At 41.2% G+C, this 288,358-nt stretch overlaps 1 protein-coding gene across 3 annotated transcripts; it reads left to right on the top strand.

Annotated features, from left to right (window-relative positions):
• Positions 1-49,992: 49,992 nt before the first annotated feature.
• Positions 49,993-243,652, top strand: EGFR (epidermal growth factor receptor; the record flags this gene model as incomplete). 3 transcript variants are annotated; one of them, XM_084248364.1, is made up of 28 exons in its annotated part: positions 49,993-50,083; positions 174,423-174,574; positions 175,407-175,590; positions 178,385-178,519; positions 182,292-182,360; positions 183,165-183,283; positions 185,083-185,224; positions 186,278-186,394; positions 191,029-191,155; positions 191,251-191,324; positions 192,042-192,132; positions 194,715-194,914; positions 195,837-195,969; positions 198,375-198,465; positions 199,883-200,040; positions 204,581-204,616; positions 217,338-217,479; positions 218,780-218,902; positions 219,508-219,606; positions 224,257-224,442; positions 233,430-233,585; positions 234,416-234,491; positions 237,638-237,784; positions 239,327-239,424; positions 241,225-241,392; positions 241,736-241,783; positions 242,427-242,532; positions 243,303-243,652. In XM_084248364.1, 28 exons carry the CDS (start codon positions 49,996-49,998, stop codon positions 243,650-243,652), a joined length of 3,615 nt encoding a protein of 1,204 aa, XP_084104490.1. The 3 variants fall into 3 exon arrangements, with proteins under 3 accessions (XP_084104490.1, XP_084104489.1, XP_084104488.1); XM_084248363.1 differs by having other exon boundaries at positions 49,996-50,083; positions 242,430-242,532; XM_084248362.1 differs by having other exon boundaries at positions 49,996-50,083; positions 178,385-178,533; positions 182,297-182,360; positions 242,430-242,532.
• Between the last annotated feature and the right edge of the window lie 44,706 nt (positions 243,653-288,358).

Here is a 288,358-nt window from a genome sequence, read left to right as displayed (position 1 = left end):
ATACAAATAAATTTGAAGAGAGATTAAATATACAAGGAGAAATCACATACAGAAAAGACAGATAAAATGGAGAAGATATGTAAGGCCAAAAAATTTAGGATCTTAGAAAAAACTAACTAAAAAAGTAAATTTCTGCTGAGGCTAACCAAGAAATTGGACCCAAATGTAGTATTAGGAATGAAAATGTTAGCAAAACTGCAGATAGAAAGGAAACATATTATAAAAGTACTAAGAATAACCATATTTTAATAAATCTGAAACCTTAAATGAAGTGAATAAACTTTTATAAAATATATAAATAAAATTGTTTCAAAATGTAAACAATAAATATTTCTATAATTATAGAGGAATTAAATAAGCATTTGAAATATTCCAACAAACAAAACAAGTCCAAAACATATTGCAGATCGCTTCCACAGTCTATCAAGGAGCAGCTATTTCAATAAAACTTCATGAAAAAGAGAAAAAAGAAAACTTTATAACTGATGCGAAGCTAATACTTTAAAATAAAACCAGATATGAACAGTATAAAAAGTTAAAAACTGATCTTTAGGAACAAAGATGAAAACAAATCTTAGCTAAAATTTATAAATATTGAGTAAAACCATATTTTAAATATTAACAACTAAACCCAATAATGTCAAGAAAGAAAATAAATATATCATGCTCAAGTTGCAATAGCCACAAAGCAAAGTGACTTAACATTAAAACACTCTATAACTGTCATTAAACACATTAAATAATTAAAGAATAAAATTTATATTACTACCAACAGATAAAGAACAAATATTTGATAAATTCACAATGGTACATAATTTTTTTGAGAAAAACCCTTACCAAACTCAAGACTAGAAAGGAGCTTCCTTCACCTGAAACATTTCTTACCCAAATATCATACAGAAAACATAAATCTTTGATGGCAGTTTATTTGAAACAATGAGGAGCAAATTAATGTACCTATTGACCACATCCTAATCATCAGTTTGCTGTAGTGAATGTGTTGAAGTGAGGCAAGATACAGAAATTCATATAAAGTGGAAAGAGGCAAAGCTGCCTTTATTGAAAGATGATTTTCTATATATAAAAACCGAACAAATACACAGAAAACAATTATAAATAATGAGATTTTACTAAGTAGTTGCCTGGTAATTGCATTATATGTGTCATCATCAACAAGTAATTTCAAAGTATATAACTTAAAAGATACAATGCTTGCAAATATTAGATGTGTATACCTATATACATATACATCATTATGTAAGTTATATGTGTTTAGTTGTATATTACTATCAAATATATAATAAAATATTAAATCCTTAAGTTACATAAGAAAATATCAAATGTAAGATATGCAAAAACTATTTTTTTTTTCACTGAAAAATTAAAGAAAACAAGCATTTATATTTGTACATAGGAAAACTCAATAGTTTTCAAGAAATTCCCATCAGAATCCCACGGGCTTTTTTCTGGTACTTTACAAGCTGTTTTTAGTTTTTAAACTGGAAAAAAATAAAACAAAATAAATTAGCCAACATACCCCTGAGGAGAAGAAAACATAGAGGAGGTAGGAAAGGGGTGACTTGCCCCACCAGATGTCAGGGTTTTCTACAAACTTCGAAAATTAAGATAATGTGTTATAGGTACAGAAACATAAAGATTTACAGTAGAATAAAATATCAATTCCAGAAACAGAATCAAGAATATATGAAAACATGTATGAGAGAGGTAGAATTTCACACTATTAAGAAAGAAGACTGTAGAATTAAAAGACCTAGGAAAAATGGCTATTTATTGGAGGAAAAATTAATAGTATACCCGCTTTACCAAAAAAAAAAAAAAGGCCTCCCCTGGTGGCACAGGTGGTTGAGCACAGCGCTGTGAAGCTGTCCACAACATCTGCAGCACAGGTTCTATCCCAGCCAGCTGGCAAGGTCTCACATGGTGCAGCAGACCTCTCCTGTCTTGCCCCTCTGCTCCCCTCAGCAGCATATTTCAGTCAGTCTGCCTGTTCTGTTCCCTGCTCTGTCTCTGGTGAATCCTCTCACCCTCCCACACATCTGGCCTGTACCCTGGTTCTTGTATAAATAAATAAATAAAAAAATTTTTTTTTAAAGAAACATTTTTAAAAAATTAGTAAATTAAGGATTAAAATGTGAAAAGCAAAAATTAGAAGCCTTTAAAATATAAACATTCTAAAGAAATTTAAAAAAGAGTCTCGGGCCTCCCTGGTGGCGCAGCAGTTGAGCGCTGGGTTGCGAAGCTGCTCACAGACCTCTCCTGCCGCCCGCTGCTCCCCTCAGCAGTGTACTTCGGTCTTTCTGCCTGCTCTGCTCCCCGTTTTGGCTCTGGTGAATTCTCTCACCCTCCCACACTTCTGACTGTACCCAGTGCTTTTATAAATAAATAAATAAATCTTTAAAATATAAAAAAGAGTCTCAATCTGGGAGAAGGCATTAATGATAATATATCCCAGGATGAATTAATTATTAAATATATAGATGTTTATAAAGCAATAGGAAAAGGAAAAAATCAGTAGAAAAAATGGGGAAATTATATAAATAAGCATTTCTAATGGCAGTAAAGGGAGGAAATGAAAAGAAAGGGTGAAAAAAAAGAAAAGAAACAAAAATTACCTGGGCTTAATAGTAGTTAAGAAAATGTTATTTTATTATAAAAGCAAGACCATAATAAAACATTATTATCAAAATAAGAAAATTATGCCATTCTACACCTACTAAAAATTGACAAAAATTAAAATGTCTAATATAGCATGTAGTCCTGTGTTAGAAGGAATGTTCATAATAACTTCTATTTCATAATGGGTATATGAATTAAAGCAATCATTTTTGGAATAAAAGTTGATACTTATTGCTTTGTAAATTTGAACATTTACATATCTTATAATCCAACCATTCAATTCTTTTTTTTTTAAGATTTATTTATTTATACAAGAACTGGGGTACAGGCTAGATGCATGGAAGGTGAGAGGATTCACCAGAGACAGAGCGGGGAACAGAACAGGCAGACTGACTAAATACACTGCTAAGGGGAGCAGCAAGCGAGACAGGAGAGGTCTGCTGAGCCATGTGGGATTCTTGCCGGCTGGCCGGGATCGAACCAACGCTGCAGAAGCTGCAGACAGCTTCAAGTGCGGCGCTTAACCGCCTGCGCCACCAGGGAGGCCCCAACCATTCAATTCTTAGGTATATATATATAGATAGATAAATCTTGTGCATCTACTAGCACATGCACAAACGTAGTTAAATAGTCATACAAATGTCCTTAGACAAAAAATATGGTCAAATAAATGTAAATATACTTGTACCACCAAATATTGTGCAGCAGTGAAAATGAATGAACTGTTTTCACAAGGAATAACATTGATTCATAGACATATAAATTGAGAAGATGGCAGCACAGTGAAGGTTCTGGGCTTACATCCTCCATATGCTCAGATAGATTCCCGCAGAACAAAGTCAGTAACTCCTGAAGGAAAAACAAATAATTATAGCACTAGGAGCAACATCCGGGGGAGGGTTTCCCAGTGAGCAGTAAAATGGCTTAAGGGGGTAACCCAACCAAGTTCAGCCCAGGTGACCTGAGGCCGCAGAAGCAACTAAGCAGGAATGGCAAGCAGCCCTAATGCAGCAGTTCCCTGGTAGAGCCCAAAAAGCCCCTAGACGGGAACTGAAACAACTTGAATGTGGAAGGTCCAAATAGACCCCAGCAAACCCAACATGAGTCTTGGGTATTCCCACTGTAGTCGGTCCATACACAAGAACATATCCCAAGCAGGGTCCTCAAAGCAGACTTCACCTCTGTAGGCCCCAGAGCAGGATCTGAAAGTAGCCCAGACACTGGCCTCTGGCAAGAAGAGAAGTGCCTGCCAAAAGGCACAAATGTACCACATCTTCTTGATCCTGTTATCTATTTTTGGGCATTTGGGTTGTTTCCATAGCTTAGCTATTGTAAATTGTGCTGCTATAAACATAGGGTTGTAGGTGGGATGGTCTCACTCATAACAGGAATTTAGAAAACCAAAATAAGGGACCAGGAAAAAGACTAATTATAATAAAGTAAAAATCAAAATCAACAAGCAACTATAAACCAGAGTCACACTATGGGGGTGGGGGGGAGGCAGTAGGGTCAAAATAAGGGGGGGGGGGATTATATGGGGAATATAACCAAGATGAAAATACATACATTGTGCAAAAATGAAAAATGATGTAAAAATATATAAAATAAAATTTAAAAAAAGGCACAGATGTGACAGGCCCCAGCAAAACCACAGTGTTCTAGTAAACATAGGAGCGCATGTATTCCTTTGAACTAGGGTTTTTTTGTTCTTGGGGTAGATATCTATCTAGGAGTGGAGCTGCTGAATCATATGGTAGATCTATTTGCTCGTTCATTCACTTATTCATTCATTCACTCATTTATTTATTTTTTATTGAAGTAACAGTGCCTTATATTATTTGTTGGCATTTTTGAAGTAAAGGATCCCCCCACACACAGGTATTGTCACTACAGTGCACCTGCCACCAGATCACCCATAGTCCACTCCATTGTGCTCAATTCCCTCTTTGTTGTCATCCTCCCTCATCCTCTTCCCTTCTGGATGCTTCAGTTCTATAGTTGACTATCAAGGGTTAGTTTATAAGCTTGTCCTTTTCTGACCTTTAATTTGATTTTTCTGTATTCCACCCATAAGTGACACCCTCTAATAATTTGTTTTTCTCATTCTGAATTTTTTCACTTAGCAATATCCCTCCTAGCTCCATCCATGCTGCAAATGACATGAATTTATCTTTTTTCATCACTAATATTCTACTATACATATAATACTATACATTATAGTATATATTATATACTCTATACAGTAATATTCTAATATATGTGTGTGTGTATATATATATATGTGTGTGTTGTGTAGATTAGATCCACTCTTCTTGATTCACTCATCTGTTATTCAGCTCATAGGTTATATCCAGAGTTTGGCTATTTTAAACAGTACTGCAATAAACATGGGAGTGCAAAGTTATTTGTATTAGTATCTTTGAAGTTTGGGAGTAAATGCCTAGGAGTGGAATTACTATAATTTACCATAACTATATCCATTTTTAATCTTTTGTGAAACCTCCATACTGCTTTCCATAAAGGCTGATAAATCTGCATTCCCACCAGCAGTGTAAGAGGGTTTCCTTCCCTCCATATCCACACCAGCACTTGCTGCTTCTGAACTTTTCAACATGGTCCATTCTCACCTGACTGAATTGGTATCTCATTGTGGTCTTGATTTGCATTTCCCTGGTAAGAAGCAATGATGAACATTTTTCACGTGTCTATTTGCCATCTATATGCCTGGAGAAGTGCCAATTTATCTATTCTGCTCAGTGTTTGATTGGGTTATTTGTTTTCATTTTGTTGAGTTGTACGAGTTCGATGTAGATCTTCAGTATCTGTCCCTTGTCAAATGTATGGTGTGAGAATATTTTCTTACATTCAGTAGGTTGTCTTTTCATTTTAGTTACAGCTTATCTCACTGTTCATAAGTTTTTTGTCTGATATAGTCCCAGTTGTTTATTTTCTCCTTTTTTTCCCTTGCTGTTGGGGACAAATCCCTATATTATAAAGTGTTATGCCATGTTTTCTTCTATGTAATTTATGGTATTGGGTCTTACATCCAGACCTTTAGCCATTGATTTTTGTGTATATTTTGAGATAGTTGTCCAGTTCCATTATTTTCCATGTGACTATCCAGATTTTCCAAGACCATTTATTGAAGGGGATTTCCTTGCTCCAGTGTTTGTCATTGTCACCTTTGTCATAGATTAATTGTCCAGAGAGGTGTGGTTTTATTTCTGGGCTCTTGATTCTATTCCAATTACTGTCTGTTTTTGTTCCAGTACCAGGTTGTGTAATTATTATCAATCGATAGTAAAGTTTGAAGTCTGAATGTGTGATACCTCTATTCTTTTTCGTTTTTGTTGAGATTGCTTTGACTATTCGTGACTATTCAAGGTCTTCTGTGATTGCATCTGAAGTAGTGTTTGTTTCAGTTCTTTGAAGAATGTTATTGATATTTTTATTGAGATTGAATTGAATTGCATTATATATTGCTTTGGGTAGGATGACCATTTTAATAATGTTAATTCTTCCAATCCATGTGCAAGGAATATTTTTCAATTTCCTTGTGTCTCCCCTTTGTTTTAATATGTCATAATATTCCTTGTATAGATCTTTTACCTCCTTTGCTAGGTTTACTCCTAAGTATTAGTGTGTGTGTGACTATAAAATGGGATTGCTTTCTTAATTTCTTCCTTTTCTAGCTCAGTGTATATAGGAAGACAACTGATTTTTGTGTGTTGAACTTATATCCTGTCACTTTGCTAAATTGATTATTTTTTCTATTATATTTATCTGTAGAAAATGATATTCTTTTTTTCCAATTGAATTCATTTTATATCTTTCTTTTCCATAATTGCTTTAAGTAGAACTTCCAAAACTATGTTAAATAGTAAGGGTCAGAGTGGACATCCTTGTCTTGTGACAAATCTTAAGGAAAAACTTTCTGTTTTCATCATTGAAAATGACGTTAGCTGTGGGTTTTTTGTACAAGGCTTGTATTATGCTAAGATATGTTCTATTTATCCTTAGATTTTTGAGGGTTTTCATCATAAATGTATGTTGAATATTAGAAAATGCTTTCTTAGAATCTATTCATATTATCATATCTTTCCTTTTGTTGATGTAGTGAATTACATTGATAGATTTTTCATGTTTAGCAATCCTTGTGTCCTGGTTTATAGCCCACTAGGTTATGGTATATAATTCTTTTAAAACATTGTTGGATTTGGTTTCCCTATTATTTTATTGAGGATTTTTGCATGTGTTTGCACTAGGAAAATTGGTCTGTAGTTTTCTGCTTTTTTTTTTCTTCAGAAAATTGCTTTATTTTTAAACCAATTGCTACACCTAATGAAGATTATCATTACAATTTCTTTTTTTTGGGGGGGAATGCATCTTATTTTTAATTTTATTTTATATATTTTTACATCATTTTTCATTTTTGCACAATGTATGCATTTTCATCTTGGTTATATTCCCCATACAATTCCCACAACCCTTATTTTGACCCCAATCCCTCCTTCCTCACCCCCCACAGTGTGTCTCTGTTTATAGTTGCTTGTTGATTTTGATTTTTACTTTATTATAATTAGTCTTTTCCTGGTCCCTTATTTAGGTTTTCTAAATTCCTACTCTGAGTAAGACCATCTGGTATTTTTCTTTTTCTTTCTGGCTTATTTCACTGAGCATGATCCCTTCCAGCTCCATCCATGTTGCTGCAAATTGTGTGAGTTTATTTTTTGATTGCTGAGTAATATTCCATTGTGTATATATATTATACCACATCTTCTTGATCCAGTTATCTATTTTTGGGCATTTGGGTTGTTTCCATAGCTTAGCTATTGTAAATTGTGCTGCTATAAACATGAAGCTTGATTACTACCTCATGCCATGCACAAAAACCAACTTAAAATGGATTAAAGAACTAGACATAAATCTGAAACCATAAAATATATAGAAGGAAATATAGGCGAAACACTACATGACATATACCTCAGCAACATCTTTAAAGATTCATCACCCAGGGCCTCCTTGTTGGCGCAAGGGGTTAAGCACCGCACTATGAAGCTATCCAAAGCCTCTGCAGCATGAGTTCCATCCTCTGCCATCCAGGGAGCAACCCACATGGTGGAGCATACCTCTTCTGTCTTGCCTGCTGCTCCCCTCAGCAGTGAATTTCAGTCAGTCCGCCTATACTGTTCCCCACTCTGCCTCTGGTGAATCCTCTCACCCCCCGCATCTCTGGCCTGTACCCCAGCTCTTGTATGCATAAATAAATAAATCTCTTTTTTTTTTTTAAAGACTCATCACCCAAAGCAGTGATAGCAAAGGCAAAGATAAACAGCTGGAACTACATCAAATTAAAGAGCTTCTGTACAGCAAAAGAGATAGTAACCAAAACAAAGAGACACCCCACCGACTGGGAGAAAATTTTTGCACACAACACTAATGATAAAGGACAAATCACAAAAATCTACAAAGAGCTAAAGAGACTCAGCAAAAACAAAGTAAATAATCTAGTCAAAAAATGGGTAGAAGAGCTAAAAAGAAACTTCTCTGAAGAGGAAATGCAAATGGCCAACAGGCATATGAAAAAATGTTCAGCATCACTTGTAATCAGGGAAATGCAAATCAAAACTACAATGAGATACCATCTTACACCAGTGAGAATGGCACATGTTAAAAAACCTAGCAACAACAAATGTTGGCGAGGGTGTGGAGAAAAAGGAACTCTCCTGCACTGCTGGTGGGAGTGCAAACTGGTCCAACCACTATGGAAAGCTGTCTGGAGGTTCCTCAGCCTGCTAAAGGTGGAGCTTCCATGTGATCCAGCAATTCCACTCCCAGGTATTTACCCAAAGGACACAGAAACATTAATTCAAAAGGGCACCTGCACGTTTTTTTAAAAGATTGAATGATTTGTGCATACAAGAACTGGGGTACAGGCCAGAGGTGTGGGGGGTGAGAGGATTCACCAGAAAGAGTGGGGAACAGAACAGGCAGACTGACTGAAATACACTACTGAGGGGAGAGGCAGGCAAGTCAGGAGAGGTCTGCTGCACCATGCAGGTAGCTCCTTGGCTGGGGATTGAACTCATGCTTTAGTGGCTGCGGATAGCTTCAGGTTAGGAATTAGTTCATCTTTGAAGGCTTGGTAGAACTCACTTGTGAAGTCATCTGGACCTGGATTTTTGTCTTTGGGGAGAGGTTTGATCACTGTTTCAATTTCCTTGCATGGACTAGTTAGTTCATGATTTCTGTTTCCCCCCTATTCAGTCTCAGATGATTGTATAATTCAAAGAATTTGCCTATCTCTTTTAGGTTATTGAATTTGTAGCATATAAATATTCATAATAGTCTTTAAGAATCTTCTTAATTTCTGAAGCATTTGGTTTTAATATCTCCTCTTTCACTTTTGAATGAGAATTCTCCTCTGTATTTTTTTGGTGAGCCTGGTTAGAGGTTTGAAGTTTGTCTGGTTTGTTTGTTTGTTTGTTTGAAGGACCAGCTTTTTGTTTTGTTAATCCTTTGGACTTTTTCATTTTTATTTCATTTTTTTCCTGCTTTGACTTTTGTTGTTTTGTTTTTCTGTTGGCTTTCGGGATTTGTTTGTTTTTATTTTTCTTTTTCCTCAAGATGAGGTAGATTATTTATTTTAGCTTTTTCTCGTTTCTTTTTTTTTAAGACTTTATTTATTTCTTTTTTAAAGATTTATTTATTTTTTTTTATACATGCACTGGGGTACACTCAGAAGCGCGAGAGGGTGAGAGAATTCACCGGAGACAGAGCGGAGAGCAGAACAGGCAGATGGTCGAATCGCACTACTGAGGGAAGCAGCGGGCGGCAGAAGAGGTCTGCGCGCCATGTGGGACCCTCACCCGGTGGCCGGGGGTTGAACCGGCGCTGCAGAGGGTACGGGCAGCCTTACAACCCACCATTGACTTGTCCCTAATTATAGGAAAAGCTTTCAGTTTCCAATCATTGAGTATGATATAGGTTGTGGTTTTGGCATATGTGATCTTAATTACATTGAGGACTACTAGCCCCAATTTTTGAAGGTTTCTAAAATAAATAGATATTGACTCTTGTCAAGTGTTATGCATATTAGCCCATGATATTTATTGTTCTTTTTGTTAATGTGGTGAATTAAATTGAATGTCATGCACCTCTGGTATAAATCCCATGTGGTGATGATGTATTGTTCTTTTAATGTATTGTTGACTTTTGTTTACTAAGATTTCATTGAAGATTTTTGCATATATGGTCATCAGAGATATTAGTTTATAGCTTTCTTTAATATTCTATTCTGATGCAGATATCAAAGTAATTTTGGTATTGTAGAGTATGTTTGGAATTCTTCCCTCTATGTCCTGTTTTTGGAAGTATTTGAGAAAGATAGGCATTAGTTTGTCTTTCAATGTTTGGTAGAACTAACTAGTGAAATTGTGTGGCTTTTTTTTTAATTTCATAATATTCATATTTAATAGTTATATTTAAAATTCATATTTATAAGTGTATACATGCAAAGAAATGTATTGCTCATTTAGTAATTATTGATATCATTACTTTTTTTAAATAAATTTTATTTTAATATCCCCCATACAATTGCAGCCCCCTTATTTTGACCCCAATCCCTCCCCTCCCCGCCCCTCACCCCCATAGAGTGTCTTTGGTTCATAGTTATTTTTTTTTTTTGATTTTCACTTTCTTATAGTTATTCATTTTCCTGGTCCCTTATTTAAGTTTTCTAGATTCCTGCTATGAGTGATACCATCTGGTATTTTTCTTTTTCTTTCTGGCTTATTTCGCTGAGCATGATCCCTTCCAGCGCCATCCATGTTGCTGCAAATTGCATGTGTTTATCTTTTTGAATGCTGAGTAATATTCCATGGTATATATGTACCACATCTTCTTGATCCAGTCATCTATTTTTGGGCATTTGGGCTGTTTCCAAAGCTTAGCTATTGTAAATAGTGCTGCTATAAACATAGGGGTGCAGATGTTCTTTGGAATTAATGTTTCTTTGTCCTTTGGGTAAATATCTAGGAGTGGAATTGCTGGATCATATGGAAGCTCTATCTTTAGTAGTTCCAGAAATCGCCACACAGCTCTCCATAGTGGTTGGGCCAGTTTGCACTCCCACCAACAGTGCAGGAGAGTTCCTTTTTCTCCACACCTTCGCCAACATTTGTTGTTGCTAGGTTTTTTAATATGTGCCATTCTCACTGGTGTAAGATGGTATCTCATGATTTGCATTTCCCTGATTACAAGTGATGTTGAACATTTTTTCATATGCCTATTGGCCATTTGCATTTCCTCTTCAGAGAAGTTTCTCTTTTAGCTCTTCTGCCCATTTTTTGTTGTTATTGAGTCTCATCAGCTCTTTGCAGATTTTTGTGATTAGTCCTTTATCATTAGTGTTGTGTGCAAAAATGTTCTCCCAGTCGGTGGGGTTTCTTTTTGTTTTGGTTATTGTCTCTTTTGCTGTGCAGAAGCTCTTTAATTTGATGTAGTCCCAGCTGTTTATCTTTGCCTTCACTGTCACTGCTTTGGGTGATGTGTCTGTAAAGATGTCTTTCATGTGCATATCACGTAGTGTGTTGTGGTTTTTTTGAGACTTTTGATCATTGTTTCAATTTCCTTATTTGTAAGTGATCAGTTCAGCATTTCTGTTTCTTTCAGATTCAGTCCAGAAGGTTGTTTATTGTAGGAGTTTTCCATTTCTTCTTGGTTATCCACTTTGTGGGCATAAAGATATTCATAGTAGTTTCTTATGATGCTCTGAATTTCTCAGATGACATAACTTATCCTGTTTCTAATTCTATTTACTAGAATCTTCTTGCTTTTTTTTTTTTTAGCCTAACTAAGGTCTTATTTATTTTGTTTATCTTTTCAAAGAACTGGCTTTTAATTTCATTCCCGTAAGCTTTTTTTTGTTTTTTTTTTTTTTTTTCATTTTCATTCATTTCCACTCTTTGGGTTTCAATTCTTTTCTTTTTCTAGTTCCTTAAAATGTAATGTCAGATTATTTATTTGAGATCATTCTTACTTCTTGATGTAGGCATGTCTTGCTATATAGTTCTCTCTTATTATTGCCTTTACTACATTCCATAGCTTTTGGAAGCTTGTGCTTTCATTTTTTTCTCCAGATTTTTTTAATTTCTCCTTTCTTTTCCTCATTCACTCAGAAGCCATTCCATAGTATATTACTTACTTTCCATTATAAGAGCTTTTTTTAAAAAAATTTAATTTATTTATGCATACAGGAATTGGGGTACAGGCCAGAAATGTGGGGGATGAGAGGATTCACCAGAGAGAGTGGGGAACAGAACAGGCATATCCACTGAAATGCAGTGCTGAGGAAGGCAGGAGGCGAGACAGGAGAGGTCTGCTGCATTATGTGGGTCACCTCCCTGGCTGGGGATCAAACTTATGCCGCAATGGCTACAGATAACCTCACAGTACTGTGACTTAACCCCTTGTGCCACCAGGGAGGTGGCATATATTAGAGCTTTATCCTGCTTTATTTTTGTGGTTGACTTCTAGTTTAGTACCCTAGAGATCAAGGAGACACTTAATATGATTTCAGTCTTCATGAGTTTATTGACACTTACTTTGTGACCAGTGTGATCTATCCTCAAGAATGTTTTGTTTGCACTTGAGAAGAAGGTGTACTCAGCTTTATTGATGGTGCCATGACCTACAAATGTGTATTAATCCCACCTGGTCTAATTTCTCATTTCAGGCGGCTGTTTCCTTGTTCCTAATTTCTTTCTGGTTGGTCTGTCTCCTGATTTAAAGGGTTTGTTGAATTTCCCTATTACTATTATGCTGCTATAAGTGTTTGCTTTTAGGTTTTACATAGATATAGAGAGATGCTCCTTCATTTGATGCCAATGTATTAGTGAGTGCTATGTTCCTGAAATATTGATTACTTAATCATTGTGTAATAGCCATCCCTGTATCTTGTTATTTTTTTTTTAAGTTGGAAGTCTATTTTCTTCTGATAGAAGAAATTAATTCCTTCCCTTTTTCAGTTATCATTTGTTTTTAGGATTCTTTGCCAACCCTTTACTCCAAGTCTATGCTTTTCTTTTGTGCTCACTTGTGTTTCCCTATTTATGGAGTTCTCTATACCCAAATCATTGGAACAACCTTTTATTTATTTTTATTGAATTTTAAACTTTTTTTTTTTTTTGGACCTCGCCGGTGGCCGGGGATCAAACTGGCAGCCTCACAACCCAGCACTCAACTGCTGTGCCACCAGTAGGCCCTGAATTTTAAACTTTTGAATGTTTTGAATATTATTTCAACAGAATTTATTTTACATATAATATTTAATATTTTAATAAATTACCTATGGCTTTCAATATCATCTCCTTATTGATTTTACATTTCTTTTTATAATTTTTTCAATAAACATGTTATCTTTATGATAATAGAAAACAACAAGTTTTAAATAAGAAAATAATAGTAGATGTAATCATGTCTGCTTTTCCTTTACAATTTATTTTGTTGTATTTCTGATCAGAAATATTAAGTTCAGTTCAAGAAAAATTAGAAAACAAAAGTCACCTATAATGTAACAAATAAGGAATAACTTTTACTTTTTAAAATATTATCATATAGTCAGTAAAGTCAAATAGATGTATCTTTAATTTTCAGAAATATGTTTTCCTCCCTCCCCATCTATTTCCTGGATATAATATCTTCCTCATTTATTTTGTCCTTCTTTTCAAACAAAATATAGAAGATTTCATTTTTTTAAACAATATGACATCTGTTTGTCAGTGTCAAAATATCTATTGTGCTCAACAAATTGCCTCAAAATATAGTAGCTTATTATTCTCATAAATTCTCAGGAATTTGCTACTTAACTGGCAACTTCTGGCTAAGAGTCTTTCATTAGGTTGCAACTCCAGGTGTTGGCAAGCGCTTCCACCTTTCAATGCTCAACGTGGGAAGACGCACCATCCATGGTTCTTGGAAAGCCTTGAGTCCTCTCTGGCCCTTGGTGGTGAGGAATTGAGTATACATAAAGATAATTGTCATGCCATATATGAAGCAGACTCAGACCCACAGTCTATAGCCGTCCCATGTATAGTAATCATCCCAGGAAGCCAATCTGCTCTGTCATATTTGCCAGAAGCTAGACTGCTATCTCTAGTAAAAACCCAGGAAGTTAACAATAACTTTCATAATAATGGTCAGGACTCAATAAGAAACGGTTTCCCTATTTTTTTTTTCCTGCTTCTAACTTAGCACCAACTTAGGAACAACCAGGGAAAATCAGATATTCTCTCTTAACCAGCCACATAGACCACCTGCTTCCAGTATTCACAGGCCAACTACCCAACCAGGGCACACCTGGGTCTTCCCTTTTTTCATGATAAAGTGTTCCCATTTGACTTGCATGCCTTTCAGTCTCTGCTAAAAAAGAAAGAAAGTCTGCTATATCTCTAAATAAATAGGTTTTGTTTAGTCTCATGCAGGTGACCTTCACTTTTCCCTACAATTAATCATGGTGACCACAATGAAACCTAGCCTATGCTGTCTATCACTGTGGCCCTAGCTAACAACCAGGTGTGGTTCAGCAGAGACCCCTTGTTCCCTCTGCTTATAGTTTGCTCAGTCCATTAAGACTAGTCTGAATCTGTGATATTTGAGCAGAGTTCTTTGGTTACCTAGTCATTTGTTCCCATATTTCTGGCATCCTTGGTAGAATCGAGCTGTACCAAGCTCTGAAGAAGAGACTGAGCAAAGGTGACAGATTTAATGCAGAAAGAGCAGCACCCTTATAACTGATGAGGATAATCATCTATAGCTACAGTTAAATCACCTTGAGTGTCTAAGAATATAACCAGATATTGGGCATTTCCTTCCTCCTTAATATGAATTGAGGTATTTTTCTTTCCTTGATTTTTCTTTCTTCAAATGTGACAATCTTTTATTTTTTCCAGTGTCCCTTCTGTGTGCAGTGAGTGTCCTTGTCAGTAGGTGGTTTGTTGCTTTGCTGTCATTTGTGTTACCATTTGTGGCTCTCATGAGAAGGAAAATCAGAGTAAACCACAAGCAAAACCCTGTAAATCTCCTGTTGAAACCAGCTTCAGAGAGCATTGGGTTTTATAGTGAGCAATATCTACTTAGACAAACATGGGTTTGCCCTGCATGACCAATAAAACTGGATGAGGTGCTCCTTCCATGTTAAGCTGTGAAGTAGGCTTTGATCCAGAAACATAAGTTTCTCTGATTTTCCACTTGGCCAAAGGCACAGATTATTAGATCTAGGTGACGGTGGACAATTGTCAGCCAGGTTAGGGACCCAAGGCCCAAGGTGCATGATGGTACATTCCTACTGAAAATCAGCAGCTCTCCCTGGTTGTATACATCTATAGCCTCTCCTCTACCAGGAAAATCCCTGCATCTTCTAAGTATTCTTGCTACAATCCTGATATTATGCCTATCATTCTAAAAGACATAACTTCACCGAGGATGATTTGGGTCTTCAGTTGTCACTCTGGGGACCATTAGATTTGAACAAAATGCTGCATTTAATAGGTGCCTTCGAAAAAAAGAGAATAAGGTTTTACAACTCCTGTGAGCAGCATTTTTGATTAGTATATAAAGACTCCAAAGAAAATTCTGGATCAAAAAAGCTTTTCTAAAAGAGCCTTTGCCCAAAATTAGCAAGCAAGTTGAAAAACTCAGTAAGAATTGGAATCATTTCCTAGAAAACCCTATTCCCCCTCTTTGTCACCCAATTGCTCCCACTTATCCCCTTATTTCTTTGCTCTCTTTCCTCATGCACTTCTTCTGTCCTCATTCCTTTGTTCAGACCCACTATGTTCTCCCAACAACTCTCCTAAAATCCAAAAATGCCAATTGCCTCTTAGGATCCATTTCTCCTGTTTGAGCCAGTTTTGCAGGCAACTACAGAAGTTAATTTTTAGACCCAAACCAGATTAAAAGCTATAGTTAAATAATTCCCTAAACCCAAAGAAGACTAGAAAATATTCTTAGAAGAATTTAGAATTTGTTTGGATACATACAATCCATAAGCACCTGAAATATACCATTTTATTCATTTATTTGTCAGACCCCAGATGCTATCTCAAAGGGGAAAAACTGATTGGGTTAACCCAGGCAGGATTTCATGAGATCCCTCTTTCTGCAATAAAGCTATGGGTCAAAAAAAGGCAAGAAAAGTAGACCAAAGAATCCTAAATGGCATATCAGAAAATAATCCAATAAAAATTAACAAGACCATTATTCCATCATGCAAAAAACTTACAAAAAGCAATGAAAAATAGGAATTTTTGAGCATTGAGTAGAGAATACCTTCTTTCCAATATTTGAGAGTTAAAGAAGGTGCTGGTATAACAACAGCTTTTTCATCTCACTGTCAAAGAGTTAAACCTGAAATTGGAAACCTAATTCAAAAACAGAAATTAAAATGAGAAATAACCCCTTTAGCTGAACTATAACACCTGGTAGAATATTTTGAAAGAGCTTTAGAACAAAAACAAAACAGGGCCCAAAGTAAACTTTAGCCCTGAAGATCAAACAGCCAGGTGGCCCCTCCCAACAAACCACCTACTGACAAGGACACTCACTGCACACAGAAGGGACACTGGAAAAAATAAAAGATTGTCACATTTGAAGAAAGAAAAATCAAGGAAAGAAAAATACCTCAATTCATATTAAGGAGGAAGGAAAGTGCCCAATATCTGGTTATATTCTTAAACACTCAAAGTGATTTAACTGTAGCTATAGATGATTATCCTCATCAGTTACAAGGGTGCTGCTCTTTTTGCATTAAATCTTCACCTTTGCTCAGTCTCTTCTTCAGAGTAAACACTACAAAGCTGGGAGTTCAAAGAACTCACAGATGTTCCCCTATCTCCCAACCCTTACCTTAACCTTTGGGCTCCTGACTAAAACATCCTTTCTGGCTCTGTGTTCTCATCCCTGAGAATTTAATAGGGAGAGACTTAGTCTTCAAACATAATTGTAATATTTAAAACACAGGAACTATTTCTTGAGATCCCAGAGGACTCATCTATTCATAATCAGTTGTTTCTGCCCTGCATATGCCCTTATTTCTCTACTTTACTTAATGTATATCTCAAATAAGGATCTTGACACTGTATTTGATTATGGGCTGAAAATTCCACTAAATAGGCAAAAATAATTAGAGGAGAAACTATCAAAATTCAACTAGATTTTTGCACAATGTATGCATTTTCATTTTGGTTGTATTTACCATACAATTCCCACCCCCCTTATTTTGGCCCTAATCCCTCCTTCCTCCCCCGCCCTCTGTATTGTATCTCTGGTTTATAGTTACTTGTTGATTTTGATTTTTTCTTTATTATATTTAGTCTTTTTCCTGGTATAAGAATTATATAAAATAAAATATTTTTTAAAAAACAATTAGATTTTATCAAGGTATCACCTAAGTTTCCCCCATCTTGCCCTTTAAAACCGAAGCAAAAGATCACACCTATAGTTAAAAGCCTGATGTCCCCAATCTTCTCATATCTTGCACTAGCCCTTTCAGTACTCCTTTCCTGCCATTAAAGGAAGCAAATTGAGGATATTTATTTGTTTAAGACCTCAGGCCATTGACAAATTTTTGCTCCTCATAGCCTTCACTTGGGTAGGGCAATAGTTCACCTGAACAAACATGCTGAGGGTTTTTACTAGACCCTCCTGCTTCTCCCAGTGCCTTAATCAAGACTTTAAAGATCTAAATTCCCCTGTGGTTAAGTTCAGCTACCATGTGTAGATGATCTCTACTTTGTTCAGAAAAAAAAAGGAAACCAGTTTAAAAAAAAAATTCCATTCCCTTGCTCCCAGCCTTACTAAAAAGGACATAAATTTCAATTATAGTTTTGCCGATATAATCCATGATTTAGAACATGATCCACCTAAAGTCTTTTGATAGATTAAAGACTCTCCAAACTTATTCTGTACCCTCACAAAATGACATTGGAGAGGGCTGCAGATAATGGGGCCCAATTTTTCTAAGATTTTGGCACATGTTTAAGAATTGGTTAAGTCCTCAATAAGAGATCCTCTGCTCTGGGAGCCAAAAGCAGGTAGGTCTATGGAATCTGAAGAAGGTCTTCAACCGGCCCCTTCTGAAGACCTTATTTCTATTTGTGCATGAGTGATTGAGCACGTCTCAACTCCAACGATCAAATTAAGAACGTCTACTTCCCTTTTCCTGGGCCAAGTGACTTATGCCTCTTGTGTTAAGGTAAGAGCTGTCATTGCAAAGCTCACTGATGCTTCTGATGAACTAATTCTAGGCGCCCTCTTTCATCTCCTGGTTCTTCACAGAGAACACACCCTCTTTAGCCCACTGATTAACCTTTTATGAACTCCATTATTCTCTTTCACAGTATTCTCTTGTTCATTGCTGCAACACCTTCAATCATGCCCATCCCCAGGCCCTACAGAATAAGTGGTGTCTAGTGAATCTTAGAGAACTCATGGTCCCTCATTCAGATATAGGAGACTCCAATGGAGAATAGTGACCTAATATTATTTGATGATAGATCATATCTCAAAACTCTACTGGAGGTCATCAAGCAGAACATGATTTTACTATCTAATATCTCTTTTAATATGTGGTCTTCAACCTGAGCTTAAGTCAGGCCAGGTGGCAGAACCACTGCATGCACTAAGCTTGTCAAGTATGCAAAGACAAAAGAGCAAACATACATAGAGTTAAGAGATACACTTTGGGGGTTAGTACATAACTTGAGTGCTTTGGAAACAAAGATGGTTTCTCATCTCTTCTGAATCCCATCAAAAATGGACAGCAAATTAAGAATTTTTAGATGTACTTTTACTTCCCGGAGAAGTGACTATTATAAAGGTTAGGCTCCACATCAAGAAAGATAATATGGAAGCTAAAGAAAATCCCTAGATCATTATGCAGAACAGTCCTTTACCCAAGGTTATGGTCTTAAGTAAACCATCAAAGGATAAATCTCTAGAGTAATTAAAAGAGGTCACTATAAAATTTCAGTGTTTATTCCCTGATTTTGACAAGTGGAATAGAAATAAACCTGATTGTACTATCTCTGTGGTAGCAACAGATGGTAAGTTTTTCCATGAAATTACTCATCCTGGAATAGACAACATGGTTGGTATCTTAAATCAATGTTTTGGGGGAAAACTACAAAAAGACAGATGAGGTTACTTTATGGTCATGTGTCACCTGTCCATAATACAATCCTGGAGAAACTGTAAAGATGGGACATGGCAAAAGCTCAGTCTCAGCATTCCTCTTTATATGGCTTTAATCCAGCTACCACCTTCCATGGGATTTGATATGTTTGAGATATTGCATGTCTATTTTCAGGATAGGTTGAAGCATTTACTCACCAAAAAGCTACATCCCTTAACAGTTTTTAAAATGTTGCTTGATTTTGTGCTATTTATGTCAATTGACTGAAGTACATACTTTATAAAAACCACGTAAAAGAAGGCATTACCCCTTACTAATAACTACATTGTCCTTAACACCCACAATGTTCTAGAAGAGTTGAAAGAAAAATTAAAATTATGAAAACTTTTAAAATTATTAAAATTATGAAAACTTTTAGAAATCTTTGAGTTCCTTAGTCTAAGGTACACCATCTAGCACTTATGATAATACCGTCCATTCTCTAGGGGACGCACTCGTTATTTTATGTGAATTAGTGACTAGAAGGTCCACATGTCTAGTGATTTCACCTCCAATACTTCTGCACTATATAGTTTCCTCTTTAATTCTCACCAACAAAGCACAGAAGTTTCCTAGTTCCTTTGTTTATTTAGGTTTGTTTTTTTAATGCACATTAATAAATACTTATTTGAATATTTGTACCTAAATTCTGCATATTTCTGAGCTTTAAACTTTGTAGTTATTTACCAGGATATTATTAGTGTCCTCAGAATGCCAGAACTCTCATAATGTTCCTTACGTGCCCAACCCTGTGTTGAAGACAAAAAACAGGGTCAATAAGAAAATCCGAAGGATCTGATGTTGTGGTGATCAAGATTGTTCTTGCTACCTGAAAGTTCTTTCCTGTTCTTTCCCATGAAACCTCAATAGTAATTACTATGATTAAATCAGGCAGACCCTAGAAGCTTAATGAAGATAGCTATATTCTTACAAGTAAAAGTACTGTCTATAATCTTTTTAGTTCAGCTATTTTCACAAAGGAAATGGGTTATTCATGATTCAGCTACTCTGTTAGCATATGGCAATTCAGGAAATGGTGAAAATAACAGATGAGTTCTTTAATGGGTCATTCAGTCATGGTTGCTGGAGCCAGGATTGGTTATTTTAGCTGACTGCAGCCACTATCATTTTCTTTGACCTCTGCTTAATACAACTTATTTGTTAATTTACTCATTTGTTTAGTCATCCAATAAGGTTTATCCAACTCCTATCAACACTGCCAGAGCAGGAGAACTAGGTGAAGATGAAGTAATGAAGACTCCTGTTAAAGATGGGCATGCTGAGTATTTTGCTTCATCCCCCTCCCTCAAATCCTTCAGAAACACCCAAAACAATATGAAAGCTAATGTGGGTAAGAGGGACTGTTTTTATGAGCCAAAGAAATTCCCAAACCAAATGCAACAAGCAGTGAAGCATAACTGCTTATCAAAAAACAACCTGGACACAAGCATGGGAGCTAAGTGAGGATTCCCTCCAAACCCTATAGCACTGGGCTCACAGCTGAAAGATGGAGCAAGGCCATGGGGACAGTTAGGAGGTCATTGTAGGGTAAGTGAATTGGTCAGGCTTTTATGCCAGTTTCCTCTGTGGCTATCACCTGCAGCCTTGATCTTGTTAATGTAGGGGGCACATTAACAACGTAGGGCAAGCATGCCTGACTATGGACAGCCGAGCATGGAGCATGGTATGTGCTCATGTGCAAGTGTGCCCAACTGAGCCTAGAGGTCAGGGATATAAGGGTGACATTACTCAGAGACAACTACAGGAGAATGACTATGAAAGGATGAGCAATAGCTATAAGAGGACTAGACCGGGAGAGAATGCCAGAGGAAAGAGCATATAGAGAGATCAGGGGCCCAAGCTGCTGTGCCCCTGCTGGCGTGTTTCCCCTGCTTACTATTAAAAAACCTGTGGGGATGATGCCAAGGATTCCAAGGTTCTCTTTTAAGCTGCCCAAACCCATAGTAAAGCTACCTAGCCTGGGATGGTTGCACAACAGTCCCCATGCAGACCTGCAGCAGTACCATGGAGTACTGGGGAAGAGGAGCTGCAGCCATTGGCTGTTTCTATGTCCTCTCAGAAGAACTTGCCAGAGCTAAAATGAAATGTTGTTTCTTAAAAACATAACAGGAAAAAAATAAACAGAAAATATTCAAAAGTACAAAAAAGCTTTTCTGAAATAAAATAAATATTTAAGGATGTAAATGACCTAAAATAAATACATTAAGAAATTCCACAGCAAGACACAGTGAAATTACTATATTTCAAGGATAGAAAATACTCAGTTATTATAAAAAAAAAAAAAGATGAACTTGCCATTTGCAACAATAAGGATGGAACTGGAGGGGATAATGCTAGGCAAAATAAATCAGAAGGAGAAAGACAAAAACTGGAGGATTTCACTTATATGTGGACTATAGAGAAACAAAACAAAGGGTCAGACAAAACCAAATAAATAGCAATATGACTGTGGACTTGAGGCTACAAGACAGGGAGCAGGAGGGGGATGATAGAGAAGGTCAGGGACATGATAGACTGGTAGAGAGCTGACGTTACCTTGAAGGTGGGTGATGTAGAGACATACATTGAGGAGGTGCAATCCCATGCCTTTGAATCAAATAGAGTGCTGTAAACCAATGTTACCTCAATAAGAATAATAATAACAATAAAAATTTTTGTGCACTGGGAAAAAAATCAGGGGCAAAACCAAGCAAAAAAAACAAGTTACATTTTTGGGGAGAAGTCAGGTTCTTTGTAATAATCAAACGCCAGAAGACAATGGATTATTGCCCATCAAAATTGTTACATACTCAAATTGTCCTTCAAGTACAAAGACCAAAAACATTCTTAACCATGTAAGAATCCAGGCATGACTGCACCAATAAGAATTTTTTAAGATGGAACTCCCCTGGTAGCACTGCGGTTGAGCGTTGGGCTGTGAAGCTGCCTGCAGCATCTGCAGCACTGGTTCGATCCCCGGCCACCAGCAAGGGTCCCACATGGCATGACAGACCTTTCCTCCCATGCCTGCTGCTCCCCTCAGCAGTGTTTTTCGTCACTCTGCCTGTTCTGTTCCCCGCTCTGGCTCTGGTGAATCCTCACACCCTCCCGCGCTTTTGACTGTACTGAGTGCTTGTATAAATAAATAAATAAATCTAAAAAAAAAGAATTTTTTAAGAGATTTTTAAACACAAGGCACAATATCAAAAATGCTTAATGAAATCATTCACCAGTCCAAATATGGCATTTTTTTGTGGTGCATATTGATCATATTTAAGTATATAATTATGGGAAGAAATGATTGTGCTGACTGATGATTATAAGAAAAGATTTAAATGTATTGCCAGGGACACTTACAAATGACATATGATAACAGCAAATGCTTGCAAGGATCAAAGTAATTGAATCATTGATACATTGTGAGTGGGAATACAATATGATATAGCCATTCTGGAGTACACCAGCTTCTTACAAATCTAACCAAATATTTACCATATAACCCAAATAATGCATTTTCGAGTTTTCTTCCCAGAGAAATGATAACTTAAAAACCTATATGTGAATGTGCATAGCAACTTTATTTATGCTACCCCAAACTAGAAAAATCCCAAACATCCTTCAATGGGTGACTGGTTAAACAAATTAGGATTCATCCATACTATAGGATGCTACTCAGTGAAAATAAGGAACAAGCTGCTGACACATGTAACAACTCAGATGGATGTCAACAGGATTATACTGAGTGAAAAATCCAGCATCAAAGGTTTACATAATGCACAAACCCATTATGCAATATTGTTGAAATGACAAAATTACAGAGATAAGAAACACATTCTTGGGGCAGGGATTTGAGAGATACATGTGATTAAGCTATTCTGTGTCTGGGCTATTTGTGGTCACACAAATCTACACATGATAAAAATTGCATAGAAGTAAATAAAAATACATATATACACAAGTGTACATCAAACTGGTGAAATCTCAATAAGAGTGATGCATCAATGCTGATTTCCTGGTTGTGATACTGGACATGTTCAAGGTGCAAAGTGTCATCTGTTTTGTTTTGTTTTGTTTAAGATTTATTTATTCATTTTACACAAGAACCAGGGTACAGGCCAGATTGCGGGAGGGTGAGAGGATTCACCAGAGACAGAGCAGGGAACAGAACAGGCAGACTGATGAAATACACTGCTGAGAGGAGCAGCGAGCGAGACAGGAGAGGTCTGCTGCGCCATGTGGGACCCTCACCGGCCGGCCAGGATCAAACCAGCGCTGCAGAGGCTGTGGACAGCTTCACAGTGCAGAGCTCATTGCCTGCGCCACCAGGGGAGGCCCGCAAAGTGTCATCTTTGAAGGAAACTGGGTGAAGGTAGACAAGGTATCTCCTTGGTATATTATTTCTTGCAATTTTTGAAGATGTGGAGATGGTAGAATAAAAAACTAAAGCATAATGTTGAAACGTTTAGTTAACCCAGCTAATAATTTTAGTCTTTCAAAGTTTTTCCAAGCTTTTTTAATTGTGAAGTTTACTTAAAATTGTGATAAAAATAAATTACAATAATTCTTTTCATTTTACTTGTGTTTTTATTAATTCAAATAAAATGAAATGTAATTTATTTAGAAATAGCATGCAATTTGTTTCTATTTTTTTAATTCTTTCTGCCCATTTTTTCTATCTTTATAGGAGCTACGATAGAAACTAAGGTGTAACTACAACTTAAGAGAGTTAGAAAAATGTGCACGTAAGCCAAGAATAGTACTTCTCATTATCTGGATTTGAAAAAGTTCTTTAACTTCGATGTTTATATGATTTTTAATTTTTGTGCATGTGCCCTTTTTAATTCTGAACAAACAACAACAATGTGAAAAATTGAAATGGGAGTCCCTGACCTTGAAAAGGTTATTGTCCAGTAGGATGAAAAGCAGGTAGACAAAAAATTAAAAGGAGGCTCAGCATTTCCATGAAAGCAGAAGTAGCATCACAGTAGAAGTAGCTGATGCTGCCAAAGATACAGAATGAAAGAAAACTGTCCAGGGTGGTGAAGCATTTACAATATTGATTTATAAAACAGTCATTGCCTAGTAATTTAACAAGTTCTGCCTGGAAAAAGCACATAATGGTAAAAGCTGCTGCAAGTCAGATTTTCCACTGTAAATCCACCTTGGTTAGTTTTGTTAAGTTATTGACATGACTTTGTAAAAGGTAAAAACCGAAGTGGAATAGCTCATGAATGAAGGTCAAGATGTTTATTTATTTTAACGAGAACTAATTGTAATAAGTAAAACCTTAATCAACTAAGATATTTTCAAAACTCAATTTTTATAATTTCAGACTTTCTTTTCTTTTTTCTTTGTAAAAGATACTATTAAAGCCAAACACAGCAGTGTGCTAACAACCTACTTTTCACATTAATAGATAAATTAAAGCATTCAGATGCTTGATTTTTATAATTAATTGGAAATTTTCCCAATCATTAAGGACAGTTATTAATTTTCCATTTCATCTTAATCTCTAAACATGCAATTCATATATTTTTACTCCAGACTTGGTGCCACACCAAAAAAATCTTGTAGTAGCAGGGATACATAATCTAGATCTTTCATTGGATCTATGTCTAATATTTGTACAGGTGACTGTATGTTGCCGTCTATTTACAGAGTTTAATTGTGTAATTACATAATTGGCCACCATAAAAAAAACACAGTTGGGCATGCATCTATCTTACCCACAATACTAGCTCTCTTGACATGGTCACTCAGCTCCTGTTCAAGCACTTCCAATGAAGGAAACTCACAATTCACCAGGAGGTCACTTTCCATGATTGCAGAGTTCTTCACAGTCTAAACAAATATATTTGCAGGGATGATCTCATGACTCGAGAGACACACCTTGTATATTTTCCACTAATCGTTATTGGTGTTCAAGATAACATTTGAGGTGGTAAATGACAAAATGCATCTCGAGTACCTACAAGAAGAAAGAGGTTGATGGAGCTTCTTTTGATGTATGCTTGAAATAAATCATAGAATCCAGAAAATACCACCTCCAACAACAAAACCCAAAATAATCCGTGGGATTTCTGCTGTTCTGACAACCTAGACATTAGGAATTTGTGAATTTTTGGCAGCTCAGCCATCAACATCTGAACACACCTGTATCTATTTTATCAATATTGCAGATAAAATAGATATTTTTGAAAGTTCACTCAACTCTAGAGAGGTGGTGGTTACACAGTGAATACCCAATGACGAGCATGAATTCTGAGGGAGGAGATGGGGGGAGAACATATCAACATATTTTAGTAGATTATCTATTGATATCTTTAATCTTGTCAATTCTTAACTAATTTTCCATTTTCCACTGTCACCTGGTAGAATATTGGCTAGATCCCACCATTGCTTATAAGCTGCTCCCTGGCAATGCCTGTATGAATTTTATAGTCTCCAGCATCTGGAACAATGCATTACACATGTAGGCACTTAATGCCATTTATTGTAACAATGAAAATATGGTTTGAACCACTTTCACAAGTTAATTACTCACAAGCAACATATAATTGCAAAATTGTCCAGATACCACATTAAAAATATGTCACTTTTGAAGACCAGATGTGATGATGTTTGTGGGGTACTAAACTCAGAAGACATGTCACATGGGCAAATAATGTTTATGAAAACCTCATGTCCTATTTCCTGATTGCATATGTAAATGTGCCTGGGTTTTGGAGCTCACATATTTTCATTGCTTTCATGGTTTTGAAAAACAAATATAGTGGGATGGGTACAGAAACAAGGACCCATTTCACCCTATAGTAACTGGTTGCTGAAAACCACATTTTTATACAAATATTATTACAGAAACTTGCTGTGTCTGTTCATTAAACAAAGTCTGAATTTCATCACCAAACAATTGACTACTGTGTCCCCAGGAGAAATTCAACAACTTCACATTAAGGAGAGAGAATTAGAAATTGAGCCAAGATGCTGAGATTCTGCCTTAGACAACGGGCAAGAGTGCTGCTCTGTGATGTTGAGCAAATTGCTCGACCTCTCTAGTTTCATTTTCTTTTTCAGGAAGAAATAAAATCCCACTTTAGAGAGTTAAATGCTCTATTGTATGACACACTTCATTTGCACAATGTTTAGGACTCAAAACAAAAATTCACTGTTCCCTAAACGTTTACCAACCAAACTGACAGAATTTTCAATCCTCCAATGTTCATTGTATCTCTTAGAGTCGCAGCTACCTGCACACTTACCTCAACCTAATCCATTCAGGGAAGCCCTAAGGGCATCAGAGGTGTTCAAGAACAAGCTGTGTCACCAGGGTGTCAGCCTGCACATGTCCCTGGCAGCCTCTGCTGTGCATGGGCCCCATCACCTGTGCCTCATAGGTCTTGACAATTCTCAGTCCCCCACTCTTCCCAAAGAATAGCCAGGGCTTTTCCATCGGACTTCCAAAGAGAGCTCTTGCCCAAACCCACTGTTTTTACTGAGGTATGCTCATCATTCATGTTTTCAGGAACTTATCTAACAGTGAACAATTGTTAAAAGAATGAACAAAGAAATGATACTCATCAAAAAAGTTTGGCCTCAAGGTCGCCACCATCATGGGGCTCTGCATGGATTAAGCTAAGGTTGCCGCAGAGCAGCACGAAGCCTTCCAGTCACTGTGAATGTGACAAATGAACTGAAAAGGTGAGATGCTGGCGAGACGCAGAGAATACCATTGAGTTCCAAATGGTGGTAGCTTCTGATCCACAAACAGCTGCATCTGCAGGCAGTTAGAGCTGTGAGGCCTCGGGATGGATGCTGATGACAGATGTCCTCACGCCAGCACCCACGGGGGAGCCTCCATAAGAAGCCCCATCTAAACATCTGGGCTGCTTTCTCTATGCAGAACGCAGTCTTCTCTTTCCCAAAAGTCACCCTCTCCAATATCCCTGTGGGAACAGTGGAGAGGTTTTCAATATATTTCCTTCCAAGAGAGGAAAACATTTTCCCATCAGAAAACCAGGGAGCTAGCAGATGTCAGCAGGGTCTTCAGCTCAAAACTGAAAACAAAGTGAAATCCAATCTTCACATGTTAGTAGAGCCTGGGGCAGGAAAGCCGGTTAGAGCTAAAATTAGAATAGCAAGAACTAGCTTTATTTGCAATTTAGAGTGAGAGAAGGGTTGAATAAGAACCAATGTAAATAAAAAATGAGAAATTTCAAACCAAGAGTAGGGTTTAATGACCCTTTTATTGCTAGAAAGAATTGAGACTTTTTTCCAATTTCTCATTCTATAAAAGAAACTATGACGTGGAATGTCTGATGCCAAAATTCCAGCAAATCATTTTTACTGCTGAGTTTTCTTTTGGACATTACCATTTCCAAAAGACTGGTATTTCCTCAATTCTATTAAATAGAAGAGTTTTCCTATTTTCTTTTTCTTTTATGACTGTGCTTTATTAAATTCAAACAAGTCACCTACATTAAAATATTTGAGAAAAATACGGAACTAAATGCTCTCTTAGTGTCAAGCTTTTCTATTAAAAATGAAAAGTTTTCCATAGAAATTAAACAGCTAATGCAAATTTTTAGGGATAAATGTGAAGCATTTCTCAAGATTCTTGAAAATGGCCAGGATAGCAAAACAATTTTGCTGCTATTATTGTTGTGCATAAAAGAAACTCACCTTGTGCTGTGCAAAACATTTCGAAATAAAATAATGCTAATTGATCATAAAATATCCATACTCAAAGAAAAACAGAAAAATGCAGAGAAATAGTGAGGAAAACACTTCTTAGTTCCATCACCCAAATATAATCGTGTTTTCAAAGGAATGCATTTCATTTCTTTCCATTCTATTTCCCTATATTGTAAAAGATCTTGTTTAAATAGTTATCATCAATCATCAATTCTACGTACAATTCATGCAGCAATGACTATCAGCTGGGAAATATTTTCATAGTAATCACTGGCAGATACCACCTCTAATCTACCTAACTTCTCATCTACTCATTGCTATCTGGGCTACAGAATCTCTGTTTAACATATCTAAATAAATGCCAGAATTCCATAGGTTCACTGTATATAAAGATGCCTTATTTACCTTCAAGGGCAGCTTTGGGGGGGTGGGTGGCAAGAGGGGAGGGATTGGGGTCAAAATGGGGGGGTTGCAATTGTATGGGGAATATAAAAATAAAATTTATTATTTAAAAAAAATTAAAAAAAACAATTGTTAAAGTGTAATATTGCTTTTAAAATAAAGAAATATATATCTATTTGCTCAAAGTTACCCAGTGATCAATCATTGGGTCAATCATTGCCTTCAGGCCTCCAAATTGCTCTTCAGTTCTTCCTAGACCACCTCTATCTGTCAATCATCTGCACCCAAATTAGTATCCTATAGAGGTGAATCTGGATCTCCTCACTCCTCAGTTCTTAGGCTAGATTAGCTTTTTGGAAAGCTATAACTGAAAATATATGTGAATATTACAGTTCTGACTTGAAATTATAGGAAATGCAAACATCTATAACTCTGGATCTTTCTTTGGTGCTGAGCTCTTTATTTTCTGGAAGAATGAGATATACTCTGTAGTTCAACTACAGGAATGAGATATGCTCTATAGTTCAGCTATATAACTGAAAAAAAGCATTTCCATAACAAGAATAAAATCTCAAAATCTTATCTATCCTTTTCCCCCATCTCTCTGTTTGACTGTGACTTGGTGTTCTCTGAAGCAGGGCTGGTATTCTTGGAGTAGAAGAAACAATCTAGAAAGGTGAAAAGTTATCCTATAAAGGAGATATTTCAGCAAAAGGTCAGAACACAATAATTTCCCATTTCTCTTTAAGAATTGAAAATTGAGCCTCCCCGGTGGGTGCAGGTTGGATGCAGCGCTGTGAAGCTGTCCACAGCCTCTGCAGTGCCAGTTCTATTCCCGGCCGGCCAGGGAGATACCCTCATGGCACAGCAGACCTCTCCTGCTTCGCCTGCTGCTCCCCTTAGCCGTGCTTATGGTCTGTCTGCCCGTTCTGCTCCCCGCTCTGTCTCTGGTGAATCTTCTCACCCTCCCGCACCTCTGGCCGGTACACCAGCTATTGTATAAAAAAAAAAAAAAACTAAAAAAAAAAAGAATTGAAAATCATTTTAGGACTTGCTGCCTTTTTTATTCGTTTCCCTATCCTCACGCTTACAAATAGGGAAAGGGAATAACAAATGTAGCCATGTAAGCTCTGGGAGAGAAGTTGCTATAAGAAATCTTCTCCTTTCTCTTCTATGTGTCTAGTTCCACTTGGGTTCAAATGCACAGAGCTTATCCCTGTGCACCTAAAACAACCCCTCGTGAGCAGAGTGAACTTAACTCAGGAGGTGAAGCATTAAGGCATGCCTCTCAACCTGCTTCCAAAATTGAAGCTGGGCCTCAAGGGAATGTAAAAAACATAGGTCCCAGTGTGGAGACACCTTGTCACGTGGGAGAAATGACAACCATCGGTGGAGAGACAGAAAACCACAAAGGCAGCAAAGGAGTCACTCAGTTCCTTTGCTGGGTCTTATCAGGCTCACAGAATATCCTTTGCCATGAGGACTCCGCATACATTCAAGTGACCTATTACAGAGATAATGTGTCCTAATTGCCTAGAATTGCACAGCATCACCTCACTTATCCAGGGGTCACTTGCCCAAACCGCCACTTGTCAGATCTTAGTCAAGAACCCAAGAGCAAAATGGGGCCCTTGAAACTTATTGAACTGGTGGAAAATTCAGACTTTGAGGTATAAGAACTTGATTCATGGAGAAGCCTCATGCAAAAGCAACTTCATTTTCACCTACATGTTTCTCTAAGACCATGATCATAGGAAGTCTCTACTACATTAGAAATAGCAAGTATGGGACCTCCCTGGTGGTGCAAAAGGTTAAGATACAATCTATGAAGCTACCCACAGCCTCTGCAGCAGGAGTTCGATGCCCACCCAGGGAACTACCCACATGGCACAACAGACCTCTCCTCACTCACCTGCTGCTTCCCTCAGCAATGTATTTCAGTCAATGCGTCTGTCCTGTTCCCCACTCTGTCTCTGGTGAATCCTCTCACCCCCCACATCTCTGGCCTGTACCCCAGTTCTTGTATGCATAAATAAATCAATCTTAAAAAAATAGCAAGTATGTAAAAGTTGATAGATGGTGAAGGATGGGGGGAAAATACCACCAGAAGTTAATCAACTCACAGCCACCTAGATATGGGTTCAGGTCAGAGGCTAATACATCTACATACCTCACCAGCTTCTCAGGGATCGCCACATCACAGCCCAGCCCAGTCTATGGATGAAGCTGAAGAATGATGGGTATCCTTGGTCCCTCCATACCCTTCGGATGGCAGCCCATACTCGAATTCTCAGACAAATCCTCCTCTAGCGTCTCTACTTGAATCATCCTGATACTATCGTTCTATTTTTCAGCATCTTTTATCTTTGCTACCCAGCACTTACCAGTTTCTGATCGTGTTATTTACAACTTGACTTTTTGTTACATTTCTCTACCTGCTTTGTGTTGTCACATGTAAGAAGCTGCATAAGTAAGTGTTGGATAAATAAAGAAATCATCCTAAAGGAACATCTGCATTCCTGGATTGTATCACTTGCAAATCATTTCTTTAAGTTTAGCAATGCTCCTTAAAAAGATAGTTAAAGGGATGTTATTTCCTGAAAGGACAGGAAAGGTGTGGGAAGGTAACCAGCATTTATTGAGCAACCATCATGTACCAGAAACGTTAATCCTCACAATGACAGAGTAAAATAGGTATGATTAGTCCTCACTTCGCTGATGAGGAAATGAAATTAAGCAACTTTCCAATTTTATGCAATTAGTGGTAAAGTCTGGACTCAAGCCCAAGGTCCACATCTCATTACTTAGATGGGTAAGGCTTCAATTATCTTCACTTAAGGAGCAACTCATGCATAGTCTGGAACATTGGATGGGCCAGAACCAAGAACTGAGTTCCAAAGGGATTAATTAGAAAGGGAGGAAGGTCTTGTAGATTGGGGCTGAGTCAAGTCTGAGAGTCCAGACATGGAGACCAGGTTCAAAGGGCAGACATGGAATTATAAAAGGACAGAATCAAAAGCTAGGAGTCCTGTGAAAACAGGATCTGAGTCACTCTTCAGCCCACTTAAATCTGGCTTCCACCCCCCCCCAAACTTCCCAAACAACTCTCACTAATGTCACAAATGACTTCAACATCACCAGATCCAATGGGTCATATTTGTTTCTCACCGTGCATGACTTCTTGTAGCACTTGGCATCTGACCATTTCCTCTTTTGTGAATCATTGTTTACCCTCTACCTAGCCTGGTCTTCCTCCTACCTATCTTTCCTGTCATCTCAGTCTAGCTTGCCACTTCATCCTCCACCTGGGTAATAAATGTGGAGGTTCTTCGAGATCAAGGTGAGACGTCCTTCTCTTCTGTCTCTCAGTCTTTCTCTCTCTAGGTAAACCCTTCCATTCCATGGCTTTAACTGTTATTTAAAGGTTAATGACTCTTTGAATTTTTATTTCCCATCCTACACTATACTTCTGAGCTTCAGACTTCACTTACTAAGTGCCTACTTGGAATTGCAATTTAGATTTTCAAAGGCTCAAATGTAATATGTTCATATATAAAATCATCTCAATCCTGATTTTCTTCAATAGTTTCAATCTTGATGAATGAGTCATCTATGACCTTGAACAAGGCAGAAGATTACTGTGATCCCTTTACATCCCTCTCCCTCAATTTGTCGTGTATGTGTATATGCATGTGTGTATGTATGTATATATGTGTGTATGTATGTATTTTGAGCCTATCTGTCTTCTGCCTTAATTGGTAGGCCCCACTCAATCTACATTGAGCCTCAATTTCTGGATTCTAGGCATCAATGATCTCCTTTCAATTTGTAGCCCTATCCATGCCCCCTTTGGCCTCAGGGTTTTGACATATTTTATCCATCTGCCCAGAATGTTCTCACCCCTACCAACACCCCACCCCCCCAAAAAAAGCTACTTCTTTAGGAATCATTTGCTCCCCCCCAACATACACACACACTAGATCAAGTTCCCCTAATAGGTCCCTACAGATTATATAATTTGATTAGTGTCTTTCTCAATGAACTGTAAGCTCTGGAGGAGCAGGGTCCAAGGAGATCACTCATCATTGAAACAGCACAGTGTTTGCACAAAGATGATTTATCAAGTGAAAAAAGGGATGGAGGGAAAAAGGAAGGGGGAGCAGGGGAAGCAGTCCTAAGGGGATTTGTGAGTATGAGTGTTCATGGCTTATATATATGTCAGTCAGTGCCAGGCATGTCTGCTTACAGTGAGGGTAGGATGGTATTATCAGTGGAGAATATATGTCACTTATTTATTAGGCAATAAATGTTTGACTTGATATTTACATTTATTTGACATCACAAAGCTGAGTAATAGTTAATGAATTTTGAATGTTGATATTTCAGTAAATCCTATTTCCACACTACCTTTCAATTCAGAACTTAAGATATATTTCCACTACAGAAATTAGCAATAAGGTTTTTTTAAAAAAGATTTATTTATTGGGCCTCCCCGGTGGCGCAGCGGTTGAGCGCTGGGTTGCGAAGCTGCCCGCGGCCTCTGCGGCGCCGGTTCGATCCCCGGCTGCTCCCCGGCCACCAGAGGAGGGTCCCACATGGCGCACAGACCTCTCCTGCCGCCCGCTGCTCCCCTCAGCAGTGTACTTCGGTCTTTCTGCCTGCTCTGCTCTCCGCTCTGGCTCTGGTGAATTCTCTCACCCTCCCGCGCTTCTGACTGTACCCAGTGGAAGGAAGGAAGGAAGGAAGGAAGGAAGGAAGGAAGGAAGGAAGGAAGGAAGGAAGGAAGGAAGGAAGGAAGGAAGGAAGGAAGGAAGGAAGGAAGGAAGGAAGGAAGGAAGGAAGGAAGGAAGGAAGGAAGGAAGGAAGGAAGGAAGGAAGGAAAGTGGATTGCTCCCTGGCTGGCTGGGGATCGAACTCATGCTTGAAAGGCTGTGGATTGCTTCATAGTGTGGTGCTTAACCCCTTGCGCCACCAGGGAGGCCCTGTGATAAGGTTTTTATTATTATTATTTTTTTTTAATTTGGGCAAGAGTGGACCTAAGATGACAGCCAAATTTGTGTGTGATATAATATTGAAAGCAATTTTGCATAGAATCTAAGCATTGATATTTCCTATGCTGGCCTCCAGCTTTTCCTTCTCCAATCAGAGATTTCTTCAAAACATGAAACTCATCCCAGTGGATTTGGATTGTGCTCAATAGTACTCTGAGAGCAGCACCTAATCCTACCCCTTACTCACCACCTCTACTAACCCGCTCCCAGCATGGAGGGCAAAAGCTCCCAGTCTGGTTAGCCCCTGGCCACAGTGCCTGGTACACAGATGGATGCAGTTAGGCCAGTGAAGCTCAATGCTGGCTCCTGGGGCTGAGTGGAGAAGAGAAATCTCTTTCCTTGGATGAGAGCATTGGAAGCAAATGAGCATCGCTTTCTGCTCTTTTCCTCTTTAGTTGAGGAGGAACTCAACACCCAGAGAAGGAGGAGAGGGGTCAGGGAGACGATGTCAGTGGGCATGATTTGAGTGCTGGTGCCATTATGCTTCTAGGGTGAGTGAGATTTTCTGTGAAGAGCCAACTAGTATAGATGTTAGGCCTCTGGTCTCTTATCATGATGCACCTGACCTCATAATACCAAAGTTATCACAGACAATATGTAAATGAATATGCAGCATTATGTTCCAATAACATTTTATTTATGGATGCAAAAATTTGAACTGCGTATAATTTTTATGTGCCCCCAAGTATTCTTCTTTGGGCTGGTAAAAACTAATTTCAGTTTGCTGGCTTTAAAATAGGCCATCTGTCAGATTTAACCCCCCCCCCCCAACCCGGTCTGTACTTGCCAACACTCACTAAGCTTTTCAATAAACTGAGCTTGTAAATTCTTTTTTGGCTTAAATCAATCAGTGTTTTGGGATTTTTTTTTTTCCTGCTATTTGTAAGAGAAAGAGTCCTGACCTTCTTAACCCACAGATTTTGTACCTAGGATTCAGTTTCTTTCTTTTCTAAGACTAAACAGCTAGGAGATCTAGCTGAGTTAATGGAAATGAAACTCTAAGCAACTCTTTATATTAGCTAAAATTTTAAAAAGTAACTTAGTTGTGAAATTTTAGTGAAAGTGAGACTGAATTATTGCTTCAACACCAATATGTACTATTCATTTAAACATTAATAAAGCAGTTTTTTGTGTTTTCTTTTTTTTAATATATTTTTCTTTTTTTAAAAGATTTTTTTAACTTATGCATACAAAAACAGGGGTACAGGCCAGAGGTGCGGGGGGTGAGAGAATTCACCAGAGACAGAGTGGGGAACAGAACAGGCAGACTGACTGAAATACACTGCTGAGGGGAGCAACGGGTGAGGCAGGAGAGGTCTGCCACACTATTTGGGTAGCTCCCTGGCCACCATGTGGGTATCTCCCAGAGATTGAACTTGTTTGGATAGCTTCATAGTGCTGTGTTTAACCCCTTGCACCACTAGGGAGGTCCTGTAAGTGTGTTTTCTTAAAAGCTTGAAACTTAATGGAAAGAACCTATTTGAGAATGGTATATTTGCATTTGATCTGCCAGGTTGAGCCCTCCAAACTAGAAAATATAGTATTGATTAATTTGATATTAATAATTTCATCATTGTCTCAGGTAGAATGTATTACCAGCCCAGAATATAACATTGACAGTATATTTAACAATTCCTTCATCCATTTGCCCCTCATTCAAGTCTGTCTCAATTTTCCATTTTTCTCTCTTTCTGCCCATTACTTCTTTATTAGTCATTAAGTTGATTCTTGGTGTTTTAAAAAACTGATCTTTTAATTTAAAACAAAGGGTGATAAACATAAGTTCTATAAATCAATCTCTATGCCAATAATTAACCCAGTCATATACTCTACAAGTTTGAAATACATGCTTAAAGTGACTTTTGAGAAGAGGAAATGGATTTTGTTACCACAATGCGCATCCTAAAGTTGATAGTTGAAGTACTCAGAGAGGCAAACTAAACTGAAATTTAAGTAATGGATTAAAAAAACAGCAGTCTGTGAACTGCATCCATTTGTGTATCAGGCCAGGGGCTAACCAGACTGGGATCTTTTGCCCTCCATGCTGGAAGTGGATTAGTAGAGGTGGTGAGTAAGGTGGTAGGATTAGGTGCTGCTCTCAGAGTACTATTGAGCGCAATCCAAATTCACTGGGATGAGTTTCATGTTTTGAAGAAATCTCTGATTGGAGAAGGAAAAGCTGGAGGCCAGCATAGGAAATATCAATGCTTAGATTCTATGCAAAATTGCTTTCAATATTATATCACACACAAATTTGGCTGTCATCTTAGGTCCACTCTTGCCCAAATTAAATAAATGAATGAATGAATGAATAAATAAATAAATAAATACCTTGTAATGATATGCTACTCTTTGTCCCTCTACCATAACAAAATTACTCCCTACAAGTTTGTATGTTGTCTCTGAGGGCGATGACTTTTACACTTTCATGGTGGCAGTCACTGCAACCAAATTACTGTGCTTGTTTTCACCTATAATTTTGCATTCCTGATGCTTGGGCAGTCTTCATGGTGACCATGACTTAGTGGTACCATTCCTTACAAATACTGTAGTTCCCTCACATGGAAAGCAAAAGATTGTGGGTACTTCCTTGATGTTATAAGAAATGCTTCCTTAAAGTATATTTCTTGGTATCAGCCTCTGAGAACCATTAGAGTTCCTTTCCCATTTCCTTTTTCTATTAAGTAATTCCATCTTGGATTTAGAAACTGTCATATAATCTCCCTTCCAGATCATACAGGTTTGCTCATCCACTTTATGGGTGTACCAAAACCAAAAACAGTAATTACATTACAAGTCCCTCTATTAAACATCAATTCCTAACTTTTAACTACAGATGTTTACTCCAGTCAGCATAGCACATGCATGAGTGAAGAGACCCTGCATCTTGTGGGGCCTAAGAGGTTCACGGCTCTACAAAGTCCTCCCCTGCCCCCGTCTGACCCACCACTGGGACAATCAGTCATCCAGCCAGGAGGGCAGCCAGCAAAGGCAGCGGCAGCCTTGGTCAGCCAGAGTCCTGAATCTCATAAATACTGCAGTTTCTTTCATTGGGTCACTTTTATAGTTTCTACAGCACTTAAAGGCTATTCAAGCTCCTCTTGTCTCCAAAGAGTCAAAAAGAAGTTGTGAACAAGCAGCAGGAAATCTGGGAGTCTGAGGTCTCATCCCGGACCAGAAGGCCCAGGAGAGTGACACCAGCCTCCGCTGTGTCTACTGCGAAGTCCCCAAGTCTCACAGAGTTGAAAGCTGTTCCTTTCTCTGTACAGGGCCAGCTCACTAGAGGGGTAGGTTGGCACACCTCCCTCAGAGGCCAGATGAGGACTGCAGACATTGGCGCTTATCTGTTTGTACCATACCTTATAATGGCGTTTGAATACCAGCTATATGATCTTTTGTTGCTTTAAGAATGAATTGAGTGGCTCCAAGAACATAAACATTTTTACAGATACTGAAGCTTTTCAATGTTGCTCTCAAAATTTTAGAATGCTAGGAATTAATGTTCAGTTTTATCCCGAACTCTCTAGCATTACACACACACACACATACATACATATATATGTGTAAAAATCACTGAAAATTATTTTCAATCCTATTTGAGTTACACATTCATATACTCATGTTTCAAGTCCACTTACATTGATGGTTTTGCTTTTTCTTCACTATCATTTATAATCCCGTTTTAACCTATCTCTGGGTATCTGTCTCTGCTATATTTTCCCATTGTCAATTTTTTGAGTATATATTGCATTTTTTCTCTTTGCATTTTCACCTTAGCTGACTTGTAAATGACATATATGTCTACTATAAACTTTTATCAAAATATTAATTTACAATCTCATTATGAGGAATATTAATGAAACCATTAGATTGGTAATTAATGTACCTTTCCTAATCTTTCTTAGTTTAATTGGAAATTCTAACATCTCTATGATTTTAATTTCAGCTACAGCTAAATTTTTTCTGAGTGATTTTATTAGTATTTTCATTTAACTTTAGTTTGCTGGTTAATATTTTCAATGTTGAAATGTACTTTAGGCAAGAGATTCGAGTTTCTAGAAAGTTCAAGTGACTCATGCTATATTGTTGTTTGTGAATCAAGTCTTCTGGATTACAGATTGTATCTTGGTAAAGAAACAGTGAACATCACACTCCTGAGCTCCAACTGTTGTTATATTCAATTCTACCCCTACATCCTGCCCAAGGAAAACGTGCAGAAAGTCTGAAATACTAATAAAATCATTGCTATGCTAAGCTTTTAGACTTTACTAAAATACACACTGATTAGAGAAATGTGTCACCAACTCCTTCACCTTCCTAGCTCTTAGCATGCCACACTTCATTCTAGAAGAGAGATGTGAGTATAACCACAGTGTTTGCTTTGGAATATACTAGCTCTGCAGTCAACATCTAAATAACATCCGATTTCCCTTAAAATCATTATTCCTTAGTGATTGTGGCAGAAATGCTTGGCAATCTTACCAGAATATAGCAGCTTTAAGGCAAACATTTTACATCAGCAGAAGAATAGGAGAGGTAGACTGTGCACTTGCCCTCCAACTAGGCAATTCTGCTCCTTGAGATATTTACCCAAGTGAAATAAAAACATATCCACATCCAGACTTGGACATGAATTTTCACAGCTGCTTTAATGCTATTGATAATAACTAAGAAGAACTGGAGACAAGTCAGTGTCCAACACTCTACATAAATGTACATAAGTACACCAAATAAAGCTCAATGGAAAATAGTGAAATGCAAATTTAAGACATAGAAAAAAGCCCACTGAATACATGCATGTAAATTATACCTTAAGTTTCGAAAGCATAGATTTTTTTAAGGAATTATGTATTTGCTTTTAAAGATATGGGAGTAATGAAACCTCTAATTCTATTATCTTGTTTAAAACATAGAGACCCTCCCCATTACACTGAGCCTAAGTTTCTGGATTACATTTTTTATTTTTAATTTTTTTATTAATAATGTATCATTTTTTACATACTTGTTTGTTTGTTTCACCCTTTAGGTGTGGTCACCATAGTTTTCCCACCACTAAAACACCCATACTCCTCTTCCTTAGTCTATTATGCTCACTCCTCTCCTGATTTCTTCCCCTTCGCCCTCTCTCCCCCTCCCCTCCTGGATGGGTAGATACCTGGGAGTGGAATTGCTGGGTCATATTGAGATACATTTTTTTTTTTTTTGATAAACCTCCACACTAATTTCCATAGGCGCTAAACCAGTCTACATTTCCACCAACAGTGTAAGAGAGTTCCTTTTTCTCCATTCTCCTCTCACCAGCACTTTTTGTCTTTATTTTATTTTTATTATTTTTGGTTTTTTTACATGGACCATCCTCACAGGTGTGAGGTTGTATCTCAGTGTGATTTCAATTTCCATTTTCCGAATGATGAGTGCTGATGAACATTTTTTCATATGCTTTTTTTGTCATTTGCATGGCTTCTTTGAAGAAGTGCTTATTTAGTTCTGCCCATTTTTCATTGTGTTGTTTTTGTTGAGTTGTATGAGCTTTTTGTTGATCTTTAATATGATTCCTTATTACGTATATGTTGGGCAAATATTTTCTCCCATTCAGTAGGGTGTCTCTTTGTTTTGGCCACTGTCTCTTTTGCTGTACAGAAGATTTTTAGTTTGATGTGGTCCCAGTTGTTTATTTTTCCCTTTGTTTTCCTTGCTGCTAGAGATGAGCCCACAAAGATGTTTGTGAAGTTATGTCAAAAAGTGTTTGCCTATGTTTTCTTCTATGTATTTTATGGTTTCATGTCTTACCTCTAAGTCTGTTATCCATCTTGAGTTGATTCTCATGTATGGTGTGAAATAGTAGTCTAGTTTCATTTTTTGCAATTAGCATTCTAATTTTCACAGTATCATTCATTGAAGAATCGTCCCTTATTCCAGTATATATACCTCACTCCTTTGTCATATATTAGTTTCCCCTAAATGTGTGGTTTTATTTCTAGGTTCTCAATTCTATCCCATTTGTCTGTGGTCTGTTTTTGTACCAGTACCAAGTTGCTTTAATTATTAAAGATTTTAGTATAGTTTAAAGTCCTGAAGTGTGATACTTCCATTTTCCCCCTTTTTAGTAGGAGAGCTTTGGCAATTCAGAAAGCACAAATCTTCAAAAGAGGAAAAAAAGAAAATCCTTTTTAAATCAGAAGCAATGTACTCAGAAATTCCATTTGCAAATATATAAAATCAGTACTATAGGTTATTCATTTAGCATTATTTGGAAATACTCTTACTGTCCTTCAAAAGGGAACTATGTAAATAAATTACAGTATATAGATAAAAAGAAATACTATACTATGGCAACAAAAATGAGGAACTTTAAATACTGATATGGAATGACCTCCATGATGGATCATTATATTTTCTTTAAAAGTGCAGAAAGAACACTGTATATGTAGTATTCGAGAAAAACTCCAAGGATATGAGAAGCCCAACTACTTCCTTAGAGAAAACTATGAAGCTGGAAGACTAGAGGTGGGAAGGAGCTTTTCATGCTACACAGTACTAACCTTACCTATTTTAAACCATGTGAATTTATTAAGTAATTTACATTTAAATTAAGTTAAATTAATTATATAGGCAGACACAAAAAATACTCCACGTTATCTCTTAACACTTAAATATTTAATACTTAAGTGCATCCAAAAAAAATCAAGGCCTTTTCTCAAGGGTACTTTGACTTTCCACCTCCCATCTCATCCAGTCTCAGTGTGTGAGTCCAGCCCCTCCCTCTTTCTCCTTCCTGCTTTTCCTTATTCTCCACTGTGACCTCATTCTCCCCTGACCTTAGGAACATTTTCTCTAGTATCCAAAGCAGTAGTGTCACAGAGGTGTCTCCATAAAAAGGGGAGGTTCTGTATTCCCTGCCCCACCTAATGAAGGGTAAAGTTGAGCAGAGATGGGAAACCAGAGATGACTTGGAAAAGGACTTGGAGGAGGGCTGTGAAGCAGAGACCTAAAGAAGTCCCACTTGCTTCTCAGCTTTGGATTTGCACCACGGATATGGAAGGAAACTTGCAGTTGAGACATGTAAAGACAGTTGGATGAGATAACCATGGGGAGGCCCACTGGGAGGCTAACAAGGGCAGCCGTTACTTTGATTTGTGCTTTGATTTTGTCCCTTTCATCCCAGACTTGCTTGCTGGCCCCTCCTGCCCCTGTCCTGTGGTTCCTGACCAGAAGGCACCTTAGACTTACAGCAAGATTTCAGACTTCATCAGACCAGGCTTGGCCCAACCATTAGGTAACATTGGGTGTTTTGTTGGGAAATTATTGTCCTTTACATCTTGTGTCTCTCTCTCTGCACATCATTCTATTCAGTGCTTTCACATTAAAAGTATGTTTTGTCTTTAAGCAGCAGATAGCAGAATCTCATTAGAGTATGCAGGTTTGGGGACACTGGGGTGCCCCTCAATATGCACACTAACAGTAGCACTGCTCCTCCATCCTCTTTCCACAGATCACTTTGCTATTCCTGAAATATAAAAGTTGTGACATCTACCTATAAAATATATGAAAAAAAAAAAGATATAAATTGGGAGACTTTTTCTCCTAAATGTGAAGATTTAATATAAGAAGTAGAGAAAGTACTTTAAAGATGTCAATACATCCTAAATATTCATAAAAAAGTATTAAAATTCTAACTTGGGCCACTCCTGGTGGCGCAGCGGTTGAGCTCTGGGTTGAGATGCTGCCCAAAGCCTGTGCAGCGCCAGTTCGATCCTCGGCCACTGGCGAGGGTCCCACATGGCGCGCAGACCTCCCCTGCCACCCACTGCTCCCCTCAGCAGTGTACTTTGGTCTTTCTGCCTGTTCTCTCCCGGCTCTGGCTCTGGTGAATTCTCTCACCCTCCTGCACTTCTGACTGTACCAGTACTTGTATAAATAAATAAATAAATAAATAAATAAATAAATAAATAAATAAGTAAATAAATCTTTAAAATAAGATTCTAACTAAAACTTCACTTCAAGGAGACACTTGCCCCACCACTGCAGTGAAATTTTTTCTTGGTAAGGACATCAACAACATTCCAATGCCATTTTCCACTGAGGTCAAGGTATTTCTGGCTTGTGATGTAGCTGATTAAACCTCCTCTTGAAACCTGTTCTTCACTTGCCTCAGGACAGTAAATCAACCCCTCCTTTTCAATCTTTGACTCTTCCTCTTATCTCCTGGGCTCTTCACATTAGAGGCTCCAGGGCTCAGGACTCTAATCACTTCTCTTTTCCATTTATATTCTTTTCTAATCCCTTTATAATCTCAATCTCAAGACTGTGAGTAGCATCCATACATTGATGATCCCAATGCTTAGACCTCTGACCTGAAGCTCAAACTCATATAGCCAATTCCTTCTCCAATATCTTCATTTGGAGAAGTCCTTTAAATATCTCACTCACACCTAGTAGGACCAAAATCCAATTCCTGGACTTTTGCCCTCTAAACCTCTCCCACTCCACTTTACATTCCAGTGAAGAAAACTACCACCTACTTCCTGACCAAGAGCTGGAGGTCCTCCTTGGCCCTCATCTTTCTCTCATGCCTCAGATACAATTCTTCAGTAATTTGTGTTGACCCTTTCTTCAAAGTACATCCATAATCTGACTATGTCTCACCATGCCCACAGCTCCCAGCCAGACTCACATATCACCTGGATTACACCCACAACCTCTTATCTGCCTTCAACGCTTTCTAGACACAGACAGACATAGGAGGGATCCAGTCAAGAATGACTGTTCAAAGTTTTGCTATCTCCACACATCTGGTTTTAGTATAAGCTGAAAATATCACAATGTCTTTCCAAGGCCCTGCAGTCCCCTTCCTCTGTGACCTTAGCTCCTGCCCCTATCCCATGGCACACTAGCCATGTTGTCCTCCCTGCTGTTCCCTATAACAGGGCTGCCTCCCAGGTATCTGAGGCCCCCACTCCCAGACCCCTGCTTGAATAGCTGCCTCTTCCATGCACTCAACTGCCTCCTTCCCATGAGCCTCACAGGTCCTTACTCTTCTTCCTTACTTGATTACTCTAAATAGCAATGACCTGATGGTACACCTGTCTCCTGGCAGTCTCTGCCTTTGATGGTGTGCTAGGCACTGTCCCAACAATTTAGGGATTGAACAATAAGCACTGCCCATCACAGATGTCTCTCAGCAGAGCACAGGTGCAAGTTTGATGACTGCGGAGTTTATCACATACATCAGACAATCTCACATTTCACTGGAACCTGCTGATGGCCATACTCTACTCGCTGTTCTCCTTGGGCCCAAACGACATGTGGAAACAGCACAAAGGTCTAGTCTCAACTAGTCCATACCCAAGAGTTGGTGGAGGGGTGACAAATCAATGGGAAGTGGCCAAAGCATCCCTGCTGCTGCTGAAGAGAAAAGATGGTGATATCTGTGTAGGAGCCACCTTGAAGTCATGCACCCCGCTTGGAGCCAGCCCTGGTTAAGCAACAGTCCCTTCACAGAGAAGGCATAATTACCTTTCCTCAGGGCCAGGAATGTGACATGTAGGAGAGGTCTTATAGGGACAAGCAAGTGGAGCCCAACATGAAGTAGAAGTTGTCTGACACCACAGAATTTATCTTAATCTTTATTTAAGCCTGGGATTACTATTCTCATAAGGCCAAGTAAAGGTGTCTTGTCCCAGTAAAACAAGAAAGATCCTCAGGTGGAGAAAGCTTAAGCCCCGCCCCAAGAGCAGGCTGACCAGGAGCCTGGCTCAGTCTAAGGCAAGCCTCAGCAAGGCACATATTAGGGAGGAGAGGAATATGGACACCTGGCTGAGAAGCCACCCATCTAGGACATGGCCCTGTAGGAGGAGGAAGAGTCAGGCCTGCGCGTTAGGGCTGGGAGCTCAACTGCTGCTCTCAAGGTTGTTGGAGTCACCACAGTTGTCCATGACAGTAGGAATAGAAGCCCCCACGGCAATACCTAGAGACTTTTGGGGCCTTTCTCTCCTTTGGCAGGAGCTAGGAAAAAAACACTGTGGGAAATCTGGCCAAACAACATGAAAGCAAATTTAAGAAAACTTCCCAAATCTCAGAAAAGGAAAGAGGGGGCAGCCACCAATATTCCTCTCCTTTAACCCACCAAGATGAGGGAAAACTCAATTCTCCCCCAGCTAACACATTTAAAAAGGAAAGATTAAAAAAGAAAACAAAAAAAACTCCTCAGGGAAAAACCGGCAAAACTATAAAAAGCAGTTACATCAAATCTTTACTAGCACAATCACATTTTAAAGAGGTAAGCAATCAATGCTGGGCCAATCAGAAACCAATAACCACTTTCTGACACTCTGCAGCCTCTGTGGCACAGAAGCAGGGTTAACAGTCAGCCATTCCCAAGTAGAGTTAACTCTACAAGGTCAAAACCTCATTCATGCTGGCCAAGTGCCCAGGGACGGGTAGGCCTGGGTTCCAGGGGTTTCTGCCTCTGGTCTTTGCAATGACCCTCAGAGCACGGAGCAGCCTCTCCACCATTTTCTGCACTTGACCTCAAAATCTCTACTGCACCAGCACAGCTAAAGTATACCTAAACAGCTGCACTGAAATCCCAAAATTAGTCTGGAGCTAAAGACTTCTCCCCACCCCCACACCCCGGAAGGGAAGCAAGATTCAAAGCGACCTCTGAAGAAAGGCAATTGGGAGCTATTGTGTGGTGCCGCTGTGGAGCCCTGCAGCCAGGCCAGCGTGCCAGTGGATGGCATGCGTGGCCGGCCTATTAGCCTGTCCATCTGCAGGCAGTGTGAGCACACGCTGAGGTGCCAGCCCACTTCGGGACATTCATGGCCCTTTTTTCCTTGCAGCTGCTACAACAAATAGCAGTTCTTTTAAAGGCAAGAAACAACAACAGTCCTCAAGGTTCATAATTAGAAATCACAGGGGGAAAAAAAATCACTGTTGCTAGTTGTGCCATTAGGAGACTAAAGGAGTATTCTTTAAAAAAAAAAATTAAGACTAATTTTATGTTTGGATTGTTCATATGACCTTGAAGACTAACTGAAGGAGAAATCTAATGGGTCATACTTCACAGCTGGACTCAGAGGTGAGCTCATGAACTGGGTTTGTTTATTGCTCTGGGTGCATATAATAAAGCTAGGAAATCTCAGGGTGGGAGGAGAATGTTATATATGCAACCACAGGCCTCAAAAAACACATGCGCAAGTGGTTTTTGTCAAATCCTGTGTGCTTGTGCCTCATCTACAGTGTTCCAAGTCTTAACAGTCCTCTGTCGCATGTGCTACAACCTACAAAGGGAAAAAAATTGGCAGTTTGGTTGAGAGATTAGAAGAATAAAATGTACTCAAAGTCACATTTAGTTGATGACAATTTTCAGTTCCCTTTCATGTCCCCCCTCCAACTATGTGTGTGATACACAATGTATGCATAATATTAGTATGTATGTGTTATAAGATATGTCCTGCATGAATTTTAATATCAACCAAAATCTATAATTTAACATATAGTATACATACAATAATTTAAATATTTAACAAGGGGTTGTTAGTTTCTTCTACAAATTAAGATAGGTTGTAATGAAGTAAGAAATAATCTGAGCATCTGGAAACCTGTCTAAATCTTTTTCACATGCATCATGTAATGTCACCTACATGTCTCACTGAGGAGTCTGCTCCTGTTATCACCCTCACCTTAGCTCGGACTAGGGAGGAAGCCACACTACGAACACCACCAGCCAACAAGACAGAGAGAAGCATGCCTGGCTTCTGAAGGCCTCTGCCCAGATGTGAAATGTATGGATTCCTCCCATTAGGATTCTGTAGAGACAGAGAGAATTTCCACCCTCTGGGGGCCAGGTCCTGAGTGACACTCTACATTTCTCTACTGAACTACACTAATAGGTCTCCAGCAAGATTACTAGGAAGGATAGGCAAGCACTTGCCAAGTGATCTTACCAGGTGACAGAACTACTGTCACTGTCGGAAAATCTCACTAATTTCCGGTGACATAGTAATCTTCCTAAATGCAAGCATGAGAACTGTAGCTATATTTGACACCCTGTTTTTTGATGGTGTTGAGAAATCAGTGGAGATGAGAATTAAAGAAGATGAGAATGGTTCTTACCCTTACACCTGCAAGCATGCAAGGACACACACACACACACACACACACATCCTGGTCAGGTGACCTTTTTTACAGACTGATTTTAAGTCTCTGTCTCTCAGTCACTTTAGACTCACTAAGATTTAATAAGTGAGTGGGGAGTAAATATCATTTATTCCATCTTTGAAGGTTAATAACATATCTAACAAGTCTGAAAACAATGCATTTTATTTTAACAATAAAATTTGCTGTTAAGATATCTCTCTTTTTTTACATTCTATTTAAGCAGGTGCCTACCCTGCCATCTCTGAAATACAGGGCTTTAGTCTGAGGTTTCTCCCCATCTGAGTTTCAGCGACTCAGGCTTTCTTTTGTTTCATTCCTCCAAAATTAACAACTACAAGAATTTCAAATTTACCATTCAATTGCAGAAATTAAAAACCCACTTATTTCGAATATCTGTAACCCTGCTGATAATTTTAAACCAACAATATTCTCCCCCTTGTGGTCCCTGAATACCTGGCGCCGTCTAAGAATGTTACTTGACTGGAACTTCTGAAGACTTTCTGAAAAGTGATCTCTTCTGAAGTACTTTGTTACATAACAATTTAAGATAGTAGTTTTACTGGTCTTTTAACTCTTTCTATACCATATCCATTTATTAAAAAAAAAAGAAATTCCAATAAAACATGAGAGAACTATTATCTGCATCTATATTCTGTGTGAAGAAAAATAAGGTGATAGAACTATCTCTCCATTTGTGCAGTACCTTGAATTCCTGTTTAAAAGAATGTAAGCTTGACAAGCGATCTTTGCCACATGATCTTTACAATATAAATTTTATTACAAAGTCTATTAAAGTTATTAAATTGTAAAATGGATAAAATACCCCCAAAATATATCCTTAGTTGTTTCCTAATAAAACACACATTTTACCATGCATTGCAGTTTATTACAGACAATTATTTTAAATAAATAAGCCAGAATAAACATGCTGATTTGTAAAATAAGCAATGATATTTAATTCACTCATCCTCATAAACCTCTACTACCACGCTTAATTTCCTCCCACACCAGCTCAAGGTCAGGTCATGTACATGGTGTTTGCACATGCACCATACAGTGATGGACAAGGCTTTGTTCTCAGTTCTATAGCAGAACTCCATTTCTCCCAGCCATTCATTTTTAATTGTGTGTGTGTGTGTATTTCAATAGATATATAAATGGTTGAATTTTTATATATATAAATATGTATATATGAAATTTCATTTGAGGTTTTTTCCCCTTTTTATGAAATGACATTGTCCACAAAGATTTCAAATGACTAATGAAACTATGCCTTAAATTGTTCGCTTTAAGTAAGAAACAATATTGACCATGGGTGACTGGAACAGAAGAAAGCAAAATCTTGGGTAAAGGGGAACTACTGCAATTGGACTCAGAGGGAGAGAATAGATGGGCTAGGCAACCAAGTCAGCCCAGGGGCACTGAGGAGCCTCAGTGTCTGGCCCATTACTGATCCTCCCCTCAAGAAACTGCAAAGGACGGACAGCTGAAAGATAAGTCTCTCCTGATAGCCAGCTACCTGATTCTACCAAATTTTCTTCCCGGAGGAAGAGACAACCCTGTCACCACATAGCTGTGTCATTTCAAAACATTTCTTTAGGAAAGCTGAGTGCATGTACATTGAAATAGAGACCTGATTTAGAAATGTCTGTTCTTCTGGAATGTGAGGGTTAGAAGGGACCTAAGTCCCTAGTCCACACCCCCCCTTAGTGCACTACTCCAGCTTAACAACTTTCCTGATGATGGAGAAAGCCTTTCTCCTGGGAGGCAACTTAGTCCACTAATAGATAGCTCCAGTAGTTTATAGAAAATAATGTTTGAAATTCCCAAATCTGCCACCCTGGTATTTCTCATCAACACTAGCTTTGACCTCAAAGGCCAGAGAAAACAGGTGGTGAAATGCCACTCATCTGAGCTAAAACTTCATCTGAACCTAAGCAAACAACCTGTTTTTCCTCCTATCCCACAACATATATAGAGTCAGGGGATTCACTGCCATGTTCTTTCTAGGAAAGGTTAAACTCTTTTTAAAATACTCAGAAAGCTAAGAAGAAAACTGCTCATCAGAGGAGAAAAAAATATCTCCATCTTGTGTCTAGCAAAGGGAATGAATAGCCTGTGTTATGAAAATTAATAGACCTTATGAGTTTTAATGTAGGAAGCATTAGAGCTTCAGCATATATTTGTAAACATAGTATGCCTGGATGCTTTATCCAGGAATCTGTTGGACCAGCAGACATTTTGCTTCTACCTTCTCTAAAATCTTTCCAAGAGATGAGTTTGGAGTCCTGAAGTCCCTATTTGCTCAGGGTCACAAAAGTTGCAGTATGAGAGTGATGAAGACCATGGTCAGGATTTGGCTTCAAGGCTGGACTCATTAACTAGCTAGTGTGCTTTGGGCAAGTTAATTATTGCACCTCTCTAAGCCACAGTGTCATCTTGCTGTAAAGGCAGAAAAAAAGTGTAGCAACTCCTGAGTGGTGAGAGGAGCTTATTTCTGATCAGTACTTGGGACTATGGAATTAGTTTGCTCTTGTGTTCCTGTGTGACAATGCCTTTGTCTTGTATGTGGCTTGGGGATCATCTTGCAGAGACCCAGGTGGCAAGCAGCCATCATTCAGGACCCAGAGTAAACAAAATGCTGTCCTCTCAAGAGGAAGCATTTCTGCCATCTTGGCCATACTGCCTTTTCCTTACATGTACCATGGATAGCAATGCAGTTTAACACCTGTCAAAGATCATGCATCATCCTGAAAGTCAGCCCTCCCAGCAGGATCTGGGGGAGAAACAGAGTTCACATAGGTGTCCCACCCATTCTTGGGCCTACCCATTCTTCTCTGTCACAGGAATCATCCAGTATGGAGTTGTGTACCTGAAGTATCACCCTCCCTCCTGCATTGTCGCCATAAAGCTCTACTTTTTGAGATGCTGTCAGATCAAATCAAAGGATGTTATCAAAGGATAACATACTATGGAGGTCCCAGCTATCTAGTTCTAATAGACAGGTGTGAGAACGTGAAATCTCACACCTTGCCTGCTTTGGGGACACATGGGAGAAGTTAGTTGTCGCTCCAATTGATGGGTAATATGACTTTCACCAGCCATTGTATTTCCTTGATAAAGGGGTCAAAGCCAAGTTTTTGGTCTCACCTAGTAAGTGCACAGGAGCCTATGGAAATGTTCTATACAACTCACTCCCAGCTTCATCCTACATCCACTGTTATTTTTCTCCTTGACTTTCCTTAATATGTGTTACTTGCGTAGATGTGGTTTTTTTCCAAACTGTTACAAGTCCTTGTTTGGAGCATGTGGAGAGAACCAAACACGTGGCCTGCAAAATCTTTACAGATTTCTTCATCAGAAACTCAGAGGGCTCAGTGGCTGTCCAGATCCGTTAAAACAAAAGAAACAAACATCAACAACTCTAAATTCATAGGAAAAACTACAGGTCCTCCCAGTAGGAAGGAGAGCTTCAGTCTGCACTGCTGCATGGAAAAGAGAAATGCAAAAGTCTTCTCCTCTAGCCATAGAAAAGGGACTGGTTCAGCTCATTCTAAGTTTGTGATTTCTGCTCGCAGGAGGGGATCTGGTGGTAGAATGGGGCCAGAATACATTTGTCTTGTAGGCAAAGGAGCAGTGAGTGTTGGCATTTAGCTAACGCTCCTGCAGCAGGGGAAAGTCTAATTTCTTCTTCTTTTGGTAATTCATCAAATCTTTAGTGATTTATCCTGACATTTCTCCTACTGGATTTGCACAGGGCTGTCTCAGGATACCGGGGTACCAACTTTTCTAAGAGTATCTGCTCTAGTGTGTCAAATCTTTATTCTTAGCACCAAACTTTTGCAAAGTAATATACAGCACATATTCACTTTTCAGGCATCCCTGGTCAGTTCCTGGCAGGTGAAATGCTGAAGGCTCCCTTTGTTCCCAGACACTTTATTCAACAAGCATTTCTTAAGGCCCATGTTTGTGCCAGGAGTTGTGTGCCCTCACTTCAGATGATTTCGAGGGTGCTTGACTGGTGCTTGAGAGCCACCTCAGGTGCCTGGGCCTCCTTCCACGCGGATGTGGGGAGGACCAGCGTGGACCAGGTCAGGCGCTAGCCTTCGGGATCCCGGTGTGTTATGGAGGAGCTGAGGGCCAGTATAAAGGGGATGGATCCCCCTCTGTAACATCTTGTCTTGAAACTGTTTGCCGGGAGTTGGTAAAATTCTGCTCCGTAATTTGGAGAGAAGAAAGGATGGCACAAATTCGCCTGGACAGAGGTGGGGTCACCTGCATAGCAAAGCAAGTCAGCGAGACCCCGGTCCGGAGGGACAGCTCAGGGGACGCCCACTCGGAAATTACTGTGAGGACACCCGCTCGGGTCCGCACACCGTCGCCAGCCCGGCTCCCATCTGCGCTCCAGTCCCGGGCCGCCCGCGGTCCGCGGCGTCTAGTCGGTCCTGCCTTGTCCAACCCACGGTTCCTCCTCCCTCCTCCCGGCCTTCTGCTCCTCCTCTGCTCCTCCCCAGCCCTCCTCCTCCTCCTGATCCCTCCTCCTTCCAGCCCGGCCTTCCCGCGCCGCCGCCCCCACGAGCGAGACTTCTGGGCAGCCCCCGGCGCGGCAGCCTCCGCCCCCAGCACGGTGTGCTCGCCGGCGCACAGGCACCGGGTCCGGAGCGAGCCCAGAGCCGCGCGCCGCCGCCTCCCCGACCGGGCGCCCGGACAGGCTCCTCCGCGTCCGCTCGAGTCCCCGCCTCACCGCCCGCCGCGGCCACAGCGCACAGCGCCGGCCCCGCGCGCACCCACTGCGGAAAGCGGAGAGCGCCTCGGGCAGCAATGCGACCCTCCGGGACGGTGGGGGTCTCGCTCCTGCTGCTGCTGGCCGCGCGCTTCCAGGCGAGCCCGGCGCTGGAGGAGAAGAAAGGTAAGGGCGCGCCCGCCGGTCCCGCCGCCTCCCCGCCCCGCGGCCGGCCCAGCCCGGCTCCGCACCGGCCCGCCGCCCGCCCCTCCTTTCCTGTTTCCTTGAGGATCGGCTGCGCTTCTGGCCGGGACCGTGGGAGGAACTGGATGTTTCGTTTCCAGGCTGGGCGAGTCTGGCGACGGGAGGTGCGAGTAGGGGCGATCTGGGGCCCGGGGCCGCGGGGCTGCGGGCGGGGTGTGGGACCCGCCACCCCAGGAGCTCGGCGCCCCCGCAGTCCTCGCAACTTTCTTTCCTAACTTTCCTCTGGCACCCGGGTCCGTGCGCTTTGGCGCCGGGTGATTAGGGTTCTGACGGGGCCAGCCAGCGCTCCAGCACGTGCGCCCTGCGCTGTCGGCCCAAAAGGCCTGGCCAGACCGGGGGCGAGCTCCCCGGGGACTTAGGACCCCTGAAGGAGGACTGGCGGAAATTCGGCTCCCGACTTCCACCCCGCCCCCACCGCCCGGGACGGGCGTTTTCCCGACAAGAACCCCCTCGCCTCCTCCCTCTACCCGTGGCTCACCCCGACGCCGGCTCGCTGGAACCCGCCTGGCCAGCCTGGTCCCGGCCCCGCCCGCAGGTCTCTGCAAGCCTTTTCCCGGGCGTGGAGCCTCGTACTGTGAGACCCGAAAACTCGTCTCTGTCACTACCTGTGGCTGCTGGGAGGCGAGAACTTAGTTTCCTCTTTGGCAACAGGGTGGGTGGGGTCGGACCGGTCCGTAGGCGCAGACCCCAGCGGGTCGCCGGCTCGAGCCCTCCCGCTGGCCCGCAGCTGCCTTCCTTCGCCTGCGCCCCTCGTGCCCGTGGGGTCTCGTTAAGTGGTCGCTTCCCGGGCACTCCTGAGACCTGCACCCCACCTGCGACCCTTTGGTCTTGGCTCTAGACTGTGCAGTGAAACTGAACGGGGCCGGGGACCCGCCGCGGCGCGACGACTTGGCCCCAGTGCCTGACTCCCCTCTAGCCTAGTCCCCGACCGTATTTTAATCCAGGGCTCACAGAAAACTCCCTCCTCAAAATTCCGAGATCTTCTCTTTGGGATGATTCAATTAGCTTTTGGAAGGCTTTGAAATTGGGCCAACCAAAATTTTAAACTTAATTTTTTAAAAAATACTCGATTGATGTCCATGGTTCACATGTGCCAAAATGTCCAGACTGAACATGAGCGAGTCTGGCTTCGTGACTACCGACCATAAACCCATTTGACATGAAAAACATGCCTCAGAAAGTTTAATTGCACAATTTCAAAATCGAGCAGCAGGGCTCCAAGAGTCAGGTCTGTGCTTGCCGTTGATGTCATTGGTGCCAGAGTTTAGTTTGGTGCTGAGAGCATTTGTTGGGGGAGCTTTAAGGTGTAATGTAGTGGTTCCCAAACTTTGTCGCATGTTAGAATCACTTGGGATTTTAAAAAATAAATAAATAAAAACCCTGTCTGGTCCTACCCCCAGACATTCTGATTTCATTGGTCCGCAGTGTGATGTGAGCCTCGGGATTTTTTAAAACTTTTGCATGATTCAATTGGACAGCCAGGTTTGGAAATTATCTACATAGAGGAAAGATTGGTAGAGTCTCCAGAAAGATTACCTGCCACTGTGAAGAGCTCTTTTGGAACATCTTAACATCCTTAACATCTTAACAACCTTGCAATATATGGGAATGAAGGGGCAGGGTGATTTGAATAATAATGGATTATTCTTTTCTGAGGTCCTAGTGGAAAGCTTACCTGCTCTGTCCACCAGAGAGGGGCCTCCTCCTTTCTGATTTGAGCTGGCAGGCTTGGTTTTGCTGCAGAAATCTGCTGGTAGTGGGGTCTTCTGAGGCATGTGGTGAAACTGCCTTTCTGCTGCAGGGGACCCCTGCACTTACTTTAAATTAAGCTCTTAGACTATTGCAAAAGCATCCCGTTTCTCACTGCAGAAATATTCCAGTTTTTGATACTACCCTTTGAACACAAGAATTAATGCCTGCAGGTTTGTTTCTGAGAAAAAAAATAATAGAAATACCACTTAATTTGCCTGATTGTCCTGTAATTGCTTAAAATAGACTCCTCCTGAATAAAATAGTGAGAGTAGGCAAACAAATGCCATTTTATTAAAGTAACAAAAAAGACCAAATAGTAAGGAACAAATTATTAAAAATATAAGAATTGATTTCTTTTTTTTTAACAAGAAATGTTGAAATCCTGTATCAACCAATCCAGTCAGTTTTGTTCCAGAAAACTTACTCATAGAGATATTTGTTTGGTTCTAAAATACAGTGTTTTCTATTCATACTGTACTTACTGGCAGACACTGTTTTAAGTGTCATTTTAATCCTTCCATGCAGCATATGAAGTGGGCATTCTCATTATATATGCAGAAACTGAGGCAGAGAGAAGTAAATCGACTTTCCCACAGCAAGTAACAGGCAGAAGCAGGATTCAAACCCAGCCTTCTCTGTCAGGAACGCCTCTTAACCCCCAGCTCTGCTGCTTGTGTGAGTTCTGGTTTTCAGGTGCATGAGCATCTGTGTCCCATGATAGGAGGGGACAGAAAGGCACCAGGGCATTGGGAGGGTCCTTGTGTGAGACTTGGAGCCATCTGCTGTCCATGCGTGGAGGTAAGCTTGGTCACCAAATCAACAATGAACTTGGAGATTGCTGGAGGGATGTTGAGCAAGCCCTTTGCTCTTACAAAATGGAAAGGTAAAGGTGTTGCTCTAGAGAACTCTTGGGTGGTATTCCAAGGATGCAGGAATTCTCAGCCACATGAGACTGCCTTGGCCTCACCCTCTAAGGACATTCCTGATTCAGGAAAACTGGGCCATTTTGAGAGAAACAAACATTGAGTTTTTGAATTGTATTTGAAGTGATGGCTCTTCTTTCTTCAGGGAGATCAAGCCAGAGGAACACGTTTAGTCCTAGCTGGAAACAGGAGGCTTGTCCTCTCCTCCCAGCTCTGGGTGAAGTGACACATCACCTACTACCACAGGCTTTCGTGTCCTCATTACTGAATCCAGTGGATATTTCTTGAGTGTTCAAGTTAAAAAGGGTAGGGAGGAATCTTAATGATTTCTATTATTGCTTCCCGAGTATGGATCTTTAAGTCACTCACTGAGTATTCAGAATTTGCTTTTCAAATCTGAGACGGAAGCCAGTGGTGTGTGCCCGACCCATATCCACCCTCATGTAGTTCTGTCTAGCAGTAACTGGCTGATAGTTGACTATCACTTCTGGCTCCATACCTTTATTTTGTAGTCCATAATTTTTCAAAAACATCTAAATTTGAAGAAGCTGATTGCCAAAATACATTGTACTACATACCTAGATTTGGTCTGTGCAATAGCACTAATATTTACTAAGATGTTTTTATAGGGAGCGTCACCCTGTTTAATAAGAAAATATTCTTGTTTTCCTTTGGTTCAAGCTCCAGGACCAACAGCTAGTGTCTGAAGCTTTGTTGAAAGGAATGGCAAACCAACTCTAATATTAGATTGATGATTATGGGTGTTTAGGGAAGAAAATCCCATCATGGTGCCCCAGGCCCTTATATAGAGATAAGATCAAAATGTTGGGGACACTCAGTAGATTACTTCACCCACACCGTGTGACTTGCTGTGGAAAGTGTGGGGTGTTTGTGTGTGAGTTTTATGAGGACTTGGTACACACAGTAGGACTGGGCTTGTTTAAAGTTAGGTTTTACTAACTGAGAAAAGATCAAGGATCTAAGTTATGGTTGTCCATGCGTTGTTTCCATGTAGATGCTATTTAAAAACTAGAATCTGTTCCTGAGACCCTGTATTGAATGGATCCCATCTTGTTTCTTCTGTCACTTTGAGAAATTTGAAATTATTATAATAAATGCTTTTATTCTCAGTTATTTAGTCCTGACTTACTCTTGTACCATTAGCATGCATGTGTGGACTTGAGAAAACTTCTTAGCTTGGCTATTCCATTTGATGTCATAATTTTGGCCCATACATCCTTTCTCATTTTCCTCTGAAAAGGTTATCTTTTCTAAGAAAATTCCAACAGTTGGCTCTGCTTCTCTAAGGATCATCTGCCATCAACCTATGGCATAAGCTGGTTAGTTTGACTTTAGGCAAGGGTTCAAGCTTTCAGATTTTTGTCAGATAATCAGGTTGACTGAAAATTTCACTTTTTCAGAGTCACTTGGGAAAGCTTCATTTCTGCACATTCAGATAGACACAATTTATTCAGTTGTCTAGAAAGTTTCCTAAGCCAGATGGGAGTAGGGGGAGTGGTCAGGGCCAGTGAGCATAAGTGACTGTTTGCTTAGCCCTGTTAGAAGCTGAGTGCTGGACTTGACATTTTAATCTCCGAAGGCCTTGAAGTATAATATCACTTGCCTGCCCTGTTGACTAAGCATTTGTGAACCACATATGCTTAAAATAAATGTTACTCCTACCAAATTTCAGCATCTTGCTTCAGAAGGTATCAGTAGTAAATGAAAACTAGCATGGGGCCTCCCCGATGGTGCAGCGGGTTGAGCGCAGCGCTGTGAGGCTGTCCACAGCCTCTGCAGCACGAGTTTGATTCCTGGCCGGCCAGGGAGATTCCCACGTGGCATGGCAGACCTCTCCTGTCGCGCCTGCTGCTCCCCTCAGCAGTATATTTCGGTCGTCTGCCTGTTCTGCTCCCAGCTCTGTCTCTGGTGAATCTTCTCACCCTCCTGCACCTCTGGCTCCAGTTCTTATATAGAAATAAATAAATCTTTAAAAAACAAAACCAAAAAAACTAGCATGGGTGGGGTTGAGGGGAACAGATAGAATTTCCCTTTGCTCCATATCCTATCACATTGTGGTGGGTTCTCAGGGGAAGACCCAGAGAATCCTATTGTTTTCTGAATATTGCTGAAACCTTTCATTACAAGAATTTCAAATTACACTTCAGGGGACTAATGGTTATATGGGAATGCCTAGTGCACGACTATAAAGCACCACAATTGTACCACATTACTAGGGGCCAGTTCACATGGCCCTGTTCAAATAATTACATAAGTTAAACACTATTGTTTGCCCTGAGAGTATAAGGACAAGTATTGCTACCTATTACCCCTTAGGCTGTTATTTGCATTTTTTTTTTTTTTTTTATGTTGGAGCCACAGTGAGCAGTGTGTACTGTTCCAGCCATATTTTGAGATGTAGGAATGAATCAGACTTGGTACTTTCCCTAAAGACTGGCAGTCAATTAGGGGAAGAATGATCTGTAGATAACAAGTGTGAAACAATGTCATAGAAACAATGATCGGATTCTGTGCAGGGTAAAGAAGATTTCTTCAGGGTAAGATTTTTTCAGGGTAAAGAAGATTCTGTTGTTAATCTTTGCTTTTAGTTCCACCTGAGGAAGGGCTCATGTAAAGTCCAAAATGGATGGAATTCATTTGAGCCTGCAAAGAGCTGTTGGAACTTTCCTCAGATGTGAAGTGCATTTCAAGAGAAGTTCTGGCAGTAGCAGGAAGAGCTCTGTGTAATGGGTTTGAGTGTCATGAGAAGAGAAGGAGTAGATGGGGAGGATGTGGGTCATTGAGAACTTCGAATCCTCCTGTGAAAAAGGGGATCACCGTGGAAGTTGAGGCCAGGAGCTGTCATTGTTTCTATGCTCACTGTGGCATTTTAGAAACTGCTCACTGTGGCATTTTAGAAAGACAGCTCTGCCAGTAATATGGGGAATGGACTGCCGAGGCAGCAGTGAAATGGGGAGATGGGTCACTGCTGCAGGAGCGATGAGGAAGCAGGAGCAGTGAGGGCACAGAAGTGACTCTGCTGACCTGGAGGCAGAACACATTGACAACTGTGTCACAAGCATAAGAAATAGAGACTCCCAGAGGACACATGGGCTTCCGACTTGGAAGCCTGGACTGATACTGAATTGATTCACGGCAGCTGTGATGCTCGCAAAGCAGGGTCAATCAGGGGTATGAGTACTTAGATGGAAAAGTCCAGGAGGAGTAAAAGATGCATGTCTAGAGCCCAAGAGAGCAATATGGCCTGGACCTGACATTGTATTAGCTATTTCAGTGGCAGGCATTGTCTTTGGCTGTAGAACTAGCTGCCCCAGCCTATCTATGGTCACTGTTACCGTCCTTATTGAGCCATGGCAGGTTCTGGATTACCAGCTGCTTTCTGACTTAGGCTGCTATGGTTAACAGTGTATATAATAAAACACATTGCACATGTCAGTACATATGCTATATGTAAATAGATCCTCAGATGGGAACCACCCCTCTCTCCTTATTTCTTATTTAAGACAGCACAGATTACTTGGTTTAGTACATTACCAATGTACAAACAGTCCAAAACTAGGTGGAAAATTATTTTGTTTTTCTAAGCAGTAACTTTTGAAACTCGAACATACCTTAGAATTACCTAGGAGCTTTTAAAAAGAAGATACCTTGCTGCACTAAAAATCAGTTGAATCAAAAATTCTGGGTGCTGAAGCACTGCCACATACATTGTGTGAAACTCCTGAGTGAGTCTGATGAGTACATTAGGTGGTGTGTGTAGATTGTGGCTGAGAAGAGAATTTGTCTTTGTTCTCAGACTCCCATTTCTTATTGTCTGAGCTTCCTCAAGTTCCATGAACAGTATTTCATTAGTAAGTCAGCCTCAAAGTTGTTTCCCCCCGCCCCCATGAGTTGTTCCATGAAATATCACCATGGTGGCTCCCAGCATTGCTTCCAAAGGTGGGGACTCCCAGTCCAGCCTCTGAATAAGATGCCAATGGGGTGAAGGGACCAGCCCTGCGGGAGGTTTGATAAACAACCCCTGAGCTCTAGCTTGGTCCCAGATACACTAAAGGAGCATGACAGCTCTGCTTGTCTGCAGGGGACTCCCATTTGGTAGGGACTGAGCAGGGAGACACCTGAATGACTTGCTGTAACACAATGTATTGTAATAGTTGCAACTGAGACTTCAGTGGGAACCCAGAAAAGAGAGTGATATCTGTGATAGGGCTAGGCTCTCCATAAGAAATACCTGAGCTGGACACACAAGAATGGGATTTTGTCAGCTCTCCAGGCCAAAGGAAATGAATTAAAAATTACTGTGGGCCTGTGCTGCTTTAGAAAATCCCGCATTTCTTGTTGTTTTAAATATTTGAATGTTTTAGGAGCACAGGGGACTGTGATGATGGTGATTGGGTGCTTTGGGGAAGGAGATTCTATGGGGACTCAATGTGAGGGGGTGGGGGAGAAGAAAATATGGTCTAAAAAATGTAAAAAATGATAAATGTTAAAATAAAAAAAGAAAAAAAATTGAATGTTTTATAGCAGATGCTAAGGTTTTAGAATCCCCTGCTTTATTTTTGTAAATAACCGTGAGAAAATTGACAGTGTCACAAGTACAGTGGCCCAGGGTCACACATTTAAAAATTAAAATGGTCTTCTTTTTTTTCTTTTTTTTTAGTGACAGTTGTTGTGAAGAATTGAGCAAAAGTTTGAACTATAGTTGACAGTTTGGCATTTACCCCAGTATCGTGATGAAAAAGGAAAGTGTAGTTTCACGTCCTTTATCTAACTCCTGCTAAAGAAAGGAGAGAATAAAAACAAGAGACAACATAACCCCACATAACCCTACACACAATAAATATATATTGAAGTAGAAAACATCTTTCCAGAGCATTGCCACTTGGCACGTCTGTTTCCTAATTTGCTGTTGAAAATTGCACAGATTTGCCTGTTTATTTGAAGAGATCATTTGGAAACAAACAGGTAGAGTCATAGAAGATGAAGGATAAAATTTCATGGCTGGTGCTACGTTATGTACGTGCCTGTATGTGAAAAGAAATAGAGAAGTGGTTTTTAGGCCACTGTCTATTTAGCAGTTGTTTAGAAAAGCATCTGTGAAGGACTTTATTTTAAAAGCAGAAATGTGATTCCTGGCGGTTTACAACTACAGACTCACATGCCTGCACATGGTGGTGCTGTCACAATTGCTTTAGCAGTTGTATATCCTTACAATTGTATATCCTTGCACGATCCTTGAGATCTTCAAGACTTTTTGCTTAGGTTCCTTCCTTTTACTGTAGATTTTGGAGAAATTCGATGCATCGCATGTAATCTCTGATATGACAAACCAGGCATCTGTGGAAAAGTGCATGATTTTACTTCTTTGCCTATACTCATAAATTCATCCTGTTTTATTGTCTGGAATAAAAACAAATCAGTTACTGTATCTGTGCAGACCCTTAGTGACAGGTAAGTGTGCCCTAAAAATATCTTAAGTAGGACTTTAGAAAGTTTTTCAGAAAGCTTGCTTTACTGTCAAAAACCTGGTTTTACTTGTTTGTCAGCAGCTATGGAATACCTGAAAATTATAGAAGAATCCATCCCATGGCTTCTCTGCATTTACGCTGTAACTGCTGCTTCATTCCTATCCATTGAGTGTCATAAATGCCCAAAACTGTGCTGAGCAAGATAATTTGGCAAATAATTTTAAGTTTGATCTAGTACTAACCTGCAATATCTTTTTTAAACTAAAAAATATTTTCAGATAACATTAGAAAGTTAAATAATTATCTCTTTTACAAGAAAAGAAATGAAGAATCCCCAGTTTCATCTACCTTTGATTAATACCATGTGAATGACAGAAAACAAAAGTAGATCATTGAAGAATTATTGTTAGTTTTTAAAGTTTTGACTTTTGGGGGCTTTTAAATATGATTCATTTCACAACTTCTTCTTGGCTTTGGTTTGTTACAAAGTTAATAGAAAATCAGAAAACTTATCCTTGTATTTACTTCTTGATTTCCTTATCTCTACTGCCATTTCCTGGTACTTTAATAGAATTTATGCGTGGTTCTATTTATGAGTGAGAATAATGTATTGCCTTATATATAGCCTCCCTCCCGCCTTCCCTACCTTCCTCATTCTTGTTTTGCAAGCTGTTATGAATAAGCTTTTGCAGGGAAAGAAAATTCTGACAAATCACTGCAAATAAAAACCTTTTACAAAGGACTGCAAAAATACACTATGTAATTTTTTTTAAATTAGAAACTGTCAAAGACAATAGGTGTTTATGATTTTTAACACAAATATTCATACACTTGTATCATTCCTTGAAAACTGTTGCTAAAGGAGTTTTCCTTAGTGTATAGCTTAATATAATTTTTCCTGTAATTGTTGTTAGTTACAGGGGAAGATAAAACAGGTTAGAACCCACCTTCCCAACAACTTCCATAGAACAACTAAGCTAAATGGTTCTAAGGATCATTCTGCTGGAAACATATGTGAAATTAAAAGCAAATCTAAATGCATGCAAGATATGTATTTAGACATGTTTCTAATAAGTGTGCCATCCCTATAATTTAGATGCTAAAACATTGATGTCATAATAATAATAACACCTTGCATTTGTACTGCACTTTACAATTTACACAATCTCTCTCCGAGCCCAACAACCCACAGGATAGGGATAATTACTGCACTTGGAGGTGAGGGATCATAGTGCACAGGCTCACAGCAACTCTGCAGTTGGGCTGTGGTCACTTGGCTGATCAAAATTTAGATGCTAAGAGCTCTTTCTGCTGTGGGACAGATGCCCCCAATACCAGTGTAAAATGTCCCACTTTGAAAAGTCTTTCGTTTACAGTTATTAATGCATCCTATCTCTCTTAGTCCTGTTTGTGAATCAAAAGATTAATAGAAGTGTCCATCAGCATTACTTATGCTTAATACCCCTAACAATTTCTTTCTGTTCTGCTCCATTTTGGAAATTTCTTTTGTATAAAGTATTTTTTTTTTTTAAGAATTTAGTCTCTTCTATGTGTATTATGTGCCTGTTTCCTACAATAAAGGGTAATGAATTCGTGAGGCTTGAAAACATTTATTTTAGAAATTACAAGTGTGACTTTTTAAAGTTGTGTCATAGGGCCTCCCTGGTGGTGCAGGCAGTTCAGCGCCACCCTGTGAAGCTGTCTGCAGCCTCTGCAGTGCCGTTTGATCCCCACCGGCCTCGGAGCAGCCCACATGGCAAGCAGACCTCTCCTGTCCCACCTGCTGCTCCCCTCATCAGTGTATTTCATTAGTCTGCCTGTTCTGTTCCCCGCTCTGTCTCTGGTGAATTCTCTTACCCTCCTGCGCATCTGGCCTGTACCCCAGTTCTTGTATAAATAAATAAATCTTTAAAAATAAATAAATACAATAAAGTTGTGTCATAAACTCATACATTTGCCAGGACTATAAATATGTGAAGAAAAAAAGTGGAAAAAAAGTGGAAAAAGCAATTTGCTGTAGCAGTTAAGTCAGTTAGCACATACCTGTGGCAAAATATGCTAGTTCATTTATATAGATCTATGAAGAGTTGTTTTTGTGTATTAAAAGAGATCACACATTTAAACTCTTTAGGATGTGTAAACACCTTTCAAAAAAAAAAAAAAGGAATTTGACAATAGAGTGGCACTCCAGGATTGCTGGTTTTCTTTAATACACACTTTGTAAGAAGTCATTCTGACTGCCATTATACTTGAAGCTCTGACTTTAAAGAAAAATTATTATAAAAGCTCAAAATTATCCACTTAAAGCAGGCTTGTTGATTGAATGTGTGGAATATGGCATGTGATGGTGAGTAGATTGCTCATTGATGGGGAGAAACCTTTCTCAAAAGGAATTTCGAAATTGTGTTCATTTCCCTCCAGTAGGAAGGAAAGAACTTCTTTTGGTTATTTTTTCTTCTTAACATAGTGAACACCTCATTATTCCAGCAGAAATTCCCCCAAAGGCATTTGTATTTCACAATTATAAAGTGAAACAGAAAAAGATTCTGTATGTAAACTTAATTAAATGCACTGTCAGTTGTCATCTGTGTGCTGCAGATTGAGAGATGATCACTGAGCAGACATGTGGATTGTGGATTGTTAGAGCCTGTGTGTCAAATGCCTGGGACATAAACTTGTATTGATTTCAGGTACCATTAATATTTGGGCCTCTAAGTTGTACAAAAGTTAGTTGGGCAAAAGCTATCTCACTTTACCTTCCATCAATAAAAGATTGCGAAAGGGCCTCCCCTGGTGGCACAGCGGTTGAGCGCTGGGCTGCAAAGCTGCCCATAGCCTCTGCAGTGCCTGTTAGATCCCCGGCCACCAGCGAGGGTCCCACATGGCATGCAGACTTCTCCTGCCTCCCGCTGCTCCCCTCAGCAGTGTATTTCTCATCAGTCTGCCTGTTCTGTTCCCCGCTCTGGCTCTGGTGAATTCTCTCACCCTCCCATGCTTCTGACTGTACCCAGTGCTTGTATAAATAAATAAATACATCTTAAAAAAAAAAAAAAGTTTGCCAAGGCAGTCAAAAGTTGAGCAATTTGGTGAAATGAAGCAATATAAAGAGTCAATTCACTTTTGCCCACTGGAAACTCTTTGTTTCACCACAAACTCAGTGAAGTATCTGGTTTGGGGGATAGGCAGCTGAATGAGAAAAGTTCCAGAAAAATGGGAGACTTGGGTGGTTATCTGAGTCCATCTTCCCTCCTGACACTGTATTGTTCTTGAAATCTTGGCTAGAAAAAATTAGGCTTTTAAATTTGTTGGGCAATGGCTACTAACTCTTCATAATGTCACCCTGTTACAAAAAAACAAAACAAAACAAAACATTCAAATGATAGCCAAGAATAAAAGTAGCCATGAACGTGTAGCCTGGACCCTGTAATGGAGCCAATGGAAATGAAAAGCCAAATGGGGGGACCCTGTAATGGAGCCAATGGAAATGGGAAGCCAAATGGGGGGGTTTGCCATAGTATATTCTTCTCTTGGGGTTTTTGGGCTCCCTTCCCTACTCCCCACCCCCATACTAAGTTTTGAGAAGAGATTGGACTTTGTTTCTTTCCAGGCCCGTGTTCTCTCATTGAGGTGAAAAAAGACAAGTTGGATGAGTCAGAAAACACAGGTGATGAGGCCAGCGTGACGAACACAAGTTTGTAGTCTAGGGAAAAGTCTGGGTGATTTATGAACACCTTTTACAAGGTTGAATTTTAAAGCACACGTTAATATAGTAACCTATGTTTGCAACTGGTACCTTAAGTCTAAGAAGGGGGTCATGGGGACCTCCAATTTGTACCTAGCTGGTCAGGTAACAACCTGACCTTGACTTGGCACCTGAAGTTAGGGGAGGGAAAAAGGAGGAGCAGTCTCTTGTAGGACCAAGCCTTTAACCTGTGGGATCAACACTGTTTTTGGGTAGATAGTGTCAGAATTCAGTTAAACTGTAGGGTACTCAGCTGGTGTCCCAGAATTGCTTGCTAGATGTATAGGGAAACCCCCACCTATACACACAGCAGAAATGGGTGATCAAGGTACCATCAAGGCACCAACAAAGACATCCTCCTCTTTATTTGTGATAAAGAGCATGCACCAAGCCATTCAGAGTCTTGTCTTGAAAATGAAAGCTCTCAAAACAAAAGTTTCCCTAATCCCTCCTGCTATGAGTGAGACCAATTGTATGGGGAATATAACCAAGATGAAAATGCATCATACAATGTGCAAAAATGAAAAATGATGTAAAAATATATAAAAGAATGTAGTTAATAATAATAATAATAATAATAATAATAATACTTATAATAGAAATTAAAAACAAAAACAAAAGTTTCCACCAGGTGGATGTTTGTAAACTTCTCTTGGGTCTGAGTATGCCCAAAATCAAGTCTGTGAGTGATGTTGCCAGTATGAACTTTATCATAATAGGCTAAAAGTCCTATTCCTAGAAGTTTAGTGATTTTTTGTTTTACTCCTATAATTTTAGTGATTCTGGGAATAATCACTAACATTCAATATGGTCAATTCATTTTTTTGGTATAAAGAGACAATAATAGCCTTCTATCTCTATCTATTTGATGTTAGGGCCTTACTTTCACTCAAAAGATTGTTGCTTTTGTCTTTCATATCTTTGGCTAAGTGCTCCTCATTTACTTGTACAAACTGATGATATATTCCTGTTCTATTTTCACATCAGGACTTTATCACTCCTGTGCCTGTGAAGTCTCCATTTCTTGCCTCTTTTATCACGCTTATCCCTTCTCTCTTTTCATCACTAAAGCACATGTGGAAATGATGGAAATGCACCTCTCCAGCCCAGACTTTATGTCTTTGTGGTCCTCTGAAAGCCTGACCATCTCACAAGGAAGAAGACAGTCACCCTGCCTGGGAACCTCGGCCGCTTAAGCAATACCTAAGCTCCCTAAAGGGACAAGAGAATGGATCTGAGCTTTTCCTTTCAATTATTACTTGATGTGAAATTAATTGAGCTCTCTCACTTGGAGCTAAGTTCACTTGTGATGGATTTTAAGCCACCACGCTGTTGCTAGCGATGGTTGTTTCCATCCAGGGCTCCACCTGAGAACCTCCTTCGGTTTCCTAACTCTCCACCTTGTTTGTAATAGGAGGGCAGGTGCTTATATGGAACCAGGAAAATTTACAAATTATTTATTTCTTCTATCATTATTTTTGAATATGCAAGGTGAGAGACTTGTCATGAATTAACATATGCTAGAGATTTACTATTTTTAAACTTGTTTTAAGTCTGCTAGCAAAACTAAATTGCTTTTGCTGCAAGAAACACCAAAAATGAAAAAGCTAATAGTTCAGCGATGATCATTTATCTCAGAGGCATTGCTAGCAGGATAGTTGCTTAAACAGTGAGAGAATTTATGAGATCTTTGATTTACAAATAGGCTAAAGGGTGGTCTAGCCCTTGTGTGGTTTACACCCTCGTGAGTTTTGTGGACCCACGTGGTGCCTTCATGGGGCTGTGACCTGCTTGGCGGCTATCCATTTGAAACATGGAAGGCACAAAGTGAAGGGTCTGTCATGTTGGGGTCTGGAATATTAACTTATGGTTAGCATTTTTTTAAAAAAGTTAGATAGGGAAGAAAAAAAATGTGTGTTAGGAAGGAAGGATTAAGAAAGTTAACTATTGCATTGGTGGCATAATAGTGAGCACAGCTGCCTTCCCAGAAAGTTAACTATTGTACCTCCCCTCCATCATGATTTTAAGCATTAAGTTCTTCATGTTCAAGACACCTTTTAGAGTAGATATTAGTTGGAACTCAATGTTTTGATCTTATATTTGTCAATAATAATTTTATTTAATATAGAAGTTAAGCAGATTTTTTATTGTATAATTCTTAGATCTTAGTAAAAACAAAACATTGAGTACCTTATAGAAATATGAAGTGTAGATTGCTGTATAGCAGAGATTTTTGTTGTTAACTATTTTATCTTTAAAGAACTATAAATTCACAGGAAGTTGCAAAATAAGCACTGGGAGGTCTTATCCACCTTCCCCTAATGGTAACGTCTTAGTGAAGTTTTAAATATTTAGTTTGACATCTTTATCTAGTATTAACCTAGGCTAAAAGTCTAGTATTAACCTAAGTTAAAATATCACTGTTTTACTTAGCTAGTGAAGGGATATTATAAAAATCATAGCCTTCACAACACTGTCTAGAAGTTATTTTTTTTGGTATGTAACATTTGGAGGTTATGAAGGCATGAGGAGAAAAATGAAACAAGGGATAGAGGGAGAAGATAGACACAGACAAATAGAGAATTAGGGAGCTAGAGAAACCGATCAATTGAATGGTTGCATAACCCAAATGCCCCCTTGTAGTTTTGGGATGAATTTGCACATGCTAAGTTCATTTTCATCTGTTTGGCCTCTTTTGCTATCTTTAGTTTAAGTCTAGTTGCCTGAGACAAGGGTCTTCAGATGCTGTGATGTCATGTTCCTGATCAAATGATCAGATGGAAAATCCATGAAACTACACTTTTTTGATTTGTATACTTTTCTACATGAATGTTATACTGTAATGTAAGTTTTAAATACTAGATTCACAGTCACTTGGTAGAGAAGCTAAAAACCTACAGAGAAAGCCAAAATTGTATTAGAAAATTCAGGATCCCCAAGAAGATATTGCACTTCAGAGTCAATGCAGTGCTTCTTTCTTTGGCATCTTAGATAGTGAAAAGATCTCTTTTACTCAAAGTGAGACTCCTCTTATTGTTACTTCAATTAACTCTACATTAATTACGAATTATTTTTAAAATAGGGTTGAAAGTGGGTAGCAACAGGTGACCCACTCCTACCCCTTTACATATATTTAGCTCCCTCTGAGGAAAGACTCCTCATCTAACAGGTGTCAACCAGCTGCAGAATCTTTGCAGAAAGACAGTGTCACTGGGGGTAACAGCTGACTTTCCTGCCTGTTTTCTCCCACTCTGACACTATATTCAGATCCATACAGGGAAAGAGAACAGCAAACCTGTCCCCTGGAAGGAATGTTCCCGGTCCACACTGCAGATGTGTCCACATTCAGGGGTCCTCTGGTCAGTGGTCTCCAAAGCTTTTCGTTTCTCCATGCTTGTTATCTTGCACAGCCGTAAACTCTGCAGTTTCAGTGGTGTTAGGTTGTGTTAATAGATTAGTGCAATTAGGCAGAATCTTGTGTGCCTGTCCACTTTCACTTTTCAGTTTAGTTCAACTCGTAGGCAGTATCACATGTTTACTGTGGACCAGAAAATTGCTGCTGCCAGTTACATGGACAGAGCGTGTGGTCTGTGCCTGTGAGGAGCCTAGAATTCAGAGCCCCACTCAACTCATCACGTTTCCAAAAGTGAAAATTTAGTCTCATGTGGTTTATGACTTCTTTGGAATGGGAAGGTGCTCACAAGGAGCCAAGCTGGGCTCACTAAACAACAGCATCAAAGCCTTTACTCACTGTCTTATTTGAATAATCACATGAAAACCAGCCTCATTTCCCTCTTTCCTCTTCATCTGAGTGACCAGTGGACAAGTCTCAGCACCTATTCTCTCAGCAGACCTGAATTAGTTAAAAATACAGGTATTCACATTTCTCAGTGGACATCTGAATTGTTTACTAATAAGCTTGGTAATTGTAAGAGATGTAATTTCAGCCTGCTGGTAGAGCTGGTCCTCATTGTCAAAACAGGTGTTCAACTCCCATTTTCGTTTTGTCTGGAAGATTCTGACTTCTTTTTTTCTGTCCCCAAAACATTAATACTTTCCCCCCAAGATCTCAGCTCTGAATGCCTCTTCAGAGGTGAATGTTTTGACACAATGGGGAGATGGGAGCCAATTGCGAGGCAGTCAGCCATCTGGAACCCTAGTGCTGGACAAACCTCTGCACCACCACCTCTTCATTTGGCACCAGGGAGGTTTGTTCTGAAGACTGGGGTACTGAAGGTTGAAGAGGGTGAGCAAGGTGATTGTGAAAAGGGAGGTAAATGAGAACCCCAGATGATCTGGCTTTAAGAAAAAATATAGACAGTGAGAAGCTGGAAGTTTGTCTGTTGTGCCCTACTTCCTGGAAAATCCATGTACCATAGAGAGACACTCCTATCTGATCATCAACCCGAGTCTAAAGACATCAGAAGGCAGGAGCATGAAAATGATGAGTGAAGGGCGCTGGAGGAAGCATATGAAGCCTGCAGCATATGAAGCTTTGCAGCAATATGAAGCTCCAGAAGAAGACCAGCACAAATAGGAAAGAAAATGTGTAGTGAGTGCTGAAGGTGTACTGATTTATACATTTATTGAACATTGACAGTGTTCACAACTTGAACTGGCTCCTGAGATGCAGAAATGTATTTGATGTCCCCACCCCATACCACCCCATGGAGGTTATTAAGTAGTATTGGTACAATGATGGAACTGCTCTAAAGTTAGTTCTCCCATTGAGGAGCCTTTTGAATTTACCCACAGACTAAGCCATGTGGTAGCAATAAATCACAATTGTGTGTGTGTGTTTGTGTGTGTGTGTGTTCAACCCCACCTTACAGTCGCCTTTTTTTTTTTTTCAGATTTATTTATTTATGCATACAAAAACTGGGATGCAGACCAGAGGTGCAGGAGGTGAGAGGATTCACCAGAGACAGAGTGGGGAATAGAACAGGCAGATCTACTGAAATACACTGGTTAGGGGAGCAGCAGGCGAGGCAGGAGAGGTCTGCTGCGCCATGTGGGTTGCTCCCTGGCCAGGGAGTGAACGCGTGCTGCAGTGGCTGGCAATAGCTTGATAGCACTGTCTTTAACCCCTGTGCCACCAGGGAGACCCCTTACAGTCACTGTAGCTTAAGGATTTGAGAGGAGGAAAGAAGTTTTGGTTTTATCAACTATACATATTTACCATGATTTCCTTTCTCTTGGGTCATGTGCTGCCATTGTCCATTGCCTGAAAATAGTCCTTTCAATATTTTGCTCAGTGTTCTTGTTGTTTATAGCAGGAAGAGAGTCTGGCACTTATTACTCAGTAATGTTCTGAAGCAAAAGTGTGTGGATGACATTTTATAACTTAAAAACTTAGTTGCACAGGCAGTTCTTCCACAGTTGGGGTCCATGGAAATTGTTTTCCTATTAAAAGGGCCTATGTATTGTTAAATTTGAAAAACATCAACCAGTGAATGCCTCTTGGGTATCATGTCTTTTCACATTCCTTATTATTATTATTATTATTATTATTAGTTATATATATATATATTTACATCAATTTTCATTTTTGTGCAGTGTATGCATTCTTATCTTGGTTATAGTCCCCATACAATTCCCACCCCCCTGGTTTTGATCCTACCTCCTCCTCCCCTCCCTGTAGTGTGTCTCTGGTTTATAGTTGCTTGTTGATTTTGATTTTTACTTTATTATAATTAGTCTTTTTCCCGGTCCCTTATTTAGGTTTTCTAAATCCCTGCTATGAGTGAGACCATCTGGTATTTTTCTTTTTCTTTCTGGCTTATTTCGCTGAGCATGATCCCTTCCAGCTCCATCCATGTTGCTGCAAATTGCATGAGTTTATCTTTTTTGATTGCTGAATAATTCTTTTGTGTCATCGCAGCAATTGCAAGGAAAGCAGTCCCTCACCCCTGGTACCCCATAACAAGCACAGAGAAGCAGGGAGCTGATCATTCCTGAGGTCTAAGGATGGAAAATCCAGAAGATGGACCTCTGAGTTCACTCTTATCGGACACCTTTTTCTAAGTCCAATTAAGTAAGCTCTAACCTCTGACCTCGTAGCTCATATACTCCCGGTGAAACAGAAATCCAGAATTCCATGAATGTGTCACTGAGAGTAAACAAGTGTGTTTAAACAAGTTTTGTATAGGTAGAGTCAGTGCTGTCTCCATTAGATCTGGTCTCAACAAGGAAAGTTGCTTATTAGAAAGTTTTGTTTTGCAGGAACCCAGTGCTTTCTGCATCAGGTTTGGAATCTGACCTGGGGGAAACCCAAAGAATGATTTTTTTTTCACCCAGGAAAATATAAAGAGCAGATTATCTCTTCATATCTATATTGCCCATAAACTTTCTGCACAATTACTATATGAATTTCTTCAAAGAAATAATTCATCCTGAGACTCAGCTAAATTCAAAGTAGAATTCAGAGATACTTAATAAAATGGTGGGCTTGGCAGATTGTATATTGTGTAAATCCTTTGTTTGATATAACTGGAAAATTTTCCATTAGAGAGAAGTTCAGGTAAATGCAAAATGGGTGGATTAGATCTTCGTGATTTATTTTACTCACTGCTGTTTTTATGTCAGAATTGTGTAAAATATTACAAAATAGCACTTAAAAGTGCCTTCTTCAACTCTTCTTTATTCTGTGTTTCATCTTTGTCTCTAAAAAATAGGAGAGAGACTTTATATCTGTTTTTCAGTGTCTACTGAAACTTTGAACTACTATGTTTTGGAGTCAGCTTGCCTTTTCCCAGAAAATCTAAGGTTAACATTAAATAACTGCATGTTTATCCAATCTTGTTTACAGGAGCATTAGAAATTTGGTAACCTTTGTATATACTTTACACTGTAAACTAGGTAAGAGGTTATTGGAACATTTAGAATTTCACTATAAACTTCCAAAATTTCAGGTGAAGGCTACTGCATTTATATCAGAAGGTATTTTTTTATTCATTTAGGAGTCAAATTAGCTGTATGAGAAAGAATAAGCATATGTAATTCTACTTGGAAATCTCTACAGAAACCTGGACAACTTCACGATCTTCACCCAAATTAACAAGGCCACTTTGACTTGTTTCCAGCAGTGAGAAGCCCTTAGTAAATTCAGTCTGGGCCCTCAGTAGTTAATGTAGTGACTACAGGGTGCCAGAGTCATCGATTATGGGTAGAAGTTATAGAAAACATGGAGTGGACCTGTAGCCTCTGTACTTCTTTTTTGTCATTCTAAATTGTTTACCATCATTTATGTTCTGATAGAGCTTTCTCATTAGACTTTGAGTTCCATGCAAAAAGTAGCTTTATGGTGCAGTCAGCCTGTGATTCCCATACCCTGAGATGGACACAGCAGGCACTAAGTAAATACCAGCAGCATGCATTCAATTGAATATCTAAGGTGTGACTGCATTTCAAATAGACTTCTGAAATCCCAACACATCTGTTTATTAACTGGAAAGCATGAATGTTTTACAAAAAGAAAAAAAAAAGACTTTGTTTATACCAGTAAGTGATTAAATCGTATTAATTTCAATTCCTGGATTTTCTCACTACTTTTTTCACATTTAATTTGGAGTACATGGGAAAACAAGTATGTTTAAAGGAGTGTGGTGATTGTTTTCTTACTTACTTTGCTTTTCAGGGACTTCATCTCTAAAGTAGAGAACATATGTTGGTTAAAACATATTTTTAAGGAATTTTTGGTTGGATTAAAATGAATGGTTGTCAAGGCAAACTGTATCTTAATGCAATCATGATTAGACCTCTTCATATTTAAGAGTCTAACAATTGTCTGCAGTATTCATCATTATCCAGAAAATTCAGGGCTATAGACTTCTATTTTTTTTAAGAAGTTGGCAGGCAGGTCAGAGAATATATGATATTCAGAGTCCCTCGGTAATCAAAAACACAACTAATTATTTTTGCATGGACTATGATAAAGTGATTTTATGTGCATAAAAATATTATGACTATGAGAACACTTAAATATTGAATTAAAAATAAGCTTGATTTTCACTTCCTGGGAAGTAGCTATTAACTGTAACCTTGAAAAACAGTATGAGCAATGAACTTGCTCCATGCCAAGTGTCATGAAAGTCAAATAGTTGCTGGTTATTGATTAATGACAAAAGACAGAAGTCATGTCCTTTCTGTCTGGATCTGCCCAGAGTTGGCATGATGGTCAGAAGACCACAGGTACAAAATGAGGAGTTAACAGTGGAATAAAATTGAATTCCAAGAACAGGGAATGTAAAGTTCATTTAATTCTGTGACTTATATCCCAAATACCATATACGTATTTATATTCAGTGCAAGATTTCCCAGTTTTCATTCTGTTTTCCATGTGGCATGGGTGTGGTGAGAAGGGGTTAATGTTATTTACTCTGTGTAAGAGGAAATTACAATGATAAAACATTCTGAATCATCTACCATATGAATTTTTAGATCTTCAAACCAGAAGACATAAAATAGAGGGAACCAAAAGAAGTATTTAAACAAAATAACAACAACAGGCAAACTTTGCAGGCATACAGGAGTCTGGAGAAGAGTTTGGTCTTGACTTTGACTTACAAGTTTAGGAGTGGTCTTTGTTTTACCTTTGGTAGTGGAAATTAGACTTGTGACTGTGAGTTCTCTTTTGTTGTTTTCAAAATAAGAATATCACATATCTAATATTGTGATAAACTGATATCCTTTAGCAATATAAAGTACAGCCCTGTATTGGCAAGTGTTCTACCTATTTCCAATCTAATGGCATCTGTCCCGCAAGCTGTCATTTAATGACCATGTATTACATGCAAGGCACTGGCCTCAGAGTTAGTACTTTGAGTATAGCTCAAAGTATAGCATAGCTCAGGACTTGAGTCTAAAACCTGGCTAGTAGACTTGGGGAATATAGAGCTGTAGACTAGTTCATAACTAGGGACAGTTTTGCCATCACTATCCCCACTCTTTGCCCCCAGGGCCATTTATCATTTTCTGGAGAAATTTTTGGTTTTCATCCTGCAGTGTGTTACTGGAGCCTGGCAGATAGAGTCCAAGGATGATGCAAAGCATTCTCTGCTGCACAGGATAGCCCCACGACAAGCAATGATCCCTGTAAGAGAATGCTAGTAGTGCATAGTGGAGAAAGCCAGACTGGGGCCAAGTCAGCCACATTCAGCCTTTTCTTTTTCATCTTCTTTAATATTGCATGAGAATACACTCGTATTTTTTATTCCTCTTGTTTTGGAATTAGTGTTTCCTTTGTTTGGTTCTGTTTGTGCTGAAAAGCACCCCAGCCAGCAGAGAGCTGGCATTCCTGACACACCGGACCTGCACCAGCTTGTCCAACCTGAAAACTCACCAAGTGAAAGCAGCGTCCTGTGAAACTCCGTAATTATGCCCATCCATAAACTGGCTTAAGAAGGAATCCATGTGGAGTTAGAAACGGGCCGTTCGCTGTTCTAGAAGCAACATAAATTTAACATAAAACACGTGCTTTTCTTTTTCCTTCTCCTCTCCTCCCCTTCCTGGCAATGCAAGCATGCCATTAGGTAAAGAAATCTTTCATCACAGCGCTCCCTTAGAACCAGAAGAAAAACCAACTAGTTTCAGCCCCATTTTTTGTCATGGTAAGAGGCAGCTGCTTCATTCTGAAATCTAGTTTCTCTTGATAGCAGCCTGCCCAAGAGTGAAAATATATTTAATAGTATTATACAAGTGAGTAGTACATGTATATCTATTTCTGTTTTGTGGTACTTTAAAACAATGCTCTTTGTGCAAAGATTTTAGATCGCTGCACGTAGAATAGGGGTAGCAAGCTTCCTGCCAGGCAGAGGTCCTAGTGTCAGCACCAAAATCCCCAACAAGTCTGAGAAGTCTCTGTTTGGCTACACTTAGAGGGAGTTAGCGGACAGAGTCTTGGAACAGGGCCACACCCTGTGGGACGTTCCCTTGGCAGTTGGGCAGGACAGGTGACTGAGAGTCCTTAGAATTACAGCTCACCTTGAAAAACAGCTCTGGTTGTGAGCCTACATTCAATATCATTTCTTCCCCTATAAATTCTGTGAAACCATAAAATACTACACTTTCTTGAACTTCAGAGTCATACCTGTAGCAGTGCCTGGCCTAGCGCAGGTGCTCAATAAATACTTGGTGAGTTAACACCTGGGCTAAGAATTGAGGAGGTCTTAACCCAGCTTTCTGATATAACAAAGAAACTAAAGGTCCACAACAGTTCTGTGATGGAAAGAAAAAGGCAGCTTCATGACCCAAGATTTGTATGGCCCTGGCGACCATGTGCTGGTAGATGCCCAGGAAAACTGAACATAAACCCCTGCTGGTACAGATATCTGCCACTGTACTTTTCTGAGATTGCTAAAAAGTCCTCCCCACCCCCATTGTTTTAGTTAATGTCTCTTTTGCTGTACAGAAGCTTTTTGATGTAATCCTAGCTGTTTATATTTTCCTTTACTTTCTTTGTTTTGGGGGAATGAGTCTTTAAAGATATTGCTGAGATGTAGGTCTTGTAGTGTTCTAACTATATTTTCTTCCATATATTTTATGTTTTCAGGTCTTATGTGCAATTCTTTTATTCATTTTGCATTGGATTTTGTGCATGGTGTGAGGTAGTAGTCTAGTCCCAGCAATTCTACTCTTAAGAATCTACCCAAGAACACAAAACATTAATTCAAAAGGACACCTGTGCCCCTATGTTTATTGCAGCACTATTTACAATAGGTAAGATATGGAAACAACCCAAATGCCCAAAAATAGATGACAGGATCAAGAAGAGGCAGTATATATACATAATGGAATACTATTCAGCAATCAAAAAGATAACCTAATGCCGTTCACAGCAACATGGATGGAACTAGAAGGGATAATACTCAATGAAATAAATCAGAAGGAAAAAGAAAAATATCAGATGATTTCATTTATAGGGGAATATAGGGCACCCAAGTAAGGGATCAGGAAAAAAAATAAAAAAGCAAAATTAACTGGCAACTATAAAACAGAGAAATTTTGCAGGGGAAGGGAAGAAAGAGGAAGAGGGATCAAAACAGAGTAGGCAAGAGCACAAGGGACTATGGTGATAGTGCACGGGTAAATTGGTGGTGAGAACTTTATGGGAAGTACACCTGAGAGGAGAAAGTATGCTTTGTACAAAAATGAATAATAACCTAAAATATATATAAGTCAATATTTTTTTAAAAAAGGTCCCCCAAATTGTTCTGCAAATGTTTTTGAGTCTGTTCTTACCGATCTCTCTTACTATTGGAAGATATCACTGGTAAATATGCAGAGTGAAGAGGAAATAGCATAATTGGTGTTTTGTAAGTATGTTAACGTAGTTAAAATACAATTGTTATTCTTGTTTTGTCAAGAGATACTAAAAAAAATGCCTTGTTTAGATAAGTAACTCTAGGAAGCATTTTATAAAAGGTCTTAAATTTATGTTTATTTTTATCAATGTTTCCCCTGAAAATAGTTGAGGCATTTTGGGAGAGTCACAATATGATATGGCCATTCCAGAAACTTTTTTTTTAAAGATTTATTTATGCATACAAGAAGTGGATGTTGACCAGAAGTGCAGGGGGTAAGAGGATTCACCAGAGACAAAATAGGGAGCAGAACAGGTGGATCTACTTAAATACACTACTGAGGGGAGCAGTGGGTGAGACAGGAGAGGTCTGCTGCACCATGTGGGTTAGCTCCCTGGCTGGGATCAAACTCATGCCACCCCACAGTGGCTGGCAATAATAACCCTGAGACTTTAACCCTGTGCCACCAGGGAGGCCCTATTCCAACAACATTGAAAGTGCAGGAGTTCAATCTAAGGAAAGGGAGGCCCTTCACCAGCTCAGAAACCCTGGCCATAGGGAAGTCCTTTCCAGGCTATGGTCTCAACTCCACACCTGGTTTGATTGTTTCCTAAATCATTGTACACAAAGCTATCTCTGGGAGTATCTGCTAGAACATTTAGTTACTGAAAATATCGGTTTAGAGGAGTCTGCATTACTGGAGTGTTGTTACGCAGAAACACTTTTTTAAAAAGGGTCTAAAAAGAAAAAAAAAACTAATGCATTTAATCAAACTGGTTTTAAATGAAAAATACATTATGTATACTCTTGAAGCTGACTTGCTCCTTTTAAAAGATTGTAAGTAGAAGGGTCAAAAAAATCTTTGTGTGGTATAGTTAATTTCAAAATAATATAAGAAATTGATGTAGCTCAATAGCTAACCCCCAAATAATCCAATTAAAAATGGTCAATGACTGAATAGACATCTTCCAAAGAAGACAGTCAGTCAGATGGGCAACAGGTAGTAAAAAAGTGCTCAACATCACTAATAATCAGGGAAATGCAAATAAAAATACAATCAGATATCCTTCACACCTGTTAGGATAGCTGTCATTAGAAAAGATAAAAGATAACAGTTACTGATGAGGATATGGAAAAAGGGAACCCTTGTGCACTGTTGGTGAGAATGTGGTCTGGTGCAGTCATTATGGAAAACAGTTATAGAGAGTCTTCAAGAATCCAAAAATACAGAATCCAAAAATCCAAAAATACCATATGATCTAGCAATTCCACTTCTGGGTATTTATCCAAAGAAAATGAAACTATTAATTTGAAGAGATTACTGCACTTACTTCCGTGCTAATTGTAGCATTATTAAGGATAGCTAAGATATGAAATCAATAGACGTGTCGACAGATGAATGTGCAAGGGAAATGGATTTAATGGAATATTAATCTGCCATTAAAATAGGAAATCTTGGCATTTAAAATAGCATGGGTAAACCTGGAGGGCACTATGGTACGTGAAATAAGCCAGATAGAGAAAGACAAACACTCTGTGATCTCACTTACATGTGAAGTATTAAAAAAAATAATTGAACCCTTAGAAACAGAGTTGAGCTATGGCTGCCAGGGCTTGGGTGGTGGAGGAAATGGGAAGATGTTGGTCAAAAGATACACACTTCCAGTTATAAGATGAGTAAGTTCTGATGATCTCATGTATAGCATGGTGATTGTAGTTAATAATACTGTGTTATATACTCAAAGTATTGCCGAGAGAGTAGACTTCAGCCTTCTAATAACTACACACAAAATGCAATATGTGAGGTGATAGGTGCATTCAAAAAGGAAAAGTGTGTGCTGTGTCATTTATACACATATGGTTAGAAAATAATCAGCCAAATGAAAATTCCTGACATATTCATTAACTAGGAAAATATTCCCCTGGGGAGCAGAAACTTCTCTTTAATTTTTACCCCATTATTTTCTATTTCTTAATGCATAATATATTAATATACTATATGTGTACATTATAGTTAAATAACTAATCATTTATCAGGGGAATATTCTCAAAAAGCTTTTTTTTTTGCTAACAGGAATACAATTAAAAAAAATAGCTTAGTCCACTGGTTTTCAATCTGTAATGAGACATGTTTTATAAGAATTTTGTTAAGGGCCTACCTTGGTGGCACAGGGGGTTGAGCGCCGCACTGTGAAGCTGCCTCTACAGCGCCGGTTCAATTCTGGCTGGCCAGCTAGGGTCCTGCATGGCGCGGCAGACCTCTCCTGTCGCACCCGCTGCTCCCCTCAGCAGTGTATTTCGTCAGTCTGCCTGTTCTGTTCCCTGCTCTGTCTCTGGTGAATCCTCTCACCCTCCCGTGAATCTGGCCTATACCCCAGTTCTTGTATAAATAAATAAATAAATCTTTAAAAAAAAATTTTGTTTAGTGACATGTCCATCTGGGGTGGGGTGTGTGCAGTAGGTGACAAGCATGTGCATTGTGTAAAGCTGTGCAAGTGGGGCCCTGGGCTTGCCTGGAATGTGGGCTGTAAGCACTGATGAAACTGGGGAAGTTTAGGTAAACACAGCTGGAGCTGCCCTGTGGCCTTCGGGTGACCTTGGACATCACTACTTTACCTTTGCCAATGCATGTGCATCTTCTTCAATTTCTTTTTATTTGTAAATCAGGTATCTGACAAAAGAATTTATATTCAGAACAGACAAAGAACTCTTAAGACATAATAGTAAAAGAAATAACCCAAATAAATTATCAGGCAAATAATTTGGTTAGCTGCATCTTCTTTGGCAAGGTAGGCTCTTCTGTGATGCTCTTCAAGTGGTTTTGTCTGTTTTTGATTAGCAAACTTTCGCGTGAGCAGTAGAATTCAGTGGGTAAAGGCAGCTCTTTACAAACTGACTGGGTCACACTTGGGCTGCGCCTCTTGCAAGCTGTGTGGCCCTGGCCATCATCCAAGTATCAGATTCCTCAGCTTAGGAATGAGGGTAGAGCCTTTGCCTCTGTTGGAACACTAAATGGGATGGTGCTCACAGCTTGGTATGGATGTTCATGGAGATTCTATGGTACTGTCCATAGAAAATATAGTAGCAGCTGACTGAGAATTCAAATAAGAAGAAAATTAAACCCACTCACCTAGAATACATTTTCTTTTGAATGACTTTAATATTAAAATAGCATAAAATATTTATGAAGGAGCTGCACATCAAATATGAGCTGTGTATGAATTAATGGAAAACTATACACAAGTGAACAGTGGTATAAACAGAAGTTAGACACACCAAGCCAAGGCCCAGCAAGGCTCCCCAGTCTCTGTTAGTAATTATTTCTCACACTTTCAACTGCCCTGATTTCAGGATACTCAGAGGACCTGAACCAAGACAGGAAACTTTGGTTTTATGGGCCAGTGTTTGGATTATTGCATAAAATTGAGATTAAAATCATCAGACCATTGTTGCTTGAACTTAGAGCCACCAATTTAAATCTTCACTGCAAGTACACTGGCAATGCTGGCAGCAGCCAGCAGCCAGTATAGTGTCTATGAAATGTACAAAGCATGACCCTGTTATTTCAAGTCAACCCAAAGCAAATTTTTGTTATCTTTCTCTTTTGAGTCACCTAATTTTGCAAATTGTATATAGTTGATAGTGAGCTGTCTCAGCTATGCTTCAATCAGTTCAATGCTTAAAATTTAAATTTTACAAGAGTCTTATTACATTTTTTTCAAATGCCTATTACTGTGTCAATTCTAACCAGTATACCTTTCTGGGAAACATTATATATATATATATTATTTTTTTTTAAGGAAAACATTCTGCTATGAATGTATGTTGTGTCTAAGGCTTATCCACCTCACTTTCCCATGATATTAAAAGTAAGCATGCTATATTTGTGATATGAGTGATATTCAACAAGTCCCAATATCACATACTCACAAGAATAACATGCTATTATTTTTGACAAGAATTTTGAAAAGCAGTTTGAAATTCTTTTATTAGAAAAAAAAAGTGCTGCATCAGTATTTGTATTGATGATTGGTGGAAGTGCATAACCAGAATCGGCTCGTGCTCTCACAGGCTTTTACAGAGCTGAGTGGTTTCAGGCCCTGTGCTCCAAAGATAACTGAGTCAGAAAAACATGGACCAAGTTAGTGGAGACTTAGGACCCAGCCTAGATATTTAGACCTCTGTTGCTTCTTTAACACCAGAAGGAAGAAAGTCATTTAGGGAAAACCCAGCTGTAAGAGGATGACAGAAACCAATCAGTGTAATCTCACTTAGAAGAAATGTCTTAAGGTCAGGGGGCACAGATACATAAAGATGGAACTAGGAACTAAAAATGCTATTTTTACATATTTCCAATCCTTTAAAGTAATGGAAGTGCTATTTATTTTTAGTATGTATGGTTAGCAACAGTACTTTGGTCTTACTAATGCAACACAATTATTACCTGACTTCTTTTACTTAGGTTAATAAAACTGTGAATCCATCCACATTATAAACATCAATCTGATCTTTATACGTTGGTTATAGAAATAATGATCATTGACATCTCCATGGAAAGTTCCATGCCAGGTTTATAAACTACAGGAGTAGAATAGAATTTCATTTTATCTTTAGTATGGGGAAAGTTCAGAATTACTGCAATCTCCAGTCCCAGTGGATTTCGTCACTAAAACACTTCCCTCTTCATGATATCTACTGAAGCACAAATCCTGAGACATATCATCCAGGCCTCTCCACAGATATCTCCCTGCATGCAATGTCCCCCCTAACCCCTCTGCCACACACCCCACCCTGCACTGGAGAGGGGAGGACTATGCTTTGCAAGCAGCTGTCAGCCTTTGAACATTTCTACAGAGGAAATTTGACATTTCTTCCATAATTCCTTTTGACGATTAGGATTAGGTGTTCCTTCATCAGTCATGCTTTCTCCTTTCCTCCTCCAGTCTCCTGCCCTGCTCAGCTGAAGGCCAGGCCTCTCCCTGCTGTGTGCTTCCCTCCTTCCTTTCCCCCCCATATCTACTGTGGTTCTTCCTGGGGCCACAGGACCAGAATGAGGCCTCCAAAAGTTTCAACAGGGCAACAGAGAGCAGGCAGGTGCTTCTATTTACAAAATAAAAACTGAAAAGAATTCCAGACTCTGTGTCCCAAGATCAGAGCTGCACAGACCCCTTGTTTAAGTGCAACAGAAGGCAGCTGTGCCATTAGAGCTGAGCTGGAATTTGGCCGACTCTTACCTGAGAGATTCGTGATCTCACCCACCCCTCTGGAGACACTCAGGGTCTCTCTAAAAACACTGCTTGAACTTGGCTCTTCACCTCCCAGCCGCTAGTCTAACTGGACTGAAGCCTTCTCTGCTCAGCTCCACTCTTCTCACTCTCTCTCTCTCTATGGTGGTAAAATATGCACAACACAGTATTTACTGCCTTGACCATTTTTAAGTGTGTAGTTCAATGGTATTAAGGCCATTTACAATATGTGTATAGGACTCTTTCATCTTGCAAAACAGAAACTATCCCTATTAAACAACAGCTCATTCTCCCAGTGCCCTCCCCCAGCACCCACCACTCAACTTTCTGTCTCTTATGATTTTCATGACTATGACCTCACATGAGTGGCTCGTGCAGTATTCTTCCTTTTGTGACTGATGTGTTTCACAGCTTAAGGTTCTGGAATTCATCTATGTTTAAGCATACTGCAGAAGTCTTTTCCTTTTTAAGGCTGAAGATACCATTATACGTATTTGCCACATTTTTGGTTTTCTAGTCTTGAGTCATTGGCCACTTGGGTCACTTTCACTTATTGGGGATTGTGAGCAGTGCTGCAGTGAACATGGAGGTCCGCTGTTCTTTCACAACCCAAATCTGACCAAGTCATTCCCCAGCTTGAGTCTTGCACAACTTCCCACACCTGTGGGATAAAGGCCAGTGTCCTCTAGTCTCCTCTAAGCTCCCCCCAGGTCTTGTTACACAGTGTCCTTTGCAAAGTCTTGCATTCCCATCCCTCCATGCAGAATGCAATTCTAGTACTCTTATCTGGTGATATACTCTGTCAAAGAAAATACCGAAAGCCAAGAGCTCCAGTGCCCCACCTCTATGTAACCACCAGCGCAGACTTCTCCCTGTCCTTCCTTTACCATAGCCCCAGAGCCCCTGCAGGAGTGAGATCTGCTCTCTGTATATCTGTGTCACCTCCAGCACCTGGGCTCCCGGAGGGTGGGCACAGCATCCCAGGCATGCTGATTTCCATGCACCCTGATCTGAAATGTGACCCCTTCTCTGATGAAGCACCCCACTTACTGGAAGGTCCCATGAGCAGCGTGATGGCTCCCCCTTCCTCCAGGGAGAGCTGCAATGAGTTTATCTGTTCACAGAGAAATGGCCTGTTCACAGGCATGGCCGCAAAAAGATGGAGTTCAGCCTTCCCCATCAAGTCAGGGCCACAAGCCTCTGAAGTCTGCTAGTCTAAGGTTGAAGGGAGCTTGCTTTTTTTTTTTTTTTTTTGCCAAAGATTTTATTTTTATTTATTTATGCATATAAGAACTGGGTTGTAGACCAGAGGTGCAGAGGGTGAGATGACTCACCAGAGACAGAGTGGGGAACAGAACAGGTACATCTACTGAAATACACTGCTGAGGGGAGCGGTGGGTGAGACAGGAGAGGTCTGCTGTGCCATATGGGTCAGCTCCATGGCCAGGGATTAAACTCATGCAGTGGCTGGCCATAGCTTCATAGTGCTGAGACTTTAACCCCTGTGCCACCAAGGAGGCCTATGAATGGAGCTTTCTAAGAGTTGCACCCATGTGTCCAGCCCCCACCTGCTCTCCAGCACCCCGTCACCCCACTGCCCTCCACTCACTCAGCTCTGGCCACCACTCAGTTTCTCAAACTGAAGTTCTTACTCCTTAGAATTTGCACAAGCCATTCTCTCTTGTCCCTGAGATCACCTTTGATATTATTTGTTTACACTTTAAATGGCTCAGCCCTACAAAGGCACAGCTCTTACCTGTCCCCTCCCTGTGCATTCATGGGCCTGTATGACAGCTCCACGGACACAGAGGACATTGAATTGCAGAAGAACCAGATCTCACTCTGCACCTTCTTCAGCCATGCGATGTAGGTCAAGTCCCTTGTCCTCCTGGGGTCTTTGTTCATTTTCCAGAAAATAATAAGAAAATTCCCTCTTCCTTGGGGGTTGGAGAGCTCACACGGAGGGGCCTGCATGGTTATGCCCAGTAAAGGCCAACTCCGACCTTGCAAAGGAGACTCACAAAATCCCTCCCTCTTACACAAATTATTCATGATGACAAATGTATTGGCACGCGGGCTCTCAGGAGCGATTTGGCCAAGTCCCAACTGTGCACCTAGGCCTTGGTGTCCTGAGCCTTCCCCTTTAACCCTTTCACTCAGCAACAGTCAGACTTTTCCTTCAGCAATTAATCACTAATTATTAGTGCTGGAAATAATAGTGTAATTCTGCCTCATGCTGGCTGCCTCATGGTGGCTGTGTTCTGTGGAAGGCAAGCTAAGTGCTCCTATCCTCAACAACCTCAGACTCAGGTCCAGCTGTGTGGCTCCTGGAGGAACAGGCAAGTGCAGCAAGTCCCCTGCTCCTGGCCCCACATCTTCAGCCAGGTGGTGCTGAAGTGCTCCTGGCCTCGCATCTTCAGCCAGGTGGTGCATCTTCTACCAGGCTACATGCACCATGGCTGAGTAAGTAACCAGGAAAGCAATGCACAGAATCCTCTGGGAAGGGGGGGCCTGCACAGCACCCAGGACTTCTGGTGCCAGGGCTGGCAGGTGGCACTACTAAACGTAATGCACTGACTCAGGTGGGGGAGCTGTCGGGAGAAGCAGCAGGTGAGAGCTTGCACAGCTCTTTAACCCTCTTGATATCTTCCTGCTTCATGCATGAGCTCAGCTATCCAACATCTGGACTAGAGAGTAACATTTGGAGGAAACAAAGAAAACCCAACTCCTAGAATTAGGAGGCTCCCTTTCCCTTCTCTCTCACAACGGTGCCCTTCAAACACTTTAGGGATACAGTTTTGATGCGAAAGATGTTATTTTAGTTTTCTAACTCTTTGAGCATATTTGCGTTTCTTCAGTCAAGGAGAAAATGCAACCCACTGCACATTCTTCAGGGCAGACTATTTTAATTATTACCAGTTTAATGTGTTTTGCTTATTTAATGAAAATCCCTGTGGTTCCCTGACATGCTTCAATGTCATAGTTTCTTGTTTCATGCAAAGACTTTACTGCCCAACTCCTGCAGCAGGAACGCACTCCTCAACCTCAGGGGCTGGGAGGGCCCTAACCCCAGGAAGATGACACTAACCACACAGCCCAGGTCACTACTGCAAAAGTTCCAGAGGCCTCAGCTCCAAAGGACAATGCCTGCCTGCATGTGTGTGCTGGGAATTTCAGCTGCCTGAGGCAAGTTGTCAAGACCACTCTTTGAGATTGGTGTTTTCTGGCCTTCTCTGAAATTTTCCAGTTTTGATAGTCATTGGAGCCACCTCCCTGCTGTGCATGTTTCTATTCCCAGGAGTTTCACAAAGTGATGACAGAGCAACGCCTGTTTCATTCGAGAGCTCCATTTGCATTGCTTTCCATTTAGAAACCACGATGCCAGCCTGGGCAGAGGTGGACCAAGGCCTGGGCCAGTGCCTGCTGGAGGGTCTCATGCCTTAGTTTGTCCCGGCCTGGGATGGGCTGATCTAAGAGAAATGTGAATCTTGGAATCGTTTTCTAGCTAGCCAGGGCCAAGAGGCAAAGGTCACAATTAAAATGCGGAGAAGGTTGGAGAATGGAAGAATTCCTGCTCTAATTTTGGTCGGCCTGCCTGTTCTGCCCCACCCACTGCCCCTTTGTCCAGGTGACCTCAGTAGTGGCACATTTCCTAGAAGGACATCTGATTCCGGCCATTCCTGTCAGGTGATTCACCAGAGCTCACACTCTTTCATTTTAAGTCCTTAACTGATCTGCTTTCCAATGAGCTAGTTTTGTTGGTAGCAGGCAAACCCGATTCCCCAGGGTCAGTGATGATGTCTTCATCCTCCAAGGAAGAGTTACTGTTTTCCCCAACTTGCAAAAAAGACGTATCAGCAATTGCTGAATGCTGCCCTTCTCAGGGGCTCCATAAATCTTGGAAGAGGAAGTTGTGCTTGCCAGGCTGCCTGTTCTTGCTTATTTTCCACCCCAATTCTCCATCCACTCCCTTTATAGAAGGTCTAAGCACTTCAAGTCTCACTCCCTAAGACCACCTAACCTGCTCCCCTGGGAAGGGATCCATTGCCCCCCAGCTATAGTAAGGAACCTTGGTATTCTAGTCCAGCCCCAACTTGACCTTGGGTGACCATAAGCAAGTTTCTCAGAATTCCAACCCCATGTCAGTCTCTCTTTGATGTGTTCCGAGCTAAGTTGACTTACATCTCCAGGAGAATTAAATGCCATTTTGAAGACAGCAGGAAGAAACCATGTTTGTCCAGACAGGAGTGGCTATAATTTAGCCATCCCAGGAGCCTTTTAATGCTTCTTGTTCCTGACTCACCTTCGGGGCTGGGGCTCAGAGAGAAGGGAGAGTCCTGATGTTGTTCTATGGGTCAGCAAATGTGGTGCTCCAGGCCATTAAACACTGATGGTGTCCTTTGTTCCCAAAACTGGGACACTTAATCTCAAATGCGGCTTGACCAAAAACCTGATTCTGAAAGTCTGGACCTCCTGGTGGCCAGACCCTGCACACAGAGCAAGGGACTAGGTGGCCTGGTGCCTCAGGCATTCACGTACCTCCCACTGTTGTGGGTCCTTGCAGTTTCCTCATGGCCTCACTGTTTTTACATTCACTCTATGACCACCCTTCCTCCCCCCAGCACCATCCTAACCCCACTAAACACACTTCTGCATGGTTAAAGGCTTCCTCTGCCTTATGGACGCAGAGCATCCCTACAAGCCCAGACCTCCTAAAAACTGCAAGTTCAGCTGTACCTGTTCCTGCAATGCCCTAGGTACTCTCAGTCCTATCCACATGGGCACCGTGTCATACGTCCCAGCCCACCTCATCCTCCCTGTCCTTTGGGACCCTGTGATGACTAGCTTGGGCCAGCCCCCACCATCTCCCATGAGAATGCTATCATTGTCTCCTGCTTGTCTCCTTGCTCTGTCTCAGAGATTCTCTGCATCAGTGCTAGAGCAGTCTCTGAAATGGTGAGTCACAGCCTTGGCTGCACATTGGAATCACCTGAGCAACCTTAAAAATCCTAACACTGGCCCCAACCCCTGAGATTCTGCTGAGGTTGGTTTGTAATGGGGCCTTATGGCAGGTTTTGGAAGCTTTCCAGTGGTTATGCATAGCTAGGATTGTTCTAAAATGTTTTAAAATACCAATCTGAGCACATTACTAGCTCCTTAAGTGAATTAACTCCCTTCATCTACGTTCCAAATTGAAAACTTTCCTATAAAGTTCAAAACTGAATATATATCAGTAGACACATTTCACTTGTGCATTAGCTCATTTACCCCAGAGGCACTATTTAGGAAGTGCTTACTATAGCTGTGTTTAGCACATTATATACCTACTAGTACACAGGATAATTTCCCCTTAGCTGCATGCCTTGAATGAGCCACATCTGTGCATCCAAGATCTTCTCTCAATTTCCGTCTCCTTCCCTAACAATGACCTACACACACACACACCAATGCTACTGTCATCTTTACTGATCCTAGTCATGAACTCCTTCAATTTGCATCTTTGACTATTTTCCCCATGTTTTCTCTCAATTAGATTTCTCCCTACTTGAGGTCAGTTTCTTGAGTTCTGTGAACTCAGGTTGCTTAAATGGTGCTCAGCACACCTAGATAAAAGAAGGGCAACTTCTGGGAGCCCCAGAACCCTCATCTGTGTAATGGCATTGGGCTAGCTGAGCCACTGTGCTCCTCCAGCTCTACGCTTGCGTTTGCTCTTAATAATTAAGTGATTATGCAACAATTTATTCATTAAAAAGATCATACAGGGCCTCCCCTGGTGGCGCAGCGGTTGAGCACTGAGCTGTGAGGCTTCCCGCAGCCTCTACAGCGCCGGTTCATTCTCCGGCTGCCAGCGAGGGTCCGACCAAAAAAAAAAAAAAAAACATAATACAAAAGGTGAATTAGACCCTTAACTACTAAAAAATAATTCACAAAATGTGGAAACCAGATAGGCAAGGGCAGATTGAATAATAAAGGCATCTGTGATTATATAGTGATTGTGGAATTTTAAGAGTTTTATAGAAAATTCATAAGTATGTCTGATATTTAAATAGATAGTCATCCTATGTTTATGTGGATGGTGGTAACCAGAAAAATTAAGAAAAATAAAGGAACTTGTTTCATGTTTTATAATCACTATAGCAGCTACCAGTGTTATTTATGCAGTTTCTGAGAATATCATTTTTGATCTGAAGATCTGATTTCCAGACTGGCATGGGGTGAGTAGAAGTTCTTCTTATGCCATCTTGAATCCTTAATCAACAACTCTCTGGTAAATAATAAAGTTCACTTTAAAATGAATGGAAAAATCTAATTTCAGGTTCAGTTGTAGGTCAAAAGTCCATGTGTTCCTTAGTCTGTTTGTCTCCAATTATCTTATGGAAAATTGTGAGCTTTTGGTGTGGAAATAATTTTCTTTAAGGCAATATTTGTTGAGTGACTGACGGAATGAAAAAACACCGATTGCATAAGTGTGAAAAAGATCTGGGTGTTTTAGTTGGCTGCAAGTTCAATATGAGCCAACAACAGTGCGACATGGATGCTAGAGTATTAATAAAAGCACAGTGTACTGAATTCAGAAGGTGACCGTCTCGCCCTCCCCTGTGCAGGTCAGCGTGTGTGGAGTGTGGTGTGTAATTCAAATCAGATTTTAAAGCTGGCCTTTGTCGGGTGGAGCATAGCCAAGAGGGTGGAGAATCTCTGCCGAGTGCTGAAGGCACAGAGAGACCTAGCCCTGTGGACAGACCTCACCATGCAGCTTCCGCAAGTGTTTGGGGTGCTGTGACCTGGGAAAGGAGTCGACATGCTCTCCTTGCTCCAGAGGCAGAACTGAGACAATTGAAGTTACAGGGAGGCATATTTTGGATCAACCTAAGAAAGAATTTCATAAATAGCTAGAAAGAGCCTAAAATGGAATTTGCTGTTAATAAATTTGTAAATGCCTCACCCTGGAAGTGTTTAAGCAAAATTGGGATGGGCACTGTTAGTAATCTTCTCTCCATAGAGGAGATGCCAGCATTCACCAGGAATGTGGGCTCCCTGGCTACTAAGTATCTCTAATTCAAACTTCTCATAAATTAACAAAGCTTAGAATTTCAAAGAAGCCACTGTGTTAAAGTTTGTGACTTGGATTTCTCAGTGACACTTACACAAAACCAGTTTCTTCCACAGCCGTTACACAAAAACCTAAAATTTTTAGTTAGATTAAAACTGAAGTACAAGAGAAAGGGCGTGTGTGCGGGTGTGGTTACATTTTAGCAGTTTATTACACTTTACTATGAACTGACTGCCACTTCGTACAAAATGCAGTCTCGCTAGCCTTCTTTCTTATTTGGGTCAAGTCATTGATTTTCTAATATAAATTGAGGGTGGGGCTGGACATTTTGAAAATCCTCGGTCTGCATTCTGAATTCAGTAAGTTGAGAACCTGTGTGGTCTCAGCAAAGCCAGAAGACAGTTCTGCTTAATGCTATGCTAGAACTCTGTTGTGTGGGAAAGAATCATGTGAGTGAAGACTTTGCCGACTCAGTGACACCGACGCACTGAAGTCCATTTCGTTAAGGTTATGTATGCTTTTTAAATACTTTATCAGAGTCTAAAAACAAGTAGGAGTTTTGTTATTAACCAAATTAAGAACAGCTTAAATACAGTATACAGTATATTAAATATAACACCTTAATTAAAAATTTAACTTGGTAAATGTTGACTTAGTGATCCAAAATATATGTATTTGGAGAGCACTAGCAAAATAAAAGAAAAAAGAGCACAGTGTTTAGCGATGGTAAAGCTGAAACATGTCAGAAGGACTCAGAATTTCCAGAATTTCTTTTTCTCTTGGTCTTGGCTCTGCCTCCAGAGATTTCAGAGTTGCGGGTGAATATGGGAGGAGTCTGTGAGAACTAATAGAAGCGACTAGATTGAGCAAAGAATTAGTCTTGCAGCCACAGAGCATGCAGCTGACATTTCCAAGTACAAAAGGAACAGGAAGCAAGTGTCACCTGTCTCTAAGCCAGGCAGTGGTCTTTCTCGGTGGTAGTATCACGATAAGCAGTGAAAAAAAAAAAAAACATTTATTTTATTAATGAACAGTCTTTATTTTGTGGAGAAATTTTTAGGTTTCAAGAAAAACTGAAGGGAAGGCACAGTTCCAGTAGCTCCCCTTGCTCCCCCATCTCCAGCTTTCCCTTTTGTTAATGATCTTCACTGGCAAATGTACTTGTTGCAGTTGATGAGCCAGTAATGATACATTATCATTAATAAGCTCACAGTTCCCAGCAGGGATCAGTCTTGCTGTTATACCCTCTGTATCTGTATCCTCAGGCTTCACATCCATGGATTCAGCCAACCACAGATGAAAAGTGTGAGTTATGTCTTAGCCCATGATGGTTGGATGGTTCGTCTGCACTGAACATGTGAAGGCTTATTGTGGTCATTGTGCCCTGCAAAATATAGTATAGGAAGTATTTACAAAGCATTACATTGTATCAAGTATTTTAAGTAATCTAGAAATGGTTGAAAGTATATGGGAGGATTCACATAGATTATATGCAAATACCACCCCATTTTATATAAGGGGCTTGAACATCTGCAAATTTTGCTCTCCGTAGAGGTCCTGGAACCCATCCCTTTCAAACACTGAGGACATCTCTGCCTCCTATGGATTTTGACATGTATTTAACGACATATATCTATTTCTGTATCATACAAAGTAGCCCGCTGCCCTAAAAATTCCTGCCCACCAATTCATCCTTCCTTCCCTCAAAACTCAGCAACCATCTAACCCTCTAACCCTATACTAAATATATTTATTCTTACACTTTGTTTTACTGCATGCTTACCATATTTTGATAATGTGAAAGTACTTAGCCTGTAATAGGTGCTCCATGTAAATTTGTTAACAAAAATTGTATGAGTGCATGTATAATCCAAGTTTTACTAGATTTTTATCCATTACATCACCGTGGTGAGAAAACAGTGTTTAATAGAGACGTGCTGAGTTGACAGTGGAAGTGTTCTTGACCCAGATAACATCTGGGTGGAAACTGAACTAGAGACTCAGAAAATCATCACTTACTTCTGGGTATTGGGCACTGCTGGCCTCAGGGGAGCAGACAGCCAGCCTGGGAGCATGTGCTGAGTGTCCACTGGTGGTTCCCGGGGTTGCAGGCTGATCTGTGTTGGGCATCTGAGGCAGCACCTGAGGCTTGCAGGCATTCCTTTAGTCCCCACAGAACAACTTAATTCTAATTCCTCTCCATTGTTCTCAGTTGTCTTGTCTTACCTTTCCAAGTGTACACGTTTATGCACTTTTAATCACAGGGTTGTCATTTAAAGTTATATTCTTATTTCATTAAATGAATGTACTCTAGTTAGCTCAACCATCCTCATATTGGCCAGTTTTTTTTTTTCTTTCCTTACAGTTCCTGATATTTCTGTGTTCAGTCAGAAGACAGAAAACTCCAGTAGTTTTATACAAAATTATTTTTCCCTTTTGTATTATTTCCTTAGGGTATATGTAATTTAAGAAGTGAAACTACTGCAATCTCACGGTAAATTTTTGAATTTCACAGTGTAATGCTAATTTTTTCAAAGTCCTACATTCTACAAGTATAATAAGGCACAAAAGTCTTTTAAAATGGACATTTTCTTAGTATCTTTTCCATTCATTCCTTGTATATGGATTGCCAATCTATTTCTAGTCTAATCTAATAACTCTCTAGATTAACAAGTGCCCCTCAATAAGTGTGGCCACAGTGGGGTTCCTGTTGTTTTGTCTCATTTCAAGAAGATGTTTTATAACATTTCATCTTGTGTTTTGGGAGCCCTGGCTGGTTGGGAGCCCTGGGCAGGTGGCTAACTGTGTGATAGACACCCTAGCATAGAGATGATTTTGGGCTTGATCCCAGTGTAACAATGCAGTTCCCTTGGAAGAGGAGATGAACAGATTTTTGGAACTGTGTTGGCTACATGGCCTAGAGGAAGAGCAGGGCTTTGGAGCAGAGGCCAGGCTCACTCCCATTTCTGCCCATTACCCATGACATAGCCATGTGAGTCTTAGAAGTGACATGTGTCTTCTGGTTATTATAGTGGGAACTCAACAAATGATCGCTGTTTTCAGTTGTATTACAAGGGACACAGCCACATTGATGGTACTTTAACTTTGTCACTTATCAGTCTTTGACGGTGACCCTAAGGAAGATGCACTACATGTTGAGAGATGCTTCTGGTGCTGCTTAAATACGGGCAGACCACAATCTGAGTCCCCCATGTGACTGCTCTGGACATGTTTCTACTAGCAGAATCTGTATTGAAAAACATGTCTCCCTGTGAAACAATTAAAGTGAATGAGGTAGATTTGATTGATCATATTTAATAAGCCACTTGGAAATCGATATGCAGGTCTCCTGTGTGTCTGAGGATTCTGCCTTTTTTTGGAGCTGCGTGTTGAAGTTCAGTTCTCAAGGCCCAGTCCTGGGAAAATTGCAGGGCCTTTACAAACAGGCCCATCCATGATATGGATATCAGTGGTCCAAATGCGGAGAGCAGTGCTTCCCACTGCTCTCAGCTGTTTCCAATTAGCACAATATACATAACCTGGTTGTGTCTTTATTGGTACAATTCTCCCATGTCCATGCAAATTTTAAAAGCACAGAAGGAAAGGAGATACAAAATGGATATGTTTCAAAACACAACAGCTATTGCACGAATGTCTTTGCTTCATGATAGGAGCCCTTCATAGACCAGGTTTGCTGTATGCAAGGCAAACTTTTCCCTATTACAGACAAGAATCTCAAAGGGTAAATATATATGTCACTATATAAATATAAACATATCTCTGTGTGAAATTTCATTTTCCATATGTGGATTTTTGGAACCAAGACAAATGAAACTTAGCCAAGAAACTGAATAAGTAAACCAATATAATCAAATATCCCTAACTTACTGGTTTGTTTATAATGTTGATATAATTTATGCAGCATCCAAGAACCTGTTGAACATCACAGATATGAAAGTCACTGAATGTACACCATTGCGGAGATGAGCTGATCTGAAGATCAGCTGCTGGGCACTCTATCCTTCTAGGGTGAAATTGGTGATTTGCAATTGTAGTGTTCTGTGTGATGGAACTCTACTCTGTAGTCTCAGCTGCAGGGAGTTTTGGGACCATTGAGGAACAACTAAAAGACCCCAATAGACCAGAAGGGGAACTCGATGTTGGGGATATGTGGAAAGAAAGAAATCTACCTCTTAGGAGCCAGAGAGCGCTGAGAAGGCTAGAAAACCAGAGATGGAATGAAGGAAGTAAAACCAGATCAGGCATCGGCTCCAAGACTTTGTAAAGAAGGAAACCATTTCTGAATAAGATTAATTTTCAGACAAGACAGGAAGTTTGGAAACTTTCTCTTTTGAATTTGTGGCCCACTGTGTAAAGAGACGAGTAAATATAAGGGGCTTTGGAAGTGTATGCACAAAAATTGGAGCAATATGAAAGGGATAAACGGTAGAAAAATGGGAGAGCTACACCAACATACCCCTTTCTTAACCTTTAAATAAGACCTAGAAATAATTCACAAACAATTGTTGATCATTACATACCTTTTCCCTTGTGTGAACATGTGTTTTCTTTCTTATCACTGCTTGTTTGCATGAAAGTATTCATGTGTTTCTAAGGATAATTTTGGGGTACTTGGTTCATTATATTTGTGCCATTTGGATCACGATTGATAGGCATGCAGACAGCCATGTGCCACCGCACAGTCACAGGATGGTTACACAAAGGTGACAGGCGGGTGGGGGTGTGGTTCACCCTGGATCCCAGTTGTCCTCATTCCTCCCAGTTCTTTGGAAATATCAGAAACTGAATTGTGGCACATTGGAAAGGCTACTTAAAATGCAATGCTATGCCCTGAACTTGAAAATAAGCTTTTAATCGAAGTTTGTGGAGCCCTTACTGCTCTCACAAGATGAAGCTGACTGTGTTGTGAATGTGTGCCCCAGGCCAGGCACTGCACTTTAAGCCCATTATTTCATTGTGCTGGTGCTTAAGAATAACCTACAAGAGAGACACCATGGGTCCTTTTTTATTGGTAAAGAAATGAAGGTGGGGGAATCAGAGAGGTAGAGTGATTTCTCCAAACTCACAGAGCCCAAGGCTGTGTGCTGCTGAAGCTGTTTGACCAGCTCTCACACATTTCATCTCCATTCTCATTATTTAGAGTCAGATGGGAAGAACAGACTGGGTCAGGTTTCAAACAGTAAGAGAAAGGAAGGAACATAGGCCTGGAAGCAAGAGTGACTGGCCTCCTGAAACTAGCTTCATGTACCTACTCTCATTTCCATCCTTTTCTGCCTTTTGGCAGTTTTCTCTCCCCCACATTTCCTCTCCACCATGCTCTTGCTTGAAACCTCTTCCCTGGTGAAATCATTAAAGTCCAAGATTTTATTTCCCGTTGGTTCATAATTTCAGATGGGGCCACATGTGTTGATACAATTGGAAAGTAGTGGAATTCTTTAGACCACAAGCAGTATTGTGGAGGGTTTGAGTGTGTGTGTTTAAGATTAAAAGACCAGGTGTGGAGAGGAAATATAACGAGCAAAAACCAGTTTTTGAAAAGCGAATACTAAACCTACACTGATGGAAAAGTTCTCTGCCCACAAGGGCCTCTCAAAACGTTTTACCATCAGCACACATGCTACCATAGCCTCCTGAGCTGGCCAGAAAGAGTATGTCATGGGCACAGAAGGAGGCTCTGGAGGGAGGTGCCAATTTCAATAAGGATCCATGCAGGAGAGGAGCATTGCTCTAGGGTGGAACCACTTAACTAAGACATGCTTTTCACAAAGGAGACAAAGAAGGAGGCAGACATGTCCCTCAAGATCAGAGGCTGTTCTTACAGGTATTGGATTGTAATTCAACTGCTGTGTTCTTAAACTGAAATTAAGCTACATTAGCACATAGCTCTTGGAATTATTTGCTTGGTGTTACACATTATACTTGCTTTTCTTGACTTTTCACCACCACCTGAAATCTTAAGGAAGTAAAATGTTGATATGCAAAATAGGGCGGCCTCCGTGGTGGCACAGGGGATTAAATCACAGCACTAGCAAACTATCAACAGACACTGCAACACAAGTTGGATCCCAGGCCAGGGAGCTAACCCACATGGCATCTGTCTGTGGGTGACTTGACCTCTCCTATCTTGCCCACTGCTCCCCTCAGCAGTGTATTTCAGTAGATCCACCTGTTCTGGTCACCACTCTCTCTCTGGTGAATCATCTCACCCCCTGCACCTCTGGTCTGCACCCCAGTTCTTGTATGCTTAAATAAATAAAATAAATCTTTAAAAATATTAATATGCAAATAGAGGGTTTTGATTGTTTTGTTACTTGAGCATCACTGTCCTTTGTAGCTGATGGAAAAGCTGATGGAACGACCTTTAAGCATTCTTATTGTTGGTGCTCCATTATGGGTGATGCACAACATGTAAGAACCATATCAGGTATTTTCAACTTAATTACCTGAGCATAATAAAAGATGGTTTTCTTTTTTTTAAAGAAAGAACGATGAGTCTTTCATAGACTAAGGATAAACTTCCATATCCAGGTGAATGTCAGTTTTTGATGTACAACAGAACATATTTCTTTAAACTTTAAACATATTTCTTTAACTTCTTTAAACATATTTCTTTAAACTCTATATCCACATGCCGTGGATATAGAATGTACGTTTTAATAGTAGGTTGTATGTATTACTCACAGGTCATGTTTGACTGTCAAATAGAAGTCATCTTAATTTATGATAATTGTGTCATGTTCCTCCCAACCAGAAAGCCAATTATGCAACCTTTATCATCCACACAAGAAAAATAATTTAATGGAGTGCTCACTGCAATTTCATAAATCCAAAATTGGATATTTTCCACAGAGCATCCTACATTGCTTTGGTAAGGAAGATATATTAACATCAAGATATCCAAAAAAGACCCCTCCCCTATTTAGTCCATTTTCCTATTTGTGAAGCACAGACCTCAAAGTGATTTCACTGAGGTCCATAAACATTTCTGCTTTCCTCTTTGGGTCTCTCAGACTCTCACTTGTCCCTATTTGTTGATATTTTCAGTGTAAAAATAAAGCCTGTTTAGAAACTAGAAGCTTTTACATGTTCACAAGGGAGTTAAGAAAGTTGGGTTTTCTCACTGACCTTAGATTTCTGAATGCTAGAAATTCAGATACCAACTCTAAAACAAAAGTCACGGGATAAAGGTGTGAAAATAGACACAGATGTGACCAGGTCGTGACCAGCAAACACACCCACCTCATCATGCATGTCTAGCATCACCTGGTCCACGTGACCACCTCCCACCCCAGAGAAAGTTCAGCCACGAACCAAACCAAATAGAACAGCATCAGCAACATATAAGGAATGTTTTAGAGACTTTTACCCAAGAGCACTAAATGGATGTTAGTATGGGTTCCAGAAGTCACTCCCATTATCTGGAGGGTCATGTTTTCTGGTGTTTGTTTGAACCTGGGTTGATGGGGGCATGTTGGGGATTTCCCCCTCTTTCTTAGAAATGAATTCTGGAATTCTTAGTCTTTCTGGAGCTTCTTGATGCTTTCTGGGTTTTTCAAGCATAAACACGTTGATGTTCTGAGGCTGTTACTCCTGAGGGAAGACGGTGGGGGGGGGGGCGAGGAACTGTTTAGCTGTGACTCATATGTCATGTGGAAATTCCCCATGCAAGTGACTCTCAAGAGTTAATGCACTTTCAAAGCCTCTAATTGATCATTCCAGAAGAGTCATTTACTCACTAGAAGTATCTGGGTGGATATTAACACGTGTATCCGCAACAAGATTAGTTCTATTTTAAGATTAAAGTACAAGGCAAGAGCTGGAGAGTCATTAACAACTGACAGCCAGTTTCCCATTTTTGAGAGTATTCATTAAAAGATTCCTGTTGTAGAAGGAATAAGAAATAGCTTGGGATCATGGCACCATGAATCATACTGTACGGATGTTAACTCTGCTGGGAAAGGTATGTGAATAAACTGGAGGGGATAGAGCAACACCCGAAGGTGTTGGGTGGTGATGGGCCATGGCCTCCACTCCTTTTCACTAACATGTTTTGATACCCGTAGCAGAGCTGAAGGCAGAGGGACAGCAGAGTGAGTGATTTTTCTAGCAAATGAAGCTGAGTCATGTAGCCTCTGTCATTCCAAAACTATCCTTTACTACTACATTCCTTTCCTCTCGCCTTCCTTTATAACTCTGATGTCCACCTCTACTGTGTATTATGAAAAAGATACCAATTCTAAAAGGCTGTAGGTTGTTTCTAGCATAATTTTCCCCTTGCTAAGACTAATGATTGAAATACGCTACAGATACAATGTCTATATAAGGTGCAAAAACAGCTCCATGGGTAAGTGGGGAAGCCACCCTGGAAAGCACTCACCTCTCTGCCTTGCCTTTTGCAAGTGAACATTTCCCTCCATTTGGAAAGACATTGTTACTCTTCAGAAGGTGGAGAAGCTCAAAGTCAGAAATACAAAGTAACATTTCAAACCAACATAACCTAGTTTGTCTTTTAAGCCTGTGGTTTAAAAAAAATCGCAGAATTGATAACTGAAGATTTAATGTTGTGGCATTTAATAGCAAACAAGTCATCACTATGCCTTCTGTTATGTTCAGACATTTTTCCCAAATACAAAGAAATGTTCTGTGTGTGTGCAGTCTGATGAGTGAGCACGAGCAGGGAGGACAGGGATGCAAATCCAGGTCACAGCACCAAGTGCACATAAATTCAAGATTTCTAGAAGCAGATCAGTTCAAAATGCACTATAACAAATCATCTTGAAGGCCTCACCAAGGCATGTCTTCCCACTGTCGTGTGTGTTGTGCTGAGTTTCCAAAGAAGGCTGTTCAATAACTTGTTTCTTTTTTAAAAAGATTTATTTATTTACTTATTTGTTTGCTTATTTATTTATTTATTTATTTATTTATTTATTTATTTATTTGTTTGTTTGTTTGTTTATACAAGAACGGGGGTATAGGCTAGATGCTCAGGAGGGTGAGAGAATTCACCAGAGACAGAGGCGGGAACAGAACAGGCAGACTGACGAAATACACTGCTGAGGGGAGCAGCGGGCGTGGCAGGAGAGGTCTGCTGTGCCATGTGGGACCCTTGCCTGCCGGCTGGCCGGGATCAAACAGGCGCTGCAGAGGCTGCAGAAAGCTTCACAGCATGGTGCTCAATTGCCTGAGCCACCAAGGGAGGCCCTTAATAACTTGTTTCTTAGATTGATATTAAGAAAGGGTAAATTCTTCCTGTTCACAGGGTTGGGGGCACATGATGGAACATGGACTCAGATAATAGGAGCATCTCCTACTACTAGAAAGGCCTCTCAGTACAAAAAGTCTTTCAGGCACCAAAATCATCTTTCCTGGCTCCTTCTGCTCTGAAATACACTGCAACAAAGACTAGTGATGTACACAGTTCTTAAGCTTGAAAACTGATACAGCAAGAAAAATATGTGATTTTTCACTCACACATATTCTAAAACGCGGAAATAACCAATGCATTCATATGCAGAGTTACAATTACAGAACTCAATATGAAGATTGGTGATTCCAGGAGACAGAACGGGAGGTCAATGTGCCTGAGCTGACCAGGTGGTTCTGGCTGACAGGACCTCTCTTCTAGTGCGTCTCTGGGCTAAGCTGAGGTGGGAAGACCAAAACCCCTGCAGTGCCTGGACCTGGGACTGCGCCAGCTGAGAATAACTTTATTTGCAGAGTTCAGTGATAAAAGGCAAGAAAAATAACTCAAGCTGGAAAGTGCTGCTGTATCCTAAAGTGCTTTCAAAATCAGTTAGGGACACAGTACAAGGGAAGAAATGAGACAATTATTTCAAACTCTTCCATTTGCTTGAAGTCATTCATATAGAAAAACATACACTAAAGCAAGTAAATGAGTGACCAAACAAGAAAAACAATGGAAAAATTTCCTGAAAAGTTCATTGCTGGTGAGTGATGTTCAAACCTAAAGTGAGGATCCCCCTTGCCTCAGCAGTCAAAGAAAATAAGTCATTGTTTGACTTTCTGTTTGGAAATAACAGAGCAATAATGATTCTCCATAGACAAAAAAGTCCTCAGTTAACAACACTCTGTCTCATATATTCTTAAACATCAGGCTTGATATTGAATTTTTTTTCTGGAAATAGAGAAGGATACAAAGGCAAGTTTCCAAACTACCAGCAGCAGTCCCTTCTCTTTTTTTCTTCCTGACCTGCCCCTGCTTTCCCTGGGGACAGTGTTTCCATTGGCTTCAGTTATTTCTGGTGGGAGCAACCCCAAATTAGATAAGCTTTCTTTAAGACAGCCAGTCATCACACAAGGTCATGACTAAGACTGCTGGTGTTTCGGGTGCAGGGCACAAACACTATCGGCTAGCTGGATACCTAGAGGTCTCGTTACACTTGGTGGTTGCTGTTCTCTCCTTCTGCCCGTCTCCTCTCCTCCCAGTTCAAAGCCATCACCTTGTGCTCTGTGGGCAGCAGCAAATCAGTGTCTCTGCTGAGATGCTGAATGGTCCATTGGCCCATTATGCTATCAACATCTAAGAACAAACATGGGTGAAGTTTCAACTCTAAGATTTAAATATGTGCATGCATGCACACACACAACCATGAATTCATGCATGCACACACATACACATACATATATATACAACTAGAAATAATCTTTTAAATATGGTCAGATGCTGGCAATAGAAGGAGACTTTGCAGTCTCCAATCTGAGGGTTTCCTTTTGTAGACTAGAGAATTAAGGTCCATGTAGATGGTCAGTTTTGTAAGAGGATCCTTGATCCTCTAATATATGCTATAATTCAAAACAAGTGCTGATTTTAAAAGCAAACATACAAACCTGTACAAGGAGTCATAGATGCATACTTGGATCTTCTATTTGTTGTTATCTGCAAGTAGAATAATCCATCAACTGCTACATCTTTCTCATTGTCCCAGAAAGGAAAGGATGTGGAGAAAAAGGAAAGAATTTTTTTTTTTATAGAGGCATGTTTTTATTTATTTGTTTGTTTTTGTTTATGCACACACTGGGTACAGTCAGAAGCGCGGGACGGTGAGAGAATTCACCAGAGCCAGAGCGGGGAGCAGAGCAGGCAGAAGGACCGAAGGACACTGCTGAGGGGAGCAGCGAGCAGCAGGAGAGGTCTGCGCGCCATGTGGGACCCTCCTCCGGTGGCCGGGGAGCAGCCGGGGATTGAACCGGCGAAGCGCTGCAGAGGTTGCGGGCAACTTCGCAACCCAGCGCTCAACCCGCTGTGCCACCAGGGAGGCCCGAAAAAGGAAAGAATTGAAGGAAGATGAGGTGCTTTCTTCCCAGGAGAGTGCATTTAATCTTTAAGCTTTATACTTTAGAAAGTTTTGCTTAATTCCATGGCAAGCTGGGTTGCTCATCCTGCAAATGTGTCTGATGCTTGGAGCAGGTGAGGTCTGTCCTGCTATTTGGAGCAGGGGATGACATGGAGAGTGGTCCAGAGTGCGTTGTAGCTCTTCTGTTATTCCAGTGTCTAAACGTTTGCTTTGAGACCAAGAAGCTTCTTCCCACCCCAAAACCAAGCAGAGAAAATACTGTTGAGCTCCAATAGTGGTAAAGAAGTAGAAATAGATTCGAGGATTTGTGTCATTTCAAAAACAGGAAGAACTATGTAGTAAAGCAGGGACCTGCCATTCCCATTCCATTAATTTAATGCAGTAATGGAAAACTCATCAAAGATATAAATGCATATGCTTACTTATAAACTTGACTTTTTATATTTTTGTGTTAAGGCTTTAGACACAATAGGAAGGAAGTGATTATCACCTCCTGTTACTTATAGTTTATATATATATATATATATATATAAATTCAGTATCTTCAACAAATGAAAATTTCACAATTTTTTAAAAGAGAGAATGAAGAACAAACAGCCTGAGTATATTGAAATGCAGGGCCCAGGTTACTCTCTGTAGCATCATGATAACTCATCTTCTTTCTCCATTCAATCTCCCTTCAGATTGTGAAAGCCTTTCCTTTCTGAATAGTTTCACCGCTGTGTGCATGTGTCTATTCCCACATGTATAGTTCACAACGACTCTTAAATAGATACATTTCTACTTAAACATTAAGGTTTGGAATCTGCATTTCAAATATCTAAACAATCACATCATTTTCTACAAACTGTATTTCAAAGAGAAAAAGAAGACACAATTTATTTTACAAAAATAATCTTAGCATATTCAGGTCACGTATACAAAGATGTTCCCGAATGTGACTTATCTCTTTAAAGATAATTAACACAGTTTTCTGGGCAAAGCTAGGCAAAATATTCAGTATCTTAGCAACATAACATAATAGAGCCAGTGTTACAGCACATTTTTCTCTTAGATCAGATCAGAAAGTACCACTGAGAAAGCCGTGCAGAGGAACCTAAAAAAGTTCTGCCGTCGCTGTGGTCAGTAGGTAACCTGCAGGCACCTACTTGCCTGAAGCACACCATGAGCAGGACTTTGTGCAGCTCCTTTATATGTCACTACAGGAAGGTGAAATGTGTACATGTTCTAGTGTTCCAGTGCAAACTTACATTTAACTCACACAGCATTCACTCAAGCATCATGGCTGTTACTAGAAAGAACTTTGGGACTTTATTCTTTAATAAATCTTTGCACGGACTTAGCATACACAGTGAACTCAATTTTAAAGTTTCATTTGTAGCATAAGATCAGAGTGGAAAATCACAGATGCTGGAGTAAGATGAATGAGGTACAAAATCCCCACTTACCAACTTGGGTAGTTTAGTTCATTCCTGAAGCCTCTTGTGCTGTGCTTCCTTCTTGGGACCTTGGCTCTGAGGAATAGCACTTACTCCCAGGACTGCGGTGTGGCATGACGTCTGCAACGGGTGTCAAGTGAGCAGTGCCTGGCGTGTGGTATGTTACTGCTGTCACTACTAATGCTGGTAAAGGTTCTCTTTTTAGGGAAGTGACTTCCTTGCAAAGGCACCAACTATCAATGCATAAGAACAGCTTCCTGTCAGCTCATGTATCCATTTATTGTTTCAACTAATAGGACAAATATCTTTATGACTCTGGCCATACGACAACCAACTATTTAGTTGTGTTTAGATAAATACTGACAAACACTTGTAAAATTCTTTTTGTGGTCCTTAAAGAGATCATTAAAAGGTGACTGTGCAAGAATAAGATGTCAGCAGTCAACCAACATCTCCAAGTAAACCTGTTTTCTTTCCATGTGTATCTGCCAGGTTCCAGAGTGTCATATACAAAGGAGTGTCGTTTTTTTAGGTACTTGACTATATAGTTCTGTGCATACACCGTCTGAAAAGTTACCTGATACCAGTCTCAAGTGTCCCCATTAATGTCTTATCACTTTTAGATAAGAATTACTCGAACTTCACTCCATCTGATCCCCCTTGGAGCCAGGCTTTTGGAGAACGACCTGACCAGTTTTGCCCTCCGTGGTTCTCCCTTGAACTGATACACATGTTTAGCTTCTATATCTTTTCTTCTACTGCTTAACCATTTAATTACCTGTGATTTGTATAAATACTGAAAAACTTTCTTCAAATATGATCAGGATTCATCAAAGAAGGAGTCATTAGATTTGGAGGTGCACCACAATGTGATGGGGGAGTGCCGTCATCCTCATCACTCTGGGGACTCAGCTTACTCTGTGTGTGTCCCCTCAATATCCTCATCTCAGCTTGTTTCTTCTTTTGTGGGGATACCTGAGTGGACCGCCTTCCTTGTGGGGGACCTGTCGTGAGAATAAAATGCAGCAACCAGTGGAGAAGCACAGCACCGCGTGTGGACGAGGCAGGGCTAGAGGTCCAGGGCCAAGTGCAGAAACAAGGACACGAAGCAGCCCAACTCTCTGACCAGGACTTGAGTGGACCCCACATTTTGTGGGTGGCATAGGGGGAACTTTATGAAGTTCCAGTTTGAATTCAAGTTTGAATTGACATATCATTGGATCTTAGCTAAGTTAAGAGTTTTCTTTTGTTCCATTTGTCCCATGAGGAGAGCAAGACTCAGACATGAAAGTGATTTCTAGAGTCATCTAAATCTCATTCCTGTACTTTTGCCATCCTATTAATTACATAAAGACACCCACATCTACGTCAGATTGGGTTTCCCCCACCTCTTAAGATGTTATCGGTTTTGTATAAATAAAAAGCAAATATGCTGTTGACGCCGTCACTTAGTCTAGCAATTATAATATATATTTTTCTTTCAAGACATTGCATGCTTACCGGGATATGCATTCTCTACAAGAAATAAATTTTAGGCAGGTATAATTAAAACACTGTTTACATATCTTTCCCTTTATATTGAAATTATAATCATTTTTTTCTATTGAGTTAAAATAGCTCTTTCTGAGGGAAAGTGAGTTTCACTACACGTGCCACCTGATGTGGTGAGGCTTGCAGGGCCCCTGACAGGTGCTCCTAGTGAGGTTTACACAGAGGCATCAAGACAAGGCCACAGTGCTTGGGGCTCCCTATTCACTGCAGGGTCCCCTGGCTGCCACAGTGTTCCTCTGGCAGAGCGTAAGCTCTTTCTAGGTGCATACTGTTAACCCTACAGAGTACATAGAGGCGGGCTTCCCACCCTTCCTGCAGGCTCTGAATCACTCGAAAGTGCTTCACATAGTTGTTTTGAAAATGAGTCCAGTCCAGAACCACAACTTCTGGAGGACCATATGTTCACTGTACAGTCCCATTTGAGTCCCCTCCTGATTGATCAGTTACTTTGTGAATCTAATATTCTTGCTACATTTACATTCTGGCTGTCTCCAACTTAGAACTGAAAGTTATGACCATGTCACCACAATAGAGCACTGGTTTACAGCTGGTTTCCCTCATCTGGTTTGTGTGCATAAAATAGAAACAGAAAGTGTAAGTAGTAACATACTATTCTTTCACTCAACCTGAAAGGCCACTAAGTCTTTTCAGAAACGTTTTTGATGCTAACATGAATACTCTTTAGCATCTAATTATTTAAATCTTCTGACCTGTTTTCTAAACACCTGCTGCATTTACCATGGATGTATAGTATTATTAAAGGATATCTAATATTTAGGAATGCATGTTTTATATTATAAACTACTACTAAAATTTTTCCATCATTGCAGTCAAGGGAAATTTGTTATCACTTATAAGGTGATTAGCTGGCAAAAATCAAAAGTATTATTTTCTGAAGGAAGCTGAGGACTAAAGACTACTCTAAATTTCAATTAATAAATAGAGTTCTCTTCAGAAGGGTGTTTCAAGAAAACATTTTCTAGAGAATGTATGGTATTTTTTAGAAATCTTTGGTGAAGGCTCTCACTAAAACAGTAAATCAGTGGAAAGCCAATGTAATAGCAACTCCAAGAAGCATCTCACAACACTAGTAAAATTACTTTGTCACCCTCTTAACACTAACAGAGCATTTGTAAGTCAAGGGCAGAGAGGTAGCTGCTGCTTGAGCAGGTGGGGACTCTAATCTAAAAAGGAAAGCAAATGGACACAATAGAACTTACAGCAAAGAGAAACAAATGTTTTTGATGAGTCCATCAGCCAGAGACACCGTCTCTGACAATGTGGCCTTCACACGTCTGTGTGCAGCCTCTCCCTGTTCTAGGCCGAGCACAGCCTCCAGGCTCCCTGGCACCTGGAGTAACCACATTCATTTTGCTCTGATCCTTTTTTATGGAACTCATTTTGTCAATCGAGTTGTAAACCCGACAGAACTTCTTGTCTTAGGGCTTTTATGCTGGAGACAAGTTATACTGAATTTCAGAATATACTCACTGAGGAGTAGACTTAGTAACAACAACAAAAAACAAAAACAAGAAAAAAACCAATGTATTTTGGAACAAATTTGTTAATCTGAACTTTCTCCCAGATTTGCTCATACCCTCATGACAGCTGATAGATAATTGTGTCCCTCCTAAACCCTGGGAACACACCCCCTTGAACTTGATTACAGAGGCTACCTGGAATCCAGGTTTCTCTGACCGGGCTTCAGAAGGCAGAGCCTACAGCGAGCGGGGATGGGCTCAGGGCTGTCCCAAGTGTACCGCAGCTGCCTGCTCTGGCAAGCTTGGAGCTACATGATGTACCCAGGGATTGGAATGCTTTCGTTTTTTTCAATTGGTTTGTAAATAGCATTGCACAAAAATCCATGCAAATCAACTCTCCAAATCAGAGTTTGATGAGCTAAAAACACCATTAAATTAGATGGGCTGGCTTTCAATTGGTGAGGGTACCATAACGGTTCTTTAAAATAAGACAAACACATTGCATGATAATTTCCATTCAACTGGAAATGTCCAAGCCTGTTTACCTCAATTGATTGTCCTTGTCCACTTGTCCAATTCAGCAATTATCCATGTGTAATTAGTTATGAATAGCACATTTGAAATTAAGACAACTCGTAAGATACTGCTGCTATTTTTATGACATTCTTTCAGCATTGTTTTATCAAATTGAAATGTATTAAAATCCAAACTAGATGTTAGTTTATTAATTTTTCATGTAACATACCTTGCTGGAAATGTGAAATGGGACATGATTCTCATCATAATTAAATAGAAAACAGAAATGATAACAGATTTTAAACATTCTTAAAACCCAAGAAAGACTTTAAAGTTCCTTCAGTCTACGAGGCAACACTCAGGGAACCCAGAAAAAGCTGGTTGTATTGATTAAAGAGAATCCCAGTAACTACTGTGCCTTAGAACTTTTGGTGATTAAAATTTTGGGAATATTGCATGGCCGGGACTTAGGAACACAATTATGTAATGTAAAATAATTCTCCTTTGTACTTTATCACCTGATACACCCATTTTCACACACACCCCTCCAAAACACACACCAGCCAAAAACAAACAAGAAAATACATGTTTGCTTTATCTACATGCACCCCTTTATCTACCTCATCTATATGAATTTTTCAAAGCTCATCAAAATAAGAACTATTTCATACTTGATTACTGCCTCTTTCAGTACCCCTCTCTCCAAAGGAAATAACTTCTCCTTTAAATTTTACTTGTATAGAGCCCCTCAGTTTTGAAGAAGTTGTTCATGTATATATTGTCACTTCCCTATTAGATTGCAAAACCTTTCAGAGCTCCCCTATATTTTATGAACTTTGTAATGTCTCACATTGCCCTGTCCATGATCAATAAACACATAAGTAAAACAGTGAGTGAGTGAATGAGGGGGATATACTAGCAACTGAGAAACCCAAATTATTTCTGCTTTGAAAGTTCACTACAGTCATGGGACACAAATTAAAGATTAAGGGACACAGATTAAGTCATGGGACACAGATTAAGGCCAGATTAAAATTGCACAAAATTCCATATTAATACCAATATGTCAGTACAGTTGTTAGTAATGGAGTTGATAAATTATTGCGTGTCTTAGTGAGATCAATTATAGGTTATTGTTTAGACTCAAAAAGTCCAAAGAAGACATTTAGATCAGATCTTCATCCTTTATAATTTAAGGTGAAAATTGGCAGTTTAATATTCCACGCTAGATGTAGCATTTTTAAAAATAGTTCCAGCAGAGTATCTGGCATGGGCCTCAGACACACAGAAATTCCTTGGTAATCACTGAATATAATTTCAGTGAAAAAGATCATGTTAAATCTATACCATAGTTTCCCTGGGTGGTTAAAATAGTACATAAGTAGATATTTAGTGCAACATAATCATGATACAGCTTCATGGTTAAATTTTCTGATCTTGGTCATTTCATTTACATAGAGAGTGAGAATTTGCCTTGTCTGTTTTCTAACAGTGAAAATCACCTGTTATGTGATGTGTGTTGGCTCATGCACCCAACCACATATATTCTAGTCTGATGTCTTGCAGCATGATTGTGATGTAGCTACGTGGCAGAGGTGTCAACTGAGTGGGGTAATTCAGGCTATCCAGGCCAGGGTGGCTCTTTAGACTAAAGTACCTGAAAGAACCAGACTTGCTGGGAACTGGAGCAGGCAGGAGTGGGAACTGAGGGCTCTCCAGAAGAATGGAAAAGGCCTCAGAAGCCCTAGAAACTCATTGGTGATAGAGTTGTCATACAAAACAGATGCTGTTCTGGTTGCAAGCTCAACTTTTCTTTCAAACTGAGGCAGCAAGAGAGCTGAACATTGTCCCCTGGACTGGGACTGACGCCGCCAGGCTTTGTTATGTTTGGCCAGCAAAGCTTCCACAATTGTGGCATTTCTCCAGTTAAAAGCTATCAGAGCTTGTGGGGTGGGTGTGGAGGGGAGGAGGAGAGCAGGAGGTGCTGACTCTCTGGGGGTAAAGTGCACACAGGCAGGAGGGCCTGCCTCCTCCCTGGCCAGGAGCAGTTCAGAGTAGGTTGCATGTGTACCTCACAGCTTTCTAGAAACTTTGAAGTGTTTACCCTTTTCCCCTTTGTGATATGTTCCATACTCGAATGTTCCATTGCCTGTGGGTGTGGGAAGGCAAGGAAGGCGGGGAAGAGTGACCGTGTAGGGGCCAAGGTAGAAGCAGATGAGGGGCATTCTGTCAGCCGCACTCCACCCCAGAGTCCCCAGAAGCCTACACAGAGCACAGAAGTTCTCTAAACAGCTGTGCCTTAGGGCACCCCAAAGTCTCCAGAGGTGACAAGCACATTTAGAAAGATGTTTTTTTTAATTTTTTATGACTAAGGCATACATACGATTTGCACTAAACCCAGTGATACCTTGGAGCACAGGTTTTATAAGCTTCTTCATTCTTCCTCTCATTGCAATGCCCCAAGGAGAATGGATTTTACACACTGTCAGGTGTCTTCCATACTCATAGAAAAATGTTACATCTACTTGTCAGTTTTGGGATTACACTGACACTGCAGTCAATGAGTCTGTTGAGTTTAAGTACCAGTGACGTGGGCCTGGCCTGGACGCCGAATGGTCCTCAGCACAGCACCTAACTGGGAAGGGCCGAGGATGGGCAGTCCTTGGGCACCACGAGGTCTCTGGCCCAGGTGTCTGTCCATCACTAGTGCCTTCTCGACAGAGAGCGGGGATAAGACAAGAAGAAAGCCCGGAAGCTCTGATGTTGTGTGGCCTCTCATGTCCCATGAGGCATGACACATGCACAAATTCAGGGCATCTCCAGGTACCAGGCAGCTGCCAAGTTCAGTTCTGGTTTCAAAAGGAGGAAGAGAGTGGGAGCATGTGGGAGTTTTCCCTCCATGCAGCCCTGACTGATGGCACCTGGTGCAGCTGCTCCAGCTTGGCCACAGAGAACAGGCCCACAGGACACCCACATGTCACTCAGTGACTGTGCAGATGAAATAGGGCAGACGGTGGATTGGGCAGAGAAATGCAACCACAGAGGGGCCTGACATGGAGCATGGAGGCCTCTATCACTGAGGGCCCCAAATGGGGGCCAGGGTCAGAGCAGAGGTCGCTGCATTTAAATAGTGACTGTTTTAGGGAAGTGGGTGCCCCAGAGAGGGCTGCGCAGGGAGGAAGACAGATGGCCAAGAGCAGCCTGCTGGACTTTAAAGATGGAAGGAACACAAGTGCTACTATTTACATGCTGAAAAGTGTTTTAGAAAATTATGTGAAGCTGTTAGAATCGAATATTTCATTTTATTTCCCCCAAAGCTATGTTCTTTCCAGGTTCTTCTAAGGCTAGGATTAGAATGATAAATGAGGTAGGTGTTGGATCCTACATTTAAACTGAGATTTGGTTCAGCCTAGGTTTTATTGCATTAATTTCTATTTTTAAGAACATTGCACACATACTATTTATCCTGATTATGAGTCTTCAACACCCCCTAAACTTCTTGTCCAAGGAGCAGGCTGTGCTTGCTTCGTACCTTCCATTACTGACCTAAAAAAACTGAGAAGAGAAAGGAAAGAAGCCCTACTAGTTTATAACAAAGTGCCTCCCTCCCCTGGGAGTGTCCAGCAAAACTGAAAAGTTTTGAGTCTGTGACCAGACTGAGCCTCTGTCTATTTTGAGAGCTCTGTATCTATTCTACATATGAGTACTTTGTCAGATAGGAGGTTTGCAAATATTTACTCCCCAGTCTGTAACTTGTGTTTTCCACCCTTGAATGGGTGTTTTGCTGAACAAATGTCTTCAATTATGAAATTCAGTTTATCAACTTTTTTTTTTTTGTTCTGCACCGAACTCCAAATCAGAGGTTTTCTCTTATGTCATCTTCTTACAGTTTCATAGTTTGATTTTTAGACTAAATTCTATGATCCATTTTGAGCTTATGTTTGTAAATTGTGTGAGCTTTAAGGTGAGATTTATTTATTTATTGCCTCTGAAGTCTATTTGCTTGATCTGAGTTCAAGATGGATTGCACAGCTAAAGTCAGGAACTTTTATTTTGTGTCTAATACCTGTCAGTGACTGCCACTTGCAGTGTGGAACAAATGTGGGACATTGCTCCCTGTGAACTATGACCTGGAGGTGACACACTGACATCCGTCATTTGTCAGGAGGGTGGGGTGCTGGTGATGATGATAAACCTCCCTCTTTAGAAAAGTGCCCTGGAAAAGGACATAGTACAGAAATGAAAGCTCGATCCTGGGTTGTACTGAAATCATACACATGCTTATTGCGTTGATGTCAGTTTACAGGTAGAATTTTTCCTCATGGGACGCAACAGCAATTTGATTTAAACAGAAACATTTGTCAGGGCTCTGTGAAGATAATGAGTGGAAATGATTAACAAGACCATTATCAGTGTGGACTTTTGGCAGCAAAGGAAATTATATAGGTGGCCCAGCACATGTACCTGCATCCTTGATTCTGTGGAATCTCCTTCCCCTTCCGCTGTAGGAGGGGATGCAGCGCTGAACAGGGAGGGCCAGCAGTTTCTCAGCATTCATGCTGCTGTATGAAGCAGTCTTGTGTAGACTGTATCCATGTGCTTCACTGTGTAGTGCAAGCTTCCATCAAGGACTGGGTCCTTCCTCAAGAAGCTGGGTCATGAGCTAACTGGACTACAATCCCTCAGGCTCACCTACCTATAGCCACCTGCTACTCTTTGGAGTAGCCTCTGAATTTTGGAATTCTTGGTGCCTCCATGGGCAGAGCAACTCCTGTGGATAAGCAGGCAATTACCAAATTACCCACCAGCCCAGGTGGGAAGGGTGGCTTCTGGGCAAGCACAAGTCTTTAGTAACTATTGGCAGAAGCCCAAGTCAGGGGGTTATTTTGTAGCTATTTTATTTTCATTTACAAGTTGTTTTCCTCTATCCAGAACATGCTTTTGTCTTTTTTTCTTGATTATTCTATGAAGGATTTTGAAGCCCATCACAGGCACAGGAAGTCACAGAAAAGATTCCCAATACTATCGAATTCAGTGACTTACAAACATTTTTCCTTACCAAAGCAAGAACTATATTTTAAAATGCCATATATAAAGTTTCATGAACTGTCCTTTTATCTTTCGCTTTGTCCATTTTCTTTTCTCATTGTTCTATTTCTTTTTCTTTTTCGTTAAACCGGTCTTACCCAACTCCAGGGATTTCACACTGCTGAAACAAGAGCCACAGTTTGAAACACCAACTCCCCACTCTGTGGCATGCCTCCCATACAAAATAGGAAATCGAAGCTGTTAGTGGTGATTAACCCAACTTTGTTCAAAACTAGTGACAAAGTGGCAGAGTCCAGACTAGAAAATTGTTACATCAGATATGTGAACAAACTGGTGTCCTTCATTATACCTCGCTGATAGAAAAACAGCCTGGAACCTTATACATCTACCAGACACATAATATTGTCGCCACTGTCCTGTCCTCCCTCTGCCCCCACCCCTGCCCCATGACTCCTTTATAAGCAATTTTGATTTCATTTTCTGTCTCCAACCTGCATCTATATAGCCTTGTAAAGACTTACAGAGTTAAACTCAGCCGGTGGCACCTGAGGCTAGAGAGCTGCTTAGACACAGAGGCACCCAGGAGAATAAAGCAGGGCAGCCTCCTTGTGTGGGTATTTTCAGGAACCTCAAACATGAGCTTATTTTGTGATAAATCAGTGCCTAAGATTTGCATTTTATCGCCTTACAGACTTTAAGTCTCTGGATCTGTATGTGCAACCAGCCACCCCTCCATGTTGCTCCCAAGTGCTCTCTGTCTGGGACCCTTCCTTTGTGTCTGTGCAACAGGGGTCTCTGTCTGAGATTTTCCTGTTTCTGGTGAGATGCAGGCAGCCATTGCATACCAGCTCCCGGGGCTGGTGTAAAATACAGCCAAGTGGGTGACTTAAAAGAGTAGAAATTTATTCTTTCACAATTCTGGAGGTCAGAAGCATCAGCAGGACCGTGCTCACTCTCAAGCCTGTAGGGGAGAATCCCCCACCTCTTCCAGCTCCTGGTGCTGGCAGCAGTCCTGGGCAGCCCTGCCTAGCACCATGCATCACCCCAGCCTCACTTCCATCATCACACGGCCATCTGCTTTCTCCCCATGTGTCTGTCTGTCTCTGTATCTTCACAGTGTCTTCACATGGCCTCCCCTCTCTGTCTGTGTCCAATTTCCCTTTTCCTTTATGAGAACATGAGCCATTGAAACCTAGTCTAGCATGACCTTATTTTAACTTGATGATGTATTGAAAATGAAGTCACATTCACAGCTACCAGAACAATTAAGCTCACAAATGTCGTCACCACAGCACTTCTCCTTGGAGACCTTGATGTTAGTGGTCTTAATCACTGCAGTATCACAAGTGACGTAGACCCTGAAACAGAGGATCTCAAAAATGCTTTGAAAATCTTATGTTTACTTCCTTAGCCTGCAGACAGCCAGTCAGCCTTGAAAGCCAGGGAATGGCTTCCTTGGATTGTCCACGATTCACCCCGTGGAGCTCTGCCGGTGGCCCAGAACAGTTGTGGCTATGCCTTGTGTGTGTGCCAATGGCCCAGCCCCCTGCTGAGAACCATCTTGGCTGAACTTGTTCTGAGGATGACACACAGCAGGTCTCTCATATAGGGGGACCAAAATCTGTCTGTATTATATCAGAGAACAACATTATGTCCTGGGTTTTAAATCCCTTCTGGGCTAAGGGAGAACTCTGGTGAGACCTCTGTGGGTAATAACTGGAGACTGAGAGAGGAGAGAGTCTTTCACTCCCCCCCCCCAAAATTTGCTGCTTTCTAGTCAAATTTGTGTTTTAAAAAATGTGAACTAGGGGCCTCCCCTGGTGGTGCAGGCGGTTAAGCTCAGCGCTGTGGGGGTGTCCGCAGCCTCTGCAGAGCCGGTTTGAACCCTGCCAGCTGGCGAGGGTCCCACATGGCGTGGCAGACCTCTCCTGTCTTGCCTGCTGCTCCCCTCAGCAGTGTATTTCATCAGTCTGCCTGCTCTGTTCCCCACTCTGTCCTCTCACCCACGCATAAATAAATCTTAAAAAAAATGTGAACTAATATACCAAATACATTTAACATTGAGATATACTGAGAAGTCTTTGGTGAAATCCACTGTCTTCATATCAGTTTAATGAGTCACTGGGAGACATACTGGGAATTCTGGTCAGGACCAGGGTGTACCCCAGTGTTCTGAATATAAGAAGTCAGGAGGAACTGGACTATACAGGTTGGCAAGATTAGAATCCTAAAACACAGACTCTGATGAATGGGACAGAAGAGGAGAAATCTATTAATAACAAGATCAAGGCAAAGCCAGCTGCAGAGATGAGGGAGATGGGGAGAGGAAAGCTGGTTTAGCAAATGCACCCATAAAAATACTTGAGGTTAAGTTTACCATAATGAAATAAGAGCCCAAACTATGGTGTTATGACAAATTACCATGAATGTCATGGTTTTAAGGGCACATGTATCATCTCAAGTTTTTTGCCTTTATTCTCAGAGACCCAATTGCTATGAGAAAGGTGGGTTCTCATTGGAGCACATGATTCTCCAAGCTCTTCCAAGTTTTGGGTAGATTCCAGTTCCTTGAGGCCCTTGGCCCTCAGGGCTCTGGAGTCTGCCCCTTTCCACAACCCATTCACAGCAGGGCTGTTTGCTTTTTTGTGGCCATAGTGTCACCATCTGTTAAGAACTGCCACTAACTAGGTCATGTCCACCTACAGCACTCTCCCTTGTGATTTGGGACCTTAATGACCTCAGCAGAATCCCTTCACCTTTGCCACATAACCTAATCATGCATTTGGGTCAAGCTGCATTTCAGAGTATGTGAGGGATACAAAGCTGGTAAATTGACTGGAAATGCTCTGTTCCGAGGCTGCTTTGGGGAGGGATATTTGTATACTGTAAACATGTATACATTTGCACATTGGGAAAAATCACAATGACAGAGGAAGAGAAACTGGGGGTTTTTAACTGGGGTGGGTATACTAAGGATGTAAGAGGCTTCTTGAAGGTTGTTACTGGGAAAGAGGAATTTGACAACCTAGTGTTTTGACCTTTGGGGCGGAGTAAGGACACACCAGTAGGCTTTCATTCCAGCCCTGTGGGCCCACACAGCCACATCCCTTCCTGGCTCACCAGTTCAGTTCTGTCTGAATACCTGAGTACAGCCCATGATGTTATCAATGATGCTAATAACTCAACAAACAGAAATAAGTGGCATAGGCACATTTTTTACTGAAAGGTATGCTTAAGTTCAGGGAAGATAATTCCTTCCTTCATTTCTCTACTCCTTCACATAATGATCATTTAGTATCAGAAAGTTGGAGCAACATTGGGCCTCCCTGGTGGCGCAAGGGGTTAAGACGCAATGAAGCAATCCGCAGCCACTGTAGCACCAGTTTGATCACCGGCCAGGGAGGTAACCCACATGGCACAGCAGACCTCTCCTGACTCGCCCGCTGCTCCCCTCAGCAGTGTATTTCAGTAGATCTGCCTGGTCTGCTCCCCACTCAGCCTCTAGTGAATGCTCTCACCCCCCGCATCTCTGGCCTGCACCCCAGATATTGTGTGCATAAATAAATAAATCTTAAAAAAAATAAAAAGAAAGTTGGGGCAACAGAGCTTTTCAAAAGTTCTTGGGCCTCCCTGGTGGCACAAGGGGTAAGACAAAACCTACAAATCTATCTGCAGCCGCTGCATCATGAGTTCGATCCCCGACCAGGGAGCTACCCACATGGCGCGGCAGACCTCTCCTGATTCACCCACTGCTCCCCTCAGCAGTGTATTTCAGTTGATCTGACTGTTCTATTCCCCACTCTATCTCTGGTGACTCCTCTCACCCCCCACATCTCTGGCCTGTACCCCAGTTCTTGTATGCATAAATAAATATTTGGAAAAAAAGTTCATAGTGTCTCAGTGCACAATGGCCAACCTACCTCATAAAAAAAATCCTCAGAGCTGTTTGGACATGCAAATAATACATACCAGGTTAAACAAAATGCTAAGGCAGTGTTGTCAGTTGCATTATGCCTGAGGTTTCAGAGTGAGTTCAGTTACCTCTTTCCCAGTACATTCATGCAAATCTTTTTCTTTTTTTTAAAGATTTTTATTTATTTATTTATATAAGCACTGGGTACAGTCAGAAGCATGGGAGGGTGAGAGAATTCACCAGAGCCAGAGCGGGGAGCAGAGCAGGCAGAAGGACCGAAGTACACTGCTGAGGGGAGCAGCGGGCGTCAGGAGAGGTCCGCGCACCATGTGGGACCCTCCTCCGGTGGCCGGGGAGCAGCCGGGGATCGAACCGGCGCTGCAGAGGCTGCGGGCAGCTTCGCAACCCAGCGCTCAACTGCTGTGCCACCAGGGAGGCCCCATGCAAATCTTTTAAATCTTGCAAAAACACAGCACCATAGCTGTCTTCTGTAAGTCCTTTCCTCAGCTTCAGTGTGGTGAAATAGGAAGCTCTGGGTTCCTGGTCAGATGGACACTGCCCACAAATCCAGGTCTTCCATCCACTCCCTGGTAATGACTCCATGTTTCTTTTCTTCTTTAAGAACTGGGTCTTATCTTTAAGGGAATAAAAGAAAAAAGGATATTAATTGCTTCATATGTAATAATCTACTTTTTGAGACATGGCCTCTGAGGTGGCTGGACAGGAATCCAGGAGTTTCATTTCAACCATATCATAACGTCAATGGTGTGGTAAAAATATGCTAAATGGGGTTTGCTAAGTATTAGAGAAGAGAATTAACATTTGGAGAGACTCCCATCTGCCAAGTCACCTAATTGTCATATGAACTTTCTAAAAATAAGGAAATAGGGGTTCACAATGGCCCCAAATGACACAGCGGTAGATGGAGAACTCAAGCTAATGTGTATTCAGTTCCATATTCCCCCACTGTACCTGCTGCCCTAAGTTTGACGGTGTTCATGCTTTGTGTAGGTTTTCACCCTGCCCCTCCACTCCAGGCTAGTACCCTTCTCCACCATAACCTCCTTGATGTTCAAACACACAATGTTAGCGGGATTGTAAAAGCTGCTATTTGTCGAATGCACGCATGTACCAGGCCCTGTGGAAGATAATTGTCATGAATTATCTGACTTCTTTATTGCCTCACAGTTTCCCTGTTTAATGTCTCCCTCTTACTGCTAAGGACAATGAAGCCCAGAGACTGAAAACTTTCCTCTGTTTCACACAGCTGGTGAGTGTAGGGCTTCCAATCAGAGGCTCTTCTCATCTTATAACCAGTAATTATGAGCTGTAAGATTAAAAAAATGAAAGACTATGGGGATCCAAAAAAGAGATTATTTCACTCCTTGGAGGAAAAGTGAGCTCTGGAAAGAGAAATATCACTAGAGTTTGGGGGAAAATGAAGCTGTGGCTTTTCTGTGAGCCAATTCTTTCCTGGCAGTATCTTGGAATAAAACCAACTATAGCAGAACTGTCCGTTTCCTTAGGAGCTGCAGGTTGACTTTTCCCCTCTAATGCTTTCTTCTCCCCCTTTTCTTTTGCCTCATTAACTTTCTGCCTTTCTCACCAGACTGCTGTGCCACCCTCCTGAGGCAGAGGAGGCTCTGTGCACTGCTAGAAGCTGGGAATAGGGCTGGCGGGCTGAAGAGGTAGAGGTATGGTGGGGCGGAGACTGACTGACGGGACAGCAGCAGCAGATCGCAGGCCAAGCTGGAAAGACATGTGAGGTGTGGCCCATGAGAGAACAGGAATTTTTTCTTTTCTTTTTGTTTTTCCTCCCAAGCCATGAATCAATCTCAATGTCTCTGTCCCCTTCCTCTGTCTTTTATCCCTCGCTCTGTCTGTTTCCCCTTGCATGCTTGCACTCTGTACACAGTACTATCCTAATATTTCTCTTTTCTACAGACAGGAAATGAGAAACCAGTTTTTTTCAGGCCATTCAGGAAGTTGTCCAGAGTTATAATGGCCCATTATCTAATGGTCAGAGTTTACTTAGGCTTTCACTACTTCCACTGCCCACTTAAAACAAGGAAAAATATTTTCCTCCGCAGCCATGAGTGTGCTATTTAAATCTGACCACAGATGCTCATACTCTGCTCATTTCCATCAAGAACTCATAGCAGCCATGCTGTGTCCTCTAACATGATTTGATTTTCTCTTCAAGAGACTTCTCATTTTTTTTTAAATCTGTGCTCTAAGCATGAGGTTACAATCCTCAATGTAAACCAGCATTCTTAGAGAACTGATTGAACCTGCTCGGGCTCTTGTTAAATGCAGCTTTCTAGGCCCTGCCTGGTACCAAAGGTGAGATTGCTCAGACAGGCTCTTGGTGTTCACCCCAGCAGTCCTGTTCCCCACACCCAGAGAAGGAAGAGCATTGCTTCAGGTGGCCACGCCTGAAGCCCATAAGACACTCAAAGATAAGGAGGTGCTTTTCCCTGACACAGGGTGTGTGCATTTTATCAAGCGCACTAGTGATGGAAGCAGAAGGTGCAGAAGTGGTTGCTTCCTGTCTCATGTGCCCTTCTGCTCCATTCCAGCCTGCAGCAGCCTCTCCTCCCGCCTCACTCCTGTCTAGCTTCTCACCCTCTTCCCATATTGCTCCTCCCTGATGATCCCCGCCCTCCTGTTACCCCTTCCCCCATGTAGCAGCGGGAAGGGCACAGTGCAGGATTTTTATGATTTGAGCAGACGGATAAAGGAGGAGTCCTGGAGCCCTCCGTGGCTTTTGCAGGCTTTTATTGGTATCTACCAGGTACATGGCAGGCAGGGGGGTGGGGTGAGGAGAGGGCGGGATGGGAGGCTGGACAGCCTCCCAGCCCCCAGCAAGTCTTCACACTTTCTGGGCTCTCCAGGGTGTTCTCTCATGGCCTTTACTTCTCTGCTCCTTTTGCTCTGTTGTTCTGCTGGAGGCTCTCTTTTGCTGTGCTGGTGTCTCCGTGACGCAGCCCTTATAAGCCCAGTCTCTCAGCCCAGGTGTGCCACCTATGCAAGCCCACACCCCAATCAGGTGCCCACCATCAGGCATGCATTCGGGACCACAGGGATCCACCATCACTCCTGATGGTGGGAGGGCAGAAGAGCCTGACACTTTTTACCTTACCCTACCCCACACCTCTCCCTCATTTCTCCCCTCCTCCTCACCTCCCCCTCCCTCTTGCCTCTCCCCCTCACCCCTCCCTCCTGCCTCTCCCCTCTCCTAGTCTGTACCCTTCCCTCTTCACTACTCCATCCTCCCTTCCCCTCCTCCCTCCTACTTCTCCCCTCCATACCTCCCCTTCTAATGCCTCCTCTGTCCTCACTGCCCCTCCCCCTCCTGCTCCCGCTTTGTTCCTTAAATCCCCTCCTCCTTTGCTCCCTTCCTTTTCTCCCCCTCTCCTCTCTCTACCCTCTCCTTTCTTACTCCTGCATCCTCTGGCCTCCCTCTCTCCTACTACCTCCTCACTTCTCCCTCCCTGTGTGTCAGACCATGGAAAAGAGCTGCTATCACTAAACCTGTGTCTTCCTAATCCTTTAACCAAAAGGGAAAACAGGTATGTTTGCTGGTAGCTGTCTGAGGAGGACCCACGGGAGAAGTGATAGCTGGGCACAGTGGCCTCTGTTCACACCCTGATGTAATGGAATAAAAATCATGTGCCCTCCCCCATGCCCCAGATATCCCCAGTGCCTGCCCAGGGGCCATCCCTCTCTGTAGGGAGCAGGAATGGCCACTGAGCAGGTTTTCTGATCCCATGCAGACTGGATGAAGGAGGAGTCAGAGTCCTCAGTGGTTTTTGCAGGTCTTTTATTGGGATTTACCCGGTACACAGCAGGCAGGGATGCTGGGGGGCCGGGAGGCTGGCAGGCCTCCCAGCCCCCAGCAAGTCTTCACTCTATCTGGGCTCTCTGGTGATTTCTGCTTCTCTCTGGCTTCTGTTCATTCTCGGCTTCTCCTGGCGTCCCCGTGACGCTGCCCTTAAAAGCCCCTTCTTAGCCCAGGTGAATCCCATCTACCTAGGCCCACACCCTACTCCAGGTGCCCGCCATCAGGCACACATTCAGGACCGCAAGGATCCATCATCTATCCTGATGGCAGGAGGGCAGAAAAGCCTGACATTTTTCCTTACCCTACACTCTCCCAATTGGGTAAGCAGCCCCACAAAACTGAGGTGCCTGGATGGGAGAGGGACTCAGCCCCACGAAAATGAGGACCCCTTTTTAGACTCCATATTCTGTTCCCAAGTATCCCTGCTCTAAAAATAGGATCAAACCTGGGAAGAGCCCCTTGGTCAAAGGACCCCAGGAAAAAGCTCAAACTCCACTCTATAAAACTGCAGAACAGATACATGAAAGGTCCTCAGGATGCCTTGTGAGGCAGAACCAGGTATATCTCATACCCTTGCTAGAAATGTATCTGCACAAGGGCAGTTTTCCCCAAGCCTCCCTGAATAAAGCCCAGGTCACACTTCTGGTTGTTCAGATCACACAGGGTAATTTCAGAGTCATCTTAAAGTCAACTGCCAGGCATCTGCACTTGCAAATTAAATGCCCAGCACATGATTCTGGGAAGGTAATCGTTCATTACAAAACAAATTACAGGGAGCACCTGTGGGCTTGCACTCTTCCCGTCATCACGACTTTCCCTGTCATTACCAGAACCCATCCTCCCTCTGGCCTAATGAGAGCCTCCTGCATTCTGCTAATGGGAGCTGCCTTATCAGCCCTGTCTCTTTACTGCTGACACTGTTTTCCTTCTGGAATGAAAGGTCTTGCATCTCACTAACGTCCCTAGAATCTGAAAACATCAGACCCTGGAGATTTGCCAGCCTCCTTCCTGTGTCCTCCATACAAGACCGCCTTCTCTCCCTCCTCTGCGCCCTCCAGCACATCTTTCTGTCTCCCTTTATTTATTCATTTGGTTGCATTTTAATTACATGAAACAAAAGCACCTCCCTCTGTAAGTTCAGTGCTGCAGAAAGAAATAAAAAGCAAGAGCTGTGATTCCACCCCTTTCAAACTCAACCCCACTGTTGAGAATCAGGGATGGAGAGGCAGGGAATGGGTCTCTTCTAGAACTTTTTCTCTGAATTTTATATACAAATATATAATAAAAATAGTTTATATGACTTCATAGACTGCGTATTGTTTTGCCAATTTTATTAAATTAGTTTCACTTTACCTGGGCTGAGACTGTGTTTTTAAGGGCAGCGTCACAGGGACGCCAGCAGAAGCCAAAAGAGAAGCCGAGAAAGAAGCAGAGAAGCCGAGAGAATGTCGGAGAGCCCAGACAGAGTGAAGACTTGCTGGGGGCTGGGAGGCCTGCCGCCCCCCAGCACCCTTGCCTGCTGTGTACCGGTTAAATCCCAATAAAAGACCTGCAAAAGCCACTGAGGACTCTGACTCCTCCTTTACCCAGTCTGCTGGATCAGAAAACCTGCACTGGGTCATTCCTGCCCTTACACCAGCAGATCGGGTAAAGGAGGAGTGTCCTGGAGCCCTCAGTGGCTTTAGCAGGTTTTTATTGGGATTTACCAGGTACGCAGCAGGCAGGGATGCTTCAGCAAGTCTTCACTCTTTCTAGGCTCTCTGGCATTTTCTGGTGGTCTCTGCTTCTATTCGTTCTGCTTCTCTAGGCTTCTCTTCTGCTGGCGTCCCGTGATGCCACCCTTAAAAGCCCAGTCTTAACCCAGGTGAATCCCATCTACGTATGCACACATCCTATTCCAGGTGTCCGCCATCAGGCATGCATTCAGGACCACAGGGTTCTGTCATCTATCCTAATGGCGGGAAGGCAGAAAAATCTGATACTTTTTAACCTTACCCTACAACCAGGTACACCGCAAGCAGGGAGGTGTGGGAGGCTGGCTGGCTGGCCTCTCAGTCCCTGGCGAGTCTTCACTCTTTCTGGGCTCTTCGGCGTTCTCTTGTGGCGTTGCTTCTCTGCTTTTCCGTTATTTCATTCTCTCGCTCTGCTGTTCTGCTGGTGTCCCCGTGACACCATCCTTATAAGCTCTATCTCTCAGCCCAGGTGTATCCCATCTAAGTAGGCCCACACCCTATTCCAGGTGCCTGCCATTAGGCATGCATGCAGGACCACAGGGATTCAACATCACTCCTAATGGCGGGAGGGCAGAAAATCCTGATACTTTTACTTACCCTACAGATAAACTTCATCATGATCTCACTGATTTTCTCAGCAATGCAGCTAGAGAGGTACCAACCCAAAGAAGTACTGTTGCCAAGATCACCAACTTGATAAGGAGTCAAGCCAATATTTTAACTCCAATTTCTAATTTAGAGATCAGTATTATTTCACAGAATCATCATGTTATTAGGGAAGATGCCCTCAACTTTGCAAAATGGTCTTTTAAACGAAAAGAGTCACAATGATAGAATGTAAATGTTTTTACATCTCTGTATAGGTTAAAAAATAATGAAAACTGCCACCTTGTTAGATTCTGGTGACAGTTTCTAATTCAGAGACATTTAGCTGAGAAAGTAGTACCTCACCAAGGCAGATTCCTCTAGCCCAAGTGCCTCTTTATTGTCACTGTAAGCACAGGGCCAAGAAGAGTGGATCAGTGTAAGAAATGCCAATCTGTTGGCCAAGAGTTCCCTTCTTCAGTAAACAAGCCTCAGCTGTGATCCACAGTCTACCTAGTTGCAAAATCCTTAAGTAGAATGTAAGCTATGGCAGGGCTGCCTCTCAGACAAGGCTCACACCCTCCTGAGGAGCCACACACAGGTGGCAGGATGCTACCCTAACTCAGTGCACTTACATGCATGCACACATTGCCCCTGTGGTGCAGCCATCCCAGGCCAGGCAGGTTCATGGTTGATTCGGGCAAACAGAAAAAGAATCTTGGCGCCTTAGGTATATCTGACATACCTTTAATGCTGAAGCAGGGGACTGGATACACAGATAGACCAGCAGGCAGTCAGGAACCAAATCTCCTAGCTCCTGCAATACCCAGCTTCTCAGTCTGGGTATCCAGGTTTTTGGTGCACGTGCCCCATGCCCATGCTCCCAAGCACCTTTTTGCATTAATACAGTATCACATATGGGTTATGAAACCTGAGAAGAAAACAAAGCCGCAGGTGGTGGTCACAGAGCTGGTGGCTCAAGGCAGAAAAGAGATTGTTACCCCATGTTCTTTACACACAGAGTTAAAGTTATGAGGAACAATTAAACGCTCTGAGGAAACCCGGCCAATGATGTGGCTGCACTCATACATGTGCACTGAGTTAGAGTAGGACTTTGCCAGCTGTGTGTGGCCCTTGGGAGGCTGATGAGCCTTGTCTAAGAGGTGAGTTCATGCCTTGTGATTCCCACTCAAGACAGGATGCTGAACACAATGTTGTGGGTGAAATTTGTAAACTGTTCCTGTCTTCCTTTTGCATTTGACTTGACAATTCAGTTACATGCTGAGTCCTGCAGATTCATTGAGGCCTGAAAACGCCCTGGAGGCTGAGATGAGGTGACTCCCAGTCTAGGGGAGCATCCTCTCCAGTCATCTGGCAGATCTTTGAGTAGGATTCACATCCGTTGCACTTGGAGCCCTGCAGTGCAGTTCATCACATTCAGGCTTCAATTTCTTTTTCTTTTTTTTTTTTTTTAAGATTTATTTATTTATTTATACAAGCACTGGGTACAGTCAGAAGCACGGGAGGGTGAGAGGATTCACCAGAGCCAGAGCGGGGAGCAGAACAGTGGGTGCGGCAGGAGAGGTCTGCTGTGCCATGTGGAACCCTCACCCAGTGGCCAGGGATTGAACTGGCGCTGCAGAGGCTGAGGGCAGCTTCGCAGCCCAGCGCTCAACCACTGCGCCACTAGGGGAGGCCCCAGGCTTCAATTTCTTTTCATACCATTGTGTAGGGCACTAGCACTCACCTACCCCTATGTTTTACAGACACCACAAATGCAGGGAGCAAGATTATCCTACTTTTCATTCCCTAAAACTGCTTTTTCTTAATTTATTACAGAACTGGTTTTGAAGAAAGTGTTTTATGTCATATGACGAAGCTTCAGGGAATTATATACCCTCTTGTCAGTTTAAAACAAGCCATCCCACTGCATGTCTGTGAGCACCAGGGGCAGCAGGTGAACCCCATTCCTGTGCTGGTGATTATAGCATCTGCCCTGGCGTCAGACACAGGCTGCTCCAGCTGGTGGTGCAGCTCCAGCAATTTCCAGATAATAAATGTGGTTTTGATGATGTAGTAGAGATGTGTTAATTTTGAGATTGGGGTAGTGATTAGGAATTTGGAGCTACTGCTAGCCTTTCTACAAATAGCCAGCTAGCATATTGAGTGAGAGCCTGAAAACCTGTGGAGAAAGTTCACAGGATCCATTATTTTGTGTATGTCCTTATAAGTTGCCCAACATTTTGTGTCTATACAAAGTCAAAGCCCAGAGGTAATGAAAATAATTTTGCCTATGTGTGTCCTAATTTCCTCAGCTGACATCCAGAGAAGGTGAAATGGATGGTCTAAACTCTTGTGCCATAACAGCTCTGCTGGGATCGGGGTTTTAATGTGTTTTACCAGTAGAGTCCTATGATAACTGGTCTTGTCTTGTACTCTCTTATTCCTACTTTCAGTGTTTGATATTACAGAAATCATATTGCTGTGCTTTTAAAAAGAAATGCTTTTCTGTTAATGGCTGTATTGTCATTTTTATACCACTGATTTTGGAATCACTGGCCTGGCCAATTTAGAGCCAAACATTGGCAACACAGAGTTCATTTCTAAGTCTGGACCTAATTAATGAAAACAAAGCCAGATCCAGTCTCACCTCAGTTGTGTGGTCTCTCCATCTTTCCTTACAGGTCTGTATTCTGGAAACAGTAATTTCTGTTCATAGCTGTGGATAATTGATAATAAAGTCAGAAGCACAGGAGGGTGAGAGAATTCACCAGAGCCAGAGCGGAGAGCAGAACAGGCAGACTGACAAAGTACATTGCTCAGGGGAGCAGCGAGCTGCAGGAGAGATCTGCATGCCATGTTGGACCCTCACCCGGCGCCCGGGGATCGAACCGGCGATGCAGAGGCTGCAGGCAGCTTCGCAACCCAGCGCTCAACCGCTGCGCCACCGGGGAGGCCCAAGAAGTGACTTTTTGATGGGGAAATTTCATCTATACCAGTTCTACTAGAGTCTAGGGTTCTGTTTGTTTCAATTTTGTGTTTTGTTTTGTTTTTTTCAGAATATTAGAGCTTTCTTAATTTGGGGCATAAAGAGATTCAAATCTGTTAATCAAGGACTAATTTCTCTGTTTCTCAGGAGGTGTGGTTTAGGCCTTCACAACTGTGTTCACTCCTTGCTTGGCCATCACTCTGTTTCCGGTCACATTGTAGATGTGCTTGGTGGCCCAGGGAGTTGCTGGGAAGGCATGGACATGCGGAGGTGCTGACAGACATGGAGCAGTTGGTATCATAAAGTACCAGCTATGATACAGATGATGGCAAAACCATCCACAGGACAGGAAGTGCAATAATGGAGGCTTACATCCAGCCAGTGGGAGATAGGTGCATCGTATAAAAAAGAAACCTTTTTACAAAGCTTTTCATGGGCTCATTGAAGTTATGCTTTCTCCATTACAAAGGAAAATTTGTCCTTAAGAGGCCTGCTTGACTGGATGACATGTGCAATAACGTTTATTCACTTGGAAACTAGTCTCAGAGTTTCCATTGACTGGAGAGGAGAAAATGAATTGGCCTAAGTCAGCATCCAGTCCTTATCCTAAGGAGAGGAGGCAGCTGCCTGTGCAAGTTGTTCTTCCTGAGCACAGCAGCAGGTTCATGGTCAGCCTCTGGGCAGCCATCAGGGAACAGGCTGGCCTCTCCTGTCAGAGTGCAGTCATTGAGGGCTTTAGGGATTTAATTTGGGGACAGTAGAAAGACAGGTGCTGGGGGAATCCTAAAAGTTGGAGACCAGAATCTAGGCCATGGAATCTACATTGGGTCCACAGTGAAAACAGAAAGAGGAAGTTATCATAGAACGTTCTACAGTTTCCTCTGGCATCATCTTTTCTGGCTGATGTATCTGCATAGCTATCTCGGAGCCATAAAAAGAAGTAAATACCTATTGTGTGGGGTCTGTTGCTGTTCCTCAGAACTGCTGTGGAGTTACATTTTCATGTGCTTATTTTTCAGATTCTGGACAAACCTCTGTTTGGCAGATGATGCAGAATATTTGAAATATTAGAAAAGTCCAAATTAATTTAGCAGAAGCATTTTGGAGAATTCAAAACCATGACCTATAGTACTACAAATTCATTGACTCTTAACTTTAGTTAAGCAAAAGAGACAGAGTTCTGGGGGACATCTGAACTTGGAAAACTGCCTGGAGGAGTTCGGAAGACTTGAAAAGGAGGCTGTCCTAACTCCTGGAGTAGTTTGCTTAGTCACCTTTCCTCTAAGTAAGGCTCAAGATTCAATAACTCAGAATTGCTCTGTCATTCTCTAGTTGAATTACCTTGCAAGTAGGGAACAAAGATGGTAATTTCCCTGAGGACACAGGCTGTCTTTATTCACCATGATCCATGGATGCAAACCTGTGGGAAATACTGGGGGAATGAATTCCTAACCTTCGAAAACAATCATTCTCAGCCAATCAGGAAAATTAGTGTAAATACAGGTTGCTTGTTGGGCTTCTTTGAGTCTTAACACTGATACAGGAATGATTTCTGGAAGGTTTCATAAAGTAGTTTTACAGTCATGGGGAAAGGAGAGAAATGTATCTTGAGACTAAAGTTTATGTTTTGTTGTGATTCAGTAAAACTATGACTATCCCTCTTGGTGGTCATCATGTAAGAGTGAGTGTGTGGTTCTTGATTCCTGGTAGTACTTATAACACCAGCCATTATTGAAAAAAGGGTCTTGTTTAGTGCTATACATGGGTGTTTCCACTCTGCACCCAGAGAGACAGGCACTTTCAGTGCTCAGTGCTGGAGGCTGGAACCAAAGTGGGTGGTGAGGTCCACTGATGGCCTGAAATCCGAAAGGGGACTGCAGGGCGGCAGCAGCCTCAAATCCCTGCTGGCTGACCTCAGTGCTACCTCAGGCCAGCAGTCTTATCTCTGGTGCCTTTTACCTCTGACTTTTATTTCTCCCAGTAAAAGAGGAAACAGATTTATTTTTTAAATCTGTGACAGAGTAAGCAGTAACAGAGTTCAAGCCCCTCCAAAGGGAATGACACCCACATTCCAGGTCACATGGGCACAACCCAGGCTCTGCTCCCAGTGATAGATCCATCATTCAGTACTTGTCTCTTAAGACCCCCACCCCAGCACTTACAAGACTCAGACCCACAAATGTGGACCCACCCTGCAGGGATGTGCTGTCTTCTGTCTATTCAGTTTCCTCTCTACCTTGCAAAATTCAAAAGGTCAAATCACTTAACCTCTGTAAAACTCAATTTCCTTTCCTTTAAAGTAGGGAGAGTACTGGGACTGTTATGAGGATTAAGTGAGAGCTGCCACAGAAACTCAGTAATGTTAGAGCCATTATTCTGAGTCTCCTCTCTGTGACATTAGGCCTCCTTGGAGAGTCATTTCCAAAACCGGTTCAGGGAGTCCTGTGTTAGGCCTGTCCTCAGTGGGGGACAGCCTGGTTCAAATAACTACTCCTCTCAGTGTATTTGTGGGGTTGAGGCTGACTTAACCTCAGTTTCCTGATTTATGCAATGAGAGAATTAATAACTGATGCAAAATATCACATATAGAGACACAGGCACACACATGTACAAACACATACACATAGACATAGATGCACATGGATACACACAAGTAGACACACACAGACACAGACACACAGTGCACATATGCACAGTTACATACACATCCACATGAAAGCACAAACACATAGACATGGACAAGCATACACACACGCAGACACACACACAAAGGCTAAGTAACATTTACTAGCTCAAGAGGAGAAAGTGAAGTTCATTTCCATGTTTTCCAGAAGGAAAAACAGAGACACAGTTTGCAGCAAGTGAAACATAGAGATGGTTCCCAGCCCCTCCTAAGTCAAAATTTTGTCTATGAAATTTCTCTTGCAGTGCAGTACATGCTTACGTGTTTTTAACATCCTTTTAAATTTTTTTGCTTTTGTATGGTCTCTTTTATTCTTATATAGTCTCATTATAAGAAATGATTTTAGGTATGCAGCTTCCCTCAAAGGGGCTGAGGGTAAATGGAATAAAACCATACTGAAGTCCCCATACAATTCCCAACCCCCCCTTGGTTTGATCCTACTCCCTCCTCCCCCCCATAATGTATCTCTAGTTTATATATAGTGGTTTGTTGATTTTGATTTTTAATTTATTATAATTAGTCTTGTATGGGGACTATAACCAAGATGAAAATGCATACATTGTGCAAAAATGAAAAACAATGTAAAAAAATATAAAATTAAAATACTACTAATAATAAAAATAATAAAAATAAAACATACTGAAGTCCTGAGATACAGAATCTCCAAGTGGGAACAGAAGCCCCTAACACAGCAACAAGAGCATGAGGGCCAGCCTCATTGTGCACAGGTGGAAACAGGCCCCCACGCACACTTGTGATTTCATAACCCGTGCACCAGGGGCGTCCTGCCATCCTGAGCCTCTGTGAAGGAGTGGGAGCGAGCAACATGGGCTCCTGACACTTCCCACAGGGCCAAGTGGGTACAGGGAGGGTAAGGGACTGTGCTTATTCCAGAATTTCCTTCTCCTGCTTTCACCTACACATTGTTCACCGGTTCTCAACTCTAGCTACTCACCGGAACCACTGGAAGAGTTTTTAAACACAATTACCTACCCCAGAATGATTAATTCAGACTCTCTTCAAATAATAGTTTATTGTTATTATTATTTTGTTCTTACATCATCATAGTCCCCATAGTTCTGCCACCACTATATCACCCTTGAACGGTCACCCTTGTGTTCTTCCCTCCCCTGTTTTGATCCTCTCCACCTTACCCCTCCCCTGCTATATGCCTCAGATTTATGGTCAGCTTGCTAATTTTGAATTTTTCATGACCCTTTTGGTTTCTGTATATTCCACATATAAGTGAGACCATCCGATATTTATCTTCTGACTTATTTTGACTAGCATAGTCCATTCCAGCTCCACCCATGTTGCTACAAAGGGCATGAGTTTGTCTTTTTGGATCACTGAGTAAATATATTGCAGCTTTTCAATCCAGACAACTATTTTGGGGCATCAAATGACAGTTTATTTTAAAACCCTCTAGAGCCTAGGATGGCTTACTAAACGTCTGATTCAATACCAGTCTCCAAGTTTCCCTTCCCTGTTATTGCTTGTAAGTGGCACACCCCTATCTGTGCCCTTTTTCAGAAGGAAAAAGAAAAATATCAGATGGTTTCACTTATAGAAGGAATATAGGGCAACCAAATACAACTATAAATCAGAGACATTCCACAGGGGAATGGGAGGGAGAAGGACCAAAACCAGGGTGGGAAAAACACAAAGGTCTATGGTGATGGCGCATGGGTGAATTGGTGGTAGAAATTCTGTGGGGACTACACCTGATGTAAAATATATATAAATAAGGAAATTAATTTTTAAAAAATGTAGGGATTTGTTTCACTGGCAAGTATAGAAGTGTGAGTTTATGCATCAAGGTTTCTTATTACTGATTCAGTTGATCATTTTGTACTAGTTCTGTTGCTAAGCAGCTCACACTTACATTGGATGAAGAACTCTTGTTGGCATACCCTGAATTATCCTAAGTCACATTAAGGAGGAAGAGCAAACACTACAGCCCCTGTGGGGATGGTCTTGGCCAACAGACCCCTCAGTTATTCCCCATGTTGTTTTAATAAAACAACAAAACGGTAACCAACCTATCTGTTAAACAGCAAATGGATGTCAATTACCCCTCATACCTAGAGGGAATTAACTTGTAACACTAATGAAGCAGAAACCCCTTCCGAAGCCCTGGGTGGTCCTAGCAGCATACTGGCAGGGTCTCATATTTTCTGAAATCTACATAAGGAAAACATTTTGTGAAATCTTTGTGACTTCTCATTCCAATTATTCATTCATCTACCTAATTTGTACACATAAGCCTCAGAGCCCAGAAACCCCTGTCTCCCCACTGCAGACCCCAGGGAGATAGGCTGCATATCAGCCAACGTTGCTGTAGGTCAGTGTACAAGGAGCAGTATCCAAGATGGGTTCTGTGTTTGGTCCAACATTATCCATAGGGTGACTCCACATGTGAAAATGCCAAGTTGGTACATATGTGTGCACTGGTGTGTGCCTCTAAAAGTTATTTTTGCCCCATGCCTTTCTGTACTCTTGATCTTTCTCTAAACTTTATAAAAATGGCATTTATTGTATTATTTTTCTTGATTAAAAAGTTTAAGTGTTTTTTCCCCAAAGGAAATTTGGAAAATATTTTATTATAATGAGAAAAAATTCTCAAAAATTATGCCCCACAGAATTAACTGCTGCTAACTTATCTAAAATTGGTGGTTTTCCTAATGAAGAACCTGTAGTGAAGGTGGTTTTCCCAGTACAGACCCTATAGCAAAGACCCCTTATTAGAAGCTGAAAACATATAGATTTTTCAACATCTAAATAGCCTGTCTGAATAACCAGCCTGTGGACTAGCTAGGACCAGGTTGAGAGACAGACTTCTGGTCACCCACTGATAGTAGATGGAAGCATAGAGGATTTCCAACAACCAGGACTGGTTACATGTGAAGTGGTAACTTGATATGATAAAATTTCCTCTGATAGTAAAAATACTCACAGATAATTATTTGTTAAAGTGAAAAATGAACCTCTCTGGTGGCTCAGGGGTTAAGTCACAGCACTATGAAGCTATCTGCAGCCACTGCAGAGCTCAAACCCCCGCCCACTAGGGACCTAACCCACATGGCGTAGCAGACTTCTCCTGTCTAGCTCACTGCTCCCCTCACTGCCTGTTCTGTTCCCCACTCTTTGTCTCTGATGAATCCTATCACCCCTCACACCTCTGGCCTGTACCCTAGCTCTTGTATACATAAATAAATAAATCTTTAAAAAAAATAAATAAAGTGAGGGCCTCCCCGGTGGCACAGGTGGTTGAGTGCAGTGCTATGAAGCTGTCTGCAGCCTCTGCAGTGCTGATTCGATCCCCAGCCAGGGAGAAACCCACATGGTGCAGCAGACCTCTCCTGTCTTGCCTGCTACTCCCTTTAGCAGTGTCTTTGGTCTATCTGCCTGTTCTGCTCCCCACTCTGTCTCTGGTGAATCCTCTCACCCTCCTGCACATCTGGCCTGTACCCCGGTTCTTGTAAATAAATAAATCTTCAAAAGAAAAGATAAAATAAAGTGAAAAGCTTTGCAATGTATTAAGTGAGAAAAGGCAAGTTTCCAAAATTATATGTAATAAGAGCCCATTTTTGTAGATCACCTGCCATGGGGACATAGAAAGAATTCTGAAAAGATAAATGCCATGAGAATATCATTGGTTACTTTCCTTTTTTTTCATATTGTCTTATCTATAATTCCAGTTTTGCTTCAAAGGACAGGCTTCCTCCATCAGTGTAAGAAATTTAAAAAGTATAATCAAAAAGGGAGTATCAGGCCTCTCCTGGTGGCGCAGAGGTTGAGCGCTGGGCTGCGAAGCTGCCCACAGGCTCTGCAGTGCCGGTTCGATCCCCAGCCACCTGCAAGGGTCCCACATGGCATGCAGACCTCTCCTGCCGCCTGCTGCTCCCCTCAGCAGTGTACTTCGTCAGAGCTGCTCCCCACTCTGGCTCTGGTGAATTCTCTCACCCTCCCGCTCTTCTCTCTGTACCCAGTGCTTATATAAATAAATAAATAAATCTTAAAAAAATAATAATAATAAATTTTAAAAAAAGGGAGTATCAACAGGCAAATCTATTCTGTCTTCCGTTTCTGGTTTGAAGCTTCAGTTTCCTTACTTGTTAAAAAAGTGCAACAAGGTGTTGAAATACAAATAAATTAACCGTAAAAGGTGTCCCAGTGTTATCTGTGAATCAGTTTGCTAAGTGTTATGACTCCTGACTCTGGAAGTCTGACTTCTAGGCAGTTCTGTGGGAACCACCGCAGGAGGCACAGACCATCAAGCTGGGACAGAGACTGCACCCACATTCAGCCACCAGAATACTCTCAGTTTACCTCCATGCTTTTTCCTTTCTTTCACTCTCCTTTCTCATAGCCTCACAGAGGAAATTAAAATCACTTTCTAAAATACTCCTGCGTTCTTTCTTCCTGTCCTGTTCTCACGCCATGGTGTGTGGTTTTCTCTGTATTCCTCTGTTAATTTATCCTCTGGAATTGGAGGTCCATGGTTCCATGCCCAGAATGCCGTCAGATGTGGTTGATCTTCCCCCACATCTGATCAATTACACAGAATTTTCAGACCATATTAACAGCTATCCCTTCTGGGGTAGGGCAGCCACGTGGTTTTGTCTTGAGCCATGGGGTGAGTGATTTTTTTTTTTTTTTCTCTAATTCTACATTTGGCTGTCAGAGTTGGAAGTCAGCGTGATGGTACAGCCAGAAGAGTGAAGTTTATGTTCCTGTCTATTAAAAATAAAATAATTGTTGGAAATAGCTGAGCAGGACAATTGGTTCCAGAGGCACAGACAGCATTCAGGTGCCAGCTAGGAGAGGGCACTTGGCACTTGTAGCTTGAAGAGCTACAGGCAGTCACTGAAAGACCCTGTGCTTTCAAAACTACCATTTCTGGGGGCCCCACTATCACTGGCTGCAGATCCACTTTGAGGGAAATTCTTCCCAATCTTTGACCTGTGGTGGGGTGGGATATCCTGCTGACAGTTCTGGGACTCCTCACCCAGAACATGGTTCATGAGAAAGCACGGTGTGGATTTCACAATCACTCCCAGTGCCTTCTGCCAACTTCTCGGAACAGATGTGGAATAAAAAAAAAAAAAAGACAAAGGACCCCCAGTCTCTACTTAAGACTGTAACTGAGGAACATAGGCTAATCTCATTTAAAATCTCAGAGAAGGAACCAGCACATTAATTGTACTAAGGATTACAGATGCTACAATGTAACTTCATCTATGGTTTCTGTCTTTTCTTTTTCAAATTTTTCTAGACACAGGGTCTAGTAGCACTCCAGATATGTCAAAAAGAAGTTTCCATTGTGGGCTTGCTGATCAATCTGAACAACAAGCCAACATTTTAGCATCTCCAAATCCCCCTCGCACAAGCAGGCTCAGGTCCCTCCAGACACCTGATCATGCCCCTCGGAAGGAGTAGTGCTTAGCTTCCACCTAAGATGCCCCAAGCCACCTGACCCAGTTTTCTAATTTTACTTATATCAAGAACTTCACATAGACAGTAGCTTCCTTGGGCTTGTCATGAGCTCACAGTCGTAGGATAGCTCCCATCACATAGCTCCCATCACAGCTGTGTCGTGCACACAGCCGTCCTCTGTGACCTAGCAGATGTTCTGTGTAAACAATTGTATTAATTACATCTTAAAAACATTGTGCTCGCCAGATCCTCTGGGTTTGGGTGAAGTCTGAAGTGGGCGGAAGGCCCTCAAGAGAGAAATGTCTGCAGGAAATTCTCCCCCTCCTGTAGCTGTCTGTTTTCTGAATTGTCTTAGAGCCACCACAGCTGTTTACTGCAGAGCCCTGCTCACAGCTGTAATTACTCCAGGCTTTGAAAGGGATCTCTGCTACCCTTTTAGAGGACCATGCAGGTGGATCTTATTGTCATCCCCGCGTGAGTCCTTAGGGTCTTGTGCTCGCTGAGATGTATGGTAAGAGAGGTCACCTGAGCCTTGAGTGCCCACCAAGCTGTCTGCTCCAGGAGCCATGCAGAACCCCTGTCACTGCCAGCACCCCAGGGTGCTCCTGAAGTCTCCATTAGAACATTCTGATCATAGGGAATTTACTGCCAGAGACAGTGTGCTCAGTTTTTTTTGACAGCACAAATATTTTCTTTTAAATTGCTGTTAATACAAGTGCCCTTGTCCCTGTATCACCTTTATGCTGACCCCTGACACTACATGAGTGTTTTTCTTTGTGCCAGCCCCTCAGCTTAAAGACAGCTGATCTCCAGTCCCCAGCTGACAGCCCCTCCCTGCCACCAGCCATCAGACCTGGTCACTCTGACAAGCCCTGTGAGCAAGGGCTGACCAGGAGGGACCAGAGCTTCCTGGGCAACGGGAGGCTTCGCCCAAGACCTGTGACTCTGACCACTCCTGCCCACCCCACCTGTCCTGTGTACTCGGGGCTTGTGACCTAATGAAGTATTTGCCATCTGTCCCTTTAAAAATTAAGTTTTATTGTGAAGGTTCTGAGGTTAACGTGGGGCTGGAGGGAAATGGACTGGGGGATTCTAGGGAATGGTGGTGGGGAAAAACTGGACACACAAACATTTGACTATTTAACATATCAAAATCTTAATAAATGTCAGTATTATCTCATTTTATCTGAACAATTACATGATAAAGTTACTATAGTCTTCATTTCCCTTGTATTAATTTATTATTATTATTATTATTATTATTATTATTATTATTATCTGATGCCCAATGTTACAATGTTGAACATGAAAGCAGCAATTCATAAAATAAAAATATCTAATGAATTTACTGCCTGGTCAAATACTATTCTCCACTTAAAAACTAGGATATATTTTTGTCTAACAATAACTAAATCTAAAGTAATCATTTTAAACACCTTTTTATCCTTCCTTGTTGAGGTCACCTCAGGTCTGATTCTGTAACCCGACATTCAAGGCAAGACAAGCTCTTCTTGACTTTACTTCATCCTGCTTTGTATGGTTTTATTTACTGAATTATGATGAAAATATTGAATTCAAGACTGGGCCCTACATTATTAACTCCAAAACCCTTCATCTCCTTAGAAATCAATCCACTTATCAACAGGCTGTGCTCACCCCATAGGACTCCATGAAATCCTGTCAGCTGTATCCTGCCTTTTCTGCAATTATTTGGGAGATCTGGCAGATACATTGTATCTGTGTGTCTTATTGATTCCCCTTCTGCTCCATCTATCAATCCTGCAAAGCTGCCCAAAATGAAGCAAGTTAGTCTCATATGATCTACATTTCCTGGAAACCCTTGATGTACTCGTAACAGATTATTTGTCTTTAAAAAGACATACATCAAATTTTAATAACTACATTTTTTTCCTGTGATGGGTATTTATCCTCATCTTCTTTGCCATTTCGAAAATTAGAACAAGTTTGACAGTCAACAGTTTCCCACAGTGCACTCTATTCTCTAGGATTCCCTAAGGTTGAACAGGGGTAGCTCAGCAATTTTGAGTCCTGGTCTTCCTATTGCTTTTCCATTTCACTTATATATTGTTATTTAAGATTGTAAAAAATATTCAAGAAACTCCTTCATGTTCCTTGGTATTTACCCAAATGAATTGAAAGTGAGTATCCACATAGAAAACTGAACATAGTTGTTAATAGCAGTTATATTCATAATTATCAAAAGTTAGAAGCAACCAACATGTGCTTTAGTGGGTGAATAGATAAGCAAATATCCAGACAATGCGACATTAGCCATCACGGAAAAGAAATGAGCTATCCGAACAATTCAACAAATAAATAACAGATAACCCAATTAATAAATGGGCAAGGATATGAACAGACAGTTCACTAAAGAGGATATCCAGAAAGGTCAAAGACATAAAAAAAAGTGTTCATCATCACTCCCAATAAGAGACATACAAATTAAACTACAATGAGATACCATCTCATACCCATGAGAATGGTACATATTAAGAAGACACCCTGGGCCTCCCTGGTGGCAAAAGGGATTAAGACACAACCGATTAGTTTGTCCGCAGCCATTGCAGCACGAGTTCGATTCCCGGCCAGGGAGCTACCCACATGGCTCAGCAGACCTCTCCTGACTCACCCACTGCTCCCCTCAGCAGTGTATTTCAGTCGATCTGCCTGTTCTGTTCCCCACTCTGTCACTAGTGAATCCTCTCCCCCATCCCAGCCCCACCACGTCTGGCCTAGACCCCAGTTCTTGCATGCATAAATAAATACATAAATAAAACTTAAAAAAAAAAAGAAGACACCCAAACAATGTTGGAGAGAATCAGAGAAAAAGGAACCTTATTACTCTATTGGTGGAGATGTGAACTGGTGTATCCATTATGGAAAGCCATCTGGATTTAATTTAAGAAACTAAAAAAGGAAATACTATATGACCCAGCAATCTCACACTTGGCCATATATACACAGAATATGAAACCATCAGTGAAGAAAGCCATATGTTCTGCAGGGTTCATTGCATCATTACTCACAATAGCAAGGTCAGGGAAGCAACCGTCCGTCATCAATGGTTGAATCAAGAAACTGCTATCTATATACACACCATGTAGTGTTATGTAGCTCTAAGGAAGGATGATAACAGCCATTTGCAACAAAATGGAGGGAATTTGAGAAAATTATGTGCAGCAAAGTGAGTCAGAATGATAAAAATAAATGCTGGACATTTACATAGCAGATAATTCAATAATGTAAAGCACTTTCAAAAACTAGTGGGTTTTAATAAACATCCTGAGGGCTCTGAGCTTAAGAGGAAAGGGTGGGGTGTGGGGAGCTGGGAAAGGAACAAGAGGATACAAGGGATGGTGGTGGTGGGGAAAGAAAAAAAAATGAACTATCAAGACATGAAAAGGACATGTAATAAACTTAATTGCATATTACTATGTAAAAAAGCCAATCTGAAAAAGGCTACATGATTCCAACTCTATGACTTTCTGGAAAAGGCACAATTGGAGACACTTAAAAAGATCAGTGGTTGCCAAACATTAGGAGGGAGGGAGGGATGAATAAGCAGAACACATAGGAATTTTAAAGCAGTGAAAACTGTTGTATGATACCACAATATGGCTTCATGTCATTATACATTGGTCTGAACCTATAGAATGTGCAATGTCAAAAGTCACCCCTAATATAAACTGTGGACTCTGGGTGATAATGACACGTCAGTGTAGGCTCATAGATTGTGACAAATGCCCCACTGTATGGGAGATGTTGATAGTGGGGGAAACTGTGCATGTGTGAGAGCAATGGGTATGGGGGAAATCTCTGTACCTTCCCCTCAATTTTACTGTAGTCATTAAACTGCTTAGAAAAAGTAAAAAAAACTAATAATAATAAGACTTCTGAAAAAATTTTTCTTAAGACATACCATATAGCTATTGATTGATATTCTAAATTAGAGTAAATGGTAATGTTAAATTTTGTTCAAAGCTTGAAGGAGATGGAAAGTCAATTCCTGCAGATTTTGCAAGCCTTGTATTTGAAAGGAAATTTTAAGATAGTACAACTAAAAAAAAAAAAAGGCATCATGCTTTGACTCTGGATTTTTGAAATACATCTAAGTGGTTTTCTTTTCCTCTGGAGAAATTGGGAAGTTTGGGAATACAGAAAATATAAGGAAAAGAATCCCCAAATGGGTCACAAAATCTCTCTGTTTTAATTGCTGTTTTGTTACTAGATAAGTTTCAGGAGGATAGCTTCACACCTTGATAAATGTATATTCCACACCATACCTACCACCAAAGTTCTAATATCATTCACCACCATCCATTCAACACCCTCTATCCATTCCTCCTACCCTACAATCTCCTTCCCCTCATGTTTTGTACCACCATTCTGTTGTCAGAATCTAAAGGTTTATTGTGTTTGTTAATTTACTTTGTTTCTTTATATTCCTCATGAGTGAAATAGCTGGTGTTTGTCTTTTTCTTTCTGACTTATTCCATTAGTATCATTACCCTCAAGGTCCATCCATGGCTTCTTTCTCAGTCATCTGTTGATGGGCACTTGGGTTGTGTCTATGTTTTGACTATTGTAAATAATGCTGCAGTGAGCATGACTTTCTGAATTAGTGTTTTTATATTCTTTGAACAAATACCCAAACATAAGATAATGTTAATTCTTATTTTTTTGAGTACCTCCATACTGTTTTCCGTAATAAGTTGGCTACACCACCTGGCATTCCGACCAATAGTGAGTTTATTTTTCTCCACATCCTCATCAATACTTTTTTGTCTTATCTTTGAGATCGGGCATTCTCACAGGTGTATATTTTTGCACTGAAGTTCTTTGGTCCAGTTTCAGTATTTTCTTCCTAGAGATTTGTAAGCTGTTTCGAAACATCTCAGACTTATTTGAGGCTTCTGCTGTTCAAAGACCTTGAGTGCATTCCTGGGCAAACTATCACTACTCACTAAAGAATTCTCTCAACAACCATTATCTTCACAGGCTGAATTGCTAAAAAAACAATGCCAAACAAACAACTAAGACTTTCATTATTTTGAACTCTTGTACAGGAAAGCCAGAATGCTTTATTAAATTAATAAGCAGGGCCTCCCTGGTGGCACAAGGGATTAAGCACCACACTATGAAGCAAACCACAGCCTCTGTAGCTCCAGTACCATCCCCAGTCAGCCAGGGAGCAACCCACATGGCAAAGCAGACCCCTCTTGTCTCGCCCACTGCTTCCCTCAGCAGTGTGTTTCAGTCAATCTGCCTGTTCTGTTTCCCACTCTGTCTGTGATGAATCCTCTCACCCCAGTCTCTGGCCTGTACCCCAGCTCTTGTATGCATAAATAAATAAATCTTTAAAAAAATAAAAAATAAATAGATAATCATTGCCTAGTCTTGACAAATCCTTAAATATATGTCCTCTCTCAGCATTATCTGAATTGTAAGGAATTTTAAAAACTAATTTACTAATTAATGTTATGACAGAAGTCTTTTATTGTAATCTGTCTTAAAAATATCTCTCATTTTCTAACACCCTCTAATGTATTTTTATAAAAATACCCTTACAAAATTAATCAAATATTCATGAAGCTGTAGTGTTGCATTAAGAGACAGAGTTGGAAGCTGGAATATCACTTTAAGTTCAATCTAAGGAAGGAATTTGTGTGATAGAGCTGGCAGGTGGGATGCTTTGGGAAGAAATGAGATATGGTCGATGGTGGTGTCCAAATCTGAGCAAGGAATATCAGAGGGATTCAGACTTAGAGTATGTTCTTCTAAACATAATAGTCTGTCAAAACAATTTCATGTGTAGAAAACATCTAAATATTCTGCAACCTGCTTTCCTTTTAATGTATTGATATACAATTGATTGTAAATATACCAAATACTATTTGGTACTATTCATGCAGGTTTCATAATCTCTGGTTGCAATAATAGCAGATACTGTATAAAAAGAATATTTTAATTCATGAGAGTTGATTTTTTATGATGTAGTTTCTAAAAATTCATTATTTACATTCCATTGTTTCATTTTTATTTTTCAATACCAGAAGGATAGACATGGTTTGGCTTATAATAAAGAGCAGCAATGTTCTTTTCTGCCTGAGTCAAAACCCTATTTATAGGATATATAGTACATGTGCCCATAGGAGCACCATGGACATGCTGAGAACGAAAGAATATCTGCTGCTAATAATAATAAGAAATGCTTATCAAGTACTTTCTCTGTGGTAGGCTCTGTCCCATGGGGTTTAGATTCTCATTAACAACCCTATGTGGCAAAAAGCAATGTAAGCAATTCAGCCTGAGGATACTGAACTAAAGACCCTAAGTAAATTTCCCAAAACCACACAGCTAATAGATTGCAAACTGGATGAAGCCCAAGTCCTTTGGTTTCCAACTCCTCTGCCACCACTGCCTTGGGTAAGTGATGCTGGACAGATAGAGAGCTAGAGTCACACTGGATTCAAGACAAGCTGTGTTTCAATCCTGCACCAGTTTTCTACTGACTGTGTGACCTTGGCAAGGTCATTTTCTAGACCTTATAATGTTATCATCTATGAGTTAAGAAAAACTAAGCCCTTTTGGGGGGCTGACTTTGGGGTGCCAAGGATGTGTATGGCACTCATGCCCAATATATTAAGTTGATATTTTGCCCCAGGACAAGCAGCCGCCTTTGCTCATAGCCTGACTCCTCCCAGCTTTTCCTCCTTCAAGTGATGCAGGACTCAGCTCAGTAACTTTATAGGGCCGTTGTCTCTTTTCAAAATCCATGTTAATGGCCCTGCATTATTTTTTTTCTGTTGCTTTCCATTGAAATAGTAAGTAGGCAGCCTTTCAGGGAAAGTGATTTAGGATAATTTATTGTTTATAGTTTGGTTTCATTTGATGTAATGCAGATCAGCTGCTCTGAGAAAGCTACTCAAATGGAAGGGACAAATTTAAGTTAATATGCTATTCAGGGCCTCCCCTGGTGGCGCAGCGGTTGAGCGCTGGGCTGCAAAGCTGCTCGCAGCCTCTGCAGCACCAGTTCAATCCCCAGCCACCCTCTCCTGCTGCACCCACTGCTCCCCTCAGCAGTATATTTCGTCAGTCTGCCTGTTCTGTTCCCCACTCTGGCTCTGGTGAATTCTCTCACCCTCCCGCGCTTCTGACTGTACCCAGTGCTTGTATAAATAGATAAATAAATCTTTAAAAAATATATGCTATTCAGTGATAGAAATATTATTAATAATGAATGACTACCTTTTTTGGTTAATATAGTCAGTTATTCTATAGAAATGCTTCTTTAAATTGTTCAGTGGGTGTTTGCTTCAGATTTTAGGATTTGGAGTATGATCAATATTTTAAATTATTTGAGCTTGTGATTGTTGCATCTTTGCCTTTATTGCTTATTTTTAGCTATCTTGTCAGATGTCAAATACTCAGGCAGGAGCCATACATTCAGTTATTAAGTATCTCTTTCAGAAAAGTGTATTTTGTATGCAATTATGGCCAGGAAAAGAGATTACACACGTGGAAAACTGAAAGAAGGATGAACTCTAATGGCTTCAAGTACTTGAGATGAAACTATTTCATCTGTTACTTTTTAATACCATTCTAAGTGGTTTCTTAATTTGGTCCTGAGTTTTTAAAATGGCTTTCTTTTGTTAGCCCAGAGGGGTTGATGCTAAGACTGCCTTATAAATCAGGGTGTTAGAAGTATATCTTCTATGACCTAAGAGATCTTGGGTTTGGGGGAGTGAGAGGATACAAACTTCCATTAATAAGATTGATAAGTTCCAGGGATTTAATGTCCATCATGGGGACTGCAGTTAACAATACAGTATTATAAACCTAAAATTTGCTGAGACAGTGGATCTTAAATGTTCTCCATATGCATACACAAATAGCTCAATATATGATAGGATGGATGTGTTAATTGTCTTGACCTTGGTAGTTATTCCACAATGCCTAAATTTATCAAATCATACTGTAACCTTTCAATATATACAATTTTATTTTGTCATTCATTCCTCAATAAAACTGTACAAAAGGGGAGAGTCTAGTAGTTTTAGTGCTTTACATGTACCTCTAATTGTTTCTCTCCTTTTCATCATGAAAACAGTTCCTGCATAAATGACACCTGTAATGAATGAGCTGTGAGCACAGCCCTGGGAGCATTTCAGGAGCTTTGGTGCAAAACCTAAGCCATCTAGCTCTGACTCTGAGGACTTTATGTCCGGGGGGAATCAGTGAACTTATTCCAACTAGAGTATGTATAGAAAGAATAAGAAAATCCTGATTTAATTCTAAATCTTATGTATATTTCACCTTATTCTGTTGTGTAATCTATTTTAATTTAGTTGATTTGGCAAGATCTCTTTGAGCGATGAGGCATAATATAAAACAAGTGTTCTATTTGATGAGTGACCTTTTAAAAACTAGTTATTTTTATTCTCTCCTCTGAAAGAAGTAGAATAGTGAGAATAAGTAATAAAATATTTAAGCATGAGAACTAGAAGGGCTGACACATGGATTTCTGGACTTTTTCATGAAAATAAGAAAATTCAAGAATTGGAAAAAGAGGTTTGCAGCGAGTCCATAGAGCCCCAGGGGTAGTCTGTGTCCCAGGTTTCCGGCTGCAAGGGCTGTAAGGGCTGCAGTAGCAGGCCTTACCTTGGCTAAAGAGCAGGCAAAAGTGTCATGCTAGGATGTGAGGACAAAGGCCCTGGTAGGATATTATACATAAGCATAAAAGCTAATAACCCTCCCCACCTCACTCACAAAGCCTGTATGGAATTAGCTTTAGGATATCCTGTTCCCCCTAACACCAGCACTGTCTGGGATGATGTGAGCCTGAAGGTCTCACTGTTGGGTCATACCCACTCTGTGTTTAGGACTGAGAGCTGTAGTACCTCTTATTCCGGGTTAGAATTCCCTGATCCTGCCATGTTGCATTTCCTCAACATGTAGCCTTAGTGTGGTAACTTTTTGTTTATTCCGCAAATCTGCAATGCAAATGTGGATTTTTAAAGACAGTTCCTTTAATTGATTTTATCAAAAATTTAATTGGTATTTAGAGATCTTTGTCCCAACAATGCCCTGTCAACAAGCATGCAGTGAAGGCACAAGGGAATTCCACTTGTCCAGAAAACTCTGACTTCGGAGGAGTCATAGAGACAGAATAATATTTGCATTTCAAATTGGAAGATGGCTTTGTACAAGTGCCTATACTATGTTATCTAAGAGTTTGTTTTCCTCCATGACATTGTTTTCACCTACTTATCTGAAACATTATTGAAAATAATGTTTTTTTACAAGACTACTTTTTTTTTACAAAACTACTTGTAAAAACAATGGTTTGCAAACTAAGAGAACTATTTAATCCCATGTAAATTGTTGTTGTTGTTATACTATGCATAAAAATCTCAGGAGACAAGGGCTGGCTTATAACTCAACTGCTGGAGTTTTCTGTATTTCTTCCTCTTCACTTGTTACCCTTCAAAGATGAATCTGAAACAAAAGTTCTATTCTTTTAAGTTGGCATAAGTTCTGAAAGGTGATTTTTAGCTGCAAATTGGCTCATTCCAAGTGCAGGATTCTCTGCCCTTGAGTTAGTCTGTTTTTCATGTAGGGGCTCAGGAAAGCCATGAACAAAGGTTTGATAGTCTAATCATATAGTGTGGCATAATGGTCATACATAGACTCTTCTGGAAGTGTGATCTGGGGCAGATAGATGTGGTTGACAGCAGCTTCATGAGGCCATTGGTGCTGCTCCCATCTCCACCCCCAAAACCAACACAGACAAACACTCCCTCAGAGCCTCTTGTGAGCTGAAGCAAGGATGGCTGGTATGCAGAGCAAAGGAGGAGAGTGCCGGCCAAACCTGCTAGACCACTTCTGGAGCAACATTGTGCTTTTCTGATATTCAAAGTAACATACTTATAAATATTTAACAGTAAGACCTTCAAAAATTACAAAAATATATGGCGTAATGTGAAAAATCCCCATCGACCTTGCTCCCCACTCAACTGAGAAATCACAAGTTTGTTGCTTTCCCCCAAATTTTACTGATCACATAGTATGTCTGTGTATATATATGGGAATGTGTGTGTGTGCATGTATGGATATAGGCAATGAATTTTCAGCAAAAATAAAATCCCATTCACATTGTAATTCATAACTTAGAGCTCATTACTCCTGCTTGTAATCATGTGCTAAAAGTTCCTTTTCTTTTTTAACTTTATACCTGAGCACAAAGCAGTCCTTTCCTAGCTGTCCTGTATTCCAGTGTATGGGCGAGCCCCAGCCTATCTATCCAGTCCTCTTGTTGGATATTTGGTATATTTCTATAAAAAGGTTGTGTTAGGGGAAAAGGATGTCCTAAAGCTAATTCCATACAGGCTTTGTAGACTCCACCCCCTACTCCAGACCTGGTATAAAGCCAGACACATGGGCTTTGGAGGGGTTCCCCCATTGAACGGGTTGCCTGGTTGTGGGTCCTCACCCGCACGCTTAAAAGGGATTTATTAATACTCCACTACAGGCACACACAAAAGGTTAATAAAAGGTTTATTTACAAGGGAAAAGGAAATAAGGAAAATGTACAACTCAGGGAGAAAATAGGGAAATAAAGTCTTTAATGCGTCAGCCGACCTGGAAACCCAAAAAGCACTCTCAGAGCTGGCCGGACACTGTGAGCTGGCGGAGAGCCAAAAATGGGGGGACCCCTCCAAAGCCCACGTATCTGGCTTTATACCAGCCTGGCTGCTTAACCACACCCTCAGGTCCCAGCCACCTTCCCTTTGGTGGTGATGGGATTTGGAGTTCCCAGAGTCTTTGGCTTTGGCCTGGGTGGGGGTGGAGTCCACAAAGCCTATATGGAATTAGCTTTAGGACATCCTTTTCCCCCCTAACAAAACCTCTGGTCACAAAACTTAAGTTTTTTTTTAAATGTTGGGGTTACATTTTTGCCCTTCCACATGTGCATCTGTTCCACTCAATCTCCACCAAACCACACATGCCAATCAATACCCCTCTGCTTCCCTCCCCGCCCCCCGCCCTTTGCCGGCTCACTCCCTCCACCAGCCTTTAAATTCTTCACTAAGTTCAAGATTTATCCCTACTGTATTTTGCCTGTGAGTGAAACCATCCAACATTTATCTTTCCCTTTCTGACTTATTTCACTCATCTCACTATGAATCAGAAGTCACCTTTTCTTTATTCGTGAATAATAGTTGAAGAGTGAGGTTGTTCAGCCCTGACAGGAAAGATTGGAGGAAATTGCAAATATGATCCCCATCCTATAAGTTTAAAGGACTGTCATTCAAACACATTGTTGGACTCCGGGTGGAAGAATGACAGAGAGTGAGTGGGTGGAAGTGAGACAGTGTGCAAACTTCTGTAGGCTTATTAGAAGTACAAATGTAGGGAGTGCTGGCACCTACCAGGCCTGGCCCTTCACAGCAAGGATACAGACTGAGCAGGGTGCCTGCCCTCGGGAGCTTACATTTTAGCATGGAAATACAGGGGGAAAGATAAACAAGAAAATTTCTGGTTCTGGTCATGCTCAATGGAAAAACAGAAGGTGGTGTTATAGAGAGAGTGAGGAAGAATAAGGAGCCACTTTTAACTGGATAAACAGAAAGGCCCAAGTCAAAAATAGGCTACCGTTTTAAGAGTAAATTCTGCAACCCTGGAAGTTAGAAAGGAGATATGTTCATGTGCATAGAGGATTAAGTTATGAGATCTGCAAAGTCATTTAAAGTCTCTTTCCACATAAAATACATTGATGTAATCCAAGCAAAAGGTATTAACAGTGGTTCATATGTTTTCCAAGTATCACGTTTTATTGCAGTCAAATTTCTTGTCAGATCAATTGTACAGAATATCTAGAGGAACAAAAGATGAGGCTTTGGGATGTATTCCCAGGTACTGTGACTTCAGGCTAATTTTGCCCTTGAGGTATGGTCTCATGGCCATCTTAAAAAATAACCAAGAACCTGCTCCAAGGCACAAAGCACAATGCCTGTTGCTTACTGGTTGGGAGTGATTCTCTTTGCCAGGGACCAAGCCAAAAGCAAGACGAGACAGGTCCTGAAGCCATAACTCAAAGCTTTACTCTCTTTCCCATATGAGTCATTATTCGTCAGAATATTACCTTTGCAGAGAGGTTTAATTCCATTTCAGCCCTTAAAGTGATAGCTGCTTCCTCCTGGCTTAGTTCTACTCTTTGTCCCAAAGAGCAGATCCTGCCTATCCTTTGGGCCAGGACTGTGGGCAGGCATTTATTTGCATGACAAAGAGGCCAGTTTGATATTTCAACAAGAAAAAACAAACATATGAAATCATTCTCTTTTTAAATGAGTTCCAAAATAGTTCTCTTGTGAACTTCAGAGGAAGAGGAAACCCAAATCTTCATCCACAGTTGACTATGCATTTGCTGTCTGTGCATGACCTCAGCAGGCTGCCTGTCCACATGGAACAAGGTTATCAAGATAACTGAATGTGGAAATAGACTAAGGTTTAAAAAGAGAAAAAATTGAGTAATAATAATACAAAACAATATTATCGTTATAATATTCTCTTGGGGAAGTGGGTAAAGGAGAAGATTCATATGAATCTTATGAGAATTTGCCAAGAAAGTAAAGTTTTAAACTTTCATAGTAATGTAGTTTAAGTGAGAGAAAAGGGTTTCCGTAGAGACATTTGCTTCAATGTATTGATCACCTCTAATCCTGCAAGATAACAAAATAGAAGTGTGTGTCTATAAAATGAAGCTTGCTTAGCCTGGGGAAGGCAGGCAGGGGTTGGGCACAATCCAGGGTTTTCGATGGCACCAACGTCAGTGATTTACAGGTGTTGGCTTTAAATCTTAAATATGTTAAGATTATTAAAATATTCATAGCTTGATTAACATGTAGCCATTACCAAGAAATTCATGAGAGTATTTCTGTGTGGACAGAATCAAGGAGCCAGGCAACTCTCTTCTGTAATTGCTGGGTTTCTATGCTCCTTCCCCTTCATGTCCGGAAGTTGAATTTCAACTATTGCTTTTCAGACTCTATCTGGGACCAATTTTAGCCCCGCTTTCCTTTCTCCTCTTCTCACTGGCCATCAGCCACCAGACTGTAGTGACCAGCTGGCCCCTGGCAGATCTGGGACCCAGGTGTGAAGTCGCTGGAAAAGCATTTCAAAGCCAAGAAGGGAGTGATTTCATTTTCCATTGACACTATGCAGAAATGAGGGGATTCAAGTGCCTTCAGAAAAGCTTCCTTCCAGCAAGTGGAGTTTTGGGGAGTTTCCAGACGTACACTGCTTTTATTCTTGGAAGCACCATTGTTGCTTTTCCCCCCTTCCATTTATATCCCAGGAACTGATTCAGAAACCATAGAAATTGGATTTGGAATCGCTGAATGCTTGCAGACAGCTGACACTACTCTTCCCAAGAAATCCTGCCAGCTGGGTTAGGGTACCAAGTGGTGCATGCTCTCCTGGACTGGCCAGCTGAGTCCTCCAATTCCAGCGAGCTCACATCTTACAGCAAAGTGCACTCGAACTAAAGTGTTTTTGCTTCATTCTTTAGACATTTTGTGGTTTGGGGCTCAATCAACCAGGGTATGATTTGCAATCCACAGTAACCGGTTTCAGAGCAGCTGCCCAATGAGACAGGTTTCATCTTGCTTGCTGGGTTGTGTGTGTGTGTGTGTGTGTGTGTGTTTTTTTTTTTTGGTTACTATCACACCTTTTTTTTTTATTAGACTTGAATTTCAGTTTCCTGAGCCTCTGTTACTACTGATTCAGACAAGCTTTCTAAGCAGGACCTACCAGCATTCTTGAATAAAATGCAGCAATGAATATTGCCCAAGATGTGGTCTAAAATACATTATAGACATCATTACTATCCAGATTGAATATAATCCTGTGGAAATGAAGTTCTTAACTTGAAGTATAAGTGAGCTGGCTTTGCCTCAGGAGGAACATTGAACTGAATGAGTTCAGTTAAACAGGTTAAATTAAGATAAGATCAGAATAGACTAGTGTTAATCTGAGAAGTATTTTACACTCCTTATGTTAGAGTGTTCTTCTATCAAAGACGTGGTCTTTTCTGTTAGCAGCCCACTAGGTAAATAGCCATATAAATACCACATTTATGAAGTCTTGGGATGGTGCAAATAAAAGGAAATAGGAAAGAGGTGAAATGCATACCATTGATTATAAGTTACTTTGTGCGGACATTGTGCTAAAAACTTTTGCCCTATTATCTCTTTTACCCCAAGAGTCACCCCAGGCTGATGTTCAGAGGGGATTTAGACTCTGGGCGAAGTTGATGATGGCTTAAGATCACATGCTAATACAGGACAGAGCTGGACCTGGGGAACTCAGGGTGTAACTGAAACCAACACCACCTAAAACATCTTTAGCTGATCAGTGGACAGGACTGATAAGCAAAGGGAAGTAAAAGCATTCCCATATTCCACCTGATGCATAGAAGTTGCCTTTTACATATTCCTTCCCACACTGAAAACAAAACAACACAACAATAAGAATTTAAACTGTTCTACAGCTGTCTGCCACTCTAGTCTGAAAACTTTCACCAAGGATCACTTTCTAAACCTTCTGCAGTTCTTAACTATCCACATAGAGATCAGCACTATTTTAAGTGTGGTTAATCATGTTGACCTCTGCAGTTGAATGTCCTCCTGTCATCTGGCCTTCCGGTGGTCTGAAGGCAGCCATCAGAGATAGCAGTGCCCTGCATGGGAGTGACAGAAGTGGGCCAAGCTGAGATGCACCACTACCAGGCAACCAGGCAGCTGGTGGGAGGGGTCTGTTACTCAAACCCATAATTTGGGGTCAAAACAAACAGATGATTAGCTGGGGGTTGTCACTTTCAATCAAGGGCTTTAGCATCGTCTAGACATGGCTTCATAAGGAGACCTGGGGGACTCCCTGATGGCTGCAGACAGGAAGCATGGAGGAGGGGCTGTAGCAGGTCCAGATCAGAAAGCTGGCTGAATCCAAATGCTTTCTGCACATCAGTAACCTCATGTGGAAAGTGACAGGGGATTTCCTACGTATTTCTCAGACTTGCTATTAGAAGTGAAAAATTAAAATGGGTATGAACAGTATTTGAAGTGTGATATCTTGACCATCCTTGTAGGTTGGCAGTCATACTGGAACTACAGCCAAAGTCCCTAGATTCCAGCCTTAGTCTTTTATGAGAGGTGTCAATTGGATCATTTTGATACTTACGTAATCAAAGGAAGATGAATAACATCATTTCCTGTAGTCTCAGGGTGTCTACACAATTTTTATTCCAAACTAGGACACTTTTGAGAGTAAAAAGAGGGTGGTAACTGGGCCATACCCTGGAACCATAGAATGGAGAGAATCATCAGGGCAGAAAGAACCATGTTTCCCACACAGTTAAGGAGATTTTCAAAATACAAGTTGGAAAGAGATTTTGTTACTCAACTTTCAGTTAAATAGAAAGCTCAGTGAATGAAAAAAAAAAAAAAACATTCCCTAAAATATTCTGACTAATTATGACAGGTGCTGATAGTCTGCTGACTCTGTCTTATGGTTGTGGTGACTAAAGGAGATAAATACGTGCCTAGTGTAGTGAGCATTCAGTAATTTGTTCATTCAGTAACTTTTTCAAAAAGTCTCCTAGTCAAATCACCTTCCACCCAGACAGTTTCCTTATTTTCCAAGTGAAATCTGGTTCTGAATTCATTTTTCCTCCAAAGATGTGAAAAATCTTTGATATACATCAAACATGCTTTTCCCATGTAGACAAGTAAATCATCCTCTCTTCACAGTTCCATTATTTTAGCCATAAGTGTTTCCCAATAAGGAATCTGTAAGGGGAAATTCAATAAAAACTTCAGTTAGACTCTTACCCAAAACACAGCTTAGAAATCCAGCTTTTGTTTAACATTTTGCTTCACAGAAGCTCAATTCTGATACAAATATCCATGAATACTTAGCTTTGACTAGACCCCAAGGTGATTTGATAAGAAGCAGGATTTTCCAAGAGAAATCTCAAACCAGCAAAACTAAGGAATGTGCCAGATGAGGAGTTTAAGGTAACAATTATTACCATGCTCGCCAATTTAAGAAAAACAAAGGGTGGTCAAAATCAGGAGAATGACAAAGATCGAGAAAATATGATACTACAAGAATTACTGGATCAAAAAAATACTATAACCATATTTTAAAATGCAGTCAAAGGGCCTCAAAAGTAGACAAACATAAGAAATGGAGAGAATCAGTGAGCGTGGAAGCACAGTAGAGGGGAACACACAAACAGAATAACAAAGAGTAAAAAAGAATAAAAAGAAAATGAAAACAGTGTAAGAGTTCTTTGGGATACCCCTTATATCATTGGGTTTCTAGAAGGAGAAGAGAAAGAGAAAGGCATACAAACTGTATCTAAAGAAATCATTGCTGAGAATCATTTCAATCTGGAAAATGAACAGATGTCCTAATCCAAGAAACCCAGAATTCCAAACAAAATAATATCAACTGACACACTCCAAGACACTGTATAATTAAGGTAATGAAGGCCAGTGACAAGGACAGGATATTAAAAGCATTGAAGGAAGGAAAAGTAATCTATAAGGTTAGACTTCCTCAGACTTTTCAGTGGAAACCTTACAGGAAAGATAGTTATACTATTCAAATAAAACAATTTCCAGCTTAGAATACTTTATCCTGAAAGATTATCATTCAAGGCAGAAAGAAGGATAAGAAGCTTCACTGAAAAGCAAAAAATAAAAGAATATATAACAGCAAGCCATGTATGAAAGAAGTACTTAAAGGGCTCTGTTAGAGTAACAATGAAAGCAATATAGAGGTGACAGACATCTAAATTATACAATGTGGAAGATGAGGAGAATAAAAACAGCCCATCAGAATTAAGTTTGAGATCAAGTGATCCAAAGGGCCACAGATAGAGTCCATTAGAAACTAATATCAGTAGATGCAACAAACATGAAGCAGGAATTGTTTGGCCTCTGGAATTGTTTATTATGAATTCAAATCTAGCTAGAATGTCCACATACCTCATGAAAGCAGGATGCATGCCTTCCTGCAGTCACCTTGGGCTGCACTGGGGGACTTGAACAAATCTTGCTGTCCAGGTGTATCCTAGAGTTTTGATATCCTTGGTCTAAATACTCCCTGGGGACACTGCTCCAAAAAGATACTGCTAATGGTGTCTTCCCTTTTACTTCACACTTGATATCTTCTCCTTGACTTAAAATATAAGACAAGTCCATTCTGGTATATTAGAAAAATATAGAGAATATTAAAAGGTATTTAATTTTGTTAGAACACTCAATTTTATATCTGTGGATAATAATTTATTTAGCTCTTCCTTGACACTGGACACTTGCAAAATTTTTAGCTAATATATTTTTTAAATCTACATTTCTAATTTTTTATAAGGAACATTGGCTTTGATATAATTGGAAAATTAATTCTCTTCTATAGTATCCCTGTCCAATAGACTTAAAATGTTGGTATATTGTATTTGTGATTTTTTTCTTGGTATTACCACAAAAAATTAAATATGCAATTACAATCTGTTTAAATACCAGATTTTGAGAGAAGGAAGTTGCACAAAATTAATGAAACATTGCAATTTTTTAAGTTCAGATGAAAACTCAATATAATTTCAAAAAGTATCCTAATCTAAAATGTCACCAACACTCTACTTAAACATAAGTACAATAAAAATGTGTCAGACATTGATCTCTTTTAACTTCAAGATAAACTGTAAGGATCTGGCCTGCCAAGATTACAGCAAACACACCACAGAGTAAATATTCAGTTAGTGATTGCTGTTTTTCTTTTTAATTGATGTATAAGTGACATTTAGTAGTCACTTCTTTCTATGAATTCTGTTAATAAGTAGTATCATTCTGTATCGTGTTTAAGAAGTTATATTTATCATCACCTAAGATTTTAGCTGTGATAATCAGTCCCCAGAAGGAAGATCGACTCTTTGGACTCTAAACCTCAAGAGCTTCATAGCAGCCTTCTTGAGGGCAGAGACTCAGAGGCATTCATTCACCAGTCCCTGGCAGGGGGGGGTCTCAGGAATAATAGGGACACACCCATAGTCTTCATGTTCCTCCTACAGTTCCCTCCAGATGTCCATGATGCTGCTGACGGGACCTAGTCATTCATTTATGTCAAGTCTGTCAAGTACAAGAGCTTCCTGTGGGCCGTTCCCTCTCCCACCTGATTCCATTCCTACAACAATGTTGTAGTGTCGTTGCTGAGTAGCTGGACAGGTTGGCTCCTGGATTGCATACCTGGAATAGAGAATGACATTTCATAAAACCCTGTAATCCTCAAGGTGATCATGTATATTATTATGTTTTAAATAACACATGTTGTGTGTGTGAAGATGCGTAGGTGCTTGTGCACGTGCACACTCACAACACAGCATTTCCCAGGTCACAAAGATAAACATCTTAAATGTATTTCTAAGTGAAGCTTCACTAGTTTTTATTACCTTACTCAGGGAATGTGGAGGAGGGGGAAAGAACATGAGGGTCTTTGGTTGTTATAATCTTAACTGTTTGACACTGGAAAATATATTTTGATCATAATCATTTTTTAAAGATTTATTTATGCATACAAGAACTAGGGTGTAGGCCAGAGATTCAGGGGGTGAGAGGGTTCTCCAGAGACAGAGTGGGGAGCAGAACAGGCAGATCTACTGAAATAAACTGCTGAGGGGAGCAGCAGAGACAGGAGAGGTCTGCTTCGACTTGGGGCCAGCTCCCTGGCCTGGGGGTATAGAACTCTGATAGTTTCATAGTGCTGAGACTTAACCCCTTGCGTCACTGGAGGGCCCTTGATCATAATCTTTAAGAAAGATTATCCTAGGAAAAAAAAGTTTGGCAGAAAACATTAAAAAAAGTTACATTTACTCTTGGTTAAATCACTCCAATATGCAGGTAGTTGCCCTGATCCTGGGCTCTGGGAAAGTCAGGACTTTCGCCCTCTGCTTCTCCTCTAAGGGGGCAGCCGAGACTTCCACACCTGCATTGTGCTAGGAACTCCACCCCTGCAGCTCTCCATGAGAAATCCCACCACCCCAGCATCTCTGGAGGCACTGTGAAGGGTCTGAGCTGTCAGGTCCTTCATGCTCTCTCCTCTCCAGCATGCTCCCCTCTGATAACCAACTCCTGAAGGAACTTTGTTCCACCCAAGCAGCTGCTCTTCTCCTAGAATTTTTTAAGCAAATTTTTCTTTCAACTATAACATAAAGTTAGAAAAGAGTGCAGATCAAAGGCTTGCAACTTGACAAATGCACACCCTAGCACCCTTTTGTAGCCAGCACTCAGCTCAGGACTCAGGCCTCTTGCTCTTCCCCTGGGGTCTGGCAGCCACATTCTCCTGATGCTAAGACCAGGGTTTCATTTTGCCTGTTCTTGAATTTTGTATAAGTGAAATCATCAGTATAGACTTCTATGTCTGGTTTCTCCCTCAACATTATGGGCACAAATGTGCCCATGTTGTTCTCTGTGATTGTCTCTCTCATTCTTGTGTCTCTGAATTCACTGGGAGAGAATCACAGAGTAGTCTGTTGCACCAGTCACAGGTGTGAAGGTCGTCGCCCACCCCCTGCAGTCATGAGATGGTGAATATTGCAGGACATGTCTCTTGGTGCGCTTTTGTGTACGCTTCTCTTAGACATCTGTGAGAGAAACTGCTGGGTCACAGGGTCTGAGTTTGCTTAGTTTTTTAATGATATTGCCAAAAAGTTTACCAGAGTGACTTGAGCAAGCTACAGCTGCGATGTTTGAGTGTTCCAGTCACTGGATCATCCTCAACACTTGTGTCATCTGACTTTCCATTTTAAGACCTGATACGTGTGCTCCCTGCAAGTGTATTGATGAAAATTAATATTAATTAACTTTAATAAAAATTAATCAGCTCTCTTCAAATTCATCAATCTAGCCTTTAGTGTCTTGGAGAACATACAGACCAGAGTCAAGCAGATTTGGGCTTAAATACTGCCTTTGCCCTTGTCAGCTGAGGAAATTCACATTATAAATCTTGGTTTCTTCTTTTGTAAAATTGCTATAAAGGCCAGTATTAAGTGAAGATTCATCAGCATAATATCTGAAAATAGCCAAGTCCTGAGGTACACTAGATTCAATCATGGCTTGTTGTTCATATCTCAGTCCCTACAGATTATTTTTTTTTCTTTTTTAGCACAAACTCATGTTTGTTACAGAAAAGCTACCAGGAGGGTTGTGTATGGCTTTCAGCCACAACCGTGACCACGGATGGTGAACCAATGTGTGGTCTATTTTGCTTTGTTCTCTTCTCTGATAATGTGAATTTTCATAGTTTTCCCATGGCCATTCCTAAAACCAGAAAGGATAATACTCAAAAGAGAGCTTGGAAGTTATCCAGTCCAACAATTTACTGCCCTAAAACCATAACTGAGCCTCAGAGAGATGGAATGTCTTCTGAGACCATGCAGGTGGTTGTGGCCTCCATGTAATTAATATTCACCCCCCCCATTCTAGTGCTAGTGCTGGTTCCATCATGTTTGTTTGCCTCTAATAATTATAAGTCTGTTTTTAAGCAATAATGAAGATAACTTCTGACATGCAGTTGCCAGTTCCTAAGTGGTTCTCCATAAAGTCCCAAAGATTGTTGTGCATGCCTCCTATATTACCTAGCTTTTCAACATATTCAAAGGGAGATTTCTTTACTTTTTTTTGATTCAAAGAATTTACAGAGTCGACAAGGATGTGGTTAGAGAATTTCTTGCCATCCTTTTTTTAGATCAGTGAACGTTTATTGAAGGAGCCGGTGAATGGATGAGATACCACAAGGAAAGCTGTAACCATCTAGGAGGCAGGGACATTTCCTCTGGGAAAAACCTATTTTCTCAGTCTCACATTTGGTAATGATGTTACAGTTAAGCTCCAAAAAAATAAACAAGAAGGACTTTTGGTAATGGTTGCTGCTATGGGAGGACATTTGATAGTAAAAAGGGATGGCTCTGGATGAGGGGAGACCCCCCCCAGAACATGCTCTGTAAGAACCCTGAAGGTAGCCCAGCAGGGTCTTGCTGAGAGCATGTTGTAGAGTTTTCACAGGCATTTTACAGGATACTCCCGGTAGATCCGGTAGGAAACTGCCTTGTAAGGTTGCCACATGTGATCAGCTGTCAAAACCACTGGTGAGGTGTACTTGCTGCCACAGTATTCCAAAAGACAGAGTTTGGGGGCCTCCCCAGTGGCACAGTGGTTGAGCGCTGGGCGGCGAAGCTGCCCGCAGCATCTGCAGCACCGGTTCGATCCCCAGCTGCTAGTGAGGGTCCCACATGGCACGCAGATCTCTCCTGCCTTGCCCACTGCTCCCCTCAGCAGTGTACTTCGTCATTGTGCCTGTTCTGCTCCCCACTCTGGCTCTTGTGAATTCTCTCATCCTCCTGTGCTTCTGACTGTACCCGTGCTTGTATAAATAAATAAATAAATCTTTAAAAACAAAACAAAAAAAAAAAAGAGTTTTGCAGCCAGAGGAACTGAGTAGGTATTTTGATTGGGACATGGGAAAAGGATTTATAGACAATTATATATATTGTACACGGAGGAAAAAGAGTACTCAGTACATTACTAGACAACTTTTTGAAAAGGCCTGCAATTAATTGCAAATGAACTTTATAGCTTTCACATCTTTATCAGATTAGCCATACTGTGAAATCAAGGTCTTAATAATGATACATTATTAAACAGATGGGTTGGTCTGAGGTGCACACCTGTGTGAAACTGGGCCCAGAAGAAAAGAGAAAGAAGGGCATCCAACCCAAATAGGGATGACACCCCCCAGATTTAGCATCTGTAAGTCCTATGTGAGAATTGCATTGTCATCATGCTTTCATATTTTGGGAGCTTTGATAGTCTCCAGTGAAAGTTAAATGTTTGCATTTATTCCTTCATTTGTCTTCATAAGCTGGTCAGAAGAACATTACCCTCCCGGTTTTAGCAGAAATGCCAGAGCAAGGTAGCTTGGAAGGTAAGTGAGGATGCCATCCCAAAGTCCAGCATAGGAAGCTGTGTCTGTATTTCCAACGCCTCCTCTATGCCTGGAAGGGTTATCTGCTGTGGATTAACAAACACACAGCAATCACCCACGTGGGACGGGCAACTGGCAAGTCCAATAAACAGCAAGCCTGCCCTCCAGGCGGTCCACATCCAGACCATGATGGTCTGGTGCCCCACAGGGGCAGGCACTGCCAGGGCTGAAGATTGAAGCAGCAGATTAGATATCAGCCCAGTCACCTGATATGATCCTCAAAATTTTGCATAACTGTTGTAGGTACCAAAACAGCAAGAACACTGGTTTAATAATTTCACTTAAAAAGCTCAAACTGGAAAGCTAGAGTTCAGCTTTAAAGCTACATTTCAAACACGTTTTTATTTTTAACAACTTCTGTCTTCCAAAGAAGAGAAAGACGAGGGCCGATGGCAGGCGTAGGGAAAGCCCAAGACCACTACCCTCTTTCCCGTTGTTCATTTTACAACTAAAGTGGTACTATGTTTATCATCGCAAGAGAAATGTATCATTATTAAGACCTTGATGCCATAGTATGGCTAATCTGATAAAAAAGTGAAGGCTATAAAGTTCATTTGCAATTAGTAATTGCAGGCCTTTTCAAAGACTTGTCTAGTATGTACTGAGTACCCTTTTTTCCTCCATGCACACTACATATAATTGTCTACAAATCCTTTTTCCCATGAGATGTGACGTAGTAAGATAACAGACTCAGAACTGAAAGACTCTTTCTTTGATATAGTAAGATATGAGATAATTGCTTGATACCAATTCATCCTGTGGAGTGTTTAATAAATGCATCTACATTAATTAAATGTTAACTGCAGTTAACGATACTACATTCTATACTTGAAATTTGCCAAATTAAGTATCCGCACACACAAGGTAACTGCGCGAGGTGATGTATGTGCTAATTAACGTGATTGTGGTCACAATGTGTATGTATATCAGATCATCACATTATACACCCTAAATACATACTATTTTTATTTGTCAGTTATACGTTATTAACGCCGAAGGAAATATATGGGAATAACGCTGGCTCTGATGGGATGCCTCTCCAATAAATGCCTAATGCGTGGACACTATGTTTCAGCAATGTCAGGCATGGCCTTATCCCAGAGAATACCAACATGCCTTTTCCCATCCTTCTCAGAGACTGAATTTCTTCAGCAGATAATCTCTCTGTTCTGGCCACTCCACCAAAACTCATCTAGGAAGGGCCCAAAGAACTAACCACCACCATCTTCGTGCTTCATCTCGTACTTCCCTTCCACTTACTTGGTTTTGAAGCCTTGACAACACACATCTGCATTTGTCTCTGTGTTCAGTGACCCGATAGCTCCTGCTCCTCCAGGCCCCTTCACCTCCCTTTAGTGCTAGGAAGGTTTCTTCCGTCCCAAGGACATGTTCTGTTGCAATCAGTGTCCATTCTAAGGCTCCCTAATGCTTCCTGCATCACCTCTGAATCTGCATTTTTACAAACTCCCTAACAATCCATCTGCCTATCAGGGTTTGAGAAGGGGTCTGATGGGAAGGGGTGTGATGAGCTTCTGAAGTATAGCTATTGCTGAGGTCAGAGTTCCAACGGGGAGACCAGACACACAGTGGGGAATCTCTTTGTTTCTTGGAGGCAGTAAAGCCACAGCCATCCACCTGGCCCTGGGAAGCTGTTTTTTCTCAGTTTCTCTCTCAGGTTGCATTTCTCTCAGTGAGTTTAGGTGCCATCTCCCTGATGTAAGAAGTACAGACAGGAGGCTTTTCTGAGAAGCTGCTGCCCAAGGCTGGAGGACCTCCCCCTCCACCCCCATCCCACTTGCTTGTGCCTGTCTGTGTACACACAATGGCCAAAAGGGCTTGTTTGTGACTTGTCTCTACTTCCTGGTATTCTGTAAGAATGACTCAGTTCACACATGGATGTTGAATAACTTTATTAATGGCCAAAGGAAGTGCTTTCTTGGTTTGACAGTCACTTCCATTCTTGCGTTTGAAAGTTTCTCACTTTAGTAGAGAAAGGAATGTTTGACAACAGGGAAAACATTTATGTGGAAATGACCCATCTGAAACCCAGCTACTCATTTTTCCTCCTGAGTGTCCGATCAGCGGTGGCGGAGGCACTCTCTCAGTGTGTCCTCTGTCTTCCTTCCTAGGCCAGCAGCAGCATGAGGCCAAGGCCACTGTGTGTCCAGTCCCAGGCATGGGCTACCACATATTCAGGGCCCAATAAATTTCTGATGAATGATCAGGAATGGATTTGTTTTTCTTGGAACGTTGTTGGCACATCTTGAAACACTCTATGGAGTGGAGATGGCTCCTCAAACTGCATCTTATCATTATTATTTCATTTTCCCCTGGTTATGGGTCCATCTGACTTAAAAGGCATTATTAATATTGCTTGTAAGAAGAAACGTTGATGGAAATGAGTCAAATGGAATTATGGTTAGAAACTTGCCAGGTGTCATTTTTGGGAGATTAGATAACTGTATTTTCTAGTGCAGAGAATCGCCTGTTTGTTACAAGTTAGGACTTTGCTGGACTGGTTTACAGGGCCAGGGGGAACGAGATAAGTGAATCTTCCAGTGAGAGGTCATCTGTTTTGAAAGCAGGGAAGATTCCATGAGCCAGATCCAAGTGTTACAACATGGGGTAATGTCTCAGACCATGCAGGGTAAGGAAGCCCCAGCTGAACATAAAACAAGAATCCCTCATGCTGTCCTCCTTGAAAGGACATGTAATCCAAGCCTTTGCATGCTTTGATGTTTATGGTCAGGAGTAGCTTTGGGGATAAAACTCTGATACCAGAGAAAAAGTGAACTTTTTTCACAGGCCTTCAAGGGAGCAGGCTACTGCTTTATTCTGCCCTAAGCTCTGTTCTTCCAGATGCTTTTCCATGGAAGAGGCACAGAGCACATACTACTGTCCCCCAGGAACCAGGGGGTGACAGGTGTAACATGTGGGTTTGATGGCAGCATGCCTTCTTTCCTCTCAGATAAAGGGCATGGTCACTTCTTGATGGGAAGTACAAAAAGTTTCTACCGTTGTAGAGTTTTTTATTGTCTTGCTAGCCAGCTGGCTGCAGCCATGCTCTCTGTTGCTCTGTCTCCCTTCTCCACAGCCGTCCTGGCCCATTCCTGGTCCAGAGAATCACCATTAAACACAGACTAGAAACACAGCGCTCTGCAGCATTGTGGGTGTTTTTTTGTTTTGTGTTTTGTTTTGGTTTGTTTTGTGTTTTGTCTTTTGTCCGACCGCCAAGCTTTCCTGGATAACTCCAGGTAACTGAAGTTAATATTAAAAAGAACTCTTGACCAGAATAAAAAGTCATGTAAGTGATCCATGCATGTGTGTACTGTGATTCATTCACTCATCTGACAAGTGCTTTTGTTATCCTGGTGTTCCAGTTATTTAGCTGGGAACAGGGAATATTCTGCTGGTTCTGTTCTGAGCACGTGGCTCCTTGCTCTCTGATTCCATCATGTGTGCTGTATTGTACACTTAGCGTTTGTTACAACAAATCTCATGTTGTGTTCTTCCACAGTAACATTGTTAAAAATGTTTACAGTCATGTTGTGTATATTATTTTTTTAAAAAAGGTCAATTCAGATCATTAAAATCTCTCTCATCCATATTAGGAGTTCTTTATTGGTTCTTTATTATCCCAGAATGGTTAGAGGGTGGACCTGAGTCCACTTTATGGGAGAAATGATAACAATTTCCTTCGGTAGTCTTTGAAGCAAGCATATATTTAATCAAAGAAATCTCCCTGAGGACCGCGGGACCTCACCATAACCCATACCTTCCATCCCCGAAAGCTCAAGCACCTGCATTTCACTTTCACCTTTCCTCCTCCTTGCTCTCCACCTCCCTCTTGGAGCACTAGCCCTCATCATCTCTACTTTTTTAATGTGATATTCCTTTTAGCCATTCCTAGGTAACCTCACATCCTTTCTTAAGCAGCCTAAAGGCCAATCTCACACCATCGCCCCTCACTTTCCACTCACTCCTAGTCCACAAAACCTTCTGTCCCCACTACTCCTGTCATCTTTCTGATCAGTCTGCTCCTCCTGCAGTAGCCTCAGGACCCACTTTCTCAGGAGATGTACCTATCTTCTGACTGTCCCTTCATCTGTGCCCAGATTCTCTTCCTGTCTTCATTCTCCCTTTTCTTCTTTGCACAATGTCATGTTATTCTCCAAAATGCAACTCAGCTGTCAGATCCTCCGGGAAGTAGTTTTTAGGTACCCTCTGTCCTCTTAGTTGCAAATTAGCTATCTGAGCTGTTGTTTTAACTTGTTTCTCAACATGTCCCACTGCCTGTGCCATCGACAGGCCTTCAGGCAAAGGCCAGTGACTGTGCCTTGTGTTCAGTAAATGCTCCTGAATGGATGGATTGAACAGTTAATTAACAGTTCATAGTAACACACCTTCAAGCAAAGATCACTTTAAAATAATCCATATGCTGGGTCATTTTAGAATGATCACAAGGCTGATTAACGATCTACAGAGAAATCACAAGATGAGGTCATGGATTTCGTTTTAATCTACCAGCTTATTCTAGAAGATATTAACAATTATCTACCTACCTCAAAATTTTTTCATGCTATGTCTTAAATTTCTTGTCTGGAAAAATATATGACATGTGACTATTGACCCTTTGTGGTGTAATCTAATGAGTTTCTAAGTAATTCATGGAATGATGATGACATTGTGGTCCAAGCCAAGGAATAAAATAGACAATATTTGACAAATAAATTCATCTGCTCACACAGTTAAAAACAAGATGTTCAAAATTTACTTATAGAAGTTAGCATTATTATTCCTTTTATAAACAGATATAAAGAAAAATATAGCTAAGGTTCTCTGCTCTAGATTATTATACCCTAGAAAAGTTGTTTTTCTTGCTATGAGCTTTCTGGCCTTTACTTCCTTTATAGTGTAGTTTGTGGGAAAATACATTTCTGCATGCTTGAAGTGTACCTCTTTGCATAGCTCACTAATGTACACAAATACTTGCAGGCTATACTCTGAAGAGCTTCATCTCAAGGTGTTTCATTCACAAGGCTTTGTAAGAAGAGCTTTAGAGCTGCAAAGTGACCCTAATAAAAATGTCAGTTTAAAACCAAGATGCATTTGAGAGGGAACGTCTGCAGAAGACAAAGAAAGTGATCAAAATGTGTAGTAAGCCTTAGAAAAGACTAGAGCTACTGAGCTTCCCCCAGCTCAAACCTAGAATTCAGCCTGTGTGTATGTTAGTCTGTGTGTATTTTGTGTAGTCCTGAAATCTAATAAGGCGGGTACATAAAGGAAATGGATGGGAACAAAAACACTGTAACTTAAATTACAGGGGAATACTTTGCTCTAGATCAGTCACGGTTTTAAAATGTCCGGACTTGTTGATATTTCCTCCCGTGCTACTGGCACAAAATGTCCCTATGACATTCCATACAACTTAATAAAATCTAAAAGCTTTGTTACAGCATGTTTTATTGATATCAGTATACTTCAAATCTCTACCAGGTTTCTGCAGAGGCACATTAGGCTTGAAATTGTTAAACCATTCAATTCATACCTGAATATTATATAAGATATGAACTGAGGCTCTGGAGTCTTGATTGACTCTGGCATTAAATTTCCAGGTTTCCAAAATTGCAAAATAAGTTCTAAAATATGGCGGTGTTCATCATAGTCTGTGGTTGCAGCCTATGGTTGGAAAACTACAGTGTACCCTCTATGAATAACTGTGGACTTCAGAGTGTTCATGAAATCTGCATGGTTGTCATGTTCGGATTTAGACAGGGCATAACTAAGCCAAAGAATGGATCCCTCTGGGCCAACAAACTTGGTTGACTCAAGCCCAACAGGAAGATAATCAGAAGCTCTCACCTCCTGAGGGGCCCCAGGCAACAGTCATCCACAGTCCGGGTGAGAAGACTGGCCGCCATACAGGGTCAGCCGCTGCTCTTACCCTGTCCAGACTTCATTTACAGTTGTCCCCTGGAGTCGAGGCTCTAGTGCTCCTGACTGCATGAGTAGCTCCAGCAGCCTAGTTTGTTACTTGGGAAGGTGAATAGCTCTGGGCACCACTCTCATCCATGCTTCTGTGCCCACACCATCCCCAATGCTGGGGTTCAGACTCCTCCTCCCATCAGGTATTGTGGTGAGCATGTGCAAAAAGCTCCCGTGCAGAGGCATTTCCAGGATATTTTGTTAAGATGCAGATTCTAACCCTTGAAAGCTGACTGTAGAACTGAAGCATCCAGAGAGGAGGGGGAGAGGGTAAGAACAAAGAGGGAAGGAAACGCAGTGGATTGTGGTGGTGGAGTATGGTTGAGTTGGTGGTGGGTGCACAACAGTGGCAGTACCTGATGAGCCTGTCTTAATAGTACCTCAATTAAAAATAAATATTTTGTTATTTATTTTTTAAAAGATTTATTTATTTATACAAGAATTGGGGTACAGGCCCGATGCATGGGAGGGTGAGAGGATTCACCAGAGACAGAGCGGGGAACAGAACAGGCAGACTGACGAAATACACTGCTGAGGGGAGCAGCGGGCGAGACAGGAGAGGTCTGCTGCGCTATGTGGGACCCTCACCGGTTGGCCAGGATCAAACCGGCGGTGCAGAGGCTGCTGACAGCTTCACAGTGCAGCGCTCAACCACCTGTGCCACCAAGGGAGGCCCTAAATATTTTTTTAAATAAAAGAAAAAAAAACTAGGGAAATGTTAAAAAAAAAATGGAGATTCTGACTCAGTAGATGTGTAGTGGGGCTCTGACTCCCCATTTCTGATAAGCTCCAGGTAAACCACTTGTCTGTCCACACTCCCTTGAGGCCTCAAGGCTCTTCTTCACTTGGCAACAAGGACTTTCTTTAAGTTAAAAGAGAGATTATTTTACCTTATGAAGGTATAACATAGTATAGAGAAAATACTCTTTAGTCATAAATAAAGTATGCACCATCAAAACCACATGCTTGGTCGTAAGGAAAAGATCCGTGTTTGAAAATACAGGCTATTGTGCCTCATTCCACCCATCCGCTTGGAGGGGGTAAGCCACAGTCACCACAGCACTGACAATGCTGAGCTCATCACCACCAGCCCTGGCGCCCATCGTGATGGATGCCAGCTCTTCCCACAAAGCTCACATGTTCCCAGGAATCATTCTTTTTTGTGAGACTGTTGCCTCGTGCTTCTAAATAACTTAGGCAATTAAACTTTTTGTTTCGAGTAATGCATAGAATCACAGGTAGTTGTAAGAAATTACACAGAGAAATCGTGTGTACCTTTTGCCCACTTTCCCTGTGGGAGCACCTGGCACCATCACTACCAGGATGTTGGCACTGACACAAGCAAAGTACAGAACATTTCCATCACCATGAAAGTTTCTCCTTACACACCCACTTCTGGGTGCCCTCTAGGTCCTTCTCCAAAAAGCAGCTGATATTTTTAAAACACAAATCTGGACATGTTCCTCCTTGTTTGAAACCTGTCAGCAGCTTCTCACTGCTTTTAAAATGGACATTAAAATCCATAGCAGCAAGCCCATGAGCTGGACTCCCTGCCTCTTACTTGCTTCTGCTCTCTCAGCTTCTTCTCACTAGACTTCTCACAGAGCCTTTCACCATCAGCACCTCCTACAAGAGCCCCCCAAGCTCCCCATACAGTAGGCCAAATTCCTCATGTCCATAATTGCTAAGCCCAATGGCCACTCCTCAAGGAATCCTGCCACAGCTGCAGATGATCAGCTGTCTATACTCTCGGAGCACCCCAGCTGGTATCACAGCCATCCTTCATTGTCAAAAGGCTCATCATTGCAGAACTGTCCCCCATGGATTTCATGAGGCAGGAACAGTTTCAGTCCTGTAGCTGCCGTGTCCCTGGACCTCACCTAGTACCTGCACACACTGACGCTAAGATGACAATGATGACAGCGGAGATAATGAGGATAAAGTCAGCTCTCATGAGCCAGACATACCTTTACAGACATCAACAGCTTAATGCTATGACAACTCCATGAAGGAGGTATTTTTTACCTTCATTTTATAGATGAGAAAAGTAAGGGTCAACCAGGAGAAGTAATTTGCCCAAGGTGACATCACTGGTGCCCACAGAACTGGTTCAAAAGCAAGAATCTACTGAACATGACCGTACTCTGCCAGGATGTCCAGCCCCTGTGCACCTGGCCACCCCTCCCTGGTAAGGTGTTCTGTGAACACTGGCCAGATGAACAAGGAAGGGAAGTGTTTCTGGTGCTGGCTCTGATTAACTACTTGCAAAGAAGCCAGACATGCTCAGAAATTACATGGGACCTTTATTCTGTGATCTTGATTCTTAGTAGTTTCCAAAATTGGGTTGATTTTTTTTAATAGCTTAAGTATTAGATAGATATGAATTAAGAAAGTCTAAATTATTTGCAAGTGTAAACTATAAAACACTTTGTAAATGTTATTTTATTTGTGAGGGAATGAGTGGACATTCATTATATGAAAGTATTGTGGGATTTGGAATATAAAATTTACTTAGGAACTGTACTATAAAGCAGACACAAATATCCAGCAAACCTAAACACCCGCATTTAACCTCAAATCAACACCAAATGATAATTGAATAGACTTGCAGGGGGGTGGGGGATCGCAAGTATATTTCTAGTGGTAACAGCCATTCCCCAGTGAAAACAAAGGTATTGTCTAATTAATGAGATTTCTCTGGCCCTTTGCACAGCAATTCTTATTCTAGTTGTTATGTACTGTTTTTGGTCTTCTGTTTCTTTTGCAAATTTCAATTTACATTTGATGAGTGGTTGATTCTGCTACCCAACTTTTGGACTGTTTCTAAACATAAAATTGCAATTCCAGGTAATTCTGCCACAAAGATGCGGGTCTCATTAGGAAGGTGGGAAGCTAGGAGACGACTCAGTCTAGTCTCACCAAACTAACAGCCCATGCTTTATCCAGTTGTTTTACAGATGAGTTAAATGTTTTAGTAATCCTAAAAATTGATGTGCTTTTTCCATGAAAGGAAGTGTTCCCACATTTTCCAGAGGAAAGGCATCTCTAGCCTTACTCCTTCATCCTCACATTCCCACCCCCTCACCCTTGCCACCACCCACACAACATCTGTAGTTCTGAAACTCAAAGCACAAATTATTGTAAAAATTAATTGAGCTTACAAAGAAATGCTTGTGTAGAAAACTTTCTCAGCTTTAAGGAAAAATAATCTGGTTTGAATAACCAGTCAACAGAGTAGAAATTGTTTATTAGAAGACTTTCCTGCAACTCCTTAGGAGTAAACCCCTTCTGCTACTACCAACCCCTTTTCTAAAGACTTGACAGCATGCCAGAATAAGCAGCCAAAGGACGGGCTCCATGAAAAACATGCAGCACACACTCATCATTTTCACTTCTCTGGTTACTGTCCTCAACAACTTAAAAAGCAAAACGCAAACAAACAATAAAAGTGCTTTAGATTACAGATCGAAATATATGCCATGTGCTAGGCCTAGGCCTCCTGGCCATTAAAGGCCCCTGGACACCATCCTCATGCAGCAAACCAGCCTTGCAGGGACATGCAGACCCAGACTGCCAGGAATGAATGTATCTCCACTAACATGTTCTGTCAGATTGAACAGGACAGCCAGAGAAGCCAGGTTTGGCACAAGAACAAATAAAAAGTTTTCCCATCTCCTGGAGTGATTGTTGATCCTGGATTGGGTGCTTAGACATATCATACAGCTTTCACTGTGGTGGTTTCTAGACCCAGGGACTTGACTCCAGCCCCATTGTGCTGTTGTTCCTTGCCCATAATTATCTGGAATTTCCTAGATTTGACCTCACAAGCAAGTGAACCGAGTTTCTTTCACTGTAGAGCACACTAATGAAAGTCTGGTAACTTGCATTAACAGTATCTGCAATTGGAAACAGCATTTGTGGTTCCTGGGGATTAATCTCTAATTTTCATCAAGGGAAAAAAAAATAGGGTTCCTTCCTTCAAGATAAGAAAATCCACTCCAGTGTTTTCTGACCTAGAATTACTGCCATGGTGGATGTTTCACCTTCATCGTTGCACTTAAATGTAAAGGCTATTAAAGAAGTTTAACCAAGAGGAGAATTTTAAAATGTTAACAAGCAAGCAGAAATGTAAATGTGAAGGTAGGAATCCTTTCAAAAGAAGATGTGAAATATGCTTTGTGAATCACCTGTGTGAGTTATTTTTATGCATTCTCTCAGGTGGTCACTCACAATGAAACAAGGATTGCAATAACAGGTTTTCTTGTGTGTTTTTCTGACAACTCCATGTTCTTGGAAGATATCATACAGTTAAAATATGTTCAATCAGAAAATGAGCTTTCAATACCAGAATTCTGTATCTTCAATCAGTAGCAAATTCAACTCTATTAGTGTAGTAGGATGTGATAGAAACTAAAACCTAAGAGAAGCCCAAGGAAGGAAAAATACTTTCTCATCCAAGTTAGAGAGGAATTTGCCATCAGCCCTACTATTAATAAATGCAGTAAGGAATCCATCTTCATTGTTCAACTGCCATATTAGTTACTAAATGTAAAAAGAAGTTAATCAAGACTGCTGAAAACTTAGATTTGATAATGCAGATATTTTAGTAATAATATTCATCCATCTTTTATTGCTTGCTGAGTTTCTCAGTATGATAAACTAAAGGGAAGCCAAAGGAAACATAATGTTTGCTGTTCTCAGATGACATATTATTCTTTAAAGAGACAAAATGTGCTGTGAAACAACAGAATGCTCTCACCATCCAAGTATGAACCAGTGCACATCTCAAACAGGCCACCACAGGGCTAGGGGAGCAGGGAAGCAGAGCCGGATGGGGAGTCTTTCCAGAGGATGTCACTGGGAAAGGAGGCCACACACGTGGAGCTCCCAGGAGTGTGAGGAGGAGGAGCTTCTAGAGGAGCCCTGGGTGAGAAGCAGTCATTGTCTTCAAGTGTCTGCAGGGCTAAAGATAGAAGAGAAGTAAGTTGTATAAGGCAGAGGAAATGACCAGGGGACTAATTCAGATAGTCTAAGGAATGATTGTGTGACTGATTTATAAATACCTGAGGGCCTGCTTCACAAAATCTTAGCCAAACTGCAACTCTTATAACTCACATGGTCATGCAGAACTAGATGCATTGACATGAGTATAGAAAGTCAGGGTTCCTGGATGTCATGGGGTGGGGGCAGGTGTGCTTCACATCCACTCAGGATGCCTAGAGTTGCAACACTCCCACCCAAACACACACACACACACACCCCCTGCACCTGTGGATTGATTTGCAATACCTTTGTATCTTCAGTTCCTCTATTTAGCTAATGATAAAATTAGATCTTAATCCCAACAAAACTCTTTGGAGATTGTTTTGGGGGGAAGTGAATCACTTCAACCAGATTTGCCTTCTAGAAAGTACCAGAAAAAGGAAAATCTAATCATATACTTCTGACATCCTGTTAGTCCTTCCTCTAACACAGAAGTTGGCAAGGATAACCCATGGGTCAAATCTAGCCTCCTGCCTGTGTTTGCAAAGAAAGTTCGATTGGCACAAGATAGGGCTTCGATTCATCACTGGTTGATGACTGTGGTGTTACTGTAGCAGCAGAGTTGAGCAATTGGAATGCAGACCAAACATCTGCAAACCCAGAACTTTAACTCTTTGGCCCTTCTCAGAAAAGGTTGCCAGCTCCTGCTCTGGAACATTGTATGGAATGCTCCGGCCTCTATTTTCTGGACTGAGAACTGCGGCATAGAAGCCAGCACTGCCCGACATCTGCACTTGTTTCCTTCCTTAGGTGTGGGGCAGGAGGGGCCCATCCAGCACCAGATGTCATGCCTGAGAACTGTTGCTCTTAATCAACAACTCTCCTCATGGCAGCCAAAGGTGCATTACAAACAATGGTGTCTGACACAAAATTAAGACGCATCTATGGCAGAAACTTTGTTTGCATCTCTGCTGGCTGGTTCAACTCAACTGATTGTTCTTGATTTTCAGGTCCAGCAAGGGACTTTTGGGTCACAGAATGACCAGGGAAGGAGGCTCTGGTCCTCCATCAGGACAAGGCCTGCCTTTCATACTTTTTATACTTTGACTTCCTGTGCCTGTGCTAAAGTGAAACTTAGGAGGAATAATTAAATTAGGTAGGAGTAGTGGAAAAAAATCGTTCCTTTAAAAATAGACATTAAATAGAAACACGTGCATACACGCAGCACACAAATCCAACTACACTTACGAAACCATAGGTCAGGCAAGGCCTTTTTCAAGTGAAGAAATAACAACAGTAGGAAATGTTCTGAGCAGCAAGCTGGGAGCTCTCTTAAAGGAATTCTCCTGAAAGGCACACATTAGGTGTGGCTTCCTCAGTCTTAAGTGCCCAGCACAGGCTCACAGGTCACATGTGGGTCCGGATGCTGTCCTTTTAAGCCATAGGGTCATCCCTGTGACCAAGGCAGGCAGGTCAGCCGAGATCAGCATCAGCTGTGCCTCCTCAGTGGCAAGAGCCCAAGGCTGCTCGCCAGGCCACACACAACAGTGCGAGCAAAAGGGCAGGAGAGGTCACTCTCCGAGAGTGCTTGGGAGGAAGGAAGCAATTCATCCTGTTGGGATGCAGGCCAAATTTGATTTAGACTCATCATGGTGATATTGACAAAGGGCCTGCACATGTCAGGTGGTCTACCAGGGATTCTCCCATCACGTGAATCCTCCCAGGAGTCCTCCATTCTGTTTATTTTTTTAAAGATTTATTTTATTTATTTATGCATACAAATGCTGGGGTGCAGGCCAGAGGTGCAGGAGGATGCGTGGACTTACCAGAGAAAGAATGGGGAGAAGAACAGGTGGATTGACTGAAATACACTGAGGAGGGAGCAGTGGGCAAGTCAGGAGGGGTCTGTTGTGCCATGTGGGTTAGCTCCCTGACCAGGGGATTGAACTGATGCTTCAGTGGCTGTCGATAGCTTCATAATGCTGAGACTTAACCCCTGGCACCACTAGGGAGGTCATCCATTCTGTTTAGAGATGAGAAAAAGAGAGTTAACGTGTGGGCAGGCTGCCTCATCGGCCTTGTGGCTGTCCACTGTGACTGGAAGGTGCCAGTCAAAGTCTGATTGTTTATTTTTCTGTAGTCAAACAGCTGACCAATAGCTTTGAAGTTTTTTTTTTCTTTTCAAATACTTTATGGCATAAATATGAGGTACTGGTTCAAATAGTTCTTCTGAGAACCTGTTGTGCTTCTGTAGCCTGAAAATGAGCTAGCAGCAGACTCTGCTCAGTAGTAAATCCAAGCCACTCATCTTTTTTAGGAAGATAATTTTTTTTTCCTGTCACTGCCCCAGCTCGTTTAAAGTTTAAATATTTTTCCAAGGCAATGAGCACTTCAGCTTCATTCTTGGACCACCTTTGTGTGTGTGTGTGTGTGTGTGTGCATGTGTGTGTGTGTATTATTTATTTATTCATATGCATTTTATATCATTGTTCATTTTGTACAATGTTTGCTTTCTCCTCTCAGGTGTAGTTCCCATAGAATTCCCACCACCAATTCACCCATGCACCATTGCCGTAGTCCCTTGTGCTCCTCCCTCCCATGTTTTTTTACACCATTTTATTAAATATGTTTTAGTTGAATAAGTGAATGAACAAAAAACAAGCAACCTGGCCTGCCTGGTGCAGAGCAGAGAGCAGGGGCAGAATGAGCCTCCCCAAATCTCAGCAGCACCACAGGTGTGGACTTCAAAATGCATTCTAGAGGAAGACTCAGCCAACAAGTCCACAGCCACATGGGGACTAACTCTGTGTTTGTCATTAGGAAGTATGTCATGTGAACCTGAACACATGTACAACAGAAGGAATGTTGCTAGGTGGAAGCTGAGCCTAGAGGAAAGCAATCTTGTCAGCCCTTAAGCCCGCGAGGGCATGTCTAGGAACTGCTCTCTGATGTGTAGCCGAGCTGTCCTGAGAAGTTGTTGAGGAAAATAGCAAGTTGCCACCATACATTCTGATGGCTTTGGGGTTGCTGGGCCTGGTGTCACGTAATGTACATGCCTTTCACACTTTCCTACTGTTTTCTTCTTGTCAGTTCTCTGCTGAACAGCCCAATTCTGTCAGCGTAAATGATTGTGCTACGTAGGGGTCTTGAGTCAAACTAGTTAGGTGTGAACCCATGTTCAAGTGATGGTCTTTGACGCCACCCACAATGTGGACTTTTTACTTTCCACTTCCTTCCAGACCTGTCTTCTCTGGACTTACCTCCTATGAGAATAGATCATGTCTGCTAACCCCCAGCCACATGCTGCCTCATGCTCTCCAGTCACCTACCTCTGTGGTGACCACCAGCAAATCCAGTGAGCAAACCCACACCTTTCTATGGGTTGTTCTGGTAAGAGAGCAAGTGGCTCTTCAACACGTCCACATTCTGGTGGCAGGCACAGTCTTCTTGAGAAAAGGTTTAGGAAACCATGTGCAAATGTAGGAACTGATGTAATTCTTGACTCTGCACTGCCCTTCTCTGGTGGGTCTGAGTACTAATCTGAGAAAGCTCTGAAGAGTAGGTCAGAAGATCCACAATTGCAGCGGAGGTAAAGGATATGAGTGGTGGTTTAGCCCACAAACTTTTGGAAGGGAAGTGTTATTATTCACTCCAAAAGTATGCCCATATGCAGAGAGAATCCCAGAACATGAGTAAGCTAGACCCAGCTCAGAGAATAGAGAAATGGAACCTGAACCAGGAAGGAGATTACCTGGATGTTTGTAGAAAGGAAAAAACGGACACGTTGAATTCGTACTGTTTGGATTTTCACAGAGAGCTTTTAGACCAAATCCAGTACACTGTCCTTCCTCAGGGTACCATATTCAGTCAGGGAATCCTCCAGTTTTATGCATATCATATAGATCATATGTCTAGACCAGTGGGATTTGATGTAGATTCTGAGATTTAATCTGATTTATGTGATTCCCCCTTCCATGAAGTTTAGTTCAGTACATGTGTTTAAAGAGCAGATGATCAAATACGTCACCAGGCACATAGTTAGGTATTAAGAGATTTATTGGCTTGGATGAATAAAAGATCAATGGGTATTTTTTTCTGAAATATTATTGTAGTAAATTTCTGATAGTCAAATAAGAGGTCAAATTCACTAGCCACTCAACTACCTACAAAAAAATGCAATGATTGCCAGCACTGTCACTTAAAACTTTGATTTCCGTTTTCAGCATCCTACTTTAGACAACATCCTATAATAATGAAAGTGATATTTTTCTTTTTAGAATATTGAAGCATCCCAAACTCCAATACATTCTATCAATTCTACTGAACAGGTTTTCTTGTTGTTGTTTTTTTAAATCCTTGGGGAGAAAACATTGAAGACAGATGGGCAGAAATATAGTGAATGTCTTGGTGCTGTGAATGCTGCTATGATGAAACCTCAGAGATTTGTATTTAGAGAGATTTGTGATTTGTGAAGCACTTCCATGTTCACAATTTCATTACTGCTCAAACCACCCCCGTTGTTAAATATTTCATGCTTGTCCCATTTAAACGCAAGAACACTGAGACCCAGAGTGGAGGTGCCTGGCTGGAGGTCCACCCAGAATGAAGCTGTTACAGCCTTCACACTGATAGGTATTTGGTGATGTCACTGGAAACATATTCCACATTCCCTCATAGAACTAGCTACCTGGGATTCAGGCAGCAGCTAACTCCCAAGGAGTGGACTTGCTGTGCAAGGCATCCTGAGCCTCCTTGATATCATTTTTAAAAATCATACACATGGTTTAGGATTATTTTGATGACTAGGAAGAGAATCATGGAGATGGAAATTAAAAGAATTTGGTATTCTGCTCCCCAACTCAAAATTGAAAGAGGGTTTATTTTGAAATCTTCTGCTTGTTAACTTAATTAGAGTTACTTTAGTTTGCAGTTGTGTTGAACATGCCAAGGCTTGACATGTTGAGTCCAGTAGACATAGTATAATTTACATGGCAAATTATCAAATATTTAAGAGGACTTTTAGAGTCTTTCATGTGCATTTCCAAGTTGCAGTGTAGATTTAAACTCAATTTGACAGTAATCTTTGGATGGTTGCAAACTGAGACTACTTCCTAGTTTTGAAATCAAATACAACAAAATACAGAACTCGATAAAATAAAAAGTTGTGGAAAATATGGGGCCTCTTGGTGGTGCAGGGGTTTAAGTCTCAGCACTATGAAGCTATTACCAGCTACTGCAGAGTTTGATCCTAGGTCAGGGAGCTAACCCACATGGCGCAGCAGACCTCTGCTGTCTCACCTGCTGCTCCCCTCAGCGGTATATTTCAGTGGATCCACCTGTTCTGCTCCCCACTCTGTCTCTGGTGAATCCTCTCACCTCCCTCCCTCTGCACCTCTAGCCTATACCCCAGCACTCATATGCATGAAAAAATAAATCTTTAAAAAAAAAGAAAAAGAAAAAATTTTCACAATTATAGTGAGACTTTTCCTCTTTGATTATAGTGAGACAAAGCCTTTGATTAAATCCAGAGTGAATTTTAAATGCTACTTTATATTTACTTTTATTGTTTTCCCAATTGTTTCATTATGTCTCAACCATCAAGTTTCTATTTTCCTATTATTGCAAACTGTGATGTGAGTTGTTTTTTAGTCTAGTCTTGTTTTTTAGTCTAATTGTGTTTTTTAGTCACAATTTATAATGTTTTTCTCTGGGATAAATTTGTTTTATGCACTCCAAAACCAACATAAAGTAAATGGATTTGTATAGATCAGGAAAAAAAAGTGCAACTTGAGCATTCTAAGCATTAAAGCGTCTGTGCGCAGTACATGGTATTTTCTAAACACTGCCATAGGTAGCTATTCTAAGCATCATTGCAGCTCTCATATACTCTCTCTTATTTAATTTCTTGTCAGCTATCTCTCGTTTTCAAAACACTTTCATAAAACCAGTTAACATGAATAGTGCAAAACTTTAAAGATCTTGGGCCTCCCCGGTGGCGCAGCGGTTGAGCGCTGGGTTGCGAAGCTGCCTCTGGGTTGCGAAGCTGCCTCTGCACCGCTGGTTCGATCCCCGGCTGCTCCCCGGCCACCGGAGGAGGGTCCCACATGGCGCGCAGACCTCTCCTGCCGCCCGCTGCTCCCCTCAGCAGTGTACTTCAGTCCTTCTGCCTGCTCTGCTCCCTACTCTGGCTCTGGTGAATTCTCTCACCCTCCCGCGCTTCTGACTGTACCCAGTGTATGTATAAACAAAAACAAACAAACAAATAAATAAATAAATGAATAAAATATGTGCCTCTTAAAAAAAAATAAAAATAAATTAAAAAAAACTTTAAAGATCTTAGTAGTTGTACAGGATCACTTCTCCATTAGAAAATGTATTTTATTAAAATACCCTTAGTTTGGCCTTGTCCAACAGAATTTTGTAAATTTGGTAATTGTTTATTATAAAGTAATATGTGACCCTATAGAAAATTTGAAAAATGCAGCGACTATAAAGAAGAAATAGGAAAAACACCTAGAATTCTACTATTCACAGAAGACCTTGTTAACAAGTTGGTGTTTGTCCTTCCTGGCATATTCCTGTGCTAAAATGCACAGCATAGCTGGGTTGTGCATGCATCCACGTTTTGAAATTGCCATGATTATACAATTTCAATAAAACAATAGAAAGGATAAAACCTGATAAGATTTTAGTCTTATCAGGCAAATACTCTGGCAATTACTCTGTCTTTTCTCTTATGGGTTTTTTTGACTCTGTGTGTGTTTGTGTGTGTGTGTGTGTGTGTGTGTGTGTGTGTGTGTGTGTGTGTAGAAGAACTGGGGTATAAGCCAGAGGTGCAGGGAGATGAGAGGATTCACCAGAGACAGAATGGGGAGCAGAATAGGCAGATCTACTGAAATATACTGCTAAGGGGAGCAGCGGATGAGACAGGAAAGGTCTGTGGCTGTTAACCCTTATGCGGGTTAACACCCTGGGTAGGCATCAAACTCAGGCCATAGTGGTGATAGCACTGAGATTTAACCCCTAGGCCACCAGAGAGGCCTCCTCTTTATGTCTTTTTAAAACCCATATGGAAATATCACTTTATTTGAAATTTTCTGAGATCTTTTCAGCATGAAAGTGTGTGTGTGGAGGGGGAGGGAATCCTCCTCTGACTTTTAAAGCTTAATCAAATATGTTACCTAGATAACAAAGATGTTACATGACCAACCAGAAAGTTGTGAGAATTGAAACTCTTCTGTCACCTCCTCCTTCTTTTCCTCTACCAGACATGGAAACAAAGAAAGCAGGGAGACCATGTAAGTCATTCATGGCAAGTCACATAGTGCCACTGCTTTCACCTCTTAAAATATAAATGCGGCAATATGGTGTGTGCACATCACAGCCATCAGCCCAGTGATGTCTATGTTCCACCTTTCCCCACCCAAAATGGACAGATAAAACAAATACGATACATATGTACTTATTTCTATAAACAGACATTTTAAGTAGTGATAAGTGCCAGAAAGAAAAGAAAGCACAGTAATGTGATAGAATGTAACCCTGGGTACTTAAGCTAATCCACTTCCAGTAAAGACATTTCTGAAAGAATGACCATTGAGTCAGAATCCTAGTGATAAAAAGGAGACAACGATGCAAAGGTCTAGGAGAATTGGAAGGGCATCCCAAACATAACTGTCCTGGAAGCAGGAAGGAAGTCGGGGAATGTGGCTGGACAGTGAGCAGGAGAGACTGACAGAGAGGAGCCCCAGCTGCTCAGACCTTGCTGACCATGAAAAAGAGCTTCCACAGTATTGTCATGACACTGGAGAACTTTTGGATGGTTCAGACCAGTGAGTGTGATACGATTTCTGCTTCAAAACAGGGCATTTTGTAGAAAATGGAGCAAAAATATGGGCCTCCCTGGTGGTGCAGGGAGTTAAACACCGCACTGTGAAGCAATCCACAGCCTCTGCAGCATGAGTTCGATCCCGGCCGGCCAAACATGGCACAGCAGACCTCTCCCGACTCGCCTGCTGCTCCCCTCAGCAGTGCCTGTTCTGCCCCCCACTCTGTCTCTGGTGAATCCTCTCTCCCACTTCCCCCTCCCCATCCCTGGCCTTTACCCCGTCTCTTGTATGCATAAATAAATAGATCTTTAAAAAAAAAAAAGAATGAAAAAGAAAATGGGGCAAAAATAAAAGCAAAAGCAATCCAGGAGATCAAGGGGAGAGAGCCACAAGAAACCAGCTACTTGGGCAGCCATTAATGTGTAATCGAGGGAAAGCAGCAGATTAAGACAATTACAAATTGACTTAGGCAATTCCAAAAGTGTTTAAGTAGATTTGGGAAAATGTGGAAAAACTTGTTTTAATACTGTGTCTTAATCAGTAGTACGGATTTGCCCAGGCTTGTGGACAAAGAGAGGTGTACACCCCCATTGACACAGGGATTACTCCATAAAATAAAGGGTATTTCAAGAGAGAAAGAGGCAGATTGCTTTAATGTTTAGTTAAGATAAATGGTTGGGGGGTGGGAGGAGAGGGCGTGTTTCTTGAGAAAAAGAATGACCACACCATGGGTCAGCACCAAATGTACCAGGATAATATTCAGGTAACTGCCCATCAGACATTTGCCTGAAGTAGTCACTAAAAGCACAACATGATGAGAGTGAGCTTTAAAAATATATGCTGTAAAACAGCCTGACCGAAAGGGTAACAGGCGTAATTCCATTAACATGAAGTCCCAAAACAGGCAAGACTACTGTATGTGAAAAGAGTCCGAGTGGCAATTGCCTGTGACATTTGAAGCAGAGCTTGTCTGAGAAGGGCCCAAGGGGGCTGCTGGGGCGAAGGGGGCTGCCTCTGTTCTGATAGCATCATGGGCACACCAGTGTCTTGCCTGTAAGGTCTGGTATCTCAGAGTTCGTGGATGTTGCTTCAACATCGATGACAACAACTAGAAGCTCTATTGAGCTGCAATCCGAGGTATACCAAGGCGAAGTGTACTGCTCACTGTACTTTATTTTAAAATGCATCAAAATGGGGAACATAAAAATAAAATTAAAATAAAAAAATAAAATAAAATAAAATGCATCAAAAAACAAGATGGATAAAGTGTAATAATTGAGTATAGTAACATGTTTATCTAAAGGTGTTCATGGTACACTCCTTTCAGCTTTGCTATAATTTGTAAGTCCTTATAATAAAATTTAAATACAAAAATTTAGAGCTCACTGCTCTTGATTCAGGAGAATTTGTCTTCAGATTTGCAAGTGGAGCAGATCACTAGCATTTTGTATAAAGCTTGACACAAACACTTTTGTCTGGTTTTCCAATGTATAATCCTATATTAAATATTCATTTCAATAAATTGTTTTAACACCTAAATTCATATTTTAATGAAATTCTTAAAGTACTATGTGACTTACTTTCCTTTTCTCATTTGCCATTCTGCAAAGGAGCTATGCTTGATGTTCATTGTTTGAATAAGCCTCGCTGCAGATCCAAATGTTCCCAATTCAGACAATACTGAAGGCCAGCATTACTCATGGAGGCCCCCTAACATCTGTCAGATACACCTCCTGTCATAGTACCATCACATTTCCCAGAAGCCATTTTAACAAAAGAAAGTCAAAAGCTTTTGCATTTATTCAATCTTCATAACAATTCTGAGAGGTCAATGTTACATCCACTCTGTTTATTTATTTATTTTTTTTTGTGGCACATAGAGTTTAGAGAAGTTGTTCTAAGTCACAAAATAAGAAAGTGGCCAAACACTTTCTCCTGAGTTAAAAACTCTTGCTCATTTTGCTTTTTCCATACCTGCCTGTGATTTTTCTTTTTAAGTAATTTTATTGATATCAGTTGTCTTACATGTAAATTATCTCACTGATTTAAGATTATACTTTTTTCAATCAAAGAATTTAGGTCAAGTAATTCTTGTCTTCACCCCAAATTTCACTTAGATGATGTCATTCCATTTTGGACACAGGGCAGGAAAAACCTCAGGAAAAAAAACAACCTTATAATGATTTCTTGTAATACTTTAGTAATTAACCCTGGAACAGCATTCAGAATGGACTTGCCATAAACTGACAAATAATCTATCAACTGTTTTCTTGTTCTCAAAAGCAGACAGGCTAGATAGTTGAGCATTTCTGGATTATGCAATTCTTTGCCATTGTTCAAAAAATAATGAAAAACTTCTGCATGAAAGTTTTTCTATATTTAGATTCATTTCCTCAGAATAGGTTTTCCAAACTGGAATCACCATGACATAGAGTTTGTTTATTTAAACAAGTTGTGCACTTACTTCCAGAGTGTTTTATGAATTAAGTTTCACGTCAGTAGTGTGAAATTTTGCTATTATCTATTTTCTGAAAATAAAACATTTTCATAAGACTTATTTTCTATAAAAATGCGATTACAGAATTGAAACTGGAAAGAGTGGGAGTAGGTGCAAAATGGGGAGGGGGCCAAGGGACTGTGGTGGAGGATTATGGATACTTTGCTGGTGGGCATGATGTGGCAACATGCATCTGAAGAAATGTGAACAGATATCCCTAAATTATATGCACTGTTGTAAACCAGTCTTACCGCAAAAAAAAAGTCCCCCTCCTTCTTTCTTGGTCACATTGATTAGGAAGTTATTCATCCTATTACTACTCAAGTTTTGCTTATCTTTAAACTTTCTTGATTCTATTATTTCTTGATGCCAGTAAAAAAGCACTTTTTAAAGTGGTTCATACTAATTGTAAACAATGAAGAATGGTGATAGGCAATCCTCAAATATTTTAGGTATTCATTAGCATTTTTGAATAAATGGAAGATAATACAAGTATGGATTTTTTAAATGATTTTTTTTCTATAACAGGCTAAACTTAAATGGAATATTTCCTTTTATATTGATGGAAGTTTCTTTCTCATTGTTTTCAATAATAAAAATTCTCTGTTCAGCTGAGAGAAACTTACAAGCTGGTATCCTTGATCATTTAAAAATGAAAGCAACTAGTTTTGTTTTCATCACTCTGTATACTGAAGAAATTTTTCTGAAATTTGCTCCCACTATTAATCAGCATCGTTCACTTGGTGGTCAGGAAGGGCCTCTCCAGTACTTGTGCCCACCTGATACCACAGTCTGTCGCTGGGCTAGCAACCTTTGTTCCCAGTGTGCTAATCAAAATGTACATGTTATTATCAAGACCCTGCGCCTACACTGGTGGTGGCATCTTAAGGACCTTAGAATTGGGAAATCATTCTGGCCCCATCAGCATGTGTTGCCGCCAACTGTGTACAACTGTTCCAACTTGTAATTAAAGCAGCCCATACTCCATGAAAAGGCAGACCAGAGATGTCGGATTGACCCCAACTATGGTTGGAAGAATTATGGAGTTATGCTGCCCCAGAGTCAGTGGAGAGGGGCGCCATCTGGCCCACCATCGGTTTCCATGTGGTAATCCTCTCCAACCCAAAACTTGAATGAGCCCACAGAGGGGAAATGAGGGAAAACCCCGGAGTAAAAAGGATGTGAAGATTGCTTCATATTTAATGTCAGTATAAATGCCTTGGGTTGATTATGTGGCGTCTGAGCTTGTGCTGAAATGCAAAGGCAGACAGTCAGATGATGCACTTCAGAGCAATCCCCAGGTTCAGGGAACAAAGAAGTCTATAAACTAGACGTGTAAATTCAGAAAGGGCTCCTGAAGAAAGTGCCTGTATATTGACTTTGGCCTTGTTTTTGTACTCAGCCACCTGCTGCTGATTGCAGTCATGCCTTTACAACATGGAAGAATCTGGCCACTTCTGAATCTAACCCCAAAGCCAGAGGCCATATTTCCACACTCTTATGATAATTTCGGTTCAAAGTATAGTCCCATAATGAGCTCCCTGCTTCAAAAGCCCCAAATCTCTTTGTTTTGTTATGCTTGCCTAAACATGCCTTTCAAAGAGCTGCGTTTGTAAATAAGACTTTAATATAATCTCCTTTGCTTTTAAATATAGACTACCAAGTGTATTTCCATAGTCTACGTTTGTATCCTAATTTAATATGTTTTCCTGTGTTTAGTTTGCTACCTCAAAATAGGAGGGAGTTAAACATGCCTAGGTTGTATAATCGCAGGGGAGGGGCAGAGCAATTGCATGCATACCTGTGCCAGAGGGGTCACAGGGACCAACTGAGGGTCACTATGGCATCTCACTAGCCAGGTGTGTTTTTAAATGTGCCTTGTCATTTCTGTTATTTTATAAATATTGTGTGATTAGAGCTTTGATTTGTTCTTTGATACATCAGCTTAGAAAAATAGTTTTACTCTCCAGCCAGTTGTTTTTTGGGTTTTTTTTAAAGATTTATTTATTTATTTATACAAGCACTGGGTATAGTCAGAAGCATGGGAAGGTGAGAGAATTCACCAGAGCCAGAGCAGGGAACAGAACAGGCAGAGTGGCAAAAAACACTGCTGAAGGGAGCAGTGGGTGCAGCAGGAAAGGTCTGTACCATGTGGGACCCTCTCCGGTGGCCGGGGATCAAACTGGCGTTGCAAAGGCTACAGGCAACTTCGCAGCCCAGTGCTCAACCACTGTGCCAGCGGGGAGGCCCCAGCCAGTTGGGTTTTAATTTATATCCTTGCCATGGATTTTTAAGTCGTACAATTTTGTGGTCAGAAAATAGTGTATGTTTTACTTATAAATAAATATCCTGTGGGTGCACAATAATGTGACATGTTATATTTTTGCAAAGTAAAAAGTTCATTATATAGTTGATAACTCAACATTGTAGTTTCATCATTTATATATTTATGTATAAATATATATTTATGTGTAAATATATGTTATTTTTCCTAGCTCTTATAGACCATTTAGGCTTAAAGATTTTCTTTCAATTTTCATCAATTTCCCCATGAATTTTTGACATTTTTAATTGCATGCATTATAGAACGAGTTATCCCTTATTATGTACCTTACATGTATAAACTAAAATTTTTTTGTCATATTTGCCCATGGTCTTTGATCAGAATTAATATTGTAAGTAACCGAAGTAAACAAAGTTGAAATCTCTGAATATTGTTTTATGTTAGCTTTGTTCCTGTACTTGGCATTTCATGTAGTATCTTTTTTCCTTTTGTTGCAGTTTGCCAAGGCACAAGTAACAAACTCACCCAGTTGGGCACTTATGAAGACCACTTTCTGAGTCTCCAGAGGATGTTCAACAACTGTGAAGTGGTCCTTGGGAATTTGGAAATTACTTACATGCAAACGAACTATGACCTTTCCTTCTTAAAGGTTAGTTCAGTGAATTTCATTGTCTTACCCACATATAATAGGAGTGAATATATTCGATAAAGGCCTTGGTGAATTTAATGACATGTATTTGCATGTACCATGGCAATTATAAGTCCTAAGGAACTACAGATGCAAGTTTTATAAGGCTACTTTACCAGCTAGTTATGAAGAATATTGAAAAGACCAGGCAGACTGGCATTCCACTATCACCACTGACAGTGATAGTCATTTTTAATCATTGCTTCAGGCATGACATGCTGGTATACTGGCTCTTTAAAAATAAGAAGTCCCACTATGTAGCATTTGCCTATCTCATTGGGATAAACACTCCCCAGGTAGCTGATTCCCAGCTACCAAGAGTTTAACAACCAGTTCACAAAATTCCCAAGTATTTCACAATAGGTTCTGGTGAACTGGTAGGAGCCAGCTCAGAAGGCCAGAGTTTGCTGGTGGTTGAATTTTGGATTGTACTAGCCTTCTACAGGGGTCTTTCTTCCTTTTGCTTTTCTTTTTCTTTTGGAAAGGAGAACGCATGCAAGACCAACATAGAATAAATTAATAAAACATCTCCACTTTCATCTGAATGTGTTGAACACCAAGTCAAATTCAAGTCACAGCATTCCTCAGTAATGCACGTCACCCTTCATCATTGCTGTAGATGGGTAGGCAGAACGGCAGGAATCATCATAAAGCCTGTCACTTCCCATTTCCCCACCTGCAGTCACCTCTGTGTTTCACATGTGTCAGTCACTGATGTGCACAGTTCAGTTTGGTGTCCTGATCACCCAGACCCATTTTCGAGAAAAATTACATCTGAGTTTCATCCCCCTAGACCATTCAGGAGGTGGCTGGCTATGTGCTCATCGCCCTCAACACAGTAGAGAAGATCCCTCTGGAAAACCTGCAGATCATCAGGGGAAACGTGCTGTATGAAAACACCCACGCCTTGTCAGTCTTATCCAACTACGGAGAGAACAGGACGGGGCTGAGGGAGCTGCCGCTGCGCAATCTACAGGGTGAGGCCAGACACAGGGACTGAGTGCTGAGAGCTACTCAGATGACACTCAGGGAACCTGTCACTCCTCTTCATTTGCCCAGAGACTTTTCTCATCAAATACAAGCATATTGCATTCAAGATGCAGCAGGTGAATTCCCAAGATAATAAATGAGAGGATGGGAAGGGAAGATTTGTGTCAGTACCAGTTCTTCCATGTTAGTGAGAAAGAGAGAGATAGTAAGAAATGGTAAAGGTTCTGGGAAAAAGTATGACCAGATGACCTAGTCTGGAAGAGAGACTTTCTGTGTCAATCTCATTCATTACATGAACCTCAGATATAAGGGATATATAGTAACAATCAACTCGTATTTGAGAGAGTTTCAGAAGAGATGCTATTGGATAGAAAGCCCAGTTTCTGTTAGAGATAGGGAATAAAGGCATTATGGGAGAAGCTGGAGTTCCTGTGAGTGGGACTCAAGTGAGGGTCCTGTGAGATGAGAGGGGATGGATGCTGATTTAAATAGAAGCTCACAGTAACTGTGTGTGGTGTCTTGCTCTGTGGCAGCTGTGGTGCCAGGCATGTTAAATCAGTAACTTCATCTAATGCCCATGCCTTCCTTCAGAGCATTACTCTCTGCATTTTTCAAATAAAGAGATGGTGCCAAGTAATCTTCCTTAGATCCCAAATGAGTGAAAACACCAGATGGCCACCCAACCTCTGCCCCTGAGTCCTTGCCATCCCTGTACCATGCACTTCTGATGGGAGATCCACTGGGAAGGGTCTGGAAGAGAAGGTGCAACAGAGACTTCCCAGGAGCCGTGGGGGCCCAGAGGCTTAAGTGCTGGGTTGGAATGATGTGTCAAAGCCTCATGGAACAAACTGCACCACCCTCTGGTTTGGCTCCTAGTTTTCCATGCTATAAAACTGCCTTAAAAATTCCCACCCACCTCTTCCTTGCTCGGAGCTCTATGGAGGTTGCTCTGTGTTTCTGCTGGCACTGAGGGCACATCCTTTCATCCCGTGGAATAGCCTGTCCATGTGCTCCCCACACCCCATCAGTCCGTCTCACCTCACAGTGTCTCTGGTGACAAGCAGACATGGCTAGGACTTGAGGGCTCCACATCTGACCAGCCAGCTTCTGCTGCATGTTCAGTGCAGCTCAGTTTCCTCATCTTCAAAACTGTGGGTGACAACAGCAACCCTTCCCAGGGTTGCTGAGAAATTAAGTCAATTACTACAGACAAAGCACTTAGGAGCTATTTCTGCTGTTGCTGTCATTTCTGTTATTGGTATTGAAGTTGTATAAATCCAGATCACTTAATGTTATTAAATAGTCATTTAATATAAATTCAATACCATTGTTAACAATTAACTCAGTGCTTCTACAAAGGGAACAGTCATTACATGTTGAAAGTAAAAGTCAAAGAATGACTGTCCCCCAATTCTTTGTCTTCTCAGTACCAGGCAAGGCCACCGGAACCCCAGCACCCATGCATCCCCTTCTTATTTTACTGTTGCTGATTGTGGGTGATCAGGCAGACCCCCGACCCTGACTCCCATCTTACACTCTCTTTCTGGACACCAGGTCCTGTTGTTTTCATTGTTGTAGCCTTGATGTCGCTTTTCTGTCTTTCTCATCCTGAGTTCTCAGAGAGTCTCGCCCACTTGCCATCAGCCCCTCCCGAGAAAACCTTTCCACACGACTGTCAGACTTTACATCTGAAACTCCACAATTGGGCCTTTATCAACTTCCCAACCTCCTTCCCCTGACCCCTGTGTTCTGTGTCATCCTCTGAAGAAACCACTCTCCTGTCTCTGCTGTGCCTTCATCCCCACAGCACCCTCCTCTCCTCCCCCAGTGTGCTATGGGAAATGTCATTTTTCTCACAGCCTCACTGCCTTTCCAGGGCGAACCCTGTTTTCTGTGCTGTACTGTGTGTACTGTGCCCACCCCTACCTGTGGGGGTGCTGGGCCTCTTTTATGCCTCTGCTTGCATCACATGGTCATTTGACCATGGTAGGGGTCAACCAAGACCACATGTACAAACCAGTTAGCATGTACCCAATCCTTCCCTGTCTTGTGGTCTTCTGGGGGCAGGAGGTCATCAGTTCCTCGAGAGAAGCCAGCAAAGCAAATCATCTTTGTAGATCCGAAACCCTTGGTACGGTGTTTTGTGCACATAAACCATTCAGTCAATGTTTATGTTTAATGTCATTGAGGTGACACTCTTTGTGCTCAGACTTGGATTTCTCATATCATTCTTGATTTTTCATGCCCTTCTGGTTCTTCCTTTGAAACAGCTACATTGTCCTTTACATCCTTTACATTTCTGGTATCCACTGCATGTCTGTGTCACACATGCCTTTTTCTTGTTCACCCCATTCTCACACCCTTTCTCCCATGACATTCTCCTGGCTTCCTCACTGCCTTTTCCTGTCACTCAGTCACCTGCTCTTCCTGTAACATTAGCCCCTTCCTGTTGTCATTCATGTCTGTCCAATCCAACTGGTCAGCCTCTCCAGAATCAACAACCCACTGTGCACTTTCTCTTCATGCTGTGCCACTGACAGGCTTCATCTTCTTCCTTCTCATATGTCTACATCTGATCATTCTTGCTCAAAGACACACTTCAGGGGAAAATCCTACCTCCCCCACATCAGTGTTATCAGTTCACTTTCCACCTGCTGCCATTGAAGCTTTATGGGAAATCTACTGCACTTCTAACAGAATGTAAGATGTAAAGAAATGCACACAGACATCGTGAGATTTTAGAGTTGAAGATTTGCTCACTGAGCTTCCTTTTTCATGCAGAAATCCTACAAGGCGCCGTGAGATTCAGCAACAACCCTGCCCTGTGCAACCTGGATTCTGTGCAGTGGCAGGACATTGTTGACAAAGATTTTCTGAGCAACATGTCAATGGACTTTCAGAACAACCCAGGCAATTGTAAGTGCTACCCAGTGTCCCCTGTCCCAGCTCCTGAGTGGGCCAGAGTCAGGGAGTGTAGGGTGGAGGTGAGAGAAGTCAGATCAAAGGTCAAGTCCCATTAATCTAATATAAAATGGTAGCAAATGAATTATCTGTCCCTAGAAAAAGATTCTCTAAGACAGGGAAGTGTGTCTTTCATAGTGACTGTTAGCACCCTTGCAGGCAGGACAGAGCCCCCAAGACAGCTGAGCACCGTGTGGCCATCAGTCCTGACTTGGCTTTTCCAGCCCGCTGGGGGAGACTGGACAAGGGTTGTGTGCTTCTGACAGACTGCCAGGACTCAAACTGGCGCCAGGCCCTCTGGGAGCATTGAACTGGCTCTTCCTCCTGAGATAACAAAACTGGGTGCAGTTTGTCCATGTTGCCCCTGGTGCCAACAACCTAGTCCCCGCTGTACATCAGGAAAGCAGCCATGCAGGGCATGCCTGCCAGGAAGCCTCTTGGTCTGTCCTTGAAGGAAACCAAGACACATGCTTACAATGTCCCAGTTCTAGTCAGCAAATCCTTCCTGATGTCTTGGGTCATTCAGTTCTTTTAAATAAGAAACCAGCACCATCATTTTCCTCTTTTTTGTGGTATTAAATTCAATTCAGTGGTACTAAATACATTCACATCCATCTCCAGCACTTTTCATGATCCCAACTGCAATCCTTACTCATTAAGCAACCACGCACTGCTGTCCTCCCCCTAGCCCCTGGCACCCACCATCTACTATCTGTGTGTATGAATTTGTCTTCTCAGGGGCTTCATGTGAGTGGAATTGTATGGTAATTGTCCTTTGTGACTGACTTTTTTCATATATATATATATATGTATGTATATTACTGTACTTTATATATATAATATATATATGAGAGACATTTAAGAATGAGACAAGAAGAATAAGCCTGACTAAATCAAATGTTCATAAGGAAATGATGTTTAAAGCAAATAAAGGAAGAATCCTGTATTCAATAAATTGTTTTTGGAATGACTTAATTACTAAGAAAAAAATCAAAGTGACAGAACTACAAAGGATTTTTAAAAACAAACTGGGCTACTCCATTGGTAATACTGGAAATTAGAAATTATCATTCACCTCCACCTGTGTTTTCCCTGTTAGTTCCCTGACTAATAACAGTTCAGAAACCCATCTTTCTCCTGTGGAAGAAACACTGCCCCTACCTAGTATCTTTCAGGTCTTATAGAGGCCTTCTGAGAACTTGTCTCGTTCAATTTTTGCCCAAAAAATTTTGAAAAGTGATTTAAGTGTTTTATGGCAATGGATTCAAGAAATGCAGAAGGGTTACCAAAGTGTCCCATCATTGTTATTTTTGAAGTCACATGGAATTTGAAGTTTGAATGGGTAGGTTTACCTGAAAGTTCATCACAACTTCATATACAATATAAATTCCAAATACATATTTTACATATAATAAAATGTTGATATATATGTAACTGCTAGAAAAAAGGTGAATATAAAATATTTGTAATATCAAGTTGAAGAAAAAACAAATTCAGATAGCATAAAAGAAAATTGCTATATGAAAAAAAGTTAATGATGAGTTAGGAAAATTGTGCAATCAGATATTGTGCAATATCTGATTGCCTTGAAAAGGTTAATATTCTTGCTAATGTGGTTAAAGTACTCTTAGAACTCCTAAGAACAAGGTGAACCTCCCAATTAAAAAAAAAAAAAAGTAGGCCAAGAACTTTAGCCCGCCTCTTCTTTACACACACTCACTCAAGAAATGAAGCAGAATGTTGTTTGATACTATAATAAAGAAGTTGAAATAAAGAAACATAATTTTTGCCTTTGCTAAAGAGTTGGTTTCCTTTTGATTTTTAAATACATAAATCAGCAGAGAGGTGAAGAAAAAAAAAATTCTCATTCTGTTTGTAGACACATAAATTAATAAAACCTGGTCGGGGAGAGAATTTTGGTAATAGGTATTGAAGCTTTAAAACATGCAAACCTCTGACACATGAATTTGATGTCTAGGAATAATAAGAAAAAATTTAAAAAGTGAATGAAGTCTTAAGAGTTGTAGAAAAATGCTTGTGTACAAGAATATTCCTTGCAGTCTTCTTACAATGAATTTAGAAATAGAATATATCTAAAAATAAGAGGTTGGTTGATTAAATTATAGGACAGCCTTGTTATTAAAAATCATATTAGGTAGAAAAATATATAAAGGCACAGAAGGTTTGTCATAACATTTTTTAAAGATTTATTTATTTATACAAGAACCAGGGTACAGGCCAGATGTGTGGGAGTGTGAGAGGATTCACCAGATCTGGACAGAGCTGGGTACAGAACAGACAGACTGACTGAAACACACTGCTGAGGGGAGCAGCAGGCGAGACAGGAGAGGTCTGCCATGCCATGTGGGTATCTCCCCAGCTGGCTGGGGTTGAACCCACACTGCAGAGGCTACCGACAGCTTCACAGCACTGTGCTCAACAACCTGCACCACCAGCGAGGCCCCTGCATTTCTTTTTTTGTCACAGAGGGTTAAGAACAGAATTATAAGTTGAGCTTGAATTAATTGGTTGGCAAATGTTGGAAGAGTATTTTTCTTTTATGATGAGTAGTTAATGTGGAAAATATGGGGAAGTAGAGGGTAAAAAGTAAAAATGACATGATGTACAATCACTTGTAACATTTTATATATTATTTCTTTTCTCTTTCTTTGCCCTCTTTCTCCCTACCCTCCCAAATGTAACTCCACTCATCCATTTGGGGTTTGGCTTCACCATTTTCCATTATTTTACAGAGAACCAGAATTACATTACACCATTCTCCTCTGGAGACATTTGTAAAAATAATCAGTAATATTGAATGGTGTCCTGGTTCAACAACCACTTGGCAATCTTTAGCTCCTCTGTTTGAAATCTAGATTCTCCCAGAGATTAAATTCTTCCTGACTGCTGGAGACTTTGGCACACACATCAATTCCCTTTAGTTACTGTGTCTTCATATTCAAAAATATCTATGCTCTGATCCCTTCTTAACAAATATGGTGGTCAACCTGTTCTCTATATATACATATAATGCTTTGGTCTTCATTTTTCTCAATGCTGATAAATGCACAGCCAATGAGATTAAAAACTTTGTAGCCGTAATTTTAAATGATTATTTATAGAAGCTGCAAAACATTAATCAGTTGCAAATATTTCTAGACAGTAGCTTAAAAATTAATGACTTACATTTTGGGTAACCCACAAAATGATACAATACACATTGGAAACATTTCAACCTTGTGCAACATTTGGACTCCAAGCTCTCTTGCTTGGAGTCTGGGAATTTTTATTTATGCCCATCAGCTCCCTGGGATGACTGACCCTCCCAGTCACTCAAGATGGCACATGAGAATGGGCATCATCCCACCAGATTATGCACCATAACCTGGCTGTGGAGACACTGGAAACTTCTCCAGACCTAAGCAAATTTGAAACCTACACCCTTGAGTTTACTTAAATCCCAGTTGTCACGACCAGTGATAACTTGATAATTTCTCTCTGCCTCTGTTTCTGCAACTAAAAAATGTTACATGACTTATCTTATTTTTCTTAAGAAAGTCTTTTAATCATCTTATAAACCAACGAGTCAAACAGAAAATAAGAACTTTGAAAACTATTCCTTGTTTCTAGAATTTCCTTTGCTCAGGGCTTGGGAAGGTGTCATCAGTTTCCTATTATTTGTTTTCCTTCTCCGAGATATGAATTAACTATTGCTTTTAATTTTTAGGCCAGAAGTGTGATCCCAGCTGCCCCAATGGAAGCTGCTGGGGCTCAGGAAAGGAGAACTGCCAGAAACGTAAGTCAGGAGCAAAACTCCAGGTGCCCCCTCCTCTTTTACTTACATGGTTGTTTTTGTTTTCCCTTTGAAGACTTCAAAAAGCACACTTGATTTTAGAGCCAGAGCTTGCATGAGCAATTGTCCTGCAAATTCACTGTGTGTGTTATTCCAGTGTGAACTATTCGGGTACTTTGGCCTGTCAGCAATAAGTGAAAGCCAGAACATGGGTACCATTCACTTCTGTGAATGTGTTGGACAGATTTCCCTGGCAACGGGAAACTTGTCGGTTACCTGAATCCCTACACTTCCTCTTTTCTCTCCCTTCCTCCCCTCTTCCTTGCCACCACGTCCATAGAAGCATGAGCAACGTTTTTCAGGTTCGTTTTTCTGTAGGAATCCTGCTCCAGGAGCATAGATGGCCTGGCATCTAGGGACATGTAAGCCCTTCATTTTAATGATGACATGGTTTACATCTTCTTAGCACTAATTCCTGGCAGGAGCTTTTCACCAGCAGCACCGTTTTAACAAGTATCTAATTATTTCCAGGTCTAAAAGTCTAGACTAAATCTGGTTGGTTTGCCTAACTAAGTATGTGATTAAAAACAAATGGGGGGAGGTAAAGGTACAAGAAAAGAATGGATGTAATCTAATTTAGTTTGACAACATGTGAATGTTTGGGAATTTTACCAAGCCGTGTAATCGTGAAATCCATTCTCTTGTTCAGTTTTTCAAGCACTGTTTGCAAGTGCTCTAAGGTCCCTGGGAAGTGATCTTGCCTCCTCCTTGGCTCCTCAGCTCACAGCCATCTGTGCTTCTTTTCAGTGACCAAAATCATCTGTGCCCAGCAGTGCTCTGGGCGCTGCCGCGGCAAGTCCCCCAGCGACTGCTGCCACAACCAGTGTGCCGCTGGCTGCACCGGGCCCCGAGAGAGCGACTGCCTGGTAAGTGAGCCTGCAGCCCTCCACGCCAGCACTGCCCACAGCCCAACCCCTGGGGCTTCTCCAGCCCAGGATATAAAGAACGGCCTGGGAGAAATGTGTCAAGTAGCATTTGTAGTAGCAGATGCAAAGGTTGCTCTTTGCCAGATGACAAAGCATCTTTCATAATCCTGCATTCATCACATACTTTATGACCTTGGGCAAATTATCTGACCTTTCTACCTAGATTTCCTTGTCTGACAATGGCAGATCATAAAGTACTTCTCTACTGAGTGATCTAAATGACACAATGCATGTGGTGTCTGACCCAGCCCCTGGGTGTGCCATGAGCATAAAGGCCAAATATGTGTTATTTGTCCTTAAATGTTTATTGTGGCTGGCAGCAGCAGCATTGTAAAGCTATTTATTGTTTCACCTGTTTCTCAGTACCAACCTAAGGAGTTGACACCGTAAGGGTCCCTAAAATATAGAGAGAGATGTTTAAGACCCATCCAAATCACGTGACCAATGCATGGCTGGGGCTGCATTCAGATCTTCTGACCCTACTCCCTCTGCTGTCTCCACCACAGCTCAGAAGCCTCCTGCAACCCCACTCAGGCATTTCTTTGTCCCTGTGACTGTAGAAGGCTCTGACCAAAGCCTCATTATACCAGTGACAGTGACTCTACCTCATGGAGCCCCAGTGACTGAGGGTGGCACCTGAATTGTGATACTCTTGGAGGTCCTGGAGATGCCAGGCTGGGAAATGAGTCCTAGTGTCAGTACCAGCAAGAGGAGATCCCCAAGGGCACAAGATAGGGAGGCCCACCTAAGGTGGATGCCAAAAGACTCTGGTTTCAGGAAGGGGAAGATTTTTAATTCTAGAAGCTGACCAGCCCCAAGGAATTTGACTGGGTTGGTCTGGACTTGTTCTACTGCATAGCCTGAGGGGAGAGATGACATTTGATCAAGGCCACCCCTGTATTTGGTCTGTCCTATGGTCATGGCACCATTCCTCATCAAGTTTCTTTGTGGTCTGGCAATAAATTCTAAAATCTAGCCTCAAGGTTTTTTTTTTTTTTAAATAAAGGAAATGTAAATTGAGTTTTAAAATGTAAATTGATACAACCATTATGGAAAGCAATCTGATTTTCCTTACACTGAAAATGGAAATACTGCATGACCCAGCAATAACAATCCTTTTCTTGGCCATGTATCCACAGAATATGAAACAAAAAACCCTTATGTTCCATAGTGTTCCCAGCAGCATTATTTGCAATAGCTAGGACATGGAAGAAACTTAAAATGTCCCTCAGCAGACAATTGGATGAAGAAGATGTAGTATATGCACACCATGGAGTATTATATAGCCATAAAAAGATTGAAATGCAACCATGTTCAACAGAACAGAGGAGTCTTAAAAGAATTATGTGTAACAAAATAAGTGAAAACAATAAAAACAAATATTGGACATAGGATTCTGAGCTTAAGGGGGGCAGGGTTGTGGTAGGGGCACAAATTAAAAATAAATAATAATAATTTCATTCCATAGTTGACACCCTACAGTGTGAACCCCTTTGTCATTTTGTAAATTATTAAAGTGATCTATTTTTCTCTAATCATAATCCATAGCTTATCATGGCTGAGACAGCATATTTAAGAAAAACCACGCTTTAAAGGGAGAGGTCCCCCTTTCATATTGCTAGATTTTTCTACTCTGTTCAAGCACCTGGACATTAAGAAGTGTCACCCAAGCTTTCTGAACAGAATCAAAACACTGAGCATCCTTGCCCAGCTTGCCCAGTGTGTATCCTCTGTGACAGGTCTGCCGGAAGTTCCGGGATGAAGCCACTTGCAAGGACACCTGCCCCCCGCTCATGCTCTACAACCCCACCACTTACCAGATGGATGTCAACCCGGAGGGGAAGTACAGCTTTGGTGCCACCTGTGTGAAGAAATGTCCCCGTGAGTCCCTCACTGCAAAGCCCTTCCAACAATCAGGCCTCCATTTCCTGTTTTCTTTTTTAAGGATCAGTAAGTCCCCTGGTCTCTGGTCTGCTTTGAGTCGCTGTGTCTGCCTCCTTGTCAGACAGGTAGTAGGGCAGGACTGGGTGCACAGGAGAGGAGCTAAGCTATCCAGCCGCTTCTCTGTGCGCCCTGTTGCTGCCATGTCTCAATGCTAGGACAGGAACCACACCTGGAACTGGGGTCCAGGCATAGCCCCCTGGCCATTGGGCATTTTTCTGTTTAGCTGTTAGAACAAACAGGTATTTGGGACACTTAATTGAAGAGTGTGCTGGAAGACTGGCCTTCTCAAAATTCTGGCAAAAGTGTCTCTTAGGAGAATTGTAGAGAAAGTTGTCTGACTTTGAATAATTTGGCCTTAGTTTTTGCTTATTTGAGTTCACATTCTACTGGTGGCCATGGTGTTTCAGAAAATGCTGACATAAATTATTTTCTAATAGAATGTACAGTTGTCTAGTCAAAAACCTTTGGAAAGCAATCTTGATTTCTAGGAAGGGAGATTAACTTAAAGAAATTTAAAGAATATTTATGAGATATATAGACATGAAAAGTTTATATTCTGTACAGAGAAAATGACTCACAAATAGAATAATAAGCCGTTGAAGGTAAATGACAAGTTATGATAAAGAAAAATTGCCACAATTGTTACACAGATCTAATCTGTGAGCGTTCAACCTACAGAAAAGAAAAAAAAAAAAAAAAAAGCTTTCAAGAGATGTTTAAACTGTGTCCATGCACGATGATTTCTCCCAGCACATTAATTCCCTGTCTGTGATGAAATATCTTTATTTCCCACTTTAGGGTCTGAAAAGCTATTAGAACTCTTGAGCGTGACTCCTTTTCTGTTTGCAACCTGTCATCTTTGTCATTGAAGTAATAAAACCAGAGGACCTGGGCCTTTTCATCAGTCCTCCGTGGGCGACACAGGCGTTTGTGTGTGGCCCCAGCACCTGGTGCCACTGTCATCACCTCCCTTTCATGTCTCTGCCCCAGGGAACTACGTGGTGACAGATCACGGCTCCTGTGTCCGAGCCTGCAGCTCCGACAGCTATGAAGTGGAGGAGGATGGCGTCCGGAAGTGTAAAAAGTGTGATGGACCTTGTCGCAAAGGTAGGAAGCATGCTCAGGTGCAGGACCAGGCTTTTACCTGTGGGGGAGCTGGGTGGTTGCTGCAGGTCTGCGCTAATGTCTTCAGGCCTAGAAGTCTGGTTCTTCCTTTGTGCTGTGCCCTGATCTTGGAGTGTGCTCAAGCCTAATTTATCCCTACTTATCTTTTACCTTTTATTTTGAAGATTTTCAAATACCCATAAATGTTGCAAGAAGAGTGTCATAAACTCCTATGTTGCTTTCATGTAAATATTGCAGCTTTTCTGGGGGCCTCCCTGGTGGCACAGGGGTTTAGTCTCAGCACTATCAAGCTATCGGCAGCCACTGCAGCATGAGTTTGATCCCCAGCCAGGGAGCTGAGCCACATGGCACACAAATCTTACTTGTTTTGCCTGCTGCTCCCCTCAGCAGTGTATTTCAGTAAATCCACTGTGTTCTGCTCCTTACTCTGTCTCTGGTGAATCTCTCACCCCCCACCCCTCTGGCAATACCCCAGTTCTTCTGTGTATAAATAAAAAAAAAATGTAGCAGCTTTTCTTTATCTTTTTAAAGATTTTATTTCTTTTTGCACAGAAGAACTGGGATGTAGGCTAGGGGTGCAGAGGTGAGAGGATTCACTGGAGACAGAGTAGGGAACAGAACAGGCAGATGGACTGAAATACACTGCTGAGGAGAACAGCAGGTGAGACAAGAGAGGTCTGCTGAGCCATTTGTGTTGGCTCCCTGGCCAGGGATTGAACTCAGGCCATAGTGGTGATAGCAATGAGACTTAACCCTTAGGCCACTGGGGAGGCCCCAAAGCTGCAGATTTTCATGTTTTGCCACATTGTTTTTGTTCCATGTCTGCATTTATATACTGTAATAAGCATTATGTGGTTGAGACATCAGCATGATAACTTCCACCTGGCTGCAGAGGTTTCACTTATAATTCAAGCCAATCACATATAATGACAATATAATTTGTGGGAGGAAATCCATATTATAATAATATAAGCATACAATACAATTCGGTTGGCAGTACAAAAGGGGTGGTGGGGGGAGACATGAACTACTAAAACAAGGTTTAAGAGACCAGCCTAAGAGCTATGCTCTGCGTGTGGAATGTTTCTTGCAGGGTGAGGAGGGAGGTGCTACTTCTCCAGGCAGAGCCTCTGGCAGCAGATGCCAAAATCTGGAGAAAGCTTCAGAGACTCCACAGGCAGAGAGTCCAGAGGATTATAGATTGGCCTATTTCATCTCATATTTAAATGGCTGTGTAGGTATATTATCAGAGCCACCTTTTAGTTTTGGGGTTTGGCCTCTCAGTGCAATTAGGTCTGTCTCTATCCTTGCCTGTGTCTGTTTATCAATATCTTTGCAAAATAGTGGTCACTTTCATTTTAAATTGTAAACATTAGTCATTCTGTTTCATTTACATACATTTTCTGATCAGTCAGGATTATTGTAATTCCAATATATATTCCAAAATATTGTAATTCCAATTATTGTAATTCCATATAACATCTACATGTATATGTGTGTGTTTCCCTATATGTTTTTCTGAAACATGTCACAGTTAAAGATATCAGAACACTTCACCCCTAGCCATGTCTTAATGCTTTCCTACAGACAGGGCATTCTCTAATAACTAAGACAGGTTCATACTTGGAATGTTAACATCAACTCAGCCCTACTTTCTAGAACTCAGTTTAATTCAGACTTCACCCCACTATTCCCATGTATCATTTCCAGCTGCTCATCCATCTAGGCTCATGTTTTTTATTTAGACGTGCTGCCACTATGCTGTCACCCGGTCCCCATACTCTTCACCAAGGGCCACTTCTCAGGCCATCTCCACTTGTTTGCTTTTCTCTTACGTGACCAGATGTTGTGGAGAATCCAAGCCAAGTGTTTTTCAGAATGTCTGTTTCCTAGTCTGGCTTTGCCAACTGCTTTTCCTGAGGTTGTGTTCAATAAAGCGTTTGGGCAGGAGCATTGCATAAACCATGTGAGTGCTTTCTCACTGCATCACACCAGGTGGCACATCCCATTACTGATGATGACAAATATGAGTTTGTTAAAAGTTGTTTCTGTCACATTTCTTGGTGGTTATGAGTCATTTCCCATGTCTGCCATTTTTTTCTATAATTGTTAGCTGACATTCTTTTAAAAAAATATTTTGTACCATGTAAGTTCATGAAATCCTTTTTTACTCAGTCTGTTGTAATCCACTCCTGCCATTATTGACTCCTATGTCCAAATCATCTCACCCGTGGCTGGCGGAAGTCTTTCAACCTGGCTCCCCTGTCCCTTTGGCACATCCTATATTCCAGCCATTCTACTCAAAAGGTGCTACCCTACTATGTGCACTGTTTCTTAAACTTAGCACACTCTGGAAACCACTCCAGACTCATTCGTGTGAATCTTCCTCATTCTGCCTTGCCCCTGCTTCCTGGTCCCTAACTCATTCCACCACTCTCTCTTCCAGGGTCCTTTACATTGTTTCCACTGGCTTGCTCTTGTAACTCTCAACTCAATGAACAGCTTCTGACCTTGAATTACCACTTCAAATGCCACCTTCCCTGTGATATCAACTGAAATAATTTCCCCTCTGCTCCAAATAGACATTCTGTGCACCCGTCTCACAGCCAGACATCCTTCAAGTCCATGTTGTCATATCCTGTCAGTCCCTTTGGGAAGTCTGTACTGATATGATCCCCATTTTACAGAGCAGGAAACTGAGTCACAGTGAGTCTGAAGGACTTGCCCAGGCCCAGCAGCCAGGGTGGTAGAGTGGAGGTGAAGTCCATGTAGGTGGGTCTGTGTCCTCCCCACCTCATTACCCCTGAGAGCAGGTGAGTCAGGCTCTGAGAGGCGAGTGTCCTCAGCTTCAGGAAACAACCTGGCAGAGGAGACCTGGAAAAATGAAAATAGGAATGTATGGGTGGGGGGATCAGAGGGGGCCAGGCACAGAGGAAGTAGAAAGAGAAGAGTTAAGCCACTGAAGGGAGATTACTAGCAGGGATCAATAAACTCAGAGATTTAATTTTGTATTCAACACACATTTTGATTCTCTTGTAATCATCATGGCCTGTTTTTCTGCACACCCCTAATTCATATGCTCAGAGCAGTGGCCCAAACAGATCCTTGAGATATAGGACAAGAGATACTGGGCAAGGAGGAAGTGCCAGGAAAACAAATGCTTGATAAATGCCAAATCTGATGTGTCTATGAGTGAATATACAATTTATCTCTAAATTTAGGGCTTAAAATAACCCTCCCTTCACATACAAGCTGAGCAAGAATGAATGTTCTCTGACACATAGAATCCTCCAGACCTGTTATTAAACAGCAGGTATCTGCCCCAGGGCTTTCTTGCTGGAGTCACCTCCTTCTCTATCATCAGCCAGATCCTTAGAGGCCTAAAGAAACCTGGCCAATGAGTTCCCAACCCATAATGGGTTGGACCCAGCACAGGTCAAACCTGGAGACTCTCCATAGTTAGCAGGATGGGTTCACAGCCAGAGTTGAGGTCTCTGTGCCACTGACATGGAATTCCTAGAACAGCAGAGTCCAGAGGGAGCTGGAGGATAACTGGCTTGGCTGTTTCCCAGAGGAGCAGAAAGGACCCATCCCGAAGGGAGATTTTTAGTAATTGTATGTCAAAATAAAGATAAAGCCTGAAGATGGGTACCAAGAATTGTGCTGTGAGTTCTCAAGGATAAATGGGCTGTAGGGTGGAAATGGCATTTGAGGTAGAAACTCAAGAGTAAATATAAATTCCAAAACAGGTTCAGAGTGTGGAAAAGGGCATTTGAGACTGATGTAGCAATCAGACACACATCAAGTAAACACAGCAGAAGAAGAGCAGTTTAACTGTGTGATAAAAAACATTATAGTATTCCCTATGATGTAATATCAGACAGCCATTAAATTATTTGTGAAGAGTTTTAATGATAGGACAAATGTTCACAGCATAATAAATGAAAAAACAAAAACTAACCACATGCTCACCATAGAGGATAGATGGAAGGAACGTTTCTAAAATGTTGAACACTCATAGTGAAATTGCTCGTCATTTTGGTCTATCATCTTTATTCTGTATGTTCAATACTTTTAAAATACACTCTTGCTAAAAAAGAAAAGTTCTGCATATTGCTTCTGTAATATAGACAACAAAGCCACATACCAGGTTAGGGCAAGGGAGACTAGAGAAGAAGCGCTTCAGAGGGCACTGTCAGAGTTATGCACAGAAGCTGCCTGACAGCAGTAGGTGCATTGTGCTACTGCAGAGAAAGGAAAGGAAGTTGGAGAAGTTAAGAGCAACTGGACACTATGGTCCAAGTGGGAAATAATGAGGAAGAGAGCATGTGTCCAGGGAAGGCAGTGACAGTGACAGCCTCTCCTCTAACCTGTACAACCCCAAGCCTGCTAACTTCCCAGTACCTATTAGGCCCCAATCCATGGTTGTTGAATGACTGAATGACAGCATGGCAGTATTGGTTCTCAGGGCTAGAATTCCCTTCCTCCTACCCTCTGCCTAAGGAACCCTAGTTATTCTTTCTTTCTTTCTTTTTTTGAATTTTCTTATATTGTTGTTCCTAGCTATTCTTTATCCAACGAATGTGAATAGAATAAACATGTCCCTTATTTTACAGTTTGTAATGGAATAGGAATTGGTGAATTTAAAGACACACTTTCCATAAATGCCACAAATATTAAACACTTCAGAAACTGCACCACAATCAGTGGAGATCTTCATATCCTGCCAGTAGCATTTAGGGGGTAAGTAACAGATTAAGTTCCTTGTGTAGAGAAAGAGAATCTGCTTTGTTCACTGGTAGAGATTGCTAATCAGTAACCATAATTTCTTGTTTCAGCGACTCTTTCACACGTACTCTTCCTTTAGATCCAAAGGAACTGAATATTCTGAAAACAGTAAAAGAAATCACAGGTATGTGCTGGGCTTCAACGGGGAGCAAATTTACTCTGCATGCATGAGAAGGCTGGACTCTTTTAAGGAAAGACTCGGTCATTTATGAGCTCACATGAACATGTTTATCCCTTGTCTCCCTGGCCCAAGCCCCTGTCCTAGTGGCTGGGACCCTCCTGGGCAGAAGGAAGGAGCACAGGCTCTCAAGCCTTGTGGACCTAACCTCAGATGCTTCTTAGTCACTGCAGGTCCTGGGCTCTGTCTGTCATCAGAGCAATATGTTCTTCCCTCCTAAGAAGGGATAATTAGAGCGAAACATGGGGGTTTTTTGAGGATTTATTTTGTTTGGAAGATTTAAATAAAGAAATATGCAAACTTCATTAATGTATTGGCTCAGTACATGGCCCACTGTCATTGAGAACAGGATCCAGTTCAAAGTCATCAGAGGTGGAGCCGACAACACTCTGACTGCAGTACCATGTGACAGCCCATTGGATGGGCATTGGGGAGGCACAGCAAGAGATGGGGATGCCAGGGAGAGACAGGATGCACACTGTCTAATGTGCCTTAGCTGGCATCTACAAGCGTGTGTACACACGTGTTGATGATGATAAAAAGTAGTTGATAAATCTTCACACTTTCTGCTTCTATTTAGTCTCTTGAGAGTCCTATAATAGTGTCTCATACAAAAGAAATGTCCAGGTGGTGTGTGTTTTGAGCTTTCCATTTGTGTTGTAGGGTTTCTACTGATTCAGGCCTGGCCAGAAAACAGGACTGACCTAAACACTTTTGAGAATCTGGAAATCATACGTGGCAGAACAAAGCAACAGTAAGTTTCCCTTCATCAAAACCTATAGATTATTTTTTATTTTGAAATAAAATATACAGAGAGTTTGAAATTAGACTTATGGAAGTGTTCCAAAGATAGTACAGAAAGTTGATATATATCCTTCATCCAGCTTCCCCTAATGTTAACATCTTACATAAGCATAACATATTATCAAAATGAAGAAATCAACAATGGAAACTTCTCCTAAGGTTAACATCTTCCAGGAACTTGATACAAGTCTGAAAATGAAAAATTAACAATGATCATTTCCCGCAGAGTCAACATCAACATAAGTTTGAGACAAGTATCAAAATGGTGAAGTTCACAAGGGGGCAATGCTGTTAACTAAGCTACAGTTTTTCCATATGCCTTTATTTTGTTCTGGTGAACCCCACACTGCAGTTAATGGCATATCTCCTTGGGCCCTTGCAATCTGTATAGAGTCCCTGTGTCTCTTCTTATCTTTCATGGTCTTGACACTTTTGAAAAGTGCTGCTCAGGCGTTTTGTAGAATGGTTGTTCTTTTCTCACAGTTTCATTTAGATTATGCATTTTTGATGAGAAGAGCATTGAGGTGACAGACATCCTTATCAGCACATCATGACTTGAGGGTGGTGGGGGATCTGAGCCACTGTTGAACATTGCATGTTGTCTCTGGATTTCCACTTTTCAAGTTTAACAGTGAAGTACATACATGCACATGAACACCATTAATGTAATAAGAGCAATGTGCTGTGGTGGGGAAGAATTTGGGAATCTGTTTGTCAAGCTTGCCTTGGAAATAGAACTGTTTCCCATAATTGACCCCTTAAAGGACTTTATTGTGTGGTATTAAATAAAATCTCAATGCAGCACATATAAAGTATATATTGTTCTAATACTAGACATACAGCTCTCATTGCTTCCTAGAAAAGCGCATTTGCTCCTAATTGTCAGGATGCTTCTGTGTCCAAGATCCATAGATCAGTTTTCTTAGGTCACTGGTATGGTATCCAGTGGGATTAGTTTTAGGGATTCAAATAAAATGACAATTATTTGTTTCTTTTCCAATGATGCTCAGGCCATAGATATAAAGTAACCCCTGGTTCTAGGGTATGACCCACCAAAGCCAGCCCTGCCCTGCAGACAGACACAGTTTGTCCCCATTATCTAGTTCTCTTGGGCACATGTTGGGAGAGAATTCTTACAATAGTAGTGCAAATATTCTTCACAAGGCCCCTCAATTTTTCTCAGGAGGAAGGTTGTGGGATGAGAGAAATAGGAATGGTAAGAATAGAAGGAAAAACAAGGAGTCTCCATATTCTGTTTTAAACATATGTCATCTCATTGCAGTCTTAATTTCAGTCTCTTCATTCAGCACTCTCTCAACTAGCCCATTCCCACTGGTGTCCATCCTCACTGTGGGTATCCTTATGGATGGCCAGTGAGCCTCCTAAAAATGCAAATCTCTTTCCTGGGGTTTTCCTCTTTTACAAGCATCCCAAATTTCTCCACAAGGAGTCCAATCTTCTGTGCTCTGACCTTTCCACCCTGCCAGACACCCTCTCATTTCTCTTACCTCCCCAATTCTGCCCCAGCTTCTGACTTTCAGAGCTCATCATATCAGCACCCAGCTGGTCCTCCAGATGGATCAGCACTTCCTTCCCTTTACTCTGAATACCTTTCATCCAGTCACTTGATATACACACATTGATCCTTGTAGAATTCTAAGTTTTGGGTGGTGAAAAAAAACATATAACTCCTGCTTCCAAGGGCTTCATAGCTATCACCTCTTCCAAGATCCCATGCCTTCCCAAACATCCCTCCCCAGCGTTGCTTAGAGACCTCTGCTCTTTGCCTCTCTGGTGCCCATTAGCACCATTCTCCTGTGCTGGCTTAAAATTTTCTCTCATGTACTGTCTCCAGAGACAGGAAACATCTTTAACCAACATAAAATTTGTCACATAATGCCTCAAATGTTTGTTCAACAAATGGAAGGATGGATGTGTGGAGGGGATGTGTGAGTAATGAGTGGAATGATGAATGAGTGAATATATATGGATTGATGGATGAATGGATGGATAGTTTGGTAAGCGGGTGGTTAGATAAATGGATAGGGGTATGGATGGATGGTTGGGTAGGTGGAGAAAAATGAATGTGACTTTTGTATGTTTGAGAGGTTAGAACATATTCTCTTTTTCCACCAAGCAAAATGAAATAATGACATTAAGACATTTATTCAGGAGATTCCCCTGGTGGTGCAGTGGTTGAGCACTGGGCTGTGAGGCTGTCCGCAGCGCCGGTTCATTCACTCCCTGGCCGCCGGCGAGGGTCCCACCAAAAAAAAAAAAAAAAAAAAAGACATTTATTCAGCCATTAGTGCTAAAGAGCTAAATGAACAATGAACTGGATTTTTCCAGGAAGACCTTCCAAAACCACTGTCAATTTTAAAAGTTGCAATATATAATCTTCCATAATATGACTTAACAATAAGTGGAAGACAGATTGAGTCAATCTTAAGTGGTCCTAAAAAACAAAAGAAAAGTTTTTGGTGATATATGTCTTTATAATTTTTCCCAATTTTTCTTTTCTCTCCAATTTAGTGGTCAGTTTTCACTTGCAGTTGTCGGCCTGAACATATCGTCCTTGGGATTACGCTCCCTCAAGGAGATTAGTGATGGAGATGTGATTGTTTCAGGAAACCGAAACTTGTGCTATACAAACACAATAAACTGGAAAAAACTATTTGGGACCTCAAGTCAAAAATACAAAATTATAAAAAACAGAGATGAAAGTGACTGCAGTAAGTATGGCTTTGATTTGTTTGTGGAGATGGCCCAATGGGCCTTTTATTTGGATTTGGACACTCAGAGGCCATTCCCAAACATTTAAATTACTTTTTCCTTTTCTGAAAAAAAAAAAAAATAGAAATCTGTATATTCCTTATTGTGAAGTTATCATGTGAGGTTTATCAGAACTTTTTCCAGATCACTCATTTCATAGGATGAATTCACCTTGAAGTTTAATCTAGAATTATTGGTGATTTAAAAAACTAAATTTAATATTAATTATTTTACATTTTAGTTATAGCTTCCTCTCTACTCGTTTCTGCCTCTAAGAAGCTACACATATGTGCACTCAGGTGTGCGTGTGTGTACACATACACACACACACAAATGTATGAACATGTCCCAGTGACATTTTCAGTTATGATTTTTAGGGCCACAGTCGACTCCTAAAGCCAGACATGCACCCTCACCTTGTTCTGGGACCCTGACTGCCAGCAGAAGAAGATCTGAGTTCCAGTGCTGATCTGATAACTTTGAGACCTTGGTCCATTTATTTAATATCATTAAGCTTTGGCTTCCTTGTCCATGAACTGGAGTAATTAATTCTAATTCACATAAATTATATTTCCTGGTAATTACTCTTTTAAAATGTTCAAGATATATTGAAAGAACTAAATGAAGTTCTATATGTAAAGTTATTGGCATGGCATTTAGCACCTGGCATGTCACCATCAGTTATGACTTTCATCAGCAAAACCCTATCCTGGTGATAAAAAAGGACTTGTAGTTGGCCTCAGGAAGTCAACTGTGTCATTGTGTTCTGGTCCCAGCATGTCTATGCAACTCAATGTCACAGAGAGCCCAGCACACATTTATGGGTGTTGCCTCCTTGTTCACTGTTTCATGACTGACCTGCAGCTCACTCTGTCTTCTCAGAAACCATGGGCCACGTGTGTGATCCTTTATGCTCCTCAGAGGGCTGCTGGGGCCCAGAACCCAAAGACTGCTTGTCCTGCCGGAACGTCAGCCGTGGCAAGGAATGCGTGGAGAAGTGTAACATTCTGGAGGGGTAAGAGGCCTTTCACAATTCCTTTTTTTTTTTTTAATAGAAAATAGACCAAGGATTACTTTTATGGGTTCAAGTTGATTCCTCCCCCTTCTTCATTTTTCTTCTGTTATTTGTTGGCAACTGTTAATCACAAAAGGAATCAAAGAAACTCTTATTATTACTTAAAACAATCCAATATTTTATGGAGTCTCGTACTGGAAATATTTTTTTTTATGTTGCACAGAGTTCCTTACACAAGTAAGACAATGACAAATGGTTCGTACCGCCAACTCATAGCCATTTACTCTTTTCTTTGAAGTACAGTATTCCTGGTTTGTCAGATGTATTCATATAAATTATATTTCCTGGTAACTGCTCTTTTAAAATGTTCAAGATATACTGAAAAGTGCAAATAATCTTATTTTTTTATTTTTTATGTGTTTTTCAGTGAAGTACTTTTTCTTACGTCTTTGTTAATTTGGAGGCAGTATATGATTTCTCCCCTCAGGTGTGGTCACTGTACTTTTTCTAGCATCCAAGCACCACTTGCTCTTCCCCCACGAATCCCTCCATTTCAGCCCTCCTTTTCCCACTTCCCTTCCTCTGCCTGTCCAGGATGCCTCAGATCTATGATCAGCTTTCAGGTTGTCTTTGTCTAAGCCTTTACATGGTTTCTCCACATTGCACTGTAAGTGAAATCATCTAATATTTATCTTTCCCCATCTGACTCACTTCATTTAGCATAATTCCTCCTATCCACATTTCCACAAATTGCACAAGTTTACCTTTTTTGATCACTGAGTAGTATTCTATTGTGTATATATACCACATCTTCTGATTCACTCATCTCTTTTGAGGCATTTAGTATATTTCCATATCTTGGCTATTGTAAATAGTGCTGCTATACACATAGGAGTGCAGGTTTCCTTTCAAACTAGTGTTTTTGTGTTCTTTGGGTAGATACATAGGAGTGGAATTGCTAGGTCCTATGGCAGATCCGTTTTTAGTCTTTTAAGGTCCTCCACACAGTTTTCCATCAGGGCTAGACCAGTCTATGTTTCCACCAATAGTGTAAGAGGGTTCCTTTTTCTCCACACCCTCACCAGCACTTGTCATTTCTGAAAAAAGTGTAAATAACTTTAAATTTAATAATGGACAAAGAAACAATCATGTAACATTTTTTCAGTTTATTTGTAATCAATGAAAAGTAAACCGTGATTCTATGGGAATCTTGACACTGAAGACTTTGAATGACCAGGAATAGTAACTAATAAGAAAGTAATATTTTAGGATAGAAACTGAGATCATTTTTTCATTTGAAGGAAACAAATTTTGTGATAGTGCCATAACAGTTACAGATGACTATGGGAAATCTTTTTCCTGTGTCGCTATCAGGATTTGGGCCACAGGTGGGATTTGAAATATTCAGGAGCAGGAACAAGTTCAATTCTGTAGGAATCCTTTAGGTGATAGGCCAAGTAACCTAACAGAATAATTTGCATAATTGATAGTGCTATTACAGCAAGTGAGAAATATTGGTGTAATCTTTATGGCTACAAATAGAACTAGTCTCCTGTTTTCAATGTTCAAGTCTCCTTAAATAAACAAGGTAGATAAATTAGCAGTGTTGGTAGTACCCACATTTTTCCATCAGAGACCAGGTGCCTTGCGCCTGCTCCCAGTTCAAGCCTGTCCCAGAGAAGTGCAGAGAAAGACTACAGGGCATATTGGGTTTAATTAGAGCCATGTCCTGAAAGGGGAATTTATGGCACACATTTTAGGTGTAGACATTTCTGTTCACTGCCTGGCCAGTATGTTTCAGTCTTTCCACACAGGTTTCAGTCTTTTCAAAAATTGTTTTGTCTTCTTGCTTAATATTAAACATTTTAAAAATTTAAATAAATATTTTTTTAAAAAAATGTGGCGAACCAAATTTTTCACTGTATTTCATTCCTACTGATTTTGGTAATAACCACTGACCAATTTTAATGTCTTTCTGTTCTTTTTCTGTGCACTAGGCTGTAATTACCAATTCTTTCCAGCTTAAATTTCCATGAGTCTGATAAGAAGCCCCTCTTAGGCACTATTTTCTATGTTTTCATTGTTGACTGGCTTGAATAATGTACAGAAACTGTGCCTATAAGAAAATGTTGGGAAGATGTTTTGATTATAAATGAAGCTTCCATGTGTTTATTCTGGGAGAAGATGACAAAGGACCAAGGATTCAGTTAATAGTCTCGTTTATTATATCAAAGGATAATCCTATAGCCCAACCATTTGCCTTTTACCTAAAACTGTTTTGAATATCTGAGAGGTAAATTTGTTTCTCCTGTAGGGTCGGACAGATCAACTCAGACGGTGGTCAGCTCCTGGAGTGTCGAACTGGCATCTTCAGGGACACTAATTGCTTTCCTCTCTCCTGTCAGGGAGCCCAGGGAGTTTGTGGAGAATTCCGAGTGCATACAGTGTCATCCAGAATGCCTGCCCCAGGTCATGAACATCACCTGCACAGGACGAGTAAGGAGCATATTGGTGTCACTCACTCATGCACAGGGAAAGCCTCACAGTCCCAGAACCACAACCAGGGCCCAGCCTCACATCACTCCATGGCTGCCGAGAACAGTCATGTGTGCCAACCTCCTAGAAAAAAAGGCTCCATCTCAGAGCTGGTCAGAGGCTCTGTGAGTGATGACTGAGTCCCAAGTCATCACACAAGCTGCCTGGATCACCATACGCCTTTTCTGTCCTGTGTCCCCAAACACATCACAAACACGGAAGTGGATATGGTGTGTTGTCTGTTAGTTTTCACTATTTCTGACCTGGGTCATCATTGCTTTATTATTATAATCAAGCATCATCAAATTTTTGTTGAAAGTTTACAAATATTGAAAGAATTAAAAAAAAAAAACTCCTCAGAAAACATTTTAAAATTAAGTTTCATATCTACATGTTCAATAATAATATTTTCAAAGTATAATTGATAATTCAGCTATCTCTCACACCAGTGTCCTTATGTTGTTAATTCTCAACATTATTTCTTTAAGGATTTCTGTTTGAATTTGAGCTCCAGTGGTCTAAATTCACTAATTGAGAACATTTTTAGAATGTCTTTCTAAATTGTTTGAGTGTATAGGCTGCTGACAGTGGTTTATAGCTGTGGTGGGTTAAATTTTCATCACGGAGATAAGGTGATGGGTGATACGGACTCAGTCATCCAGTTGTTCTGACTCTGGGAACACTTGAAACTGAAACAACAGAGAGATTCAGCCAACAGGCAGACACACCCTCACTCCTTTTATTTAAACACTTTATAAAATGTGTGGGGCATGACCCCCTTTGTTTTTGTGAGTTTGACCAGGACATTCCAAGGTTGACAAATAGAATCAAGTTTAGCATGTTACACAGTTAATTATGCAACCCCCATTGCATTTACATCTGCTACCTTCTTGTCTCCAGAGAAACACTGATGTGGGTTTTCTAAAATTTACCTCAGTGAGTCTGACTTCCCTCAAGCTTCACTTTAACTTAAAATACAAATATGCAAGAAAATCCTCTTGATCATTAAGGATATAAATACACTCTCTGACACAAACACACACACACACGCATATACATATACATATAATATACATATACATATATGCCAACCAAGATTTTTTCTGATAAGAAAAGATACCCACAATGTACAAAGTAAAATTAATAAGGTATATAGTATAGTTTCTTTCATTTTTCTATTTTATATGCATTTGTAGTCATGAAGGTTTCTAGTAGGCCACTACAGCAGTCACATCCGGTGAGTGCAGTCACAAATGAACCTCTTTCCTGAGTTACAAAACTCTTCATCATTTGACTTTTTCACAATAAGTATTTTAAGTAAAAATTACTCAAATTTTGAAGGAGACAGACATGAATGCATTTCTCCACCTCAATGCAGGGACCAGACAACTGTGTGAAGTGTGCCCACTACATCGATGGACCCCACTGTGTCAGGACCTGCCCTGCGGGTGTCATGGGGGAAAACAACACCCTGGTCTGGAAGTTTGCAGATGCCAATCGGGTGTGCCACCTGTGCCATGCCAACTGTACCTACGGGTGAGTGGGGAATGCAGAAGAACAAAATGTTTCCTATCCTGCAAATTCATAGGTTGGATGTGCCTGCAGAGTTTCCAGGGAGTACATTGCAGAAGTCTGAGTCAGTGTACCTGGCCATGCAGCAGCAGCCTCCGGCCCATGGGCAGAGTATGGCTCACAAGTGCAGAGAGAAACCTCAGCCTCTCATGATGTTTGTATTTCTTTTTGCTATAATGAAATGACTCTTGCTTTCTGGTGTAGCTTCTAGTTATTACTGCTAATATATAAGCTGACTTTTAATTGGGGACATACATAGTCATCTTCTACTGATAGTTTTTTACTGAGCTTTGAAATAATGTTTTAGTTCATGATCTTGATTTTTCAGGAAAACAATCATATCATCTCCAAAAATGGTATCTTCATCTCTTTTCTAAAAGTTTCAGCTTGTATTACTAGGGCCAAATTTTGCAGAATAATATAAGAAACAATGATTGTGGATATCAGAATGTTTTATTTCATGGTGGTGGGAATGACTGTAATGAATCAACAACAATATTTGCTAGAGTAGTCTGAGCTATTTATTATCTGACTAAGGGAATAGCCACCTATTCCTGACTTTTTTTTTAATTTATTTTTTTAAAGATTTATTTATTTATAAAAGCACTGGGGTACAGGACAGAGGCGCGGGAGAGTGAGAGAATTCACCAGAGACAGAGCAGGGAGCAGAACAGGCAGAATGACTGAAATACACTGCTGAGGAGAGCAACAGGCGAGACAGGAGAGGTCTGCTGCACCATGTGGGAATCTCCCTGGCCGGCTAGGAATTGAACCAGTGCTACAGAGGCTGCATCCACTGCTCTCACACCATTGTGCCACCGGGGAGGCCCTTCCTAATTTTTAAATCTGAAGTGGATTTTGAATTTTACTAATTTCCTCCCTTATAACAATTTAAGTTTTTCATACCTTTCCCTTTATGCATATCAGTGTGTTGGTTGTATTTACTATTTGCTCACTATACAAAGCATGGTAAAAACTGCTATTTTTTTTTTTTATAGAGGCATGCTTTATTTGTTTGCTGGTTTGTTTTGTTTTGTTTTGTTTGTTTATACATGCACTGGGTACAGTCAGAAGTGCGGGAGGGTGAGAGAATTCACCAGAGCCAGAGCGGGGAGCAGAGCAGGCAGAAGGACCGAAGTACACTGCTGAGGGGAGCAGCGGGCGGCAGGAGAGGTCTGCGCGCCATGTGGGACCCTCCCCCGGTGGCCGGGGAGCAGCCGGGGATCGAACCGGCGCCGCAGAGGCCGCGGGCAGCTTCGCAACCCAGCGCTCAACCGCTGCGCCACCGGGGAGGCCCAAAAAAAAAAAACTGCTATTTTTTAAAGTAATCTTTTTTATATTCCCCTAAAAATAAGTCATTTTGGAGCACATGCTCTGGCATAATATTATATTGGCTGTATAAAATAATTCTTGTATCTTTCCTTCTTTTGCTTCTGTAAACTGTGTATGTGTTTGCTTGTCTGTGAGTGTATGTCACTGGGTTTGAGGCAGGGCTTGGGGAACCAGAAAGTCTTTGGGCAGTTGGAATTTTCAATAAATTTGCCTTATAGAAAACAATTCTGGGGCCTCCCCTGGTGGTGCAGTGGTTGAACGCTGGACTGTGAAGCTGCCCGCAGTCTCTGTAGCGCTGGTTTGATCCCCAGCAGCGGGCAAGGGTCCCACATGGCACACAGACCTCTCCTGCCGTGCCTGCTGCTCCCCTCAGCAGCGTATTTTCTCTTCTGCCTCTTCTGTTCCCCCTCTGGCTCTGGTGAATTCTCTCACCCTCACGTGCTTCTGACTATACCCAGTGCTTGTATAAATAAATAAATAAATCTTTAAAAAAGAAAAGAAAACAATTCTGCCAAATGTAGACACAATTCAGTCAATATTTAAATATAAAATGTGAATTACTATTTGTTTAATGTCTTTTTATCCAAATAAGTTGTTATTGTCTGACTTTAGTCCCCACTACAATTATATTTCCTATTCTATGTCCCACTAAAACTGTATTTCTACAATTTCTGTTTCTCCTTGTATTTCAAGTACTATCTTGATGCTATGCTTTTGCCATACAGAGCTTCATCAGTATTTTACCTTTCACAAGAATGTTTACTTTCCTCATTCTTAGTCTTTTTTGTTTTTGGAAGAGCATACATTTTTATATAACTTTTTTATTACTATCTGTATCTTCTTCCAAAGTGAAGGACTTACATGAGAGGAATAGATTTATTTTTTCTATATTTTGTAGAATATTCATGGGGTAAGGAAAAAATGGGAAAAATTTCTTTTATTGTGTATTTGTGATGGGCACAATATCAGATACAGTCTCCTTGATTCCCCACAGTGACTGCCCTACTTTCCCCCACTAAAGCACACTTTCAAAGGTTCAGTGATCCCTCCACTCACTATCTAGTCTAGGACGGGGAAGCCTGCTTCCAAAAGTCATCCCCTTCCCACCAGGGCAGTTCCCTTACCCAAGAGAAAAGATAAGGAACTTAAAACAAATCCATTTAAAATGGAACTACATTTCCCTTTTTTTTTAATTGAAGTAACATACCATTATAACATCCTACACATTTCCATCCATCTTGAAAATCAGCGTGTGTATATACTACCTGAAAGAACTACATTTTTATAGTAAGTAGTGAGAAGTTTTCTTTTAAATTTTTATCCTAATAAGCTAAGTCATATAAAAAGTTTGCGTAAAAAAAGAATTTTGCCTATCTTAATTATATTTAACAAAAAATAAATCCAGCGGGGTCAGAGAATAACTTTTCTCACCAAATGAAATGACAGCATGCATGATAAGGCCACTTTTATTTAATATTTAACAATCATTTGTGCAAAATTATGCCGGGGCAACTTCAAGTTTCCCAGGGACCTCTTAATCTTTTATTAGTCATACCATTCACTCAGAGGGCACCTGTCTGTCACTGTCCTTGTTGGTCATCTCTTCAAATGGAAAGTGGCCTGTCCTTCCTTCTACACTTCTTTAAAAAAAAATTATTTATTTTTGTGTAGAAGAACTGGGATGTAGGCCAGAGGTATGGGGGTGAGAGGATTCATAAGACCGAGTGGGGAGCAGAACAGGCAGATCTACCAAAATACACTGCTGAGAGGAGTAGCAGGCAAGAAAGGAGAGTGTCTGCTGTGCCATGTGGGTTATCTCCCTGGCTGTGATCAAACTCATGCAGTGGTGGCTAGCAATAGCTCCATAGTGCTGAGATTTTAACTCCTGTGCCACCAGGGAGACCTTTTGAGCTTCTTATTTTTCAATAGTTTCTTGCCAGTAATCCTTGCAGGTTTTCCAGCAACACTGTCACAGGCTGCAGTAACCCTGCATCTTGTCCAGAATTTGCAGTTTTAACCTGCACTCATGTTGCATCACATCCATTCTGTGACAGTCAAGGAGCTGCAAGGCATCATGGGAAAAGTGCTAGTGAGAAGCCTTAGTTTGAGTAGGATTTGAAAAATCATCAGTGGTCATTCATCAGTAAAGGTTTGTTATCTGTGATGGCTTGGGTTTGCTGAGGAGAAAGTAGACTGTGAAATTAGGAGGCTTCCCATGTGGTCTACACCCTGAAGAGGCCTATGTAGGAACACAGGCCAAACACCCCAGAGGGGCAAGGCTGTGTCATCTGGTACGTGGAAAAGGGAGCACAGCCCTCAAGACCAACAAGGCAGAGGGTAGCAGTCAGAGCCTTTGGGTGAAATGGGAAATGTCAGATCAGGTGACAGTGTCAAATGAGCATCCCAGGCCTCTTCAAACGTTTGAATGTAGTGCTTCATCTTCCCCTGGCCATGGGATGTCAGGATTTTCCACTTAACTAGCTTATTTTATTTTCTTATTTATGTTAGTACTGGCAAAGATTGCTGCACATCAAAGCCAACTTATTCTGTCTTTTAAGATATTGTCCTATAATCAGAATGACAGCCATGGTCTCCTCCATGGGCAAGAGATGCTGGCTGCTCAAGAGTCCATTTAGGACAAATGTCATCTCTGCTGCACTGGAGACATTTCATCTGCATGAGGAGATGGAGCCAGCTCTCGCTCCGGCTTTTGGTTTTGACACCATCAATGTCATTTCCCTGCCATCAGACTCATGTCTCCCCTCATGTGTTCCTCCCCCTACTTCTTAATCAGTATGGCCCAGAAGTGGTTCTCAACTCTGCTCCTTCAGCTCCCCTGCCATATTGCCATTTTGACATGCTAGTCAGCTCTACCTACATTAACATAATACATGGAAACATTTCACTAATGAAAACTAGAAACTGTCTACTTTGTTCAATCCTAGAATAATCCCTGTCACAGACATTCAAAAACATGTGCTGTGTGAATGAACAAATGAATAAGTTCATAATGCCTAAATGATTTACCACTGCCCCTATATTAAGAAGTAATGTGATTTTATTTAAGAGTAATTTAATATATAGTGCCTTAAGAATCACTTAAAAATGTATCAAGAAAAAAATGCTAAAAAGTTTGAATGATCAAAATGTGTTTCTCTTTGAATTCCTACAGCTGTGATGGGCCAGGTCTTGAGGGCTGTCCGAATGGGTAAGTAATAATTTTGTGTCTAATAAACTATCAGAAATAGCCACAATGCTAAGGATGAAATTGGTGTTTTCCCTGCATTGCCGCTTGCACTCTTGCCAGTGTGGTTCTACCTCCTCCTCTGGGCCAGCAGCAGTCCCCACTAGCATAGCCCACACATGGGACCCCCGGGCTCCCCTACCCACTTTGTCCAGGACATAGGACATGAAGTGTAGGGCTTCTCTGGGGAGCTGGGCTCAATGCCAGCACTTCAATCCACATAACCTGCATCTACCTTCTCTCTTATTTCCCTCACTAACCCAGTTGGCCTTATCAAACCCTATGTTTCAAGGACATGAATCTCAACTATGTTGGTTGGGGAAATAGAATAATGTAAGATGATTTTTGAATTCTCTAAGAAGAAAATTTTTTTTTTAAAGTTCATTTTTTTACAGTTCATTTGACCTACTTATAAGAAATTTGTAAGAACAATTGGCACATGTTTTTGTGCAAATGATGTTACTAATTAATCTTTCAAACTCATTTACATTTCTCTCTAAAAATATGAAATTCAAGTTGACTGAAATAACAGTCTCAATGGTAGTTAGATAATGATTTTATTAGATAATCCCAAAAAGATTCATACCTGGGAAACAAATTTTACTCTGTGAGAAATGTTCCAACAATCACAAGTTTCAGTTTAGTTTACATACTTGTTACAGAGCATACAACACAGAAGAAGAAAAGGAACAGCAGTCCTTGATGTCGAAATGCAATTATTCTTTTTTTTTTAAGTTTATTTTTTATTAAATTTTTTATGTACATCACTGTTCTTTTTTTTTTTTAAAGATTTATTTATTTTATTTTATATAAGCACAGGGTACAGTCGCGGGAGGGTGAGAGAATGCACCAGAGTGGAGAGCAGAACAAGCAGAGTGATGAGGTACACTGAGGGGAGCAGCGGGCGGCAGGAGAGGTCTGCGCGCCATGTGGGACCCTCGCCCGGTGGCCGGGTATCGAACCGGCGCTACAGAGGCTGCTGGCAGCTTTGCAAGCCAGTGCTCAACCGCTGCACCACCGGGGAGGCCCAAAATGCTATTATTCTTGATGAGGCTTCTGGTTTTTAATCTATAGGTTTAGATCTTTCAGTCTCCTAAATTATCTTGAGCTAAAGAAATGTCAATACTATTCATGTACAGAGGAGGAAAAATGATGAGATTTAATCACTTTCCTGCTTGCTAAAGAATGTGCTGTGGAGACACAAAGGCTAGGTGCTCAGTGTTAAAATCTTTAGCTGGCTCCTGAATCATTCATGGGAGGTGAAAGGTTGGCTCCTCACAGCCATCATATTCCTGCATGCTGCTTCACAGAACAGGACAGAGCCTGTTTTAACTTCATGCAAATAGCTTTGTTCTGTTGCCTGCTAGACCAGGGATGGGGAGTCCCAGAACATTAAGAATATGTCCACAATATCCTCCCTTTTGATCATGATCAACCTTTAGTCATTGTATTTGTGACCAATATCACACCTTCCATCCAGCATTAGGGCACCTCTTGCATGTTTTACCTGTACTTCACCTAGAGAAGTGTGCATGATCACATCCACCTTCCGTCATGATCCAAACCCTCCTTAACCCTGGTGCCCTAGTGCCTTATCAGAAAATATAAAATTAAACTTGCATTTCGTTTGTCATTGTGTATTTTAATAATTCCATGTACTGGGCTATCATATTTTTTTTCACTTTTCCAAGATTTCTTTTATTTATTTATTTTTTAATTTATTTTGTTTTATTTTTATATTCCCCATACAATTGCAGCCCCCTTATTTTGACCCCAATCCCTGCTTTCCCTGCCCCCCCCCATAGTGTGTCTCTGGGTCATAGCTGTTTGTTGATTTTGATTTTTTCTTTCTTACAGTTACTTTTTTCCCTGGTCTCTTATTTAGGTTTTCTAGATTCCTGATATGTGTGAGCCATCCAGTATTTTCCTTTTTCTTTCTGGCTTATTTCACCGAGCATGATCCCTTCCAGCTCCATCCATGTTGCTGCAAACTGCATGTGTTTATCTTTTTTGATTGCTGAGTAATATTCCATGGTGTATATGTACCACATCTTGATCCCGTCATCTATTTTTGGGAATTTGGGTTGTTTCCAAAGCTTAGCTATTGTAAATAGTTCTGCTATAATCATAGGAGTGCAGGTGCTATCATAATTTTTAAAGCCAACATCACTTGTAACTTTTATAATAGAGTGTAACAATAACATAATAATAATTAAATCTATACTTACTTGTAAGAGAAGGTAAAGAGTTAAAAAGACAGCCAATCCAACCAAGAGTTCAGTGCAAACATGATCAGATTCCTTACCTAGCTGAACTATTCCATTTTCCCTTTTGTCAGTTGAGATTTGAACTTTGTGTGAATTTCTGTTGCTTTGTGGAGACTATCCATGAGTTCATCGTCCAAAGTTGTAGTTTCTCCTCAGGACATTGGATCTCTATGGAAACAATTTTATTGGGAGGTTTCAATTTAATCTCCCAGTCAATATTATCATAAGTCTGTTTATTCAATTATAGTAATTTTACCCACTGTGCCTGTGTTAGATAGTTCAGAGTTCAGTCAAACAGTTGTGTCCAATTTCTAGAGGCAGTTCTGTAGGCGGGTGCAAGCAATAATAAGAAGCACATGGGGAAAAAACAAATGTCAAAAATTGAAGCAAACAGCAAGTCGGTATTTCAAAGCATCTTCAGATGGCAGTTTCTCCTGGGTTTCAGCTCTCTGATGTCATCGGATATGTAGAAAACAGTAAATCAGTCATGTCCATGCAGTCACTGCAGTGACCTCTCTGAAGTTTTATCAGATTCTCCATTTCCAACTTCATGGTTTCAAGAGAAGATCAGTCAGAGGTTTTAATCAAACTAAGTCAAAGAGATTGGCAGGAAAAACTGGAAACCTTCATTTGGAAAGTCATACGCAGATACTAGTAAAATTTAGGAATCAATCCAGTTCACAGGGAGATGGTAAAAACTTTTAAAGTGATTAAGAGGACCATGATCTCATTTCCACAGAAAATAAGTTACTGAAATACATTTTTCTCTCCACTTTCACCCCAATTCTTCTAATAACCATGGTAAACTTTCTTTGTAAATTAGGTCTTAGGCAGGTTTTTTGTTTCTTTCTCTCTCTCTCTCTCTCTCTCTCTCTCTGTCTCTCTCTCTCTGTGTGTGTGTGTGTGTGTGTGTGTGTGTATGTAAACAGAGTAAGAACAGAAACAAACAGATAAACTCTCAATTTGCTTTTCTAGCATTTAGAATGAGTTCTTCCGGCAGGTTCTCAAGGCTCAGGGAATCATTCATGTATTCTTACCATAGTTCCTCCTGTGTTCCCTTTATCTTTGTGTAAATTCTCTTTTATTAAGGTCCCCCAAAAGCCCTGGGGTTCCTGGTTCCATTGAGGAGTGACTTTCTCTACCCTTTTCTCCTTTTCTGATAGAACTTCTAGAATCTAAAAATTTTACATTTTGCGGGCTCTACTCATGAAAAAAATCTAATTTACCATTGTTGTAGTCATAGTCAACTTAGGAGAATGTAGGTTTTTTTTTTAATATGGAAAAAGCAAAGCATAAGAGAACTAGTAATATTTTAAACAAGTCATTAAAATTTATTTTAGTCCTCCATAGTTCATTCAGCCCATGTAGATCTTGAACACTTGTTAGCAATATTTGAGTCTGGTTTTTTCCATGTGTTCTGAAATTTTCCATAAGCTCTAAAATTAATCCTCATTCATTTTCATCATAAATCTGCATTTTGGAGTATTTACCAAAGTCATTTTCCTGTGTATTTTTATGAATACAAAACATTAGAATAAATGTCTTCTGTTAATGACAAAAGACCTTAAAAGGATCATATTTAAAGATATGATTATAACAAAATTGACAAGGATTTTTTGTATTGTGGCATAAACTATTTTAGAGTAATAACTGTAATTTACATGTAAATTATAACAATACACTAGACTTTTAGAAATTTCATATAAGAACACTCATATTAGTATTTACATGCATGCTCAGGAGGCTAAACATTTCTCCCTATGCGGCAGTGTCTCCTATGAAGTTTTAATACACCAAATAGTCTAATTTGTTCAATATCTTTCTTTCCACAGGAGGAAAGGAATCATTTTTATGAGATGCCTCAGGAATTTTTCTAAGACTTCTATTTTTCCATTTCTTTTCATTAAGCAAAGACTATTATTTTTAGAATTTTTCATTTCAGAGCACTTTTGTCATAAATATGAACATGTTTAAGATATTTTCATAGATTTATATGAAACAATATTAAATTATCCAGAGTGACAATTAAAGATTTTAAAAGCAAATATCTCTGACATGGTTCAGCACATTTCAGCTGACAGAATTAGATTTCTCTCACTGTACCAAGACTGAGAGTAAAAGAACACCAGATTTTTATTACTTAAATGGCTTACAATTTATTATTAAAGCTGCCCACAGCTTTTTTAAATAATGAAATACTTTGTCTTTTTAAGGGATGAAAGAAAATGTTTCCTTGCCTAAGTATACAATTAATGTTAAAGTTTAACCTTTAAAAATTCTTGAAACTGTTTAATTTTATCCAGTTGGACCACAAAAAGTTTCTTTTCCTAAGATTTCTCTTTCACAAAACTTTTACACTTTCCTTTTATTTTTCCATATTAAATAACCAGGTCTAGCTTGAAACTAAATCTTTCTTTTTCCTCAAAAAAGTCTACATTCATTAAACGTTCTTTTTTAGTGAATACATCTTTTTTCGTTATATATGGATATATTTTCATTAGCTTTAATTCAATGTGTTAATTAGAACTCTTATTCCTTAAATCTTAGTTTCCAGTGTAAGCAATTGTAAAAATTATCATAGCATCATTTACAGTATAATTTTTAAGAAAAGTAGACACATTTTACTTGTAGATACAAAATTTGTTTAGGCTGCAATAAAAAGTCAAAAAAAATCTAAAATTTCAGTAATTAATATTTCAGCAGAATGAGGAAATAATACAACTAAGAGCAGAAATAGAGCTCAAAAAGACTACATAAAAAATCAATGAAACTAAGACATGTTTCTTCAAGATGGTAAAATAGATAAAACTCTAGCTAGACTAACAAAAAAAGGAAGAGAGAAAACATTAATAAACAAAACAGCAAATCAAAGAGGAGAAATCACTATACATAGCACTGATAGACAAAAGATTGTAAGATATTACTGTGAACAACTATATGCCAATAAATTCAATAACCTTGAAGAAATGGATAAATTTCTAGACCTATGTTTCTACCAATATTAACCCAAGAAGAAATAAATGAACTGAACAAACCAATCACAAATATGAAAGTTGAAACAGTAATAAAAAAAATCTTCAAAAAGGGGGAAGCAAATATTGTCTAAAAAAAGTTTAAAAAATGGTAAATGTTAAAAAAAATAAATAAATAAAAAGCATTAAAAAAATCTTCAAAAAGCAAAAACGCAGCATCAGATCGTTTTACAGATGAATTTTATCAAACTTTTAAAGAACTAATGCCCATCTTGCTCAAATTGTTTTTACAAATACGGAAAGAAGGAGGGGCCTCCCTGGTAGCACAGCGGTTGAGCGCCACTCCGCGAAGCTGTCCTTAGCATCTGCAGCACCGGTTCGATTCCCCGCCTGCCAGGGAGAACCCCATATGGCTAGCAGACCTTTCCTGCCTCGCCCACTGCTCCCCTTAGCAGTGTCTTTGGTCCGTCTACCTGTTCTGCTCCCCGCTCTGGCTCTGGTGAATTCTCACCTTCCCGCGCTTCTGACCTGTACCCCAGTTCTTGTATAATGTAAATAAATAAATCTTTAAAAATATATAATAATAAAATAAAAATACAGGAAGATGAAATGTTCCCTAATATAGCTGAAGAGGGAGATCCTATATCTCTAACACCAACAATGATATCAGCCAAGGTTACTTCAATTAAAAAAAAATTGAAAAAGCCATAATGTTTTTTATATACAAACAACAAACAAGAAGCAAAATAAATTAAGTAAAGGCCTCCCTGGTGGCGCTAGGCGCAACCTATGAAGCTCTCCACAGCCACTGTAGCACGAGTTTGATGCCCGGCCAGGGAGATACCCACATGGCGCAGCAGACCTCTTCTGACTCACTCGCTGCTCCCCTCAGCAGTATGTTTCAGTTGATCCACCTGTTCTGTTCCCCACTCTGTCTCTGGTGAATTGCCCCACCCCCGCCACACTTCTGGCCTGTAACCCAGTTCATGTATGCATAAATAAATAAATCTTTAAAAAAAGAAGTTAAGTAAATAACTCCATTTACTTGGTATTGGCGCAAAAATAGATACATGGAAATAAATTCATGCACATGCCAGCACCTAACCTGTGATTAACCATTCATGACCATAAAATAGGGAAAAGACGGTCTCTTAATAAATGATGCTGGAAAAATTGGAAAGCCACACATATAAGAATGTACTTTGGATTTTTCACTAACACAATACACAAAATTAAATTCCAAATGGATTAAAGATTTACATATGGGACCTGCAACAATAAAACACATAGAAGAAAATATTGATGTCACATTCTATTATATCAATAATAAAGATATTTGTGCTGTCTCAACCCTATGGCAATGTATTGAAAACAAAAATAACCAATTGGGATTACCTTGAGTTAAAAAGCATCTATACAGCAAAAGAAAATACAGGACTATTAAATAGACACCCTACTGAATGGGAGAAAATATACAACTGATAAGGGACTAATAGTTAAGATATATGAAGAACTCATACAGTTCAACAATAAAAAAAAATAATCCAATTAACAAATGGGCAGCAGATATGAACTGACAATTCAACAAAGAGGACATCAAAAGTCTTAAAGGTATATGAAAAGTATTCATTATCACTTCTGATAGGAAAGATGCAGAGTGAGATACCATCTCACACCCATGAAAAAGGGACATATTAAAAAGACCCCCAATAACAAGTGCTGGAGAAGATGTGAAGAAAAAGGAATCCTATTCTATGCTTGGGGGAATGTGAACTGGTGATCCCATGTGGAAAGCAATCTGGATTTTTCTTAAAAAATCAAAAATGGAAATACTATATGACCCAGCAGTCTCACTGTTGGGCATATGTTCCACAGTGCACACAGCAGCACTAGTTAGAATAGCTAGGACATGGAAGTAACCTAAATCTCCTCAACAGATTAATGGATCAAGAAGCTGTGGTACCTATGCACCATGGAGTATTATGTTGTCATACAAATGGATGAAATGTAGCTGTTTACAATAAAATGGAGGGAACTTGAGAGAATTCTGTGCAACAAAGTAAATCATAACAACAAAAGCAAATACTGGACATTCACACAGCAGACAATGCAACAACTAAAACACTTTCAAAAGCTAGTGGATGGATATCAATAAACATAGGGGCTTCCCCTATGTTTAGGGGAAGGTCGAGTGTCCCACATGGCACTCAGAACTCTCCTGCCGCCTGCTGCTCCCCTCAGCAGTGTACTTCTGTCCTTCTGCCTGTTCTGCTCCCTGCTCTGGATCTGGTGAATTCTCTCACCCTCCGGCGCTTCTGACTGTACCCAGTGCTTGTATAAATAAATAAATAAATATTTTAAAAAAATAAATAAATAAATAAATAAACATAGTTAGGACTCAGAGATTAAGGGATGATGGTGAAGAAAGCAAATTTTGAATCATATGGAAGTTTTATGACCCAAGAAGTTGGATAAAATGAACTATTTAATCACTAATATATTCTGCATAAAATATTATTCATAATATTTTTTTGTATCGGTTAATACAATATGCTGTTACTGGAACTAATTTTGGCCCTCTTGAATTTGTGTTATAAAGAACCTTAAGAAAGCATAATTAAAGACAGTCTCTAAAGCAATTTCAGGTCTCCATCCTATGGTGAACATCCAGTGCATTTATTATCACTTGAAGTCAATAACTATGCAGCATTCTTCTCAGTTCATACAAAAAACAAGAGCACAGTAGTATTTTATGCTTTGCCTATAAAGATGAAAATTAAGTAACACAAAGATATGCATATGGGGGGGGGAATTTAAGGACACTAAGGAAATGTAACAATTAAAATAATCCAAAATTGTAAGTGATGAAATGTGAACAGGGTCTGTAGATTAGTGAATATTGTTATATTAGTGATACTGCCTAGGTTTTGGTAGCTATGTAAGATGTGAGCATTTAGGAAAGCAGCGGGAAAGAAAATAAGGGGCTGCTTTGTATTATTTTTCATCTTTTTTGTAAATCGAAAATTGCTTCAAAAGGAAAAGTAAAAAAACAGATAGATAGATAGATAGATAGATAGATAGATAGATAGATAGATAGATAGATAGATAAAAAGAAAGAAGTTGGGGTGGGGAGGGGGTGAAATCTTCCGGGAAAGCTTTAAATAAATACCAATGAACGGTCCTGCCTCAAACCAATTATTAAACCTCTGGGTGTGGAAATGTGTGTGTGTGTGTGTATACACACACACACACACACACATATATATATATATATATATATATATATATACATTTCAGCAGATGGTTTAGATAGCCAATGAATTCCCATTATTAAACCTAATAAAAATTTAATTTTCCCAAAAAAGATTTGGGTAACTTTAGTCGTGTTAAAGGAAACAGATTCAAAATGGAGTTAAACTTCCATCAGGGTTTAATATCCAAGAGGTTGCAGCTTCAGCTTCTCCCTTGGAAGGAATCCAGATCCATTGTAGCAAAAGTCCTCGTGTCTAACGTAATCCTTTCCTTTCCTCATTAAACTTGCTCCACTCTCTAAAAAACTTTCCTGCTAAATGTTTTATTTATATTACCTTTTCAAGCAAGTCTACCTGATCAGAAAACTTTGTCATTCCTATTGGGTCAAAATTAGATTTGGTGACTTGGTCTTAACACAAAAGACTTTTTTTTTTGACCCGTTATTTCTTGATACCTGTCATTAAAATTCGTAAGACCAAGTCAGAAATTTTTCTTATAAGGTAACATGAGCTGATTTTTTAAAATAAATATGGATAATAAACCTATCATATCCAATGTTAGAACTTTAAAGTCATTAAACCATTAATTTTTTTAAAAGATTTATTTATTTATTTATACAAGCACTGGGTACAGTCAGAAGTGCAGGAGTGAGAGAATTCACCAGAGCCAGAGCAGGGAGCAGAACAGGCAGACCGACGAAATACACTGCTGAGGGAAGCAGCTGGCGGCAGGAGAGGTCTGCAAGCCATGTGGGACCCTCACCCAGCGGCCGGGGATTGAACCGGCGCTGCAGAGGCTGCGGGCAGCTTCACAATCCAGCGCTCAACTGCTGCGCCACCGGGGAGGCCCTGAACCATTAAATTTTAAAGCTGATTCTCATTAACCAAAATTATCCTAGATTGCACTTTCTTGGAAAAAACATTTTGAATTCGTTTCTATTGTATTTCTGAGTTTTGAAATAATTTATGTAGGTATAAATAATTTATACAGGTATAATTTATACAGGTGTATATATATATAAATATAATCATTACCATCTGCAGGTAAAGTAACAAAATATATACTTAAACATGCAGGCAGATGCAGATATTTCTTAGTTTATTTTTTAATTTTCCACATATAAATGTGAATCTTACTGCTTTGTAACAGTTGAAAAGGACTAGTTTATATTCTCACATAGCTAAGTTTAGCATCTAAGGAGAGGTGGCCAAGGAAGCTGCTTCTAACTCCTTTTTTCTATTTTCGTTCTTCTTTATCCAGTTGTATTCTGGGGATATTGCTGCCTTGCAAACTTGCAGTACTGGTTCTGCAAAGAAGAAAATACTGTCTTAGAAAAATTTCAATCTCTGAATGTCATTTTCTAATTCAGCCAGTGTTAATCACAGTTATTATAAAGGTTCTTTTAAATATCTCGTTTTTTTTTTTTTTTTTTGTCAAGACGAACAGAAAACATTTTGACGATGTGAGAAAACCTCAGACTTGTTCCATAGATAACCAAGGAAAAGACTCATGTAATTTCTCTAAAGGCTGGTGAGAGTAAAACCCTGCTGTGTTCAGCCATAATTTCATAACCAAGCCCCAGTTTTCTGGAAGGAAAGGTGGGTGGTAATGCAGCAAAGGAAAATTAAAAAGGTAGACTTTTTATTCTTTTTAGTTGTTTTTTGACCCTACTGCACTCATTTAAGTATGAATTTAGCACACTTCAGAAGCTCAAAAGAGCCCCCTAGTGGCATAGGAAACCTTCAAGGCCTTTTAGTATTATGGACCTAAAAAGAATTTTCAAAGGCCATAATCTTGGTAAGACATGATTTTAAGGCCTTTCCTATCAAACTTTAGCTTTACTTTTAGAAACATTTTTGCTTGATTTCTGAGCCAGCTTTCTGTAGTTGCGTGCACAAGTTTATCAATTCCCGTGTATCCTGCCTTGATCTTCTTAAAGTGAGATCTATTTTAGTAACAACCTCCCATTTAGATAGCCAATTACAAATGTGTGCCCTGTAAGTATTACACATAAATTCTGCCAAGTGCTGGTAGGTGACTGGTCACGAGAGGTCCCACAGGTTTTCCATGTTGGTGGTTTATTTCCCATACTGGTTCAGCGATCAAATCAGTGACTAAGGTGTGGGTTAGTGTGTGTTGCTTATAGCCCAGCTCCTAAGGGTGTCCCAGGTCAGTTAAGCCTCTGTGTCCTGGTTTTCTTAACAGTTAAAGTAATTGTAGGAGCTCAGGTGCTAGTGATCAGCCTTCTAACACTCGCCCTCCACCCCCATAAGAGCCAAACTATTCTGATGTGTAGTCTAGAATTCTCTGTGAGGCTACATCAACTCTCAGGAATTTATCTCAGACACCTCTGTTAGGTCTCCAATCACTTGAGACACTGTAGTGCCAGCCAGAGGGAACAAGGTGTCCTTTGTCTTCAGAGTCAGCCTGAGCTGGCTCTCATTCATGATAGATTTTGTTTTGATTAATTGAGCCAGTCTGTCAACTTAAAAATCCAAATGAAAAACTTAGTTTCAGTTGAAAACTTTACTCCCTTTAGTTCTCTGGTTTAGATACAAGAAAACCTGTTCATCCAGTTTGGAATTCCCCTCCCTGAAAGAGATAAAGTGCCCATCCAAACAGCATAAAACAATGGTTTTCTGGTTCTTGTAAACTCAAAGACCATCTGCCATTAGCTGGGAGGCCCAAGACCACAAGGGACTCATCCTTGCCATGGCTCAGGATGCTGGATGGGCCGAGTGGGCCTTGCTGGTACCAGGGTTCCAGGTCCCCTCAATGCTCTAAGCGTTCTCAGGCAGTTCTTCTGAGTCCATTCATTGTGTCCCCAACTGTTAACTGAAAAAAGTGTCTCAGTGATAGTTAGGCAAGGATTTTGTTATGTAACCAAAAAGAGGGATTAAACCTGGGAAACATAGATTTTACTCTATGAGAACTGCTCAGCAATCACAAGTTTCAGTTTAGTTGCTTTATCTGTTTCTGAGTGGCACACCACACCGAAGAAGAAAAGGAACAGCAGTCCTTGATGTCAAAATGCAATTATTCCTGACGGGGACTTCTGCTTTTTAATCTATAGGTTTAGATCTTTAGATTTCCTCAGTTACCTTGACCTAAAGAAAAGTTAGCACAGGGACTTAACCACTTTCCTGATTTCTAAAGAATTCACTCTGGAGACACAAAGGCTGGGTGTTCACTGTTAAAATCTCTAGTCATTGGTCATTCCTGGGGAGGTGAAAGGTTGGTTTCTCACAGGTATCAGATTCCTGCATGATGCTTCACAGAACAGGACAGGGCCTGTTCTGACTTTCTGCAACTGACTTTGCTCTCTTGCCTGCTAGACCAGGGACAGTCAGTCCCAGAACATTAATTAAGAATATGTTCACACTCAGATGTGATGGTTACCTGAGAATAATGCCTTTAGAAAGACTCTAAAATTAGAATCTACAGATTCCAATAGTTCTTTTCCCAGAGAGCTTAAAAACCTAGGTTCTGATTTTGGGTCTCCCTGAAATTAGACACAACCCCCATGGGAGGAAGGAGCGGTTTGGGGCTGCGTGGCGACTTCCTCATCTATAATAGTCTTGCTCTTTACATTGAAAGCCTATTACTATATAGCTTCCTCCAGACCCAGTCATAAAGCAGGTCACTTAGGTGTGGTCTTGCGAGCTAGGGACCCCCCTCCAGGAGTCACACCACTGTCGAAGGTGCCCTTTCCCTAGGCTGGCTAATAGACACTTTATGTCCCGGCTTCTGGGGTGCTCATGGGTCTGGGGTTCTCCTGCATCTAAGTTGTTTCTGTACTTGAGCTACTTGTGAACCTAGGATACTCATAGATTCAGGGTGCTATGCTTCAAATGTGGACATTCTCTGGAGACACACACTGATAGAAAAAGCATCAGTGAAGTCTGAGTTACTTTTTTGAATTGTGTGTTTTTATAATCAACACAGTTAAATATAATCATATGGAGAGGACCAGATTATTTTCTTAAATGCAGGAAAAGCAGGTGGGGGAAGTTGAGCGGAACTTTTTACTAGAGGAAGTTGGAAACTGCCTGAAACTCTTGGTTCAGAATGTTCTACTTTTGGAGATGGTTTCAAATGATGGCAGTGTATCAAAATATGCAGGAACATGTAAATTGCCAATGTAATGAAACCTGCCAGCAAATCTCACCCTCCCGTGTCAACATTTCATTCCAGGTCCAAGATCCCATCCATTGCCATAGGCATCGTGGGGGGTCTCCTGCTGGTGGTGGTGGTGGCCCTTGGGGTCGGCCTGTTTGTGCGCAGACGTCACATCGTCCGGAAACGCACCCTGCGAAGATTGCTCCAGGAGAGAGAGGTGAGTGCTCCTGGCCCTGTGCCCCCCATCAGGGCCCTCAGGAAATTTTACTTCCCAAACCTCCCATTAGCCGAGAGGAACCACAGCATGCCCCCAAAATCACCCACCACCCCAGAGAGGAATCCCCCAGTGCCCCTCTGAAGCCTCCACTAACCAAGACAGGAGCAGGACTAGCCTTGAAGACTTGTCTGAAATTGTGTGGTTTATTGTGTATTTTATTTTATTTTTTTTAAGATTTATTTATTTATGTATTTATACAAGAACTAGGGTACAGGCCAGAGGTGTGGGAGGGTAAGAGGATTCACTAGAGACAGAGCCGGAAGCAGAACAGGCAGACAGACCGAAGACACTGCTGAGGGGAGCAGTGGGTGCGGCAGGACAGGTCTGCCACACCATGTGGGTATCTCCCTGGCTGGCCAGAATCAAACCCAGGCTGCAGAGGCTGCGGAGAGTTTCGCAGCACTGCGCTCAACCACCTGTGCTACCAGAGAGACCTAGTATTTTATTTTAATTGTATTATTTTTTGTAATGGAAAAGCATCTCTGACTGCCCAGGTTAGATTTTGGTACATCTATCCGTTGGAACGCACATGTTTCTAGAGTAAGTTCCACAGAATGGTTAAAATACAGACCCATGCACATGCCCAGCAGACCAGCCTCATGAATGGACCCCTTCAAGTTACTATGAAGGTGTTATTATTTGAAAAATGCCCCTGTCCACACCATGGCTGCCTTCTGCGGTCTGATGTGACTGTCCGGCCATGTGCCCATGCCACAGTCCTGGGAGGAGGACCCCAGAGCAGCTCAGGGCACGTGGCTTGTGTGTTGTGGGTCTAACAGCCTACTAAAATGACACCATATGAAAATGTTCCTCACCACAACATCCTCAATCCAGCTGCTTGACTTGGAAGCAGAAATGGAAATTGGTTTCTTGAAATGTGGCTCATTCGGAGCTCCTGGTTTATCCTCCTCTTTCATCATGTTCTTCAGGGAAGGTTCCATTCTCCCTCTAAATGAGAGCATCAGTTCTTGTGCTAACATGGGACCATGTGGCTGTCTGGACCTACCATACGCACTCGCATGCACACAGGGCACTTGGTGCTGAACTGAGGGGCTGCCCCAAGATGGGCTTATCAGCCCCTGCCCTCCATGCTGCTGAACTGGGGTGAGGGGTACTCTCTCCCTCTTGCCACCCGCTACGTTTCTGTATTCTGAGCTGAGGGGCCCTTACACTCCCCTTGTCATATATTGCCATTGCATTGAAATGAGCTGAAGGTCCCTGTTTCCTCCTTGTCTTGCAGCTTGTAGAGCCCCTGACACCCAGTGGAGAAGCACCCAACCAAGCGCTCTTGAGGATCTTAAAGGAAACAGAATTCAAAAAGATCAAGGTTCTGGGTTCTGGAGCGTTTGGCACAGTGTACAAAGTGAGTCCTCATGGGCAGGCCCAGAGCCCTCAGTTGCAGTCTGCTCATGTGCCTCTGAGGTTTGGCAGATTTCATCACATTGTCGAGAGGGAATCTTCCATAATTGCATGACAAATGAGTGTTCCTGTGAGACATGTAGTCAGACACAGCATTACTGTGGGCAGCAGCACTGAGCTTCAGAGGGCGAGCAGCACAGAGGAGGCTGGGGGAGAGGCGGGTCGGAACCTATACTGCATGAGAGCCTCTGAATGAAGCCCAGGTCAGGAGAGCTTCCTATTACTTGTTTTTCTGGATGTAAATGTGTGATTTCAATTAGGCCTTGACCTGGCATCTGGGAATTCTGAACAAAATGTTCTGCACTGGTTGCAGGGACACAGGGTTTTGTTTTTTGTTTTTATAATTTAACGAACTGCTCTGACTCATGAACATGGTAGGTAAGGGGCAGCTAAGAGACGGGACCTCAGCACCCATGGCCCTGGGGTGCAGAGCAGCTCCACATCCCTTGTCCTGTGGGGTGGGTTACCTACAAGCCATCCGGCTCCCTCAGCAGTGGCCTGCCACGGAATGTCAACTGCTAGTTCATGTCTTCCCTTTCTCTGTCACAGGGACTCTGGATCCCAGAAGGTGAGAAGGTTAAAATCCCTGTGGCTATCAAGGAATTAAGAGAAGCCACTTCTCCAAAGGCCAACAAGGAAATTCTTGATGTGAGTGTTCACTTTACTCTCCAGTCTCCCTCATTCCTGCACATCAGGAGCCTCCTTTGTCTGGTGGCTGCACATTGCTCAGTTCATCACTACCTTCTAAATGTTCACTTCTCCTGTCTTTTCCTTCTTGCCATAGTTGGTATAGTTCCCCCACAGACCTTCCCTTACAGAGAGAACTCACGTCTTCCACCCTATTATCTCTGCCAAAAGGATGGGCTTCTCCGGGGCCTGTTCCCAGTACAGTGGCCGCAAGGGTCCCTGCAGTACATGCTAAAGCTCAGGTGTGGCCTCCTGCACAATGTTGTTAGGATGCAGTGCTGGAGGCATAAAAAAACGTGATCGGATTTCACAGATCCAACCCGTAATTTCTTCTGACTCTGAAACTCCTGTTCATTTTGCTCCACTAAGTTATCTTTGAAATGGCTTTTATAAAGGCATCAGGATTAACACATTGATGCCAATTCTATTAACTGCTGTCCACCTCTGCATTTTCTCCAAAAATAATTTAAACCTCACTCTTCAGTGTCTGCTGGAGTAAGGTCTATACATTTAGTCTTTGTAAAGTTCCAGATCATTTTTTTGTTTTTATTTTCAATTTTATTGAACTTTCTCCACTTCCTTGGGCCTCCACTAGCTTGTGTGGGGCTGCTGCACTCTTGGAAAGCAGCTGCCTGGAAGCATCTTTGGCAGAGCTATTCAAGGACACGCTCAGGAAGATCCGTGGAGAAACTGCTGGTCCCGTTGTGAGCAACTTTGGCTGTGTATGACAATTCCTGTTCTTGTCCCAGGCAAGCCAGCGACTGGGGATGAAGGACTCAGCAGCAGGTTAGGGAACAGAGTCAAGGAAAAGGGAAATGACTGTCTTAATCACCACAAGAATCTAGAGTCAAGGACGAAAGTCAGGTGCTATATTCCATACTCATACCTAACCCACAGAATGTAGAGTAAGCCAAGCAAATGTAGGTCTTTTAGTGTGTTTGACATGATGTGTTTCCCAGGAACAAACACACACTCTGCCTTTGTTTTTTCCAGGCAGCCCCCGCTTTCATAATTCTGGGCCACCCCTCTCTGGCACACCTCTAATGAAAGGTGATATATTCATACCATGCCGGAGGCGACCTCACACAATGAGGACATACTTATGCAAAATTATCTTTCATTTTAATGGTTTACAAATTAATGTGAAGCCATATTAACATATTGTCAACCCCCATTAACAAAACTCCAAGAAATATAAGCCAATAAGTCTGTGAAGTGTCTTCATTACATACTTTAACTCCTTCACCTATGCTGTTAAAAAAAATTTTATATGATTTGCTTCTCTAATTCATTTTTACTAACTCAAGATTTTCTAATAACTTTCACAAAATAATGTTGTGTGTGAATAACTATACAGAGCAAGAGCTGTTTTGAAGGCAGTAATTATGTTTTCACTGAAAAGGGCTCCGCAGAATTTCTGAATATGGAGGAAATGCACTCTTGGGGGTAGGAAAGGGGTGGAAGGTAAAGACTAAAAAGGCAAAGAAGTTAAAAAGTCCCTATTTTGCCTCTTCTCACCTTTTGTCGTTATTTCCTTTTTTCTTCTTTCTCATCATCTTTTGCTTCTCCCCTGAGAGCAAATGTTCTCTTTTCTGCTCACTGGAGCCCTCCCAAGCAGGTGTGCAGGTGACAGGAGCCCACCCACTGATCGAGCAGAAGTCAGAGGCTCTGAGGCCAGTGTCAGCATAAGCTAAATAGTGAGTCCTGCGACAGGACAGCTGTGGAGCTGACCGTGTACTCTGACACACTCACACACACTCATGCATTCATTATCCGAGTAAGTAGGCATTCTGTTGCCTGCTGAGACCGGGCACTGAAAGCCTGCACAGGGAGGCCACGTTTAAGTTGCTGTCAGTGACCTAGTTACCATGTAAAGGCTCAAAAATGTAGAGGCGCCTCCTCTTCACTGTAAGGTTAGACATGTGCCTCTGCTGAAAGAGCTCGAAATCGAGTAAAATCCTTTCCCCCAGTTCTTAACACAAAATATTCACAAATGAGTGATATGGAAGAAGGAAGGAGGCCAAAATTACGTCGGCAATTGGGACAAAATAATAGACTTTCGCCAAAACCTTAAAGACACCTCTGCCACGTGACTCAGACGTCAGCCGTGGGGTCTCTGGCATGGGCAGTGCCTGTGGCCTGGTGTCTGATCCAGAGACTGCTGAGGAATGCCAAACATGCTTGCCGCGGGTACAGTGCACCTTTGAGATTCCAAGATAAACAACCAAGAACAAAGCTCACTAACTTCTGCACACACACAGGGGGGACATGTGACCTACAGCGTCCCCATTGTGCCTGGAGTAAGGCGGAAGTGATGGCCTCCCTCTGTGCTCTATCAGATTTTAACAGATCGGGGGCCTGGCAGGGCTCCAGGTTCTGTGTGGCTGACACCCACTCCTGTGTTCTACTCCCCGATTCCCGGTTCCAGGTCAGCTCCTTGCTGGCCCCACAACAGATGGGCTGCTCAAACTGCTCCAGTTTGCAGATTTTTCTCCCCTCTAAAATGAATACAATATGTTTCAAAATTTCAACCAGAACTTGAGAAAATAAGAGCAGCCAGAGGATCTCTTTAGTGTTATGGTTGTACCGTTTCCCAGACTCAGGGAGAGACATGATTTGTGCTTTTCTGGCAATCACATGGCCTATTAATTTTTCCATAGACTTTCCAGTTTAAATTTAGGGCAGGCAATGGAAAGAGAATGCAAAAACAGATTCATATATGGGCTGTATCTGGTGGCCAGTTAACCTTAGCTCTCTTCACTGCGCCACGGGGCAAACCAGGTTGAGGTGGAGGGGGGGCGCGAAGGCTTCGGGACCAGAGCAAAGAGACCAGGATAGGGGCCCAGATCTGACTTAGAAACCTAAGAAATGTGGCCTCAGATCAGCAATGTTCACTAGGCCTCGATTTCCTCTTCTAACAAACAATGACCTCAGAAGAAAGCGCTCTGAAGGCCCTTTCCAGTCCTAATGTTTTTATAAACAGTCCTTCACAAAGGTGAAGGGCTGTTTGAATGTCCATAAATGTTAAGTATCTACTCTGCTCTTTAATACCATGGTGTTATGATCACATATAAAAGAGAAGAAATACAGACTCTACTTCAAGTAGAATGCCTCGCCTCTCAAGAAAGCTTCCAAACAAAGGTCCTACAAAAATATTAAAAGCTGGTCTCTGGTTTGCCTTCAGTGTCTTACTTTGCCGCTTTCAGTATACTTAACCCTGACGTTCATGAGGCAGTGATATGCCCAGGTCTGTGTTAGACACCACTGGGATCACCAAAGAAGGGCAGGTCCAGGCCCCTTCCAAAGCACTGACCCCACTTGCAGAGGCAACACTGACAGATGTGGGAAAACTGAGGCAAGATACAAGCAGCGTGTGCCAGTAGGATAAATGCTAAAGAACGCTGGGAGCACGGACAGCTGGGAATGCAATCCTCTCCTCAGAGCTCGGTGGGAGGGACATTTCTCTAAATCATAAGGATACTTCAGTGCAGGTTATGAGTGGACTTCAGAGCAGCAGCTCTGAGCTTCACCGAGCACCAGAATCTCCCAGAGGCAGAATCCAGGCCTGCCTTCCTACATCTCAATCTATAGCCAGGGTGGGACCCAGGACTTTGCCTCTCGAGCAAGCTCCCAGACTGTGCTGAGACTGTGTCCCCAAGAGAAAAGTTGAAAGATGCCAGGATAGCTTAACTTAAATTCTGGGTCAGGGAAGCCCCTCTGAGGAGAGGGGAGGTGGAGGGGCATTGCAGACAACACCCTCATGCAGGGGCAGGACCTGGAGGGGTGGGGTGGGAACCTGGGTTTTGCTGAGCAGCATGGCTTTCTAGTTTGAAGACTAATGTGGAGGCACCACTGACCCTTTCTTTAGAAATGGACCCTGGGCAGCCAGCAGGGTCAATCACTGTAGGTTCAGTGCCTCTGGCATTTCAAAGCTGGAAGTGGTTGCACTGACAGGGCTTTTCCAGTTGTGCCTTGCAGAGGTGGCTAATGGATCCCAGCAGGGCTGGTGGCTCACTTAGGGACAAGCAATGTCCTGCTGAGGTGTGAGTCCCTTTCATGGCCGTCAGGTTGCTCGTGGCCCTGTGGGAGCCCTCCCCGTCACCCCTACAGTTCCGAGGCTAGAGCTCAGTTTCACTGGCCCTGACATTTTAAACCGCAGAATCTTAGAATTGATATAGACATCTTCCTGATGAAAACATCAAGTTTCAAACTTGGAGACTTCAGGTCTCATTTTCATGCAACATTTCCCAGTGGCAGGTGCCATCTGGGTCCCTGCATCTACGTGGAGAATCCCATCCTCTAAAAAGCACCTTTTCAGCTATTATGTAATGGTCCATCGTGAATGTCATCACACTAGATGCTTTGTGGACACACTTGTTCACTAGACCCTGATTTCCTTTTCTAACAATGACCTCAAAAGAAAGTGCTCTGAAGGCCCTTTCCAGTCCTAAAGTTTTATAAATAGACTTTCACAAAGGACTCAGCCCTTCACAAGAACACATTTTAAACTCAAATCGTTCTTGCCTTCTCACCTGGGAACAGATATGCCTACCTCTGCCCACAAGCCCCCCTGAGGAGCATCTCTGACACTTCTGCTCCCTTCCCAAACAGGAGGCCTATGTGATGGCCAGCGTGGACAACCCCCACGTTTGCCGCCTGCTGGGCATCTGCCTGACTTCCACCGTCCAGCTCATCACACAGCTCATGCCCTTCGGCTGCCTCTTGGACTATGTCCGTGAGCACAAGGACAACATCGGCTCCCAGCATCTGCTCAACTGGTGTGTGCAGATCGCAAAGGTAAGTCTGGAGGAGACTGCCCAGCAGCACACATCCCACAGGACCTGCAGCTGCTCCAGGATGGAGCAGTCACTGCTTCTAAGGAGGCACAGGGGAGGAAAGAAAGCCCATTGGGAAGCCAGCAACAGGGTCTCTGCCCAAGGATGGCTGAGCGTTTCCAGAGGGTGTGTATATGAGGCACACAACCTACATTTATTTTGGATTAAGTTGAATTGGTTCTCTTCTGCATTCATATCTGTGCCTGTCCCACGGTATGTTATAAATCTGCTCATTCAGCTGAATTTGAGCAAATTTTTCTTTATTGGACCTCAGTGTGGTTTGCAGTTAGTGTCCTTATTTCTTGGGTGTTCTTTCTGTTGAATGCCATGGTTGTTTGCAGCAGGGGAGAGGTGGCTTCCACCCAATCAGGACTTAATAAGAATGGGAGAGGCTGAAGGAGGAGAGCTGGTGGTGAGTACAGTGTAGAGGGGCAGGTGCATGCACGTTGGAGGACTGAGATAAACAGAGGCCTCTGCTGGTTGGCCCGGACTCCTCACATGCCCCTGTCAAAGGACTGGATCCAAAGCAAGGCAGGGTCTGGGAGCACAGATGGGGCCAGGTTGTCTTTTAAGAGAAAGACCTTGCATGTTGAGGACCAGAACACAGCAATGACCCAGGTTTCCAGCTGCTCACACAGCCTCAACTGGACTTTCACATTCATCTCAAACCTGCCTCTCTTGATCCAGCCTGTGTCAGTCACTTGCAACCCAACTTGCTAAATTCTGTCTTCGACTGAGAGCGAATGTACTTTTACTCCATTGAATTTAAGGGGTTTGTGGGCAGGCCCTCTCTCTGAGCTGACATCATGGTAACCTTTTGTTATCCCCTTCCTGTAGGGCAGTGTTTGGGGGTGTTGTGGGGCCCACAGAGGGAGATAAGGAGAGACCACTCACCAGACTTGGTCCAGAACCTTATTGCTCACATCACCTCTGGTTGATGGGGCATCAGCCCTGCTGGATTACTCTGGAAAGGCCTCTAACTGTGCTCACTCAACCTCAGCAAACATAGAAAGTGATTTAAAGACAAACAAAAACGTGTTTGGGGCACTGCTAAGCTGGTCATTGCCCAAGACACTGCAAGACAAGGTCTTACCAGGAGCAACAGCCCTGGCAGCAGCAGGATGTCCTCTGAAACAGGTTCTAGGCCAGAAGCTCAGCAACTAGGACAACCAGACACAGCACATGGATGTATGCTGCAGGCCATCTGGTGTGGATTTTTCAACAATAGCTACTGGAACGTCCCTGAACCCCTGGAAGGAGGGACACTGCTCACTCGCCACTGTGATCAGTGGTGTTTCTGCCATTCTCAAGAAGTCACGCCATCCTTGTTAGATAATGGTCCTGGACCAGGGGGCCTCAGGTGCCTCTGATGCTGTGGTTTTCTGAAAATGCTTGTGATTTCTGTGTGTGACTAATCATTTCCCAGAGCTGCCATGATAAATTGCAAACACTTGGCAGCTTACCACAGCTGAAGTGTGTTCTCACAATTCTAGAGGCCAGAAGTCCAGATTCAAGGTGTCAAGATGTGCTCCCTGCAAAGGCTCTAGGGGAAGATCCTTCCTTGCCTTTCCCAGTTCTGGTGGCTCCAGGTGTTCCCTGGCAGTGGCTCATCACTCTAATCTCTGCCTCCACCTTCAGCTGCTTTCTTTTATGTGATTGAGTCCATTCTCTTAAAAGACACCAGTGATGCCTAAATCAGGGATGACTTCATCTCAAAATCTTTAACTAGATTTAGAAAACCCTCTGTTCAAATATGGTCACATTATAAGGTTGTTGGTGACATGGAATGTGGGGGACTGTCTTCAGAGATTGGGGGACGTTAGTTGGCCCAGAGTATCTGAATATAAAATTATTCCTCATAACCTGACTCCTGAACTAAGAAATTCTTCCTCAGCTTTCTTCCCTGATTATCAGAGGCAAGAAATCGAAAGTATTGTCCTTCCTCCCCAAGCAGCCTGTTAACTTGCTTTATTTTTCTTTTAACGTTTATCTCACCCTGGGAAATCTGGTTTGTTTGCATATCACTTGAGTTTGTGCCCACCCAGCCTCCCTGGAGCTGGGCTCTGTAAGAACAGGGAGGGCCCTGGCTGCGCCCCACTGCCAGGGCTGCCAAATCCACACGCCTGTGGTTGTAGCGCCCGCCTGACTCATGAGGTGCAGCTCACCAGAGGTGCCGCATGCTTATAATCCTTCTCTAATAGCTCTTGTCAATTTTCAACTCCACTAAGTGACTCTCCCTGTGATGGGACACATCACCTCTACGAGTTATGCCCAACACAACTCAGGTGGACTCTAGATTCATTCTGACATTTGTAAATCATGTAACCTCAGTGAGAAGCTTAGACTTTTTGTTTTCTTCCCTTTCTGTAAAGGTTCTGCATCTGTCCTCCTGGGTGATGAGGGTGCCCTATTCAGCCACAGGAACATTTGACATTAAATGTTCTCATCTTCCATTTCTGTCCCTTAACCTTAGCTTAATTATCTTGATCACTATCATTTAACCTGGATTGCTGTCTTAATCTAGGTCTGCATCTCCCACTCTTGTGTCTTCTTTTGTTCATGAGGTTTTTCCCTCATTCCTTTGCAACCAGACATTTAAATCTACCTTTGTCAGCGTAAATGGAAGTTTATTGGACCCCTCCCAAATTGCCTTCTAAAGCATACTTTAAAAAAGTGCAGAAACTGTACTATGACAGTCCTGAAAGTTTTCTGAGACATAAGTATGTTTCCAAGACATATATAAAATATTACTTCAATTGTAACCTGTTAGTTCAACCCACTGTGCTGCCGTTTTACTTTGTTTAGCTTTCCTTTGATGAAGTCCTTCCATACTGTGACTGACTGAGCTTTGTCTGTGACAGATGTGCTTTCTCATTCACAAGAGAAACTTTGTTCCACTGTATTTGAATAGTTACAGTGATAAAGTATCTGTCCCAGGAGAGAAATGGAGATAGTGTTTTCCTCAATTATAAAAGGAGAAATTTGCTCTCGGGATAGTGACTATTTATCTAAGTATTAAACAATTTCCTTTTTCAAAGTTTAAATTGAAACTACCAGAAGCACTTAGTGGCTGACCAGAAACTAAACTCCTGGCATTTTCAAAGTGGGAGTTATTGACTTCTAAATGAACTGTGTTCATTCACAAAAGCATGGACTGTCTTAGGAGGCTTTCTAAGTGTTAAAACTGTTATACAAGTTTCTTGTTCTGGCTATCCTGCAAAGAGAACAAATAAAATTATACCACCTAGGGCCTCCCTGGTGACCTAGGAGTTAAGTCTGAGTGCTATCACCACTGTGGCCTGAGTTTGATCCCCAGCTAGGGAGCTGACCCACATGGCACAGCAGACCTCTCCTGTCTTGCAGTGTATTTCAGTATACCCACCTGTTCTGGTCCCCCCTCTCTATCTTTCTGGTGAATCCTCTCACTACTGAACCACTGGCCTAGACCCCAGTTCTTCTCCACAAAAATAAAATAAAAGACAAAAGAGAAAAGGGGTAGCCTAGGAAGTAAACTAGGATGGGCTTGGGAGAGCAAAGGAAGCCACACCCTCTTGAAACAGAAAGTGAAGTAGATTCTGTTCTCCAAGTAAAAAACATGAACTTACAGAGATATACCTGCTACCAGCAGGAGATATCACCCTTCCCTAAATTCCTGGCTCATGAGGCCTAGGAGCCTCACTCACCAAGAGTAATGTAGTTCCTTCAGAAAGAGTAGTCACTCTTTCTAGCTACAAAAAAAAAAAAAAAACAGCTGATAAATCCCCAACTATATTACATGGTACAATAATGTCAGAAAATGTTCTGATCCAAAAGATGTTATCGTTAATTCAGTTTGGAAAACTCACCTACCAAACTGCACTAATTTGGGCCACACATCGCTCATTACAGCTAAGTTCTCCAGTAAATGAAGCTGTCTAGACTGTGACTAATCCAACATTTCCCAGGCTTTTTGAACAACAGAGCTTTCTTGTGACCTAACCCAGATTAAGATCTCACAGAATTGAGTTTTCAGACAAATGATAAGGTTTAAGATCCTTGAGCTCAGCCCTTGGTGAGAATTGCAAGCATGGGAGGGAGAGGCTCTCAGAAAGAAACTTGGTTATGGGTGTCATTCCTGAACCACAACTTTCTAAGCACAGGACTACACTTAATTCAATCTATGAGGTAACACTTATAAGGATAATCCTCAAAAATATTTCAGTCCAAGGGATCCATTTTCCCAATACATGCAATATTTAGCTTGGTGCAAGCTCATCTGGAAAGCACTGAGGGTTTTCACTGACATCACAGTCCACAGTCCATGCCCATGAGCCGCTGAAAGGAGAAGGGAGGAGGCGGTGGGGATGTCGAGTCCAGGGAAGGGGGGGAAGGCAATCATCCTACTCTGATGTAGCCAGAACATTCCAGCCACCATGTTTAGTTCTGGTGCCACCATGAAACCCATGTTGACAAATTCCTGTGTGGTGGTAGATGAGCAGAGGTGTGGAGCACGGCCTTTGTGCCTTTGTGCTGGAAGGAGGACTAGCGCCCTGAAGCTGACGCGGTGTTACAGAGGGACCTGGTTGTTCACATACCAGCTTCCTGTTTGGGTCCAGGTGGGCTCTGGTGTTCGCCACCCAGGTCTATCCCAAATCCCCATGACTTTTCCATACTCTAGATTAGGATTTCATAAAGGTAAGGCCCAGGTGCTGACCCTACCTCGCTGGCTAGTGTGCACCCAAGTGTAGTGACTCTCCCACTCCACAGCAGAGGGCCAGAGAGACCACTTCTAAGCACCCTTCACTTCAAAGCACATGCTGTGATTACCTGGGAAAAACAGGCCAAAATACAGATCCTAGTAAGTTACCAGATATTTCTGTTATTTGGACTATTTATTTCATTTACTCTGGCATTATAGTGGAATGATTAAACTAAACGACCACTTTACAATATGTCATTTAAAAGCCACAGTTGCTGGTTACTGTGCTAGTAAAGCATATTCATGAACTTTTAGACATTTCACTTAGTTATTTCTTCAGCATTAATCTGTTGGTGTTAGATAGCATGTGAAGTGTGTGTGTGTATGTGTGTGTGTGACTAAATTGAGGAGTGAAGAAAGTGAATCCACAAAGAGTTAACAAGGTAGTAGGAAATGCCCTGGGCAGAACTGAGTGCAGAGGACTGGACCCCAGTGGCCACTGGGAAGGTGACAGGGATCAGCGAGGAGGTTTCAGTTCAACAGCCAAGCGCCAGGTATCAGGTATTGAAGAGAGTGGTGAAGAAGCCATTCTGTCCCTTACCCTCAGGAGCTCTGTCCTGAGAGGCCCTCTGTGAGTGAGGCATAGAGAGAGGTGGCCTGTGCTGGAAGGAGGACTAGCCCAGAGCAGGCTCCATGGCCACGATGCTGCTGAATGATGAGGGGCAGAGCCAGGGGAGGGCAGGGACAGAGGAGACCTGCAGGGTCTGAGCCCAGCTGCATCAGGAAAGCAAAGGTACCTCTCAGGAATTTACTTATGACAAAAATTTGAGGGGGAAACATAGCAGAGTCTAGGCCAGACATGATGGCAGCTAATTCAATGTCATGATAAAAGAGGATTAAAGAGAGAGGCTGGATTTGATATTTAGGAAGAATCACTGGAGAGGCATTCAGTTCTCAACACTAGTGCCTGGGGGACTCTTGCTGGGCTCCATCCTCAGTGCTTTGTGTGGGTAGACTCATTTAATCTTCTGATAACCCACTTGGTATGTGGGGAAACTGAGGTAGGGTGTGTTTAAGTTGCCAAGGTCTCAAGTTAGTAAGCAGAAAAATCAGGATTTGACCGTAGGCAGCTTTGTTCCTGAGTTCATATCCTTCTCCAGAATTTGACGGCACAGCTCAGGTGGAACAATAGGCCATGAGTCCACTGTCCTCCCATCCTAGCACAGTAGGATGCGGTGTCACATGATCTCATCTGGAATAGGAAGTCTGCCTTTGTTGAGGGCAGGGCTCAGAGATGGGTAAGCCATGCTATCAACTTTACTTCCAGAACTTCCTGCAACCTCTCCATTTCTAATCTCTGCATTTTCATGCCACTAAGTCAATGCTCTCCTGACTTCTCCATGTGGTAGTTAATATAATAGAACAGAAACAGATCCCTTTCCAGCCTCTCACTCTGCACTCTTTCTAAGATTTGTAGGATGCCACAGCCCTGGGAAAACAGTCTTTAGATGAAACCCAGTCACCCAGCCCTTCCTTCTTCCAAACTTGTGCCAGAAACATCTTTAACATCCATGTAGCACACCCCATGCTCTGCTTTTGCACATTGTGTTTGGCTCTTCAAATTACATTTTAACCTCAGTATTTCAAAATTCACCCTTACTGTCATGTAGTAATTAACAAAAATAAATATATTGAATTAAATTAGAGCGAGGATCTCAGAAGAATCAGGAAATGTGTTTCCCGAGCGGCCACAGGGGTTGTGCTGACATAGCTTCCTGTGTGTGTCTGTTTAGATAGAGTTCAGAGGCACTATCACAACCTTATCTTTAGTGACTGGTTAAAATATAACTCCATGGGGCACTGAGGTGGCCTTTCAAAGGGTTTCCATAGTGTGAGATAGAGACAATGTATAGGGTTTCATCCAAGTTCAAATGGGTCTAATCTCATTGTTCCAAAATTATCTCTGACTTAAAACCTCTCCGACTGATTACCATGCACTCCAGGATATGTAAGCCGCTCTTTCCCAAGCCTCCTCTGAACACTGATGTTTTGAGAAAACATCACAATTTATTAAAGTTTCTCTGGCTCTTTAAAGCCCTGAGGGCAAGGGGTGGTGTGGAACCAAGTCAATTAGTAGATTTGCACAGCGACATAGACATATTCAGTGGCTTAGGGCCAAGGAACTAGAAGTTATTTGGGGGATACATTTTGGGGAGGATTGGCATCCCAAGAAATTTTAGGATCTGCAAGCAAATTTCTGTTGGAGGTGCCAGCAGGGAATTAAGGGCCTGACCCTGAGGACTCAGAGGATTTGGTCTGTGAAGCACTGGATTCTCTGGGTATGTGGGTACGAGGACTACAAGCCCCGAGAGGCTTCCACATAGATAATTTCAGGATCGTGTGGCACCTCACCAGGGTACATGGCAGTAAGCTATTACCATTCATTCAGGCATTGGCTAATAAACCTTAGCAAAATCATCCATTTATTCCTCAAAAAACTTCAGTAAATATGTGCCCAGTATACCAGATTCTCTTAGGAATTTGAAGAAGCAGAATGAAAGTTATGGTAGTTTAATGAAGATGGAAATACCCTCTGAAGTTCTCCTTATAGGTTTCGTATACCAACAAATTTTAAATAAAGGCAGAGGGACGGAAGAAGTGAATTGTTCCTTCATGTAAGGACTTATGTGTGCTTTATTACTCCCTGTATGTGCAGCCTTGCACAGTACATACATGTGCAACACCTATGCTGTGTGTTGACTACACAGGGTCCACGTGAGTGCAACATTACATAGTCTACACAATTCCCACATGGTACTGTCCACAGAGGAAGTCTTCAAGAGCTGTGTGATGAAGCAACAAACAAAAGAGACACAGCTGGAAGGGAAGAGAGAAAATAAGAGTGGAAACTGGGAGAGAGAAATACAGAGTGAGAGACAGGGAGAGAGCACAGGGAGCACTTGCAGCCTGGAGTGCAGCTGTTGGTCTAACCAAGGGGAGGTCAAGCATCATTAGCCCTTCTGAATGAGTAAGAGTAGGTCTTATTTAATAGAGATCTTACTCTTGTATAAGAATCAAGGGGACCGAGCACAGAAATAGGGTCCCATGAGTCAAAGGAGAGGGCGAAGCTGGTGAAAGGAGCCAGCTTTGAGAGGTGAGAGGTGACACGGAGGACCGAGGGGTCATCTGTTGGGCAGCATTTGCTCAGCTTCTGCTCTTACTCTCTCTTGCTCTCCACACACCATCCCTAAATAATAATTTTCCATTTTTAAGTGCTATTCTAGAACCTGTTGGTTCACTCTTGAGGAAACATTAGTCCCATTAGCCATATTTTCTGGCACAAGAGAAGTCTTAGGAAGGGAAACCTTTAAATCAAACAGCATGTTAAACATTAAGGAGCTTTCCAGATAATACAAGGGAGGTGGGAGTTTTATCTCTCAGCAACGATTCTGACACAACTGGATGTAGAAGCTATCAGGCAGGGGATTGGGAGTGACACCTTAAGAAAGCAGCACAGTAACCATGTGAGTTCCATTGAAAAACAACAAACAAGACACAGTAGATAAAAGTCTTTTTTAATGTAGCGAATCACGTAAGATAGGAGAACCTGAGAGTTGGCTGCACAGCACCAAGAAGCACTATCTGCATGCCTGGTGAAGGCACCCTGCCTCCCCCACCTCTCACATGGTCTCAGCCCAGGAAGGTGAGAGCCCTTGGAGGCATGATGGGCAGGTGGGCAGTACCTGAGCCGCTTCCAGCCCAGGCTCAGCCCAGGGTTCTGTCGCTGTGCTCTGCCACTTGGACCATCTGGACCTGAGACTGAGTACGTGAATAGAAAAAAGATAATGACTCAGTAACTAGGTATACCTTCATTTACTTGCCTTTCATCCATTTGATAGTTTCTAACACTTAGAAGGTGCAAGTCGGTCATCAAGAGAGTAAGTTACGTAGACAGGCTTCTCCTGACATGGAAAAGATAGGAGTTGTACGCATGTGACTTTATTATGTCTTTTATTGCAGTAACATTGGCTTATAACACCATATATGAGTCCAAGATATAGGATCACACCTCTTCAGATGTATGTCACCACACCACAGCCTCCACCCATAGCCCTCCACCCTGAGCTACGCTCCAGCTTCCACAGAGTGCCTTGCCCTTTGTGCGTGAGCCCAGGTCTGTGCTATGTAGGGTATCCAGGAAGTACCATGCCCTCACTGCTCAGCCCCATGTTTACTTAGCCTCATGCCCTCACTGCTTGACCCTGTTTCAGGGCATGAACTACCTGGAGGACCGGCGCTTGGTGCACCGTGACCTGGCAGCCAGGAACGTCCTGGTGAAGACCCCACAGCATGTCAAGATCACAGACTTCGGGCTGGCCAAACTGCTGGGTGCTGATGAGAAGGAGTACCATGCGGAAGGAGGCAAAGTAAGGAGCTAGCTTGTAGACTAGTGAACTTTTCTTTCGTTGGGAACTACATGGTATGGAGACATTTTTGGATGTGGAGTCAGGTCCAGCAGCTTGCTCATCCCTGGTCTAAAGAATCTTCTGTTGGTGTTATGAGAAGAGGTGCTGTTGGGGTGGGATTTGCTGGAAGTGAGTACTGATCCATCCAGAGGTCAAAGGCAGTTAACAGGCATTCAGCTCCAGGCCCCGGGACCAAGGATCAGCTGCCTCCTCCCCTCAGGATATAAGTACCTTTGAAGAAACAACTAGGTAACACCACTTCTACTTTGGTGGCACACTGCCCTGAAGATATCCCCAAAATACAAGAAGCTTCCTATGTTGTTCTGAAGGTTTCCAGGGTCCCCAGTGACTCATGCCCAGCCGGAGACTCAGCCAGGTTGAGGTGGAGCCAACTTCCTCCTCAGCTGGGTTTGGGAGTTCTGCAGGAACTTACCAGGGCCTCCAGGATGTTCCAGATCAGCTGTATCCTTCAGCCTCATGATGGCCTGTGCAAGATCCAGGGCAAATACACACAGGGCCTGACCAGGATCAGCTCAACAGTTTGCCCTGGGGCCAAAAGGCCTTAGTTGTGGTGTCCACCTGACCAACTCTGGGGCCATATAAAAGAAACCTATTGTCTGCCAGACTTAAAGTCTACTGTGCAGCTGATGTGGAGCACTAAACTGTGGGGTCAGTGGAATGTCCTGACTTTTCCATATCAGTCACTTGTAATTTGTCCCAGAGTGATTTAATTATTTTCAACAGAGGGAAGCTAATGATTGTCATATTATTTTCTCTCTCATCATTCTAAGGTGCCTATCAAGTGGATGGCTTTGGAATCAATTTTACACCGAATTTATACCCACCAAAGTGATGTCTGGAGCTATGGTGAGTGGAAATCTGATGCTAATGAATTTGTACTGAGGCTCAGCTGGTTTGGCTTGTTCATTGATTTACATTATATGCTCTGTCATTCAAGAGTTTTCTCCCAAGACAGTAACTAATAACAGTGTAATACTTGCTGTGTGTCTGTTACACTAAAGAAACATGGCCAAGGAAGTTGAGTATAAATTCCACACTAAGTGTCACTGGGGTCTCAATGAACTTGTCAGAAGAGAGGGTCATCGGGGAGAGAGACTTACACTCAGGAAATGCCTTCACCTGCAGTCACCTTACTTCTTGTCATGAATCCAGAGCGAACAAAAGAGAAATGACCATGAGGTTCAAGGGAAGAGTTCCTGATAGAGAAAGGAAGTTTTGTGATGATTCACCCAGACTATTGTTTCCTGTAGTGAACTGGATTTTTTGTGTGTCAGAGGGAATGCCTGTTGAAAAGGCAGTGAGGATGTGTCTGGGAAAAGCAAGAAAATTGAGGTGGAGTTTGCCTCTGACTCTGAGGGCCTCTCACTCTCAGGACTGAGTCCCTGATCCCAGGTCCAGCTGGGATCTCCCCAGACATGTTGCCATGCTCCCGCCTCACTGCTTTTTTACAGGAGCCTTGCCTTTAAGGAAAATGTTCTTGCCTTGTAATAATAACTTATTTTCAATGACCACTGCTAACTTCAACTGTTTTCACATTAAGTGCTCAAATGTCACCCAGCACTCTGCTGAGAGACTGTAGACCCTTCACCCTCTGTACTAATTTGTGAGTCATCAGCCTCTCCTCAGCTACTTAAAGCAAAGGGGGCATGTGAAAAGGAACAGTCACCTACTTCCCTAGAAATGTATATTTGAGACAAGCAATATTGAAAGGAATTTATCAGTACAAAAACAAATCATTCAGGTTTCCACTATTTTTTCCTTTAGAATTATTAGCTTCCCAATATTCGAAATGTATTTTTGTTTTATTTCCTGGATTTTTGTCTCCTTTGCTAGAAAGCTGACTTAAAAAAGACAGAGCTATTTGTGGATAAATCACTCTATTTTCTATGTACCTGTGATCTGAGCTGTCTGCAACGAATGAACTAGATAAGGAAATAAAGCTGTTCTGATGCCTTGTTATTTTCAAGATGTATCTTCACTTCTCACTCTGGGTCCTCCCAGAGTCATCTCCCTATCACTGTGCTGACCCAGCCCCTCCTCGGTGGCCCAGCAGGTCTTCTCTCGCCCTGTTTTGCACACTCTCATCTATTCTCCAGACAACAGTCAAAATACATCTTCTGAGTCAGACTTTCACTTCTCTGCTTATCATCTTTGGTTTCTCAAGTACATTCCAGATAGTCTGAAGCCCTAACCATGCTTGATGGGTTGGTTGGTGGGTTGGTGGGTGGATGCTACCTCTCCCTTCCTCCCATGTTCCAGTCAGTGGGTGCCAACTAGAAGTCCACACCTGGTCCACATTTGTTGAATAAATGAAAATCCCCTTAAATTCGATGACTTAATTCCTTTGAATGATTATAACTGTTATTAGAAATTCAGCATCACTGTGGTGGTGCCTGTCAAGTTCCCATTTCAGAGGAAACTGTTGTCATTGATTATGATCTGGAATTGTTGGACCATGAACCTGGAATTTTAGTTTAGTAAACATATCCTTTATTCCATTCTCTATTCCAATCAAGGAAAAATAATTTAATAAGTTAGGCAACTATGTGGTCTATTTTGGAGTAAAGAGAGGATTCATCCCACCTTCCAGTCTCATCCATAACCCACACCAGGCAAACACACACACACACACACACACATACACATGCACACACACACATGCACACACACACCACTCTTTCTCTATTTGTTCCAAACCCTGGAAAGCTTGCCTTCCCATGGGAAGTCACTGGCATGTTGAAACACAATGCTCAAGCCTAGTTAGATGAGCATTACCTGACTTCATACATCTTGAAATGAGATTTTCTGTCAAGCTCATATTGACTCTGTGGTGGGAAAGGATAGGAGAGTCTATTTTTTTGCCTCTATACCTTTGCTTTCCTTCACTTTTCAACCTTAAATTCTATATATTTTTTAAAAATTTATTTATTTATTTATTTATGCAAGCACTGGGTATAGTCAGAAGCATGGGAGGGTGAGAGAATTCACCAGAGCCAGAGCGGGGAGCAGAACAGACTGACAAAACACTGCTGAGGGGAGCAGTGGGCACGGCAGGAGAGGTCTGCGCGCCATGTGGGACCCTCGCCTGGTGGCTGGGGATCAAACCAGTGCTGCAGAGGCTGCGGGCAGCTTCGCAGCCCAGCACTCAGCCGCTGTGCCACCAGGGAGGCCCTTAAATTCTATATGTTAATTCAGGTCATTGTGTTTTGGAATGGCCCCTGCAAAACCCAAGCAGATCTGTGGTAATATACATCTGGAAGGTCCAGTGTCTGAACCTTGGGGCCAGGCTCTATCATGGGACCACAGTAACCTTCCCTATCCAGTGGGACCACAGTAACCTTCCCTATCCAGGTGGGAACAAGCTCCATATAACACCGTCTATTTGGAGAGAGAGAGAGAGTTCCACCAAGAGAGGCCTGAAGATAAAAGGGCCATCAAAATTAGAGGTTATCTGAAGAAACACCAATTCTAAAATATTACTACAGTTTTACTTTTTTAAAACATGGTAATTGATTTTGGAAAAAAAGTATGGGATTGTGATATTTATACAAAGGAACATAGATTTTTTTGTTTGTTTCTATTTTTTTAAATTATTTAAAGTTTCACATTTACAGCTTTGTTTGGAATCTCCATCTTTCCTCGTACATAGATTTAAGTCACTTAGGGCAGAAGTCTGAGTGTGTAACTCCTGCACTGTAGCATAAGAAGTTATTAAGGTGGTTATATTGTCTGCTGTTATTACTAAATGTTACCATTTCTTAGCCACTTAGTGTTTGCCAGGCACTAAACTAACATTTCAGTTGTGTTACCTTATTTGACCCTGATGACCATCGTGTAAGGCAGATACTGTCATTATCCCACTGTGCAGAGAGGTAAACAGTAGGAAGCGAGTTGCCCAAGACCACAGAAACATGGGCTTCTCAATAGTAGAAGCAGTAGGAACACTGATGACTAAAGACTATTGACTAATGAGTGACTGCTTCATCTTCTAGGAGTCACTGTTTGGGAGCTGATGACCTTTGGGTCTAAGCCTTATGATGGAATTCCGGCAAGTGAGATCTCCACCATCCTGGAAAAGGGAGAGCGCCTCCCGCAGCCGCCCATCTGCACCATTGACGTCTACATGATCATGGTCAAGTGTGAGTGGTCACAGGCAGTCTACCCCATGTGGCTGAACCTCAGCACAGGTCCATAGAGAGGCATGGCTGCCCTCATCAGACAGTTCAGACCTTTGGTTGTCTGAAGAAATGCCATCACATTCTTTTTCTTTTTTTTTTTTACAATAAAAATTTATATGGCAGGAAGTAATATTTTATTTTATTTTTTTAAATAATAAATTTTATTTTTATATTCCCCATACAATTGCAACCCCCTCATTCTGCCATCACATTCTTTAAGGCAGACGCTTGAGTCCAGAAACATCCATAATACCACTCTCACACATTCTTCCGGAAGCACTCATTGACTCACTGAGCACTGAGACCTGACATTTGCGATGTTTGCAAGCAAATAAATAAAATCAAAGCCTCCATAAGCCATTACACCAAAATATTCTGTTCTCTGTGTTGCTTAATGAAAAAGCTGCCCACACTGGGAAGTCCGTTACCAGAGAATGAATGTTTCTAAATGCCTAACAATGAATAAACACAAGAGGAAAATAGAATCAACATTTCAGTTCGGACTTAAACCTTTCAAACAGTGGATTTATGTGAGGTCCTCTACAATTTCCAAGTAAACATTTTGATCCAAATAAGAATGTGTAACTTGATTAACACATTATTCCACCAGAATCCCCAGTTCACTTGGCTTTGAAGGTAACATTATTTGTGTGGTGAGCATTTACACAAGGGAATATGGTAGAGCCAAATTAATGTAAATATCAGTGCCTTTCTGACCTTTGACCACAAAGTCCATTTATTTTAACTTCCTAGCTCTGCTCTGAGGAACTGGAATCCGGAGAGGTTACATGATTTGTCTAAGGTCACATAGCAATCTGATCTAAAATAGCTTGACATCCTGCTACTAGAAAATAAATGTGAACCCTCAGAGGCATGAGGATTTCCAGCTGATAACTGTTCCTCCTGTTTAATCCAGGCTTAGGCCCTTGTGTAATCAATGCACTAGCATGGTTAACAAAAGCTCCCTCCAATGGAAAGCGCTGAAACATCGCCTCTTACACACATGCATGATGACTGAGCATGCAATACAATGAAAGGAGCAGAGTGGTTGAGAGGCATTCCCGAACACCAGAGTTCTTCAGGGTCTCTGGATTTATCTAAATTAAATCTGATTTCCAGCATCCAAGAATGCTGGATGAGTACACATGAAGGTGGATGTCAAGTAAGGACTGTGAGCATAGACACAAGGACTGGATCATCAGAAAAGTTGACCAACAGCAATACTTACAGTAAAGCTGCTGTATTGCTAAGGTAGTCATACCAGAATGCTAACCCTGAAAGGGTAAATGTAGAAAATTACAGGATGTCATTCTGATTCACTCTATTGTGTTTTCATGATCTTTAAACAGTAATCCGGCCAGGACTTTGTCTTTCACAAAGATTAAGTGTCTGCATCACTTTCTTGTCTAAAAGTATCTCACCATAAATGGTTTCTTTAAGCTATGCCATCTTTCTCATTTCTTTAAGAGTGCTAATGGTCCTGTTTTCTTCATTCCTTCCCAGGTTGGATGATAGACGCGGACAGTCGCCCTAAGTTCCGTGAGCTGATCATTGAATTCACTAAGATGGCCCGAGACCCCCAGCGCTACCTTGTCATCCAGGTACAACCTGCACTTGCAGTCCATTGGAAAAAGTCTTTCTAACATGCATCAGGATCACCTGTCTCCAGCTCACATTATTAAATCTTCCAATGTGTCAAGGCAAGCCTGGGTAAGGCACAGGGAGCAGAGTAGAGGGCCTTTGTGGTACCCATTGCTCCCTGGCCACCCCTGCCGGCCCTCTTACTGACACAGCCTCCTCACACATCATCCCTGGGCCAGCTGCTATTGCAGTAAACAAAGCATCAGCTCAGTCCAGTGGAGAAGCAGAGACTTTTAGCAGGCAAATCTGACCTCATATACCTATTTCTCCCCTTCCTATGTGAGGCTCACAGGGTAGTTTTAAAGATTCAGTGAAATAATGCATGCAAAATATATTGTATAATGCCAAAAGTTCTGCTCAGCAATTCCTCTGTGTGTGGGTGTTTGTATGTGTGTGTGGTTCCCCAAACCTATGAGCAGTTCTCCAACACCATCTCAATGTCCTAGAATTCAATACAATTCTGACACTAACTACTCAGAGATATTATTACATCCTAGAGTGAGGGTTGAGTCCTACAAGTCTGCCACCTCCCCTACCCCAACTTCAGACACCAGTCTCAAAGCCAGGTACTTACCTTTGCTTCTGACTGACAGACTATAAATCATAAGTTCCCATGAACCCCTGCTTGGATTCAATTAATTTGTTAGTGTGGTTCACAGAATTCAGGAAACCTGGTTACTTACTAGGCTAATGTTTTTCTTAATAAAAAGATATAACTCAGGACCAGCCAAATGGAAGAGGTGCACAGGGCAATATACAGGGGAGGGATACAGCTTCTGTGCACTCTGGGTGCACCATCCTCACAGCATCTCCTCGTATTTACCAACCCGCAAGTTCTCCAGAACCCATCCTTTGGGGACTTAGAGAGGTTTCATTACATAAGCAGGATTGATTAAATAACTGGCCTTTAATGTTTGATTCAACCCCCAGGCCAGCTCCCCTCCTTGGAGGCCATGGTGAGGCAGAAAGTTCCAACTCCCCAATCACAGGGCTTTCCACTGGCAACCAGCCCCCTTAATTAGGTTCTTCCCAAAAGTCACCTCATTCATCACTTAGAATATTCCAAGGGTTTTAGGAACTCTGTGCCAGAAACAGGGACAAAAACCAAATACACATTTCTGATTAATCACAAAATCACAGCACCTAGCCCCAGAGTACACACTCAATAAAGGCTGATGCTGCTTCTCTTTGCTTTTCTTCCTAAGCAGTTTTTGTTTCACTTCAGGAACTTTTAGATATCAGGGAATTTTGAAAGTTTGCATTTCAGGCAAGGAGGCGAGGGAGTTGAGGGAAGCCAACTACATTCCTAGAACCAGGGGGATTTTTTTTTTTTAGATTTTTTTATTTTAACATTTATCATTTTTTACATTTTTTTAAACAATATTTGCTTCCCTCCACCCCCTCAGATTGAGTCCCCATAGAATTTCCTTCCCCAAGGCACCCATGCACCATCACCACAGTCCCCTGTGCTCCTCCCTCCCTCCCTCTCACCCCTCTCCCTCCTCCTCCCCTGCAGGATGTCTCTGGTTTATAATTGTCTGTTTTTCCTTTGTTGTGATTTGCACAGTTATTATTATTTTTTTACACTGATGTCTTATTTGGTTCCCCTATATTCCTGTTATAAGTGAAACCATCCGGTATTTTTCTTTTAAACTGATAAACCACCAGGCACCTGCTGACAATAGATCCCTGTCCCTATAGCCAAGAAATGGACTAGTATCTCTCTAGGCCGTTCTAATGGTCTCAAATCTCTGCCCCAGGGGGATGAGAGAATGCACTTGCCAAGTCCCACAGACTCCAACTTTTACCGCGCCCTAATGGATGAGGAGGACATGGAAGATGTGGTGGATGCCGACGAGTATCTCATCCCTCAGCAGGGCTTCTTCCATAGCCCCTCCACCTCTCGGACGCCCCTCCTGAGTTCTCTGGTATGAAATTTTCACTCTTTTTCAATTTAGGTCTGCTGGTTTGAACCAATTGAGTTTTAGAGAAAATGATCCCCATCCAATGAGTTCACATGGGACAAAGTGGATTTTCACCAAATGGTAAAACCCAAATCAAATTGAGTCAAGTAAGCGTAGTGATTATTTTACTGCCTTACACAACTTGATGGTAATCATTTCTAAGGTCCACTGAAGAACAAAATTAAACCAGAACGAATGCTAGTTTTTCTAATGCTAATGAGCACACAAAACTAAGAAAGTTTTAGAACATCTGCTCCTTGACCCCACCTCCTGCAATCACACATCAGCGGCTATGTTTCTTTTCCAGAGTGCCACCAGCAACAACTCCACCGTGGCATGCATCGATAGAAATGGGGTATGTATGAAGACCTAGTCAGCCAGAATCAGGCAGTAGCTCAGTGTTGGGGTTCTGTTAGACACTGACCTGGAAGCTCTTGATTTTCCTCCTAAATGCCCCGCGGGACAGTGGTTCCCTTTCCCCTGTCCTGAGGCCAGCACTTAGCCATGGCTTATCAGTCTTGTTCAAAGCATGGTTCTTGGATCTGCTGCAGCACCAAGGGGCTTGTTAGAAATACAGATTCCCAGACCTGCTAACATAGGGTTTCTGTGCATCGGCCAGCCTTCCTGAGAATACTGATGCACATCTTATGGGACCTTGTCTGGACCCACACTGACCAACAAAGAACCCTCCAGCCACATGTGGCTACTTAAATTTAAACTTTTATGGGGAAAATTAAGAAAAATTAAAATCTGGTTTCTCACACATTTGAAGTATTCAGTCATTTGTGGCTGTGTCTGCCATGTGGAGGAGTAGAGATTATGGCCATTGGTTGTTACAGAAAGCCCCACCAGACAGCACTGACCAGGGCCTTCCTAGGTCCGGGGAGGGAGGCATCTGCGGGGCTAATAGGAATTATGTCCTTCTGCAGCCCTTCTAGTGAAAATGCATTGAACGAGGTCTTGGGTGGTTTTACATTGATACCTCTAACCTTCCCCAGCAGAGCTGCCCCCTCAAAGAAGACAGTTTCCTGCAGCGGTACAGCTCGGACCCCACCGGCACCCTGCCCGAGGACAGCCTGGATGACTCCTTCCTCCCCGTGCCTGGTGAGTGGCTCCTGGGACTGTCACAGTCCTTGACCTGTCCCTAGAACTGGCCCCCACCCAACCACCTGACCAGAGGTGGGGATGGACACAGAGAAAGGAGTGGGAGGCAGACATACCTAGGCACTGGGCAGTACACAGTGCAAGTGTGCCCAAGTTGTCTGCTAGTTTTTTAGGGTGAATCTACAGCTTTTCTAGAATTTGAAGCAAATATATGTGGGGGATATGGGTGTGAGTATGATGTGTAGGTATGAAAGTGAAAATGTGTGTGCTGTGTATGTGTGTGTGAGCATGTGTTTAAGCTCTGTGTGTATGTATCAGTGTGTGAGCATGTGTGACTATGTGAGCACATGTGGGTATATGTCTATGTCAATTATGTGTGAGCATTGGTGTAAGAGTGTGTGAATGTGTTCAGATGTTTGTTAGTCCCCATCTCTGTCCTGGCTTCATTGTTGTCATGTAAAACATGCATTTTCCTAGTGGAAACTTTATCTCTAGGCATTCCCAACCTGTACACACACACACACACACAGAGGCAGGTTATCCTTAGAGAACTTTTGCTTGGCAAAAGATAGATGTGCCAGTTGTTTGAGAAGTACAGAAAAAGCACAGTTTATTCCACAACAACAAAAAGTAGTGTCTTCCCAGGCTTGCTACCTGCTGTGGTTAGTACCTCATTGCAGAATATACACTGGGGTGGGAGAGGCCAATGACCTCCTGCTTGATACTGTGCTTTGCTGATGACTTCATCTCTGATTTCTTTTCATTTTCAGAATATGTAAACCAGTGTGTTCCCAAAAGGCCTGCAGGCTCTGTCCAGAACCCTGTCTATCACAACCAGCCCCTACATCCAGCTCCTGGCAGAGACCCTCACTACCAAAACCCCCACAGTAATGCGGTGGACAACCCTGAGTATCTCAATACCACCTGCCCTTCCCACGTCAACGGCCCCACCCTCTGGGCCCAGTCAGGCAGCCATCAGACCAGCCTGGACAACCCCGACTACCAGCAGGACTTCTTTCCCAAGGAAACCAAGTCCAATGGCATCTTCAAGGGCCCTTCAGCTGAAAATGCAGAATACCTTAGGGTAGCACCACCCAGCAGTGAATTTATTGGAGCATGACCATGGAGAATAGCCCCAGCCATAAAAATTCCACATGGCTCACCCACCATGGACCCAACCATGGCAGCTACTCCTGATCACCAAGTCCTGATAACCAAACCTACGTTCACTATTGGACCATGAACTGGTTTTGCCATATTTGCTGTGACCAACCAGCCTTTCAACCAGGAAGCCCTCCACTGGGATGCACCACAGGGAGTTGCAGGTATATTCCTGTGACATTCCTTTGTCTTCAAACTGTAAGCCTTTCACAAAATGGCATCCAGCAAGAATGTTGTCCATTTGGACAAAGTTCACCTTTAAATGAGGTATATTTGGGAAAAAAGCACACAACTATATATATAAGGAGTTTTATTGCTTGGGGACCTGTGGGGTTTTTAACTATAATCATTGACTTTGTTTTTAAGGGGCTTTTCTAACAAGGAAGAAGCTCACTCATAGCACTTGATGCACAAGTTGGTCCAGACCCAACTGTGACCTAGAGGCAAGGGCCAAAGTCTTCCAGCTAACACTTGACTTCACTGGCTCTGTGTCAAGACTCTTCCATTGTGAGACAATTAAGCAAACAGGAAGCCCTCCACATCCCAAGTAGGCATGATCGGTACTGTACCCAACCATGGGTATACAAAAGGATAAGCCACTTTGACCATTCCTGGGTGACAAAGAAAAGGAGGGGATAGAATTCTTCCTCAGACTTTTATATAAGTGTCTCCATGATATTTGCTCTCCACTCACTGAACTAGTGTTTTCTAATTGTAAGTATTAGACTTACTTGTTTATTTTCCATTCCGTTGTTTTAAAACTCTATATGCTTTCCCTATCAGCAAGAGGAGACGGTACATCAGATAATGTGAGCAAGGCCAGCTTATATTTGATTCATCAGCATTTGGACCAATAGCCTTTAATTAAGATGGAGGACAATGCAAGAACCCCGAGATCTGAGTGTCAGATAAATGCACGAAGTCCTTTGGGTCAGGAAATATATGAAAGACTCCAAAAAAAAAAAAAAACTTCTTTAAATACTTATTTAGCCTCTCCCCAAAAACTATTTAGTTTAGACAATTTTCTTTTTATTTCACTTTAAAAGTTTTTATTCAAAGGGTACTGGGTTGGTCCCTGGTAAGCTGCCCCAAAGCCTCTCCCTGTGCTTTGTGAATAAAAGCATCCAGGTTCTGGGGCCATTGTGCAAGAACTTAGAGCCCTCCTACTCTGGGCAACTTTACAGGTGGAAATAAAGCTAGTATTATGTAGAGTGTGCAATGCAAGTGGTAAATATGAAATTAGAGTTTGAAGTTGAAGATAATGCATTCAGAACACCTACAGGTGCTTTAGAAGAAAAAACCATTTTTCCTCCTAGTAATTTCCCTGTCATTAGGGATCCATCTAGTTAGGACTCCGCCTTTTTTTTTCTAATCTGAATGTCCCTGCAGACTGATCAGTCAGTGGCAATCGTTGGCAGTGTTTTCAGCACTCTTGGTCAGCAACCACCATTTCAGTTTATCAAGGAAAATATGTTTCAGACAATATTTTCAGCTTACAGACACATACAAAATTTTCTATTTGCTTTGAAGTTATTTTTTGACACTCAGATGGATTAGGGTCCCACTGTTTTGTTACCAAAATGTTTTACTTTGTCTCCATGGAAATATAAACTATCTTCAATTTCAATATGTTCTCAAATACTCTTGTATGTCTGTGCCAGTCCGGACATTGCTACTAAAGATACAAAACTAAATAAAACATATTTCCTATTTCCAAGAAATTCACAATTTAGCAAAAAAATGAACTGAAGTATTAACCTTAAAACAGCATGACAGGTGCCAGGTAAGACATGCCCACAGGCCCCAGGCAGCACAGATGCCAGGTGTATTCGGAGGTGTATTCAGCCAAGGGAAAATGGAGCTGGGACCAGGGTGTAGCCACAAGGAAGAGAAAGTACATTCTCTGCGCCGGGACCCCTAACAAAGAAAGAGTCTTCCATGGAACCACTAGTAAAGTAGGTTTACAGACCACGTTGTCATCTTCAGGAGCCTGGGAATTAAGGTTGCAGTGATCCTCACATTTCTTATATGTGTCCCCAGTGGGGACTTGAATGAGTAAGATTAAGCAGCTTTGCTAGGAATCTGAAACGTATACCACTGTCAGTAAGCCACTTTTCTTATTCACCTCAGAACATCGAGAAATCTTGTAGTCAGAAGCTCACTCTGCTCTTGGGAACAGCAATTCAGTTGATTCTCACTCACTTGTTAAGAAACGGGTCAGTCAGGAGGCGCAGGACAACAATTTGTAGCATTTTTGTAACTGGAAATATTTTTCCTATACCATAATAAAACAGCAACGATTATTCAAGTTTTTTTCTTCTCCTTTGTATTTCACTTTTCCTGCATAAAATCTAGTTTCTAAATTCACTTAATTTTAAGATTTTTATTTCCCTCAATGTTGTGGCCACGTCTGTCCAGGCAGGAGCAGGGGGCTGGTGGTACTTCAGACCTAAGAGAGTAGATCCTGGGCCCAGGCTGGTGCTGACTGTGGGAGTGTCAGAAGAGGGCTCCCTAGGCCTGCAGGAGATCCACAGCCCGGCCCTGCTTGGTCACATTTCAAAGCTATACTCAGTCCCTGTGTTCTTCATCATGGACACCAGACCTGGACGGCCTGTGTGCTGTTTCTTCAGGTCAGTACTAGAGACCTTTCCCAGGGGCCAGCCTCAGAGCTGGCCCTGGAAACAGGGTAAGGTAGGAGTTGAAAGTTAACATTTACATTGGGCACTGTCCTTACATAGGTCTTCTTATAAATTCTAAGGAGTCCCTTAATTAAACATAGGAAAATAATTGTGTCATCTCATAAAGTAGAACAGAGATGACTTCTTCCAAAGTCTGAACTTGCTTTCAGTCCAGTTATTCCTGATTCATAACTAGGAGCTCTATGGGGCCATCATGTGGCAACCCTGATAGCACAGCCAACAAATATGTTGAAAATTCTTAAATTTGAGCTCTAGCTCTCCCCCAACTAGAAACGAAAATCAGCTGTGACCTGCACAGCCACAGCAGGCACTGGTTCTCAAGTGTAGCTGCCCAGCGAACCTCCTAGATCCCAGCCAAAAAGTTTCTAATTGAACTTGTCTCAGAGACAGCCCAGGCTTAGGGACATTTTAGAGCTCTTCTGGATTATTTTGATGAAAACCAGAATTTAGGAAACACTTGTGAAAAGGGAAGTCCGTACAGGAAGAGACAGCCTGATGGCTTCCTGCTCTATCTACTTCCCTGTAGACCTCAGCTGCACAGTGAGAACAAGCCTGGTAGATGATCACCCTCAGCTCCCACTCTCCCTGCCACTGGAACCCCCTGGTCAGCTTAGGAGAAGGGAGCTGGGTTCCTCAGACCAATGGAATTGGAACCTAGGGGGTTCCCCACATGATATTCATGGACAGCCAGAGTTGAACCCTCTTCTTTAAGGCCACCTTTAGTTGTGTGAGCCTGTGCATCCGTGCCAGGGCCCCAGCCAGGGCTGAGTGAAAACGACTGGGCATGCTGAGGATTCCTGGTTCAACGACAGAACCGTGTGTCTGCACTGTGCCACGACTTGGCCTTGAGAGGCCATTTCCAAAGCCTCCAATTCCTTGTAACCAACAATGGATCTTTGAAGTGGCAAATACCCAGATCTGAGTGTTGATAAAGTGCTGATACAGTTTGCGTTTTCTAAAAAATAGTGTTAGAAAATCAGTCTTTTCCCAGGGAATGAGCTGCTTAAGTTACAGCTGTTGAAATCGTCCTTGTGTCTACTTTGTGTTTCTTTCCTTTGATAAGCACATGTTTTCATTGTAATCATCTGTTTATATTTCTTTGCCTGGGGCTGTAAAACCTCACTGAATAGAAATCCCTACTTCTGTTACCAGCAACAACCAGAGTATCAAAGCACTACATTTTTGTACTATTAAAACCACATTCAGACAGGATTTTTAAATGTCAATCTATTTTTGTAACTTTTTGGAGGAATGTTAACTTCTTGATGTAGCACTGAACTTTGTAAGATATATTTCTAGGAAAACTCACTTTTCTACTACTAAGGAAATAGTTTACTTTAAAAAGACTACAATGGAATCAAAATTTGAAAGTGAATTATTCATTTAAAGGGGTTAAACTGAAAGAAAAGTTTCTTCTCTCTTCTAAGATACAACCTCACTGATGAACTAAGCTAGGTCATTATCCTAATGAAGAAGAGGATGGTACTTTTTATATTTATAAAATTAGAAAGGTTGGAAAGTACATTTAGACTAGCCTTAATCTAAAGCAGTTTCTGTTGAGTCTGAAACAATGTTTTTGGAAGAGAATTCTTATCTGTTATCACTAATAAATGGATTCAATTGCATGTTACGCCACTCATCTGCCAATATGACCCTATAAATGTAAGAAAAGCAATAATATAGCACTTTGTTGATTTATATATACTAATCTAAGTTTGAGGCAAATATTTTTATTTTTATATTTACAGTTGATATGTATCTACCAATTTAGACTAGAAATATCTACAGATCCTTAATATTCAGCATGTTTTGGTTACTCATTATCATGATGAAGTCCATCCATGGTCTTACCAAGCCTTTCCATCACCATGCAGAAGGGAGTCTTAATCCCAGCTGCACAGCAATCTTATATAAAGAACTTTTGAAAATCACAAGGCCCATCTATACCCAGGTCAAATAACTGTGAACATCTAGAGATGAAACCCAGGCTGTTTCCTATTTATAGCTCGTAATATCTTTCTGATGTACTACCAGGGTTGAAAACCACCAACCTAATAATTAGCCACAGGAGCCTGGAATTGCTGGCAAATTCTGCTGATGCTGGGACCTCAGGAACAGCTCCCAGCTCCAAAAACAACAAATCACGTGACCTCATCATCTGCCACTGAGCATCAGGGAACTAGACAGAGGCTCTGGGACAGATGCCCAAGTACTAAAAAGGAGAGGATCTAGCCATCCATGAAAGAAAGGAAATGTAGAACAGATTCCCCTCCTCCATTTCCTCAATTAAAGGTAGACTGGTGGTAAAATGAAGAACATTCTTGCTGTTTGTGCGAACACCCTCCCTCTAATAACCAAGTGACCTTCATTTCCCAAGATAAAAGAAAACATTGACTTAGCAGTTACATCACAAAGGGTAGACGTCAATAGGCTTGCATAAGTCGTTGGATGCTTTCCAGAGTCCAATAAGAGGATTCTTGCTTTAAGACACATTTTTAATTTTTTCCTAAGTGATATCTGGGTTAAAATCTAAAGCAATTAATATTTCTTTCTCTCCATGTCTGTCTGCACAACCACAATATGTCCTTTGATATCCCAAGTCCATCCTGTCTGAATTACCGCAGAATCCCCACCCTGTCACCCAGCAGATGAAATAACAAGGTGTATTTACTTTAAAAAAAAGTAAATAAATAAAAAGACCTTTTAAGTTACTTTGTCTACAATATCATCTTGCTCTACAATATAATCTCTTGGAAATTAAGAGATCCTGTGGATCTGACTAATGTTAGAGATGATGGTGTTACCAGTTAACAATAGCAATAACTTCATCTTGAAAACAAGTGAGCAATGGCTTCTACATATGGTACATTTTAATATTGTAAGTTTTGCTATGATGAAAGTAGTATTTGTACAAAGAAAACACAAGATTCTCTTTTATTTGGTTTATACTGTGGATCAGAACATGTTGATTGTATATTGAGTATTAAAAATTTTTGATGTATATTATTCATTGTTCTTTACTTATAAATACCTTATAATAATAATATTGTATTCTTTGTTAACAATGCAACAGTGTTGTATTAGTTATTAATCAATAGGTGTTATTTCCTAACTCTAAAGTTAATAAAATTTATTTTTAGAGCAGTTTTATTTTCACCAACTGCCAAAAGTATAGGTACCTCCTGCTCACAGAGCGCAAAGTACAGGTATCTCCTACTCACAGTCCCTTCCTCCCGGCCCCATCCACATCCACACCCAGAGGCCTGGTATCAGTTCAATACTGGAAGTTTCCTCTGTGGCGGTGGAGTTGGGAAGCACCCTTCCCAGAGCACAGGCTCTCGATGCACATAATGCCTGCAGACTGAGCTCTCCAGAAGCTGCATCCCATTACCTGTTCACTTCCACCTAGGAGCTCTTTTCCAGATCCCCTTCATAGTGCCTCCAACTTCCCAGAGCTGAGAGGGAATTTCTTGATGGAAAAGACTTTTCTATGGCAAGTAATGTTTGCTTCTTTGGAGGCACCAAAATGACAAGAGTTTTGTTGTGATTCTGCTAAATGACAAACTTTGAAAGTCAGAGGAATTAATAAGCAGCAACTCTGTGAAGGGGCTTGGCATCAGCCGCTCATACTCACCATCGTGCACCCTCTGTGTGGGGAGAATTCCCACCCATCATGACTTTCATGCATTTCATTTAAGTGAGATGCTACTCACCCATTGAGGAACATTCCACCAAAACCAGAGGAAATTATTCCATTGTGAGTGAGGTGACAGTACTATGAACACTCAGATTCTTGTTTAAATACTTGCACAGAGAAATGAATAAAATGATGAGTCTTTGCATTTGCACCAGCCATAGGAGTGAGGTGATTTAATTCATCTCAACAGCTGAGAAAAAGTAAATGATACCCCTAAAGAGAGAACAGCGTCCAGAAACTGAATGTCTGTGGATGACTGGGATGATGGGAGGTAGGATGCACAGGCAGGAAGGGGGGACATAGTTAATAAGGTGCTTAAAGAGGGCACAGGGAATTGGGCACCCAGCCTAAGAGAACAGTCCACCGCCTTCCAGAGACTCTTGTTCCAGAGGAAGACGTCTAACCTCCCTCTCTGTTGCTGCTCCCCCGCAAGCTGGCCAGCACACGGAGACCTGCCTTCTTCCTGACCCTGGAGGACCAAGGACAAGGGAGGCGTCCCCTGGCTCACAGGCACTGATGCCTGTGGTGTCATCTTGATCATTTCCAGGAAAACCATGCAGCCTTGTGTTGTTCATTCTGAAGATCATCAGTCCCCCACATACAATCTGTGTGGAATCAGGACATTAAGATAATGAAGGCCTTGCTTGTACAATAGGCAAATCGGGACCATTCAGAGTTCTCTGCCAGCCCCCAGGCCCCTGGTCTCCTGAGCTTCCACATCCAGGCTATGTGAGGTACCCAAGAAAAGACATGACCTTGGAGACCAAAACCTTCAATTAGGGGGGTTAGTGCCATATAGAAAGGTAAGTTTCCACAAGTGAGGTAGCCACAGGGAGTATTTTGGGGCACTGACCACCTCAAACCCAAAATATCCCCAGAGTGCAGATGGTGGGTCCCAACGCCAACAGAGCACCTGACCCCAGGACAAACTCACCACACCACAGTCTTCCCCATCCCAAAATTCTAGCTGAAGCTCTGTAGGGATGGGGCTTCAGCTTAAAGAAATATTATCTTTGGACCAATAAATAAATCTGTAAAAGTAATCAGCACTCTCTAGGGAGAAAACCAGTTTCCCAAGATTAGGAGGTTCTGTGAAGAAGGATTGGGCTGTACCTCCAGAACTGCCTGGGAACCCATGTTCAAAGCTGGGCTGTCTCTCTTGAGACAAGTTCCCCATACTGGGCAGTGTTTCGGCTGCTGGTAAAACCAGCAAGGCCTTGCCTCCACACCCAGAAAAGCCATAGGTTATATCTGATTTTTGCCTTAGTCTCAAAAAAAGTAAGTAAAATAGAATTAAAGTCTGTGACATACAACTGTAAGTTATAAATGTGCTTCTTAAGGATACTCACCCTCTTCTCTCCATCAGTCATACCACAAGCCCCAACAGACACGCCAGCCACAAAGACAGAATGACAGGTAAATCTTTCCATGGTTCTACCTTAAATCTCTTTCTCTCTACCTGAATTTCTCTCCCTCAGCACTGAGTTAGAAAACCCAGCACTGATGCTGGTTTAAAAAAAAAAAATTATGTTCTTTACCTCACTCCAGAAAGTTAACCCTCTGAACCCCCAGCAAAGACCATTCACCATCCCAGAACATCATGTGTGTGTATCTTCAACAAGAACACAGATGTCACCACACCCACTACTCTGGTTCAATGGCACATCACAACGGGCCACCCTGGGCCTGCACAATGAAAAATGTTGAGCAAGCCTCCAGCCTGGGCTTTCTTGGGCACAGAATCCCTCATGTTCTCAGCACCTGAGCTTGGACAGAAGACGCGCAGCTGGGAAGCTCAGTGAACTTCTTGTCCTGCCTGAGAATGCAGGTCATGAACTAGAGGACAGACATCTGGGAAGACTAGTGAGATCCACAACCTAGGGTACCCCTCACCTGGGAAATGGCACTGCCCAAGCAAGTAGGACCTGACAACTCAACAGAAAGTGTGAAGTTGAAAGTTTCCAGAAGCCTTAAAGGGCCACTCAGTTTTCTAAAATGCATCATCTCTTCTTTCCTTGAACCAGTGATGCCATTTAAAAACCCAGTGATATTAGCACCTCTAGGTAGAAGTGGAGGTTGGAAGAGAGATGGTCGTTCTCCTTTTCACTCCAGAGACTTTAAAATATTCCAGAACATAGAAAAATATGGAAAGTTTTCTCATTCGTTCTATAAGATTAAATAGTATTAAATATAAAATACTATAAGAAGCCTTACAACTTCATTTATGAATATAAATGTAGAAACACTAAACAGAATAGAAAAAATTAAATCATTTATTCCAGGATCTCAAGGACAGTTCAATATATTTTGTTTATATTTATGAAGAAAATAATAAAGAAAATGTTTAATAGGAAAAATGTTGACTATTATCACTTCTGTTACTCAAAAATTCTGAGATGCTGTGTTTTGGAGATAAGGAAAAACATCTTACTTATATACTACATATTTGCATCTTTAGAGTATAGTTAGCAAACCCTGTCCCCTGTCTACAGATCAAATCCAGTCACGGTCTGTTTATGTAAATAAAGTTTTATTAGAACATTGTCCCACCTATTCCTGCATGTCTTGTCTGTGACTGTCTCCACCCCACAACCAGTGCACTGAATAGTTGTAGCAGGGTTCCTACAATCTGCAAACCCAAAATATTTCCTATCCAGCCCTTTACAGAAGTTTGCTGAGCTCAAATCAATTGGCTAAAAAAATAAAGAAAACTCAGTAGATTAACCATGTATAAATATAATCAATAGCTTTCCTACATGCCATCAATCATTAAGTAGATAATGTAATGGAAAAAGAATCCCATTTAAGATAGCAACTAACACTATAAAACAGGAACAAAATTAAATGTGCAACGACAGTCTAAAAACAAAAACTATGCTGGCATTTATGAAAAGACTTAAAAAGTAAATTTCATTCATGGCTATGATGACTTAGCCTTGCACAGATATTAATTCATCCCTAATTATTACATAAATTCAATGCTATTCAAATGAAAGCTCAATCATTATTGGGAAGGAGTTCTAGAACTTGGAATCTAGAACAGAAAGTGTGTCCAAAATAAGCAAGCGGGCTTCCCTGGCAGCCTAGTGATTAAGTCTCAGGGCTATCAACACTGTGGCCTGAGTTTGATCCCTGGCCAAGGAGATAACCCACATGGCACAACAGACCTCTCCTGTCTCCCCCACTGCTTCCCTTAGCAGTATATTTTAGTAAATGCATTTGTTCTGCTCCCCACTCTGTCTCTGGTGAATCCTCTCACCCCACACACCTCTGGCCTACACCCCAGTTCTTCTATGCAATAAATATATAAATCTTAAAAAAAAATAAAATAAGCAAGAACATTTGGAATGTGCAAACAACTGAGTAGTGATTAATGAAATAAAAACATATAGTATAAACACCAACAATTGAGCTCCATGCTACCAATGTAGCCACAAAATAATTAATAGAAAGAATTAGGAGTTTGTGAGCAGACACATGTATACAAGAAAATGTAATATCTGACAATGACAACATTTCCAGCTAGAGGAAAATTAAATACTCTCCAATAAATGGCTGTCGAGAAAAACTTCCATGACTTTGAAAATTAATTCACTCTATTTTTTAAACCCCAAATTCCATATCAACTAAAGAATATCCAAAAATAAAACCAAAACTTAGTCCAAATGTAGGTGAATATTTTTAAACTTAGGAGGGGAAGATGATTCTAATGCATAACAACAAAACCCCAGATTTATAAAGATAGAGTAATTATATGGTTACCTAATTTTTTTTAGTTTTAAAGAAAAAAATAATTAAAAAGTCAAAATTCATATAGGCAGAAAAAATTTTAAGACTTATCAAAGATGAATAGTTCATGAAGAAGGCAAATAAAGCCATAAAAAATGTGAAGCATCCCACTAAAATTATGGCAATGTATAGAAATGGACAATTCATGGAAATATTACAAATGACTAATTATGCTTAAGAAAAACCTATGTTTATGTTCAGCCTCACTAAAATTCAAGAAATATTCCATTAAAATGAAATAATAATCTCTTTGCCATATATTTTTGGTTGGAATATAAACTGTCATAAACGTTTTGGGAAGACAACCAAAATCTTATGTGTCTTTATCATTTGATATGCTAATTTCACTTGGAGAAATAAATTCTACAAAAATACTATTATGAACAGGATGTTGACCCTGAAATTCTTAAGTTGAAGTCATAACCCTCATTGTGATGGCCTTTGGTGATGGAGACTTTGGAGGTAATAAGGTGTAGATGAGTCTAAAGGGTGGGTCCCCCATGGAAGGATTAGTGTCCTTATAAAAAGAGAAAGGAGCGAAAGCTTGCTCACTCTGCCACGTGAGAACATAGCAAGGAAGCAGCTGTGTGCAAGGTAGAAAGAGGGCCCTCTCCAGAACCTGAGCATGTTGGCACCCTGGACAGACTCCAGGTCTTGAGACCAGAAGAAATAAACCCTATTTAAGCAGCCCCCACAACACACACACACACACACACACACACACGACCCCATATGTAGGATATTTTGTTTTAGCAGTTAGAGATAGACAACCATCGAAACAATTATACCAAGACAAATGAAGGAATGTTCACTAAAACATTACTTATAATAGAGAAAAATGGAAAATGTTAATGTCTACTAAAATAGGAAATTATAAAACAAATCATGGAATGGCATAATATGGAATTGTGTGCAGTTTTAAAAGAAGCATGATGAATCAATGTGCAATAGCTAGAGATATATCCCGATGCTAATGTTGCAAATGAAATAAAGTTGCTGAGCAATATTTTTGTTAAAAAAAAAGAGTTTATTTATGTATCTCTGTATGAAGTGTGTGTTTGAGTGAGAGTATGAGTGCATCATGTCTGTGTAAATGTGGAGTGTGTGTCCAAGCACACACACAAACTCAATCTGGCAACCATCTGGAAATATTTATATCAATCCATTAATAATGGAGCTTTCTGATGAATTGAGAATAAAACATTCAATAATAAAGTGGCCAGCAGGGAATTTTGCTTTTTATTAACTACACATCTATGTTGTTTGGATTTTTAATGCACATACATTACTTTGGCAAGTGCCTTGTGACAAAATTTAAGGTCAGTTCATAGCTTTTCCCTCTACTCGTAGCAAATCATTTTTTCTTCTTCCTAATCTCTCTCTCCCAAATAAAAACCTTGTGATAGTATCTTCTGGGAAAGCCATCAAGGAAGGAGAATGCAGTTCCTTCCTTGTGGCAGGAGTGTGTGTGTGAGATGTGGACATTGTGTGTTGAGTGTACAAGTACCTGGGATGACCAAGAATCAATGTACAGCACAGGTTGGCAGAACCTTCTAGAACAGGAATATCTTTATGTGCTCAGCTGCCATAACAAATTGCCACCAACTTGGAACTGAGCCAACAGGCATTTTCTAGAGGCTGAAAAATGTAAGATCAGTGTGCCAGGAAGTAAATTCCTGGTAAGATCCTCTTTCTGGCTTCTAACAGCTGCGGCATTCCCAAGCGTCCTCACACAACAGCTACAGGAGAAGGAGCCAGGTCTCTAGGTCTCTTCTTCCATCATCCCACCCCAGCCCCATGAGATCCAAATGACAGAAGACTTTAGTGAGACCTGTAATCTACAGTGTGAGATCCAAGTGACAGAGGACGTTAATGTGGGTATGTGTCCTCTACAGTGTACTTAATATCCAAGTAGGGCCTATATCAAGTATTACTTCATTCAACGATAAAGTATAGCTTTATCAGAACTTACTTAAAAACTAAAGTATTAGACTGTTATCGTTTTTACACTGATGTCTTATGTGGCTTATTCCTGCTGTAAGTGAAACCATGCAATATTTTTCTTTTTTTCTTCTGGCTTATTTCACTGAGCATAATTCCTTCTAGCTCCATACACGTTGCTGCGAATGACCTGGTTTTATCTTTTTTTGATTGCTGAATAATATTCATTGTGTATACATACCACATCTTCTTGACCCAGACAAAGAAAAAACAGACAATTATAAATGAGAGATGTATGCAGGAGAGAAGGTGCAGAGAGGGATCAGAGGGAGGGAGGGAGGAGCACAGGGGACTGAGGTGATGGTGCACAGGTGCATTGGTGAAGGAAACTCTATGGAGACTACACCTGAGGGGGTGGGGGAAGCAAATATTGTTTGAAAATGAACAGTGATATAAAAAACTTTTTAAAAAATAATTAATAAAAAAAGAAAAAAAAACTAAAGTATTAGAAATGGTCATGGATTTTTTTTTCTTTTTTTTTAAAGATTTATTTATTTATTTATTTATACAAGAACCAGGGTACAGGCCAGATGCGCGGGAGGGTGAGAGGTCTCACCAGAGACAGAGCGGGGAACAGAACAGGCAGACTGATGAAATACTGCTGAGGGGAGCAGCGGGTGAGACAGGAGAGATCTGCTTCACCATGTGGGACCCTCGCCAGCTGGCTGGGATCAAACCCACACTGCAGAGGCTGCAGACAGCTTCACAGTGAGGCACTCAACCACCTGCACCACCAGGGGAGGCCTGATTTCTTTTTTCTTTTGGTGGAGAATGTAATTACTCTTTTCATTATTCTGTAGCTTGTTCTCATCTTCAGCTATATTTTGGAGACCTCTCTCTATCATAACATAGAAATCTTGGTATTTTTATATCTAAATATTGTGCAGCACTCCATATTATGACCATGGCTCCTTTTCATTTCCTTTTTTGTTTTGTTTTCTAACTATACAGAGATATGTCTTTTTTTTTTCAAGTTTATAGTTTTTATTGAGGTACTGTTGATTTACAATACTGTATATAATTTAGGGGTATACAGCCACACCTCTCCAGATGTATTTTCCCTTTCCACACCCACCAAAAAAGCACCCATAGTCCTCCACCACAGTCCATTTGGCCCCCTTCCGGCTGTGCTTCCCACCTTTATCCTTCCTTTCTGGTAGCTTCAACCTGCAGACTTCTAGGGTTTGGCAGACTTCTTGGGTTTGTTTTGACTTAGTTTTGGCCATAGTCTTTTCTAAAGCTGCTGTCTCCTGGCTGCTAGACCTTTGCAGGTTTGTTTCTAGCCCTTCACTATTATGCGCAATGTTACAAAAGGACATTATTTTACACACCCTCTTGTATCCTCTGAAGTCTCCCCCAGGGGTACTGCACTAGGGAATTGCTTTATCAAATGCTGGGATAAGCAATTGCCAGAAGAATACAAGAGAACCATTTCTGCATATCCTTGTTAGTTCTTAGTATTATCAAATTTTATTGTTGTATCAATTCACTAGAGTTGAACAGTTGGTATGTTTTTGTTTTTGCCCTTGATTTTGGTGTTTGCACTTTCCTACTGAAGATGAGCATCTTTTCAAATGTTATGACTACATATATCTCTATTTGATAATTTATATAAAACATATAATAAATATAAATATAAAATTAATTACTTTTAATTTACTATGCAAATTCTTTTGTACACTTTTCTTCGGGGATATCTATCTTCTTTGTATTGACTTAGAGGAGTTTATTATGTATCCTGGATTCTCACTTACATTTTCTTTTGGCATATATTACATATCATAAATATTTTTATTGCCAAACATAATTTTAACATTTTATATCAAAGTTTTGGTACTTGCTTTGTGTTTTGTTTTAGAAGACCTTCACTTCCCTGAGAACCATAGCTATTATCTCATGTTTTCGTGGGTCACCAGTATATTTTGGTTTCAGCTTAATGAGTTTCAACAGAATATCTGCCCTGTACAATGCCAAACCACATGTCCTCCCAGTGAGACCATCTTTTATGTGGGTGTGCTCCTCATGGCACGTCCAGGCCAGAGTCCCCATACCACTAGCTCCACTTTCCTCACCACCATCAGTTCACACCCTCCCTCACAACCTCCTCATGTCCCAACATCCCAGCTCTTGATGAAAAAAAAATCAGGGGCACAGTCTGAATGACCCCTACTTCCAGTTTCCGGATCCTAACTGCATAGCCCCAGTAAAGCAACGCCTCTCCTGCCACCCACAGTGCATGAAAGCTAAGCACTCCCCTGGGACTTACCCAGTAGGAGGTTCATGTGATTTCTGGATAATATTACAAATACTCCTCTAGTGTTTCCTGGTAGAGTAATCTCTCTCCACATAAATTAGCAGGAGTGGGTGGTAGTGAGGGGGCCTGAAAATCTTGGCAACTTCTGTCAGAGCCTGGAGCATCTCACCAAGAGCTCTCAGAACCCACTGCCTGATAATCAACTCATGGCCCTGCATCTCTTCTTCCCAGGGCCAAGAAATACTCCCTCACATCCCCAAGTGCATGTGAATGTCAGTAAGAGTCCCTGCTTCCCTAGAGCTGGACAGGCTTCCTACTTCTGTGTTTTTCCCCCCGTGTCCCTGTGTTTCTCCCCCGTCTCACTCTCTGTTCATCACTTGTTCTGCCATATTCTCGGGGGCTCCACTTTAAGAAATACCATGACTTCAGTTCCAGTCAACAAAAAAGGGAAACAATCCTTTAGGAATGGATCTGGCTGCAAATAACAGAAAACAATCTGAATTCTAAGACTTACAAGCCTTAAGCAAAAAGAAATTTAATACCTCACTTAACCGTAAGCCCACGTATAACCCACAGAGTTAATGCAGTTGTTCATGGGCCTTCAGTTCTGGCTCCTTCTCTCCACACAGTCGTCCTTTTGTGATGGGGATTTCATCTTCATGCTGGTTTGGAGGATGGCTGCCATATCCAGAGACAAGTCAGAATCTCAAGCAAGAAGGAGGAAGGGTAGACAGATAAAGAGAAATGCCAAGTAAACAAGTGCCTGTGAATCAGAGAGTTCTTTGAATCAGAAAATCTAGCTGACTGGGAGAATAATGAGAGTGCCAGTGCCTGTAGGCAGTCCTGCCTCATCCATTTGAGATCCCCAAGATAAAGAAGTCTCTGCCACCTACCTAAAAATAAGGATTGCACTAGGAGAAAATAAGAGGAAACACTGTTGGATAGCCAAAGGACACGAGAAGGAGAAATCTGGGGGGAAATAGGACTATTTTAAGGGGATTAGATGCACCAGGTCATGGTCAGTAATCCATCACAGCTCCCTCCAAATGACAGGGAGTGCCCTGAGGGACTTGCATGTGTTTCTACAGTGGTGGGGATGCTACGGAGCCTGCAGTTACACTGCCTACTTTGCCCAGTGTAGAGCAGAACCTTAGAAAACTAACAGACATGAAGAGTCTGACCTGTAGGAAACAGACTGGAAGATAGAATATCATGCCTGAGCCCAGCTAAGAAGATCCAAGTGAAGGTCCAAGAACCAGTCTCAGGAGGAAATTGGAAGGCAGTCGTGATGTTAAACAAAATGATTGATTGTAGGACTTGGGCAGATACCCCAATATTAGAGAGAAAAGTGGGATTTGTGTATGTTGTAGGACCCAGAATTGCCCCATGAATACTGAGAATAAGGTTGAGAGCAGTAAGACTAATTCTAGCCTCTATTACTGGAGGGTCCGACTGTCTACCCGCCCAGACCATTGCTGGGAATTACCAGAGCCTGTTAAAACTGACCCGAATTGTGGCAACAACAGCCAAGGAGGCAGCCCTGGCAAACAGATGTCGACACAATCCTCTTCACAGTTCCTGTTCACCTGCACTGTACTCACCTGCCTCCTCTGTATCTGGCACATAAGCCAGACCTTCCACGTCTCTGACCCAGGTGCTTTGTTTGTAACCCCAGAGGAAGAGTGGCGAGGATATCCCTCCCTTCTGTTCCTCCCCAAGTTCCCTTCTCAGTCATGTGGCTTGGGTTTTGATTCTTCTCAATGAGGTTTGCCCAGGTACCCTCTGGTTTGCTTTGGCATCATTGCGTCCATTCAAGACTGGAGCTACCTTGCCCACACCTCACTTGGATAATCTAAGCTGTGAAAAGACACTTAAGTTCCACAAAATGTTCATGCCTCAAGCCCTGTGCACGGGATCTGGAACCCTTTTATTTCTCCCACCCTCTTCCTCCCAACTGGAATTCTAGCTGTTGCTTAGAAGTGCTGCCCCCTCGCAATCAGTAAGCTTCCAAGACTCCAAATGCATTTATGTTCTTGCTACAGACTTTTATGACTTTGTTGTCTTTTGCAAATTACAGATTAGTCGTTGTTTTCTACCTCTTAGTCTCCCCAACTTACTCCATCTAATAAGATATGACATGAATAATTGGAACGACCATTTGCTCCAGAACGAGAAACAGCAAATGTGGCGTGTGGTCTCATTTATTTTGATGCTTTCTTTCCTAAACAACATACAATGAAGACCTCTCTGTGTTATGACAGAAATCTTGAATTTTTTTCTATCTAAATATTGTGTTGCACTCCACGTTATGACCATGTCTTCTTTTCTTTTTTTCTTTTTACTTTGTGTTCATTTTATTTTGCTTTGTTTTGGTTTCTAACTATATAGAGAATTTCGGTATACCTAGTTTTTTTCAATTGTATCATTTTTATTAAGATATCAATTTATAACATTGTATATAATTAGGAGTATCCTCTTGCTAATAAATTATTTTAAATTATTAGAATAAAATGTCTTATTTAATAAAAACAGCAGGATCATTACAAATTCAGAAGCTGGCTTAATATCTTTACCCTTCCCTTACTTTTTGACCCACCACCCAAATAAGAATTGCCAGCAATTTCCATGTGTCTCCTGTGACATACATTGCAGTCCTAGACTGTATATTCAATCATCTCTGACTCTTTGAAAAAGTCATTTTATCACAAGTGAACGCATTTTTAAATAATGTTATTTCATTCTGCTTGACCTTTATCACTCAAAAAGTGGATTCCTGTTTAGGTGGTCTCTGGAGTTGAGTTCATTTTCTCCTCTACATTATGTTGGCAAGGTTACACATGATTTGTCAAATTAATTTCTTTTCAGTGCTTAGTTTCTTTTACATTCAGGGTAGAGATGATGAGAATCACAGGCCCTTTTCCTCTTGCTTTTCACCTTTTTTCTGTCCTCCAGGGTGAATTTTGTGATGGTTCATTCTGTGCAGTGGAGTCAGGGTGTTGATCTTGCCAGGTAGGTGAGGGTTTGTACACACATACCCATAGGATAAGAGGGACAACTGTGATGGGTCATAAATATGTTGTTGGTCTTCTGGTGTAAACTAGCTTTGCAAAAGCAGAAAGGCTGTGTTATTTATCAAGAAGGCACGTGGGTGAGCTCCAAGTTGACAAGGTCACAGCCTATTAAAGAGCAAGTGACCATGATTTACCCCCAACACGAACAGACTTCAGGCTGAGTCACATTTCTCATGTAATTTCAGTCTCAAATAACTTTCCACAAGATCTTAAATAGAATGCAAGAGCCTGCAGCACGGCAGCTTCCAGGTCTGGTCTGGTCTCCAGGTTGCTAGTCATCCACTGAACTCTAGAGGGGTCTTCCTCTCAGCCTCCATCTGCTTGTCTCTAAAATAAGGACACTGGGTCAGGTGCTGGTGGAATTCCCTGTCCTCTGGGTTCACAATTCTGGCATACTTAACTTTGAACCATTACTTGCAAATCCAGGGTGAGAGTGTTGCATTTCTTGTGTTATGTGCTTGTTCATCAAAGTTCTACGGGGCAGAGATACCAGGCTGTTTGATGGATCTACTTCACTGGGCACAAGTGTGGGTTGGAGGTAGACCAAGGCTAATCAGAGTGAGGGTAGCCTCAGTTTTCCTTCTGCCCAACAAAACAACATACCTGTTTGGGCCCAGCCCATCCATATGCTTTTTCCAATAAAAAGATGCTTGCAGGCAAATTCACCATCATGATTTTATGCTGACTTCTGATTCTGAGATCAGAAGGTCAAGGAAATACCTGTACCTATACCATAAGTAAGTGTGGCTGCCTCTCACAAGGGGATGAGGACCACAGCTTCTCTTTGTCCTAGGAACTCACCTGATCTCTTCACCTCACTACTGGGCATTGCCTCAAGCAGGCCCTGATAGTGAGGGGTGGACTAGGGACCCCCAAACTCTACTGCCTCTGAAATCCCAAGATCATTCTGTCCATAACAAAGGAAATATGCAGATACGTATTTCCAGCGAGCTCAAGACAAAGAAATAAAAAGTTTTGATCCAGATGATTAACTATAAGAAAGTGAAAATCAAAATCAACAAAAAACTATGAACCAGAGACACTTTTAGGGGGGCGGGGGCGGGGGCGGGAGGGGAGGGATTGGGGTCAGAATGGGAGGGGGGCTGCAATTGTATGGGGAATATAAAAATAAAATTTATAAAAAAAAAAAAAGATGTTACCTCCCCCCAAGTCTCAGGTTTTTGTTGCATATCCCTTGCATGCCTGGCACACTGTTTTTATACAAACTGCCAAGGTTAGGATAGAAGCGACATTATTCTCACTTAACAGATGAGGAAACTCCACTTCAGACAGAAGTAACATTCTTAATAACATACTTGTTAGTCACAAACACTGGTGTTGGGGTTAGTATTTGAACTGAGTACAGGCTGTTTAGAAGATAGATCACATATGTTTTTGCTCAGCGAGAAACAAAGTATAGAAACTGGGAGGCTTTTCAATGCCGGGCACTGCTAAATTGCCAAAGTCTGATATCCCATTTAGACATGTGCACTTCCCAGGCCAACTTCTCTCTCGTTGTCACTGCTTTTAAAAATATAATGGGAGGGCCTCCCTGGTGGTGCAGGCAGTTGAGCACAGAGCTGTGAAGCTATCCGCGGCCTCTGCAGTGTGGGTTTGATCCCAATCGGCCGGCAAGATACCCACATAACACGGCAGACCTCTCCTGTCTCGCCTGCTGCTCCCCTCAGCAGTGTATTTCAGTCTGCCTGTTCTGTTCCCTGCTCTGTCTCTAGTGAATCCTCTCACCCTCCCGCACATCTGGCCTATACCCTGGTTCTTATATAAATAAATCATAAATATATAAGTATATATATATGTGTATATATATATATTTAAGATTATATATATGTTAATGGGAGAATAAAGGAAATTGAAGCATGTCTAACTTCTGTAATAAGCTTCATACCGAGACTGGGAAGAAGCTGTTTCATTTGTTTTGTTTTATGTTCTCTGAAAGAAGATAGGAGTGGAGTTGGATGATACCTGAGGAAGTGAGGTTTATCTTTATTGGCAGTGAGAAATTCATCTTAGCCATTGGTGACCTGAAATGAACACCAGACAAGTCTGGTGCTTTTTGTCCTGTCTTAAAAAGTTCAGTGATCCTGCAAATGATTGTTTTGTCTCTCTTCATGATAGCAATAGATTGTTTTCATTTAAAATCACATAATACAACTGATTTTTCAAGGAACAGTTATCAAAATACAATTTTTGTATAAAACACATTTATTTATGTTTATTAAATTTTATAACCCATGTTAAGGAAGTAAAGGCAATAAACATCTCATTCACCAAAGAAGCATCTGTTGTGTACCTGCAAAATAGGATTTGAGATACAAGTACTATGAGATAGTTTGATATAAAAGAAGGAAATTAGAAATATAAGCACATAGGCTCCCAGTAAAGAGCAGTAAACTCCAAGAGTCAAGCTAAGGAAAGAGGAATTACTTGAGGCTGAAATGATGATGGGATTGTTCGAAGCAAATCTACCCTTATATTATGGCCTAAAGATCATACACTTCTGCAGAGATATAATAACTGATGTGGGGGAATCACAAAACCAATCAACAAGGGAGTCTAGACAATGCAGCAAGGCGCTTCAATGACAAGGTCAGGTCTCCAATTGCTAACATAACTTCCAGAACAAGATCTCTACCAACCAAAACAAACATTTGAGTACAAGGCTCAATCCAAGACTTTACTGGGACTGGGGTGCATGGTGTTTCAATCATAAGAAAGCAAAGTCTAAAAAAGACTAGAATACAGGATTGGCTTAAGGTGACCCCACCCAACTAGAAGCTTGGCTCCAGCTAGGAGTAGGATTGGGAAGACTTTGACCTTTGAGGTAGGATTAACAAACTGAAGCTTTGAGGATTCAAGATTGGAGCAGAGAGCCAAGTGCTCTCAGATGTGGGCAAGGCCAGGTAATCCTGCACTCCTCTCTGAGTCTGTGCTCAGGTTACCTCTCCATTTACATGTAAATATTTATCTTAGCATCTACATGTAAATATTTATCTTGCCCTAACTCATAGTAACACTGGAATGGGGGTAAAAGATTCATTCTCTCTATATTGCTTGAAAACCCATACGATCTGTATTTTATGCGGACATTTTAAAACCAAGTTTGTGTGCAGACATCACAAGGGCCTTCCTTTGGCTAAAAAAAAAAAATGTTTCTGAGAAACAAATAATGTACTATTCCCATGCCATAATCCATTTACTGCTAATTAGAGGGAGCATATTAAAGAGAGTATCTTCTTCTGAAACCCTAGTTCGGGGCTCAAGGATGATTTGCCAGTAATAGGTCATCATTTCATATTCCATGTTAAAGGAGAATAAAAAAGTAAAAATGTGCAATGAGCCTATGAAAATGTGCCAAAGCATATTATCTAGAGGAAAATCAGACTTCTTAATGTATAAGTACAATTTTCTCATCAATTCAAAATGACTGGTTTATGGAATCCCTACGTGCCCCAGCCTGTTCCCAAACATTAAGAGCCATAAACCATCAGTGTGCCCCAGTGTTACATAAAATGATATTCTCTCTTTAGAGTGGGAGCAAAGTATAAGCTATTTAAATTTCAGTTTTGGGAAACAAATGTTAGTCTTCTAGGGCAGTAGGTATTCTGGTAAAAAGCAATAAACAAGCTACAATAGCAAAACAAGGAATTGAGAGAAATAAAATTCAACAACTGCCTTCCCCACTCCCCTCCTTTCCTTCTCATTCTACCTTTGCCCCTTAAAAGACAAGCTGGAGTGAAGCAGAAGGGGAAGGAGCAGACACAGGGGTGGCCATGCCCAGGCTTTTCCAGGACTGAGCTAAGACCTTGCTTCCAAGGTGTGCTAGACTGGTGCCCCAAGGCTCCAGCAGGGATTCTGGAACCAGCTGAGTTTCATTAGCTGATTTTCTGAAGGCAGAAGTGTCTCGGCAAGGTGACAGGAGAGCCAGGTGGCTCTGCCTTAGAGAGATGAGGAGCTGGACAGGCAGGGTCTGCAGACACTGTCTCCTTGGATTCCCGCCAAGTTGTGCTTTGACACCTCAGAAATAGAGAAGCCCTGCAGTTGTGAGTCTGAAAGCTGGCGAACAATGGAATCTCATACCCCAGAAGATTCTGCAGCAGCAACCAATATTTGGGGATGAAACAAAACTTTCTCAGAGCAGAGATAACTTCTTGCAATTTTCTGCCACCCTCTTGGGTGCCTCATTTTAATCTTTTCCTAGTTACTCCCCTTAATCCTTTCTGCACACTGGCATGCTCCCATCCTGTCACCAGTCTTCACTGATATGACAGGGTGAGAAAAGCACTGCTGTGGACACACATGGGTTGGAACCTAACTCAACACCTTGGTCCTGTAATTACAGGCAACTCATGTTGTGTTTCACTTTCCTTGTGTATAAAAAGGACAATGCAATGCCAAGGTGAGCTGGGGGTTTTCTGTGGGAAGTTTGCTGCTGCATTATTCTGAGCCCAGAGCACATACCTTCCCATCACCAATGGTGCCAGAGCTCTTCCGTCCACCTGCCCTGAGGAAGGCAGAGGGTGCTCCTGCTGATGTCACCTGGCTCAGAGACACGTGCTTTGTCTGCCTGTTTGATGTTCCACTCCTGCCCTCAGAAGCAATTTCCACCTCGTGACGAGACCAGCCTGTGTCCCATCCCTGGGGGTGGACCAGGGCAATGCACCTACTCCACACGCACCCCCCCACACACACCAGCGTCAGTCCCAGCAGCAGCTCCACACAAGCTTTACTCGGTACTCCATGGGTGCTGGCCTGCAATAGACAAACCATAGAAGCCATTAGATTCCAAGTTATGGTGAGTGCAGGGTCGCTGGTGCGTGTCCTGCAGGTGTGTTGAGATCACAGATCATCACAGTGTCATGAAGACACAGATACAGATAAAACTTCTTGCAGTGTTTTGTTATCCATCTGGGCCCCTGGTTTCAATCTTTTCCCAATACAGTACCCAGATGAGTAGTACCAGCAAATGATACTCTCCTCTCCCCGTGTTATTGTGACTTCTTTGTTCTTGCCCATGCTCAGGTATCACTGAAAGTTAACTAATAGGCCAAAAAAGGTAAAATAAGAACAAACTGCATTGATGACAGGTTTTTCTCTTATGTGGATCTGCCACACCTCTTCTGACTTAGTCTACTTGAAGACAGGGACTATTTCATCTCATTTGGAAAATGCAGCAACTCATATATTACAGACCTGGTCAGAATCAAGGAGACTTAGAAATGTCACCTCTGCTAAGGAAACTCCTCTGGATGTGCATCCAGAGCCTTTGTTGAGTCAATGACTGGTGGAAATTGTATGTGGGCTGAAATTCTAAAATAATGTAAATGTTGAAATTTCCTAAAAGGAAAGACTGCATTACAAACTAATTTAATTCCATGCAAAGGGCAAATGAAACTGAAGGTATAAAAGACACCACAAGTAACGGAGAAGACACATCGGCCTCATGTCTCCCTTCAGGGCTAAGTGCAAGTACAGGGAGAGCCCGTCACAGGCCAGTGTCCATGGCCTTGCAGTTTCAGGGCTGGTTGGTGGCGGACACTGAGGCTGGATGGCCATGGGGATGCAGGACCACTCTGCAGAGAGAGATGGGAGACATGCCAGGAAGGAGAAGATGAGAATCAGCTCGGAGAGATTCCCAAGAATCTGTTACTATTTAAACTACATAATAAGTAATGATCAAAACAGATCCTAACCAAATAGGATTCCTAAGTCTCTACCAATGTCAGACAGATAAGTAAAGGAGAAGTGAAAGCTCTTTCTTAAATTAGAATGCCAACTAATAAATACAGAATAAGATGGAAATTTCACAGCACTGACATCTGCATTGATGGTGCCAAAGCAGTGACAATGAAATCACCAGGGTCTTCACATGAAGAAGTCAGTGACTCCAAACTGCACAGACAGACACTGGCTATTTAGCACATAGTCACAGTGATGAATGACAAGTGATGACACCAGCAATAACAAAGTCAATCTCACTAATATCCTTGATAAATTAGCAAAAGCTGTTATTTATATAAATCTTGACCTTTTGATGTCTGTACTTTTACTATTCCAGGAAATGAAATGAGAAGTGCAAAGCATTTCCACCATGAGCTGAACAGTGGTGGTTATCTCAGGGAACAGCATGCTTGCCAAATCCAACTTGCAAGCTGAGCTGGCCAGATATTTCGAGGAATGCCAATGTTATATGAAATAACAATTTTCAGACAAATACATTATTCATCTTGGGTATTAGGCAAACATTTTCTTAAAAAATGAATAAACCCAGCCTGATACTTCAGGGAAAGCAACTGAGAACACTAGTTGCCAATAAGAAAATAAACACTTTTAGAAATAGAACAATTATTGATAAAATTCATATGGAATCACCAAAAACCCCAAATAGCCAAAGCTCTCCTGAAAAAAAAAGGAGGAAGAGGAGGCATCACACTCCCAGACTTCAAACTATACTACAAAGCCATAATCATCAAAACTGCATGGTATTGGAACAAGAACAGACACACGGACCAATGGAATGGAATAGGAAATCCAGAAATAAACCCACACATTTATGGTCAACTAATCTTTGAAAAAGGAGCAAAGACTATGCACTGGAGCAAAGAAAATTTGTTCAATAAATGGTGCTGGGAAAAGTGGGTCGCTACATGCAAAAGAATGAAGCTTGACTACTACCTCACACCATGCACAAAAACGAACTCAAAATGGATTAAAGAACTAGACATAAGACCCAAAACCATAAAATATATAGAAGGAAATATAGGCAAAACACTACATGACATGCACCTCAAAAACATCTTTACAGATACATCACCCAAAGCAGTGATAGTGAAGCAAAGATAAACATCTGGGACTACAATAAATTAAAGAACTTCTGCACAGCAAAAGAGACAATAACCAGGGCCTCCCCAGTGGTGCACTGGTTGAGCGCTGGGTTGAGAAGCTGACTGCAGCCTCTGCAGCGACAGTTCAATTCCCGGCCACCAGCCACCGGCGAGGGTCCCACATAGCGTGCAGACCTCTCCTGCAGCCCGCTGCTCCCCTCAGCAGTGTGCTTCAGTCCTTCTGCCTGTTCTGCTCCCCGCTCCTCTGGCTCTAGTGAATTCTCTCACCCTTCTGCGCTTCTGACTGTACCCAGTGCTTGTATAAATAAATAAATAAATCTTAAAAAAAAAAAAAGAAACAATAACCAAAACAAAGAGAACCCCCACCGACAGGGAGAACATTTTTGCACACAACACTAATAATAAAGGACTTATCACAAAAATCTACAAAGAGCTGATGAAACTCAACAAAAACAAAGAAAACAATCCAGTCAAAAAATGGGCAGAAGAGCTAAAAAGAACTTCTCTGAAGAGGAAATGCAAATGGCCAACAGGCATATAAAAAAATGTTCAACATCACTTGTCATCAGGGAAATGCAAATTAAAACTACAATGAGATACCATCTTACACCAGTGAGAATGGCACATATGAAAAAAACTAGCAACAACAAATGTTGGCGAGGGTGTGGAGAAAAAGGAACTCTCCTGCACTGCTGGTGGGAGAGTAAACTGGTCCAACCACTATGGAGAGCTGTGTGGAGATTTCTGGACCTACTAAACATAGAGCTTCCATATGATCCAGCAATTCCACTCCTAGGTATTTACCCAAAGGATACAGAAACATTAATTTCAAAGGGCACCTGTACCCCTATGTTGATAGCAGCACTATTTCCAATAGCTAAGCTATGGAAACAACCCAAATGCCCAAAAATAGATGACTGGATCAAGAAGATGTGGTACATATACACCACAGAATATTACTCAGCAATCAAAAAAGATAAACACATGCTGTTTGCAGCAACGTGGATGGAGCTAGAAGGGATCATGCTCAGTGAAATAAGTTAGAAAGGAAAAGAAAAATACTGGATGGTCTTACTCATAGCAGGAACTTAGAAAACCTAAATAAGGGACCAGGAAAAAGACTAATTATAATAAAGTAAAAATCAAAATCAACAAGCAACTATAAACCAGAGACACACTACAGGGGGCGGGGGGCACAGAGAGAGGAAGGATTAGCGTCAAAATAAGGGGTGGGGTTGCAATTGCATGGGGAATATAACCAAAATGAAAATGCATACATTGTGCAAAAATGAAAAGTGATGTAAGAATTATATAAAAGAAAATATTTAAAAAAAAAAAAGAAAATATACACCTTCAGCAAAAACTAGAATTTTGGAAAATATGTCTCCCACCATGTGCTTGACAGTTTTCTGGTATCTAATAACTTCTCTTAAAATGCAACATGTCAGTATTTGAAGAGCTTCATAACACAAGGGTCCAGTGTTTTCCAAATGACCAGTGTCTGAGATCATGCATGGATAACACATCTATTCAAACTGCAAAAGAGAACAATGAATTTTAATGTAAGTATGAAAATTGACATGGTTTCAAATTCTAAATTGCAACTAACCTTTAAAAAATTACTACTGGGCCTCCCTGTGGCACAGTGGTTGAGCGCTGGGCTGCGAAGCTGCCCACAGCCTCTGCAGTGCCGGCTCGATCGATCCCCAGCCACCAGAGAGGGTCCCACATGGTGGGCAGATCTTTTCTACCACGCCTGCTGCTCCCCTCAGCAGTGTTTCTGGCCTGTCTGCCTGTTCTGTTCCCTGCTCTGTCTCTGGTGAATTCTCTTGCCCTCCCGTGCCTCTGACCTGTAACCCAGTTCTTGCATAAATAAATAAATCTTTAAAAAAAATGAAAAATGATGTAAAAAATATATAAAATTTAAAAAAAGAAACTACTGCTGTTGAGTTTTGGTGTATTATCAAAAAAGAAGATTTGTAATGCTCAAAAGGATAATTAAATATTAAATTCAATTAATTAAATTTTATTTAATTAAATAATGTTATATTTTAAATAATTAAATTTTTATTTTTTTATTTTTTTATTTTTTTTGCCTCCATACTTATTTAGTTTATTCCAACACTCTATTTCTTTAAAAATAAGGGCTTTCAACTATATGGAACTACAGAATCAAACACATTTCTCTGAGCTCTTCCTCCTGGGACTCTCAGAAGATCTGGAACTACAGCCCCTCATCTTTGGGCTGTTCCTCTTCATGTACCTCGTCACCATGTGTGGAAAACTGCCTATCATCCTAGCTGTTGTCACTGACCCCCACCTGCACACCCCCATGTACTTCTTCCTCTCCCACCTGTCCTTGGCTGACATCGGCTTCAGCACCACCACCGTCCCCAAGATGCTGGTGAACATCCAGACCAATAGCAAGTCCATCTCCTACGCGGGTTGCCTAACTCAGGTGTCTTTTTTCTTCCTTTTTGGATGTCTGGAAAGTCTCCTCCTGGCCGTAATGTCCTATGACCGGCTGGTGGCCATCTGCCACCCCCTGCACTACCGGGTCATCATAAACCCCCGCCTCTGTGGCTTGTTGGTCTTGGTGTCATTTTTTTTTTAAATAATAAATTTTATTTTTATATTCCCCATACAATTGCAACCTCCCCATTCTGACCCCAATCCCTCCCCTCCCGCCCCCCACCCCCCACCGCCCAAAAAGTGTCTCTGGTTCATAGTTTTTTGTTGATTTTGATTTTCACTTTCTTATAGTTATTCATTTTCCTGGTCCCTTATTTAAGTTTTCTAGATTCCTGCTATGAGTGAGACCATCTGGTATTTTTCTTTTTCTTTCTGGCTTATTTCGCTGAGCATGATCCCTTCCAGCGCCATCCATGTTGCTGCAAATTGCATGTGTTTATCTTTTTTGAATGCTGAGTAATATTCCATGGTATATATGTACCACATCTTCTTGATCCAGTCATCTATTTTTGGGCATTTGGGTTGTTTCCAAAGCTTAGCTATTGTAAACAGTGCTGCTATAAACATAGGGGTGCAGGTGTTCTTTGGAATTGATGTTTCTGTGTCCTTTGGGTAAATACCTAGGAGTGGAATTGCTGGATCATATGGAAGCTCTATGTTTAGTAGGTCCAGAAATCTCCACACAGCTCTCCATAGTGGTTGGACCAGTTTACTCTCCCACCAGCAGTGCAGGAGAGTTCCTTTTTCTCCACACCCTCGCCAACATTTGTTGTTGCTAGTTTTTTTAATAAGTGCCATTCTCACTGGTGTAAGATGGTATCTCATGGTAGTTTTGATTTGCATTTCCCTGATGACAAGTGATGTTGAACATTTTTTCATATGCCTGTTGGCCATTTGCATTGCCTCTTCACAGAAGTTTCTTTTTAGCTCTTCTGCCCATTTTTTGACTGGATTATTTTCTTTGTTGTTGTTGAGTCTCATCAGCTCTTTGCAGATTTTTGTGATCAGTCCTTTATCATTAGTGTTGGGTGCAAAAATGTTCTCCCAGTCAGTGGGGTTTCTCTGTGTTTTTGTTATTGTCTCTTTTGCTGTGCAGAAGCTCTTTAATTTGATGTAGTCCCAGCTGTTTATCTTTGCCTTCACTATGACTGCTTTGGATGATGTGTCTGTAAAGATATCTTTGATGTGCAAATCACGTAGTGCTTCGCCTATATTTCCTTCTATGTATTTTATGGTTTCAGGTCTTATGTCTAGTTCTTTAATCCATTTTGAGTTGATTTTTGTGTATGGTGTGAGGTAGTGGTCAAGCTTCATTCTTTCGCATGTAGCGAACCAGTTTTCCCAGCACCATTTATTGAACAAACTTTCTTTGCTCCAATGCATAGTCTTTGCTCCTTTGTCAAAGATTAGTTGTCCATAAATCTGTGGGTTTATTTCTGGATTTTCTAATCGATTCCATTGGTCTGTATGTCTGTTCTTGTTCCAATACCATGCAGTTTTGATGATTATGGCTTTGTAGTATAGTTTGAAGTCTGGGAGTGTGATGCCTCCATTCCCTTCTTTTTTTTTTCAGGAGAGCTTTGGCTATTCGGGGTTTTTGTGATTCCATATGAATTTCATCAATAATTGTTCTATTTCTTTGAAGAAGGACATTGAAATTTTTATTGGAATAGCATTGAATCTGTAGATTGCTTTTGGTAGGATGGCCATTTTAATAATGTTTATCCTCCCAATCCATGAGCAGGGGATGTCTTTCCATTTCTTTGTGTCTTCTTCTATTTCTTTTAACAGTGTTTTATAGTTTTCTTTGTATAGGTCCTTTACCTCTTTTGTTAGATTTATTCCCAAGTATTTGATTTTTTTTGTTTCGATAATAAAAGGGATGGAATTTTTTTTAATAATAAATTTTATTTTTATATTCCCCCATACAATTGCAAATGCCCCATTCTGACCCCAATCCCTCCCCTCCCGCCCGCCACCCCCCAAAAAGTGTCTCTGGTTCATAGTTTTTTGTTGATTTTGATTTTCACTTTCTTATAGTTATTCATTTTCCTGGTCCCTTATTTAAGTTTTCTAGATTCCTGCTATGAGTGAGACCATCCGGTATTTTTCTTTTTCTTTCTGGCTTATTTCGCTGAGCATGATCCCTTCCAGCGCCATCCATGTTGCTGCAAATTGCATGTGTTTATCTTTTTTGAATGCTGAGTAATATTCTGTGGTGTATATGTACCACATCTTCTTGATCCAGTCATCTATTTTTGGGCATTTGGGCTGTTTCCAAAGCTTAGCTATTGTAAACAGTGCTGCTATAAACATAGGGGTGCAGGTGTTCTTTGGAATTGATGTTTCTGTGTCCTTTGGGTAAATACCTAGGAGTGGAATTGCTGGATCATATGGAAGCTCTATGTTTAGTAGGTCCAGAAATCTCCACACAGCTCTCCATAGTGGTTGGACCAGTTTACTCTCCCACCAGCAGTGCAGGAGAGTTCCTTTTTCTCCACACCCTCGCCAACATTTGTTGTTGCTAGTTTTTTTAATAAGTGCCATTCTCACTGGTGTAAGATGGTATCTTATGGTAGTTTTGATTTGCATTTCCCTGATGACAAGTGATGTTGAACATTTTTTCATATGTCTGTTGGCCATTTGCATTTCCTCTTCAGAGAAGTTTCTTTTTAGCTCTTCTGCCCATTTTTTGACTGGGTTATTTTCTTTGTTTTTGTTGAGTCTCATCAGCTCTTTGCAGATTTTTGTGATCAGTCCTTTATCATTAGTGTTGGGTGCAAAAATGTTCTCCCAGTCAGTGGGGTTTCTCTGTGTTTTTGTTATTGTCTCTTTTGCTGTGCAGAAGCTCTTTAATTTGATGTAGTCCCAGCTGTTTATCTTTGCCTTCACTATCACTGCTTTGGGTGATGTATCTGTAAAGATATCTTTGATGTGCAAATCACGTAGTGTTTCGCCTATATTTCCTTCTATGTATTTTATGGTTTCAGGTCTTATGTCTAGTTCTTTAATCCATTTTGAGTTGATTTTTGTGTATGGTGTGAGGTAGTGGTCAAGCTTCATTCTTTTGCATGTAGCGAACCAGTTTTCCCAGCACCATTTATTGAACAAACTTTCTTTGCTCCAATGCATATTCTTTGCTCCTTTGTCAAAGATTAGTTGACCATAAATCTGTGGGTTTATTTCTGGATTTTCTATTCGATTCCATTGGTCTGTATGTCTGTTCTTGTTCCAATACCATGCAGTTTTGATGATTATGGCTTTGTAGTATAGTTTGAAGTCTGAGAGTGTGATGCCTCCATTTCCTTCTTTTTTTTTTTCAGTAGAGCTTTGGCTATTGGGGTTTTTGGTGATTCCATATGAATTTCATCAATAATTGTTCTATTTCTTTGAAGAATGACATTGAAATTTTGATTGGAATAGCATTGAATCTGTAGATTGCTTTTGGTAGGATGGCCATTTTAATAATGTTTATTCTTCCAATCCATGAGCAGGGGATGTCTTTCCTTTTATTTGTGTCTTCTTCTATTTCTTTTAACAGTGTTTTATAGTTTTCTTTGTATAGGTCCTTTACCTCTTTTGTTAGATTTATTCCCAAATATTTGATTTTTTTTGTTTTGATAATAAAAGGGATGGTTTTTTTTATTTCTTCTTCTTCAGATTTATTGTTTGTGTATAGGAAGGCTACTGACTTCTGCATGTTGATTTTGTATCCTGCCACTTTACTGAACTGGTTGATGAGTTGAATTAGTTTTTCTGTGGAGTTTTTGGGGTTCTCTATGTATCTTATCATATCATCTGCAAATAGTGATAGTTGGACTCCTTCTTTTCCTATTTGGATTCCTTGTATCTCTTTCTCTTGTCTTATTGCTCTGGCTAGGACTTCCAGTATTATATTGAAAGCAGTGGTGAGAGTGGACATCCTTGTCTTGTTCCAGATCTTAATGGAATTGCTTTCAGTTTTTCACCATTGAGAATGATACTGGCTGTTGGCTTGTCATATATGGCCTTTATGATGTTGAGGTATGTTCCTTGTATCCCAAGAATTTCAAGGGCTTTTATCATGAATGGGTGTTGCACTTTGTCGAAAGCTTTCTTGGTATCTCTTGATATTATCATATGATTTTTATATTTCTTTTTGTTGATATGTTGGATAACATTGATTGATTTTCGGATGTTAAACCATCCTTGTGTCCCTGGAATGAATCCTACTTGGTCGTGGTGAATTATCTTATGGATACATTGTTGGATTCTGATAGCTAAAATTTTATTGAGGATTTTTACATCAATGTTCATTAGGGAGATTGGCCTGTAATTTTCCTTTTTTGTGTTGTCCTTGTTCGGTTTTGGTATTAGTGTAATGTTGGCTTCATAGAACGTGTTTGGTATTGTCCCTTCCTTCTCAATTTTTTGGAAGAGTTTGTAAAGGATAGGCACTAATTCGTCTCTGAATGTTTGGTAGAATTCATTTGTAAATCCATCAGGTGCTGGGCTTTTGTTTTGGGGGAGGTTTTTGATTACCATTTCAATTTTGCTGCTTGTAATTGGTCTGTTTAGGTGTTCTATTTCTTCTTTATCTAGCTTTGGGTGATTGTAGAGTTGTAGGAATTTGTCCATCTCCTCTAGATTGTTGAACTTGTTTCCATATAACTGTTCATAGTAGTTATTGATTATTCTTTTGATTTCTGCTGTGTCCGTTGTGATTTCTCCTCTTTCATTTATGATCCTGTTTATTTTTGCTTTCTCCCTTTTTTCCTTTGTGAGCCTGGCTAGGGGTTTGTCTATTTTATTGATCTTTTCAAAAAACCAGCTCTTGGTTTCATTGATCTTTTGGATTGTTTTTTTAGTTTCAATTTCATTATTTCTGCTTTGGTTTTTATTATTTCTTTTCTTCTATTGGTTTTGGGGTTTTTTGTTGTTCTTTTTCTATATCTTTGAGCTTCGAGATTAGGTTGTTTCTTTGAGTTCATCTTGTTTCTTGATGTGAGCTTCTATTGCTATATATTTTTCTCTTATTACTGCTTTTGCTGCAAACCATACATTTAGGATATCGGTGTCCTCCTTGTCGTTCAATTCAAAGAATTTTTTAATTTCTTCTTTGATCTCCTCATTAGTCCAGTGGTCTTTCAGTAGTGTGGTTTTTAATCTCCATGAGGTAGGAAAGTTCCTTGCCTTCTTTTTATGGTTTATTTCTAGTTTGATGCCTTCATGGTCAGAAAAGATAGTTGGTATGATTTCAATCTTGGTGTATCTGTTGTTGTTTGTCTTGTGCCCCAGTATGTGATCGATCCTTTTGTGGATTTTCTTCTCTTTTTTGTGGATTTTCTGTAAACATTTAAGTCATAACAGCATTCCACAACAGATCCAAGAAAAGTGTAAAATACAAAACAGTGTGGCACCTCATTTAATTTTCTTTGGAAAATTATTTTACATATAATTATTTATGTTAACATATAATTGTTTACTGTTGCTATTTTTAGTGAATTAATTAAAACTTTTAAAGTTCTTGACTTTGATTTCTAATTCAGTAAATAACTGAATGATTTAAACCAAATAAACTAAAGCTCTTTGGCATCCTTAATTTTTTTTTTAAATGAAAGATTCCTGAAAAAAAAAAAATTTAAGAATTGCTGCCTTCATACAAAGCATGCTTAGGGAGGAAAAGTTTTTTTCCTTCCTGCTAGATTCCTTGAAAACACCAAGTTGCTAATGACCTGGGACCCTCTAGGGCAAGGGGGGGCGAGGCTAGTTAGCAGAGACTCATTTACCTACAGACACGGCTGTCTCCGTGGGGCACATCTCCTTTCAGGTAGAGAGCCCGGCTCCGCCACAAATGTGGCACAAGTCACAGGTGACCTCAGTTAAGTCTAAATGCTTCTAAAATCCAAGATTCTGTAACAGGACAGACACATTCCCACCTGCAAGCTGCTAAGGCTGACTTGTGTCCCCCAAATTCACGTGTCCCCCAGTGATAGTAAGAGGTGGACCTTAGAAGTAATTAGTTTGGAAAAGGCCACGAGGGTAGAATCCATGATGGAATTAGTGACCTCATCACCAGAGAGCTCACACCCTCCAGGCACACGGACAAGGCAGTCCTCTGCAAGCTAGAAGAGACTCTCACCGAGAACCAACTCTCTTGGTAGCTTGATTTAAGATTTCCCAAGTCCCCAAAACCATGAAAGATAATTCTGTTGTTTACGCCACTCAATCTGTGGTACTTTATTATTGCAGTTCGAGCTAAAACACAGACATGCCTATGACAAAGTAAAGCTAATTCATGAACCTGACAATCGTGTGCTATTCACACTGCGGCACCTGCAGCTGTGTAACAGGCAGTGATGTGCTGTCACACACAGGTCCCAACTCTGAGTAAGGCTCCTCAACTTGCTCTTTTTTCCAAAAGTCTTAAATTTCTTTTCAATTAGAATAACATGCACATGCTTTTCAAAAATCGAATAGCGTAGAGACACTGACAAAGAAAAGCTATTGTGTCTGCCTGCTACCTTCCTCAGTCCCACTGCCCAGAAACAAGCACATTTAGTCATTTCTGATTTGGTTCTCCCATAGGCGCCTCTGAAGTTCTCAATAACAAGCTCACAGAGCCATTTCTGGATTTACCAGTTTCATGTACTCACAGTTATCTTTCTGTTATGCTAAATGACTTAGTTTGCTTATAACCCCAATATCTTTCCATAACACACTCACTGGCTTTATGTGTGGGTGTGCGTATAAAAGTACATGTACATAATACATTTCCCAATTTACCTATTGTTTACCTTTATAATTTTAAATTATGCCCTTACATCTGCAAAATATGGATTACCTTACCAGCTAAGCTTTCAGGGATCATATGCATAAACTGGCTATCCATGACTGAGCTCCTTATGAACCTTTCATCCTTTCATAGTGCCCATCACCTGCATTTGGGGGGACTTACATGTGTGTTCCAGGAGCCTCCCTCCCCCTACATCAGTGACAACCTGGTGCCTTCTAGGGCAAGGAATTGCTGTCTTCCAGGGACTCTCTTGAGGGTTCTCATGAGTAGCTCCACTGTTTCCTAGATCCCACAGCTAGTTGCTCCTTGTTGCAGGAGTCAGGCTTGCAGCAATTTCCCAGAACAGACACATTGGAGCAAGTCTCCAACCATTAATTAAATTCCATCATTAACCATTAAGCATGATGTTAATAAGTCGGAAGAAAAAAGAAAAAATATTGGGTGGTTTCATTTATAGGAGGAATATAAGGGAACCAAATAAGACATCAGGGGAAAAAAACAATAGCAATAAAAAACAGAACAAAACAAAACAAAAATAAACAGACAACAATAAATCAGAGATATTCTGCAGGGGAAGGGGAGTGAGAGGGATCAAAACAAGGGCAGGAACTGCATAAGGGACTAAGGTGATGGTGCACAAGTAAATTGGTGGTGGGAATTCTATGTGGACTTCACCTGAGAAAAGAAAGCCAACATTAAAAAAAAAAAAAAGCAAACATTGTTAAAAAATGAATAATGATGTAAAATATATATATAACTAAATAAGTCATACAGTAATAAATAAATAAATAAATAAATAAATAAATAAATAAATAAATAAATAAATAAATGTTTCATAGCCTCTTACTAGCATGGGTCTCTTTCAGGACCCCAGGGAGGATCTTTGATTTAAGGTCGCATGATTGTATGTTTTTGTAAAACCTGCAATATAGATAGTTTATACTAGTTGGTCAAGACAGTTCTCTCCTATTTCCCCCTCTACCCCACCTCCCTAATTGTAGAGTGGCGCACAAGCACATTTGAAGTTTGTCTAAGGGGAAGTGGAGTTCAGGGTATGATAAATTTAGATATAAGAATGGCAGTTGTGTTCCTGTTGGTTGTCCAGTGAAGAAGTGACCCCCAGGAGCACCCCACCCTCTGACATCCTCACTCCCCGCAGGCCTCACTGCTGCAGGGCCTGAGGACATAGCCCTCCATGAACACAATAACTCTCAGTACCGGCAAGAAAAAATAAAATTTTGATCCATCACAACTGAATGAATTGAATATTGCTATTTTCTCCATTAAAAAAAACAACACTGCAGGGGCCTCCCTGGTGGCATAGGGGTTAAAGAGAGTTCTATCAAGCTATCACCAGCCACTCCAGTGCCAGTTCAATCCCCAGCCAGGGAGATGAACCACATGGTGCAGCAGACCCCTCCTGTCTCAGCTGCTGCTCCCCTCAGCAGTGTATTTCAGTAGATCTGCCTGCTCTGCTCCCCACTCTGTCTCTGGTGAATCCTCTCACCCCCCACACCTATGGCCTATACCCCAGCTCTTGTATCCATAAATAAATAAAAATAAATCTTTAAAAAAACACTACAAAGTTGTTGTGATATGAAAAAGCAATTTAAAAGTACAGGGAAAATGGAGGATGCAATTATGATAGAAATCAATCTGAGTCAAAATTTTTCTAGATTTTATGTTTGTAATATTTAAAGCTAATATTTATAATTAATGATGATTTCTCCTATGATTCTAAATAAATATTCATTTTTGTTCCTAATTACATCATAGCAAAGTTAAAGGGCAGGGAGAGGGGAACCCCAGAACTCCAAATCTGCCTGCTTTAAATAGTTTCTGCCATCCGCCACATCAAGACAAAACATACTTTAGTGTGTAAGACATTTAATGGAAAGAAACTTTAACACAATTAGTGTGCAATACAGAAGAGACAAAGAATATAGTTTCCAAATCAAGCACCTGAAGTTACCTATGGGTAAATGTCCAGCCAAACAGGATTGGCCCAAAGCAGGGCCGCTAAGGCCTGAAAGCCTGCCACAAGTTTAAGGCAACTTCTAGTGGGGACCCATGGAAAAGGGCCAGAAACAGCCCGACAAGTCTGGAAGAAAAAGAGCGAAGTCAAAATAAAAGCTGTCATTGTTAACCTCCCCACAGGTCTCTCATCATGTCTGTTTTAACCAGTCCACGACCAAAAGACAAGCGCAGTTTCTTCACATGTCTCTCTGCTCCATGTGCCTCCTCCAGGTCTCCTTCTGGCTCTCCATCCTGCTTCGTTCCTTCCTCAGTCTCCTCTCCAGCTTCTTCCTCCTCCCTGCTCAGCAACTCTCCCTTGGGTGGGGCCAGGAAACTATAACCTCTCCTTTTCCTGGGGACCACCCTGTAACAGTAATGTTTAATGTTTTTCTGAATGACGGTCCCTCAAATTATGTATAAGCTGCAGACCCCACCAATCCAGACAAGTCTGGAAGGAACCAGTCACTATATTGGAAGCATGTGTTCTGAGGCATTGCAACTTCAAAATAACTTCTATGTGATAAATAATGTGACTGAGTGAAGAATTCTAAGCTGAATTTTTTCTCAAATATGAAAGGACAGGCTCAAGGAAACCATTTTAACTCCTTACTGAGTTTGGAGGAGCAGGGTGAGGCGCAGGCAAGATGACAGCAGGCTGGTTAACACTTGAAACAACCGCTGCCATTATGAAATGGAGAAATTCTTCTTACCGGTGTCCCATGCCCACTCCCACTGGAATGTCCTGCTCCCTACAGACAGCCTCTGGAACACCCTGGATCTCTCCACAGTCCAAACAGCTCAGCAAAGCTGGACCCCCTCCAATGCAGCCACACCAGGGTGACTCCTGGGAATTCTGTCGGGTGATGGGGCTGTGCTCTTTAACTCTAGGAGGCTATCATTTTTACTTTTGTGTTTCAATTCTAAAATGTCACAATTGTGTGTTTCTCATGCCTCTTGTTTTCATTCCACCCTGGGATTTCTCATATCATTGGGAGGTCACCTTGACCTCTCTGTGCAGGAAAGCACACTTTGGTTTTGAGTGTCCAGAGAGTGATGGGATTATAAACTCCTCCCCTAGGGAATGGCCCTGAGGCTTTCCAGCTTATTCCCAGAGGTCACCTTGCACAACTGGCAGAGCTGGTCTTGGTCCCACTCAGGATCAGCATGTCCTCTACTGCTCTCCACTCACATCTGGTCTTTGCTCCCTCCAACGTCTGTCACGTTCTTTCCTTTTCATGTCATGGACATGATCTGGGTACTTATGCTCCGAAATGGTCTTTGTGTTTTACTCTTTCTCCTGATACGTGGATGTTCACCAATCATTTTAGTTTCCAAAAATCATATAGAACTTCCTTTTGCATGCAGAATATTGCCTGTGGTGCTGGGGGCTCTAGAAGGAGACCCTCTGGCTTCTGGTTTCATGTGGCAGCGTCCTCCACCTCATCCTCCCCACCATCCCCAGCTCAGACTCCAAACCTCTTAGCTCATCCATCTGGGTGGGCTCACCCCATCTATCTTGCGGCATTTTGCTCATACTCCCCCTTGTCTGCAAAGCTTTCTCGTTTCCAAGCACCCTTATTCTCCCCACCAAAATAATCTCTCCTCTATTCATACCTCACCAAACTTGCAAGTGTAGCTCTTACTTTGAATTTCCTGTGTGCTGTCTCACCCTCAGCTGTGAGCACCTGCAGGCAACAAACCATTGAACCCTCAGCAGCCAGCACCAGTGCTTTGCATGTTACACAGAATTTTTCATTTAATTGGAGATGATGGACGGAGGCATGTTTCTGTGAGTGGAACCTCCTGAGTAAGAAAATTGAGAAAAGCCAGAGAGAGACCCAGATTCCTGCCTATTTTTTTTTTTTTTATGGAGGCTTAATTTACATTTTGGGTTTGCTACAACTTTGCATCTTGGGTTTCAGAAAACTGCAAGAGGAAAACTAGGACCCTATGAGACTCTTTACTCTGGTTTTACCATTAAAGTATAATCAGAACCACCTCATTTCAGCTCGTGACCCAAGTTTAAGGTTAAGAGAGGAGAATCAAATATCTCTCCATAGCCCATTGTGTGAAATGATCTCTCAGATTATAAAACCAGGTGACAAACCCAGCACATCTGAGAACTATGGCCCTCACTCCCTCCAGGTGACTTCAGTTGTTTGGAACTTAGAAACCAGCATATGCTCTGCCTCCCCAGCCCCACCCTGCCCAGTAGGCAGGGAGCCCCTGACCTGGACTCTGAACACATTCAGAGAGATGGAAGGAGGAGCAGTACTGTATGAAGTGTTGTGTCTAAGTTTGATCAGGAGCAAGTAGCAACCACCTTCTCCCAAGACGACAACATTTTACCAGCTTCACAAAAAAGCAGGAATATGAAAACGAATTGAATATTTCTCCTCCCTCTATTAGCACTGCCCTTTGTGTCCCCCCAGTCTTTGTTTCCTTTTCTTCTCATGTGTTTTGGTCAAGGGAAGACTGAAAATTTAGTTCTTATACAAAACAGCTGGATCAGTTAAATGTGAGGCTCAATTAAAGAAAAAAATTACAAGACTAAATCTAATCTTTGCTGCCAATATTACAAATTCCTTGTTCACCAAAACAGTTAAATATTTAAAGAATCAAACTCAACAATTTTATTTATTTTCTTTGATAAGAGGCAATAATGGAAGTTTTAATAAAGTTAAATTTTAAATAGGCCTCAAATGGTGGATTTCAGTTTTTTTAATTAAGCAAGTGTGTTTAATATGGGTAAAAGTCCAATAATTTATCTGTCTGAACAAGTAGACAGTATAGTTGGGGGATTCAGAAGCACACACTCCCAGGCAGTGATGTCATTCTGTGTTTTTGTAACCCCCATAAGTCAGTGTCCACACACAAAATCATAAACATGAAGGACCTTAACAGGTAACATGAAAAAAGAGAATTAAAACTCTGTGGCCTCTCCCAATCAAGTGAGTTCAATTAATGTTGACTCACTCATTCAGTGCAGCTGCTTATCAACTCTAATAATATAATGTGGATATCTTTCCCTAGGAATATTCACATCCAACACTTATCACCACTATGACATGTCTGTTCATGTATTAGCACCATTCTGAGTAGATGTTTTAAGCTAGGTTGGATTACAGGTGAGTATTCAAGTGGTTTCTACTGAGTTTCCTTCATAAGTAGAATTAAATCTCACATTCCCCTGAAATCATATACTTAAAAACATCTTTTGGCCTGTAATTTCTTGTAGTCACCTTATTAACTCATCAACTTTTAAAAATAATCCTTCCGCTATAATGATTATATTCCTGAAAGTATCCCCCACATTTTTTTAATTATGTCAATACATGTAGGAGATAACTGATGGGATAATTTGGGAAAAACACTATCAGGAAAATAATCTAAGTTTTCCATAATTGTTCAGAATTTCATATTATTAAAACAATTGAATAAAAATTGAATAATTTGTTCTACACATTTTTGTAAGAACAGGTATTGTTTTCAGCAAGGTAATTGATTTGCTGATTTGTAATGTCCATCATGCATAACTTGGACAGTTGTTTCTACATTTTAGAGAGCAGAGCACTAGGGAATATCATTTCAAGTTGGCAATGTAAATCAGTTGCACAGTCAATATTATTAACATATTTATTTCACATGCTTTCATTGCGTCCTATGTTATGTCCATGATTATAACACTTTCAGTATAATTCAACATCTAAGCAATTTGTGCAACCAAGAGTTGAACATGTATAAGGATATACCTTTTCAAAACTATCTTTTATTTTTTTAACCACTATACCAGCCAGCCAGGAAGAGGGTTATATGCAAGAAGCCAAGTTTCAGTGATTACATTTGGGATTATAACCACTGATTGATTATATATTTTTTAATGATTTTTTTCATTATATGATTTTTCTTTTCTTTTTCTGGTTTTAAGTACCATTTTTTTTTATTTCCTCCACCAAAGCACCCATGTCCACAACCCATTTCCCCCCTCCTTTTTTACTCACAAAATTAAAGCATGTAGAACATACATAATAAACTTGGAAATTTTTTTCATTTAAATAAATGTTTTTTTAAGATTTATTTATTTATACAAGCACTGGGTACAGTCAGAAGAACGGGAGGGTGAGAGAATTCACCAGAGTCAGAGTGGGGCAGAACAGGCAGACCGACGAAATACACTGCTGAGGAGAGCAGTGGGCGCAGCAGGAGAGGCCTGTGCGCCCTGTGGGACCCTCACCCAGCAGCTGGGGATCGAACTTGCGCTGCAGAGGCTGCAGAGGCTGCAGGCAGCTTCGCAACCCAGCCCTCAACCTCCGTGCCACCGGGGAGGCCCCTCATTTAAATAAATGTTTTAATCATCTCCCAGAAGCGGATGCCTTTTCTCTTCAGTTGTATCAGCCTTCTATCTCTTAGCCCAAAATGACTGCTCTACTTCTAGTCATAGCATCAACATTCCAGGCAAAAAGGACGCAAAGGCAAAAAAGGGGGTGCCTCCTGTTATTAAGTGGTTACATCCACGCTTTGCTTAATCCGTCTGACATGACTACTCACACTTCACTGTAAAGGGAAATATGATCTGATTCAGGTGCCCTTATTTTACCAGCTAAAAATGTGGTTTGTTTATTGTAGAAAAAAAGTGAGAACAGATGTTGGCCACTACCAATGGCTTCTGGCATAGGGAGTAAATTCCAAGCAGACGCCTAATTAGATCATCAAAGGGATAAATAAAAAGCTTAAGTGGGAGATAGTCCTATATAAGAGAGACTCTGGTGTCAGGGGTCTGGGAAGGGAAGGCTGGAGACGTAGAGGCCTAGACACAGAAGTTCAGGAGACAAGACAAGATTGCTGACTTCAAGAAAGAATCCATGGAAAGAAAACAAAATTTGTTGGAATTTTTAGGGAAATTTTTGTAACGCAAACCCTCCAGCCACATATTAATATTTACCAAATCCTCCCTAAGTATCCGGGCCTTGATATGGACCTGGGATCATCTGGGCAGGAGCAGAAGCTGCTGCATTCCTGCTCAGGCACACAGGGGGCAGGGTGTACCGAGAGCAGTGAAACACCAGTGTCTCTGTTCTCTTGTAGGTGGTCACTGGCCCATGCAGGGAAAGACTCATTCACCCCTGAATGAAGAGACCGCTCTGATTGGGTGTATCCTACCCACACTGTTTACAGTTCAGGGCCCTTGCTGGTGGGCATCTGTGTGGGTGACTGCAATGCCCCAGGGACAGGCAGAGATCATTTGGGCCCCGAGATCCCTCCTGTACGAGGAAAGCAGGTATGCACCATTCAAACTGCAAGTCCAATTTGTGCCACTAACGATGACTTTAGGGTTTTCCTGGGGACTGGGGTATGGTCTTTTCTTGTTGTCACCCTAGGGTGCATTTCCCATTTTTGTTTTTCTGGATCTGAACTGGTTTCCTGTTGGAACAAGGGAAACAGGTGCTTGTGTGGCTCATCTGGTCTCATGGTCCTGAGGGTAGAATGGAGAGAGTCTTGACTTGAGGAATTGGGTGTGAGGAGTGAATTCTAGGTAGAAATCACAGCATGAGAGAAGATAAGGAGTTGGGGAACCAGAATACAAAATCAAGAATCAAGAGCAAAGGGAACTGGAGAACACCTAGCTCCTAAAGTTCAGCTAGAGAGTTAGAAGGCTCCTCAGACAAGTGTCTCAATCCAGGGGCCACAGCAGGAGCACTGCCTGAGGGTCTGAGGAATATGAGTAAGAACACTGATCAGTTAATGACAATGACGTTTAACCCCAGGTGCATGAAGAGCAGAGGAGCTGTGGAAAGCTCATCACAAATCTGACTAGATCCAAAGTCCAAGTCCATCTGAGAAATTGGTTATAAAGCATGTGCTAAATATATTTAATAGTTTCAGGATATTTAAGCTGAAACACCCCTCTCAAGAGGTGGCCAGAGAAGCTGATGGGTGGAATATAATTCCTGGGATTGTTTTTGCTTCAGAAGCAGCACTGGGGAGCAAGCTAGGAAGAGGCACAGAGACACAGGTGCCGGGAGGGAGGCCTTCCCGCAGCTGACCTGCTGGTGATGATGATGATGACAATGAGAATCATGGCTGCTCTGAGAACCCAGCGGGAAGGTGCAGAGAAGACAAAGATAAGGAGTTTTGACGCCAGTGTTTCCTCCCGCACCTCCTCCATCCTGCCACTGTGGTCACTGGTGGAAGTTTTCCACCCCAGTTTCATATCTAGGGACTTCATATTTGAAGATGGTTTTGTTCTTCCAGTTTGTTGTGCTTTAAGTTTGTTCCTTTAAGTTCTGTGGGGTTGGGCTGGAGTGTCACTACCATATTCCCTAAGTACATTTTTCAAAAGCTAGTATCCCTGGATGAGAGCCATAGAGTTTTGCATACTTCTAGATATTCTCCTTCATGCTCAACTCAAATCAGGTTTTATTGCCTTATTAGTGTCCCTGTACCTTATCCTGGTGCCTGTGAGTCCTGATTTGTGGTCTCAAACCCTCTGGGTGGGCTTCCCTGGTGACCTAGGGGTTAAGTCTCAGAACTACAACCACTATAGTCAGAGTTTGAGCCCCAGCCAGGGAGCTAACCCAATATGGCACAGCAGACCTCTACTGTCTCGCCCACTGCTCCCCTTTGCAATGTATTTCAGTAACTCCCCCACTCTGTCTCTGGTGAATCCCCTCATCCCCCGCAGCTCTGACCTACACCCCAGTTTTTCTAAATAAAAAATAAAAAACCCTCTGGGCCATTTCTCAAGTTGCTCAGGAATCTCCACAGAAACTTTCTCCTGGGGCTGCCCTGACATATCAGAGTTCCTCAAGTCCATAACCAAAGCAGACCCCTCACCTAACAGCATGACAAATGCATACATTATGCAAAAATGAAAAATGATGTAAAAAATATATAAAATTAAAAAAAATTAAAAAGAAATAGAACAGTTCAAAGCTTTCATCTTTTGATTCCTCCATTCTTAAAAAAAAAAAAATTAGGGCCTCCCTGCTGGTGCAAGGGGTTAAGACACAACCTGTGATGCTATCTGTAGCCTCTGCAGCAAGAGTTCGATCCCCTGCCAGGGAGTTACCCACATGGCACAGCAGACCTCTCCTGACTTGCCCGCTGCTCCCCTCAGCAGTGTACTTGGATCAATCTGCCTGTTCTGTTCCCCCCTCTGTCTCTGGTGAATCCTCTCACCCCCACACCTCTGGTCTATACCCCAGTTCTTGTATGCATGAATAAATAAATGTTTTTAAAAAATTAAAGATAACATCAGGGCTTACCAGTCCAGCTGCTTGTCCTTGGTGTCTTGCCTTTATTGTGCATCAGCGCTGTGCTGGGTGAACTCCACAGCACCCAGATGACCACCCTGCAAAGCAGTCTCCTTATCACCAAGTCAAACAGCTGCAGGGGCTGCTCCGCTCAGGATGGTGCTCTCAGAAAAGTGTATGTTTCAATTAATAATATTGAAGTGATGAATTGTTCTAAGAAACAGTGATTCGGGTTTTTCTGTTTTATCTCAGTACAGAAGGCAGTGTGTTTCTGTGACTGGACAACACAAAACAAGATGTTAAGTGACTTCTGAGATCTTACCTACCCGCTGATACTTTTCTAAACTCAGTTTCCAAATGCATCTCTCTCCGCATTAGTGCCTCTTGATGTTTCTTATCTGTTAAAAGCCAATACCTTTAAATAATCAGTGCCTGTTCTTATAATCTATGAATGTAATCCTCCATATTATATTTTTATCAAATATTAATGCTCTCCTAATAATGCCTAGATTAGAAACCAAAGTCCTTCGAAACGCCCACAGATTGCTGGTGCCCTCTGCTGGTGAAGTGTGGCAGGTGCAAAGGAATAGATGGAGGAATCAATGTCAAGTGGGATTCCCAAAAATAGGTATCAGAAAAGAGTGATTCAGAAGTTAAGATGAGTTCCACCACCCATTCTTCTGATGACTGACTTGCTGACATCATATTAGTGACATCCCCCCTCCCCTGGTCTCAACAGTCTATTCCAGAGTAAAGATTTTGGGTCAGGTGATTACAACGTTCATAGATGCATACATTTCTGGATAACATAGAAATCAATCATATGCTATTGCCAAGGTTTTACAACCTGGTGGAGAAGCAATTAAACTCCCAGAACCACCATACACTTCAGGTCAGTAAAATATCACCTATTTCACTTTGAATTATTTACTTTCTACAAAACTGAGAAAAAATTTGGGACCAAAGACAAAGAACCAGCTGATGTTCCCACATGCCTGTGAGACCAGCATGATCTCAGTTCTTCCCTGGGGCCTGAGCCCAGGAGACAGCAAGCGCTCACTCCTCACCTGCATTGCTTCTCTTTTGCATTTTTCACTGGTAGGTGTGCTCGAAGTTTTATATTTTCTTAAACACAAGACTCTTACTGCTGGTGAATTGACTAGCTATCCTGAAGAAGATAGGTTAATCCTTGATTGGCACTGACTTTGAAGAGGGTATAGCCAAGTTGCCTGATGCCAGCTATGTTCTCTGAGCCCTTATTTTCTCATTGCTGAAAGAGTAAGGTTTTTATTGATGATATGAACATAAAACTAGATATGAACATAAAACTGAACCCTGAAGAACTTTGCATATATATATATATATACAGCAAAGTAAACTAAAAAGGGAAATCCAAATTCATGCAAAAAGAAAATGAGAAGGTCGTAAATTGCAAGATTATCTCAGGGCATCATTTCCCTAAATAAAACTCCCATGAGAGACTCCAAGGAAAAATTAATTACACAGACAAATACTTACTTTCTCCCAGGATATTGCCAATGCCTGTCAGTATGTAAGTCTATATCAGGTCATATTTTGCCAACAAGTTTTTGCTTAAAAAAATGTTCAGTTTGTAGAGCTGTTTTAACTTTCAGGGTGGCAAAAAAGGACATTAAGCCTGTATTAGAATCCATAAAGCATTTCTAGTTTAAGTGACTTCTATGTCCCTGGTTTCTTCAAATAATTGATTTTTCAATCTAGTTTTAGTTTACACAGATATCAGTAACCACCAGGGT

Source organism: Talpa europaea (genome assembly GCF_964194135.1).
Source record: "Talpa europaea genome assembly, chromosome: 11".
Classification (NCBI taxonomy): Eukaryota; Metazoa; Chordata; class Mammalia; order Eulipotyphla; family Talpidae; genus Talpa; species Talpa europaea.
This window is presented reverse-complemented; position numbering and strand designations above follow the sequence as displayed.